General features: G+C 40.6%; 1 long non-coding RNA gene across 1 annotated transcript; it reads right to left on the bottom strand.

Moving 5' to 3' along the window:
- Positions 1-63,899: 63,899 nt before the first annotated feature.
- LOC116913908 lies at positions 63,900-260,843 on the bottom strand. Its single transcript, XR_004389646.1, has 2 exons — positions 260,754-260,843; positions 63,900-64,041 (listed from the first exon to the last, which is right to left on the bottom strand). It is a non-coding gene; the product is annotated as an uncharacterized LOC116913908 (long non-coding RNA).
- Between the last annotated feature and the right edge of the window lie 27,515 nt (positions 260,844-288,358).

Raw genomic sequence — 288,358 nt, 5'->3', positions numbered from 1 at the left:
GGACAGACTGAAGACACTACCCCACCCAGGTAAACCAGTGAGTTGATTAGTGTTATAATAGTGAGTGTGAGAGGCTACTTAGAGGAGTCTGGATGGCTGGAAGGCTGCTGAAGTCACTGAAAACCTAAGCCCAGCATTAATGACAGCTCACTGAAGCTTCTGGAGGGAGGTCCTTGTCCTACCTGCAGGCAGCTCAGCAGTTGGTCTCCTCTCCCTAGCACTCACTACTCTGTATATCACATGGAGATGGAGGACACTGTAAATAAGTTTTGGAGACTGGGGGTGGGGTGCATTATGAATCTTGAAAATTTCAGGAACTTCCTGAGACTTGTGAATTTTTTATTTCCTGAGCCTTTTAACTTCTGTTTTCTTCCTCCATCTTAAAGAGGCTCCCTCAGATTCAAATGTTTTAATCTGTAGAAATTTGCTATCCCAGACCATGGAAGTAGCTTCTGATTCGGTTTTACGTACTTCATGATCATTAATCTCCATAACACTTATGAACAGGTTCTACTAATATGTCAGGTTGTATATTAAGAATTTGAGCCCCAACTATTAGCTCAGGGTTATTAGCTCAGGGTCAACTATTAGATTAGGGTTCATTCTACCCACAAGTATTTGCAAACTGGAATACTTTACCGTGAACCAGTCACAAGTTCACTAGTCAGAAGTTCAAGGCATAAGCTTAGAAAGATTTGAGAAAAAGGCAGCTGAGAGGCCCCTGATAATTTGCAGGCAAGTTCTGCTGAGAAGTCTTAAGCATGCACAGTGCATTTCCTGATGCCCACCTCTTTCTTGGCCACTCATTTCCCTCCTGCTGAGAACAGCCCTCTTTCCGGGTCTTGTTCTTTGTTCCTCCTTCCTCCTTTCTCATACCAGTCTCACTGACACCTCCTACTGCTTAATTATGGTGATATGCATCACCTCTAGAATGCCAATCATTTATACAGTCTCCTCATCCACACCGCTTTTGGGAATAAACCATGCCTCTTTATTTCTTTACAGATGTACCCCATAGTGCTAATTCAGTATGGCACTGGTACCAAGAAGGGAGGTCGACCTGGGATTGACGAATTTCCCTCCTGTGCCTACCCGTAACCTGCTCCTCAGCCTCCTCTCCGTGGACTCCCATCACCCTCAGCTCCATCCATCACAGCTGCAGCTCAGCCCGCTGATGTATTACACTAACATATCATTAGTGCAACGGCAGAGCAAGGAGCTCTGATGATGTATTGGGGCCATACATCATCAGAATGAGTCACTATGATGATGTATAACTCAAAAGATGGTACTATCCAGGGAAATGTGGACATAGCATAAATCAGGGCCAATGTTAAAGAAGAAAACCCAGGACAGCCTTGGGAGGAAAATAAAGGTTCAGGGGGTCTCCTGCAGTAGGGGTTGAGAGACAAAACTAGTAAATTCTTAATGGCTCAGATGGAAGCTTTCTGTTAGCAGAGGGTTTCTTAATGACTAAACCAGACCATCAGCATTCCCGGGTGACACTTGCATTTCCCTCCCATCTGGAGGTCAGCTTGGATTTTGCATTCTTGCAAAGCCCTCTTGTCTTGATGGAGATCCAGTGTCTGTCAGATCAAAAGGGGGATAATGTGGGTCTGTGCTTCATCAGAGTCCTCATGGATCCCTCATCTATAAGGTGCGTTGGAAGGGCTTTCCTAACCACACTAATTCAAGCCGGCTTTCTTTCAGAGGCCCTCGCCTTTATCCACTGATTAATGAAATTCCTTTGACAGGGGAATGAGTGAAGAAGATTTGACAGTCTAGTATAACAAACAAACCAGGATGGCACTGGATCCTAGAAGTTATACATTTTTAGAACACAGCTAAAGAAATTACCTGCAAGTAGATTAGATCTTCATAAAAACAAAAACAAACAAAAAATATCTTTGTGTTTCTTCTCTCTATGGAGCAAAAGAAAGAGGACAAATCAATATAACATTTATCTGAAGCACAGATTAGAGTTTCATGATGTCCACTGTTAGATTGGCAATGATGACACTTGAGTTTGGGACTAAAATCCAACATTTTCCAGCTTTATTCCATCCATAGGGAGGAACACTATAGAAATGCCGTCAGCCTCGCTTCATCCTTGAATTGGAGGAGTTTATGGCCAAGAGCATCAACCTCTTTGTAACCTTAAAAAGTGGTAGATAAAGAAGCCTCACAAGAAGGAGTTGAGAACCATAGGGCAGAGAGGGAGGTAAGACCACACGCAGGCACACTGGGGAAAAATGAACATTTGGGTTTAATGCTTTATTTAATGCCAAGCTGTCAGCTTGAGATCTGAGGCCTATGCGTGCGGATTCTGTCCTTCGACCCATACAAAATAAAATCAAAATCAAAGCCTAGGTGCTTCAGGACTGGAGAACATCAGAGCTCAGCTCTTGGCATCTGGGATCCATTATAGGCAAGAAGTCTTCCTCCGGGGGTTCCTTTCCCTGGTCCCCACCCACACTCCATCAAGGGAGGGGCCAGCCAGCAAAGACTTCTTTTGCCAGCACTGGTGCTGTTGCTGTGACTCATTGCCTTTGTTTATTGCAAGCTCTGCAGTGGACTTTGTCCTTGAGCTGAGCACAATCAGAGGGCCCTCCAGGCAGGGTACAAAAAGGCCTGAGTCCTCCATAAAATACAATGGCGCCCTTTCTCCTCTCTATGGGGAGTGTGGGGTGGGGCGTGGGGGGGCTCACCACCTGAGCAGCAGTTAAGAGAACAGAATGCATTTTTTTATTGTTCACAAATACGCCTTCAAAGGCTTTTAAAAGTTGAAACAAAACAGATCTTGCCTCTGTTCTTTATTTATTTTTTGGTGTGGGGCTAAGCAGGAGAGGAGAATGGGAGGATAAACCCAGCACATTCCTTGGGCATTGTTTATAAATGAACAGGACTTGAGAGTGATCCCATAATGCCTTGGGGTTGTTACCTTCATCTGCCTGTAAGATCTCCTGCCTATGCTGTACAGAACTGTGAGGTCAGGGACATTAGTCATTAGAGACCATGACTGTATAAAAAGTCCAGGGGAGTGGTTACAGACGAGTTTCTACAGGCGAATACAACTCAGTGGTTAACCATAAGTAAAGGACAACTGTGGAGAATGTTCCAGAATTATACCAACTAGCACTGGTCAACTTAGTTGAAAGAAATCTTGGGTCAAGCTGGGTGGTGGTACAACCTTGCAATATCCTACAGATTTGGCCCACTAGGCCTGCCGTTGAGGTCCATGCTCTAGATTTGATTTGTTAGACAGGCCAGGCACTGGGAATGCCAACAAGAGTGGTGGCTGCAGAGTAGGCCACAGGTCCCATGGCCACCCCCATCAGTCATCAGTATTTGGCATATATGATGTCCCATTCATTATTTAGCACACCATAATATTTTTCTGCATCCTGTGTTCAGGTGAAGAAACTAAGGCTGACATCGTTGCTGTGTCTGCTGCAGTCTTAGGACTAGGAAGTAGCAGATTGGATTTTAACTCAGTTTCCTTTGACATCTAAGACCACACTTCAGTGCAACATGCATGGAGGCTTTAGATGTCTTCTCTTCTTTGTTTTCCTAGCATACAAGATGATATTTCATACGTACACATCATCATACTATGCTCATACTTACCACTCCGTCTTCTACACCTCCTTTCACCTCCTCCTTTCAATTTCAGGTCACACACACACACACACACACACACACACACACACACACACACACACACACACACACACATGCTCACACACACCTTCCACATATGAAAAATAAATGGAGTCTTTCTTCACTTGTCCATTTTCAAAATGCTTGTTCTAGAGGAAAAGTCCAAGTTTTCCAAAGCCCACAATTAAAAAAATAGTTCGGAACTGTTGGCCTGCATGCTGGAGGATTTCCACAGAGATCTCTGGTCCCGCCGTGTGGGTTCAGGCAAAGGGGAGAGAACTCTGACTTGGAGTAAGAACTGCTTTCTGCTGCCTCTGCTGCCTCTGCTGCTGGTGCTGCTCAACCTCCCCGATGCTGTGGCTTTGGTTCGAGCAGGTCTGAGCTTTGGTTCCAGCAATTCTGAGCTGGCAGGAGACTGACTAGCCTGCTAGGGGTCCAGGGGAACTTCTGGCGGTGTTTTGGGAGAGCAGATCTCTTCCCCAAGCATTGGTATTACAGTTTTTACAACAGAAACTCTCAGATGATAGAGTAATTCCTGCTCACCTGTAATCCTTCTGAATAGGATTCTTAAATACAGTTTCAGGATGGGTCAAGGTCTTACATCAGGTACTTACTATTGGTTTGGCCTGAGAGCTTGGGAAGACCTCATCTACCCATTTGGGGGCATGGTCCTGCTTCTACAGGACTGATCTGTCTTGAGCCTACGTGACCTGTGGTCATGCCTTCAGTTGTGGAGGAGGGGCTTGGGGCATTGTCCTATGTGACTGATTTGCCTCAAACCTCTTTACAGGAGGATGTGGGGGCTGCAGCTACGTGAGAGGGCCTGACATCCTGGGAGACTTGAATGGGAATGCTCCTGCTGTCCCTTACAGTCCCCAGGGATTCAGCCTATCTTGACCAGGAATCAGGGTACCTTTCACAGCCTGCCGCCCCACTTGAAATAATAATTATTTTCTTTTAATACTGCTTTTAGAGTTTGTCTTCTGTGTCTATGTATTCTATATCTATGGATTTAACGAACCACGGGATGAACATATTTGGAAAAGAAGTTGTGTCTCTACTGTACACTTACTGCCTTTTTTATCTGATTTCATTTTTTTATTGTATTGCTGTGGTTTTTGCCGAGGTTATATGCCAACACTAAGGCAGTCTACATATAAGACTTGAAAACCCGTGGATGTTAATATCCATAGGGAATTCGGAACCAGCTCTCCTTGGATATAAAAAGACAAAGGTCTTTTGTTTAGTTTTGCCTTTTGATAACGTAAACAACAACAACAACAAATAGTGCTGAAGGCCTGAGGCCACTTACCCAAAGGCACCAAGTACGGGCACAAAAAAGCCAGGTTGTTGGGGTTGTTGGGATATCTGTTCCTCATATGGCTCAAGGTTTGGGTTCTACCCAACACTTGAGTTTCCATCATGAGCTCTGGGACAGAGCCTTGGCCCAGCCCTTTAACAACATGTTCACTGTCCCCTGTGCTTACAGAGTATGTTCTGAGCCCAGAAGGCAACAGTGTCACAGAGAAATAAAACAATTTCACTTCTTAAATTATCTGAATCTCTAAAGTAAAGAATAACAGTAACAATAAAAACACCCTTGCCACATTATTTAGTGCCCCACCCTTCAACATAATAACACACGCTTTTACAAGATGGAGGCGCACAGACTAATAAAATATATGGTTTAATTAACTAAACTTATGCTGTAATCCACATTAGAAGGCCATGATTTAGCACATACTCCCTTCCTCAGGACAGAATAATGCAAACAGCATAATTAAAAGTTGATGAGAAGTATATTTATTGGGCACACAGAAAGAAGAGACACCCAGATTTATGGCACACAGAGTAAACCTTTAGTTTACAATATAATTAATATTTTAAAAACCACAGTGTGCATATAATGCAGCTGTAGAGTCCTCCTCTGCGGAAGGATAATTTTGTCTGCGCTGATCTTGGCCCCGTTTAATAGTAAATTATGTTCCTGGGCATATACAAATGTAGCGTGATCTATTATGATCTGGAGATGATGCTCATTGAGATGTCTGCAGCTATGATAGATCACAGTTGCATGTCTCTGAAGACATGGAGGATGGTTGAAGGGCCAATTATTTATCTGTGGCACAAATTCCATGCCTATTAGTCACACGGGCAGTGACACAAAATGAGGGTATGCCACTACATTTTAATCAATCCCTGCTCAAGAAACTGCCTCCTTAGCACAGAGCTGAGCTGTGCAGCAATGTGTAGGGGGCAAGGAGCTAAGTGGAAAAGGAAGTGGTCTGGGTCAGTGGGAGGTTAGCACGGATAGATAGGATCAGAGTCAGCAGGAGTGCCTGACTTTCATTTGGCTCTGAAAACTCACCAGTACATTCCCGAAACAACCCTAGGTGTTTATTTGTACCTATCATGCAGGTTGGAAAGCTGAGGCTGGGAGAGACAACTATGCCAGGAAAAAACAGAATCTGGGTTCTCAGACAGTTCCTGGTACTTACTCTGTTCTACCCAGGAACTTATAGTGGATCTTGGGGAGAATTAAGTCATACTTCTGAACAACCTGGTCCACAGTTCTTGTTAGGATTCCTGAAGCATTGTAGATCCTGTGCACTAAACCCTCAAATCTTGACTCCCAACTACAAGGATATTCCAACTCGTATCATGATAGCTGCCATTGATTAAATGTGTTTTCCTTTGAGGATTATTAAAAAGAGAATTATTCTAATATATTTATGTAAATCACTTACCTTCTCATCTATTTCTTTTTTTCTTTCTCAGGCAAGAATTGAGTCTTGAATGTATATTTTTCTTTTGCTTTAAATGAAACAGCGGTATTCTGTACTTGGGAGATAGTAAGATACCTTTTGTCCAGACTCTTCGTTACCCATCTGTTTTGATACCCAGGCTGAGACTCCACCTCACTCTGTGGGCTTTACTGTATATGGGTGGAATTTTTCAGGATACTCTGTTCCTGTTGTCTGTCTGCTTTTTTTGTCTTGTCATCTACAAGAGCACCTGAAGGGTATTAGGAAGTAATACCTGGTTAAATTTGCTCATTCCATATACATGCACCACTCACCACGGAGCAAGCACAAGCATTTCTTAGAGAAGGGGTAAACAGTGCAGCACATAGCAGAGCTTCTCAAAACCACAGGGGTTTGAAACTCTTGCTTCAGCCACATCCTAATCTGACCACATCACCCAAGCTTCATAGCACAAGACTCGGGGGGTCCAGGTCAATATTACCACACTTCCTATTAACTGTAGCCTCAACTTAAAATAGAAGCTAGCATGGCTTCTTTTGCCCCAGGAAGAGCCTATTTAGTTCAAGGTTTTGAAGGAATCCATTGGATCCTGAGGGACACCAAGTCCCCAAAAGTACATGCCCTATCTTGGCTATAATCTTTGAAACACTGTCACTGCTAGTCTGTAGACTGGATAAGGCTCTATTCAGCTTTCAAATGAAGATGTTGTCAGGTTTCTGTGGCCCTGAGTAAACATTTCTTACTAAAATCCTAACTTGGGAAACATTCTCAGGAAAGAAGAACACAGATGAAACATGAAATAAATTTAAGTACAAAGTAGATAAAGAAAATAATATGAGTGCTTCTCCATTATCTGGTTCATTACACATTTTAGTGCTTATTAAAATGGTTAAATGATTTAATTTTGTTTGGAAAAAAGCAGGATGAAAAGGGGAATGAGAGATTAAAGAGATAAACTGCCGAGGTTTCCATTTTGGAACTGGTTTCAGAATGAGGCTACAATGAGAAAATTAATTTGTGGGTCTCTCTGGAGGTGCGGCCAACACCAGGCATACAACATATTCTATTTGCCTTTTTTTTTTTTTTTTTTTTTTTTTTTTTGCTTAATTGGCATGGCCTTCTCTGGGAGAGCTCAGGCTAAGCCAAATAGGAGGATAAATCACCTTTAGTATAGCCCCTCCTGGGTCGTGGATAATTTTTCTGACAGCCATGTCAGATCAAGATGCTAATGGACCAGTCGACTCTTCAGTATACCAGCATTGAAAGTGTAATTTCCTTCCTATTAGCACACCTATTCTCAGAAACACACTCCTCAGAGTGGATAATAAAGGGCCTTGGAGCAGCTTGTAGAACGAAGCTGTAAGAAGAGGCTGGGCATTCTTGGCCAGGGCAGATGTTAGGCCTTGATTCTAGAACTATGTTGACCTTTTTTTTTTTTTTTTTTTTTTTTGGTCTATCTGGGATGTAGGATCTTCTAGTTGGAAGTGGCAAGCCATACCCCTGCATGATCCAGAAGGTTGTTGGTAATGCTATTGTCTTGAAGATGTACATGTTCATGGCTTTGTGATTTGTATGTGTAATGTGCCACATGTGCCCACGTGTTTGAACACTTGTTCCTATCTCCTGCTGCTGTTTGAAAGGTTGGGGAGCCTTTAAAAGATAAGGTCAAGCTAAAGGGCTTGACCCACTGAGGGCAGCATGATTTGAGGGTTGATAGCCCAGCCCTACTTCCTGCACATTCTCTGCCTCCTGACTGCAGATGAATGTGTACAGTCAACCTCCATCTCCTGCAATCAGGCCTTTCCATCATGATGAAATGTATCCTCTAGACCTGAGAACCCAAATGAGCCCCAGCTCCAGCTCCATTCAATTGGTTCTCATCAGGCCTAGTGTGAAGGTAATAAGAAAAGTAACAGACATTATAATTAATATTTAAATACTTGGTTCTGCCATGTTCCATGGCTTGAATGTCCCTGGCATTTCTCCTTCAAAGTTTTGTGTGTTAGAATCTGGGTACCAGAGTGGCAGTGTGGAAGTGGTAAGAACCATGGTAGAGCAGAACTTAATGAAGATAATGAGATCATGGATGCATGCACCTTGATGCTACTCTTGTGAACTGAATGAGTGTGTGAGAATGGTTGCTACAAAGCAAGTGTGACCTCATTGTGATCTCTCCTCCTGTTTATTTCTCTGCTATACATGTGGAAAGGCAGTCAGAGCAGTGGTTTCCAACCTTCCTTATGCTGTCACCCCTTAATGCAGTTCCTCATATTTTGATTGCTACTTCCCAGCTGTGATTTTGCTACTGTCACGTTTACACTATGATTCATCTGTGTTTTCTGATGCTCCTAGGTGAATCCTGTGCAAGGATCATTTGACCACCAAAGAGGCCATGACCCACCAGTTGAAACAGAGGATCATTGTCAAAATGATGGTACCATTCTGTTTCATCTCTCCAATAACCAGAATTGGAAGCAAAACAACAACAACAACAACAGCAGCAGCAGCAGCAGCAGGAGCAGCAGCAGCAGCAGCAGCAGCAGCAGCAGCAACAAGCCTCTTCATAAGTTACCTGGCCTCAGGTAACTTGTTCCTATGGCATCACAAAATGAACTAATACATCATGTAATATTGAGACTTTAATATACCCCTTTAAGACTAGCTCTATCCCTGGACTTATTAGGATAATGGCAAATGATAGATCTCTCTCTCTCTCTCTCTCTCTCTCTCTCTCCTCTCTCTCTCCTCTGTCCCTCTAGTTTTCTCTTCCTTCAGTTTTGTTAATGTGCCATTCTGGACTAGAATTTAAGCATGCCCTTGATCTACTCCTACCTCCTGACTACTTTTGTCTGATAGTCAGATCAAAGGTTAATAATTCCATGCTCTGAGTGAAGGCCTTTGCTTTTGGAGACAGGAACAATATGCACTTTGCCGTGTGTGTCTGACCATTACACACTCAGCTGAGCACTGCATAATAGTGTATTATAGCTCTCCTCACCAGGGTGTGACAAAGTAGACAAACACCATAGTCTTGTGCATCATGAGATGAATCTTAACAGGTATCACTGGGCCAGGCACATAATAACTCTTTTATAAGAAGTACTGAATGGACTGAGAATCACAAAATTCAATCCTCTCTTGAGGGAAATTAAAAGAAACAGGAGATTATGTACCTGATTCCAAGGTGAGTTAGAAAGGTATGTGCCTTAATTATGGTGACAGCTTAATGAAAGGCAGGGAAAGTGATATATGAGTGTGTATCTCAGCTCAAGACACGTGTGGTTAAGTTGCTCTTGTAGGGCACATGACTCAGAATAATGTTGGTGCAGCTGGTTTGACGCTGCATTAAGGTTCTTAGGGGAAATTCTAGGTACCAAGCAAGCATCCCCTCTTTGAATTGAATAAGTAAATTTTTCACCTATCTTCCCCATCTGACCTCTGCAACAATGTTAGTCTCCCCACAATGGTACTAGCATAGCCCTTTCCATCTCATCCTTTATTTAGTTCCAATGGGAAGACCCTCCATGGGCCTACACATTAGATGGTCCCATTAGACAACGTTTGTGTCTTGGGGTTGACAATAATGGTTCCCATGTGGAGAAAAAGGAACTCTATGTGCCTATGACAATGGAAAGAAACAGACGAAACAGGTCAGTGGCATGGGAAGATCTTGGCAGTCAGTTTTCACTATGATCTCCCAGATGAGTACCTAATAGTTCACAGACCATCCACACTGGATACAGAGGATTGACTAGATAGACGCTGTGCACTACTCCTATCTTCTCTGTTGACAGAAATGTCTACTTTGCTCACCATGAGCATCATCATCTATAGATGAGAAATTGTCAGAGAATGCTGCCTCTGGCCATCCACAGAGGTAGGCGAAGAGCTGTCTGAGGCCACTGAGTGGGGCTGCCTTGAACTGGTGCCAAGGATGAGCCAAGCAAAAATCTTCTCTTTATCTCAGTGCTTTGCCTCCCAGGAGCCTTCAGTTTCTATTCCTAATTCCTCCACAACCTGCAGTGAGGGCCTAAAGCCAGCCTTCGCCTTTCATAATGGATTTGGGCAGAAATGAGGAGTGTTTTTAGGTAACTCAACCTGTCCTACTTTTTCCCAAAGTCAACCAGAGAGCAAATAGAGCAGGGCCAGAGATTTAAAACAGAAAAAATCGCCCATTTCATGATGCACATGCTCACAAATATGCATTCTGTATTTATACAGCATATTAAAACTCCAAAACCCACAGTAATGCAACATTAAAACCAAGGAAGACACCAAGTGAAGGGTTTATGGCACTGTTAGCTTGCCCACACTGATTCTGCATAATGAACCTCACCTTGAAATTCAAGCCGTATACCATGCAGCTGAGTTCACCCCACCAGGCAAACCTTAAACCTTTTGCGTTCTGTGAATTCCATTACTTCAAATTGCAATATTAATAACTGAAATGTGCAGCTGAGAAAATGCTAATTTTCTGCTTTTCCTTTCATTTTCTCCCCTTTCAATCTGTATCTCCTCTTCTAATTAGGGAAGTTGGGAAAAAAAAAGCAATATGGACAAGGGGGAAGCTTACTATGTGAGTGGTTAATACTAGGCTTTATGAGAGGGGAAACTGAGTCATGGGGGTGATCTACTTACTGGGGGGAACCTGAGGCCCAGGGATAAATTACTGATGATCTGAGAGTAAGTTTCCTGATAGAAACTCAATGTTTTTTAGCTGAATTTTCTTGCCCATTCCTTGGTGAAACCCAAAGCCCCATTGGAGAAATGATTCCAATAGTAAAGAATGACAAAAGCCAGAACAACTTAGAATAGTTTGTTGTTGTTTCATTTATTCTAGTCAACTGAATTATTATCAATTAAGATTATTTTTAAAATGTGATCATATGTGTACTTATGTGTGTTATGTGCTATTGTTTGCATGTATGTATGCGCCTTGTGAGTATGCCTGGTAACCATAGGCCAGAAGAGGGCAGTGAATCTCCTGAAACTGGAGTCATAGATAGTCTGAGCCTCCACGTAGGCACTGAGAACCAAAGCCAGGTCCTCTGCAAGATCAGCCAATGCTCTTAATCTCTGGGCCATCTTTCTATCACCCACTTAAAATAATTTTATTCTGAAGGCCAAGTTTAATTACATTCAGAAAAGACCTGTGTTGCAAACTACAAAAGAAAGAATTCTCCTTTTAGTTATGGAATTCAGAGTGCAACTTAATTTCTGAAGTAGACTACATGGCAGTAGGCTTTGGTAGTGGGATAGGGAGTGAGGGTCACACAAATCACATACTAGCATCAACAATATAGATGGCCTAGCAGGAGAGCTATTTCCTCTTCTGGAGAAACCAATACAAGGGCCTAAGGTAGACAGGCCCATAGATAACCTTGGCTTATCACGCCATCTATTGTCAGGTTAGCTTGGAATCTTATGTAAATGTAAAAGTGGTCAGACTCCTTAATGGATTAGGACCAGGACTGTTTTAGCCCTTGGGGTGCTTACAACATTGAAAAAAAAATTCTAGGAATGACTTTTTATTCCAAGACATGTGACGAAAGACTACATATTTCTCAGATTCTTGGCTAGGATCTGTTAGAAGCCATGCTGGTCCAAATGGAAGGAAAAGGAGGGAGGAAAAAATATACACATGTCTTCTCTGTAAGGTGCTCATAGATGCTATTGTCAACTTCCAGAACTTTCTCCACCCACATACACTGAGAGCTTCTCTGACTAAAGGCATATCCATGGGGACCTGAGTATCTCACACACCTTAACATGCTGCTGTCATTTTTGTTTTGTGATAGTGTTTGGAGTCACCATGCTGGGGGGCTGAAGATGCTTCTGCCTGGGTTTGCCTCTGAGGAGGTGATTATGAGTCAAAGAAACAACTTTAGGGTAATGTACCAGCTCCTACCCTTGTCCACTGGCAGCAGTGAGATGCACCAAGGGTTCTGAGTGGGATAAGCTGGGAGAGAGGATTGCACCCCAGGGTGTGTAATGAAAGAGACAAATGATCCAGAACTGCGTGGCAGATAGAGTGGAGAGATTTAATGAGGCAGGGTGTGTGTGTGTGTGTGTGTGTGTGTGTGTGTGTAGAGAGAGAGAGAGAGAGAGAGAGAGAGAGAGAGAGAGAGAGAGAGAGACAAAGTGGATGCCTGTCAAACTTAAGACAGGAGAGAAGGAATTTTCCTCAGTCCATCAATCCTGTTCAGGAGTGGCTTACCATGTCTTGGTCAGTTTATTGAATCCAAAAGGTGCTTACCTCAGCCAAGGCAGGCAGCCCTCCCTTCACCCACCTCTCTTCCCAAGTCCCCACTCTTCTAACAGATGGTAGCACACACACGGGCATTTTTTTCCTTCTGATGCTAAGCATGATTTACAGACTTGAGTTATTATTTATCATTATTCATTTTCTGTCAGCTGTGCATTGAAGGTTAATAGAAATGCCAGCATGCTCACTGATTTACTTAGTAAAATATTTGTTCCAAGGTTTAGGTCATATGATTGGTGTCTGAGAGAGTTTCGGGTTTATGCATTATGAAAAGCAAGATGACTTGACCTTCAGCCACCAACACTAGCACCATATATTACTCCAGTGAGTGACCTTCAGTGCTCTGAGATAGAGTAGATGTATTCAACACATGTTAGCCCCTTCCATATTGCTGGCATTGTATATATAGCAGCTGAGTTTATGTGATGTAAGCTGAGCTCTGGAGCCCATCTAATGAATGGGAGGCAGATGAGATGTAAACTCAGGCTAAAGCAGACCCCTGTCTTAAGATAATAAACTGACCTTGCAGCCCAGCTGCATTGCAGTGTGGGTACGCTGCAATGATAAATTGCATGCATGCTGTGTATTTGCCTCTGTTATGGTTCTATGATGGGATGGTGAGGATCTTGCTGAGAACAACTGAGAAATCTTAGTATTTGAGACAAGACCTGACTTGGGAGTGGGAAGGAAATAATGTTAGTTGGTGGAGAAAAATGGGTCCTGTTGGGTTCCAGGAATATGTCACATTCGGGAGCTAGGAATAAATGGTAGAATGTCTAAGGATCCAACTCAATAAAACTTGTTTTATTTTCCTAAACTGCCTTTCTTCCCTAAAGTTGTGCCTAGAAACCACAAGGTCCTTCCCCACTAGATGCCACTTCCAAGTCCAAAGGCATTCTGTTAGTCCTTTAGAATTAATTGCCTCAACTACAGTTTTAAAACTCTGAAGTCAACTGACATCCTTCAATGGGTCTTCCCTGTTGCTCTATACTTCTTCGCCTTGTTGGTACAGCCCAATACCAACTGTACTTTGCACCATACAGGTCATAGGCCATGTGTAAGTTGATTCATCTCAATTCTGGTAACAAAGTCTCTTTTAATGATTCATGTCAAAGGGAGGAAATGTTTTGATCCTTAAACTGTTGCCTTTGGCATTTGCTTACTTTTAACACCCAAAACTTCAGCCACTTCTAAACCTAGTATGACTGACTCTACCTTTTGGTTGTAGTACTGGAAAAATAGCCTACATTGGGCAAAGAACAAGAAAGGGAACCTAATAGACAAATAATGGAAATCTGCAAATCAGGAATACAAGCCACCTACAAAGAAAGCAAACAATAGAAATGTTTCCAGAGATTTCTTACATACACACAAACACACAACACATACATACATATATTTAATCCTTATATATACTCACACACATATGTATATACAAAACACACACATATGTATATTCTCACTGTACATGCTGAAGTGAACTAGATATCACAGAATTGAAGGCTAGCCACTGGTTGTATATTTATTCTTCAATTCTAGACACTACGGCTGCTATGGGTCTCCTATTTTCAAGACTTCTTGTAGTCTAGTCAACAAACTCTCTAGAGTCAAGGCCAGAATTTGAGATTTTTTAGTACTTGCTATTTATCTGGATTACAACCTTATCACTAGATAAGACTTGAAGGTTCACCAAAGGCAGTCTCTAGACTTGTTGACCTGTGGATGATGGTAGCAGACACTTGCATGGGGCAGAGATGACCTAGCCCCTGGATGTGACCTTTGCTCCTCTCCATTTGCATCTGTTTCAGACCTGGCCTTCACTACCAGCTGTTTACTGGGCTCCAACTGCCCAGACTTGAAGCTCACTCTCAGAGAGCCATCTTTCCTCCGCTTGAACAAGAGTAGACATGCCAGGAAACCCATGGTGTGTCAGAAACATTGATGGTAAAATACCACAATGTAATAATAAAGGCAACCTTCAGAGGGCTAGGAAACAAAGCAATTTAAATCTCATTTAAATAATTTTCCCTTCTGCACTGTCATCCTAGCCTGTTCAGTGAGCCCCATCTGAATTCTGAGGGCATCTTCATTCTTCCACAATGGGGGCCTGGTGCTGGAAATGTCCTTTCATTTAATTTCCACTACTAGCTAAATTATCTATTGCCACAATCTGTGATTGATTTAGTTTTTATTGCTCTTGGCTGTGACAATCTATAAGGACCCAGCTGATTTTCCCTTTTTGGGTTTTAGGCTTTATTGCTGTCATTTTAATGACAGATATTAAACAAGGGGCGTCCTCATCTGTATTTTCTTCAGCAGGCTTAGCTACATGCTGTATTTGAACATGAAATGATTCAGAAACTGGGCCTTTCAAAGTCGCCGTCTCCTTCTTTCTCCAAGCAACTGGGCTAGAAGTCTAGGATTTCTGAGGAAGAGTGTGTTCACTTCAGGCCAATTACATTGTCATACTACCAGGTTGCACAGTAAATAGCAACAACATTCTATTTCCCATTATCATATACTAATTTTACTATAGGAAAGTAGTAGATCTTACTATGAAATGTACATAAATGCATACTAAGTGTAAATATTACACTTTGCAAATTCTTTTGCATGTGTAATTCACAAAATCAATCAATCAATCAATCTTTTTTGATCTCTTTCTCTCTTTCTTACTTACTTACTTTCTTTTTCATTTTTGAATCTCACTATATAGCCCTGGCCTAAACTTCACCATATAGACTAGATTGTCCTTGAAGTCACAGAGCTTCACTTGTGTTTGCCTCCTGAGTGCTAGGATTAAAAATGTTCCACTACCCAGCTTATTCTTTTGTTTGTTTGGGAACACGGTCTTGTTATATAGTCAAAGCTGGCCCTGAATTCGCCATCTTCCTCTACCTCTTGAATGGAGGGACTAAAAACCTGTTCCACTGTTCCAAGACTTTAAGGCTCATTTATTAACCCAGAATGTGCAAGAAAAAAATATTCTAGGTGTAAGTGAAAGGAAAAAGTTTAAAATTGCCCCCCTAGACAAAAGTTGAGACCAAAAGAAAGAAAAATAGTCGGCCCTGGAACTGCCTGCTCCAGGAACTAGCTGATCACAGAAAGAGTAATTGCACCAGCTGGTTCAGCTACTTCATTCCAGGAACTAGCTAACCATAATAGCAGCTGACCATAATAGCAGGAACTGGTTAACCATAAAGTTAGATTAAAATCTTAAAGAATAATCATGGGAAACAGGAGGTTCTTTCTTGTGATTCGGTATGGTTTTTCCTTTAAATACCCCTTCTCCTAACCATTTAAGGTCGAACTCCTCTACCCCTGCGTGGGATATGAGTCTCGATCCCAGTGCACTAGTTTCTGTCGTCCCTAACAATAAACCGCTTGTTGATTACATCAAGATCAGTCTCTCGTGAGTTCTTGGGGGGGTCGTGTCATCCCAAGACTTGAGTGAGAGTCTCCCCACTTCGGGGGTCTTTCATAAGAAAAGTCAAAGAAGCCCACGATCATATTTTCTAAAAACTTGTGATTTATTGAGAAAGCCAAGCATGTAAATTAAAAATACATAGCATGAAATATAAAATAGGTTATAGTAAATAACAAGTAAGCTTGAACATTTCCTATGGATATATGGAAAAGTGAGAAATATTCTTTAGTTTAGGACAAGAGAAGAATACAAAGGAGAAGTTAAATTGACAGAAATCTTTGGATACTGTAGTAAGCTTTTTGTCAGCTGCAGAAGACATAAACCCAACATAGGCCACCTTTTCTGCTCAGTTGACGAGCTCAGACTCTCTAGAAGGATGAAAAGCTGCCAGGACTTCATGGGAGTTGAAAATGTTCTTAGAGAATTGTCACATAGTAATCCATTAGTATATCAAATATTGTGCTTTTATTAAGTCAGTCAAATAAGGAAATTAAAGAAAGAACCTTCTTTCTTCTTGATCCTTATGACAATTATGACATAAATTGATAAATAGGGATAAAGAAGGGGATGCTGCTCTCTAGAAAAAAATTAATCATACTGTAGAGTTAGAGCTTGTCTAGTCAGGAAATACAGTTAAGAATAAGTAGAATTTCATATTTATATTTACTATAAGCATATGCATGAGTATTATGTTTAGATGGCAGCAAAAGATGACTTTTCAAAAATGTTTTCATTGATATTCATTTTCCTGGGTAAAGACAAGGAGTGTGACAATGAAGTATACTGATCAAATTGATGACTACCTAAAGCTTTAATGAAGTAATTAACATTCAGGTATAGTGCAATGCTTTTTCTATGACTCTTCAAAGTTCAGGGTGCATGTGATGGACAGTGGTTTTGGATGAGGTTCAAAACAATGGAAAGGACATTAGTATTTACCCTCTTCTACTACATATTTCTATCCCTAGTAATGAAAGGTGAATTTTAGTTCATTCCAGAAGAAGCCTGAACCTAGAGAAAAGCTAGAAGACAGTGGTGGCATTACTTCTGGCAAAAAAATGGAGTTTAGTGACTTGAAAGAATTAAATGTAATTTTTAAAAGTCAGGAGTTGTTTCATTTTAGGAAACTTGGATTTTTCTTATTCAGAGAAGTGGAAGTAGCTGTTTGAAATTCCAAAGAGCTCAAATTAAGTTAAATTCATTAGTTTACTTAATACTTTTTTGCTGAATAGTCATCTGGTTCCAGCCACTGCCCAAGGGATGGCAAAAGTTTGGCAAAAGCAGTAGAATTCTGAGGCATAAAAGAGATGGAAAGAAGTGGCTCTAAAATGTTTCAAGAGGTGCTTGCTTAGTTATATTCCCCTTAATTTGGAGGCTGGTTGCAGGGATAACAGATCAGGGAGAAGAGAATGAAATGCTGGCTGCACTGATGGTCAGATTTCCTCCAAGAATCTTCAGAATATCACACACACACACACACACACACACACACACACACACACACACACACACACACCGGCTCATATCCTAAATTGAAGAATTCAGTAAATCCACGTATTTCAGTGTCATGCATGGGTATTTCCATCCATCAGTTCATGTCAATATCCTCAAAAAATATCCTTCTTATTCCTCCGACCAGGAGTTAAAATTAGCAATGGTCTTGAGATCATGGTTGCTGCTGGAAGAACTCTGGGAAGAGAAGAGCCTAATAGAGAGCACAAATGCCTCACCTGTATCTACAGGTCAATCAGTGTGGCTACCTCAAGGAATTCCATTAAGGAATCCATCAGCCAGACAATGCAGTGTTATAGCTGCTTTGGGCTTGTACTCAGTATTTCCAACATGAAGGTTAAGGTCAGAAACAGGTTGGAATCCAAGCTGTGATAAATTTTTCTGGTACTTTGGGAAGACTATAAATGTGTTGTCTTCTGCTAATATAATTGTTATGTTACAACCAATGCTTTTACTCTATTATAGCTATCATGAGTACTGCATTGGGGGATGTTATAGTATTCTTCGTAAAACACTATAAAGTAACACTCCTGAACTCATTCCATCAAGACCAAAGAGAAAGCAAAGAAAAAGTCAAAATAAAACCAAAAAAATCTATTAAATCGTTTACCCAAGGCTGTGTGTCTCAAGAGAATATTAATAGCTTTTGAATCAAATATTGTTCAAATCCAAAAGATTTGTGCTTATCCAATAATTCCTATTATCTATGGGGTAAACAAGAATCTAGAGTGTTCAGTGCTTGAGAATTGGGATGAATTTCGAGGACCCTAAATAGGTGGGGGAGTTCTTTCAGCAGAGCCAGAAGGACAAGAGCAGGCATGGCTCTGAATCTCTCAGGTAGAATACATCAAGAACACCCACATTATATATATATATATATATATATATATATATATATATATATATATATATATATATTCATTCCTTCATTCTTTTATTCACTTTACATCCTGATCACAGCCCCCTTCTCCTACCAGTCTCACCCTCACAAATCCTTCCCTCCACTTTCTCCAGAGAAGGGGAAGCCCCTCTTGGGTACCACCCTGCCCTGGGAAACCAAGTCACAGCAGGAGTAAGTGAGGCCTGACCAGGTAGTCCAGCTAGGAGAAAGGGATCTAATGGCAGACAACAAAGTTAGAGACAGCTCTCGCTCCGATTGTTAGGTGACCCACAAGAAGACCAAGCTGCACTTCTGCTACAAATGTGTAGGGAGCCTAGTTCCAGCACCTGTATACTCTTTGGTTGGTTGTTTTAGTCTCTGTGTGACCCCATGGGCCCAGCTTAGTTGACTGTAAGTCTTCTTGGATCACCCACTTCTAAAGACTCCTAGGATGGTGATATACTCATGCTGTGGGCTTAGTTGTTATTCTTGCTGTGATCTCTTTGTGTGAACAGTTTATTGCTCGAACCAGTTAGCCTGTGAAAAATTTCCAAAGTTCATGTGAGGTTGTACACCTCCAGTGTAACTAATGGGTCCAAGTGATTATTATTTAAAATATGGGAACCTACATTTTATTTTCTTATTTTCTTAATTATTAGTCTTAAGTTTTATGTGTGTGGATGTGTTGCCTGTGTGCTTTACTATTACCATATACATGTAGTATCTACAGGAGCCAAAAGAGATCATTGGGTCCATGGAACTAGAATTATACATGGCATGAGTGTTGGAAGTGAAGCTGGGTTGTGTGGAGAGCAGCAGTGCTTATAAATTCTGAACCATCTCTTCAGCCCTCTACTCTTCTTTTTGTCTCTATATTTTCTACTCTTCCAAAATTTTATACATGTAAATGATGAAAATTATATATATATATATATATATATATATATATATATATATACTGCCTCCAGCACATACCTCTGGAACTAACTACCTTCTTGACTGGATTCTATAGGAGGAAATTCATGTCTGGCACAAAAGACCTGGTCATAATTCCAAGGAAGTCACAGGTCCAAGGTTTGATGTTGTTTCACTAGATGGTCATATTGTCAAACTGCCTTCAAATATTCATATTCCCATTCCAAGACCCATGATAACCAATCTTACTCAGAGAAGCTTCTTATTGAAGTGGCTAGTGCCTAATGTGACTCCTAAATGCCTAGAGTCGGCCGCCATAAGTACTTGGCCACGGATGGGGCATCTTTTATAAGCCATGGGGATATTTCAGAAAGATCCGAATTCATATGAGTCTGAAAGATGTCAGGCTGACTCACTGGCCTAGAAATAACTGAGCAGATTTATTGACCTTAGCTTGTGCCTAGAAAATTCCACACTGGAATGGGATTCATCTTCTGTCATGTTGCCAGCACCTCTTGCTGATGTCACAAGAAGAACTTTATGGTTATTAGGTCAAAGAACTCAGAGACAAGCAAAGGCAGGATGGGAATAACCTATAGAGGCTCCCTTGGGCACTGTGAATAATGATGAGGGCTACTTTCTATTTAAACGCAATTTGACATCAGGCCCTTGCAAATTCAAGTAAGGAAGGCCAGTGTCTTACAGATGAGAGGAGGAAACTGAGTGAAGGAAGGACCAGGAACTTGTATCTTGGAGGGAGGTATTTTGTGAGCTGGTTCCTTTATTCCCCTTGAACACTGACTGATGTACATGATGGAGATAGTGCATTTTCCTTTTAAGTGAATTGATTTGCCTGGGATCAGACACTTAATCTACAGATCCACTTCTGCCTTTCTGTCTTAGACCATGAGCTCCACAATTCCATCAACCACCAAGAAGTTACTTCCAAAAATATAGACCCACAGCCCCACCAAAAAAGAAATAAAGATGCGGGCTGAACAGGAAGTCTTCTGTCTTTGGGAGTACTGTGGTTACTCAATAGGGAAGTCACAGGCTCAGAGGTTAGAAATGCATACTGCTCTTACAGCAGAGGACCTGACCTCGCAGATGCCTGTCAGTCCAGCTCCATGGAATCCAATGCCTTCTTTTGGACTTGGAGTATCTCTGTTCACATGGACACAGACAGACAGACAGACATGCTTAAAAATAAAATTTTGAATAGTGAAGGCAGGAGGCTAGGATGTGAACCCAGGTTTTTCTGGGATGCTCTGACCTTTGCATTATCTCCTCTGGGTTCCTTTGCTGCAGTCACAGTCTTTGCATTAGATGTACTGTGCTTTCCTGCTCATAGGACTAGAGTCTTGGGGTTCACAACTCTCCCTCCTGCCGGTGTCCTGCTGAAAAGGCAGTCACTGTACCTGGTACTGTTGTCATGGGAACATCCAACCTAGGAGAAGGTGTTATTCAACCTGGGTCTAGCCCAAAATGAAGGAGAGAGGCACACTCTAGAAGGTGCCATCTGTCAGCATCTGCCTGACAGGCAAAGGCTAAAGAGCTCTGAGAAGTAGAGCTTCACAAAACAGGACCTACAGGATTTCCTGACTGGCCAGCCAAAGCCATGTGCCCCCATCTCCAAACACAGGCACCCAGTCAACCTCCTCAGATGCAAAGGTCCTTTGTTCTCCTGAAAGCTTGCCTTTGTTGGCAAGGTTGCTGTTGCTGTGGTCTTGGGAGGGAGGAAAATGCCGACAACTTGAGTTTTTAATATGGTAAACGTCAGTGTTTATGCCTGTGCTTGCTGGCCTAATTATCCCATGTCCTCTAAAATCTTCTGTTGTAATTACCACTCACTGCAGTGACACCTCCTGCTGAAGGGAGAGCCATCAGGCACAGGAGCACAGAGCCCAAGCTCACTCAGCAAACTGCAGGCAACACCAGCAGCCTGGGCTGGTTTTGAAACCGTGGGAGCTTCATGAACCATTTTCCCTGGTCCCTCCAGAGTAAATGCCACTCTGGCTGAAAAGTTGGAAATGTTTGTCAGGCAGGGAACAAAGCTGTGAATGAACCCTACAGTAATTTGCTTTCCCACAATCTCTACTTTTCTCTAATCCAGCCTATATAGGCAACTGACAGAGGTGGGGGGTTGGAGGGAGACAATTAGCCCCACTGATATCTAGTGTGAGGTACCATTATAGGTATAATAGCCTTTGTGTTATCCACATACTTACCATAGCGCACACAGAACTGGCAGAGGAGTTGAGACAGCTCCAGAGAATGGCTTTTTAAAGGAAACACTATGTTAAAGAGACTAATCCTTCTGAAAAACAAATTGCCCATTAGTATACATGTGTGCTATTGAATTTATATTCACAGTGTAGAGGGTACACTTTGGCCTGGTGTCCATGCTCGGAAGTGTACAAAGCAGGGAAGGGGGGAAGAGAGAGTAGAAATGGGGGGAGGGATCAATATATTCAGTGTAAGTAAAGTCACAGCAACCTTTAAAATAATAAGACAAATCCATTTATTTCGCAAATGTCTTCATTTCCAAATGCCATTGTTTGGGGCATTCCGCTGTCACGGCCATGACATTTTCGAAAACTCGGCTCTTAATCATTTAGGTGTAGCTGGAGTTCTCAGGCAACAGCCAAGTTAAAAGATTATACATTCACCCCGCTGCTCTAGCAGGGAAGATCGACTTTAACAGCCTTGTCCTGTGGGGTGAAGGAAGGAGTCTGGTGGTGGGGGAAGAGGCTCGGAGAAAGACAAGGCTTAAATATGGACAGAAAAGCTTAGTTGTATTGCTATATACAATGAAAAGTAATTACGGAGAAAAATGAAAGCTGTTTCTTGCTGTTAGCAGGAAGAATAAGAGAATTCTGTACCTTTTTAAAGCTCGGAGTCCATTTTGATGTAATTGGTTCTGGAATTATTTATGACATTAATTGCTGCGCTATCGACTGCCTGTCAGTGGCTCTGGCAGTTAGTCCATCTTTCTTAGCAGAGACAGCCTGCTCAGCCCAAACTAGACTGACAAGCTAATTATACCCATCTTCCCCTTCAATGACAAATGCTGTTCATCAGAAACCTTTCTAGAAATAAGCTCTCATTCTTTCCCCTTTTTCCTGAGCCAGACAGAACGGATATCTCAAGGTGCAGATCACAGCTAAAACTCAGCTCACAGGGCTATTAGCTCTGAACATCTCACTTGAGCCAAAAACCCTAAGCATCTTATGTTATCAAACTGTATGTCATTCCCAGATGCTGCTTTTCAGGCACGAGCAGGGGCCCAGCCTGTCAGTCAGAGCAGGGCAGAGCGAGCCCAGCTGACTAAATTAGCCAAGCTCTTCTTTACTGTCTACCCCAGCCGGCTCAGGTGATGATAGGAAATCAGCCTACGACTTCTGATTTCTACAGTGAATGCCTGTGTGTGTGTGTTGTGGGGGGGTAGGTGTGTGGGGGATTTAGGGTGGGTTATTGCATGGACCCATTTTGTGGAAGCAAACTGGGCAGTCCCTCTAATTACCCATTGGCTTTATTAAAAAAGCCTTCATCACTGAATTGCATAATTACTTCTTGGGTTTAAGGTATATGTGTACTGTGCAGTTCTAGTAGAGCCTTTTGGAAATAATAGGTCTACATCAGCAGGCAGCTACATTTGGGCAACTCATGGAGAAGGTACAGAGGAGGTTGTGTGACCTTAGGTGCATGTACGCTAGTTTGGAAGACAAAACATTAGAGGCCGGTGGGGAAAAACGACAGCACTGTGAAAAGAAGCATTCTTTCTTGCAAACTGCAGCTGGCATGGTCCTTTTCATGGATTTGCCTTTTGTTGGTAGTGGTCTATTTTCTTTTGTTCAAAAGGAGTCAGCTGCATTAATTCTCATCTTAAATGCTACAAAGATCTAGGATAAGGAAGATTCACCTGTGCCTTGTTACTCCGACTTGATAGAGAGACTCAAATTCCAGGCTCTTTATTTGGGCCACAATCGTTACAAACTTGAAACCAAACTCGTGGCCTAAGCTCACCACCATCTTACATGCCAGATGTGGTTTCATAGAAATATATTTCCAGAAATTTCTAAGATATTGCTTAAAGAAGAAATCTAAGAGCCAGCGGAGTGTTAATAGATTAAGATGTGAGCTCTGTCGTTAGAACACCCAGTGGATGGAGCTGCTTGGAGAAAATGCGCAGAAGGCCTTTGAGGCTGTGGGATCCCAGCCTAGTGTTAGTGCATCAGGATCCCGCTTAAAAACCTGCTACTCCAATGAATATCCTAGTAAGAGCACCAGTGGAAGGGGAAGCCCTGGGTCCTGCTAAGACTGAACCCCAGTGAACTAGACTGTTGGGGGGAGGGCGGCAATGGGGGAGGTGGGGGAGGGAACACCCATAAGGAAGGGAGGGAGGGGATGTTTGCCCGGAAACCGGGAAAGGAATAACACTTAAATGTATATAAGAAATACTCAAGTTAATAAAAAAAAAAAAAAAAAAAAAAAAAAAACCTGCTACTCGCTTTACTTCTCATTGACTAGGATGCTTACAGAGGCAAGTAGGGAAAGAGTGCGGCAGGTTGAGGTGAACTTGTACTGTGTGGGCTAACTGGAACTACATTTCTGACAAATCCGTTCTTCGGGATACATTTTCTCTGAGAAGTGGAAGGAGAAGGTAGAGGTGTGGCCATGAGCTTCGCTCTTCTGAGGACTTGTCACTGGGCTCCAGTTGCTTGGCTCCACGGTTGCTGCAAACACTTTGGGGGCGTTCCCGTTTCCTCCAGCCTGCCCGATCTCTCTTCCAGCATTTCTAATGTGTGGTCCAGGTGCCAGCAGAACACAGCAGTTCCTCTTCAAACCTGAAGGCCCATAAAAGATAAGAGACTCTTTTGGCTTCCAGAGTACTACACATCCTCCTGACTTATGGTTCAGCTTTATAAGTTCTGGCTCATCCTTGCTCTCCCCACTTTCCTCTTTTTGTTTGCTGGCCCAGGACGAACTCGAACAATAAGCACCATGCATGTGCAGGGATCCACACTAATGGACTTGGTCAACCGAGGATGAAAACTTGTTGTCAGCAGAGTAGATTGTGTATGGGTCTGACATATCTAGATTCTATTTTCCTTATAGACTTCACTAACCGATATGCTACAACAGCTATTTACACAACCATGTGACTGTAGTCGGTATTGGAAGTAATTTAGGGAGGGCTTAAATGATCCAAGAGGGTATGATGTTATATGCAAATGTTGTGGTAATCTATATAAAAAGTAGTGTCTACTTGGATCTGCAGGGTCCAGGAAACTATACCCCATGAACCCTGAAGGCTGACCGTGTTTATATTTATAGAACTCTGGGGCAGGGTCTCTATATTTCTATAATATGCTGGTGATTCTTTCATTAATAAACCATTGGATCGATCAGAAATTATATATATAATTTTGTTTTATAGGAGAGGGTTCAGGCACAGACATTGTGTAACTTTGAGAATCTGATTTTTCATGTTGTTAGGCAACTGAGGAAAGAAAAACTATGTGGAATTTGAGCTCTAGAATCTTAAACACTGCATGTTTCCTTTTAACACCAAACACTTGTGTAGTTAGATACTGAAATTTGTTTTCATAGAGGAGTGCTATAACTATAGGCTACTAATACAAGACAGAGCAGCAACACTTGTCCTACAAAGGAGTATAAATACGCTGGGGTTTCTTTGTGATTCATGAGTTTGAACCATTGCTGCTGACAGAGGCCTGTTCATGCATACTTAGATGGCTGTTTCCCTAAGAGTAAGGTCATTTCTATGCCACAAAAAGATTAGCAAGCCCAACACTTTAATGTGTTTAGCCTCTCTCAGTCTGTTTTATCACCTCCAAAATAATGTTTTTTTTCTCCCTGAAGTTCAATTATTTATCTATGTGTAGGACATTTTTCTTAGTTCTTGACAGAATAGCTATCACTAAACTTAGTTATAATAACATTAGTTATATTATTGTTATAGGAAAGTAATGTGTGAATATAAAATGTAACCCCAAATAAGGCAGATGGGATGGAACATGTGTCTTGGTGCTGGAAACATGGGAGATGGGGATGATGAGCATCCCATGTTCATTTATTCAATGGGAAGTGTTTGAAATCTATTTTGGAGAACATACATACATACACACATGGCATATATACATACATGAGGTACGTTTGCAGGCTGACAACACATTTCAGATTTGGGAGCTCTCTTGGACTAGTGTGTCTAGAGCAAGTTCTTTCTTGTGTTTTGTTCTCTGTGAGATAAAGAGGCTTATCTGAATGGTCCTTGGGGAGAATTATACTCATGTGATTGAATATGTCTAAAAAGGTGAAAACACAAAATCAAAAGCTGGTCACAACCGAATACAGAAGATCCTGCATGAACTGGAAGGCTGGTATGGTTGTCATAGTCACTGCCCATTTATTGAATAAGCCAAGAAATCATGAATATCTGAACAGATGCTACATACCTCTCTGAGAACGTATCTCATACATTCGTTGAACTTTTTAGGAGAAATTTGTGTTTCTTATGTTTAATGAATAATCACAATGATCAAAGAATAGTTTTCCTTTATGAAGCCCCTTCTTCACTAGGATTAAGAAGGAACTGAATAGCAGAACTATGGACATAATCCCCACTCGTATACTCTTTGGAAAAAAAATTTAACATGAAGCTTTAAAAACTGGCTCATTCAAAACACTACTTAAAAATTGCGTGGCATCCAGAATAGCTCTTTTGGACTTTTTTTGTTGTTGTTTGTTTGTTTGTTTGTTTGTTTGTTTTTAAAGTGTGTAGGGACACCAAAGCAGATGAATTAAGAGTACAACATAAGGTATAATGTAGTTCCTACACTTGCTTAGAAGGTAACAATTCTATATTCTCCCAAATTTGCCAGAAATAGAGGACATAGATTTCCCTGACAACTTTTAGGGATCAGATCCCCTGCTATGTTATGGACTTATGGCTCAAATACTGTGGCCCACCATGTGAATTTAATGGTAGCAGTTGAGTGGATGAACCACCTTCCAGCCAAGATCTAGTCTTAGTTATCTGGCTAATTTGAAAATTGATGAAAGAGAAGCAGAGGTGGAGGAATATCCTGAAGTAACCTAAAGGGGTGACCTGAGCCAGGTGACATTGGCCCAACCAATCTATAATGGTACCATGAAGGTAAAGAATTCTAAGGGAACAAATAAAATTAATAAATGAAAGTGCAGTTTAGACTTTCAAATGGCTGCTTTACAGTATGAGGAAGGAACTCTTCGGTTCAGCCATGATGAAGGCAGAAACCATCTTCTGATTGCTATGAAAATATCAATAGTATCTCATAGTTACTAAACACATCATAGACTCCAAAGCCCTTTACATATATTATCTCACTTAAAATGACACAGCTACTACAAGAGCTTCAGCATGGCCAGGGACAGGATATCTTTTTGTCTTAGCACAACTAGTCTCCTCACTCTGATAAATACATGTTGAACAAATCAATGACAGGTAATAGGATGCTAAGGCTTAACAATGCCATTTTCCAAATGTCTAATCATTCATGAATGGCCAAGCAGTTACTTATTGACCTACAGTGTTTCCAGGTCCACTCATAACTCAGCTTTCACTGTGACCACAATGGCAAGTAACTGCCATTAACTTTTTTCATATTGGCAGTGTTGAAGTTGAGGAATTGGTAAAAAAGAAAAACTTTTAGATAAAATGAAACGGAACAAAACAAAACAAAAGAACAACAACAACAACAACAACAACAACAAAAAACCAACCAAAAAACCACTACAGACCCAGCTTTAGGGAAATTAGTTCACAGGCCCCAAAGAAAGCCAGGTGTCCTTCTGACTTTTGTCAATACTATGATTTATGATCCTGTGTAGTTTGGTATTTTGAGGTCAGCTTTTTGTGATGCTTTATTAATATGTTGAAACATTCCTCTTTTCTAAACCATTTTAGATTTTCTATAAAAATATCCTCCTCTTTCATCAGAGTTTAGAACACAAGCAGATGGTTTCTTTAAGAACATTGTTAACCACACCAAGGCCTGGGTATGAGCTTCAGCATCATATAAGCCAGGCTTGCTGGTACATGCCTGCAATCCTGCCATTTAGTAGGGAAGGCAGGAAGATCAGATGTTTAGGATTACCCTTGGCTACAAGACCCATGGCTAGGCCAGCCCAAAGCACATGAAACCATGCCTTAATAAACAGCATTATTGGTTATGTCACATAACAATCATGAAGATTATCTTCTGGAGGCTTCCATATGGCCTCCTGCAGTGAAAATCCCATACCTGATCTTTGGGATGATAGAGAATGTAGAGCTTCCGATGCAGTCAAGAAAGGAAGGCTGCTCCCCTGAACTCTTGAGGTTTTCTCTTCGTATATCCTCAATCTAAATGTGTAGGCGAAAAGAAGAAAGAGATAAAAGCTCATACCCAGTTACTGGGTGTTCACAGGCTTCATCTCTGCTCTGAATAGATGGCAGAAGGGGTCATTTGCCACCTCCTCACCCTGTCCTTTTAAGTTTTCAACATTTCCTAGACACTTGTAGTTATTTTTTTTCCAGGTGAATGCCACAGGAGATCTTATAGAAGATGCATTTGTTTTTGACTTCTAATTAATCAAGATAACATCTCTCTCAACCACTAGACAGTACAATCAATACCTCAGGCAGCCACACCGCCAGTTAGACGGATACACCAATACCTAATATTGGCAAACCAGTGATGTATTTAACCATGTGATACTCTATCATTTTATAATACGAGAGCGGTGTGATTATGTTAAGGCTATGGAAAGGAAGGTTTCTGTCTTTGCAACCAGTGTTAAGATTTCTCTTCCATCCTGAGCCATGGCCTGCTATCTCCCTTACCTAAAACTAGGGCGGTAGTTCTGGTTCATTTTCTGGATTTTCATTGCTGTGAAATCACTCATCATCATAATATGCAGTAGAATTCCAGGACAGAAGAAACTAATAGGATAAACATCTTAAGTAGAAAAAGTGGTTGTGTCTATAAGCTCCTTCTATAAGCTGAAATTCTTGGTGTCATCTATTCTGAGGTCCTGTTCTCCACCTGAGAATTAGAGTGTAGGAAGAAAAGGAAAGGAACTGAGGCAGGAACGTGAAGGATCTCCCCACTAGGAGATGGGAATGTGTTTTGAGAGATTTGCTCTAGGATTTGAATGTAATACTTGACCCAGACATTGTGAACATCCTTTAGAACTATAGTGGTTTGGATGAGTCTGAGTCCACAGGATGTTCAGACTCTTGAACACTTGGTCCCCAGTTGATGGCACTATTTGAGGAGGTCTAGGGTGAAGGCTTACTGGAGAAACTATATACTGAGGTCTATTTTTAAGAGTAAAGGCCATGGGTCATTTCCATCTAGTTCTCTGTCTATCTCTGTCTGTCTCTGCCTGTCTCTATATCTCTGTCCCATCCCCCCACCCCGTGTGTGTGTGTGTGTGTGTGTGTGTGTGTGTGGTATGTGTACACACTTGCAAGTGTGCATGAATGATTCATGTGTGGGGGGTGGGCAGTGGTCAAGATGTGAGCTCTCTGCTTCCTGAGCTTGCTGCCATGCCTCCCTAACAATGGACTCTATCCCTCTGGAACTATAATGCCCAAATAAACCCTTCCTTTAAGTTAATCACCTTGCTCATGGTGTTTTACCACAGCAACAGAAATGGAACTAAGAACAGAAACCATCGAATCGAGGCTCTCTTGTGGAGGGAAGAACTTTGTCCTTGGAAATGGCCTCCTGTATCCTTCTGATCTAGAATCACAGAAACCATATTTTAACAACTGACCAGGTACCAGGCATAGGGAATTGGGCAAATCTATAAGACAGAGAACTCTTCCTGGGGTCTTTACTCAGAGCCCTGGCATGCTGCTCAGGTCACATGGTTGCTTTTTAACAGGGTAAGTTCAGCCTAACCCTCTGAACCTTTCTTTTACCTTTTAAGTGCAGAGCTTATTGCTTGCTTGTTTGCTTGCTTGCTGGCATCCATCTTACCTCATGTAGCCCTAATGAACCCTGCAGCTTTGGATGACCTTGAACTTGTGATCCTCCTGCCTCCAAGTTTCCAATTACTGGGATTAGAGGTGTATACCAGCGCACCCAGTTTTAAGCAGTAGTGGAGATCAAACCCAGCGCCTTGTGTGTGCTAGGCAAGTACTTTACCAATTCAGCTGTATCGTGGCCCAGGAAATATGTTTGAAGTTATGATGAGTGCTGGGTGAAGGGATCTGGAGAAAGGCTTTCTACTAACACAGTGAAAAGACTTAATAGGCTTCATTTCCCTCCTAGTGGCTTGTTTTCAATATTCTGAGCAGTATAGCCTCAGTATAGAAAAAAGCCCACTGTGTCAGCCCCAGCATGGAACCTACATGGAAGGTATGGAAATGAACCAGTGTTTTGATTGGTTATCTGGTGAATTGGTCTCGACATCCCATCTACCTTTAGTGTATCATCATGTGAACATGCCTTAGAGATTACGAAAACACTCAATTATACACATTTGTCAGACATTTAAGTTTTACCACGTTCGCATCATGCAAGAAAGGTGTCCTAGTTTGTGATGCTGTAATAAGAATACACTTATGACACTGAATATATTCCCTTTTTTGTTTTGTTTTGTTTGCGTTTGTTTTTGCTTTGAGACAGGGTCTTTCATACGATTTGGAACTCTCTATTTAGACTAGCGGGACTTTCCAGAGAGCCCCAGGATCTGCCTGTTTATCCCTCCAACCTTCCCTTCCCCAGCACTGAAGTTACCAGCCAATGATCACAGCTCTTGCATTTTATGTGGGTGCTGGGGATCCAAACTCAGATCAACCACTGATCCATCTCCCTAGTTCCTCCTTCCATGTACTGAATTTATTGAATTAAATTTTGAGCATTGTATCAGACTACCAAACTTGATTTCTTTCATAAGCTAAACTTAGTTGTGATAACAGCTTTTGTTTTATGTTTTGAGATAGGGTCTTACTATGTAGTCATGACTGGCCTGGAACTCACTGTATTTACCATGCTGGCCTCAAACTTGGAGATCCACCCACTTCTGTCTTCTTAGTGACATAAATAATAGCTTATTTCCATCATGCCCAGCAGCTAAAATGTTTTTAAGTATTATTGAACTTTTAAATTTTTAATTTCAAAAAAATAAAAAACTTAAAATACTTCAGTTTTAATTTGCTAATAATTTGTCTAGAGTTTGCCTTTAGTGTAGCTTTTTCCATGCTATTTGTCTGTTGGTTATACATAGCATATAAAATGAGGGTCAAGTAATATGCACACTCTTTCATTTCTCCTGAAGAGTTTATATGAGGTTGTAGTTGCTTCTAATTTGCATGTTTGAAAGAAGTCTCTGGGGTCATTACTGAGCCTTGAAGAGTTCATTTTGAGATTTTAGTTAAAAAAAAACAGTTTATCAAATGTCAATTAAATTTTCTGCTTATTTAATAGTTTGATCAGTTTAGAACAAATAATTTAGAAATTCTCAGTGGATTTTATTATGATTTAAATATGAAAGGGAAAGTAAGACTGGAAGTTAAAATCTGGGGATGTATGTGGGATGAAGTGAGTATTTTCATTCATTGAAAAGAACATTCATCAAAAAGTAAAGGTTTAGAAAACAGCATATCAAATTATGTAACTTTTGTTCATGAAAAGATACGGTGAAGAGAATGGGAGAAGATATCTGTACCGTTAAAGCATCAGAGTCCAAAGTAAATAGTAATTAGTAGATACTAAGAATGAGTTAGATCTCTGCTCTTTGGTAAGAAAAGCCAATGAAGCTAAAATGATGAAAGCTGCTAGCGTCAGTGCTTACAGACAGGACCCTAGAGAGATGCTCCATTGCAGGAGCCACCTAATCCCCAAGTACAAAACCAGGAAGTAGATGAAGTTGGGTTTTATCAAAGTGTGTTGCAACAGCAGAGAAGTTGTGATATGACAATAAACTCATTTCAACATTTCACAGTGAACATTGTGACAAAATAGCTCCCTCTGGCCTGCTTCCCACGAATTTCTAGTGGGCTTTGGGTCACTGTGACACCAGAGTTCTCTTCAGCAGTGACTCATAGCATTTTGGGGTTGAGACCAACACCACAGGTGATTTATTACCATGTTCAAATCTGCAGGAATTTTTCCCTGGAAACCAAGCTTGGAGCTTTTATGGGTGCCACTGCTTATTTTATCAATTTTTTGTCAAGTTTATTTATTTTTACTTATTTTTAAATAAATGAATGTACTTATTAAATCCTCATGCTATTTAAAGATGCTTAACTACAAGCTAATATGTTGAGTTAAGAACTATTAAATAAATATATCTTGCTAGGAGGCTGGAAGTCTGGATTAAAGATTATCCACACATCTGCTGCTATTCATCATGGCCCCCAGACCAGCTAACCTCAGTTTGGGGCTAGAGATAATCAGAACAGTCTCTCCCACCAGGTGAACTTGGGTACCACCTGTTACTTTAGTGGAATCTGAAGCCTGCCTGTGGATTTTTTAAGCCAAAAAAATTTTGACTTTGGCAGAACATTAAAAAGAAGTAATATTTCAAAATAATGCAAGAGAGCAATATTTATGAAACTGTTTCGCACACGGTTTCTGAGAAACCGGCACTGCCCTACCTTTATAAATCATACTGTGACTGGGTTAGAGGGGAGAAGGTTTGCCAAACAGTTAGATCCTAGAGGATCTGTAACAGAGACTGCTGTTTTGCAATGATCGAAATGATCAGGATGTGGAGAAGGTTAGCACCCCATTCCCTCCAATTCCTCCCCCACCAAATGTGAAAAAGAGTTTCAAAATGGAAACCTATGAAATAGAGAGTAGAATGACAATGCAGAGAGCACATAAACACAGGGAACCAATGGGACCAGCACAACATCCCCCTCTAAGCAGCCCCAGATGGAGGCTTCCACCACAGCAGTCAGTCCTACATTGTTGTGACTGGGGAGCCTGAGTTGTTTAGCATGCTATTGTGAAGTTCTCTCAACACTTCCCCCTGGCTTTGTCCATTTGTAGACACCATTCTCGAGTGGGGTGTGACAAGAATTAGAATTGACATCCACCAAACTCCGTGTGTCCTGGAGCCAGCCTCTATGGCTCTGCCACTGTCACATCAAGCCCCATCCCTCCTGGCTACTCTGTGTCTGCACTCATGACACCTGTCAGAAACTTTCAAGTGTCTGCTCATTTCTCTATCAATGTGGCCTGCATAGCCAGGCAAAGGAGGAATGACATTTGGGATGAGGGAGGGATGGGTAGTGCCTCCCCCCTACCTCCTCTAACTGTCAGCTTGGGTTTTCTCTCTACATATCAAGATTGATACCTAGTTACCATGTCATTTAGAAATGAGCAGAGTGGTAACCAGCTTTGAAAACAGTGTGGGAGACTGGGAACTTAAGCATTCTCCTTAGAGAATGATGTATCAAGAAGAAATTAACCAAAAGAGGCATGGTGCCGGGCTATCTCTGCCCTTTGGAAATGCGCTGCTTCGGGAGATGTGTGGGTGCACTGGAGCAATCTGAACACATGAGTTATTGTACATTTCCTCTTTCTATAAAAGTACAATAATCAAATGTGTACATTATCCTAAGAGTGATGGTTTTAGATGTCTAAACTATTTCTTCTTTATAATACTGCTTCTATTTAAGTAAGTGGTTAGTTAAATATATATCTTAACTCTGGCCTATACACAGTGTTGTATGTTCTGTTCTGTTTCTTCAATTTTAATCAGAGAAGCTTTAATAGAACGTACCATAGCACCTTTCCCAGCCTTCTGTGGGGACAAAGTGAGTGCCTCATTTTCCTTTCTTTTCATCTGAGACATCTTAAATTTTCTGAAGAGGTTTTGTGGAGTTAAGTGTGGTCCTCAATTGGTTCATTGCCCAATTTCCAGTGGGCTTAAACTCTTGCTCTTGTCACCAAAGTGCTAAGCAAACCTTTAGTGCTATTTATTGTGGTATTTCATATGGATATGCATATGGTGTGTATCCCCACAGTGTGTAGTTCTGTCCATTCACCCGGGGCAGTATTCCTACTCCAATACAGAGAGCACTCAGATGGGTATGGTTCATCTGCCTATATGTGGGTCAAAGTCATGACAGCTGTACCATAGTTCCAGTGGGCATTGAAATACGCTGGGAAAGTGGAGCAGCCAGACTCTGAAGAAAAGCTGACAGCATCATTATATGTGGGTGAGCATACTCTGGGCCTCACCTATCATTTAAATCCATGCATAAATAACTCTCCTTCATTGTCTCTCTCTTTCCCCAGATACAAAATGGAAGGGTATCACCATAAGCAGGCTCATTTATAAGATTGTTTTGAGGCCCAAATGAGATCATTGTTATAGAAATTACTTTGCTAATAATAGTTATCTTACTTGTACAAAAATTGGTGAGGCATTGGATAGTTAGTACATCTGTGCCTTCTATAGTCAGTTGTTTACATACAGTGCATAGGTAGTCATTGCTTTGGCCAACCTTGAATCAAAAATACAACAAAATGTTCTATGCATCTACATGAGTAGACTTTTTCTTGTGTCATTTCCTAAACAATGAATTATACAGCGGTAGCAGTGGCTGTTCTATGAGAAGATATGTATAGCTTTTATATCATCATATCTTCATGTTACATAAGGAACTTGGGCATCATATTTTATTTATTCTGGGGCTCAATGCCAAATTTTCTGTGGACGTCAAGGCATATTTGGACTGTCAACAGGTGGCATAACTCAGACTTTCTTCTTTGACCACACATCAAAAACAAGTGCATGTGGGTGCCATTGTTGTCCATGGTATGACAACTTGTCTAAGGCAAGGAATAAATGGAGACACAAGTCTTACTGGGGGATTTCTTTGGATGTTTGTTATACTGTCATGATTCTAGGTTGGAAGAAGAGATTGAAAAAGCTTCCAAATAACTTGCTTATATTGAGAAAGCTAGGTGCTCCTAGAGAAGGAGAGGTAATAAGATCCTTGTGATAATAATAAAAAAAATAGGCAAGAATCTGCAGGCCCCACATTTTTCTCTCCTTTTCTTTCCTTTCCTTTCCTTTCCTTTTCTTTTCTTTTCTTTCTTTTTTCTCTATCTTTTTTTTTCTTTTTGGTGTTGTTATTTTCATTTTCTTTGGTTGCTGTTTTGGTGCTAAGATCTATGTATATGAGAAAAAACAACGTACCACTAGGCCATATTTCCTGCCTTCAAGTCTCATCTTAAGGGCTAAAAAATAAATGGAAAATGAACCTGGATGTGTATCTCCCAAGGCTCCACAAGCAGTAGGATGAAAGGGCACACCACCAGCAGCATCCCCATGGTCTGGCTGTTTTTCTCCTCTTGATTCACACCCCAGGACAGCACTGGTCCAAGAACATGACTCAATGAGTGGGGGTGGGTGGTTACAAACCCACAGATCAGACACAGCTTTCACATTCTGATGTCTGGCATGGTGAATCTGCTGGTCACCTCAAAATAAGAGATTCCAAAGATAAGGGGAATGGATGATGTATTAAGGAAGGAGGTAGGAAGTTCCTCTCATAAATCTTAAGTCCTCATCCCCTAAGACAAAACTCACTATGTTGTGGAGAATGGGCATCATCAAAGGGCTTTGATTGTTGATGGTCAGGTGGCCTCAATAGAGGTACGCATGCCCATATCAGTCCTCCTCCTCTTTAGACTGACAAAGATATCAGGCTTCTGGATGCAAGGAACAAAGAATGAGGCCTAATTCTCTATCCATTCTGTCTCCTATAAATGGTGACAGGCACTTCATACTGGCTCCTCCACTCATCTGGAGCAAGGCTTAGGCGTGAGATCTGGCTTTAGTATGACCGGTTCTGGCCTTCTTGGACATCTTGAAACTGCACACCTGTCCTCCCTCTGCAGAGAATTCATTCCACAGTGTGTTCTGGTGGTCAGGAGGGAGGCAAGCCAGCAGAGGCAGACTACCTTCACTGTGTCCTAGCCAATAGAATATAGAGTCACAGCCAAGGCTATCCCCTCTATTTAGGTTTAACTTTTATCAACCATAAACTAATTCTTTGCATCTGTGTTTGATTTCTATATTCTTTTAAATTGCTTTTTGACTCCTGGTGGGAAGCATTATTTAAAATCTTAATAGGAGATTCTTGCTGGTAAATCCTTCAGTAGGAGATTGACATCATAAACAGAACCATGGGAAGTGATTAAAAGGGAATCGTGGGTAACTCTAGGAGGTATCACCTAGGGATTGAGCAATGACCCTTTAATCATGGACCCAGGATCCCCATAGGAACTATGCCATGTTGCAAACTAATGCACTATGCTAAGGATAGGAGCTTAGGCACCCCTGAAAAGCAAAATTGAGAATTGGAAAGTTGAGGATTCACTTCTGAAATACTAACTTCCCAGATCCTCAGCAAGTGAGTGGAACTATAAATGAAGCTATGTCACCTGAGAAGAAAATTAGAGTCTGATGTTAATCTCAGATTGTGACTATGAATGCCAATGAGAACTTTAGACATTGGTATTCATGGACAGGGCAATTAGAGTCTCAGCCTATTCCATCCTCGTGGAATCATTCCTGAGTTGAAAGGGGATGCTGAATGTGACACTGTGAATCTGCCTCAGTTATCAATGTTGTATGCAAGTTGACAAAGCTGATGGAAAGTGCTGGAAATACAGCTTGTGAGCCACAGTAGCTCCCAGAGAAAGGAGCACAGGAGGGGAAGCCTATGGAAGACTGTCATAGTTTTGTGATAAAATATTCTGACCAAAAGCAACTTGGTGAAGAAAGGGTTTATTTGACTTACAGGTCACAATACTTTAAGGGAAGTCAAGGTAGAAACTTGTTAGCAGGAACCAAAGCAGACACCATGGAGGGACAGTGCTTACTGGCTTATGTCACCACCTTTCTGATATAGCTCAGACCTACCTGTTCAGGGCTAGTAACTACTGCCCACAGTGGGCTGGGACCTTCTACATCAAATACTAACAGAAATGCCCACACAGATATACAACAGGCAATCCTTCAATTGATTCTTCCCACAGATGTCTAAGTGTGTATGAAATTGGCCCAAACTAGCCAGCATAGTAGGTGTGTTTATATGCCCCAATGGCATCAATACAGAAGAAGATGGGTATTTGTTCAGTGTGGCAAGAAGTGGCTCAAATAGTGAATTGGGGAGGTAAGTTTCATGACAGCTAGATCTAATTGGAATACACTGATTTTATTCTGTGGTGTAGTTTTATTTATTGGGATAGTGTAGCCGTAGAACTCACACAGTAAGGCAAGCACTAAATAGGAGAAAGTATCATTTAAGGATCTAGGTCTGATATTCTGTGTTATCTATCTATCTATATCTATCTATCTATCTATCTATCTATCTATCTATCTATCTATCTATCTATCATCTATCTATCTATCATCTATTATCATATATCTATCTATCTATCCATAGATAGATAGGTACTAGCCACATAATATATACTCCTATGTAAATATTTGTATCTATTTGCATATATTTTATACATGTATATATAAATATTTGTACATATAAATATGTTTATAAGCATATATAAATAAAATATAAATATATATTGGTTGAAACAAATTTAGATATAAAGATTTTAAGATATACATTTTTTGATCACTATTTTTTATTGGATATTTTAATTTACATTTCAAATGTTATTCTCTTTTCCGGTTTCCCATCCATTAGCCCCCTGTCCCATTCCCCTCCCCTTCTTCTATAAGGGTGTTCCCCCTCCACAACCACCACCACCCCTTCCCCACCCATTCACTCCCCTACATTGGGGGGTGCAGCTTTGGCAGTACCAAGGGCTTCTCCTCCCATTGGTCCCAACAAGGCCATCCTCTGCTACATATGCAACTGGAGCCATGGGTCTGTCCCTGTATACTTGTTGGGTAGTGGTTTAGTCCCTAGGAGTTCTCATCAGTTGGTATTGTTCTTATGGGGTTGCAGGTCCCTTCAGCTCCTTCAATCCTTTCTCTAATTCCTCCAATGGGGACACCTTTCTCAGTTCAATGGTTTGCTGTTAGCATTCGCCTCTGTATTGACATGCTCAGCCTGAGCATCCCAGGAGACAGCTATATCAGCTCCTGTCAGCATGCACTTCTTGGCTTCATCAATATTGTCTACTTTGGGTGGCTGTATGTGTATGGGCTGGATCTCGAAGTGGGGCAAGCTGTGAATAGCCATTCCTTCAGTCTCTGCTCCAAATTTTGTCTCCATATCCCCTCCTATGAATATTTTTGTTCACCATTTTAAGAAAGACTGAAACATTCACACTTTGGTCATCCTTCTTGAGATTCTTGTGGTCTGTGGATTATATCTTGGGTAATTTGAGCTTTTGGGCTAGTATCCACTTATCAGTGAGTGTCTACCATGTGTGTTTTTCTGTTGATTGGGTTACCTCACTCAGGATGATATTTTCTAGTTCCATCCATTTACCTATGAATCTCATGAAGTCTTTGTTTTTGATAGCTGAGTACTACACCATTGTGTAGATGTAACACATTTTCTGTATCCATTCCTCTGTTGAAGGGCATCTGGGTTCTTTCCAGTTTCTGGCTATTAAAATAAGGCTGCTACGAGCATAGTGGAGCATGTGTCTTTGTTGTATGTTGGACTATTGTTTGGGTATATACTCAGGAGTGGTAGAACTGGGTCCTCAGGTAGTGCAATGTCCAATTTTCAGAGGAACCTCCAGATTGATTTCTAGAGTGGTTGTACCAGCTTGCAATCCCACCAACAATGGAGGGGTGTTCCTCTTTCTCCACATCCTCGCCAGCATCTGTTTTCACCTGAGTTTTTGATCTTAGCCATTCTCACTGGTGTGAGGTGGAACCTCAGGATTGTTTTGATTTGCATTTCCCCGATGATTAAGGATGTTGAACATTACTTTAGGTACTTCTCAGCCATTCGATATTCCTCAGCTGAGAATTCTTTGTTTAATGGCTCTGTGCCCCATTTTAATAGGGTTATTTGGCACTCTGGAGTCTAATTTCCTGAGTTCTTTGTATATGTTGGATATTAGCCCTCCGTCAGATGTAGGATTGGTAAAGATCTTTTGTCAATCTGTTGGTTGCCATTTTGTCCTAATGACAGTGTCCTTTGCCTTACAGAAGCTTTGCCCTTTTATGAGGTCCCATTTGCTGATTCTTAATCTTAGATCATAAGTCATTGGTGTTTTGTTCAGGAAATTTTCCCCCGTAACCATGTGTTCGAGGCTCTTACTCACTTTTTCTTCTATTAGTTTGAGTGTATCTGGTTTTATGTGGAGGTTCTTGATCCATTTGGTCTTATGCTTTGTACAGGGCAATAAGAAGAGGTCGATTTGCATTCTTTTACATGCAGAGCTCCAGTTGAACCAGCACCATTTGTTGAAAAGGCTATCGTTTTCCCACTGTATGGTTTTAGCTCCTTTGTCAAATATCAAGTGATCATAGGTATGTGGGTTCATTTCTGGGCCTTCAATTCTATTCCACTGATCTACCTGCCTGTCTCTGTACCAATACTGTACAGATTTTTTTAATCACCATTGTTCTGTAATACAGTTTGAGATCAGGGATCCCCTGAAGTTCTTTTATTTTTGAGGATAGTTTTCACTCTCCTGGGTTTTTTGTTATTCTAAATGAATTTTCAAATTGCTCTTTCTAACTCTATGAAGAATTGAGTTGGAATTTTGATGGGGATTGAAATGAATCTGTAGATTGCTTTGGGCAAGTTGTCGATTTTTACTATATTAATTCTGCCAATCCATGAGCATAGGAGATCTTTCCATCTTCTGAGATCTTCACTTTCTTTTTTCAGAGACTTGATGTTCTTGTCATAGAGATCTTTCACTTGTTTGTTTAGAGTCACACCAAGGTATTTTATATTAGTTGTAACTATTGTGAAGGGTGTCATTTCCCTAATTTCTTCCTCAGCATGTTTATTCTTTGAGTAGAGGAAGGTTAGTTATTTTTATACTCAGCCACTCGGCTGAAGTTATTTTTCAAGCTTAGTAATTCTTTGGTAGAACTTTTGGGTTACTTCAGCATACTATCATATCATCTGCAAATAGTAATATTTTGACTTCTTCCTTTCCAATTTGTATCTCTTTGACCTCTTTTTGTTGTCTGATTCCTCTGTCTAGGACTTTGTGTACTGTATTGAATAAGTAGGGAGAGAGCGGGCAGCCTTGTCTAGTCCCTGATTTTAGTGAGATTGTTTCAAGTTTCTTCCCATTTAGTTTGTTGTTGTCTACTGGTTTGCTGTATATTGCTTTTACTATGTTTAGGTATGGACTTTGAATTCCTCATCTTCCCAAGATTTAACATGAAGGTGTTGAATTTTGTCAAATACTTGCTCAGCATCTAATGAGATGTTAGTGTGGTTTTTTTCTTGAGTTTGTTTACATAGTGGACTAGATTGATGTATTTCTGTATATTGAACCATTCCTGCATCCCTGGGATGAAGTCTACTTGATCATGATGGATGATTGTTTTTATGTGTCTTTTGATTCTGTTTGCAAAAAGGTTATTGAGTATTTTTGTGTCCATATTCATACGTGAAATTGGTCTGAAGTTTTCTTTCTTTGTTGGGTTTTTGTGTGGTTTAGGTATAAGCATAATTTTGGCTTCATAGAAGGAATTGGGTAATGCTCTGTCTGTTTCTATTTCATGGAATTGATTGGACAATATTGGTATGAGGTCTTCTATGAAGGTCTAATAAAATTCTGCATTAAACCCATCTGGTCCTGGAGTTTTTTTTGTTGGGAAACTTTTAATATCTGCTTCTATTTCCTTAGGAGTTATGGTACTGTTTAGATGGTTTATCTGATCCTGATTTAACTTTGTTACCTGGTTTCTGCCTACAAAATTGTCCATTTCATCCAGATTTTTCAGTTTTCTTGAATATAGGCTTTTGTATTTAGGATCTGATGATTTTTTGAATTTCCTCAGTTTCTGTTGCTATGTCTCCCTTTTCATTTCTGATTTTGTTAATTTGGATACTCTGTCTGTGCTTTTAGGTGAGCTCTGAAGCTGCTAATGTATGCTCTCTCCAGCTTCTTTTTGGAGACACTCAGAGATCTGAGTTTTCATCTTAGCACTGCTTTCATTGTGTTCCATAAGGCTGGGTATGTTATGTCTTCATTTTCATTAAATTCTAAAAAGTCTTTAATTTCTTTCTTTATTTCTTCCTTTACTAAGTTATCATTGAGTAGAGTGCTGTTCAACTTCCATGTATATGTGGTTTTTCTGTCGTTTTTGTTGTTATTGAAGACTACTTTAGTTTGTGGTTGTCTGATAGGATGCATGGGATTATTTCATTCTTCTTGTATCTCTTGAAGACTGTTTTGTGACCAGTTTCATGGTCAGTTTTGCAGAAGGCACCATGAGGTGCTGAGAAGAAGGTATATTCTTTTTTTTTTTTTTTAAAGAATGAAATGTTAAATATCTGTTAAATCCACTTGGTTTATAACTTCCGTTAGTTTCTCTACGTCTCTGTTTAGTTTCTGTTTCCATTATCTGTCCATTGATAAGAGTGGGGTGCTGAAATCTCCTACTATTAATGTGTGAGGTGCAATGTGTGCTTGGAGCTTTAGTAAGATTTCTTTTATGAATGTAGGTGCCCTTGTGTTTGGAGCACAGATATTCAGGATTGAGAGTTCATCTTGGTGGATTTTTCCTTTGATGAATAGGAAGTCTCCTTCCTTATCTTTTTTGAAAACTTTTGGTTGAAAGTTGATTTTATTTGATATTAACTGGCTACCCCAGCTTATTTCTTGGGACCATTTGCTTGAAAAATTGTTTTCCAGCCTTTTATTCTGAGGTAGTGTCTGTTTTTGTCGCTAAAGTGTGTTTCCTCTATGCAGGAAAATGCTGGATCCTGTTTACCTATCCAGTCTGTTAGTCTATGTCCTTTTATTGGGGAATTGAGTCCATTGATGTCAAGAGATTTGCAGGAACAGCGACTGTTGTTTTCTGTCATTTTTGGTGTCAGAGATGGAATTATGTTTGTGTGTCTCTTTTCATTTTGTTGCAAGGTGATTACTTTCTTCCTTTTTCTAGGGTTTAGTTTCCCTTCTTGGTGTTGGAGTTTTCCATCTATTATCCTTTGTAGGGCTGGATTTGTGGAAAGATATTTTGTAAATTTGGTTTTCTCATGAATATCTTGGTTTCCCCATCTGTGTTAATTGAGAGTTTTGCTGAATATGTTAGCCTGGCCTGGCCTTTGTGTTCTGTCAGGGTTTAATTGACATCTTCCCAGGATCTTCTGGCTCATATTCTCTGGTGATAAGTCTCGTGTAATTCTGATAGGTCTGCCTTTATATGTTACTTGACCTTTTCCCCTTACTGCTTTTAATATTCTTTATTCGTTGTGTGCATTTCATGTTTTTACTATTACATGATGGGAGGAATTTCTTTTCTGGTCCAATCTATTTGGAGTTCTGTAGGCCTCTTGTATATTTATGGGCATATCCTTTTTTAGGTTAGGGAAATTTTCTTCTATAATACTGTTGAAGATATTTACTGTCCCTTTAAATTGGGACTATTTGCTCTCTTCTATACCTATTATCCTTATGTTTAATCTTCTCATTATGTCCTGGATTTCCTAGATGTTTTGGGTTTGGAACTTTATGTGTTTTACATTGTGTTTGATGGTTGTGTCGATGTTTTCTTTGGTATCTTCTGCCCCTGAAATTCTCTCTTTTATCTCTTGTATTTTGTTGGTGATTCTTTTGTCTATGACTCCTGATCTCTTTCCTAGGTTTTCTATCTCCAGGGTTGTCTCCCTTTGTCTTTTCTTTATTGTTTCTATTTTCATTTTTCAATCCTTGATGGTTTTGCTCAATTCCTTCACTTGTTTGGTTATGTTTTCCTGTAATTCTTCAAGGGATTTTTGTGTTTGCTCCTTAAGGGCTTCTACTTGTTTGCTTGAGTTGTCCTGTATTTCTTTAAGGGAGTTATATATGTCCTTCTTAAAGTCCTCTATCATCATCATGAAATGTGATTTCAAATCAAAACTTGCTTTTCTGGTGTGTTTGGACACCCCGTATGTGCTTTGGTGAAAGAACTGGGCTCTGATGATGCCAAGTTTCTGTTGCTTAGGTTCCTGGGCAGGTTGTCTCTGGTGTTATCCTGTCTTGCTGTCTCTGACAGTGGTTTGACCCTCCTGTAAGCCTGTGTGTCAGCACTCCTGTAGACCTGTTTTTCTTTTCTTTCTTTTTTTTTTTTTTTTTTTTTCAGCTGGATCTGGAAACAGAGAGCTGCTCCTGGGTTTGTGTGCCCTGAAGCCTCCAGGCAAGTCGCTTGGAGCAGAAGAGTTGTTACCTCTGCTCTCAGGTGTGTCAGTGTGTCAGTGCTCCAGGTGACCAGCTTTCAGCTCTGGGCTCAGGCAGAAACTGGAAAGGTCCTTCCCCCTCACTGCTCCAAGGTTCCTGTACCCAGAGGGCACTAGGCAGGTTCCTCTTGGGCCAGGAATGTGAACAGAAGTGGTGGTCTCCCCTGAGCTGTCAGGATTGTCCACACTTCTGAAGAGTCCAGCTCTCTCCCCCATGGGATTTGTGTACAGAGAGCTGTGGGAGCAGTTCAGCTCCGGGTGCAGGCAGAAACCGGAAGTGTCCTGTGCCAGACTGCCCCTGTCTTTGCGTATCCTGAGGCCACCAGGTAGGTCACTTGGAGCAACTGGCTTTCAACTCTGGGCTCAGGCAAAAGTGGGAAGGGTCCTGTCACTGACTGCTCTATAGGTTCCTGTGCCCAGAGTGCACAGAGGTTACTAGGTGGGTTCCTCTTGGATCAGGAATGTGGGCAGATGTAGTTGTCTCTTCTGAGCTCTCAGGATTGTCCACAATTCTGCGAGTCCAGCTCTTTCCCGAATGGGATTTAGGTACAGAGAGCTGTGGGACTAGTTCAGTTCTGGGGGCAGGCAGAAACCAGAAAGGAGATATACATTTTTAAAGATTATATTTATCTTTAAATTTTTAACTGATATGGACTGGAGACATGGCTCAGTGGTTAAGAGCACTGACTTTTCTTCCAGAGATCCTGAATTCAATCCCCGCAACCACATAGTGTCTCACAACCATCTGTAATAAGACCTGATGCCCTCTTCTGGTGTGTCTGAAAACAGCTACAGTGTATACAATAAATAAACTTAAAAAAATTTTACTGATACATATAAATGACACAACTTTATAGGGCTGTGTGCTGATTAGTTTTTATTGTCAACATAATACAACCTAAAATCAGCTAGGAAGAAAGAACATCATGTTTCTCCACACATGCCCCATGCCTCTGATAAAGACCTTCTGTGAAGGTAGGAAAGGATGTGGACGTTGCATACTGGTCCAGGCAGTCAGACCCTCCTATACCTCATGTACTCTTGTCTTTATTCCTGCAGTTCTGATGTCAGAAGAGCTGATGATTCTCAGAAGTCTTGGCTCTGCTTTGCCTGGACACTGGGTTGATGGTGATGCTGTGTGAACGTGACCACAAAGCAACTTGTTTTTATAAATATCCATTCCTCCAAGGCTTGTGAAACCGCTCATTTGAAATCTGAATCTGTTTGGCAGGAAGACAGTGGGATTGCAGCTATAGGCTGACACTGTTACTCTAGGCTAGTCCATCACAAGCCTCCCTCACTGAAGAGAGGACTGGAGGCTAGTGTGGCGGTTTAATACCAAGACGGCTGGCAGCTCCCGCCTTGTGACTTGAGATTGCAAGGTGATCTGTGAAAGCAGTGTCCAAAATATTATCAGATGAGCTCTGAGGATATGTTCACTGCTACCCAAAAGTGTAGAAGGAATGTCAGTAGTCACCTTTTTGTTTTAAACCATCCTTTCTTCATTTTCCTTTCTCAAACTATAGCAAAAACAAAATTCCGAACAGACAACAGTAACAACAAGGTCTATCAGTCACTTGTTGAAATTCTTCAATTATTTGATGCACATGAAACCTTGGGATATGACCAACACTAAGGTCTGGGAGAGTAGAAAGGAAACAGATACTGTTTATGTAATTTGTGAGTGATGGTATGTAGAGAAAGATATAAATAGGCCAGCCAGTTAAATAAAGGCTTATTAGTACAACTGAGGTGTTCCAAGCAGATATTTCTGAGTAAGTTTTAACCATCAGAGAGAAGTGCATGAAAGCATCCATGTAACATGATCATTTCCCAGTTTGAGTAAAGTGTCTGCAGGGGACTCATCATACACCAAGCAAATTTGAGAAAAGAGGCTAATATTTAAGTAATCATAAATAAACTATTTTTTTCTTTTGGATGACTATGTCATTGTTTGAGTAAAGTTCCTAATGGAAGTAAATGGTGATTATTTCTAGAATTATTTTCCTTCTGGTGATTCTTAGTATTAAGTGGTTTTTTTTTAGCTATGCTTCTACTTATTGTTATAGAACGAGGTAATTATATTTAAACATGTTTTTGTTTGTTTGTTCATTTTCCTGGGAATTTCTAGTTGTTATTTTACTCATAAAAGTTTGTTGTTTTGTTTTGGTTCTTGGATTTTTGGTTTTCTGTTGTTGTTTTTATTTTATTAACTTCGGGAGTTTTGCATGCCTATCTACCTGATCCTCCCTTGGCTGACTCTCCCTTTGATACTATAGATTATTTATTGTTGAGCTCATGGTCACATACTAAGGCTAGTCCATTCAATTCTGCCTTAATTAACATGTATTTAAGTAGCTTTCATTGTCATTTTTGATTAAGTTCATGTGCACATGAAAATAATCAGAAATAAACACAACAGAATGTTATGTACACAAAGGAATTTGGAAGCTGTCTGTGCAGACATGTTAGGTCAGACTTTTGTTGTCATGGACATGTTTTTCAGACTCATTTCTACTTTACTCTCCCTGGGTGAGAGGACAGTATCATATCTTCATTCCAAGAAATCAGGAGGCCAAATAGGGAGGTAACATCACTGTCTTAGAGAGATATCCTTGGAACCCCAGTTACAGTATATTCATTGCAAATCAATGACCAGAGGCCACTGAAACAGAGCCCAGAAATCTATTTTTAGCCAGCTGGAAAATATCTTAGTAAAATTGTGGGGGTGTGTTGTTTTTTGCTGCTGAACAAGATAAAAGAAATATCATTTTTGGCACACATGGTCCTCTTTCTGACATGAAAATACCTTGATTTTTTTTTTAAATCTCACATTTGTTTTGCATTTTAGCAAAGTATAGAATGTTAAGTTGTAAAGCATTTTCATTGAGATTTTGAAGGTATTGTACTGCCATTATTCAGCATTCAGTCTTGTGGGAATAGATCCGCTTCACTCCACTGTCCTAGTCATATTGTTTACCCTTTAGACTTTGTACTATTTCTTTATGTCAGCGTTGTCAAAACAACCATCTGCTCAGTGCATTTCTGAATTTATACAGATTAAATCTTTCCTTTTCTCTTTTTCTCTCTTTCTCTTCATTTTTTTTCAGAATAGTATTCCTATCATAAGAAATACCATGGTAGGTTTATTTACCTTTGCAAACATTTATTTAAATATGAGAACATTGAAATATGACCATATTGCATAAATCATCCTTCAAAACCGATTGATGGCAGAAAGAAGAGAATTAAAATAAAACATACATAGTGATACCGATTAGAAGAGGGTCCTATTTAAAAATATACAAAATGAATAAAACAGAAAACCCAGAAATAATTTCGCACATGTATACCAACATGACAATGACAGAGCAACGAAGGGTGAGTAGAAAACAGGCGTATATAGTCAAGGATTCCACTGCTCACCTGACACCACATCACCATGCAGTAAATTCTAGATGGGCCAAATGTTTGCATATGCAGGACAAAATTTTACAGAACTCCAAAAAGATAAATAGAATCCCTCAGATTTTAAAGTATTGAAGGTCTTAAGATATATCACTATCCCTGAACCATACTAATCCATATATCATAAAATTTATGAAATTTGGTCATATAAAAATTGTAAATATGCCCCCCAAAAGACAGTAAATAAAGTTAAGAGGCAAACCGGAGGCTCAGAGAAAATGTTTATTCACATATTAAAGCCAAGATTTAGGGTCCAGATAATTCAGGGAGTCCCAAGAGTCTGTGTAATTTTAAGCTTTAATAGTTTCACAAGTTTAAGTGCTACTAATGCACATTAACAATATTTGAAAATTTGAGTGTATTTTAAAATATTAATGTGTTTCTCATTAAAATTCAACATGCACACCATTGACTATACATCACTCAGGTTGATTTTCAAACTTCATGTAAACTACTTCCACTCTTTCAGAGTACTGAGGAAGAGAAATTATAGTCCTGGCCTCCTGGTCCTCTAGAGAATAAGTGTGTGTGTGTGTGTGTGTGTGTGTGTGTACACATAGGCATGTGGATGTCAGACGTTGACACTTAATGTCTTCCACAGCTCCCTGCATCTTATCTTTTTTTTTTTTTTTCTTTTTTTCGGAGCTGGGGACCGAACCCAGGGCCTTGTGGTTGCTAGACAAGCGCTCTACCACTGAGCCAAATCCCCAACCCCTATCTTTTTTTTTTAATTGGATATTTTATGTATTTACACTTCAAATGTTATCCCCTTTCCCGGGCCCCCCTCTGCATCATCCCTCCCTCTGTTTCTATGAGGATGTTCCCCCTCACATCCACCCACTCCCACCTTAACACCTTGATATTCCCCTACCCTGGGGGTAAAGAGCCTTCAGGACAGGACCAAGGTCTTCTCCTCCTATTGAAGCCAGGTAGGGCTATCCTCTGCTACATATGTTCACATGGAGGGACCCATGGCTCCAGGTTTAGTCCCTGGGAACTCTGGGGTGGGGGTGGTCAGGTCTGGTTGGTTAATATTGTTGTTCTTCCTATGGGGTTGCAAACTCTTTCAGCTCTTGTAGTCCTATCTCTAACTCCTCCTTTTGGGTCCCTCTGATCAGTCCAATGGTTAAATGCAAGCATCCTCATATGTATCTGGTAGAGCCTCCCAGGAGATACCCATGTTGGGCTCCTGTCAGCAAGCACTTCTTGTCATCAGCAATAGTGACTGGGTTTGGTGGCTGCAGATGGGATGGATCCCTAGGTAGGGCAGTCTCTGGATGGCCTTTCCTTCAGTCTCAGCTCCACTCATTGTCCCTGTATTTCCTCCCATGAGTATTTTGTTTCCCCTTTTAAGAAGGACTGATGCATCCAGATTTTGGTCTTCCTTCCTCTTGAGCTTCATATCTTTCAAAGGTTCAGCTAATGTGGCTAATGTTCTCCAGGTATGCACTTGTCACTGTCCTGTTCCCTTACCCTACCATGTGCTATGGTATCAGATGCGTATCAGCTTTGGTACAAGTGCTGGGGATCTGAAGTCATGTATCCAGGCTTATACAAAGAGCATGAGTGCTTTCCCAACTGAGCCATCCTCGAGCCCTAGTTTCCATACTTTGAAAAGGATCAAAACAAAAGATAATTGCAGGCTGTGGCAAGCCCCAGCAGATAGGGCATGGGACAAAAGAAAAGTTTTATTACACTTTTTTTTTTGCATTAACTATGAATTTTTAAAAAATGCTATATTGACCTTTTTATTTGTTTGTTTTTACTCTTTGCATCCTTTGTATCCATAGCTGGCCTGGGACTTACTATGCAAAAGAAGCTGGTCTCAAATTCACAGTTGGCCTCTTTCCCTGCATGTCACTAAATATCTCTATCATTAAAAAAAAAAAAAAAAAAAAACAGTACAAGAGTACAAGGTGGGGTCATGTGACTTTGATCCTTGTACTTGGGAAACAGGAGCAGGACGATCTCTGAGTTGCTTTCTACTTATGAATATATAAACTAGAAGCCATAAATGAAAGCATGGAAATTGGGCTTTTCTACATTTTTAACATAACTAAGGATTGCACCTTGACAGAGCAGCAGAGGTCAGGATGTGACATCTAAAGACTATGAGGCATTACTCATCTTAGCAGTGTATTCCAGGGATGGTAAAGGTAATTATGCTTGAAATAGGAAGTAAAGCTGATTGTGCCATTTTCTTCCTCCTTTTCATTTTGACTATCATTTTACCAAAGGTTTGTTAAAGATTTTAAGATGTATAAAAGATGCATCTCTCTCTCTCTGTCTCTCTCTCTCTCTCTGTCTCTCTGTCTCTGTCTCTGTCTCTCTCTCTGTGTGTGTGTGTGTGTGTGTGTGTGTGTGTGTGTGTGTGTGTGTATATGTGTGTGCTTGCATGTGTAGTTTCTATAGGAAGGTGTACAAGCTTGTGTGTGCACATGTGTGGAATCCAGAGGTCAACCTTTGGTGTTTGTTCCTAAGTTCTATGCAATACATTTTTTTGAGAGTGGGTCATTCATTGGAACCAGGAACTCACTAATTAGCCTCAGCTGGCTGGCCTGCCAAAGCCCCACAGGGATCCATTGTTCTCTCCCCAGGAAGCACACATTGTGTGTCCATCGTTTTTTATATGGGGTCTTAGGATTGAACTCAGGTCTTTATACTTTTTAAACAAGCATTTTACTGACTTAGCTAGTTTCCCACCTTCATGAGTATGTTTGTTCTATGTATGTATGTATGTATGTATGTATGTATGTATGTATGTATCTATCTATCTGTCTATCTACCTATCTACCTATCTATGGTCAGAAAAATATGTAGCTTCACAAAGCAGGGGCTGACTTTCACTGAGCTCTTACTGCAGGAAAGAGCTTTCACTCACTTAGACACCCAAGATAATATCCTAAAAGAGTGTATATTATAAATAATACTGCTTTGCTTTTGATTTCTCCTTAAATCTTGCCTTGATCATACATGTCTTGTAATACTTTTGATTCATTATTTAATCGAGTCAAGGACAGAAGCTTACTTCTATTTCAACACACATACAATCTCTCATCTGTTATGTATGCTGTGAGTTGATTCATGAAGACTACTGGCTGTGTGAGAAATAACACAAAGAGGAGATAAACAGCCCTCATGGATCCTCTACTGCACCTTACATCCCTCCAGTGTACCTCGTGTCCACCCAGTGTCAAGTTACATACCATCGATTCCTACTTCTTGCCATTCATGCTCCTGTTCTGCTTCAGCCTCAATCCAGTTTACTATCTCGCACTTCCTCATTGTTCCAAAGGACATGAAGTATGTGTGCTTGATCCAACATTAGGAAAATGCACAGAGGAATCCTAATGAGGATTCCGTTGATTAAAGAGTCTGTGTTAGTTGATGCTTATGAATACAGTCTAGTGAAGTTCTATAGACATGAAGTAGAGTTATCTTCTCAATCACACATATTTCTGGGCTGTAACGTGACACTTCAACACTTGCTTATAGTCACTACAGATATCATGGAAAATAGCATTTCCATCTCCTTATTTTACTATATTGGGCCATTGAGCTCCTCTGCTAGATCTTCATAAAATATTTGTGAAATGTAGTTAGCTGCAATGCTGAGGAACACTAACGGTGGTTACTTCTAACTAGATTGTGATCCCGTTGTCCAATATCCCTTTATTAACTTCTCAGTCTCCATCCCATCCTCTAATAATCACTATATTGTATTTGAATCAACTTTTAGTTTCCACATACAAGAGAGAACATTTATGTGTCTGGCTTGTTTTACTTTATATAATTACTTCCAATTAAGATTTCATTCTTCATCGTGTTGAACATTAATTTATAATTAATAACATACATTATTTTTTACCCACCATCAAGTGTCTAGGTAATTTCATCTCTCAACTATTGTGACTAGTGCTATCCTAATCACAGATATGCAGCTCTGGTTTTAGAAGCTCGTTCTTTTCCTTTCTATGTGTATCCTGAGTGATAGAGGATCATGTAGTGCAGCTTATTCGAAATGTACTTTCTGTTGCTTCTAATAAAACACTGTTACCCAAGCAACTTTGGAGAGGAAAGAATTTATTCAGCTTGCTCTTCTTGGTCACTATTGAGAGAAGTCTGGGCAGGAACTCAAACAGGAACTGAAGCAGAAAGAAGAATACCACCAACTGGCTCCTGCTTAGCTGGCTTTATTATATAGCCTGGGGTCACCTACCTAGTGATGATGCCACAGAAGGGGCTGGATCACCTTATACTTTGGTTAGAAATGAAGAAGTGCCTCACAGACATGACTACAGACATGATCAGGCAGTTCTTCAACTGATATTCCATTTTCCAGATATCCCTAGGTTGGGTCAATTAGGCCAAAAGAACTAATAAGCACAATCTCTTTTCTTGGTTGTACAGAGTTTTTAGTTTGATGCAATTATGTCTATTTTTCCTTGTATTATCTGTGATTTTGGAGTCATTGGCCACAATTTTTTTTTTTGCCTCTCCTAGTCCTGAAGTATTTCCATTCTGTTTTTTTCTCCTACATATCCTATATAATAGTACCTATATCCTATATAGCTATAGGTCTTTCATTTCAGTCTTCATTTGTATTAAATTGGTCTTAGTTGGGGTGAAAGATATGGATCTAGTTTCAATCTCCTGCATATGTGCATCTATTTCCCCAGCACCATTTATTGAAGAGGCTATCTTTCCTCCAGTGTTTTGTTCTGATCCTTTGTGAAGAAGAAGTTGGCTGCAGATGTGTGAATTTCTTTTTGGAGTCCCTAGTATGTCTTATTCTTCTATATGTCTCATTCTTGATTTTGGTCTTGTCTCTTCTCTTCTCTTCTCTTCTCTTCTCTTCTCTTCTCTTCTCTTCTCTTCTCTTCTCTTTCTTCTCTCCGTCTCTCCTCTTCTCTCTCTTCACTTGTCTTCTCTTGTCTTGCCTTCTCTTGTCTCCCCTCTCCCCTCTTCCCTCTTCTGCTTTTCCCTATTCCTTCCTTTTTCCCCTTCTCCTTGTCCTCCTCCTCCTCTTTTTCTTCTTGTTCAATTATAGGTCCATAGCATGTCTAAAAAAATACTCCAGCTTTGTTTTATCTGTTCAAAACTACTTTGGTTATTTGGAGATCATTGTTTTGGTTAAATTTAGGATTATTATTATTATTATTATTATTATTATTATTATTATTATTATTATTATTTTGGTTCTGTGGAGAGTAGTATATATTGAATACATAAACTATTGGGATGGTGGGATGGTATGGGCATTTTAACATAATTCTTTTAATTTAGAGTCATGGGAGGTTGCTTAACATTTCTTTATGTCCCACTCAATTTTTCATGGGTATTTTATTTTTTTCAGCATAGGTATCTTTCATTTCATATTTTACATTCTCAGGATATCTGAGGGAGTAGAATTTCTGAATAGAACTATACTGCTTTTATAGGTTTTTGTCATCATGTTCATTATCAATGTGTAGAGATGCTATTGATTTTTGTAATTGTACTAATTGTGAATCTTGGCGCTTTAATGAACTCGTTGGTTCTTTTTCTGTTTTCTGTCTCTTTCTCGGTGTCTCTGTCTCTGTCTCTCTCTTTGTGTATGTGTGTGTGTGTGTGTGTGTGTGTGTGTGCACATGCATGCACATGTGTGATTTTATGTCAGTTCCAATTATCATTTGATGGAATAGTAGTTAAGAAACTCTTCTATGTTTAGAATAATAATATCTGAAGAAAGGAATCATTTTGCATTTATAATATTTGCATCCTCCCCTTTCCTCTATTTCCTAATTGTTCTGGCTGGTACTTTCATCATCTTGATAAATAGGAGCAGTGAGAGCCAACATCTTTATTTTCACTGTGTCTCCATTTGGTATGATGCCAGAATGTGGTTTGCCACAACAGACTAGCATGTTGATATACATACAGCATATATTGTCTCTATATAACTTAGGGGTTTTTTTTATCATGAGGGAATGCTAACTTTTTTTGGAATGTTTTCTCTGCATCTAGTGAGATGAGCACATGATATTTAGCTTTTACTGTGTTGATGTATTGCTCATGTATGTGAATGTTTATTGACATGATTATATTGCCCTACCTTGCAGTCTCAGAACAAATTTCACTTGATTACCACAATTAATCTCTTTGATGTATTGTCGGTTTGCATTTGTTGGTATTTTGTTGATAATATTTTTGTATCTGTGTTCATTAAGGAAATTAATCTATTATTTTTGTTGGTTCCATGTTCTTTTCTGGTTTTGCTATAAGGGAAATTGAAGAGGAAGCTTAAGGGTTTTTTTAAAAGTCAGTTATGTTGGATGGTATTTTGTTGGAGCAAATGTAAAGGGATATTTTGTTGAAGTAGACACAGGTGAAAAAATGTTCTGTTAAAGCAAGCATGTGAAAGGACAAGTGACAAAGGATTCTTCATTAATGACAGAGATGTATTGGTTTGTCTTACATTGAGTAGCTGAGCTCCATTTGTCAGGATTCCATAGAGAGAGACAAACCAAAAATCTTCTGGTGGTATGCTGTAGTTTCTTGATGATTCTGCAGATTTAGGCCTATTGGCAGAGTGACGTCAGCTGAGACAAATTCATGTGGAGTTTTGCTAAGACTTACATGCTGAGGTAAGACACATGGGGAGGCAAGACTCATATAGAGGATATACATATGTGGAGTATAAATAGGACTGAACAGACAGTGACAGGAACTTGAGCTTGGCTTGCTGGTAGCACTAGGTGTGCAACATTTGTTGGTCTTGTGGGTCTTGGCTGATCTTTGCTTCACTGAGAGAGACACATCTGAAGACTCCTGGTGTTTCCGTTGGCTCTGGTCCCTCCTACTGACTTGTGCCAAGCCTGAGGCAGGACTGTCTCTACTAGGTAGTGCCACTACTGCTGATTCTGTTTGCTATCTTGACTCTACTGAACTGCACTGCTGGTATATTTGTGAAGTGGTTGCATGTTGATCGTGCTGCCGATGCTGACCTGAGAACTTAACCGATTTCCTGACAATGCAGATGGGGTTATTTCAAAGGACCATTTCCAAACAGGTCCACTTCCCCCGTATCCTTTCTTTTCTACTAGCTCTGGTGGGTGGTGGGCTAGAAGGAAGCTCAAAGGACCTTAGAACCATCTTTAAAAGTAGGTTTTTAAAAAAATTAAAGTTACAAGAAATGATTCCATTGAATAAGTTTGAAAGCATTTTTCAATTTTTGGATTAATTTGAGAATTGGGGTTAGTTCTTTCTTAAGAATTTAGTCAAATTTAGCAGTGAACTCATATAATGGAGTGTTTGTCTTTGATTTTAGACTATTCATTACTGATACAGTCTCATTATTAATACATTCACTTTTTTTTTAAATGTTTGCTCAGTCCAGTTGTAGGGTATGATGCATTTCCAAACCCCCACTGGGTTTTTCCAACTTGTTGGTATAGGGTAACTCATATTAATCTCTAATAATACTTTCTTTTTACATGATATGGTATATATCAAATATCACTATAAAGTGGCTCATTTTTTAAGTTCTGATTTTACTTGGGTGTTCTATTTTGTTTTGTTTTGTTTTTGTAGCATTCAGGGATAGATGAAACCCAGGACCCTGTGCATAAGTTGTGAAACAAGTGTCTATATCTCCAGCCTCAAGGGTACTCTGAGGTTCTTCTTTGTTTTGTTGTTTATTAGCCCAGACAAAGTTTTGCCAATTTTGTTTATCTTTTCTATAAAATGATTTTCTTTTTTTATTGGCTCTGTATATATTTTAGTATTCATTTATTTCTGTTCTGATAGTTGTTATTATTTCTTCTGCTAATTTTGGATTTTGCTTTTTACTTCTCTGGCAAATACATTGTTATATTATTTATCTGAAATCTTTCTTTTCTGATGTCTGTGCTTATTATTGCTATAAACTTCTCCCTTAATATTGCTGCTACTGTAGTCTGTAAATTTTGATATGTTGCATTTCCATTTTTCATTTGCTTTGATAAATGTTTAAACTTCCCTCTGATTTCCTCTGTGAACCAGTGTTCATTCAATAGCATGTTTCTATGAAATTGTATAATTTCTAGACATTTATTGGTTGATAATTTCTAGTTTTGTTCCATTGTTATGAGAAAAGATGTATTATGTGGTTTTGGTTTTGTACTTTGTTGAGACTTGTTTTGTGGTTTAATATGTGGTCTGTTCTTGAGACTCATTCCATTTGTTGATGGAGGAGCCTTTAGGTGTTGAGTGCAATGTTCTGTTTGTCTGTTTTGCCCATTTGATCATCAGTACTGTTTCACTCTTAATATTTTCACTTCTTGGATGTTTATCTAAATGATCTATCTAACCATTGATGAATGTAGGACATTGGAGTCCCCATTATCACTGTATGTTGCTTATTTCTACATATAAGCAGAATAATATTTGTTTTACAATACTACTATATATATATATATATATATATATATATATATATATATATATATTTCACTGATTTTCTTATTGACTCGATCCCTGGATCATCCTAAAGTGATCTTCTTTTCATCTTTATACAGTATTTGTTTAGTGTGTATTTATAGTTTCAGTTTATACTGAATATGTTTTCCTATTCTTTCTCTTTAGAATGCCTGATGGGAGTTTCTTGTAGACAGCATATTATTGGGTTACATCTTTTAATCAGTTAATGTAGGATGATGTCATTATGCAGGTGAAGGCAGGTACAGGATAGAAAGAGGCCTGTCATTGGATGAGAAGGAAGAAAGGGAGGGAGAAAAGTTTTAGAGGAGAAAGAGACTAGGGAGAGACGAAGAGAAACAGTCGAGAAAGAACATGGCAGTGGATGTTAAGATTTCTCTCTACACACCTACAGGTTGTTATGTTTATTCTTAAGGGATGGATATGTACAAGGTTTGTATGTCTAGATGAGCAAATTATATTATCGATTGGATCAGAAGTTATTGTGTTGTGTGTTCTTTCATGTGGCGATTTAATTGAGTTGAAGAGAGTGTGGTGGCTGGACGCACTGGGCCGCCACAGAATTGGGATGTATATATCTGGCATGGTGGCAACCTGCCTTAGGAACTAGATGGGTAGAGAGATTGTTGCCAGCCTCAGAGAGTAGCCATCAGCAGTGTGATATGGGTTGGAGCTTAGCAGGTGAGATAGTGTGTTGACTGAGATGGAAATATCTAACAGATGTCATGTGGCACTTTGGTGCTGGATGTAGTGGAGGATTAAAAAAAGAACTTTTTATTTAATTTTACCACAACAAGTTATTGCAGTCTAAATCATTAATTGGGAAATTTAGCCCACTTATAGTCAAGGCTACTCTTGACATTTAAATTTTTATGCCAATAATTGTGTTGTTTTCTTGTTCGTTTTGAATATTCCTTTTCCTTTTCTTTCATGTTCATCTTTGTATTATGAGGGTTTACTGTATTGGTAAGGCATTTTTCTCCATTTATCTCTGGATGTCTTCTTGCAAATTTTCAGGATTATTTTTTGATTCTAGATGTAGAGTTCTCTTAGCATTCTTTTATAAGATGATGTGATGGTGATAAGTTTCTTCAATTTTGCTTGTCTCTCTTTGGATTAAATCAAATCATTTTATTGTGACCTGAAAGTACTTTATGAAGTAATCAATTGTCAGTCTATTGGAGATTACTTTAAATGCGAGTAGGCACATTTTATTAATTTTGTCTTTATACTTTCCTCTTTATCTTGGACTTTAGATATTTTTTTATAATGTGTGCTCAAAAGACCTTTTGTATTTGTGTCTATTCAGTGTTCTATGGAACTTTTCTTTTCTTTCTTTTTTATAGTTTAAGTTTTTTCTTCTTTCTTTTCTTTTATTGAATATCTTCTTTATTTACATTTCAAATGTTATCCCTTTTTCTGGTTTCCCCTCCAGATAACCTCCATCCCATCCCCTCACCCCCTGTCTCCATGACAGTGCTCTTCCACCAACCCACCCACTCCCTCCTACCTCCCTGCTCTAGGATTCCTCTACACTGGGACATCGACCCTTCATGCGACCAAGGACCTCTCCTCCCATTGATGCCTCTGCTACATATGTGGCTGGAGCCAACATTGCTCCATGTATGTTCTTAGGTTGGCAGTTTAGTCCCTGGGAGCTCTGGGGTGTCTGGTTGATTGATATAAATGTGGTACATTTACACAATGGAGTACTACTCAGCTATTAAAAACAATGACTTCATGTACTTCCTAAGTAACAGGATAGAACTAGAAAATATCCTGAGTGAGGTAACCTAATCACAAAAGAACACACACTCACTGATAAGAGGATATTAGCCCAAAAGCTCAGAATACTCAAGATACAATTTACAGGCCACATGAAACTCAAAAAGAAAGACAAATGTGTGGATGCTTCAGTACTTCTTAGAAGGGGGAACAAAACACTCACAGGAAGAAATATGGAGACAAAGTATGGAACAGAGACTGAAGGAAAGGCCATCCAGAGACTGCCACACATGGGGATCTATCCCACATGCAGTCACCAAACTACTGGAAATGCCATGAGGTGCATTCTGACAGGAACCTGATACAGCTGTCTATGAAACTTCTGCACCGAGTCTATTTGTCCTGACTTTTCCCAGGAAGTTTTCAGGTATTATTTCATTGAGTATATGATTTCTGACTTTCCCTTCCCTTTCCACTGAGATGAAATTCATGAAATTTTAGTATTTATTTCTCAATGGTACTTCACACATCCCAGAGGCTGTATTTATTTTTTAATTCTGTTTTTATTTGTTGGGATGTTTCAAATAAATATTTTCTTCTTTATCTAGTCTATGACTGAGGTTTTTGTCTGACTGAGTTCACTTCTAAGGATTGTGTCTGATGTTTTCCACCTTGCTGAATTTCTTATCTATACTCAAGTTGTTTCACTAGTACTATTGCATCATAATTCTTTAATTCTTTTGAATCTTTGTTGGACCTTTTATCAGTAACTTTTTCTTTATACAAACATACATACATACATACATACATACATACATACATACATACATATATACTTACTTACATACATATATACATACACTTCTATGTTCCTGCATTAAGATTTGCAGTCTTTACCACTCTTTTCAGTTTTCGTTTTTAATACCAAATGGATTTTTCCTCAAGAATGTCTTAAAATATCAATTTGGTAGACTGAATTGGCATTGGTTCTAATTGAGTACAACAAATATATAATGTGTTTGAGTGTGATCAATAGCATTAATTCTGCATGTAATGGAATAATCAGAGAGCCCATTTGACTCCAGTAGCCACAGGAGGAAGGGAGGGGTATCCCATGTGGTCTGGGTAGATACAAGTATTGTGGGGAATTACCTGATGAGACTCAGTATCAGTCTTATGACAGCAAGTGTTTTCTCACAGTGAAATACTTATGGAGTGAGTACCTGACTCTATAGCTTTACAAAAATATACCATCACAGTTTGGAAAGATGGTTCAAAGCCAGAAAGGACAATTTGGAAGAAAGAAAAGACAAAGAGTGAGTCAAAAATAAATTCAAGTTCTGGTTTGTAACTGTTCAGAACTACTTTTCCTTCTTGATCTTCTATACAAATGATAGTGATGTATAATATTAAAGGTATTTCCAGTATGTCCTAGAAGCACATATATTGTCTATCAGCATTTTAATAAAGCTTGCAGAAGTGGTGTTTGACTGATGTTGGCAATATAAAATAATCACAGCAAAAACTACCTAGAACGTGTAACTATATATGAATGAACTAGAGGGAAAGGGCCTACGGTAATCCTGTGCACTAAAATCGTTCATACACCAAACTAGGGCAAATGATTTTTTAAATCATTTTAGCATATGATAAGCCAAAACTATGTATCTAAATTATACATTTGAATATTCATAGATATAAATCTATAAGGCCTTTCCCTATGTTGAAATTCTATTTCAGTTAAATATAAAATTTTAAGCCTTGATTAAACCTATTTTATCATATCTCTGGTGACTCTTTCCTGGTGATAATCAACTTCTTTGTTACCATCATCATCTTAGACTTTTGGGTGCTTGCAACATTAAATAGATACTTTTCACTCTGATGTGATCTCTTTGAAAGTAGAACTTTCTGATTGGGTATAACAAACACAATCTTTGAAAAGCAGAAGAAAGATATTTTTTTCCACGTGAAGTGTTTCCTTCATCCATCATGTTTGAATAACTTCAACACATGGTGTGTTACTGCCCTATGGAAAAAGCACTGTCTGAGGAATGACAGCCTTTGGATGTGAACAGGAAAAGAAGGATATTGGGAATAGAGGAGGAAATGTGGATACACTGTAATGTAACATGAGACAGTAAAGCCATCTTGTAGTAAGAACAGAAAAGCTCTCTTGTAGCCCAGCAGTCATTGGATATGTTCAAGTTAGACATAAAAGTCTAAAAGGAAGAAAAAAAGCACATGACACTATGCCACCAGGGTCAGAGCAGCCTGTAAAGTGTAGATCACCAATTCTTAGGAAAGAAAGACTCCTAGGAGAGAAGATCTTGTTGGATAGGAGGTGTATATGCAAAGTGTTAACAAAAGTAAATGCAAGTTTATTTTGGAGTCCACAGAATAGTTAGGAAATAACTTACTCATAAGCATCAATAGTAGGAATCCTGTAAGACCTTCACTCTTCCCTCCTTCTTCCCCTCTACCCTATTTAACTTGTGAGGACTTGAGAACTTCAAGTCTGGCGAGGCAGTAAGCAAACATTTTAGGAGAATCCATAGTTGTCACTGTTTTCCCTTAATTAAATTATAGTACACTTCAGAAAAGCTGTTTGCATTATTGTCATAACCTTAAGAAACAAATCTTCCTGTGTGATGAATGTAAGAGTGCTACCAAGCAAAAGATCCCATTAAGTTAAATAATACCATGAAAACTATACCTGCATGTTAAACTCGTTTTTATCTGGCTTTAAGTTGAACCAAAAGTAAGTAGTATTTTTATTTAAGTTATAATATAGTACATGTAACCCTTGTAAATAAATAATGTATATTCATTCTTCCCTATTTTGATACTCCACACCTGGAGTAATATACAAAGCCACAGTTGAGCTCAGCGGTAGGGTGTGGCTTCTCTCATTACAAGCACCTGAACTGAAAAATTAGTGTCTAAAGAGAATTATCCTCAAAAATATCCAAATATATTCCTCTTTTTAAAATATCTATTTCCCTTTATATATGTGTGTGTATGCCTGTATGAGTTTATGTGTACCACATGCAGGGGCCAGAAAAGGGTACTGGATCCCTTAGCATGGGGTGACCGTGAGCCCCCTAGACTTCAAAAATTACTGGCTACATTGAGTGACTGATGTGACAAGAACTAATTTTTAGGGTGTTCTGCATATTAATTTTGATTACCTAAAAGTTAACTGCAATATTGTCTGTATGGCCCATGATATATGTTTCCTTCCAAGGACAAAGAGGTATTCAAAGCTATTGTTAGCATCTTTGCCTTACATAGATGTCTTCATCTGTTTGCTTAACTCTCTTTATTGTTGTGGTATCTTTGTCCAGGTATTCATCTAGCTCTGAACTTAATGAGTTTGCGAAGACTCACAAGACTGTAAAGCTTTCTCTCTCATCTTCCTGCCCAAACATTGTCTTTTCTTCCACTTTTCTTTCTTTAGTCTAGGGAAATGTATCTTAGGATTTTGTAGGCTGTTAGACACAAGCTAGAACCAGTCAGCAGTGGTACTGCGTGCCATCATACAGAGGAACGTGTGTCCCCATGGCACCTCTAATCTGCTCTACACTGCTTCATTGTCCCAGGTAGAAAAATTTGTTGAGTATATCCTGTGGCATCACCCAATGATATCAAATGTGACTTCATTTTGCAGATAAATAGTCCTCCATCTTTGGATTAGCAGAAAATTGTCTTCTCTCATTCTTTTCAGCATCTATCCCGCTATCCACTAAGATTCCACATCTGCACCATTTCCATGCTCTTCCTTTGGATATTCCTATTTATCGCCAGTCATGTTAACCTTGTTCTACTACATACATGTTCCATAATACATACTCCAGATTAGAAATCAACCCTCTTTCCTAGCTCAGCCTTGGATTTGGTTTATCTCTGAGTCACATCCTACTCTCCTTCAGGAGAGTATTCACACAGTGTGTATGTTAATGTTTACAAAAGACACAATTCATTACTACTCCACCACAGAGTGACCAACTGACATTGATGTTATTACCTAGTGGAGCACCGCCAATACTGGGAAATTTCAGGTAATCCTGTAGGAAGACAATGATTTTAGAGAGCTGGGTTGTTGAGATGGTCTTCAAATATTGAAAGATAGTGCTTTTGGAAAGGTGGCTCAGTGGGAATAGATAGGTGCCTGCCACAAGCATGACAACCTGGGTTCATCTCCAGGACCCATGTGGTGGGAGGAGAGAACTAATTCCAGAAAATTATTCTCTGACTTTCATTCACCAACAGTGGCATGCAGCACATACACACACCAAATAAAAATATAATTAAAAATGTAAAAACTGAACACAGTGGTGGAAGCACCAGAAGTAACATAGGATATCATGTCAAGCTTCACTGACCTGGCTGTCATACAAACAAGTGACTAGCATACTTGTCTTTTTCTGGCATTTTCCCCCTCTCCTACTCAAGGCAGATTACAATACTATACCCACACAAATTGGAGATACCAGAGTCAACAAATGGTAACATCCTTTTTCAGTGGAAGTAGTTTCTTGGAAACAAAACTGGAATAAGCACATAACGAAGGTCACATTGAATGAACTGCACCAGATGGGCAACAAGGAAGAGTCACTGTGAGCCCTATAGCATTTCCCCTGGGCAGCAAGCAGTGACAAGTTGCCCTTGCAAGTAACACATTGTGGGTTGTGTTGAGGTTATGACAGAAAGCACCACATAGAATGTTTTCATTCTACATATTAACTAAGAAGTCTATTTCTTAGAAAGAGCAAGAAAAATGGTTTCCTTTGAAGTAGTGAAGATATAGCTTGTGTGTGAAGAAACACACGCAAACACACTTTCATTTAGTCTGTAGTTTGCTTTCTTTTATTCCTCAATACACTTGAATATGTGAAAACATACAGCATGGAGACGTGCAGCCTGATCTAGTGATAATCTTTTGTAATGTCCTTCTATTTAAAGCAACAAACAGATGGAGGGTTTATGAGCGAGGCTGGTAAAGGTAAGAGCAAGTGATTGCTCTAGCACTTTTAATAGGATTTCCCACAATCTAAAACAGCACTCCCCCAGGAACAAATTGTTCTATAAAATTACATTAGTTAGGAAAAAGATGGTCTCCCTGACTTTGCAGAGGCAACAAGGAGCTCCAGAATTCTATGCATCTCCCAGTTCTTTGGACTCAGACCAGTGTCTTGGGAAGGGGAAATAGGGTTGTCTGGGACTGCTCCCCAAAGAATAAGCCGTGTGCAGCCCAGCAAAAGGAAGACAAACAGGTGCAAAGGGGAGGCTGAGACATGTCTGGGTTTCAGATGAATTTATTACCCTGTAATTTCCTCCTTTGTAAACATGGTTTGGGAAATTCCTACAGATTTTAGATAAACAAGACTCAGGGCTCTCTCCTCTGCCAATTCAGACCAGAGTCCAGGTCTAGAAAGTCAGATCTTGCTCAACAGACAACAGAATTGTACACAACCCAACAATAATTCATTATCATCATCCCTACTTAGGAGAAACCAAACTCACTTTAATTCCACGGCTAAGATGAATATACTGCCAGGATGGCCTTTACGCAAGTTATAATTAAAGCTAATCTTAATTGAAGTTATTACACCATTCTGGAAGAAAACAAACAGCCCAAAGAGGGGGAAGCAGTGTGGTCAATAACTCACTCCAATTTTTTTTTTTTTCGTTTTTGCCTCCAAAGCTCACATTGAGGGAGACATTCCTGCGCGTGATACAAATGGTTCTGACATTAAGAAAAGTAAACAAGTAAGAAAAATAAAGATGGAAAAATTCTGTGGTCAGTTCACAAGTGCTTTTTTATTGTTTGAGGCAGGGTTAAAGCCTTTTATGAAGACAGGGATATATGTGCTGTTAGATTGGCTGTGACATCAGACTAGTTTCACTGCCCTTGCACAGAGCCTTGCTTCTCATAATATGCAATGGACCAAAGGTTCTGATGCCTCTAAACAAAGAGGCAAGGTGGGACCTGATGATGTGAATGTAAACCATTAGCTCTCAGTGCTGTTGTGTAGATCAAACAGAGAAGGTACTCAGCCCTGGTCATAAGTGGGTTGTATAATCTCTAGTTATTAATGGTCTCAGGCTGATGAATGGAGGTTGTGCAATCTCCATGCAGGACTCCTTTCATCCTAGATATGTTATTCCATGGCCCAGTTGACTCAGTACAGCAGAGGCTATGTAAACAGACTAGATCTGAGAAAGACGGCCCTTCTCTAGCTGCTCAGAGTGTCTGAGTACCCAATGACTGCCTCACCATTAACAACTCTCTTGCTGTCTATAACTTGAAGGGATTTTTGGAGGATCTGCTGTCTTAGTTACGTTACCCAGTGAAATGAACACACAGCATACTATGAAAAGAAGGTATGTCAAGGGCAGGAAGACTTTCAGATGCCTTTTAGAGTGGCTTAACTGGGACAATTGTAGACAAAAATGACAGCCCTTTGGCTAGTATGGTTGTGCTTGCTTTCCTGTGATATCAGTGCCAGCAAATGACCACAGATAGAAGTCAGATGGGTCTGACTTCTGAAATATTCTGAGAGAAACAGGAAACCTTAAAGGTGTGTGTTCTATCAAACCTGTTTGATCTGCTGGGTGGTTTCTACAATCTTCCATTTGTTTTCTAATCTCCTGGCCCATCATGCCATCTTTCCTTAGCTCACTACATTTAAATAGCATCCAAAGGGCATGGAAGCCTGTTCTTTTAGGGTTAATATGGCTGACCATAGGCATTGCTGAACATATATGGTAAAAACCAAAAGAGAATCTCTGGTGTTGCCAAACACTTGCCAGGAAAGCTAACCCTGGGACATGTTCAGGACAAGTAGATTTCGAACAACCACAAGAAAAATGCTTTTGTAGTCAGGGATTTTGGGAAACTCAGGAATTGTACTGTGACACCACCCATAAACACATGACTTGCTTGAGAAGTTGTGTCCTTGAAGGGTTATGTATGGAAACTCATTGTCAAAGATAAAAGACAATGTTTATGAACTAGTTAATATAATGCCTACTCTGCCGTCTGAAGGGATAAAGAGGATGTGCCCTTTCTCTGCACCAGTGGCTACTCCACTGAGAATAAGCCCAAGGGCTCAGTGATATCAGAGGACTTGACTCAGAATGCAAGCCCAGGAGAGCTTCTCTCACTATACCACAGCTTGTGAGCAAGCCTGAGGAGGCCCCAGGTGCGACCCCTGCTTGCCTGTGAGCAATGGAGAGACCAGGCAATCTGTCATGGTGTTCCTGCTGTCAGCCCTGGTGCTGCGCCACTACTGTCTGTCACCCTGGTGGATGAGACCTGCTTAAGGGGCAATCATGTCAATCTCTCTGTGACCACTGAGTCTAAGGGAGGTAGATGACTGTGACAGGCCTGGCAAAGTAGGCACAAGGTACTGAAAGGCAGAAGTCACAGCCTTCTTAGAGAGACAGGAGGCAGCCTGTGGTTTTTCTTGCTTTTCTATTTTATTGTCATGAAATCGGCTAACGTGTGCAGAATTTAGCTTCAGAGCTGGTCATCTCGGATGAACCTGTTACCCTCTGAGTTTCTTCCATAGTAAAAATAACGACCTTTCCCCAAGATACCTGTAAACAGAAAGGAAAATCATTACTGGTGGCACAATTCATATAGTTCAGAAATCCAGTTATTATTACAGGCATGCATGATGATTGCTAATTTGATGGGAGGTAGACTAAGATGACAAAGACTATACCTTTTGGTCCATAGAGGTGACCTTGTATTGAAATGTTACTACCAAGTATAGAGTGCTAGAAATAACAGCTTTACGTGTGATTTCTTTGCATAATTAGAAATTTCCTAATTTGACAAATGGCTCCCCAAAATATAGCATGATTCCCACCCCCCTGATTTCCTCAGTTTAGAACTAAGAATAAAAAATTAAGTTTAAATTAGATGAACCTAGCCCAAGCGAAGGCCACAGGATAATCTTTGTAGAATGTGACTATCTTGAAGTCCTTTATTGGAAATCAATATTGTTGACTTCCAGAGAGAATTTTCAAAATCCTGGGGTCTTCAAGTCCATGCTGGGTGATTAAAGAAGAGAGGCCGTGCTGATTGAAGACCGTACAGACAGTAATAAGTGCCATTGACATTAGATGTCCCCACTGCTAGGCACCACATTGAGGTTGAGGCAACTCATCTCTCCTGTTAAAAAGATCTTGATTTTCATCTTCAATTTCAATTTTATATATTCATATATAATTTCTGGCTCTTTATGAAACTTTCCTGTCCTTCATGGTGGTTGTGGGACACTTCATTATGAAGCACAGCATTAGAAGAGGGGCAGATGCACTAATCAACTCATCCTTACATATTACATATAGCCCCAACAAAATGTCCTGTGCCTGGAGGTGCATGCCTGTCACCCTAGTACTTGGGTGGATAGTGAAAGGATGGTGAGTTGGAGTCTAACCTTAGCTTCATAGTGAGACTCTTTAAAAAGAGAAATCAAGAGCCATCAAGAGCCAAGGCAGTAACTTGGAAAAATAGTACTTGCCTAGAATGTGGAAGTGTCTGGTTTTGATGCTCATCACTACAGAATAAATATCCAGAAGGCACCGGCTATAGTTAAAAGTCTATAAGATTATTTTAAAAAGTGTTCTCACAAGAAAATATTTATAACTTCTGTTGGCCAATGTCATCCTTTTTTACCATCCTTTTTTTTTTCTTTCCAACCTTAGAAGAACTACCCTAAAATTCTCTTGCATAGAGTTGTCTGAGGACAAATGAGACTTAAATCTCTGAAGTACACAGGAAACAAAGAAAGAAAATAGTCATAAAAGAACAATGCACAAGCCACACGCCTGCCTATGATAGTCACTCCCTGTGCACATGATTCCTATTTCCTCAGTTTGGCGGTGTGATAGCAGTATTCAGCACTCTTCATTGATCTGAGATCAGCCATGTTCTCCACCTGACATGCTAGTGTTACAAACTTATACACTTTGTGTGTGTGTGTGTGTGTGTGTGTGTGTGTGTGTGTGTGAATTAGTGTGCGTGTATTGTAGTAGGTATGTGGATGTGGGTATGTGTACATGTGTATGGATGTAGGTATATGTATATATGTGTGTAGGGGGATGGGTATAGGTGCATGTGTATTAGGTATGTGTACATGTATATATCTATGGAGGTCACAGGTTGATGTCAGTTAACTGTCTTCCTCTTTTTCCACAAATACCATCTACTGGGTTTTTTGTTTGTTTGTTTGTTTTGTTTTGTTTTGTTTTCTCTTACTGGCCTGGAGTACATGGATTTGGATTTGGCTAGATTGGCTGACCAACAGGCTGCTAGGTTCCTTCTGCCAAGCTCCACCACTTGAGAATACAGATGTACACAGCTGTACACTGCCTTTACTTTATATGGGCACTGGGGAATCAAACTCAGGTTCTCATACTTGCAAAGCAAGTACTTTTTCGATGCACCTCTACATTCCCTAAACTTCGTTCTTAAGTAAGGATTAAAATGTCATGTAGAAACTTTTAAGGGTAGTGTAGATCTGACCTGCATTGGATAATCAGAGGCAAACTTGAAAATTACCCAGGGCCCAGGAGCTCTCGGAGTTGGAGGAGGAACAGGATGACATCATTTGGGACCTGGCTCTTTTCTTGCTGTGTTGCCATAGACGGCTTTATTGTGGGCTTCTCTTCCTGCTTGACTTGGCTTTCCTGTCCCTCCACGTCCCTAGTCCCCAGTTTCTGGTTTTCGGTATTGGTCTAGTGCCTGGAAATACTGAGCTTGTGTGAAACCTCACTCAGATCTTTCTTGTGACCCATTCTTTCAGCTCTTGGCACAGAGCTGCTCCCTTTATTGTATTTTGTACTGCCTAGAGTTGTGCTGACATCATCATTAATGCCAGAACCCTGGTGGTCTAAGGGCTGGGTTGGTCACATTCTACCTCCCTCAGTGGCTTCGATGAGTATGCCTCAGAGGCATGGGAAACCCCACAAAAGACTTAAAAAGGTCTTAAACCTGGCTGATTCAAGCAACCCTCAAAAAATCTGGAGGCCCAGTACAAAGGATGTTAATTTCTTTCTACGGTACCAGGACAGCATGCGTTTTTATAAAAAGATGGGGATAGGGCTGCCAGATATTGTAAGGAACACAGTCCTTCTCATGAGCAAACTGCATGACAGGCAGTCATGTGCACACACACACCGCTGTCTACCATGGCTGCACTCCTTTCCATAAACTTGTCTGCACATTCGGGCAGTCTATATCTTTTCTCTCCATCCCTCTCCATGCTGAATTTCCACTCTAGATGCAAACAGATGGAAAACAGTGTTCCTGGAACATAGGCCTGGGCTGCATTCTGAGCCATGCTCACACATTTATGGTTGGCACTGATAAAAGTCCTTTTTAAGGCCTGCCCTGTTTCTTTGGGCCTGGAAGCAAGACTGTTTATAGACATCCTGGCGAGAGAGGGCTGTTTGATGAATGCAGGAGGCAGCGGCTAGGTGTCAGCACTTGGAAAATGAGGCAAGGCCGTGAGTTATTAATATTGTCAATGATCTCTTGATGGGAAAACAGATACTGCACTCACTGTCAGATTTAAATAGACATTGAGTGCGTTAATGACAAAAGGGCAGACTTCAAACAAAGGGGCTGTGTGCTGGGAAGCCGACTTGGTCTCTGGGCTGGCACTAACCTGATCTGAAAAGACACTGTCAGGACTGGAGACAGGCCCAGGATTGTGCATGGTGACAGAAAACAGAGATGCTGACAGAGATACCAGCGCCATATTATGCCAAGGACATCCGAGCACTGTCTGGGACTCTAACGCAAGCTGACATCACTTCCTAACATGCAATCCTTTTTCCTCTGCTCCTGAAGTACTGGCATATTTCTTCTACACATCATTCCAAAACTAGCCATGCCCATCAAGCTCCTGGCAGCTTTGGTCTGTGGGAGCTATGGGGTCAGGGCCTACAGTAACCTATCTCACCCTGGGCTGTGCAGGGGATAACATTTCCCCATTGATATCTGGGTGGCTTACGGTGACCAGAGGACTGTTGTGTAGTTAAACTCTTGTAGGTGGGGGCTGCTTTGGGAAGGCCCAGGGGTGGCCTGGGCAACCCCAAATAAAACCTAGCTGCTGGTGTTTGCCTAGAGACATACAGATGATTAAATTAAGGGAGGCAACTACTCAAAATATTTGACTTTTGGACCTTAAAAACAAAAAGAAGACATTAAGAAGGGAAAAGGGAGCAGCCTGGTACAAACCCATATGTGGCCAGAGGACTTTTATTTATCAAGGAAGTCATTTATGAAGTCATTTGATCATATGGGTAGCTCCTGTCCTTCTTCCAACCTTCTTCCTCAACTAGAAAAACTGCCCAAGGCTGTGAAAAGCTGCAGAAGGGGCCATTTGTTTGCACTTTGTATTTTCACAGGGAGGTTCTCAGAGGCTGGAATTTGGGATGTGGTTGTGAGTCAGTAGGCCGTAGCCTCTGACACATCTGCAATGGATTCTGTTTATCTCCTCAGACTCCATGATTGCAGAAATGGATGGAGACACCATATTTAGTGGCATGCAGAGTGTTTTTAATTAAAACACAAGGCTTTGGCCATAGTGAGGCAGGCTGGCTATACATCAGGCCAATGTGCAGATGTCGGTACGGGGGTTTCTTTGGGGGGCTCTGAAAAACGGCAGTGCACTGTCCCCTGGGGGATTTTCTCCTGCCAGATGAGACTCCTAATTTTTCTTAAGTAGCCAGTTTTTCCCATCACATAAGCTCTTAAAGCTATAATTATGAAAAAAATGCGTGGGGGAAAATCTGTTTTAAAGAGGTCCTTTATCTTTTCAATGCTCCTATCCTCTGCACTGAGTGTTCTGATTATGCAGGTTTGCACTGCATAGTGAGTGGGAATAGGCCTCTTTTCTTAGATACCCACTGTAGTGACAGGGACCATTCTAGAGACATAGCTGGGGTTGGGGTGGGGATCCTGGCATATCCCTCTACAAGTCCAGTACAGACTCCATCCTGGCTTCTCATCCTACAATCTGTCCCTCATGTCTATTGGCCATGGACATTGGTCCCATATTGTCCCTGTCTTTCCCATTTGTAGATGAAGACAAAGATAACCATGGCAGGTCCTTTTGAATTGTGAAATAGGCAACATGGTACTTTTAAGCATTATTTTTGTGAAGTGGGGGCATTGGTTCCTTATTTCCTATGGAGGAGGTATGATCAATGTGACCAATTATACTGTTAGGTCTTAAAAGACGTGTATTCATATCCCAATAATATAGCACCAATCAGAGTACTGAGTTTGAGTTCAAACTCTTCAGTGGATATGTCAGCAACTCAGAGTTCATATTCCCTGTTGGGAGTGCTGACCACCAACAGCCCTGCATCTCACGAGCTTTGATATAACTCCATGTCTCCAGAGACTACCCCATTAGAGTGTCTGAGTTTACTTTTGATGCAGATCAAACCACTAATTTGTAAAATAGAAAAATGAAGTCTTAGCCTTTTTGATACTTGTGGTAATCACCACTTTAAATGTTCTTGTCTTGGGCATGAGTGTAGTGCCACACTGACAAGGAGACTATACTCTGACTGTGGCCACGTGACACTTACTAGACAGTGGCAAAGATAGCAGAACAGAGATCTCTAATATCTCAAAAGAAAGGAAGGACACAGAGTCATGTGGTCTTGGCAGAAAATGATGGCATGCTCTGAAGAGGGAGAGAAGGCCAGTAGCGGAGAAAGAAAATGTAGCAGTAGAGTCCCTCTGGGCCAATGTGGAAGTTTCTAGAACAAAATAACCATGGGATACTATGTAAATCCATATCCTTCCTCCTCCACTTCCAACACCCAGTCCTAACAACAGAGTATGGTATAGGGGAGGTTAGGCAGTGGCAATCTGCTAAATACATTTAGGAACGTACACATACATATACATACACATGTACATGCACATATCTGCATGTATATCTGCATAAACATTTTAAACGGATCCTATCAAATTTGTAATTTTTAGTCCTGTATACTTTTATCTTAAACCTCTGATATGACCTTTCTACATTTCAAACATTAAAAAAAGTAGGCAGCTTAAATATATGCCTTACTAAAGGAGAGGCAGGGCAGCAGGAAAAGAGGTTCTGTTTTTCAATACTGATGATATTGTCATTTTCAACACCTTTCCCCCTCAAAAAATACAGCAATCCCAGTGTCTGACTGGAAGGAAAAAAGTGAAGTGAATACTATCTGGCTTTCAGAGCTGAAAACATCATGCACCAGAAAGGAATGTCCTGTTCCCCACGTGCTTGGGTTTTTGGTGCATAGGAGTCAAGTTGTACCTAGAAAACCAAGAAGCACAAACGGTTTACACCCTTGAGAAAGTGTTCTCTCAATAACCTAATCTCAGCCATGTGACGTGTTACTAGTTCTCTTGTGGATTTCAGAGGGAGCTAGCAGGGTCACAAGCATACAGGTCCCACACAAGGTTCAGTATAAGTTGCTATAAGCAAAGTGACAGGAAGAAAGATACCATGTAGGGAAGCAGTTTTTCTAGAAGAAGAAAGACCAAGTCCTTCCTCCATGCCTAGACATATTGTCTTCCATTTGCCTCTGAGTCCCATCTGAGAAGTCGAACAAGATTTCTAGTTCAACCGAAAAGGAAAGGGTGACCCTTCCTTCCTTCCCAAACCAATAGGCCAAGACTTGAGTCAGGTGTCTTGGCTTATAGTCATCATCGTCAGTTGAAGATGGCGGGTACCACAGTTACCATGGCACTAACTGGCTCTCCTCCCCATGGCTGAGTGGAGGATGCACTGGACATTGTCCTTGCTTTTGACTGCAGGACCCACCTTCAGGCATGGCCTCCAGTAGTACACAAAGGAGCTCTTGAGAAGCACTAGGGTGTACTTATTCTGGATCCTGCTACTGTGTAGGAGTGGTCACCGAATGCTGCCAGTTTAGCCTCCAGGATATTTTTGCCTTCTGGCTTACATGTACTAACATGTATAAACTTGCCTGATAAATTTTCTTTGAGAAAGCACAAGTTATGCACAGCAAGTTCTATTTTGACAGTTTAACTCCTTACTTGCTTCTTAAATACCAAGTCAAACATTTTGTGTTCTTAATATTTTTCTTCCTCCTTTCAGAGGAGCATGACTTCATTCCCATATAATATTCCTCTACTTTTTTTTTTTTTGCAAACTATGAACATTGCCTAGTGACATCAAGTCTTTTCCGACATCATTTAGTGGCAAGAGAGCCCCTATTTCCTGGAGTAAATTTGTGTGTTGCTGAATTACAACAGGAAAGGTGAGCTGTCTGGGAATGTTTGGTCACATTTTACCACATTTATCTCTGGCTGATTTCGTTTTATTTTTTTCATTATTTCTACCAAGGTTAATCCTACCCTATGAATTTGTGTGTCTTTCAAGATCTTGGGATGTAAATCTTGGGTCAGTGTTTTTATCTATGATAAATCATATTAGATTCAAGGTTCAGTTGCTGTCAGTTTTCCCTCAGGCTGATTATTTCTACTGACAATCCTTATCATAAATTAAAAGACGGTTTTTGTTTCTTAGCACCTGGAGCCTAGTGTGAACATTCTAGATATAAAACAAGATTCAAATTATGGGGCCATGACAAGCTGCTTTCTGTAAACACAGTGAACACAAAGTCAGCTCTCACAATACGGCCATTAATCCAAAGGTTAGGATGCAGACAAAGAGCCTCTCAGATTAAACTTAGAGAAATGTGTGCTTGGCCTCAGTGATCAAACTCTTGGGAGATGGCCTGAGGAATGGCTCATAACTATCCCTTGAGAGTCTAGATTGTGAAGCCTGCTCAGCCAGATGCTGGGCCGTGTCAGGCCTCACCCTGTATCTGAAGGAAACAAAGCACCAGGGGGAAAGGATCTAACTGTAGTGAGGTGACTGTGATGGGCAGGCATCCTTGCCTCCAGACCAGGGAGGCTGGACAGCTCAGGGTGAGAATGAGCAGACAGGTTGACATGTGATAAAGCAGAGTCTGTAGAAAATACGCTCTGGGCTCCCAGGGCAGTGGAAATGAAGCGTGTCATCTCAGGAGGAAAAGGAGTTGGGAAGGGGAGGATAGGAGCACACACACACACACACACACACACACACACACACACACACACACACACACACACCCCTTTTCTGCATAGCAAGACATGTTTTTCCTTTGTGTGTACAAATCTTAGAAATCTCTGTCAATTGAGGGGACCCCCAGTCACCATCCCTGCTGTCTCTCCTTGAGCCCATGGATATCATGACCTGGTGGAAAAGGCTACGGACTTTCTTAGACATCGCTGAACATGTGTCCACCAAGAATCATGGTGAAGAGAGCCCCTGGGCCTTTGCTCACATGTCCTTTCAATTTCGTTTGCAGTAAGAGCAGGCCCACTGTGAAAGAGCCTCAGAGCCAGAGCACTCCCTCTTTCCTGGCATTTAACATCACCAGCCCTTTGTCTCTCGCATCCACACACAAATTTCCATCAAACAGAGACCTAGCAGAAATACGAGACCAAATCCACTTTCCTTGTTTGAACAAGTCCCCTCTCTCTTCAGAAATAAGATTGGAAAGCTTACTGATCCAAGCTTTTGTTGTTTGTTTGTTTACTTATTCGGTTTTGCATTCTCAGGTCTCTTCTGTCCCAAGTAAGAAATAAAAGCAGAAAACACCCTTCTTCCTGATGTCCTAAGGAGCAGTTTACTTAAGCCCAATTGTAAGTGTTACGTTGCCTTTTCCTGAACTCTCTAGTAAGACACAGAATGCTACATTTTCCTTTAAAAGTATTTCCTTTTGAGTGTCAGAGAACTCCCCAGCTGGGACAGGATTTGAGGGCACTCATTTTCAGGGAAGTCCTTCACTTATAGAGCCAGAAAATGGTCTCCCTCTAAGGTGACAATAACCACACATTGGTCTTTTTCAAGCAGGAAAGGAAATTTTGCTTTTATAGCATTATATCATTTTTCGAATGTATGATTTAATTGTTCAATCTTTTTTACAGACACAAGGGTCTCCTGCAAACTTCAAAGATCACCACTAACAGAACCTAGGCTTATCCTTTGCTACTTTTTCATGGAGGGAAACAGGGACTATAGTGTCTGCCAGGAGAGGGGCATCAAGGATCTGAGAAGAGTTAGATTCCAAAGTGCATGCTAAGATGGGATGTAAATCAGGTGCAATTCACGAGATGCCTTTCCAGCAACTCCTGGATGGATCTCACCCTGGCTGTCACTCAAAATGGACAGTGGTCATGTGTGAAGACTTCATGTTTCCGTTTTAAGAGAACTAAGAAATCTTTCAGACAAAAGGAGCCGGGGTGGGGGTAGGGAGAGAGGGAGTGGAAGAGAGGAAGAGGGGGAGAAAGGGAGAGAAAGGGAGAGAGAAGTAGAAGAGGCAAAAGGGAAGTAGGGGGAGGTAGGGAGGGAGACAGAAACAGAGAGACACAGTCGCACCCCTCCACCACTCAAAATATCTTTGTATTTATCTTTTCCTCATCATCTTTTGAAGTCAGAATTGTAGCCACTAGAGGGCAGCATGCAGTTAGGAAACAGCTACAGCTTTCTTTACATAAATAAGGGCAACTATTCAGGGAAGGCCATTAAAGCCACACTGTGCTTGTGGTCACCAATTACACATTCTGTAATGATCAATATGTCATGTTTACCCAATCTGGGCTGAAGGCTATCTGGGACTGAGGCTACCAAAGGCCCCCCTCTCTCTGACACTTTTAGGTTCCTTCTGCCTCAATTTCAGGAACTGATTTTCCTTACCAGCTATGATTAATTTTAGCTCAGGGTTTTGTTTTTTTTGTTGTTAATGTTACCTGAATAGATGTAAAGTAGCATGCAAACTAATAAAGACAGATCCTCTCTTAGAGAAAGAAAACAAAAGTACATGCACCATGGGTCTCCCCAAAGGAAAGTGTCATCCGCTGGCATGGAGTTACCATTATCTGAGAGCATCTTTTAAAAGTTATTTTTATTTTCTGACTAAAGTGTCCATTGGGATGATACACAAAACTTGTGGTTGCTTCTTTTTATAAGGGCAGGTATTTCTTGCTTAAAACCCAACCACTGTCTTTCTTCCTTTCGCAGAATATCTGGTCCAGAGTCATCACTCACACCAAGAACAGAAACTGAGTGACCTCCCATCCCATAAGGCATTGATATTTTCAGCTTCCAAAGATATCAAGCCCAACCTGGTTTTAAAGTCCAGGAAACAGCATTGTGAACTAGAATCATATGGGATGAAAATAAGTACAGGGATTCAACCCATGAAGAAGACAAAATCCAGTTGCTAGGTTCTGCTCCCCCTACCCCAAGCAACAGAATGCAGAGTGCAGCTGCGGCTCCAGCAAGCATTGACAGGGCTCCTGCCCTCCTTCCAGACATTCCCTCAAGGTAACAGTCATGCGACTCACCAGCCACAAAGGAAAGGTTGGGTTTGGTTAATTAATTAGATTATTAACTCATGATTAAGTGGAAACTTTGAGTTTTCTTTCACCCATAAAACAACAACCTCACTAGATATGGCAGAGTGACTGCAGTGTTTCCAGTGAGGATGACACAATCAGGAAGTAAGATGAGAGTGAAGAAATGCATGCCACGCAGGACCACAGCATCCTTCCTCTGCACGGACTCCAGAAAGGTTCAGATAGCAGATTCCCACACACACCACAAAGCCTAAGCTACATTCTCAGGTGCTCAGTGAATAATTTGTACAGGGTGGTGGTGGAAGTCAGAGGCAACCTCACATGTCATTTTTCAATTTATTACATCTTTTAAGACAGGCTTTTGCCGGTGTACAGATTACCCATTAGGCTACACTGGGTTTCCAGGAATCCCTAGGCTGGGGTTATAAGCACATAGCAGCATGCCTGGCTTTATCATGCTGGTCCTAAGAGATGGAACATCGGTCCTGATGCTTGCTTCCCAATGAGATGTCTCCCCATTTCCAAGTTGATATTTGTGGACTGAGTACAATGGTCTAAGAATACTTCGGGGCCAATACATTTGACAAGCTAAAGAGTTGGGTGTTCTGTCCCTAGGACATTGGTTCTCTCTGACTTTCCCTGCATAGGAACTACCCCCAAAACTTCCCATTTAGTGGGTCTGAGTCTGGGTCAAGAAATTTGCTTATTTTGACAAATTCTCTTTTCTTTGATAAAGTAAATGACCTTAGTTTTAGTTGTATTTAAAATCAGAGACACAAAGAATCTGGTTAATTGAAAATCTTGCTGTATTGCATCCTAGTAAATGAAAGTTTTATTTGCTTCCTAAGAACAGCCACAAAGATAAATGGCACCAAAATAGATAAATAATGATTGACCAAAGCTAGGTAGAGCTCTTGTCTAGCACAGTGTCGGGCCTCTAGTTCAAACTTCAGCACTGCAAGGAGAAAAAGCTTTCTCCTTTTTTTTTCCTGTTTTATTTTAGTGGCAGCCTGATTGCATTAACAGGAGAAGAAAGCTATAGAATGGGGTAAGACTGGGGGTGAGCCTGTAAAACATGATTTATGAAGTACAGGGCAGGGGGAATTTGGAAAACAACTTTCCAGATAATCTTTGCTCTTCCTCAAAACTTCCAGGCCCCTCTGTGAGCACACCTGAGCAGTGGGGTTCTTCTGCAGAGAGCATGCAGGGGTGTTGGCTGTGTCCTGGAGAAGATGTCCACATTTGGGTTTTAGATCTGTTCTTATAGAGGGCTAGCATCAAACGGTGGAGGCAGGGCTTTCTCTACTGTTCTGTGTGCTTCCTTGGGCTAAAGTTTATCAAAAGAGCTGTTGAAAATAAACAGGAGTTTCTAGAAAAGAGATGTGTGTGTGTGGGGGGGGAATGGGATGCTCAGACAAAATTAAGCAAATGTCATAACAACTGTGTTTGTTGTAATTCAAGCCCATGAAGAATTAAGTGAAGAGCTTCCTCCTTGAGCTCATTGGCCCAGCCTCCATGTGCCTTCCATTAGGATTCAAGTGAACTGTTTCTACATAGATGGTACCATAATTTTTTGTAATTCCAGGATAGTCAAAATTGCCTCTCTCAAAGAAAAACAAAGACAATCTGTCGATATTTGATCTAATTGGAAGAAGCTTACTTTGCCTCTCCCTTCCTTCTACACACTTCTCTCCCTCCCTCCTTTTCTTTCACTCCTTCATATTCTCATTCTCTCTCTCTCTCTCTCTCTCTCTCTCTCTCTCTCTCTCTCTCTCTCTCTCTCTCTGTATGTGTCCTAAAGTCTATTGTTGCAGAAACACAATATAATATGCTTGTGCACTAACAAACTATATTCCTGAATGTCTTCAGCTACCCATCCCCCACCCCCTTAACATACACTTTTACATATGTGTGTGTAAATCCACGCACACGCGTGTGTACATAAAGAGGAAGAAGCACATAAGAGCACTAGAAACTTTCTGTACCCCATTTCTCGCTCAAGATGAAAGCCTAGTAAATACAAAGCACATTAGAAAGGCCTTCATTAGGGCTAGCCTCATTAAAACTTAATGAAGTCACCAGTCTCCCCAGCAATAGTAAGAAGGGTATATATATATATATATTTTTTTGCCTGTCAATGGAGCAGTCCCAGACAGAGAAACATTAGTGACAGTAGGTGGTGCCAGGTGTTATCTGTCCCTGGAATGTACTACTTTGAAGGCTTAGGACATTACTCCTTGTGTTAGTTTGGCTCTTATTTGTCAGGATTCACCCTGTGGTAAGTTAACATGCCTCCATCCTGGAAAAACAACGTTTGCCCATTGTCCAGTATAGCCTAATAGAATACATCTGGCTCTGACAGTTTGATGCCCAGCTCTGAGCCACATTCAGCAACACAAATTAACAGCATAGACATTGCCCACGCTGAGCAGGAAGCAATAACCAGCTACCTGCTACTTGGCCAAAATCTCATTATAAGCCATTACAGTAATTGAGGGCCAAGACTGTGGATATTACACTCCCTGTGCACCAGTGGTTAGTAGAGGAGAAGAAAGACTTGTAATGGAGGAGGTGGGGCAGACAGGAAAAGCAAGGCTGTCACCGTGATGTTCTGTGGTGCTGAGGTGGGGTAGGGGTGTTCCTGAACCATTTCTCTTCTTGCCTTTGAAGCCCACATGACCCCAGGAAGATGATGTAATTTTTGGTTGGCCTCCAACAATGCTATGCAATTAAAAATTGGTTTAAATGAGTAATAGAGAGAGCCATGGAGGGAAGATAGGGCAAAATAAGACAGAATGTTCCATAAGTGAAAAGCATCTAAAGTGACAGGACTCCAGAGGAAGCTACCCACCTCCTTAGAATGCAGAGATTTTCTAATGCATTAGAGTGTTTGTAAAGTCAATCCTGTCCCCGAAACCTGTATTCCAAGCCTCAAGGCCTTGCTAAACAAACTATAGTGGCTGTATCATTTACCCTAGATCTCAGCAAATGGTTTCTGGGTATAGTGATAGATCAGGAGGGGTGAAGAGAGGAGGAAGACTGGATTTATCAATCAGCCTGTATCTGAGGACAATGAAGATGTTTCTAGACGTGGCGATAATGGTGACACCTGGAAGATTCATTCAGTGTAGGGAGAGAAGTTAATTGCAGGTATATTAGTGACCTCCAGATTCTCACTGCTGCCCATCTTGCTGTGGTTTGGACCACAGATGTCTCTCATGAACCTCTCTGACACAAGAGCCTCAGTCCCAGATGTTGGGACATGATGACCTCTAGTAGAAGGAGGCTAGGTATGATGGTTGACTTTCAACAGATGGGGCTGCGAAGCACATGTGAGGGCTTTCCAGGGAAGATTATAAGGTCAAGATTACTGCCTTGACTAATCTCAATGGCTAGGATCTAGGAAAGGGGGACAAAATCTGGAAGCATGGGCATTTTCTTCCTGGTCTTTCTGCTCACCATGAGGTGGGCCTCTCTGCCACATCTTTCTTACCATGATAAACTGAAACCATGAACCAAATGAAACCTTTTTCTCCATATACTTACTTTGCTCATGTATTCTGTCACCACAGTGAAAAATTGACTAATAAAAGTTATTGTAGGCATGGCCTTGGAGAAGGGGACAAAGGGACTTTTCCCCCTTTTATTTATTTATTTTGTACCCACTCTGTAAGTGGGATACAAGGATTCCTATCCTACAAACTCTAGCATGGTACCACCTCAGGACAAGTTGAAGAGCAACAGGGCCAGCTGATTACAGATAGATTCTCCCAAGCCATCTGTCTTAGTGTCCTTTGTCCCAGGCATCTGGTCGTGGTGACAGAAAGCTAACAGACACAAACACCGACCAGTGACACCACAAGTCACCAAGCATGGGAGTAAGCTTGTAGAAGTTTTAAATAAAAACATTCCTGTCATGTGTCATCCATAGATACCATGGCAAGGTGGAGAATAAGCCTTGCTAAACAAGACCTAATGGCCTTATCCTATACCCTAAGCAAAGGGTTCCTGGGTATAGATGCCCTAACTGAGGGACTAATACTTTCGGAGGTTGGATGATCGTTCCCTAGGGGATAAAAATGCCTGTGAGCATCAAACACCTCCCTCCGCTCACCCTCAGCCGCACCAGCCTCATTTCTTCTCTTCACCTAGAGGGTTAAGCCATCTGGGGCCTAGAAAATGGTTGCAGTTGGTACAAGTGAGGCCTTCCCTATAACTAGATCCTTCAGGAAAAAACAAATTAATCAACAGTGAGCTGAAGTGGGTTTAATGATTGCATTCTGCATACAATCAGCTTTTCCCTTTTCGAGGGCCATCAATATGTCACGGGAAGACATATCTGAAGGATATAGCCCTTAACATCAAGGTTATCTATTCTCCACAAGGCTCCCACTCCTTGCCCGGCTGAGACTCCACGCTGCCTGTGTCTAACATTTTCATCAACTCTGCAATCAATCAAGGTAATAATGTTGTGCAAAAAATCAATTAACAACGCAATTAAACTTTCCTTATTATCTCAAAGGGCTGAAATAATACCTAAAGGGAAGATAGACTCAGTGAACGCAGACATCCATAATCCAATGTGAAAGTGAATTATGAGGTTGGGCAGATGCAGGCATGTGCGGGTGCTGTTATTTTCAAAGGGTTATATCTCATCACGGCAGTGTATCAGTCAGCCCCAATCCCAGACCCTAAAATTCCAAATTACTTTTAAGAAATATATGATGTGCAATATCGAGTTCATATTCTCTTTTAAAGATAACCCCCTCCTCGATTGCCACCCTCCCCCCAAGAAAGAATTGAATGGCGGTATTACTCAAAGACAAAATGATCTTTCAACAAGAACATAAAGTATAAAAGCTATAATAACATTTACATCTGTATAGCATGCATCTCTGTAAATGCAGGTCATCTATTATACATAATCCCAAGCGCCTAAAAGGCCCAGCATGCAACACGACATTTAAAACCTAAATGTGTAAATGTACAAACTTCTCCACGATGGGTGTAGCTTCCCTCTCTGTAGAAGCCTCATCTCTCAGGGTCTTGCTCATTTCTACACACACACACACACGCACGCACGCACGCACGCATGCACGCACGCACGCACGCACACATCAGGAATAATGGAAATATTTCTCATTTAAAACAAGAATGACTATATTGTTTAGGAATTACACTCCACTTGCGCTGAAACACTATCTAGGATTTGCACATCTACAGTGGAGAGAGAAAGGACTATTAACCTTCTGCAGCAGTGAAAGAAAGACCTGAAACTTCATATTGAAATTAGATACAGAAGGGAATTCCTTCTGCATGTCGTAGCACCTACAGAGGAAGGCCCTGAGATAGACGAAATGCAATGAGCAGGAGAGGAAAAGGAAGAAGAGGAAAAGCAGAGAATAGAAAGCTAGTGATCTTAGTGCTAATCTTAAGTGAATGTTTTTGAATGGCCTCCAGCTCCTAGGAACAAACAGTAAATACTGATTTGAAGAACACATAATAAGCAACAAATACTCCCAGGTCGTCTCTCTCAACTCATCCTTTTCCATCAAGGACCACAGCTGATAGAATCTCAGGATCTACTACATTTTGAAATCCAAGAAGATTCCTGGAAACCCACAGATGCCAGAGGAGCTGTTCTAGGACCTTGACAGTGGACTTGCACTGAATGCTACCTGGACCTTCGTAATCCTCAGTAGTGAAATCTATTACTTCTTTACTCTTCTCTCTTCCTTTCCTAAGCTACTCACTTTTAACAGCCTCCATTTTCAGCACAGCATGAAGGCAAGACTGAGCCCCAACTGCTGACTTAATTGAACAGTGATACACAAGACAAATCTACGTGAGCAACCGTTCTGTAGTTCCTTCAAAATCCAGAGGCAGTCCAGAGAGGGACTCTTGGTACAGATTTTTCAATTGAGAAGTTGGACTGGTTTAGTGAACCTTGATATCTATCTCTGAACCTTAAGAAACATAATTAATATGTTTTCATTTTCAATGACTATATTGTGTGTGTATGAACTGGAACTGTTCCTGCTGTGTATTTGATTCCACTGACGATGGGGTGGGTTGGATTTTAAATGATGTGTGAGTACTTCTGTGCTTTCTCTTCTCTGGTTTATGTGTTATTCATGACTTGCGTTACAGACATGGCTGATACACAGATGTAAATGTTATTAAATCTTTTGTATTTTGGAGGCTTTGTGAAAGGTTTCTTTGTTTTCAAATAATTCTCTTAACCACCAAAAATAACCAGTAATACATGACAACGTCTTGGGAATGCTTCCCCTTTTCTTTCTATTGAGTTTTCTGATGAAGAGATTTCCCCTTGTACTGCTGGCTTTTTATCAAAATCAAAGTATAGTGCAAAGTGGTAGATGGAAGAGTTGTATACTTAGAGTAACAACGCAGTACTTCTTGGTTCACTATGTGAGCACATGCACGCATGCACATTGCATGTAACTAAGTTGTCCTGAGCATGTATTCTGTATGTCCTCTTGTAAACTGGTAGGTGTACTGTGGGTGTGAATGTGTTGACCTTATTTTGCTAAATCAGAACCAAAAGTCACCCAGTTTTTGATTACCTGTCATCGTTGCAGCTGCTTTACTGTGTTCAGTATCTGACATAAATTTTAATGTTTTCATTCCATTCCATCTTCTTCAAGTTTCTCGGGATTTCGACGGAAATGTGGCAGAGGATAAAGCTCTTCAACAGACAGCACTTAATCACTCTCTATGCCACTCACTGCTTACTTTTCTTCTTTATTGATTTAAAATTTTAAACTGTGAATTGTCCACCTACGCAATTACAGCTGGCTAGATTGGAGCAGGCCAGAAAGCACCAGGATGCACAGTCTAACAGTGACAGTGGTCCAAATACTGTGAAAGCTGTAGCTCTGCCTACCCTAGACAGGAGTGGCACCTGCTGGATCTTTAAGGCATCCCCTGGGAGCACGAGAGGATCCTGAGGAGGGAGGCTGACCAAAGGACAAAGGTTCAGAAATGAAGATACATTAGATATTTCCACCTCCTAAGGTCTGGGTTTCTCAGGCCAGAGAAACATTCTAGAAGGCTAATCTTTCTGCTGAGTATCAGCCTTGCAGGTATTCTGTGCTGGTTGACTTGGCTTAATTACCCCTTTCTTTCTGTGACCCTCTTTTGTCTTCAATGGTTAATCATGCATTCCTTCTAGACTCTGCAACACCCTTGGTCCTCACATGGCTTCTAGCCTTCCTTGGAGTTTTGACTTCAGAATTGAAATAGCTTTGCTCCTTTTCCCTTCCAGACCTGTCTCAACTTTCCTAAGGAGCAGCTAGTTCCACGGCACATACCAGTATGCTTTCCCTTATTTAAAAAGTAGGTGTTCCTTGCAAACTAGACTGAATGAAGAATTCACCAATGGAATTTTAAGTCAAAAAGGTAAGAGGGCAGGAAAACACCAGGTGATTTGAAAAGGAGGACCTGATTCTAGATTTGAAGCAGTGGGAGGTCAGAAAGGGAGATACTTGTTGAATAGGATCAGCCCAACAAAACAAAACAAAACAAAACAACAACAACAACAAAAAATATCCCCCAAAAGCCCCCAAAATTGTGAAAGTCAAGAAAATATTTGATAATTAGCTCTTTTGAGACCCTCAATGACTACAGGATGTAGTGTGGGCCATGATATATTGTATTGGTGTGTGAGTGTCTGTATAAATATTAGCTTGTTTTTCTCTCTACGTGCCCACACTTCCTAGTAAAAATGCAAGGAGCAAATAAGTATTATTTACTCAGATATTTTGCTGTATGAAGTAAACATAAGATTAAGCACACCACAGTGATCTATATGTTTTACAAAATAAACATTAGAACAAACTGTAGATCCTAAGAGTATGGAATGCATAGATAGAAATAGTATGTGGAGGGGAACCAGGCAGAACCAACATTCTAAAATGTCTCTTTCTGTGTATACATTTTTATATCCTCAAAAGTAAATGCAAGTATTGGGAAAAGCAAACCCTCCATGAACTAAATAAAAATAACCTAACGTACATTAAATTGTTGACATAAATACACAAAGAAGCTAATTTTGGACATGTGTCTTTCAGCTATACCCTAAATGTCAGCATATTCCTAATGTTAAAAGCAAACAAACAAAACTGTAGAGAAATCTAGAACTCTGTAGTGGATTGCTTCTCAGGGTCATGGGCGTGATCATGCTCATTGATATTTCTAGGCATAGTGCAGAGTAAAGGAACTAAGTTTACCGAGGTTCTTAAGAGAGTTTAACATGAGACAAAAGAAATTTAAAAACATGAGGGAATGTGAGAGAGGCAGAGTGATGCCCTCCAAGACTTCTATAGTGTTGTCCCTGAAGCTTGAAAATGTCATCTGACATGGGAAAGGCAGTAGAGGCAGATGTGTGGTACAAGGTTTCAGGTAGATCCAGTATCTTCAACTCTCTGATGAGGCTCCATCTAATTAAATGGGTCCTTAAAGGAGGAATCATTTGAGGTTGTGGCCACAACAAGAGACATGTTTAGAGAGATACAAAGCCCACGGCTTTGAAGTTGGAGAAAAAGGGGCTAAGAGGCACAGAATGTGTGTAGCTTCTAGAGCCTGGGAAAAGCTAGCTTCTAGAAACCGGGAAAGGCAAGAACAGATTTTTCTGCTGGTTCTGCAGAAAAAAAATCACTGCAATTTTAGTGCAGTTGAAACTTGTAGCTGACCTTTGACTGGGACAGTGAGATAATGTATTTGTATGGCTTAAAGTCACTTAGGTCTGAAGCTACCCTAGAAAACTGGAAAGAGTAGAGGAAAGAGGGCATCAATGAGGATCTATAAAAAACTCTGACTGGAAAGAGATGCATGAGCCCAGGACTCCCAGCAGACTATAAGTTCTGGGCCTTCTTAAAGGAACAAGCAACTCGAGAGATGGTACCAGAAACAGGGAAACCTTGTCAGGGCAGAGTTCATGAAAAGGTGAGGTTGCACTCGAGGGCCAAATGTAGCACAAATTCAAATAGTAACAGGAATAATGATTTTTCTTGGATGCATAGAATAAAGCAAGAATCCATTGACCAACACTTCTAAAACATAGAAATAAATGCAAAAGAGGGGGGATAAGGATCTCCAAAAGTAGCCAGAGATACAAAAGAGATGTCACAATCAGGAGGTCTGTATTCTCCAATGCAGGAAGTCATGTGGTTATTGGCAATGGGTGAAACGTCACCAGGAAACAGAATTGTTACACAAGCAGGTTGTCACAAAGGGGGACATATTTTTTGAGAAGGGTCCATATCATGAACATGCTATTAAGCAAGTTTCCATGCTAACAAAAGTACAATTGAGTATCAAGAGTCTGTGGACATGATGCTCTAAAATACACCCAACTTCACATGAACTTAGCAGGCTATTAAGCCTAAGTCAAAGCACAAGGAAACAAACAAACAAAATGTTCAACGTGGTTCATCACGTAACCAAAATCTAGAAAAAGAAAAATCTAAAAATCCAGACCAATAGAATGGCTCAGTCATGTAAGCACTTGCCTTGCAAGCAGGAGGACCTGGGTTTATATGCACAGAACCATGTAAAAAGTCAGGAGTGGTGGCACATGCTTGGATTACAACCATTGTAAGCTCAGAGGCAGAAAGAAGTAGATCCTTCCAAACTCACTATTTAGCCACTCTAACCCATGTGACAAAGTTCTGGGCCTTGTCTCAAAAGATAGTAAGGGAGCCTGGAGGATTCAGTGTTAAAGTGTCTGCCATGCAAACAGAGAACTTGAGTTTAGATCCCCACTATCCACATAAAAACCAGGTTCAATATACAGTTATAATGCCACATATAAGCTCGAAAGACCCAAGATACAATCCACAGACACAGGCAGCTCAAGAAGAAGGAAGACCAAAGCATGGATGCTTCAGTACTTCTTAGAAGGGGGAACAAAATACTCAAGAGAGGAAATACGAAGACAAAGTGTGGAGCAGAGACTGAAGGAAAGGCCATCCAGAGACTGCCATACATGGGGATCAACCCCATATATAGACACTAAACCTAGACATTATTGAGGATGCCAAGAAGTGCATGCTGACAGGGGCCTGATATAGCTGTCTCCTGAGAGGCTCTGCCAGAGCATGAGAGGCAGATGCTCTCAGCCAACCATTGGACTAAGCATGGGGTCCCCAGTGGAGGAGTTAGAGAAAGGACTAAAGGAGCTAAAGGGGTTTGCAACCCATAGGAAGAACGGCACCAACTAACCAGACTCTGCCGAGCTCCCAGGGACTAAACTATCAACTATGCCCATGCCTCCAGCTGCATATGTAGCACAGGTTGGCCTTGTCAGACATCAATGGGAGGAGAGGCCTTTGGTCCTGCGAAGGTTTGATGCCCCATTGTAGGGGAATGTCAGGGCAGGGAGGCAGGGGTGGGGTGGGGTGGGTAGATGGGTGGGGGATCACCCTCACAGAAGCAGGGAGATGGAGAATGGAGTAGGGGTTTCAAGAGGGGAAACCAGGAAAGTGGATAATATTTGAATATTTAATATTTATTGGATATTAAATAAAATATCTTATAAAAAACGAAAAAATAAAAACTAACCTCAGGACTGGAGTTGGAGGTAGACAAAGACAAGTGGCTCTCTGAATTTGCTGGTCTCAAGTAATGAGGAGGACAGAAAGGAAGTAAAACATTCAGCATCAACCTCTGGCCAGTGATATCTTGTTGTCCTCTGACCTGCACATGTCTCTATACCTGTGCACACATGTGTGCCCATATGAATGCACATACAGAAATCCTGAATGTCAGAGTAATTCAGTGGCCTTTGAGTTTCATCAGCAAACCCCACCCTGGGGCATTCAGAGCAGACTGCTGCTTCATGCTTCTGGTCCTGAGTTCTCTCATTAATGGACCTGGAGATAACTCCAGTGTTTTCATCTTTGACAAAGTCTTCTCGTTGTCCTAAAGATAACAGTTCCCAAGGTAGGATGTCGAGAACCGCTGCCCTGGATTTAAGACGACTTGATGTATTATAGCATGTAAACCTTGACTGGCTACAAGGGACACCATGGAGATGTCTGAGAAAGATTGAAGAGTCTGGGCTGTATAATTAGGCAAGATTTGGCATCTGTGTTAATTTTCAGATTTACTAATAGGATTTCACAGAAACATGTTCTTATTCATAGGAGATGCTGACTGAAGTATTTAAGAAAGAAGTGTGGTAGTGTCTGCAGTTTTTTAAGTATCTCATTAAGATGTGTGTATACACATGCAGACTCAAGAGAAACAGTAAATGTACCAAAATACCAAGAGTAGATTTCAGTGAAGAGTATGCGGGTGTTCAAAGAACTGTGCTTTTAAATCTCCTACAGTCAGAATTTCAAACAAGAAGGGGTTGTGATCCTGACACTTGATGTTCATCACTCAAGGACCTCACAAATCCTTTCTAGCTTAGTGTAAAGGGTCCTTGTCATCTCTTTTGATCCCTCTTGGATGGCCCATTTAAGCATCTTACTCTAACAATGGCTGAGATCCTTGCAGGCCAATGTTTTTCTTACACAGCGATTAGTTGTCTAATATCATCGAGATAGAAAACTATCACTCCCTCCTTATACTAACACTGTCTCCTACTGTCCTTATGTTCTCTCCCTCTCTCCTCCCTCCCTCTCCACCTCCCCTTTCTACTTCATTTATTCAGTCCTTCTCCCCATTTCCTCAATGCAAGCCCCTGTTTAATTTAGACGACAAAATGCCTGACTAGAGCAGTCCTTCTGGTTCTTTGGCCATGCCTTCTCACGTCATTCACCATTTACTGAAGCCCCACTCTGCCTTCAAACAGGACAGGGACATTGCCATGGCTAGGTCTCAGCTCCTGGACACAATGACCCAGTATCAGAAGGCAGGCAATGAGCAAGCATTCAATGTTAATGTGGACGAGTATCTGTTATAAATTCAGATGCGAGCAGAATGAAGATGGTAAGACAAGGCAGAATTATGGAACTAGAAAACGGCCTTCCTGCTAGTAGTCACTGCTTTGTAGTCTAGGCTTATGAATTTTGGCAGACCACAGGACCTACATTAAGGTCAGTAGTCATGCCAAAAATGAGGATGAAAGCTCTTCCTGTCAGCCCTCCTGGTAAGTTAGAGGAACCTAGTTGCTGAGTATGTATTATCCTTGCCAAATGATGGCATATCTGGGGGGTATACCCTGAAGGTTTATCATTTTTTTCACCAGCAATTTTGGAGCTGTTCTAGATGAATAACAACAGAACAGACTACAGTAGCAAATTAGCCCTTCCACTTGATGCCTAACATAATAGTTGTCTCCATCTTTCCCAGTCCCGAGACCAGGGCAGGCATCTCCCTGTGTGTGGTTTCTTTGGTTAAGTCATCTATCTACTTAGTTTTCCCGTGTACATCAGGCCATAAAGAGAGAAAGGACATCTAAGACACTTTTCAAAATCTTGGTCAGTGACCTACTCAAAGCCCCTCCACTGACATTACTTAGGCTAAAACATATTCCTGCTGGTATCAGACTATGAAGTCTAAATCAAGACTTCCAAAAAGAGGAAGAAAAATGTGGATTTTAGTGAGCAAAGCATTCTTTGCTTTGATGAATAAAAACTTTTTTCCCCTTCTCATCCTGTTTCAATTTGAAAAATACAAGAACATCAAAGGTCATTTACACAAAATAGTACTCATTAGATATCTGTCATGGTCATCTATGTGCAATAGCAATACTAAATAAAAATTTGACCTGCATAACAAAATCTCACAGAGCCTGGTAGGAAGCCATTACTCTAAATTCACAGGTTGTATTGAGTGAACGAACATCTCCAAAATCCAGGCTTTGATAGGGTGACAGCAAGGATCCTGTCTCGAGCAGACTGTCAAGAACCAATCAGAGTCCTGCACATAGCAAATAATGAATATCTATTGTAAGAAATTGGTATTAAAAATAATGTGTGTGTGTGTGTGTGTGTGTGTGTGTGTGTGTGTGTGTGTGTGTGCCCGCAAAGTACAGGTGTCCTTGAAGGCCAGAGGAAGGTGTTGTGGCCCCTGGAGCTGGAGTTAAGAATCTATTGTAAGCTGTTCAACATAAGTATTAGGAACTGAATTCTGGATCCTTTAGAAGAGTAACAATCTTGACTAAGTTATCTCTCCAGCCCCAGACTGATACTATTAAAATCCCAAATAATACTTCGTTCCTTTTAATTGAGCATATGCATTTAACAAGCATTTTCTTGGAGCTAAAAATTTTGATGACAGTAACTCCAGAGTAATTCTAGGCTTTCTGGCGTTACCTAAACACTCATGAATACTTAAATCACTGATACTGTCACAAGCCTTTTAAGCTTTACCTTTGGATCAGAGTAAGCTAATCAATTAAATGGCATCTATTTTTAAAACAGAAGTCACTAGGTACCTTTAAATGGAAATTGAGGATAGAGGCCTTAACTTCCAAAGCACTTCCATTAATTAATTAAAGCAATGAATCTGCAAGCAGGTAGATGGAAACAGATGTCCTTAGACGCCAGCATGGGTGTGTGAAGTGACAAACCAGCATCCATAGCTTTTGCAGAGCATAGACACACAGCTCCAAGATCGGTTTTTCTCAAGCTTCCTAAAACTGTGACCCTTTAAGAGAGTTCTTCATGGTGGTGGTGACCCCCAAACCATTAAAATTATTTCATTATTACTTCAAAACTGTAATCATACTACTGTTATGAATTGTAATGTAGATACCTAATGCAGGATATCTCATATGCAACCCCCAAAGTGGTCGGTCACAGCCCACAGGTTGAGAGTCACTGCTCTTCATCCATCTTAGGTAAAGTAGTGGGGTTAGGGAACTGATACAGAGACAGTTTCCCATGAGCTAGTAAGAGGCCAGGGAACTCAACAGAATCCGATCAGAGCAGATTAAAGTGGCCTAATATGTAAAACACACTCAAGGTATAATTGACAGTGGTTCCAGTCAGCAAACTTTGGTAAAACCTCTCCTGTGTCCACGCACTGACATCCAGGTGTTCGGATTCCTGTATCGTCTCTTCCCTCTGTTCTCGCTGCCCATCCTCTCCACCAATAAGTGCCTTTTCCTAGCTTAGGGTTGAAATGGAATATTCATGACTATTTCAAGGGCCACCTCTTTTCTGAAGATGCTCATTTCTCATTAACTATGAAAAAAGTTTAAATGAAGAAAAAGTCTAAGAATCAATGAACTATGACAGAGCAATAATCAAGTCTACTCTGCAATAATGCTATACCGGAGGCATCAAGCCCTATTGAGAAACACACAAACAGAAGGACTGTGGGTGGCATCTAAAGCAAAGCAAATGGTTCACTTTCTTCTTTAGGGGGTTGGTCCCTTGATAAAAACAACGCATCCCTGAAGTGAGTATTATCACTGTATCAGAAGCTAAAGGAGCTGGCTCCCTCACATATCCTCTGGTAACTCAGGTTAACTCCCCTATGTCACATGCAATCCTCTTATCTTTGAAGTCCCATTCAAATGCCCCTTCACCTTAAATATGTCCCCAGCGTCCCCTGGGCACTAGTCCTCTCCCTGTGCTTTCTTCCCAGGTTCTGTCTACCACACGTTCTTTCTTCCACATGCCCACTGCAGTCCAACCAAACATTGCATCATTTACATACAATCTCATTAACATGCAGTCTCTGTGCAGCCAATGATGCTTCCCCATTCAGTTTTGAACCCAGAGTCCCCATCACTGTTCCTAGAAGTCAGAATGTGGTTAGAACACCTGGTGTGGTGAATAAAAATGCAATATATGAGCACTTGAAGCTTTCTGTTCATGTAACAGAAGGCCGAAAAGAGGTCAGAAGCATCCGTCATTAAGTTGTAAAAACTCCAATTGTTACCCATTGGCTATGGCGATTAAAAGTAATCTCCAGCGAAGGTGATTTTTTTTTCATTTTAAAATAAAAGCTAACACACACACACACGCACACACACACACACACACACACACACACACACAAATAGATACTCAATATCCATTTAAGAAACTGAAACTCATTATTGGCCCAAGAAGATGCTACTAGACAAAATAGCAAATTTAACTAGAGATGTAACAAAAATAATTTTAAATCTAGAAAAAGTTTTCAAAGGGTTGAAGAAATAGAATCATTCATTCAATTATTTTATGAGATCAGCAATTATACTGACACTAAAAAACCGGCGAAATATAAAATTAAAGATTATGGAATTGCTTACCTCATGAACCTGAGTGCAAACATCTGCAACAAAAGCCTGTAAAGAGGCTATAGTAATATTTTAAAATACAGTAAACAGGACCATATAACGTTTACCTGAGAAATGCAAGGATGATTCTATATTCAAAAGTGAATAGAACCTCACTATACTAACATGGGAAGAAAGTGAAAACAGGACAATTGATGTAGATAAGCTGACATTCAGCATTCATTCATTGAAGACACACTCTCAGTAACAGGAAAAAAACCAACTAGCCTCAGACGATCCAAGTTGAACAAAGTCATCTCCAACACACCCATAGCGGAAGATGGCATGCTTTTTCTCCACCAAGAACTTTATGGGAAGCCCGCTTTTAACACCGGCTGTTTTGTTCACAGATCTGCAGGTTTCTAGCATGAGTTTTCCACCCGTGTCTTAGACAGTGAAAGACATGAAGCCTTACCATGATTCTTAGGCAGGCAATTGCAATTCCTGGGAAGTTTAGCAACTAGGCTGGACTTTCACAGAGGAAGAGCCTTCAACGTATTGCCAAGGCCCTGAAAGCTGGTGACACTCTTAAACAGGACCATGTTGTGGTGATTGATAGGGAGGGCATGTATCTTTCCAATGCTACAGTACATAATGAATCCATAGGCCATCTGAATGGGACCATTAAAAAGGAGGGTGGGGGACTTCTCAATTCTAAGGGTGCTTTTTGGAGACATATCTTCTGCACCAGGCTTGTGCCTGGAGACCAAGGCAGAAGATCTATGAAGACACCCACATACAGCCATGTTGGCTGCTGTACCTCTCCACAGTATCAGTTTTTATTTGATCACTCCATGTACAGGACTCTATAAAACATCATCTTATGGCATCTCTAGTCCTGCTAGGTAGCTTTCGTTATTCCCAGCACTCAGTTAAAAAAAGCAGCCATGCATTCAAGGAGACAAAACATTACAGGGAAAACCTCTTGTTAGTTTTCAGTTACCCTCACTCCTGATTCTGTGTTATTTCACACAGCAAAGTTTAGCATGGTCTTCTCCCTCCACCTCCCGTCATCACGACTCTCTTTATTGAGCTTCCTTTGAGTACACGGTGGTAAGTAGCTAATCTGGTTCATCTTATCACTTGCTCCTTTAAAACATCTTAGGAGGTAGTTTATGTTATTTTGCCTTCTTTCTTTACAGACTGCCCATAAAAATGGAAAGATCTAAACAAAATTCAAATCCATGAAGCCATGGGCATAGTGTTTCCATTCTCCTTGGGGACCACCAAATCAGTTTATGGTGCAGTTTGTAAAAATCCTTGTCTAAAGCTTTTACTCCTTTTTCCTACAGTCTGTGTTGCACAAATCCATCACATATCAGGGTTTGTTCCAATGGTTCCGATTCACTCTGAGAAAGAATAGAATAAAAAGGAGCCAAGTATCCCGTAGAAATGATAGGGGGAAAATGCACCCTTGAAATCTCAACAACATGGTTGCCTGAACAAGCAGGCATGACAACACAGCTGACATGACAATACAGACAGAGCGAATTTATAAACCCCGCCTGTCGATGAAGAGCTACAGGTGGGCAACAGCTGCCAAGAGATTAAGAATCAGTTTTCTCCATAGGTGAGGTTGCTCATAGGTTGTCTAGTCCCAAGTGGTCAGCCCCGGGTATGTGTGCATATGAGTAGCGCTAACTGAACTCGATGGGATTCCCCTCCCCCACAAGTCAATAATAATTAAACAAAATGAATTTGTAAGGGTACACAGAGGAGATGCAGGGCTCATGTATGAAGTTCTCGAAAAATATTTTTTAAAAGCCAAGAACATTTGCAAGCTTCGATTGTTTTGGGAGTCTTCCTGCAAGCAAGGGAAAAGCATTTCCTAGGAGATTTATATGAGACACCTATTCCTTCTGCTTTGGGGAGCCCATCTACAGCCAAAATACAGGCCTTCTCGTGACCTGTCTTCTGCTAGTGGGCTAAGGCATACTCTTCAATTTTATGGAAAGTAACTTCACCTTCCCTTGACAGGTCAGCCCTTGGACTCAGACTTTAAAAACCTTATCTTCAGAAAATAATGAAAATCGAAGTAACAAAGTCAAACCAGTCATTAAATCTCTTCACTCTGGACTACCCATGCTACTGTGAAGAAGTGACCTCAGCAGTGATTGGCCTGTTTCCATTTGAGATGGCAAAGCTTGCCAATAAAGTGGCATGCTATTCAGAGCATTTTTTGCACAGCTCCAGGTGCCCTAATAACCCAAAAAGGGTGGGTAGAAATTAGGAGGCAGAGACATATCATCTCTGGGGAACTGGGGCCCTTTGTCACACCACTGGTAATCAGGGCTCTGGATCTCTCTCTGTGCAGGTAGTCTGAAGATCCCCTGCAGTAGAACCTGATTTCTGACACTGGACAGCTCTATTCTTTTAACATTGTTTTTCATAATTTTTCAGCCACTAAAGTCAGAGATACAAGGTCATAGGCTCGGACGTGAGATACCTTTGGTTCAGATCTCTGTGTCTGAATATGTACACCTTTAAAAGGAGGATAAATGTCCTGCCTAATGCCCATAATTGACAGGATGTTGCATATAAGGGCTTTGGCAGTGACTGGCACGTACTGAGTACTTGAGTCCCTTAGCTCCAATTAGTTTTTCCCCAAACCTTTCATAATCATAAAAATCACATCATCGACTATAATCCTAGAAGTTGGTGAATTTTTATTAAGCTTATCCCAGAAAGAAAGAAAGGGAAGCAGGAAGACAACAGAGGTGTAAGTTGGCAAATGGGACTCAGGGTGAGCACAGTGATGGCGGTAAGGGACATAACACTGGATTAAGAAGGTCCTAGAGGCTTGGTGCAACTGACACAGCAACCTTTGTTATGGTCACCCTGCTACTGAGTGTCAGATTTAGAATTAAAATCTCAATGAGAATCTATGATCTGGTGGTGCCTGTACTGCCTGTCTCAACACAGAGCCCCTGTGGTGCTGAGCACAGTAATGTCACCTTGCCTTCTGCTCCTTCTTCCTACTCAGATTTGGATCCCAGCACTCACATGGTGGCTTACAACTGCCTTTAACTCCATTCTGAGGGAAACTGAGGGAGGCCCTCTTCTGATCTTCACCAGCTCCTGCATGCATGCAGTACACATATGTACAGTCAGGCATTGGACATATACATGCACATAAAATAAATAATACATTTTAAAGAATCTTACTTAAAATATCAAAGAGGCCTAGGCTTTGAATACTATTATAACATCCTCAAACTGTCTATATCTTCAACTCATGTTATATAGAGGGATCTTGCTTATTTGGGACATTTAACTACAGCTATATCCAGTATAGCCATATTGTCACTCTTCTGTAACCATTTAAACGAAGACCATAATGAGGTTTCATGGTTTATTTTTTATCTCATTACATGCATGGGTTAAATTTTAAATGAATCAAATATAAAGAAAATGCAAGATTGCTCAGTAGGTGAATACACTTGCCACCAAGGCCCACTACCTGAATTTGATCCCTGCCACCCACATGGCAGAAGAAAAGAAGCTCTCATGGGATGTCCTCTGAGTAACACATGTTTGTTGTGGTGCATGCATGCATAATTGAACATGAACACAAAGGAACAAACAAACAAATAAACATAAACAAGTAACTATAATGAAATAATAAATAACCATCATGTATAATCCTACCATACTGTCCAGATTTGGCTGAAGGATTTTAGTGTTCTTTAGTCTCTTTAGTCTTTTGTTTTTAATACATGAAACATGTGTAAGTTTTTATAATCTTTTATTGCTTAAATATTTTAAAAATATTTTCAGCATTGTTGAGTGCTCTGTAACATTGTGTTCTGCACATATGCTATAATTTACTTACTGGTTCTACCTAGTTGCATAATGACTGCTATAGTAAACATTTTAGCAAATAAAGACACTGCTTATCTTTTCCCAGTTTTGTTTCCCTTAGAATAGACTCCTAAGGAAGCATTTTTGGCCTCAATCAACTAAATGTTTTCTAGTCTCAATCCATACGAATAAAATAAGTTTTTCAAAAACAATGACTAATTATTAATTTCTGTGATTAAAAAATTAAAACTTTGAAATTGAAAAACAAACATATAGAACATGGCTATGGTCCCAATAGCACCAGGGTTGGGATTGGATCATTAGCTTGTAGTTTAATAGTGTTTTGTGTTTGTGTATTATTTAGGGTAAACCTCATCCCATGATATTCACCCTCTAGTTTCCTCCTGTACATTGTGTATCTATGAACACTCAACAGTCTTGGCCTTGGCTCACAGGATATGCTTCATACATTCTTACCAGTTGGATGTGGATATCCTTAATAGCCTCATACCTCAGCTGGCCCAAGAATGATGGCTCTTCTAACCATTACAGAGTCTTTTGTGTGCTGTGTAGTTGCAGTGTTCGAATGTTGTTGACTCATGAATGATTAAAATCATAGCTAACACTAAGCATTTCTGTGTATCGTGCATGTCAATAAAACAGAATGCATTGTCTGTCAGCCATTGGAACAGCCTGAAATACAAATGAAGCCGGTTCCCATGTGGGGACTCAGAAGTGGAATCTGGGAGCACAGTCACTATTAAAAAGCTCATGAGTGTGGGTCTAGAATAGGATGAGTTTTTACTTGGTGTCTCCAAAATGGAGCAGAACCTTGCTGTGTGTTGCGCAGGAATGCCGAGAGGGAAAATAAGGTGGACCTGACATCTTGAAGTTCTAGCTGTTCATGTGCTCAGGTTGAAACACCACTATTATGGACAGCAGTTGTGACAGTCATTAGCAATGTCAACTGAGGTCCAGACCCTGTACTGAGCACTTAATCTTCTCCACACACATACTCTAGGAACCATTCACCTCATTTAACTAGGAAGTGAGGCACATGGCCTTACTTATGCCTAAGCAAATCAGGACAGGAGGAGCCAACATGAAGTCTGAGCGTTGAGTTGGCAGAACCCACTTTCTAATCACTGCAGAGATTCTGTTACTGTTGACTTCAAAATGATAGACAAAAGTACATTAAACATGTTAAGCCACCAGCTTTGGTTAAAGAGGCAGACTCCATGTGTCCAGTGACTTCAGAGGGCAGCATGTGAAATGGAGTACAAGACTACTGTCCTTCATCATGGGGTCAAAATGGCAGCTAAGGAAACACTTGGGTGGAAATAGCCAAAGATAGTTCAAGTCCTCTCTCCCTTACTCTGTAGTAAGAAGTAGTTAACATTATTCTGTAATAAGGTATCACATACGTCACATGTTGATATGGACAAAGTGTTTCACAAAACATCTTTTGTAAGAACACAAAGATGTGCTTTATCTTATGTTGCAGACATAATGGTTGGGATGTCACATGTCCTAACCTCCTAGTTCGTAAGGGAAGGAAAACAGCAATATTCAATTATTTAGTCTCTCACTGAAACAGTCATGGGTAATGAGTGATAAAGGAACACACATCAGAAGAAGTCGTCTTGCAGTGAAAATATCTTCCTTCTTCATCCTGCCTAGGATGTTGGAATGACATGAGGTACAGGAATAACCACTTTCAGAACATGAAGGTGACTACATGTGGAACATAATGGGCGGGAGGGGTAGGATGCCTGTGGATGCTACTGACATGCTCTTCCAGACCCTCAACTGTTCTGGGTGGCCACCTTCCATCATTTTATAGGAGGAAAATAAAACCTACACAATCTGTCAGAGTTCTTTTGCTTCTTCAGATCATGGGAGATAGACATCTGAGGGCCACACTACCTAGTCTGTGACAATGCTAAGTTTTGAAAGGTGATTACCATTCTCTATAAGAAGTCTCAGGCTATCAGATTTATGTGGAGATTTATGATCTTCCTCTTTCTAGCCTTTAGTTAGTTGTGGAGGTAACTATGGCCTGGAATAGAATATCGTGTCACTTAGTAAAATGTGATCATCAGTGACTAGTGGACTGGCAGAGACAGAGGTGAGTACTATATAGCCAATAATGGAGATTAAAGTGCTAGATTGAAGTACTTGAATCTCTGTGCTGTACCAACGACCATGAATAATGAGTGTATGATTTCTGGCCTTATTTATTGTTTGTTTGTTTTGCCTATGTAACGTAGGGTAGGGACAATAACATTGACCTTCAAGAGCTACAACAAATGTAATAATAAATAAAACAACTATCATGATAGTTAGAAATCAAAATACTTAGCCAAAACATGGCTAGAGTTGAGCGTTTTAAGGGCTATGAGAAACAATGGTCCTTCCCTTGCATAACTGTCCTTTCTAAGAACCTATGGTGTGCCAGGTCTTGGAGATTACCACCAACAACCCAGTTGTTCTCTCACCTCTTAACCATGTGGTGGCTCTTCAGCTTCATGTGGCAGAAACACAAACTGAGCAAGCAGGTCAAGCTTCGAAGACAGTGAGCGGGGCTCCAACAAGCAATCTAGGCAAGTTCAGAACTTAGGCTGGGGTGGGGATCAAGGGCAGGAGTTGGAAATCTCTCTCATTTTGCTTGCGAGAAGATTGAGGGTCAGTAAACCCCACTACCTTGGTTAGCTAGTTTAATGTCACAAAATGCTGACCACCTCTGACTATAAGGTTCATGAAAACATAACCCTTGTTATTTTTTTTTAATCGTGTCTAAAGACACAAGGTCTGTAATTTTAAAGTATTAACCATGCCATGTACTTAAGCCATCTCCATCTTGTGCCCCCATTTCTTCGCTGTGACATCACATTTCAATATCTCCCGAAGAACTGCCCTCTGAAATGTGTCATTGAGTGTTCTGACATGGAATCTGTACCTCAGACAAGTGGTTGCAGAAGAGCCTTCAAAACAAGCTGTCTATTGTCTGACACAGTTCTATTTATTTCTATAAATGTATGCCATTTTTCCAAATCCTCCTTGCTCTACATGGGTGTCATATTTGATCCGTTTTATTTAGGAAGGGGGAAAAAATCAAAAGCTGAATGTATAGTTGTGGGGTTTTTTGTTTTTTGTTTTTTGGGTTTTTTTTTTTTTTTTGGTGGTCAAATGAAGCCATTTCTGGCCTTGTTTATATCTACTGAAAGAGATGGCACTGTGCCTGGCCAAGTCCCCTTTCCCTCAGCCTCCACAGTCCAGCCAGACTCACAGCAGTGCTACAAAATATAGACTTGAAAAGTAATTAAGATATAAGTATTCCAGAAGAGAACACATGGTTATTTAAAGCCATTGGACAGCTTTCAAAAGGAAAGATCTATGAAATCCAAGGGCTGGGAGCCATCATGCTGTTTGCCTCCATTTCTCACATTAAGAATAGAGACTAATTATAAATCTCCAGCAAATATGACCTGGTAAAGAGTTTTCAAACAAAAGCCTGCACCGAACAGGATATCTGGCAGATCTGGTCACTTGTTTTCGCTAATAACCATTAAAGCTGCTCCTAGTAAAGCCTTTTACAGCAGCATTAGAAATATCAGGGTTTACGTTTTCCTTAATGAATTGCTGCACTGTGTTACCGCTGCACCGTGGTCTCCCAATGGCTCCTGATCCTCGCTTTGTCTCTGTGGTGCCTCTTTCCCCCCTGCAACATTTTGTTTCCAGTGACACGTCAGCCGTCTTTCACCAACCTCAAAGGAAAGTTGAATGCAGGGCTCACAAAGTTAAGCTGACATTTGCTCCCTTCCAATAAAAAATATTTAGTCCATTAAACATAAATACCTGTCATTATGATACATGGAGTGGGTGCGAGCCTCCCGGTTCCCTCTGATGTTTATTACATCCAAGCAACTGCAGTGCCTGCATGTTTTCAACTTTAGTGTATTGATTAAACTTTTAAATGGCTGCCATATAACCCAGGGACAGCGGGAAGATTAATTTGCGTCAATGTTCATCTGTAATTCATTAGCCATTTATTCTTTACAACCACATGGGCTATCAAGAAAATGCAGGCCATTTTTCACTCGGCACAGGCTGAGAACAGATTCTGAAATTTGTGCTGCATACAAATAAGTTCCCGGGGTCTGGCCAGTTAAACTGCTTGGCTTTTCAAAAGTTGAGAAGAGGAGGAGTGGGGAAAGGGCATGGAGACTCCTGGGGAGGAGGGAGCCAGCATCATCAGGATGCTCAGGGCTTAACTGTGCTAGTCCTTAGCTTTTCTGTCCATGGATGCTGGTTTCTTCTTTCAGTTGGATGGAAACCTATGTCTGAGCAGAGGCAATAAATAACCCAGTTGCTCTCTTCCCCATCACTTCTCTTCCCACCCCTACCTAATGTCTCCTAAAGTGCTGTTCCTGGCAGAAAACCTCAGCCAGTTGCAGTGAAGTAGAAAAGTGTGTAGCCTAGAGGAATCTGGAGCTGTCAAGTCAGGGACAGTGGCATTTGAACCAGCTCTTCCCCAAACAGTGGAATCTCAACCCTGCCTGGAGCTGGGAAGGTGCCCAGCTAAATAGCGAGTTTCCTGAGGGAAGAGGGAAGCCATCTGGCTTCTCCACGTGCCCTCCTGACCCTCTTGGCAGAAAACAGACTACAAAGTAAAGGCATACACAGAATAAACGCACCCCCGAAAGACCCTTCTGCACACAAGGTGCTATGGGGAGAAAAAGGAAAGAGCTCTGTGTGCTCAGGTCAGGGCTGGAGAGAAGACAGCACAGAAGGGGAATTGTTCTTCATAAGGATGAATAATTAAAGCGGAGAGCTTGCATCCCAGGCCTCTCTGTGGCTCATCACTTTAACAGTGAACGGCGAAGAAATCAATGGTCATGAGGACATGGTGTGTGTGTGTGTGTGTGTGTGTGTGTGTGTGTGTGTGTGTGTGTGTGATGGAGCTGGCTGGCAGTACTGGGAGAAGCCGTGTGCAGATGCTGACGGCAAGAGCTGCCTAGTCTGTGGTGCCCACAAAAAACATCAAAGGTAATATTACATACTGGTAAGCTTTGGTAATAATATCTGAAAAAGAGCCAGAGTAGAGGAAGCCTTGGGGAAGAGGTAGTAAACTGTTCATTTGTACTCTAACTGCTTAGGTTGCTTACAACCAGGACTAAAAAGGAGGCTACCATAAAAGTGCCCATCTGGAGCCATCTTTGCTCTACCTCACACCAGGCTTCACCAAGAGTCAGCCGTGTAGGGCTCCTTTGTGAGCCCCTTGGGGAGATGAGATCAGCTTATTTATCTATCTCGTGAATAAACTAAAAACCGAATAGAATATATGTATGATAGAAAAACTGCACTAGGGAACTTGAAGATCACTATACCTTTTCTGGGCCTTGGCCCTGGTCCTGAGCCTGTGACTCATAGTACATCAATTTCATGTGCTGTTGTCTTTTTTCCCATGGTAAATGGTATACTTGTATTAGAGGATCTCAGTAAATATTTGTAGAGTGAACCAACCCTAAAATCTAAACAGAAAGATTGATTCATTTATTTCACTCTTCAGCAGATACCTATGGACCGTCTACTTGGCAGCACGACTCTAAACCAGGGATCAAGTGTGAGAACGAGGGAAGCTGCAGGCCCTTGTCAATGGGGCATTTGCAGATTGTTTACTTTTATTTATTTCTCATGGAAGTTGGGGGTTTTCTAGACCCCTAAGACCTTTATAAGACCAGGTTCTTTGTCTGGTCTTTCTCTAGGCAAATCCTGAAGGTGACAGTGTTTAAACAGTTTATGCCTTGGGATTTATTTGGATGAGAGCTAGGATGAAGTGAGTCTGAACTTCTCAACAAGGCCCTCACACACATGCCTATGGTACCTTCAGATGACACGGATGTCACGGAAAGAGTTTGTTCTCTGTGGGGGAGGATGGACTCGGTTTGGCTTTGGAGATGGGTGTTCACAAATAATGCGCCCTGCCAAATACATGGCTCATAATTGGCCATGGGTCTGAGAAACACAAAAGCAATCTGTGACTGTTCCAATTATTCCATCAAATACTGAGGACAGCATAGCACGTCCGCCTCAGTCTTGCTGGGAGGGCATATTAAGGGGCAGAGACAGGGAGGGTAAATCATGGACTCTGGCTTCACACAAACTCTTTGTGAAGACAAAAATAAACACACAAGAGGAACACAAGGGGCAGGGAATTAGAGATAATTTGTTCAGTAGGTTTTTCTTCCTCAAACAAAGAAAATTAAGTATATCGAGGGCAGCCTGGAGTGCCAGCATGCTCACACAGGATATGAGAAACTGTCACCAGGACCCAGAGATGCTCGCACATTCTGTATTTACTTCCCACTGTTAAGGTCTACTCTAAGGAAAGGGTTCCTCAATGGGAGGAAAACAATGCAACCCAGATTTGAACTGTGGAGGTTTCTGTTGTTAAAAAGATCACACAGTAAAGCAAAGCTGGGAGAAAGAGCAGTGCGTCGAGTGCCAATTACAGTGATAGCAATGAGCCCAACCAAGAAACCTAGAGAAGCGCAGACTGCTAAGGTAGCATGAGACACTATTACAAGACAAAATATGTAAGTCACAAAGGGGGACTAGAATTATTTGAAATGTGCCTATCCTATTTGTCCTGTGTTCTTTGAGAGTTTAATTTTTTGCTTTTAGAATTGGAAAAGGCCTAAACGGTTTAGACAGTGTGGAACAGATTATAAATGCTGTGAATGTTAAAATAAAAATTTGGACTGAAGGAGTCAGAGTTTGGATTTCAAGAGCTCTTTTAAAAAACAGATTTTAATAAACAGAAAGGAAGAGAAAAAATGTCCCTGGCCAAAAAGAAAAAAAAAAAACTATCCTACCAAAAGCTGAGCTTTTGTACCGTGAATGGCCCGAAGCAGGAATACTGAAGAAGAACATTTGGCAGGAGTGGACGAGGCCCTTGGAAGAAATAATGTCAAATAAATAGTCCCGGATAAAAGCACTTTACACTTGGGTTATGTCAGAGCATAATTATCCTTTCTGCTCTCCTTAAACCCATAGGTGCGTTCCTTGCTTTTGAATCCTCCCTTACCTCTCTCCAAGTATGGGTCAGCTGGAATTAAAAATGATGTGTCATATCATCATATCAAAGAGATTGCTTAAGCGTGTGGTTTTCAACTTTGGGAAGTGATTCCACATGTCATCTTAGTTAATAAATTACAAAACGCAGCTGAGTTCATTTGGACTAAAAAGAGAATTCATCATGTTCAAAATTTTTAAAATGTATCCAATAAAATGGAGGGAAGGAAGACAATGGGAAACCAGCAGGCCACAGGCATTATTCTCCTCCAATACTGGCTCAGGAACAATTATGTGGCTTGTGTACAGTATGGGTTATTAGAATGTCTCACCATAAAACATGGAAAAACTGAAAGGGGTATTAAGGAGACAAAGGCAAAAATAAAAGAAGTAGATTCCATTTTATTTATTTTATTTTTAGGGTATGTGTTTGTGTGTGTGCACTTATGTGTGTGTGCCCATGTATTGAGGTCGCAGTGAGTATGCATGCATTTAAATGCATGCCATGTGTGGAGGTCAGAGAACTACTTGTAAGACAATTTGGTCCTCTCCATCTTCCATGTCCAATCTGAGTGAAGATTTTTAAAACAATAGTTTTAGTCCACAACTCCCAGAAATAATGGAAGAAAGGTCCTAAGGACCAAATGTTAATTAAAAACAAAACAAAACAAAACAAAATAAAAAACACCAGTTAATATAGTGCCTGTACCCACTTGTCTTAGTCAGGGCTTCTATTCCTGCACAAAACGTCATGAACAAGAAGCAAGTTGGGGAGGAAAGTTATTTATTCAGCTTACACTTCCACATTGCTGTTCATCACTAAAGGAAGTCAGGACTGGAACTCAAGCAGGGCAGGAAGCAGAAGCTGATGCAGAGGCCATGGAGGGATGTTACTTACTGGCTTGCTTCCCCTGGCTTACTCATCTTGCTCTCTTATAGAACACAAGAGTATCAGGCCAGGGATGGGACTACCCTCAAGGGGACCTCCCCCACTTGCCTACTTGATAACTAATTGAAAAGATGCCTTAGAGCTGGGTCTCATGAAGGCATTGTCTCCAGGGAGGCTCCTTTGTGATAACTCCAGCTTGTATCAAGTTGACACACTAAACCAGCCAGTACACCACTCATGATGGAGAGATACTCACATGAATCATGGAGTGAATGGAAACTGATTTGGAGCTGATATTTCTATCGTGCTGATTGTTATTTGCTAAAAGGCTGAAACAGTGATGATTTTTAAAATATCTAGAGGGCTGGAAAGCAGTTAAGAGCAATGGATGTTCTTCCAGAGGTCTTGAGTTCAATTCCCCTAACCATATGTAGCTCACAACCATCTGTAATGGGATCTGATGCCCTCTTCTGGTGTGCACTCATAAATAAATAAAGATTTTAAAATAAGTTTTTAAAAAAATCTAAGTTGTTCTGTGGTAGACTGTCTACTTAGTGTGTGAGACACCCTGGGTCAATTTTCAGGGCTTTCAAGCAAACAGAAAACGAACAAATAAAATGAGTAAATAAATAACTCTAAGAACAGTACCCTCACCCCTTTCCTGGACATTGACCTCTGACCATGCCGGTATCAGCCTTAGGTTTGACAAGGGGTGGAGTTTTAAAAGTAATTGACAGCAATTGCTGCAATGTTTGGCAGCCATTCTTTTCATCTGTCCTTATACTGTTATGTGCCTTTTATTTCCAGCATTATTCCTGTTATTTTCTAAGGTATAAGCTTTAAATTGTTACTTAGATGGACCAGCAGTAAATTCTCACCCCATATCCATACTCAGTTATTAAGTTTGTTGTTGTTGTTATTGCATCCTTAAAGGAGAGTTTGACTCTCTGCACGATTCCAGACTTGTCACCTCCCTTGGTGTTCCGATGCTGCCTAAGCATCACAGTACTGCCTCCTCTTTCAGGGTGAGCAACCAGTCTTCTTCTGCCTCGCACTAATGCCCAGGTCTTCTGACAAGAGCCTGTTGGTGGAGTTGGTTTCTCTCCATCTGTTCACAAAATCATCTCTTTGTCTTTGTTGCCCTTCAAGTTGAATGCTTTCCTAAGCTGAATCTTTACGTTTGCTCTGTAGTATAACTATGGATGGTTGGGTGGCTTTGTTTGTTTGTTTGTTTTGTTTTGTTTTTTTCTTTTTCTTTTATTGGATATATTTTTTATTTACACTACAAATGTTATCCCCTTTCTTGGTTTCCCCTCCATAAACCTGATATCCCCTCTTCCTCCCCCTGCTTCTATGAGAGTTGTCCCACACCCACCCATGCACCCCTCCCACCTCCCTCCCTGATATCGAGCCTTGACAGGACCAAGGACCTCTCCTCCCATTGATGATGCTCCAACAAGGCCATCCTCTGCTACATATGTGTCTGAAGCCATAGGTCCATCCCTGTGTACTCTTTGGTTGGTGGTATAGTCCCCGGGAGCTCTGGGGGTGGGGTTGATTGGTTGATATTGTTATTCTTCTAATGGGGTTACAAACCCCTTCAGCTCCTTAACTCATGCATGGTTTTGGTTTTTTACTCAGTTTAAAGATTCTATCTTCTCTCCTAAACTTACTTTCTGAAACCTTGATGTGCTAATTGGAAAATACTCTCACTCCAGCCTGATTTTCATCTACACTTTCTTGCCTTCCACACACTGGTATCTCTGGGTTGCATTCTGTATACTTTCTTTAGATATACTTATAATAATTTACCAGTGTTCTCTCTTTTATAATCAACTCTGGTTTAACAGTGAGTTTTTAAAATGTGTATGATCATTTGGCACTAAAATGTATTTGAATGTTTTTCAGATTGGAAGCCTTTTTCCTTCCAAAGACATCTTTCTGTTCTTTATCATTGCATACAGCTTTTCTTGCCACCTTGGGTCTTCCCAATATCTGACACTATTGAGGGCTTAACTCAATGCTTTCCCTGAATCTCATGTGAGGGTCTTTTGAGTGTATGGTCTTATCTGAATATCTTTTTACCTTTTTAAAATTAGTAAAATCTTTACAGCCTGTCCTAACAAAGCTTTCTTCCAGAAAGAGCCAATGGTACAAACCACGCCACTACACTAAAGAATTTAGACTTACTTAAGGAGCCTTTTGTCATTACTTCATATTCTGCTTATTCTGGTATTCAACTCCATATTCTAATGTCTGGTCTATGGACAGATACCTATTTTCTTTGCTATTTTAACTTATCCTCTCTGATAATATCTATTACTTCTAGTTGACTTAAAAAGATGTTAATAATAATTATTTACCTAGATATTAGATGCATCTAATAAGCTTGAAACTCTAGTATATCTACTATATCTTCTAATATGTGCACGCACACACACATACATACACATATACACATATACACATTTACTTTAAAAATAGTCACATACTTAACCACGTACTTAAATTGGTGTGCAATATGCCACTAAATTCAAGCTTAAATTTGTATCTATTACATTTACTATTACATTTACATTTATTGCTGTTACTTTCCAAAAATATTTTTGGATGTCTATATTTTTAGGGCTTTACATAGATCTTCTCAACTCTGGCTTAAGGAGATATTCAGAGACACTTATACCTCGGTTCAGGTGGATTATAGCATTTCAAGAGAAAGTCCCTCCCTATCTCCTGTATTTTAATATTAGATTTCAGACTTGATGTTTGTATAATTATCCCAGAAGGATATATTGCAACAGTTTATGTGCTAATAGGCATGGTAAGTTTGATGGACATGAACACTCTTGGCTCTTGGTGAAGGGAAGCAGTGATCTGAATCTTGAATTCCATCTCTATTTTCCTGACTTTCTAAAAAGACCATGGATCACAGACTTCCATCCAGATGTGCACACCAGAGAGGTTACTACAGCTTTACTTACAGTGGTAGAAGGTATCCTTCTAGTTTTAATATCTGATCAGTGGTAGCTTTCAGGGACAGTGCCTCCTCTTTTCTCTATGCCCATAACTGGGCAATCTGGTAAAGAAGTCAGTTGCTGTCTCTCTTGGTACTAGAGTAGAAGTTCAAATTATGTAAACATTGATCCACTTTAGCACAAGGCCCTCGTCACAGTTAAAACAAGTCACTATATTTTTAACAGGAAGTTGATTTGTGATAAGGATGGGCAACTATTTCAATGGGAAAAAAGAAGTCACTTGCAGCTCTTTCCTCTGTTTAAGCAGTACGTACCAGATTGGGTACTTGCCTTCCTCTGCCCAGAGTATCTCAGCCCATGATTATTGAACATTATATGTTCTGGGTGTCTGTGTGGCACCACAAGTCATGACAATGTAACCTCTTTAGGGAGAGCAATTGGTTCCTTCCCTCTGCTAAACATGTATGAGACAATTGTCCCTGTGACTAGGGCAATCTTCATGATGGCCACCATCACTTGGGGAACTACTGTTTTGGCTTTGGTCATGTTAATTAGGCTCTGCCTGCTGACAATAAGTAGACTGTTTAGAAACCTATAGCCTTGTGTACAATTTAAAATTCATTTGCAGAGTTTCACTGATGATCCCACACATATTTAACAAACCTGAAATTTATATATTGACAACTAGAAGTAAGATGATGGATTTAGAAGCCATACTTTAATAAATTCAGTTTCTGGGACAGGACACATCCTGAACCTGTGATTACATCTTTTACTTTTAGCACAGAAAGGCAACCCCTATCTGAATCCATCAGTTGCATCTCAAAGAGGCACTGACCCCATCTGATCAGAAGAGCAATACTGCAACCCATGGACCACTGGGCACAGTCCTTTAAAGAGCCATGCCATTTGTGACATTCATATTCCTGGACACATATCATTCTCATTTTCTCTGCCCAAGAACAAACCTGATCCTCAGAATTATAAGAGGGAATACCATGAACTTCACAGCACAAACTTATGAAAAGCACCATTGAACATCATATTCATCCTTCGCTCAAAGGACAAGAAGACAACATTAAAAGTGAGAAAATGAGTAACAAAGACTTAATTTTATGCATATTAAATGGTATGTCTTATCAATGTGTCAAGGGTTCATTACAGCTTAGTGAAACTAGCATCCCCACATACTAGCACAGGATGGTAACTGGGACATCACTGATTTTGATGATCCTGAAGTGGTACTTTCTGGAGAAACACCATATATATCTCCACATAGTTTAGACCATCTCTTAAAAGTATATGGATCACAAACTTAAAAATAAACACATCTAATGAGCTATGGAAAACTGAAACAGAGATTGTGATTTGAGGCATTTAGAAATCTACTTTTTTCTTTGAAAGTTAATGATAGAATAGCAAAGAGGATATCAATTGACTTTTGTACTTTAAAGCATTTTTAAATTTACTCAAACATCCCCTAAAAAAAGAGCAAACCGTTGTGGCATTAAGTGACAGAGCTCAAACCACAGTTATATCTGAATAGCTGAGGTTATCACAAAATTAAGGTACATCCATACTCCCAGGAGAGTCACACTGCTAAAGCTATGTCTCTGTCTAAATCCTTCATGGGCTTAGTGCCCAATGCTTTAACATACCTCACAGGGGAAATGGGCATCTACACAACAAGGAATGCTATGTAACACAATTAAATCCTTGGCATTTGAATTCACTCTGCAACAATGGAGTCCAAAGGGTCAACACTGGGTAACCCCAGCCCCTGGACAACTCATGCAGAAATGAAAACCAACTACACAAATAAGGGATGACTTCCTACTACCCTCCCATTTAATGTGTGTGACCTGTATGTGCCTTTATGTACATGGCTTTGTTTTGGATGTTGCCACTAAACAGCGTTACTGAATCCTAGTCATGGAGACTGATATATCTTTCTTCTCAAAGTTTTATCATTTTAGCTCTTGGCTTAAATTTGACTTATTTTTTACATTTTGTAAGGGAAATGTCAGTTTACTTTATTGTATATCCTTATTTTAACATCGCAATAACACTTGTTGTAAAAACTATTCTTTCTTCCCATTGAAATAGTTGGTCTTCCTTATCACGAATCAACTGACCACTAAAAAATATAGTGATTTTCCATGAAAAAAGAAAGAAAGAAAGAAAAACTGGAGAGATAGCTCAGCAGTTAAGATCACTGACTGCTCTTCCAGAGGTCAATTTCCAGCAACCACATGGTGGCTCACAACCATCTGTAATACATATACATAAATATTGACTTATTTTAAGTGTCGAATTCCATTATGTTGACTATATGATAATCCTTGCATAAGTTTTACAGTTTCTTCATTATTGTAGTACTTTGCAGTAAGTTTGAAAATTTCAAAGCGTAAGTCCTTATTTATTTTATCAAACTATAATGTTGCAATTCCTTGAGCCAACATCTAAGGGCTCCCCAAGCTTTGAATACTCAGCCCTCATTGTTCACATCCACCCACTTCCAAGTGCCCATCCAGGTAAAAGAGTTCTAGACCTAAAGCACTTAGCCCAAACTTCCCCTTTCCAGCCAGCTGCCAGGTGCCAACTGGGAGGGGATCTCAGGCCCTGACCTCACCATAAACACCTTGGTATGTCCAGCTCCAGTTGCCCACAAGCAAGGGGTGCCTTAACATTGCCCTACCCTCTGTTCCATATTTTTCCTGTTGGTCTTTTTTTTACATTGTTCTTTCTTTCAAAAGTCAGATTAGTCTTTAGTTTCTTTTACAGACTTTGTTTTGGGTCTACACCAGTTTTAGAAACACTGCCATTTTAATGCTAGGTCTTATAAACTATGATTGTATCCAGTTAAGTTTCTTTTAATATTTCAATAACATGAATTTTCTAAATAGACACTATACAGTTTTTCTATTGAGTTTACTTCTACATGTTTTATACATTTCTATACCATTATGAACAAAATAATTTGCTTAATATCACTTTTGGATTGTTCATTGGAAATACATAGCAAGGCAGCTATTTTGTGATATCATGATCTGATGTCCTGTAATCTCCCAATTCATTTGTTAGCTCCAATTGGATTATTAGTGGCTCACTGGGATTTTTTTTATTGGATATTTGTTATTTACATTTCAAATGTTATCCCCTTTCCCGGTTTCCCATCCATAAACCCCCTATCCCATCCCTCATTTGGGATTCCTACTCTATAAAAGCATTGAACTTCATGATCTGACTACTGACAATGTACCACTTCCAAGCCCCGCCCCCTTTTGCTTCACCTCTTGCACAATATATTTAAAGCAGGAAAAATTCCAGTCATTACTTCCCTTGGATCTGAAAGGGAAGTTCAAACCATAAAAAACCCAGCCTACACATGTAGATGTTGACCCATTTCTACTCATTTTAAAAGTCAAAGCCACTGTTTCTTTTTCATTCAAACCAAGCATACCAGTTGGGTGCATCCCCTTTTCTCCCCAGAAAGTCTTTGATGAAAGAAATATTTTTTCTCTACTCTCTTTGGTATAAATTATATAATTAGTTTTACCTCTGAAACAATCATGAGAGGAGGCACCCATGCTCTGTGACACAACCACAAAACAAGTTGCAATTACAGTCTGCTGACTAGTATTACGTCAACTTGACACAAGCTACAGTTATTTGGAAAGAACCTCAGTTGAGAAGATGCCTATATCAGATTGCTTATAGGCAAGTCTGTGGAGCCTTTTCTTGAGAGCTTGTTTGGAGGTTCTAGCAGAGGAGTGCAGCTACTCGTATACCCTTGACTGAAGACTAGTCTTCGTTCATTCAGGGAAGGTTGTCCTCTTCAACCAGGAATGCAGCTTCGGGAGAGATGGACATGGAGTAGTGAAGGAGGAAGGGGACACCTGCTTAACCAGCCAGATCCACTTAATCAACCCTGGCAATCAATGGGGTGACAATTGTTGCAACCAAATCACCCTCACATCTGAGCCTTTTCTTAATAAATGATTGGTATGGGAGGGTCAAGCCCAGTGGAAGCCATGTTGACTCTAAACAGGTAAGAGAGCATATTGAACAAGCCATGGAGAACCAAACCAGTAAGCTCTTCATGGCCTACAGTTCCTGCCTTCTGGTTCCTCCTTGAGCTCCTGCCCTGACTCCTTTTTAAGATGCAATTTTGTAGTTAAAACCTTGACCTTCATGTGTCTTAACCTGAAGAAGACTGGAGAGTGGGAAATGGATAAATTATCATAACCAGGTCAGGGGGCCAGAATTTGCTTAATATAAAACTAGTACCTACAGCTTTTATTAATCCTATGGGGAGTTGCTGGCTTGAGGAGGCTTCACCTCAACAATTATCAGAGGTATCCATTTGAATAACAAATACTTAGGAAAGTGTCAGATTTATCTTCCACTCTATGAGCAATGGTTAATATCATCCATTTGACAAGATCTAGAAAAGCAGTTCTCAATCCATTGGTCACAACCCCTTTGAGGGTCACATATCAGATATCCTGCATATCAAATATTTACATTGTGACTCATAGCAGTAGCAAAATCACAATTATGAAGCAGCAATGAAGCAGTTTTATGGTTGGGGTAATCATGACATAAGGAACTGTATTAAATGGTTATAGCATTAGGAAGGCTGAGAACCACTGCTCTAGAATCATCTCGGAGACATATATCCGAGGAATATGCCTAAAAGAGCACTAGATTGGGATGATTGGCATAGGAAGGCCCACCTTTAAGGTTTGTGGCACCATTTCATGGGCTGAAGACCTACACTGAATAAAAAGGGAAAGGCACCACTGCTATGGATTTCCCCCCTGAACTGTAGGCAAAAATAACCAGTTATTCCTTAAGTTGCTTTTGGTTGATAGTTTGTTACCAAACAAGAAAAATAACTGATCCTACTGGCCACAGGGCATTTTCACAGCAGTCCTAAGGCTAGCACTGGACCTTTCCAGACTCCAAGTATGTGGCCTTCCACTATTTTGTTTCAGTCAACAGTTAAGATTAGCCGTCTCTCTGATTCGTTAGCAGCCAAAGGACTCTAGTCAAGATGTCGTTCTGTTAAGTTATTAAAATGAAAGTGTGTGCTCTCCTACTAATTTAAGTCCTTGTTTATAATTCTGTGGTCTCTTGCATTCTGGTTTTAGTTAGTGAGTTGAGGTCTGTTTCAACTGTGAGAAATATATGCCAAGGACATGCACCTAAGTCTTGTAAACATCAAGAGATGTGGACCTTGAACTATTTTTGCAGTCTGTTTGGCACATGCTGAGTCTAAACGGAGCTTAGAGCTGTCCCTTACACTTCTGCTTACTAGTGCAGGCATGAGTTGGGGCTGGGCTTGAGATAATCCAGGATGAGTGACTGCTATTCTAATTCATCTGTACTTTAACTGTGACTCATTGTAGCTTACATGTTGGCTTTGTAGTAGCAGTGGCATTGTACATCTACCACAAGGCTAAATGGGGTCATCCCAGTGATGAAGGCTTGTGAAATCTTGCCTGTATGTAGGCAGTGCCATCTGTTGCCAGTCACACTTCTCCTCCCTCATCTTAACACACAGTGGTCCTACCAAAGTCTCCCAGTGCCTGCCAGGGATGGACACATGCTAGGCGCTTTTCCACTTGCCCATCACAATCCAAGAGAAAACAGATTGATTTTGAGCATAAAGCTAAGGAGACTAGAAGGTTTTGAAGAGATGTTTGTTTCCCAGAGTAGAAATTAAGTTTGTATATACTGGATTAAGATATCAATGGTCCAAAAAAGAAGGCGTCAACATTGTGTGCCGTGAGCCATGAGCCTCTAGAAGCTTCAGTTCTTTATATAAAGAAAAATTGTTTGTTATACCTAACCCACAGAGAGAAAATAAATTGCCATTAATGTTAGGAATAGTGTCCACATTATGGCTTCTATTTTTCTCCAGTAAAATTTATCAAGTTTCTCCGGAGAAATGGCTACCTCCAACCTACAGAAAGAAAAGTATAAGATAAGTCTAGAATAGAAAATAATGAATGGCCCTGTAATACAATAGATGCACGAAATAATATGGCAAGGTAAAGGCAAAGGGAAAGGGTCTCCCAAGGAACAAATAGGTTGATTACTTAAATAAAAGCTGGACGTAATCTCCACTCATCAACTAAAATCAGAGTGTAAGAGACCACAGTATTATAAACAAGGACTTGAATTAATAGGAGAGGACATGAAACTTTTTTGACAGAACATTTTTAACTAAAGGTGGGATGAATGATTGCCATGGAGCAGGCACCATAGGATTCATTACAGTTCATTCTAAAACAGGCAAAGAGAAATGTGGAGAATAAGATATTTCCATAATCTTAAAGTAGCTACTCCCACGTACTCTTTATATCTAAAGCAGAAATAGCAATTTCTCAAAAACCTCCAGGTAACCACCTTAGACGTGTTAGTACCCCCAGTAATTAGATAAATGGAGCCACACACCTCCTGATAGAGTACATCTAGTAAACAACATGCTACCACTGTAATCTTTTAATCTGCTAGTGAAGAAACAACCATGAAATTCAAACTGGGAGATAGCCCGTGAAATAACTGATCACCATTCTTTAAAAATGTCAGTCTTAAAGAAAAAATATGGAACCTTTCTGGATGACAAATATGATAACATAGATGGGGCAGTTCAACTCAACATGTTAGGTTGTACATAGAAACAGAATATTAGTGTGATAAAGGGAGAAATTTCAGGAGCTTAAAAGATATAATATTATTGTCTCAAGTTTGATGTGTGTTTGAACAAGATATTGATATCTAGGGAATCTGGGAGGAGGATATACTAGACTGCCTTGTTCTCATATATCAGCACTTTTAGATTAATTCAAACTGAAGTATCTAAAACAAAAGTAGAGTGTTTGGCACTTAGAAGAAGCATGCAGAAACATAATGTCTCTGTCTACTGATGAATGAATATATAAGAGGTATCATATCCATGCAATGGACTGCTCATCTCTAAGAAGAAATGGGACAATCACTCATACACTGTTACATGGATGGATGTTGAGGATGTCGTGCTGAGTAAAAGATGCCAGTCGTCGGAGACCACACTGGAATGCTGCCATTTATGGGAACCATTCAGAAGACAATGAAGATGTGAGCAGTCGCTACACTGGGGATTGAGGTCCATGTAGAAGCTCATGGAAATAGGTTTTCTTTTGGGTAGTGGTAATAAAAACATTCAAAGCTGAGAAAATTCTGACTGATTTACAGCTCCATTAACATCCTATCTGCTGGGGTTGGGGATTTAGCTCAGTGGTTAGAGCGCTTGCCTAGGAAGTGCAAGGCCTTGGGTTCGGTCCCCAGCTCCAAAAAAAAAAAAAAAAAACCAAAAAAAAAAAAAAACCATCCTATCTGCTACTGAGTTCTTTCATTTTCAATGAGTAGATTTACTTGGACAAAAGTTACTTCGCAACTAACCTGTTTACAAAAAGAAAGGAAAGAGTGACGCATGGCCATTAATGGCGGTTTATGTGGTCCCCAAGAAAGATGGGGACATGATGTTTCATGCAGATACTAATGCTGCTTCTTACTTTTCCCACACGACCTTTCAACAACTATTTCAAAGCCATCTATGGCTGCATATAGGGAACAACTTAGTTATTAGCTCACTATTTTCCTATCCACTGGAGAACCAGTCTTCTTAACCCCTAACTGAGGAAAGATCAAGCGTCAAACGAAGTTGATTTTTTTTTCTACACGTTCTGATAAAGAAAAAAAAAATACAAGGACAGATTGTGACCCAGGAAAGAGATATCCATCTATTTCTCCATTACAACTCTTACAGGATTGTCGTTGTTTAATCCATCTACTTAACAAATTATTGTTATCGTTGTTGTTATTAATTTTACTTTGCAAAGATAACACACTTTGCATTACTAACACAGACCTTTCTTCGGCCCTGAGCATATGAAGAAGTTTCCAGGTGTGGAGGGGTAAATCCCTGACCAGCTGACAAAAGCTGGGCACGATAATAGCAGAGGACAACTGAAAGCAAACTCTAAAAAGCTCCATGTGCCAGGCAAGGGAGTCTTACCACATCCACAGGTGGCACCTGGACCTAGCTTGTGTTCTATCACTTGGCTCTTGAGCTCTACTCTCTGTCAGCATGTTTGCTTTCCAGCTGAACTGAAGGCAGAAACTGAAGAAACCCCACCTTTGCTGAGATCACAATAGAGTCTCAGAGGGCCGTGAGCTGCCACTCATGTAAGGAACCTCTGAACACCATATTTGGTTGAGATTTATGAGCCGCCTTCGACATTTGCTGATGCTGGTCACAACTCCATGGCCTTGATTATTGTGAATGAAGCAAAGCCAAAGAAAACAGTGCTGATGTCTGAGCCCAGACCTAGTTATTCCTGGGGCATCACCACCCAAGTTCACAACAGTGGTTCTGATTTACAAGACCATTAAGTAGATTCTAGGAAATGCCTAAGTGCCCATGCAGGTCCCTTTGAGAGAAAAACTAAGATGTTTTGGGAGAGGAAGGAAATGGGAAAAGGGGGGAGAGTGGCTTTCTGAAGCTGCATTCTTAAATAATTTGTTCTGAATACCCTCCAGTCATACATGTGAGAAATGACATGGGGGTCAAAGGACTACAGTTCAGAGATAAAACAAGTTGAAGGTATTTAGAAGACTTGCCAAGGAAAAGTGCTCATCTGATAAAAATTTAGGCAGGAGGGATGCCAAAAACCAGGAGAGCCATGGCTGAGATGTGATGAGGTGATTGCTGCTCCAGTTGTCAGACTTGTCAATGGTGTCAAGACGCCAGATTTTAACTCAAACACAGTGTCAGCCCAAGAGCTGCCTCTACTTCCCTGCATGGTTTTCATTAAGAAAGCATGAAAATACAAGTCCAAGTATAGACATCCTATGCAGGGCCAGTTCAAGATGAAAATATGTTGGTTTGCTTGTCTCCTCTACAAAACACAGACGAGGTAAAATGACAATAATACAGATTAGCACCTTCCTATTGCCATATCCATGGGGTAAGCGGGGCTTCCCTGGGCTTAGCGCTATGTGTGTATTAGAAAATGTGACACAGGGAGATAGGAATTAAGTTAAGAACAGAAGAATTTTCCACATCAGTTTTGAAGGGGCTCACATGGAAACAATGGCATAAGTTGGAGATCAACTTCCTCTTCTCCATATTTTGCAATATGAAGCCAGGTCTGTATCCAATGTTTCATAGAAGACTGGTCTTCTGGTCCTAAATGGATGGGATTAACTCACACTGTGAGGTATAACTACATCATTCTACGTGCTTAAAAAATTTGAGAAACATATAAGAAGAGTAAGTGATATTCTAAAAGTAAAAACAAACAAACAAACATACAAACAAAACCAAGCAAGAGCCACAAAACAGGCCTTTCCCTATTAGGGGGATGTCAAGGAGGCAGGTGATAGGAAAAGACATTTTAAGGCTAGCAGTATAATTCTCATTAAATGTTTGTTTATTTTCTTTCAAAACAGTAAGTCTCATATTAACTCGGCTATAACAAATCTGTTAGGAAACCAGAAACCCACACAGCACCCCAACACTGGCATCAAATTCTACAGTAGTAAGAGTATCTTTTTCAGGACATTATGAAAAGACACTATTGCAATATCAATGCCTTCTTGCCCTCTATGCCTCCCCATTCAGTATGCTCTCACTTCCAGATGTAGCATATATTTGGGTACTTGAAAAATAGCTTCTTGCACATATGCAGATGCTTTGGGGTCTGACAAATATTTAGATACAATAAGCATCAGGGCCAAGGCTTTTGGAAAAGTTCTGAGTTCCTTGCCATGATGGCTTGTCTTCTATGCCTTCTGCTTACAAATACATCGTAGAGTTTGTGTTTGGAATGGAACAGACAGACAAGGTTCAGAAAGTCACTGGGTCAAAACAGATTTTTATGATATTTTCAGTTCCAATCAGGACAGTGCAGTAGGACTCACATTTTCTCTCATCCCACATGGGATGATTCAAACACTGGACAAAGTACATGAAAAGTTTATAGACACCGGATACAGGGCAGTAGAGGACAGGGTGCCCTAAAAGTGGGGATATGAATGCGGCGACACACAAGCTGAACCTAGTCTACTGCTCAGGAACCCAGAATCTCTTTGAGTTGATGAGTGTCATAGAAAAGACTATGCAAAATAAAAGCTGGGTCAAAATGTTCTAGAAATATATGGAGAGTTCGGCAGAATAATGAGGACATATTTGTGAGGCAAGTCTATGAGTTTTCTGAAAGGAACCTTCAAAACAGCAACAATAGCAACAAACCAAAAACACTGAGACTATAATCCTCCAGGCACCTCACAGAGACAACTACTGTTTCTATTCTCATAGGATACAAAGTCTATTCAATCATGAGACCTTGAGTAGCATACCTTGAAGGCTACTGACCAACAACAGGGCAAAATCAGCTGAAGATTAAAGCAATTTCTGGCCCAACTAATGCATATTCAAAAGCAATATGACAAGGGAGAAAGAAAACAAGAAAAGTGTGATCACCAAAAAAGGAAAAATAGAGAGAAGCTCTAACAGCAAACCACATGGTTTCTCATAGAATGTACAAAATAGCTATGAGGGTGAATGGATAAATGGAGTAACACATGAGATTAACATGTAACGAAACAATTGCATTGTCTACATATCAACAATACATGATCTAAAAATAACATGTTTCCACTTTTATTGCCCAAAAATACCCCAAAAAACTTGCAAATAAAATTATAAAAGTCTATAAGGATTTTGCACAATTAAAGTTAGAAAATGATGTTTTAATTCAGTCAAGGACCAAACAAGACATGCTCACAAGGGAGATGTCTCAAATACTAAAATTGCCAGTTATTCTCAAGCTGATATAAGCCTTAATGGTTACGAAAATCTTAAAAAGCTGGAGGGATAGAGAGGTGGCTCGGTGAGTAAACAGCTTGCTGTGCAAGCATGAGGACTTGAGTTTTGATTCTTGCTGCATGTTAAAAGCCATATGTGGCAGTCCACATCTGTATCCCCAGCATCCAGGATGAGAGAATGGAGATAGGTGTATCCCAGAGTTCCCGCTGGCCCGCTACACTAGCCATGATGATGAGACCCTGACTCATAATATGAGGAAGGTAATTGAGGTCATTTTCTGACCCCTTTACATACCTGCACTGGTGAGCACAACCACACATTCAAATGCACAGACATATCAAAATGCTTATAGACAAAGTGTTTTGTGGATTCATGTGTAAGAAAAATGAAAAATAACTTTCAATCTTAAGGTTTTTAATCAAAATAATTACCAATAGAACAGTAGAGAGCATCCAGGGAAAATCCCACAAATTATGATCAATTAACTATGACAAAGGATTCAGTGGAGGAGGAAGAACTTTGGTGCTGGGGTCAGGAGGACCACCCTACAGTCCAAAGGGGGGGGAAAACAATAAAAGAAAAACAACTGCAACCCCATACTCTATAATTTTTAATATATAAATGGATCATAAACTAAGATATAAAAGAATAAAACTCCAAATGTCCCAGGAAGAAAAATATCCTTATAAACTTGGACTAGAAAGAAAACGTCTTATAATTAATATCAAAAATACAATCCGTAAAATTAAAATTCTATTTCTATCTCATTATGAAAAAGATTACTCTATGAGTGACATCATTAAAAAATATTAAGACAAAACACAGTTTTGGGTTAAAATGAAATTGCACTAGGATTTAAAAACAAAAGAACTCTGAGATTTAAAAATATTTAGAAATGAAATACTAAACATAGACATAGTAAAAAGGCAAATAAATGAATATTTTAAAGTTATTAAAAATAAAACATCTAAATTTTAAAGATGCACTCTACAACATTAGAACAAAATGTATAAAAGTCTATATAGAGAAAAAATATACCAAATCAATTACTTAAGTTTTCATGTTTAAATCTTTAACAAGAAGAGAATATTAAACAAAATAATTATACCACAATGAAACAATAATAAAGAAAAAAGTAGTAAAATTGAGAAGGGAAAAAAATCTCTGAAAGTAAAATCTATTTTAGCCATAAAAAAGAATTCAATGTATATTTCTGTTCAAATTCCTTTAAGAAGAATGATAGAAGAAATACATTTTCAATGTCAGGAAGAAAAGCAGTGGCATAACTACAGCCCTTACAGAAATTTAAAGGATAATAAATGAATGTTATGAAAATTATGTCAGTAACTCTAACAACTAGATGAAATAAAGGAAATAAAGTCTTAAAAATACAAAATATTGAAGTTTGTTCAAGAAAGAATGAATTGCCTGAATAATAATGATTATACAGTTCAGAATATAGATTTTGATTTTAAAACTTGCCCAAGATCAGGTATATAACTCTACTACTGCTAGAAATTCTAGCCATTACAATAAAGCAAAAATGAAATAAAAGATAATCACATTTAAAAGATGACTGTGCTTATTTGCAGATATAAAAACAAAAGCTACTAGAAAAAAGTGAGTTTACTGTTTCAACATAAAAAGACAATATATTAAAAATCCAAAGTATTATATATAAAATCAGAAATTAAAATGAAATAAGAATATATATGAATGAAGTATTAGTCAATAATTTGCTTTTATAATGCAAATATGAGGAAGCACATTATGTGCTGTGTGTGTCTGTATGTTTGCATGTTTTCGTCAATACACATACATGACATTCATTTGGAGGTCAGAGGTCAAGAGCAGGTGTCTTTTTCAATTGTTCTCTGACCTATATATTAGGGTAATAGGGTCTCTCACTTGAAGCCAGAGCATACAGATTTGGCTAATCTAGTTACCCAGTTTGCACTTAGGATCCATTCTTTGCCTCCCACATTCTGGAATTACAGAATAGGCTGTCATACACCACTGCCATTTATGTGGATTTTGGTTATCTGAACTCTGATTCCTACATGTTACGAAATGAGACATCTCCTTGATCTTAGGGGGGAAATATAAACAGAAAACTATTAAATATTGCTGTGAGAAATAAATAGAACATGAATAAATATGTGTTTGTGAGAGATTCAGTAATATTGCTTTTTTCTTGCTACCAAAATTGACTTACTGATAATGCAATGTTATTAAAATAACAATTAAAATGTTATCATAATCTTAAAAGATTGGAAAACTCATTCTTAAGTTTATATATACATATATATATACATATATATATATATGTATATATATATGATCTAAAATCATTTAGAAAAAGACACCTTTGGGGCAGTCAGCATGTAGAAGAATGCAAATTGATCCATTCTTATCTCCTTGTATAAAGCTCAAGTCCAAATGGATCAAAGACCTCCACATAAAACAAGATACACTCAAACTAATAGAAGAGAAAGTGGGGAAAAGCCTCGAACACATGGACACAGGGAAAAATTTCCTGAACAGAACACCAATGGCTTATGCTCTAAGATCAAGAATTGACAAATGGCACCCCATAAATTTGCAAAGCTTCTGTAAGGCAAAGGACACTGTCATTAGGACAAAAGAGCAACCAACAGATTGGGAAAAGATCTTTACCAATCCTAAATCCAATAGAGAGCTAATATCCAATATATACAAAAAACTCAAGAAGTTAGATTCCAGAGAATCAAATAACCCTATTATAAAATAGAGCACAGAGCTAAACAAAGAATTCTCAACTGAGGAATAACAGATGTCTGACAAGCACCTAAAAAATGTTCAACATCCTTAGTCATCAGGGAAATGCAAATCAAAACAACCCTGAGATTCCACCTCACACCAATCAGAATGGCTAAGATAAAAAAACTCAGGTGACAGCAGATGCTGGCTAGGATATGGAGAAAGAGGAACACTCCTCCATTGTCGGTGAGATTGCAGACTGGTACAACCATTCTGGAAATCAGTCTGGAGGTTCCTCAGAAAATTGGACATAGTACTACCTGAGAACCCAGATATACCACTCCTGGGCATAAACCAAAAAGATGCTCCAACATGCTCCACTATGTGCATAGCAGCCTTATTTATAATAGCCAGAAGCTGGAAAGAACCCAGATGTCCTTCAACAGAGGAATGGATACAGAAAATGTGGTACATTTACACAATGGAGTACTACACAGCTATTAAAAACAATGACTTCATGAAATTTATAGGCAAATGGATGCAACTAGAAAATATCATCCTGAGTGAGGTAACCCAGTCACAAAAAAAAAAAAAAAAACCACACACATGGTATGCACTCATTGACAAGTGGATATTAGCCAAAAATGTTGGACTACCCAAAATACAATTCACAGACCACAGGAAGCTCAAGAAGAAGGAAGAAAAAAGCGTGAATATTTCAGTACTTCTTAGAAGGGGGAACAAAAATACAGGAGGAAATATAGTGTCAAAGTGTAGAGCAGAGATTGAAGGAAAGGTCATCCAGAGCCTGCCCCACCTGGGGATCCATCCCATATACAGGCACCAAACCCAGACAATATTGCAGATGCCAAGAAGTGCATGCTGACAGGAGCCTAATGTAACTGTCTCCGGAGAAGCTCTGCCAGAGTCTGACAAATACAGAGGTCCACAGCCAACAATGGAACTGAAAACAGGGTCTGCATTGGAGGAGTTAGAGAAAGGACTAAAGGAGCTGAAGGGGTTTGCAACTCCATAAGAGAAACAATAATAGTAACCAACCATACTGTTTCTTTAAATTAAGAATCATAGTCAAGGGACAGTGAGATAGCTATGTAGGTAAGTGTAGCTGCTGACAAGCCTGACAGAAATCCCTGGAGCCCACATGGTGGAAAGAAAGAATTGACTCCTGCAAGCTGTCTGCTGACCTCCACATACATCTTGACATATATATGCATGTACACACACACATGCACACCCACATGCACACCCATTTACACATGCACCTACCAAAAGAATGCTTATAAAAACCTGAACAACTGCTGTTAAAACTTTTTGAACAGAACATTTAAAGTCCTCCTCATTAAGCAAAAAGTGATAAACCATTTTAAAATTCAGAGCTACTTCTTATTAAAACACAGCCTTAAAGGAATAAAACGCACACAGAAAAGACACATGACAACAGAGGATGTGCAAGCAGCCTGGAAATGCTCACTTTAGTTACCAGAGAAGATACAAAGCAGGGCCCGACTGAGCTACTACAGCCACAGGATGTTGCCTCTTACGCCTAAAATGATCATGTACCACCTGTTGTCAGGGGGAATAACTGAAAATTCTCATGTGCTGCTGATTATGCAAATGGGTACTACCTACTGCTTTCAGGACTGTCTGGTAATATTTACAGATGGAAAACATAAAGAATCTATGAACATGCAAAAAATACTAGCACTTGCCAAACAGGGATGTATAAAAAAGTGCATCCATTGATAAGTAGCTGTGTGAACTTCGATGAGTCTTACCATTGGTAGACATCCATTTCTGTATGATTCAACCAGAAGTCCTTCTGATGTGTTAAATGCTAGGTAAATGGGACTTCTGGTGAGCAGAGATAAAAATGGAGATGGAAAGAGGACTTGAGTGTGCTGATAATTTAGCTTCTAGTTCCAGTTCTGTGCATGCTGAGTATTCACTGAGCTGCACACTTACGAATTATGCACATTTCTAGATGCATGGTTAATAATTTAATTAAAGGAGACCCCCCCAAAGCATACTTAATGATCTATTGCACATAAAATAATAGAAAAGGACTAAGAAGTTACCAAAGGTATCTCACTTCTTGTTTGGAATATAGCAAGAAAAGAATACAAGAAGAGAAAAGTATAAAGACAACAGAGGGAGGCATGGATGCACACAGGAAAACAACTCCCTTTTTAACTGGAGTTTCCTAGAGGATTCAGCTGGAAATACAAATTTTGAAATCAGTAAATATACATATATACCCTTAAGCATTTTTGTGCATAGAAGTATGCAGAGGCAATAGTATGGGGTCCTTACAGACCCAACAATTTTACAAATACGGGTGGTTGAAGTTAGTGTCACCTCCTTAGGAATTATGAGGAAAAATGTTTGTGTCTGAAAAATATCCTATGAACCAATACACAAGGTTTGATGGTCTAACCCATATATACATATACATATATAGTGTGTGTGTTTCACCTTTATTTATATTACACAAAGAAAGTTAGGGATTTAAAAGATTTATTTATTTATTTTGTATATGAGTACACTGTAGCTGTCTTCTGACACACCAGAAGAGGGCATCGGATTCCATTACAGATGGTTGTGAGCCACCATGTGGTTGCTGGGATTTGAACTCAGGACCTCTGAAAGAGCAGTCGGTGCTCTTAACCACTGAGCCATCTCTCCAGCCCAAGTTAGGGATTTAAAATAAACACCTAAACCTCATACCTAAGGCCTTTGATTGGGTAATGAAACTATTCACCATATTTTCTCCCCCCCTCCCCAGTGCCTGTGGACAAGTGATCTTTGTGAGACCCCATGAGACTACAGTTAGGAAAGTTTCCTGGTTGCAAGAACATAAAAGTTTGCCTTATAAACAGTTTGTAACTCCAAAGCAGCAAGAGATTTATGTCTCTCTAAAGAAGGCCTTTTAAAAGCCAGCCTTTATCTCTGTCAAAAATGTGCTGAGTTCATTCGCCACAGAAAGCAAGCCAAGAAAAGGCCACTTGAGACCTTTTGCTGAGGCCTAAGATGGACAGAGTCCCTGAGGTTAAGCAGAAAAGGGTGGAAGTGTATCAACACAGGCCCAAAAGCACATTGTGTTATGTCCAGGTTTGGCTTTTGCTGCTGTTGTTGCTGCCCTTACACTTAGAGCTCAATAAAATGAGTATTTAGAAGCCCAACTTTCTGATATTAGTATCGTTTACTAGAGTTGTAAGAAGATGGAAGAAAGCAAGAGACCATCACAGTCCATGTGAGTTTATAAAATGACCAATCTTGTCTTTAAGAATCCATTCCAACCTGATGAGCATTTAGCTACAAACCAGTATTCTTCCACTTTAATTTGCTCTGGATACAGAAATGAGAGCATCTTTGACTTTTCCATCTATGTCATTCTCATCCCCATATTTGCACCACTGGGTTACTGTTCCATAAATAGAACCTCTTATTCCTCAAAGCATTTGTGTTGGGGAGTTTTACGTACTTGTCACAAGTTAGAGTTATTTGGGAAAAGGGACTCTTACTTGAGAAAACATCTCTCTGAGATTGACCTATAGGAAAGTATCTTAGGGTTTCCGCTGCTGTGAAGAGACAGCATGAACAAATCAATTCCTATAAACAGTAACACTTATTGGGGTGAGCTTACAGTTTCAGAGGTTCAGTCCATTATGATCAAGGCAGGAAGCATGGCAGTGTCCACTCAGATACAAGGTCAGAGAAGGAACTGAGAATTCTACATCTTGATCTGAGGGCAGCCAGAATGGGGCTCTCTTCTGTATGCAACTAGAAGGAGGGTCTTTTCTGCACTCCATGGAGCCTAAGCATAGGATCCTCAAAGACCACCCATGCAATGACCTACTTCCTTCAACAAGGCCATACCTCCTAGTCGTCTCACTCCCTGGACCAAGCATATTTAAATCACCACAGCAAGTCTGTGTACATTTTCTTGAATCTGGGAGGGCCCAGCCCATTGTGGGCAATGCTACCCCTAGCCAGGTAAAAAAGCAGGCTAAGAAAGCCATGAAGAGCAAACCAGTCAGCAGAATTCCTCCATGGCCTCTGTTTTAGTATCTGCTTTCAGGTTTTTACCTTGAGTTTCTACCCTGACTCTTCTCACTGATAGAGAGAAACTGAAAGTTGGAGGCTTAATAAGCCTTTGACTTCCCAAATTGCTTTGGACATGGTGTTTCCTCATGCCTAATTAAGACATGTGACTGTCCAATGAGGGTGACCTTAGCTGAGACTCATAGCACTGGGGATATAGAACCCGAAGAAGCCACTTCCTGTAGCAAGGTAGGATCTCCAGTGGAGGAATAAGGGCACCAAAATACCCTTAAAACTTTTGACCCAAAATTTGTCCTGTCTATAAGAAATGCAGGGACAAAGATGGAGCATAGACTGTGGGAATGGCCAACCAATAACTGCCTCATCTTGAAACCCATCTGGTGGGCAAGCACCAATCCCTGATACTGTTAATGATACTCTGCTATGCCTGCAGAGAGGAGCCTAGTAAAACTGTCCTCTGAGAGGCTCCACCCAGCAGAAACCAACAGCCAAACATTGGATGGAACTCAGGAACTTATATGGAAGAGTAGGGAGAAGAATTGAGGGCTCTGAAGGGAATAGGAACTCCACAGGAAGACCAACAAACTCAACTAACCTCATCACTTGGGGCCCCTCAGAGACAGTCACCAACCAAAGAATATCCATAGGCTGGGCCAAGGCCTCTGGCTTATATGTAGCAGATGTGCAGCTCAGTCTCCTAGCAGATCTCCCAAAAACTGGAGCAGGGGCTGTCCCTAAAACTATTCCCTATCTGTTGCTCTTGTTCCCCAACTGAGCTGCCTTGTCTGGCCTCAGAAGAGGATGAGCCTAACCCTACATGCACCAGGGTGGTGATAACAAGCTCCTACCCTCTCAGTGGAAAAGAGGTGAGGAAAGGGACTTTGTGAGGGGGTACCAGGAAGGAGGGACAGCAATCAAGATTTAAAATGAATAAATAAAATAATGAAAAATAACAAAACAAAAAGACATGACTGACTGTAGATTGATGTCTATATGCAGATGAGGGTTGGCATAAGTTAAGGTGAGGCCTGTAATTGGACAGTGAAAAGTAAGGTGAGGACAAAGTTTTCCTAAGGCAGGAGAGAAGAGGAAGAAAAGAGAACAGAACCAAGGTGGAGGCAGAGAAGGACGACTCAGATCCATGTGACCTTAAATGGCCATAGGTGGTTATGAATATTTCTTAAGGGATGGATTTCTGTAGGCCAATTTATCTTATGTAGGTGGGTGATTTATATCTTTATCAATTGGTTCTAAGTTTATTGTGTGGATGTATTGTGGATTGAGAAGTTAACATATAACGTGATTGCTAAATTACAGTTTATTGAGTCTTGATTTTTAAGGGGTTGCTGGGAGTTTCTACCATAACTATTAGAGGGGAGATGCTGGGAATGTAAACAAAGCAGCTGCAGAGAGTTATGAGAGGGTGGCTGCAGCTGGGACTAGAGTAGGTCACAGAGTCTCGGGGCACCAGCCACTGTTGGGACTTCTAGAGTCTTGATTTTGCCAGGTTGCTGGGACCAGAGAGTTCCTGGCTGCTGGCTGTCAGGAGAGAGCGGCTGGCAATGGGGGCAGAGAGAGACCGAGAATAGAGGATAGGTAAAGGTGGTGTGGTATGGTGACATAAAGCTGCTGATGAGCTAAAAATACCCTACAGATGCCATGTGGCCCTACGGTGCTGGCACTAGCACAGGTAAAAGATTCCATTTTTAAAATAATTACCAAAACTGACTATAATCTGTTACTGTAAATTATTATGATATTATTTTTACCTGGGTTCTACCCATGCAAGCTAAACTGCTCAGTAAAAAAGGACAGTGCTACAGTAAGTTCAAGATGATCCAAAGATCTATAACATATGTACATGTAGGATATCAAGGCTGTCTAAATCCCGTGCAGAGGGTTTCCACTGAAGAAGGAATCTGCCACACCATTGAATTGGTTGTTTTAGATCATCTAGGTGAAAGTGACCAGAAACAAAGTGATTCTTGGGAAGACTAATACATTCACTTTAACCCTTGGATTAATCCAACTTAAGTTCTGCATGACATCACACATAAATGACATCAACACCAGGAAGCTAACGCACCCATGTAAACATTAGGCTGAAGAGGGTGAAGTAGTACTTTCAAATTTTTTCCAGCTCTAACATTCCATGATTTTAGAAATGATTACAGTTTCTATTTCCTTTCAGTATTTTTGTCAGACATAGAATATGAAAAGACAAGGCTAATGCACTATGGTAATAATATCACTTGATGAGCATAAAGGGGCATCGAAAACAGAGAGGCTCTTCACCACTCATCTTCTCACAAGACTTATCTGTGTTTTAACAAAAAATAAAAGTTGAGGAGGGAGAAGCCAAGGAGGAGGCATCACATTATCATATAATTTTTCTCTCTTAAGATCTCTAAGATTATTTCCTCATCTGTAAAGTTGAGATACTTACAATCAACCTAAATGATTGACGGGAACATTAGATTAAACAATGTAGGTACTGAGCTTAGGATTTTACTACTCATCAGACTCTTTGGGAATCGTAATTGTTTTGCCACAGCCCTACTGAGTTGGCAATTTCTTAACGAGTCCCTTAATAACCAGAAGTAAAATAAGTTAAAGCAATAATCACCTAAATTTCAGGAGACCAATTAATGGAAGAGAAGCAGAGGCAAGGCATTTAAGGTTTCCAGGGGGTATATTATTAGTCTAAGGAAACAAAATGGGGGATAAAAATCCTCAATTGCCATAGGTTCTTCATACTCTTCCTTTAAGGTCACAAAATAAAACAAAGCAGCTTTGGCTGAAGAACATGCGCTATTCTGAGTGCTTCAGTTAGGCTGTATTGGGTTAGTAAAGAGTGCAGCTCTTACCCAACTGCTAGGGTTCCTCTGGAACACATGGGAGGAGGCAGACATTCTTTACTCTGCAGGGCTTCCCTGAGCACCTCAGTGCATCAAAGACTCCACAGCTCCCTCCCATTGTCAGTGAGATCAGGAGTGCCTATTGCATTTTACCATGCAGTGCAGATGAGAGACTCAAGATTCCTTAGGAAGAAACTGAAAAGACATCTGGGGTGGCAACAGCAAAGAAATCAATCCCTTCCTGGACCTTCTGAGATGAAGCCCAGGGCCCAGGGAGACTATACAGGTTCCACACCAGCATCCTGGCTCTTGAGGGAAAAATCCCACTGCTACTCCAAACACTGACAGAGTTCCTCTTCTCTAAGACATGTTGCCATGTATCTCCTTTAAGAGCATTCTAGTTCAAGGAAACAGGGCCAGAAGTAAGCAGACTGTTTAAATTCATTGCTGAGAAAAGGCAAAACTCATTTATGCTTTCTTGGTCCACTTCAGTCTTTAGTCCTTAAATAAAAGCCTTACCAAGATACAGTAAAACACAGGAATTTTATTGTGTTAGTGTATTTTGTCTTTATAATTTCCATGGTCTTTTCTACTGGATGTTTCTAGTCTGACGTTTTCAAGGTCCTTGCTCATGGTACCCTATTCCAGTACTTCGCTTTCAGTTCAGACACCCTACTAAATACACATACCACACTTTATTTATCCACCTATCACTAGTTAAGACATTTGAGTTCCTTCTACTCTGGGACTCTTGTGAGCAACGTTGTTAGAACATTCTTGTGGAATGTTTCATTTGTGTGTGGACATGTTTTCTGTCCCACTGGGGATAAACCTAGGTGTGGAATTAGTCATGTGGTAACTTGATGTTTAATGACATGGAGACGGTCGGTGTCTTTTCCAAAATGACATCACCACTTTATAGTTCTAATAACAATGTATAAAGGTTAAGGATAATTCCATAGCCTTCATTGTGTCTGACTCTTTATTATAGCTCCCCTACTGGAGCTGAAGTAGTCATTTCTCTGGATTTGATTTGTATTAACCCGAAAGTTAAAGGTGCTGAGCATTAGTAAAGTTTATTTATGTGTCCTGTATGGGAAAATATCTATCCAAATAGTTAGACCATTTTCATATTACTGGTGGTATTCTTAATATTACTTGATTTTATATAAATATAAATATATATTGATATCCATATGATGACTTTGTCATCAGCTCAAACATAAAGTCCATGGCTCACAAGCTCTCCTCCTAGTAGCCCCTTACAACCTCTATTCTACATTTTAACTCTAAGAATCTTCTTATTCCAAATGCCTCAAATGAATGGAATTGTATAAGTATATTTTATTTATAATAATCGATATAATATATATGTATATGTATATATATATACACATATATAATATTTATTTAGCATTCTGCTTATTCTGACCAAATAAGATACAAAGAAATACATATATATTCTATAAGCTATAAGGGATATATATAGATAGATAGATAGATAGATAGATAGATAGATAGATAGATAAACACAAAGGCAAACACATTTCTATATTATCTATTTCAGCATTTTTATTTCATTTGTCAATTGATGGACAAACACGATGTTTCTGCCTTCTAGCTATTGTTCATAAGGCTGCTATGAGCAGTGGCACAGAAATAAATATTATTTGTATCCTTATTTTAAATTCTTTTTGATCTCTAGACATGGGATTGTTGAACTGTGAAATAATTCTAGTTTGTCTACAATGCCTTTTTAAATGAATAGGAAGAGGTTACGTATGAATTTAAATTCTCTTCTATTGCCATATAATACCCTCAATAGTGCCCTGTGCTTATTCATGTTTTTAACTTATGCCTGGGGTCTTTGGTTTCTGTCTCAAACCATTTCTCTTACTATTTCTTGGAAGGCAAGGCAAGACTCTAAAATTTCTTGTTTCTGTTTACCTAGAATTATCTTAATCTCGCCTGCATATTTTAAGGACAGTTTTGCTGGATATAAAATCAGTGCCAGTAGTTTACTTTCAATGCTTCAAGCATGCCATCCAACTGGCTTCTATCCCCCACTGTTTTTGCCATGAAGTTGTTCTACAGTGAGAGAGGTGATGCAGACTTACCATTTCTAGGATTCCAGAGTTACTTCTTGAGGTAATGGAAGTGTTGAGATAGATCCTAAAGGCAGCTGCATGATATTGTGAGTGTCATTAATGTCACCTAGTTGCTCATAGACTCAGTCTTTTTGAATATTTGAGGTCTGTAATAAACCTAGAAGAGTTCTTTCTTATTAGCTAGCACTTTCTGTAGGTTTTTGCTGGTAAACTAGAATTTGGTTATTTGTTTCTTCACTATTGTTTATTGCCAAAATCTCTAGTCCATAAGAGAGTGTTAGCCTTGAGGGTCCCCATAGTATTCTAAGAAAGTTCATTTGAGGATAATGTAAGAACTTTCTGTTCTTCTGAACTTCTCTACATGCTTTTCCCATAGTAGATCTTCCAGCCAATAATCAGGGACAAAAGTGATGGGGCTCCATTATTCTTAGCATGTTTCATCTGGAGTGATGCTTACACACCAGGAGTAGGAGCTTACTAGAGTAAAGGAGCCCTGACCTCTCGGCTGCTCTTACCAAGAGCTGGTCCAGTTCAATTCAATGGTGGGCACAGAATAAACTGGCAGCCCATCTGCTGAAGGAGATATTGGATCTCTTTATTGGGAGCTGAAGGGAGAGGAATGTACATCTTCTTGGCCATACTTGGCCCAAGAAGAGCATCTACTAGCTAAAGATTGGGTGGGAGGAAGGAGGATGGACCAAGTCCTTGAATTTTATTTCAAAACCTCCACTAGTCACACTTGTTTCACTAAGGTAGTCACAGAGTTATTCACACCATCACGTTGGGAAATGGTCTCTCCACGATACCCCATCACTGTTTTGATATCCTGGTGAGCAGACAGAATGCATTCTGGGTACTCTCATGGTATTGTTAGGATACATTTCAGAATCAAGAAACCCTTCTGTGTTCACTTACATTATGTGAGAAGTTTAATGTTCAAATCCCTATAGTGTTTCCCAAACACGTGCCTTACTTAAGGGATAGCTGTTGTCTGAGGTATATACCTGAAGATGATTAAAAAGTAGTAAAAGCAACTGAACTGCCTAATTAAAAACTCCCTGCTGAATCATCCCTCATGTGAAATAAATGTGGTTTTGGTCTGTGCAAGGTTCACAGCTTTCCTTATGACTATTCAGAAGGGTCTCACTCTGCAATGCTTAAAAGCATACAATAGCTTAAATAAAACAGAAACCTCCTCCAACACTCCCCCTAAAGGGTCAGCAATTATTAATGAAACGCATGCCTCCCAACTTGCCAGCCAGAGATTAAAAGACATTTGCTCCGGAACAATCTCCCTCTCTCAAATAAAAGAGACGGAGAAGGAAATTAAATTCGCGAAGAAATAAATTTTGACTGAAGTGAGAAATCACGCTAAGAAGCTAATTTAAGGCAGATGAAATTAATTTGGGTGACATTTATTCTATTTAGCAAAAAATAGTGACAAAACATATAGTCGCTCTGTGAGCCAGAGATAAGAGGCGAGTAATTTAAGGCTGGGCATAGCTGCCGTCTACAGCGATTTAATCCTTCTGCTACATGTCCCTTGTGACCTATCATTAAAGGTTTAAAGTAAAACTGACAATTATTATTAGCTAGTAATTGGATTTTGGAGATTCAGTATAAAGTTAGGGTAATTTAAATGACTGTTGACATTGGAAAGATTATGTAAACGCTCCGAATCAGCTGAATTTATCAATTTATTTAGTCTTATAAAATGGAGTACACATACCCTGCACAAGAAAGCCAGCACGATAGGTACTGAATTTCTAAGAATCACCCTCAGGAAGCTAGCAGAATCTTGGACTCAGATTTCCTAAAGGAAACAGGCATACAGGCATGCCAAATGTCTGCCAAGGAAGGGGGCTTCCGGTGCCCAACTCAGAACCCTCCACACAGAACCAAGCAAGGCATACCTCAGAAAATCACAGCATTCCAGGAGGGAAATAAAATTGTCACGGGCCACTAATTCACGATGGAGATTTTTAATCACAAAGACTGAGATTCAGAAACTAAGGATGGAATCAAAACACATGACCCTCGTTGCAGATCTCTAGCAGTGTCTTCTAGCTGGAGTAAATCTAATGAGACTTTATTCCGTAAATACTGACACAAACCCAGCCTGCCTCTTTGTCCAACCGTAAGCACCAAGCAAAATTGGATTATTTAGAGGAATGCTTTACAAAATTAGTTCTGCTTAGAAGGCAATTGCATTAAAAGCAGGAGCAACATGGTGTCTTCCCCAGCTGTAGCAGAGCCTGCTGTTAATAGCCCTCACCCTTAAATGCCTTCTTAAAGGTAAAGTTTAGCTTTACTGTGAAATAATTATGTCTCCAGTCTTATGCATTCAGTGGATGTTCCTTCAGAATCCCCCTCCACTCAGTGTTCTAGGCATTATGCTCCAACTATATTGTATTAAGTATGAATTGAAGAAATATAATCCACGATTTCTGTAACTTAAAAAATGCTTTAACCCTTAAAATAGCCATACTTTTAATACTATAATACCACTTCTAGAATCACTCAACAAAGATTAACTAAGGATCTCTGCTTGGATTTAGAGGGTTGTAGGTTTTATTTGTTTGTTTTTGTTTTTCAGGTTTTTTCTTTAAAAGTATGAGCTGGTGCTGATGCTGGGGAGAGGACTCAGAAGATAAAATCTTGCTGTACAAGAGTGAGGCCCCGAGTTCAGACTTTACGTGCCCACGCAAGGCCAGTGGCAGCTGCATACAAATAATCCTGGCATTTCTATACCAAAATGGAAGGCAGATGTAGGAGAATTCTTAGACACTCATAGGCTAGCTAGTCTGGATTGTATAACACCAAACAACAGACTCTGCCTCACACAAAGTAAAAGGCAAACACTGACTCCTGAGCTACACACGCACACACACACACACACGCACACACACACACACACACACACACACACACACACACACACGGGGGCGGGGCAGCGCTGGAGTGATATTTTGGAACATTCTTATGATAGAGTAAATTGTACAGACATTAGATTCCATCTTCCAGAACAGTGAAATCTCTCTCTCTCTCTCTCTCTCTCTCTCTCTCTCTCTCTCTCTCTCTCTCTCTCTCTCTCTCTACCTGTGCATGTGTATATACTTACTATATATAAAAGTTTGATCATATATGTAAATGTCTTTTTATTTCCCTAGATGAAGTGATGAGAGTAGACAAGCTATGTGAATATGCCTTAGACTGAGCCCAGAGCATTTCCTTCTCTGTTCTAACGATTCCTAGGCCTAGGCCTGGAAGCTTCTAGCCTACATATCATCTGATCTTCTAAACTGACTGATTCAACCTGGCTTTTCTTGGCTTCTGACTGGATTGCTCTGCCTGGCTTCATACTAAATTTGGCAATATGTTCTAATCTTCTGGCTTCTTCTCATTCTCTGGTTAGTATCTTCACCTGTGTCTAACTTGTGCTTTCTATAACCTGTCTGTGTAAATGTGTCCTGCTAAAACTATTCTACACCACACCACCCTTTTCTTAAGTAGCTTCTTTTTTGTGCTGTTCTAGTGTGGTTAGACATATCCTATCTCAGACTCATTCTGTCAAATCTTTCTCTGATTCATCCCTTTGTCTGCCTCTGAATTAGATGTCATTTTCAAATATGACTACTTCCTTCTACAAACTAACCTTACCTTTGTTGTTAGCAATGAAAAGTATATACTAAGGGCATGTCTGTATTCCAACCAGATCATTCACACACACACACACACACACACACACACACACACACACACACACACACAACAAAACTAGGTGACATTAGACATTAGCATATATATATATATATATAAAGTATATGTTATATGGAGATGGTGTCTATAAGTCACAAATTAAAATCAAATCAAGTCATTGGCTCAGACTCTAATCTCATTAGTGGTATCCTTACTTTAAAAGGGGGTGGGGAGGACTTGAACACATATTCCCAGAGAGAAGATCATGAGCAGGAGACGATGGCCAGCCCAGTAGAGAGTTTTAAACAGAACTACCTCTCACATCCTCTCAAAAGGAGCTGAACCCCAGAATGCCTTGGAGTCCCAGCCTTCACAACTGTGAGAAACTAAGCCACCTTGTCTGTGGCACTAGCACACCTAAACAATTTCCATATTAAACTATTTTTACCAGGAGAACTTACACGGTAGTGCCCAGATGTGTTCTTTAGAGATATGCTCAAAGATGGGCTTGAGAGTTCTTTTGGATATGCCCTTGATATACCCTTATAATGGTCACTTGCATCATGATCGGTCAGAAAATTGTTGAGGTTGACTATATTTCTTGGAACTACTAGCCTTGTTACTAGCTAGTAATCAAGGCTTCAAGGAGAGTGGGGCAGGAGATAGGGCTCAGGTGCACTTACAGAAAGAAACTCTCTCTCAGGACTTAAGTTTTCAGTTCAAGCCTTTTCTGAATTTAACTCATGGCATTCACATTCACACAACTACAGATGGTTCTGGTAGTCCCAAAGCCTTAGCATCATAGGAGACTACCCAACTGCTTACATATGTGAATCACTGGAGCACAATGAAATCAACATTTTCTATCAATTGCTCCGAGGAAGAGAAGTTATACTGGATCCAAATTACCAACTACACACAAAAATTTAAAGTGTATGGGGAGGGTGGCAGTCAGAAGAAACCATGAAAGACACCCATCTGTAAATGATATTTGAGCTCCGGGGCTCCTAGGTCAAAGTTACCAAGATAGTGCAGGCTTGATTCCTACTCCCATAAAGCTTGCTGAGGAATGTAAATGCTAGGTAAAATATTTCAACTAATTAATGTCATAATGAAAATATCCTAGAACAGGCTGATAGGTCACACCAAGTGTCTTGTCTACAAAACCAGACTGATGCCAATCTTTGCTACTCTCGTCTCTTTGCCTCTGAGAAGCAGTTCTATTTGAGCCTTCTCTGGGCCAATGTCAATGCCTTCCATGTGTTTAATTAAATAAGGAGAAGGGGTGCCCCATGTCTAAGGTCAAAGTGCAAATCATATGCCCCCTTTCTCTGGGGTATGGCTCCCAAGAGATCATAATCTACACAAGTGTTAAGTATGGACACACAAAGAATCATGTTCATTTCCTATGATGACAGTAAAGAGATGAGGACAAGTAGATAAAATAGAAAACTAGGGATTATGCAGTAGGCATATTTGGCCTTGTTCTGTCTCAATAGTGCTTTAGATGGAGCTGCTCATTGGGAAGTTATGCCCAAGGTCCCCAGACCTCTCATCTGAAAAAGTATCTTAACCATGGAGTACCTTTTCTAAGTCTTTTGCTGCAGGTATGTTGGTTGTAAACCAAGCTATGTTGATATCTCAACACTTGCCTACCCAAGCCTCCTATGTGTAGCCCCTACTCTTCCAGTTTATCTGGCCTCTAGCATGGTATTGATCTCTCTCCCTGAAACATTATTACTTGCCATCTTCATCTACAAATAACTCTAATTTTTCCTTCAATACTCAGAACAGACTTAATTTCTCCCAGGAAGCTCTTGCTACCTTTCCTCTCTGCTCCTCATCAACCCAGTATGTATCTCTAACTATGACACATGCATATCTTCATCAGAACCTTCCACACAAATAGAATCACTGATGTGTCACACACCTAAAGAGAGGCTCATGCTTGTCTTACTTCCACTCTCTGCTTGGAAGGATGTAGGTACAATGTGCTTGACAAATAAATGTTCACTAAGGACTATCCATCAAGATGCCTGGAGTGCATTTCTCAATGCACTTCTTCTGAGAGGGAAAAAGTATCAATGCCAATTGTTTAAAGAGATAGAAGAAACTTGTTCTTTTATATGTACCTTTCCCCAGGAAGGGAAACAACTTTCCTACAAAATTCACCAAAACATGACAAAAGAATGGAGTGTCTATACTTCTCAATAGAGTTTTGTTCCTTTGAGCCACCACCCCTCCACACCCGTATCCAGGAATCCTCTTCATTGGGTCTTTGAAGTTTATTCTATCATTTGCTCAGGTACACTAAGGCTCCCACTGAAAAGAGTGTTGTTTTGCCCTGGAAGAAATAAATTACAAAGTGAGCCTGTCATCACACTAAATCTGAGTACCCATCTCCCTGCTGATGGAGGGAAGAATCCTCTGGTCTGCTGGAGCTGCGGCCCCTTAAGATTCTGGTGGTAACTAAAGCATCCCATAAACTTCAGTGTCAGGAAGCGGCCCCTTCAGGTTGATAGCCTTGTCTTTTGATTTATTGTCATCTCTCTTCCCCATGTTTCCAACAAAATTATTGGGCCCTGCTCATAGCTCATCTTACTGTTGTTGGCTATTCTCCCTGGGGAATCACATCTGACTCACAATTGCAGCACTAAAGTTGTGGCCTAAGGTTTGCTGGCTCTTGCAGCTCTAGGGCTCTTCCGGGGCTTCCTCTGGGAAGATACAAGGGCTGATCAGTAAAGGGCAGTTTGAAGGGAGAAGGCTGATGGCCATTCCAACCTGTAGCCAGCTTAACCAAGGGCCTAGTGAGCTAATAACAAATCAATCCTAAGAGATCTTTTCTAGGGTCCTGAACTAATAACTCGCCAGTTTTATGCATTCCCGCGCTGTGTGCTGTCTCAGCTGGGTGGAAGGAATGAGGCACTTGTGAGGTTATTGAGCACAGCATCTGCACAGGCAAACAGTGGGAAGTGATTTAGCAGCCACACAGGTGTTTTCTTTAATTACGCACTATAGGGAGTGCTTGCTGAGCTCCACACCCCCACTGTTCCCGTGTGCTTTCCTGGTCATCCGTGGCAGGATGTACTGAGTAGCTGGAAAGGGTTTTGGGCTGGCTGAAGCACTTCCTAGTAGACAAGAGATTTGAATTCTTTCAACTGGGCCTACTTAAAAGGCAAGTCCAAGCAGAGGAATACCACTATGCTTAGGCAAAGACAGTGCAGCGATGTCAGAACTGTGTGTCTCAAGAAGAATCAATTCTCACCCCTTGGCTTGGACACAGCTAGGGCAGTTAGCTATCTTAGAAAACCCCAAAGCAATTTGAAGTGACATATATGTGAAGATGGTGCTCAAGAGGATCTAGGTGAGGAGGATGAGTGTGGGTCTCCTGGCCAGTAGACCTTTAGGCCTTTTCTACAGGGCCCTGCTCTCTACTGGTACCCATCTATAGAAAGAATAAGGCTTATTCTACATTTTTGGTGTGTATGAAGAGAGAAGTACATTTGGATCTATAATAATAACTCAGGTCATTCATTCCCAAGGCTAGATCCAGGAGACTCTTATATCTTCCTTCTCAAGCACCGTGCTCCTTCCAACAGGTTGCTTTGGAAATCTGGGTACTCACAGCCTGCTACCTATAACCTGTGTGAAAACAGGATCAATCTTTCAAGAGAGTTCATTAGCATTAGGGTCCAATCAGTACTATCTCTATCTGAATGAAGGAGCCTCTAAAGATGTCCCATTGGGTAGGACTTTGAGAGAAAGACTTAAACAAGTCTCCATCATACATTGTGACAATGGTGTGCCATGGATGTATGTTCTTATGGAATTTTATTGTTTCGTACAATCCAAGCATATCCACAGCTCTCTCCATGACGATGGATGTTTGAGAGAATGTGATAGTGAGCGTGTGGTCCTTTGAGTTTTATATTATGTTCTAAATAGTTTTCAATACTAACACTCACCCTCCTGCCATCTGTGAAGAAGATGTTCTTGCCCCTATTTTAGTAATGAAGGCATGGGAACTTAAAGGAATTAAGGAAGGTCTCCAAGATCATAATAATAAAAACACCAGAGCAGGATGGGAACATGGGTTTTATTACTCTAAATATAGGATTCTGGGCAAATTACTTCCTTTCAGAGTAACCATTAAATGTAATTCTTCCTCTATGGATGGGAAGAGGAGGTCACTGTGCAGTGTATTGCAGAGCCAACAAATACAAATGCCTTTCTTTGGGGACTTTAGAGAATGGGAAGACTAAAAGTACTAGGTGATTTCAAACTCTCCCAACACACATTACCCCATGTTTCCTTGGCTAATGCAATTCCTATGATACTGTGCACCTGCCCCTTCACTTGGCCTTCCAATAGATAGTAGGAAAGTTCAATATTGTTCCTAACAGCAAGATTCTTGCTACTCATAAGGGACGAAAAGCAAAGGCACGGGAAATAAGAATAGGGATTCCTGATGGACAAGGGCCTATCTCTATCATGAGTATTAATTAGGCAGGATCTGATAAAACAGTCTGCATAATCATGGTAGAACACCAGAGTAATGAGAAGGATTTACAATAAAGCTGAAATCACTCAGAGATCCTAACATAACTGTCTTGGTCAGTCTTCTATTGCTGTGAAGAGACACCAGGACCACAGGAACTCTTATTAAGAACAGCATTTAATAGAGACTGGCTTACAGTTTAGAGGTTTAGTCCATTGTCATGACAGGAAGCACAGTGGCATGCAAGCAGACATGGTTCTGGAGAGGTAGCTGAGAATTCTACATCTGGATCCCACTGACAGCAGGAAGAGAGAGAGAATCACTGGGCCTGGCTTGAGCATTTCAAACCGTAAAACCCAACATCCAGTGACACACTTCCTCCAACAAAACCACATCTACTACAACAAGGCCACATCTTCTAATCCCTGTCAAATAGTAGCACTCTCTAATGACCAAGTATTCAAACATTTCAGGTGACAGGGGGTCATTCTTACCCAAACTACTACAGTAACTGATGGAATATGGTCCTTTTCCCTGTTGTCCATGATTAGCAATTAACTGGTAGAAATACAGTGTTTTGAATCTTAGACATACTTAATCAGAGACTTTAGATATGGAAACCAGTTTCACCATCTCCAAAGTATAACAGTGATTCTGATATATGCTGAAGTTCTGAAAATATGGACAAAGGGTACAACTTCATCACCAGGGGCTGAATCTGTAGCTTGTTTGGAAGCTCTCTTGTTAACTTGGCTATGCAAAAATGTTTGACAACCACAAATGTAGAAGACAAGGAAGACTAGCCCTTAAGGCAGATGTCACAGACCAATATCTAAATAAGATGTTAGGTGGTGGGAGATTTTAATTTTGGATTAAGATCCTATTCTGTAAGAGTATCCAATGTTGTATGTTTTTCCTGCCCTGCCCCAAATATAAGCTCTTCATCTCCTTTATGAACTCACTGCAAAATCTGAGTTACTTTTTCATTGCTTTGATAAAAACACTTTGTCAAAAGTAACTTAAGGATAAAAGGCTTATGGTTCCAGAAGGAGCATTATAGTGGGGAAGACATAGCAGCAAACAAGATAGAAATGATGGCAGGAGCAGGAGGCTGGCTGGTCACATTTTATCCATGTTCGGGAAGCAAAGAACAATTAATTAGGAAACAAAGCCAGACTATAAAGCCTCAAGGCCTGCCAACAAGGACTCACTTATGCCATGGAGCCTCCACCCCACCCCTCCCAGAAGATCCTTCCTGAACAGTACCACCATCAGGAAATTAAGTGCAAATGCTTAAGCCTATGGAGACAATTCATAACCAAACTACAACACAAAGAGAGCATCCAGTGACCATCTATTACCTATGATTTCTGACTCCTTAGAGGGTAAGCAACTGTCAGTTACATCTATGGAGAACAGGCCTGTGGGACAAAACCCAGGAGAACAATGGAGGAGGAAAAGAGGGAAAGTTGAGTGAAGCAAGAAGCACCTGAGCTACAAGCAAGCATCTCAAATGCTTGCCTAACAGCAAGCCTCTTTTCTCACATCCCAACTCTCCACCACACACACTGCAGTGGCACCAAAGCACGGAAAGCATTTATTAACCAGCATGAAATCCATTTAACGCTTCTCTGGGTGCACTAATTAGCTTTTGTATTTGGGGGCACAGAAAATGCAGAACAGAAAGGCAAAATCCAGGGTTCATTAACATTCTGTGTAATGATTCAGATTTCTCCATGAGGTCCTGAACCCCACCTCCATAGAAAGTCCCAAGTAGTGGAGAAAGTTCCTTTTGAGGGGGGGGAAGGAGGGGGATGGAGAGCTTTCAAACACTGGAGTCAAAAGTAATAAACACTGGTTAACACACTATCTATCTGTGGGACTTTGCCCTCATCTACAAAGTTCCCATTTCCATTAATAAACATCTCCAGGAACATTACAATTCTTTTGGAAAATCAAAAGTGCTTGGCAAGGAGATTTTGATTTCCAGCCAGCCCTTATTTGGTCCTGTGTGTAGAGGATCTGTTAAGCTTCATGCAATTAGCTGGCCAAGACGAACGCTGAGCAGGGGATATTTTTTAGTTCATTGAATCATACCAAATCTCAGTCTATTTACCAAAAGGAATAAGAAATGTGTGTCTGGCTAGGCTCTTAGTAGGGGCCAGAGAGAGCCTTGACATCTCACTGACTCATTGCTATTTCGTCTTGACACTTGGAATTCACCACCAGAAGAGTGGTAGACTGCAACATCTCAGGCTGGGTTTATAGGCTGGGGAAAATGGCTTCATAGGTGTGTCAAGCCAAAGAAGTCACAGAATTAGGCCAGAGCAGCTCTGTGCCTGACCAGGCAGCCATTCCTCGCTGTGATGATCACAGAACATCTGTATCTGGTATAGAGTTGAGGCTATTTCTTAAAAGTATGCACACAGATGATTAAGTCCTGATATATCAGTCATCTAAGAGAATAAGTCAAGCTATCCATACCTGGGTCTGATTATCAATAAATACAAGTGCTATGTTGGTTCTGTGTCTGTTATAGTAACATGGCCAAAACAACTGATTAACAGAATTTGACTAAAGTATCAATACACTTTTTTCCAAATAAGCTATCAACAAGCCATTTTTATTCATCTAAATTCTCACACTAAACTAAAAGAATTAAAAGCATGATCTTCAAAGATTGATTGTTATTAGAAATGAAACAGTATTGCATATCCAATGCAGGCTGCCACTGTAGCTCCATAGATTTATTGCAGTGTCAAGGTAGAATATAAAATCCAACAACCCACCCTTGTCTGGAGGAGAGGGGTGACTCTCCTCCATAGAAGTTCAGAAAGCAAATGTATACACAACAGTGAAGCCAACTTTCTTTCTTTTTTTTTTAAATTAATCAGCCAGCAGTTTGGGAAGCAGTAGGGTTGTGAAAAACAAGCTTTGGTCCAAGTTTAATGGCCTAGGAAATTATGCATTTCTATCAGGCTTGTTAAGGAAGATCCAGGCTGAGAGAGAACCCACTCATTTTCCTCAGATAACATGCCTTCTCCTCAGTAAATAATGCTTCCCAAAGACAGCAGGTCTCTAATATTTATCATCATCATAGCTAATATGAACATTTACTATTGAGTCTTCCTGTGTGTGGTAGTTAATTCTATGGCAAATATTGAGCCATTACTACTAGGGAAATACATGCTTAGGTCCTTGGAATCCTCTGATCACAGTATTTTTTATTAGATGATTAAGATATCAAGGAAAGATGACTCAGTTCAGAAAGAGCTTGCTCCTCAGACATAAAGACCTGAGTTTTAATTCCAAATATGAAAGTCTGATATAGCATCGTGTATTTGAAATATGGGGGAAGGAGGGATCGAGGAGAGACAGGGAGATCCCGAGTTTACTGGATAGCCAGTCTGGCCAAATAGTTGAGCTCCAGGTTCAATGAGAGATCCAGTTTCTAAAACAACATGGAGAGTATTGAAGCATAAACCTGTTGTCAACCTCTGACCTCTACGTGCATAACCACAAGCATGCACATGTGCATACAGCACACTCATGCATGCCCCCTACACACACAAAAGATATAACCTTGATTTTTTTGTGAAACTTACTTTATATACTATCTTGATTTGCTAATCAAACTTACAGTCAGCAGCATAGTCACTCCTATATGATCAATAGTCAATCAAATAGTGTGTTGCTTCACAAGGACACAACTTGCCATCATCAGCTTGGGGTTAGTATGTTGCATATTGATACAGCTGGGCAATATTAAAGGGCAAAATTATCAACCCAAATCATTGTGAAAACCACAGCAGGTATGTATACCAGTGGGAAGGACTCTGGTTGACAGTCTGAGAGCCGAGACAAGGAGCAGATTATTATGTTGTTCAGCCTTGGCTGGGAACAAGTACATTGAACAACTCAAGTGCTTTAAACAAGTCTGTGAATGATGTAAAATGTGTTCCAGGAGCACTGACTATGGGGTAGCAAATGTTAGTGTGAAGGTAGAGTCACAAACCAACATCTAGGAACAATAGGGCTTATCACATGTGAGCTGAACTAAAGCTGACACAGATAAGAGAAAGGAAAGCCATTGAGCTTGGAAATATTTAAAACCCCATACTGTCTCTTCAGATGGGAAATAGGTCCCAGAATCATATTGGTTTGCAATAAAGACAGCATGAAAGGGTGCTCAGGCCAGAGCCTTGATGATTCTTTTTTGTTGTTGTTGTTGATATTTTCTTTATTTAAATTTCAAATATTATTCCATTCCCCTCTAGAAATACCCTATCCTATCCCCCCTTCTCCTGTTTCTATGAGGGTGCTCCCCCATCCACTTGCCACTCCTTCCCACCTTCCCACCCTGGCATTCCCCTACACTGGGGCATCAAGCCTTCACAGGACCAAGGGCCTCTCCTCCCATTGATGCCTGACAAGGCCATCCTCTGCTACATATGGAGTCACAGGTAGCTCCATGTATACTCTTTTGTTGGTGGTTTAGTCCCTGGGAGCTCTTGGGTATCTGGTTGGTTGATATTGTTGTTCTCCCTATAGAATTGCAAAATCCTTCATCTACTCGGTCCTTTCTTTAATTCTTCTATTGGGGAGCCTGTTCTCAGTCCAGTGGTTGGCTGTGAGATTCTTAGTGGCCACAAAATGTCACTCTGACTGTCTCCAGACCAAGGAAGTACAAGAAAATAGTCAAGTCAGAGGTAAGGTGACAGTTCAAACAACAGTGAGAAAGCTATTCAATGGCCATCTCTTCATCTTGGCCATTATCTTCCTCTATAAACTGAAGACACAAATGAAAGCAACAAACATCAGCCAAGTTCTGTTTACAGGCTGAAAATTTCAAGACCATAATAAACAGGAGTGGCAAAAGGAAGTAGAAGGACAAAAATGAATGAATGAATGAATGAATGAATGAATGAATAAACATACAAATAAATAAATAAATAAATAAGAATTTTTTTGAGAACCAGGAAAAATAAAAGATCTCTGGACCACAGGTGGGTGGCCAAAACAAGCTGGACTTTTCTGAACACAGGGTTGGATTCTGATTTGTTGGACCTTAACTCCATATCTCAGCTTCTCCTCAGATCTACCATCCTTTCACTATAAGTGCAACTTTCACAAAAGCCCTCTCCTTGCCTTCTGTGTCCATAGAGGAAACAAACACTTCCTTTAAGTTGCTGCCCAATGTAAAGCAGTACCTCAGCTCAGAGAAAGATGTTCCTCTGAAAGCTCTCAAGATGTGTTGTTTAGCAAGGACCTGTGCAATGCATGTCTCCTGGGCATACTGCCATGCATGGTCCTCTGCTGTTATTTTCTGGTGGCTTGGCAAGCTTCAGTTCAGGAGTTTAACTTCCTAGTATGTTCTGCTTCCTGTGAGAACTTAGTAGATGGTAGATGTTAGCATGTTCTTTGAAATCTATGGTAAAACTTTAGAGTAACACAATGTTCTGGGCAGGCTTCCTTGCTATAACTAATGAATTAAAGGCAAATAGTGGGAAGATGACCTCAACCCATACATCTCAGTGTGGTTGTTGAATCCAGCTACTTCCCCTTACTTTAGGTGGCATCAAGAACAAAGTAGAAGCTAGATGACAGGGGGTGGTCTCCAGCCCTCCAGTCCCTCAACTCAGGTTCCATACACTACCATTCACATAGTTAAATTCAGGGCATAGGTCAGTGGTAGAGCACTGGCACAGTGGTTGTGAGCCTATATGGTTGTTATCCATTATCCAAACCAAACCATCCAACCAACTAACTAAAAACCAAGAACAACAACAACAACCCACAAAAACAAACAAAAACACAGTTTTCACAACTGGACTCCCTGGATCCACATTCAATAAAGTGGCTCCCCATATACCCAAATAACAGAGCACATCTGTTTGGAGCTTTCTTTCCAGTCTGATTCTTCCACATAATAGGTAGGAAGGTCTGAGATACGTACTTGCTCTTCTCTGCGACACACTCAGGCAAGACAGATAGTAGCTCTTATGCTCTCATCTACTGCTACCTGGTGTGTGAAGCTCAGAGGTACAACAAATGTTTATTTTCGGTTTGGAGCATAGATTTGTTTGGAGGGGGAAGGATAGAGTAGATAGGTGAATGGGCCTTCTTAAAGTAGGCTTGCTCTGAGTCAGCAGATTCTATCCTGTTAGCTAAACTATTTAAGGGAAAAGAAGCCATAGGAACCCATCAAGGTTTGTGTTCAGATACATTCCTAAAGTTCCTGAACAGCATTAAAGTTTGGTTCTGCTCTACATTAACCCCTAAGTAGACTCCTCCCTAAAGACTTAGCAGGAAAGGTAACTAGCAAAATGTAGGATTCGTGTAGGAGAACTTGGAGACAAATAGCACTTGTAAACTAGAATTCTGCCTCAATCTATTACCTATAATATACCTTGTTTCCACAATCCCCAAGGAACTTGGGCATTGGGTGAAAAGTTGGAATACTATCCTTCAACACCACCTTTCACTCTATTTTGGCAGTGCTGGAGCAGTGAGGAGGTTCTTTGAAAGGCAGGAAATGATTTTCAATTCTGGGAGACATTTCTTCTATAAACAAAATCTCTCCCCCTCGACTCCAGACTTCATCTCAAACTGACTCCAATGGTAGGCAGGACAACATGAACTTTAATGGCCCTCTCTAATTTGGCATACCAGGGTCGGTGAGGAAATCACACTCTAAATTAACCCTCCCAGACTCTCTGTGGTTACTCTCCCAACATTCGAGGAACAAAAAGACAGGAGACAGGCAACTGGGCTGTCTCCTACCCTGGATTGTCCATCAAGGAGAAACATGGAAACCCCACCCACATTTGTCCTTCTCCCAGTAAACCCAACCTTCTTCCTGTTTCTGTGAAACATCCCAAGTACTTAGTCAGCAAAGCTAGAAGATTACGAATAGTCGCAGCAGTTTCCAGAAAAGTCGACCCTGTCATTGGACATAACAGGGAAACCCACACAGCTGGCTCAGAAAAAGGAAATGGAAACTACAGAGGAAAGAAGGCCAAAGCCAAGGAGAAGGAGCAGCTTGACTCCAGTTGAGTGAATGCAGACCAAAATCACCTACAGTTTTCATTTTCAGTCCTGTGTGTTTAAAGGAAAACTATGCCTTTAAAAAGCAATTGCTCCTTATTTCTGTGTTTTCTGTTTGTTTGTTTTAGGATAGGCAAGTTGTGGCAAAGACTAGTACAGTTGCAATCTTATTGCTGCTTTGATAATAGAGGATGGATGGATGGATAGATGGTTTATCTTAGTTCAATTTTGGCCTTCTACATACCAGTGAAGATAGAGTTCTTTTTAAAAAGTTATTTTTTACTTTTATTTTATGCATGAGAGTATTTGCATGCATGTATACATGTGTACCACGTGTGTGTGTGGTTCCCATGGAAGCCAAAGAGGTCATCAGATCCTCTGGTATTGAAGTTATGGATGATTGTGATGCGGTTATCTTAACTGCTAAGCAATGTCTCCAACTCTAAGATTAGAGTTCTTACTACAATATTTCAAACTTTTTTCAAACTATTTTTGTGTTCCATATCATGGATGATTTACCCTAAAAACCTGTTTAATTTACAACACATTGAAGAATTTAAAATGCTGTGCTTCTAGATGAAGCCTCATGTTAAATCCTAGTGGTAGTCAGGGGTGTGAAGATGTAGCTCTCAGTTGAAAGTGGCTACTATATGTCTACTTAAGAAGTTTCTGTGGTTTTCTGAACTTTCATTATAGTTATTTTGGCAATGAATTCTAAGAATTTAAATTCATTTTTTGAGTTAAGGTGTATATGTATGTCTACTTGTTCTAGTGTGTATATACAGATGTGTGTGTGTGTGTGTGTGTGTGTGTGTGTGTGTGTGTGTGTGTGTGTAACAGAGGTCAATGTCAGCTGTCTTGATCACCTTCCACCTTACTATTCGAAACAGAGTCCCTCACTGAAGCTAGAACTCAACAATTTGGCTAGGCTGGTTAGCCATTGAGCTCTAAGGATCTACCTGTTAACCTCTTCAGTGCTGGGTTACAACCATGCATGTTCATGCTCTGCTACTTATGTACATACTGTGGACCTGAACTCAGGTCTTCAATCTTATATAACAAGTGCTTTAATGACTAACCCAGGTCATCAGCCCCTAAATGTAAATAATATAAAAATAAATAAAAAATAATAAATGTGGTATATATACACACTTACACATAGATCATGCTACCTTCTTTTTATAAAACACTAGGATTTTGTACTTGACTCAAACAACTCTCAAATGAAGAGTTGTGAACACTGGGACCCTCAAACACTCAGTTAGGTTCTGATTTAAGGAAGGAATTTATGGACTCTGTATCCCAAGCTGCTGAGCTACAGTGAAAGTCTGTGCTATCGCCTACTTAAAACATAAATTTTTTAGTGTGTACAGGAAAGAAAAAAATTATAAGTGCTACAACTTATGTTATAAACCCACTATGGAACATACTGTTGTGGTTACTGGTTCATTCAGCCTGCATGATTTATTCATAAACAATGTAAGACTAGATAATCCCTAACGTGCCAAACAAATGTACTCTGATTGTGTTCAGATCATTCCTCCAAACAGATGCTTATCATAGCCACCTCAGAGTAAAACAGATGTTCCACTCTTAGAAATCTTGGATTATACTTTAAGAGAAGTCCATGTACATTGTAGAACACAGAGTAGAGATAGAGGGCTCTGTTTGAATCCACGCACACTTTAGTGACTTGTGAGCAACTCAGTAATTCTTGTCAGCATGGCTAAACTGTCATCTGCATTGTAGAGCACAAGACAGCCTATAGACAATAAGTAGACTCAGCCTAAGTGAAACAAAATTTGCATCTTAGTCATAGTTCTTGAAGAGATTCTAGGTCTTTGACTGGATTGAAATCCTGGTCATAGTTGATAGTGACAAAGTAACAGTTCAGAAATAGTTCGTGATTCCAGAGACCTCTGTGAATGGATGGAGTGTCAGTGATCTTTCATCTACTAAACATATTCGAATTAAAGCCATTCAGAGGTCAGGAACCATATAAGACATAGTAAAGTCAAATATGCAGAAATGTATGGCCAGACATAGCTTACTGCCTAGTAGAGAAGTTTCAAGACATAATGAAAATATGTCACAGAAGAGGACTTGAGACTCCTACGAGAGAACCCTGCTACAGCATCTACAATGTTGGAGTTATTTGGTAAATGTGTGCTTATCTAATTAATAATCAATTAGGTATATGACCTTTCAGTGTCCACAAATCAAAGTATGTAATTTACCTTTTGCAACACTCTTTCCATAAAACTTTCACATAAAATTTGGAAAAATCCAATGTCTATATCCAACTTTAATTGCTTTTCTATCCTGGGCTGACCCTACTTTCTGCTGGCTCATTCTATTTTCTCATAGGCCTGCTGCTGCTATGGCTTCCAGCACCCCTTCCCAGTACCCCTTCCTCTTATACTCTCTCTCTGTTCTGGTTTTTGTCTGATGGGTTATTTTCTTGCTATTCTTTTGTCATACTAACTTTGGCATCACCTTTGGGAAAGTCCCAACTTTTTATTATCGACTGTCAAACATTTGGGGTCAACAAGAGTTGGTAAGTACAGCTCTTCTATTTAAATGAGGGGTTTGGTGTCCACAGAGAGCCTTCCCAGGTGCCCTATGCAGTCAGAGGATCTGGCCTAGAACAGGAGGCTTCAACGCTATGCTCACTTTTATGTACAGACCAAATATAATTAGTAGGCATGTGTCACATTAGCTGATCTGATTGTAAGGCACCACCCACTTCATGGTCACTCTGATGCTAAATGATCATCTATAAGAATTGCAGGGTTAGGATCCCATTATCTACCTCAATCTCCTTAGCTTCCCTTTGTGAAAATAAATTAATCTATATTCTACTGCCTCAATTAAACAATCAAAAACAGAAGAAGGTGTTAGAGACAGGTTATTTCTCTGATGTAAAATTATAAAGGGGTAAAGAAGAGCCCTAGAAAAGCAGCTACTGGAGAAGATGATCCTTATGAACAATGCTCACAAGAAAACCAAAGGTCTCTTGAACTCCTTTCTTGTTCAATATGCCCAAGTGTTAGTAAAAGCATTCTCAAAACTCATTTCCAAAGAATCACAGAGGAATGCTTCACATTAGTGACCCTAATTTGATTCATATCTCTCGAAATTCCAAGACTCTTGCCACTTAAGAGTGGGTCAGAGCAAGCATGTTTACACAGTGCCAGAGTTAGAATTCCTCAAAGACCTGTCTACAGAACCATGGCATCCATGAAAGAAGTTCTTGAGTAAAATACGGACCTGAACACTCAGGTAAGTTAGAAGAAAGTTTCAGAATCAACTTAGTGGTCCTCACAACAAAAGAAAATAGTAACTGCACAACTGGACTGGAATGATGAAGGAGAAGCTGCTCTGAGATGAAGGCAAAGGTGATAAGAGAAGATGCTTATGTTACGGTGGTACTTATAGAAAGAAACCTCATGGGTATGCTGAAAATGAGCACCAAATTATAGAAAATGGAACCAGAAGCAACACTGACACATATACATGCACACACACACAGGCACACATACACATGAGAGATAAGAGATAAGAGATGAGAGAGAGGGAGAGAGAGGAGGAGAGAGAGAGAGAGAGAGAGAGAGAGAGAGAGAGAGAGAGAGAGGAGAGAACACAAATTAAGAGTATTTTTCAATATTTAAGTGAGAAAGAGAAATAAAAATAGACATGAAAGATAATTTAAACTAAATTGGAGAAAAATATTACCATGACAGAAATTGGGACAACATAAAACCTAACATCAGTGATTTAATAAAACAGCAATATCAGTAGAAGGATACAATACCTCTTAAGTCTTATATACTAATTGGGAATAAAGTCAAGGAACTTCAAGAGAAAAAAATAAAATAAAACATTTTTTCTCCTTTCTGTTTCTCTGTCTTTCTCTGTCAGTCTGTCTCTGTCTGTCTCCTCTAGCCCTCTTTTCTTTTCTTTCTCTTTTGAAAGAGGGTCTCTCTCTATTTCTCTGTCCTAAAACTTGCTATACAGATCTAGCTGGGTTTGAACTTAAAAAGATCCATTCACCTGTCTCTGACTACTGAGTGCTGGGATTACAGGTGCGAGCCACCATGCCTGTATAAAATAAAACATTAAATAAAACACCAGTGAAATTTCATTCTGTTTTAAATCTTGATGGTAAACTTAAAACCTTGGAAGAAGCTTCTCAAGTATGTAAAAATATGGCTGTATATGCCTGTTCAGAAGACAGTAACATAATCTGTAAAGACTAGTGATTGGAGACATGAACTCAGGAGATGTATAACCAAGTTATTCATGTAAAAATGTAATTAGGAAGATATTATGCCAGGTTTAAAACCATGAGGGATTAACCATCCTTCTTCCTGTCCTAAAATAGCACAGGAAATAATCAACTGATGGAAAAAAATGAATACAGAAACCCATGTTAAAACAGAAAGAAAATGGATAAGAACTTTGACAACAGTTAACTCTTTAGACTACATGAGTAGATTTTTCAAAATGGTCAGAAAGTGGAATTTAAAGGTTACAAATGTTTAAGAATTTTACCACACAAAGTTGATGGGCGGACAGGAAAGTGGAGCTAACAACCAAAATGTATACAGTTTTGATTAGATGAGAAACAATCTAATGCATAGAATAGGATAATTAACAATGCACTGTATATGTCAAGATTGCTGACTGAACTTTAAATGCTTTCACCACAAACTATGAAAAATAGTCGAGCAGATAGCTTTGTTAGCTAGCTCTATTTCAACATTCTGCATGGTAAATATCATATCAAAGCATCAAATTGTATAGTCCATACAGACAATACTCTTTGCCAATTACAAGTAAAATTTTAAAATATTTAATTTAATACCATAATTCGAGAGAGAAGGAATCAAAAGTAGTAAATACCAAGTAGGAGAACTTAGTGGGAAGCTGACTGAATTTGAATTTCTCATAGTAGAGTTTGATCAAATTTGGATTCTAGTGTGCATTTTTTAAAGACAATGATAATTATTAGTAGAATTAATGACAGACTTTAAATCTTACAAATTCCTACAAAAGATCAAATGGATCAAACCAGGAATATAAGGAAAAGGCAAAGAAGCATCACCCACAGTGGTAACATTACTTCCAAGAATATATTCTAGCACTTGATATAAATGTGTGAATTTTTCTAATAGTTTACGTTACAAAATCTAATGGCTACCCTAAATTACTTTAAAGACATTAAAAAGTAATTTAACAATGGAAATAATAGTACTTAAGAATATATTTTCAAAAGCAACAATGGCAAACAGGGCTGGAAAGACAGTTCAGTGGTTAAAAATATACACTGCTGATGCAGAGGACAAGTTTAGTTCCCAGCAGCCAGGTCAGGCTATTCACATGGTCCTATAACTCCAGTTCTAGGGGATCTAATGCTCTCTTTTCACCTCTGTGGCATGTGTATTCATATGCACATACCTACACCATATATATATATATATATATCACAATAATAACATATATAATGAAAATTAAAAATCCAGAAACTCTAACTAGGGTAGGCATTTAAAAAAAAAATGATCACTGAGACAAACAATTAGGAAACAATAAACTAGGTAAAGATATTTGTGACAGAAAAAAGGAATTCTGTGCATTGAAGAGAGTTCAGGTGCACTAGATATTTTTACATCAACTTGACATAGGAATCTCAATTAAGATTAATTGTAGGGCAATTTCCTAAGTGTTGATTGATGGGGGATGGCCCAGTCCATGGTGGGTAATGACACTGCTGAGTTGGTGGTCCTTGGTCCTATAAGAAAGCAAGCTGAGCAAGCAATGAGGAGCAACCAAGGAAACAGTATCCCTTCATAGGATACTCTATCAGTTCCTGCCTCAAGGTTCCTGCCTTGTTTGAGTTCCTGTCCTGACAACCTTCAATGATGAGCATTGATGTGCAAAGTTTAAGACAAATAAATACTTTCCACTCCAACTTGCTTTTTTTGTCATGGTGTTTCATGACAGCAATAGAAACCCTAAGACACCAGGCAAATAACTTTGATCACATATGATGTAATCCTATATAAAGCAGAAACTACAAGAATGAGTTGAGAAACATCTACTTTCAGCCATTGAAAGAATAAACAAAAATAATGAAACCTTTGAATCTCATGTAAGTGAGTATCCATGGTCTTGCGTCCTGTACGAAGAAAATGTTCAAAGGCATTTAAAGATCTGTTAATTCATTTTGATGCACATTTGAAAAAATATATTTAGAGAAAAAACATAACAGCATTCTCCAAGTCAAAGAATACTAGAAAACAAACATTCAATCAAAAAATTAAAGTAAATCTGTATATTTTCTAAACAATCATTGGATCAAAGAGGACTTGAGAATCAGTGGTAGCTTATGTTGAAAATAAGAGTATTCACATCAAAGCTTATAGATACAAACAGAGCAGAAATAATTACAGAAGCAATAATGGCAGAGCACACAAGACTCTGAACACATGAGAGACAGTTAAAACTGATTAATTAAGCAATCGACCTTAGGAGTCATAAACGCAAAAAAATGCTCAGAAATATAGAAGTAAGATTTATGACAGAGAGAAAATCTGAAATCTGGTTCCTCTGAGAAACTGAGAAATGAAAGAAACCTAGAGTTTTCTTGAGAAAAAAATGTATTTATTAGATATTAAGAATTAACAAGAGCAGTTACAGAAATTTTTCAAAGCACAAATAACATTTCATCCAACGAGTTAGAAAAATAATAGTTCTGGCTGGAGAAGGGTGCTGCCACTAGAACATAAGTTGGAAATTCCATATTTGGATAGTAATATTTAACTAAGTATCAAATGCCTTAAAATATTCATACTCTCTTGCTTCCTAATTATATGTTAATTTATGCTGAGAGATATTTTAAAATTTGGATGATTTATGTTTTTATAGTGCCTCCATATGGTGGGGCATTAAGGAGCTGTTAAAAAAATTGCTTCTGAAGATTATTTAATGGTGTGGTAAATCCACCCTATAATGTCTGGTTTAAAATAGAAGGCTATAAAACTAAATACATAGCATGAACCCTATTCAGTCAATTGTACATTGACAAGATATCAGCACTCTGAGATGTTAGCTGTAATTACTTCTTGTACTTACTTTTCTGTATTAAATACTTTCTGTGTGCTTTTTTAATAGTTTCCAGGTCTATGAAAGTATTCTTTTTATGCATGTATCGGTTGTAGTTTTTTCATTTTTTTAAAAATTAAAATATAATCACAGATTTCCCCTTCTGTGTTCCACCTCCAAACCCTCCAACATACCCCCTTCCTGCTCTCTTTCAAATTCACAGTCCCCCCTTTTTTATTTATTGATGCTACACACACACACACACACACACACACACACACACACACACACACACATCACTAAATATATAAATACAACACCCTCAGACTGTATAGTTTTACTTGAATGTATATATTTTCAGGAATGACTGTTTGGTACTGGAAACTTGGGGAAGACTATTTCCTCTCCCATCCCAGCATTCCTTGGGTGCCTGCAATTCATTGTTTAGGGTTGAGGCCTCCTCAGCTTTTCCTACCCACATTAGCATGTCTATTGTTTTTTTCCAGCCCTTATGTAGGTAGCCATGTTGATGAGGCTTTATGGATGTAGTTTCTGACATTCTACAGCAAACTCCCTGAACCTCTCTGCTCTTTCAGCCCCCTCCTCCACAAAGATCATGGAGCCTCTCCTGTTACAGCTATGTTGTATTTATATCAGTTTCACAACTCTGCATTTTGATTGGTTGTGGTTTTCTGTAATGGCCTCTGTCTGTTGCAAAGTAAAGTTTCATTGATAAGGAGTAAGGGCTACCCTAACTGTGGTTAGAAAGACAAAAGTGTAAAGTGTTTGTGTATCATGGAAGCAGATGCAGTAATGCCTCAAGTACAAGACCAGCCTGTAACACTCTTGAGTAAGGGAAGGTTGTGGAAGGGGGATTGGGGAGAGGAGAGGCAAACAAAACACTCAATAGATTTTCACAGTTAAAGAGAAACTTGGTGAACTAGAAGTTAATAAAAAGGAAGTAATTCTGAGTTTATATAAAAAGAGAATGAGAGAGAGGCAAATTACAGGCACTGGAGGCTCTGCTTGATGTTCAGCAAGATTTCTAGGAATAGGCCAAGCATACCTAGAAGCTATTTAAAGACAAAGCATGGGGTAATCTTTGCAATTACTTGTTTAAACTTGACTGATCAAATCCCCTTTGTGGGAAACACATACAAATGGTTGAAAGGAGGAGGTAAGGTGGGAAGATTCTATAATATATTTAGCAATCTGGACAGAAACATCTGCAGTATTCTTGGTCCACATTAAGAACTTTCTTGTTCAACTGATACTCATTAAGTCTACACTGCTCTAAATTCTGATGTATGATGTTCGATGAGGGCCTCAGAATCAGGACTGAGCAGTCGCTTGGTGTTAGTGTGCTTAGATACCATATCCAAGGCCCTAGGTTCAATTATCAGAGCCACTGAGGAGAAAACAACAGTCAGAGGTTCCATTTTTGCAGTTTCTCTACTAATAAAGATAGAAAGTGTTATAACAGGAATAATGGAATAAGATAAAGGGGAATAATGAAGGAGCAGAAGGTGTTTTGGGAAATATGCAACCAAGAAAGCCATTCTGACCATAGGATTCCTGTCAGAGGGACCTGAATGTAGGGTGGAGTCAGGCCATGCAGATGTCAGGAGATGTACTGGAGAGAGCAAAGGCCCTGAGGCAGCATCATGAGGCTCTAAAATAAGGAAGGAATGAATGTGGTAAGTTAGGCTCAAAAGGCAGCACATTCTGATCTTCATAGAATGTCCTCTTAGTTCCTATTAGGCAGTTGCGTTTTGTTCTCTTAGGAACATTTTCTCTTTCTACTATTGGCATCTGCTTTTATGGCATATGCCTCCGACATCATGCGGTTGGTGTGGACAAACCACAAAAATTATGGAAATAATCTACAAACTTTCTATATATCAACAGGTATAAGATTCAAAAGCATTATTGACCAATTTTATAAAGTTGTCAAAAGACATTGACATGAGTGAGGTACTGTAGGCCATGGAAATTTAACGATGGGAGGGGTAAGAAGTCTCTGTGAGTTTTAAGCAGAGTGACATGATTTTAGTTCTACATTTGAAGGTTCACACTGGTGAGTTAGTAGGTGTCTCCCTTGATGGCAGTGTATCAGAAGCCTCCATCACAGTCAAGCAGTAGCTGTGACATTCACTGTGGAAACGGTTCCATAAGTCAGGTCGATCCAACAGATATACCAACAAATTGAACATCTGTGAAAGAAAAAGGATTTAAAAATGGTTCTAAAATTTGTGTTCTAAGTGGCAGAGAAAATGTTTAATTGCCATTTTATGAGGTGAGAAAAACTGTAAAAGAAGCATATTTCAGAACTGAGAGAAGCCAAGTAACATACATATTTTTCAGTAAAGAACATATGCCGGGCCACATTTTCTATGAGCTAGGGATGGGTGGACCCGCAGAAGTTACTCAAATAATCCACACCAAAGAAACCACATGTGTGGCATATGTAATTAAAATAAATGTCAATCACAGCAAGACAAGAAAGACGTTACTCGGAGACCAACAAAGCAAGAAGCTAATGATTTAAGAATTCGGGAGGATAATTTAATGAAGATTACAAGATCTTTAGATGCTAAAGTTGGAGTAAAAACAAGAATGTTGGGAACACAGGTAAAGCAGCCCATATAGGAAAACATGTAGAAATGAGCAAGTTTCTTTAAAATAAGGAAATAAAATAATTAACAAATAATAATATTTATTTTATTTACATTGATTCTGAGTGAGCTAGCTAATCTACAAATGGGTCAGAGAACTGAGTAAAAACACAGAAAGAATGGAAATAAATACATACAGGATAATTTTTTGGAAAAGTAATGAATTTGTACATTTCTAACATGGTTGGGCAGGTAATCAGGAAAGACAAAGTAGGTAAAAACCATAGTAGCTGAGGCTTTCTGTGTAGGCAAAAGAAAAAGTCAGTGTGCATGCTAAGTGCTGGAAGAGATAGAAAGGAAACAATTTGTAACATCATCTTCTTTGGAAAATGCTGGAGCAACTTTGGAAAACAAGCTGGAAATAAACGACACATCTTAGAGAATATCTTAAAAATCAAAGTAAAAATCTGCGTCAGAGGATGGATGCATGGAGACCTGGAAAGTAGCTGTGTATATAGCAGCATCAGCTGTAATGACCACTTCAGCGTACTAGGATGATGCCAAGCAACTGGAAAAAATGAATAAAATTTCTGGATAATTCTCAAAAGCATTACACTAGCCAAACTGTAAATAGTTGCCAAAAGATACTGACAGCTTAGGGAGGTGACACCGTAGCTTAGGGTTTTCTTGACAGTGCATCCATCCTCACCCCTACAAACCAACACAGAGATGCAAGCAAAGCCAAAGAGTGAAAACTGACATCTTTTAGTTGCCATTAAGTGTAGCACTATTGTTATACTTTTTCGATTTTTATTGTATGTTACTTATCTGTGAAGTATTTATGCCTCAGCAAGCTAAAGAGCATTTATATTGTCCTCTGGAAGCCAGAGGACAATGTGTGTGGACCGGTCCTCTACTCCCATCACATGGGTTACAGAGATTGGATTTAAGTCATCCGACATGGTGGCAAGTGCTTTTATCCACTGAGCCATCTCACCTGCCCCATTAAAATAATTTTTAAAACCATTCCCATACTCTTTAAGCCAGCATGAGCACCAGTTCAGTGAAGGTATAAAATAGATGGGAACCATGCCACATACATGACCAATATTTGCTTTGAAGCAAGGATATTATAAGGTGGGATTACAGAGAGGAATGCTAACAATTTCACTTCTCTCTAAATATTAAAGAAATTATTGATAAAAATTATATGACGTCAATATGGTTAGGTGTGTATTCTCATACTCAGGGTTGGAACATGAGTACCATTTATTAAATCTTTCTTTGTCTTCTTCTTTTTTATGTTCAATGAACAGCAAGTAAACACAGCCTTCTATTGCTTCCACTGTTCTTAGCTGTCACTAGTATGTCCCTGGGAATGAAACGGGTCTTAAATTTGATGCTTGGTAGGAATGGAATAGGATATTATTCATGGAGGGAACAGATCCAAACCTTTTCCTCTGTGTCATTTCGTGGATCTGCCTGTGGAACTTTCCTTCTGAGGAACAAATCCCATTGACATTGTCCAGGCTTCGCCAATGGGCAGCAGGAATGACAGAAGACAGAGTATGCCTACAACTGGCTAAAACAAAGGAAGAATTTACTACTAGGCATGTACCTTGACTTTGGGAAAGAGACAAATAACAACTGGGATGATAGCCATCTACAGGCATGGACAAAGCCCTGAGAAGAGGCTTGAAGAGTGGTCCTGCTTCAGAGTCAGATCCTATTCTTGCAAAGGTCACCAAGCAAAGAGTGTCTGTGCTACTGGGTTTCAGCAGAGCCTTGGTAAACATGGAATTACAGCAAGACAATAATACTGTTACTTTTTAGGGGAGAATCCACAGCCTCTGTTATGATACTAGCCTTCCATTTTATATTGCTTACAAAATTCATTGATACATTTTTCTATATCAACTATCAATTTATGAAGAAGGGAAATCTTTCTGTGAAACTGGCTTTAGGGTCCAACATGCTGGGCTAGCTCCTGGAAAAAGGGCCAAAGACCCATTACAACAAGCATGGCACCATGCTTTGTTTTCTGCAGGCTACAATATATACACAATGGGAAGTATATGTAATATATATTCTTATTGTAGACTACATTTAAATTCTTGTATATATGTAAACATACTCATTTGATACATATGTATACCTCTTCATGCATTGGAAACATTTTTTTCCTGTCCTTCTTGCTGGTCTAAACATTCCATATAGGATGGCCTTTGGTTCATATAATCCATCATCTTGAATCATAATTCATGCGTCTCTGATGGACTCCTGCATTCTTCTTGACATATTTTGGGACAAGTTCTGATTTGAGAACAAAGTTTATATTTGGATAGTTGTGCACTCATACCATGGGAATACAGTAGCTGAAGGAATAAGAGAGATTTCAGATTTAGCTGGGCTGTAAGGCTCCACTCTAATGAAATGAATGAAATCTGAGTCCAGTATCAAAATCTCTTGCCCCTGGAGAATGGTCACTTTTACACTTCCATGCAGACTGGGAGTTGGGTCTAATTTTCACTTCCAACTTGCACTGCTGTGTTTGGACTTCCCATCAAATGTTCTACTTCTTTGAACTTTCTGCTAAGCTACCACTTCACACTCATGTGCTAGGCTGAACCTGTGAGGCATTGAAAGAAAAATAAAAGGGATGGTCCTTGAAAACAGGAGAGGCTAGAAAAAGGTCAGTTCTGCCAGGATAAAGGTTCATGCTCAGCTCCCTCTTGTACAATGCTAAGCAGCAGCAATGGGAAGAGAGGAGGAGGAGGAGGAGGAGGGGAGGAGGGGGAGAGGGGGAGGAGGGAGAGGAGGAGGAGGGGAGGAGGAGGAGGAGGAGGAGGAGGAGGGGAGGGGAGGAGGGGAGGAGGAAGAGGAGAAGGAGGAGGAGGGGCACAAAAGAAAAAGGCACAGAGTTTGCATGGAAAGTACCAAACAAATTTTGGTTGTATGGAATTTAAGCCAGAGTCAAGAGTAGAGAAGAGTTATACACTGCTCAGTCATGCTCAATACCAACATGGGTAGCAGACCTCATCCTCTTAGCTATCCATTAGGACTTTTCTTTCATCAAAGTAGAAAATGTCTTTGTGCCAACATCAATAGGAGCTGCTCATACCCTCTGCCCATTGCAGACAGGGGGTTTTTCCAACTAGCAATTTATTTTCCCATGCTATACAGAGACTTCCTAACACAATTAAAAGATGTGAAATAAAACAAAAGTCAAGTGATAAGGACAATAAAAATCTAAAGGGATTATATTGAATTTGTTTGTCTTAATTTCCAAGTTCTCATGAGAGCAAGCAAACATTTACGAGAGATTTGAACATTATGGAATTCTATGAACGTGACCCTAACATAATAAAGTATCACCCTACAGTCCATAGCAGGTTAAAGTGGAGAGAAAACTGAGAAGACAGTGATGGGTATGTGAAGACTCTGCCTGACATTCCAGAAGAGGTGTTTGAAGCATAAATGTGGATAAAGCACTTTAGACTGTACACTACACTATGCTGACAGCTAGCAAAGTGATATTGAAGATGGTTTCATCGGTTAACTCACCTTAATTTTTCTCAATAAAATGCTAGGTATTACAAATATCATGGTCTTTGTATATTTATCTCTCAAGATCCAGAAAGCAAGCTAGCATCACCTAGTCTCAAAGTAGCTGGCAAAACCCCAGAAAATTCTAAGTCACAGCTAAATGCTCATTCAGGTTACCTCTGAGCATCAATCAAGATGGGATATAGGGATAGGTGTAGGTGATCAACAGGAAGTGAAGGACTATATGTCCAGGTCATTCTGAACATTACTCAGAGATGGGGTGCAGGGATGGGGCACAGTTTTTGACTGGTTAGTAGAAGAACAAGTAGCTTGAAACAAAGCCTTTTTAAAGACAGAATGTGTAAGAGAACACAAAACGCAAGACCCATCGGTCAATGTTTTGTCTTTCAGACTTAATATTTGAAACTGTACCTGCCTGTCTTGGCTGAGCTTGACTTTCACAGTTCTGGGAAGTAGAAGATGGCACAATGCTAAACACTCAACTAAGCATAATAGTCCTTTGTCTTACTCTGCATCTTATAAGTCCTAGGGCATACCTTTCATCTGTTCCTTCATCTGTTAATCAAAATATGAGATTAGTTTGCCATCATGGCTTCTGCATAGTCCAAAATCAGACTATATCAGAGACTTAAGAGGTATAAATCTTTAGGTTTTGCCTATCCAAGCAAAAAAGAAAAAAAAATTAAAGTGGATGGATATTTGTATCTTCTTGAGAGGGGATGATGCTGTTGACTTGGAAAAAAAAGAGTGTCAGAGAATACCAACAACAAAAACAATACCTTGTGTGCACTCGTCACAGAATGCTTGCCTCAGAGGCATAGGAGGAAAGATGGAGAAAACTGTCTAAGACTCTCTAAAAGGAGAGAAGACTGATTGTAAAAACAGAGGATAGATTGTAGTTCAGACTACTATTTTCTTTTAAGGTTAATAACCTAAGCCTCTCAGAAGAGAAACAAGAGCGAGGAGAGATCTATGATGACTGCTATTAAAGCCACACAGCAGGCATTCAGTGGCTGTTAGCCCTAGACCCCAGGATCATGTAAATTCCTTTAGTTATTGCATTTGATTAAGCAACTTTGCTTTGATATAGACAATTTTCTTGCAGAAAGTGTCTTGCAGAAAAGTCAGGGCTAACAAACAATTTTATTCTTCAGGTCAAACTAGAGAGTTCTTCAGGACTATACATCCTTACTCTAATCTCCAGAAATGGCATGAACAGGGAGGGGATCCCCAAATTCAAACCAAATAACTAGCCTAAGCCTATGGTTGTCTAATCAGTGTGTGTTCTGTACAAATGCTGACCGCTGAAATTTGAGACTAACATTCTACAATGTTGCTGGATGCTCCAGTGGAGATAGACTTGGGTTGGTCTATGGGAGCTAGTTACTGTGGTCTTGATGTTACTGCCTTAAACAGCATGGTATTACTAACTCACCACTAGTTTTGCAGCTTGGTGTCTAGGAGAGCTAGCTGTGAAGACCCAATAGTCATGATTAATTGAGCCATAAAATAAAAATCAAAAGCCTAACTCACTCAGGACAAGAAATATACATGGCCTGTAAATAGAGTTTAAGGAATTGCATAAATAAGAAAAGGAGAAGAAAACCAATCAGGGATAGTCCACATCCTTTTGAGGAGGGCCAGGGATCTGCACAATGTTCCCTTCTGATTCTTTTCTGATACAGAATTCTAGGTGGGAAGAAGACTGGCAAATAGTCGCAAAATGAAGAATGATATTCTGGTTTGGGACTAAAGAACTCAGTGCTTTTAGTTTGCATTTTGCTCTTTGTGTTTAGGACTTGGTAAACTGTTCTAACATTTCGCTGAGAGAGATATTATTAATAGTCCCATTTCACAGGTAACACAATTATGATACTAAAATAGCTGATGATTTTCCTGAGGACTCACAGGGAATATAAGCAGAAAATTAACATAAAATGAACAATTCAGCTATTGATCATTTGACATTGTCTCCAGAAGTTGGAAGGAGCTAAGCAGCGTACTCTGTTTGTTCTAGAAACTAGTCCAGTTGACTCTGTTTTGCAAATCCTTAATTGTACAGCAAAATCCTAAGTCATAGAACAAGAGAATGGGGTGTGTGTGTATGTGTGTGTGTGTGTGTGTGTGTGTGTGAGAGAGAGAGAGAGAGAGAGAGAGAGAGAGAGAGAGAGAGAGAGAGAGAGAGAGAGAGAGAGAGAGAGAGAGAGAAAGCAGTTAAAAGAATCATCTTCCAATGTAACTCATGCCCCTGCCCCTCTGGCATGTGTTTTCTTACTCTGTAAATAATGAAGAAGCCCCTGGTGGAAGGAGGGAACACAAGAGGAGAGTTTACCAGTGAGAAGAGCTATGAGAAGAAAAGATTTCCAGGCTGGTTTATTATGAACTCAGCCAATTATAAGCAGCCCATTCTGACACTACTGTAAATAATAGAGTCTGTCAGGAGTCAGCTGATGGAGATTTTCTGTTTAATATATTGTCATAGACATATGATGAAGGAGAGACGTTGGATGGCATATGCGGTACACAGGAATAAATATGTGAATAATCTCACCAGCTTTGAGACTCCCAGATGCTAAGTATGACAGATATGGACTGCAGTGCATTCCTGTTCTAAGACCACAGGACTAATGATGATAGGTCGAACAGTCTGATATCCATCTACCAAGTGTACAGCTGCCTCTGATGGCTATGCTTGAAGGGCCATCATTTGACTTGGTCTCTTTCCAGCAATGGAATAATGAGAAGCATTTAACTGGGTCAGATGGAATGATAGAGCTAAAACAGATCCGAGAGCACCCAGCCTATACTCCCACCGTAGAGAGGGTGATGAGCAGAAGAAGTGCTCCTTAATTGCCTTGTCTAAGAGCATGGTGAAGTCAATGAAAGACAGTTCTGCAGAACTCAGCAAACCCCAAGGAAAGCTAACTATCCCATGTGCAGAAGAGAGGTATCAGGGAATTAGAGCTGATTTTGGAGGGAGAAAGAGTAACCTCAATATTTTAGTCACCTTGGATTACCACTATAGATTCTTTACTCAGCCACTCACAATGAAATGTATTTTCATTTACTCAATTTGTCAACAAATATTAGGATGAATTCCATTTAGGACCTTCAACAGTAGATCTTACACCAATAATTTTGCCTGGTTTCAACTCTTCTAGAAAACCTTCCTGAACTAGGCCACTCCTGTTAGTACGCATGGGCACTGCCTTTCTATCACTGCCTCTGACAACTTCTGAACCACTAGAGTGTTCACGGCTCGTAATGCTGCTATACCCTTACCTTAGCTGACTCATAGTCAGCTATAAAGCTGAGGAATGGAGATCAGGAGAAGGCTCCCTATTGAAGTGAATAAGCTTTATACCTGAGTTAGGAATCAGAAATTCTAGGCTACGGGGATACTGGTTTTGTAAAGGGTTCTTCTGCACTCTATAGTTTGAAAAATCACTGTCCCAAGGAGCCTGCCCTTAAGCCAGGGATCATACAGAAGACATTTTTGGCTGTTTTATTGGGTAGGGTTAGGGGGGTTAGGGCATCCAAAAGAGACTTCACAAGTACAGCTTTACAATAAATGTTATGGGATTGCTACCCTACCCACATCTCTGTTGACATTTCTCAACTGTACCATGATGAGGCTACCACACTTTGAGCTCTATGTTCAGCAGGGAAGGCCAAAGAAATCTGCTGATGCATTGCTGAGGAGGGGTCAGACATTTATTCTACACCCACTGGAATGTGGGTAGGGAGCTCTCAGAACTCCTTCTATGGTTCAGAGAAGTTATCTTTCCTTTTCATTGACTGAAATTACATCCTTCCAACTCAACTCTGTCTCTGCCAAGGACAGAAAAGCAGGCCAGGCATTGAAGAATCAGACTCACACCCAATATACAAACAATGTACTCCAAACCCAACCACAGCCCAGGCAATAAAAACATGTGACTCTGTGTTGTACAAACAATAGTAGGAAAGGAATTAAATGCCATTGATCTTTCCTTGAGCCTGCCTGTCTCCCAAAACTTAATGCAAAGTTAAAAGCTTCCCCTTAAAGCTTACAGTGGTTTCTTTTAGGTCCCAAGATGCACCTGCAGGTTTTTGTATCACAAGCAGTGTGCAAACAGGAGCGAGAGCTCTATGTCTGTCTGTGCCAAATTCAAATTCAATTTGGACCATGCATTAATTGAGTGGATATTCTCCAATGAATCTGACTCATGTTTATATATTCAAAATGAAATACTGAGTTCAATTACTGGACATTCCTTCTGAGCCAACTTAGTTCCCCTGCCTTCATTTTGCTCAGTTTCTCTAGTACTGCCTCCAAAACCACACATGTCTACACTGTCAGCATATGCATCTGTACATTGCTAGAAAATTGACAAACTTTATAAGCTAGTCTCCATGTTTGAATCACTGGCAATCCATCTGAATGTACATTAACATGTACATTTGAATTCAAATTTTGGAGACATTGTGAGGAATGGCTTTCTTAACTCCACAGTAATAAAGAATCAAGAAACAGATATTTCTTCAATTTCTTCCCATTACAGTTTATGTCCACATTTAGATGTATCTGGGAAGATCTCTAAGCTGAGATCACTGTGAGAGACCTCTGGGATTCACAAATACCATTTCCATAACACTCAGAAAAATGGGGGATGGGTCAGGGGGAGAGCAAATGTTGAACGGCAATAAATTGGAGCTAATCTCTTTCTGCCACAACCTGAAATGATACTTGGGTCAGGCTATCTCCCTATCCCCCCTACTGCAATAAGAGCTTGTCTATCTCTCCCAGATGCCATAACCTGAGTACTAGCATCTCTCCAAATGTTTGGACTAGAAATTTCTTAAGAGGATCCCGGGGATTCGAAAGAGAGAGGGAAATGAAAAATAATTCTGTCGTAAGTTTGAAGACAAAGCAGAGCCTGGTATTGAGACCTGCAATAAATAAAACAAATAATGGATTCCTTAGGGTCATAAAGTTCAACTAACCATAAAACATACAAAGAGCCTCCTACAGGCACTTCCAAGGCTTCTAGAGCTTCTATTCAGTGTGATACATCTCTGAAAGCCCATAACATGGTTTTTCCACAATGCATGTCTAAATCAAGGACTTCTTCCATCTACCTGAAGCTCTGAGTGGCTGAATTGATCTTGGGGTGGTCATGCTGTCGTGTTGCTGGATTTTGACAGTAACTTCTGACAAATATGCCCTTGAGAACAGTCCTGAGTTTGCCTTAGTAGAAGATCTCCTCTGACTAGCTGGAGGACTCCAGATAAACCCTTAACTGCAAATGTTCCTCAGTGTCCTCTTCAAAAATGTCACTGTACATCTTACCTTGCTGTCCTGCTGTTACTGTGAAGTCCAAGTCAAATGAATAGGTAAAAGCTCCTGAGTGAAGGACTGGCCCAAAAATGTGAATGACTGTTACCATTCCTCACGTGGGTGGCAGAAGTGTGACTCCATCCAGATGGCTTGCCAGTTAGAGTTTAGTTAGAAGGGACTGTGGTATGCAAGCATGAGGACATGAGTTCAATTCCCAGGACCTACATAGAAATACAGGTGTGGGAACTGCATACTTATAAATCTAGTGCTGGATGAGGAAGAAAGAGTAGGATCCCTGGGGCTCCCTGGCTACCTAGCTTAGCCCGATTGGTAAATCCCTGGTCCCATCAGGAGATTCTGTCTCAAAAATACAAGGAAGGAGCTGAAAAGATGGATTAGAGAGTAAGAATTCCTATTGCTCTTACAGAGGACCAGAGTTTAGGTCCTAACACTCATGATAGGCATCTCACAGTCACCTACAATGTCTATATTTCCAGTTCCAGGGGATCTGATATCATCTTCCTAGTCTCATAGGCATCTGCACTAATATGCACTCACGAAAACACACATATACAACGCACGCAAAGATAAAATAAATCTTTAAAAAATATGAGATATTGTCATTGCCAAAGAGTATGAATGGTTGCTTGAATTAAATCCAGGCCTGTCCTCTGTTCTCCATATACACACACACATGTGCACACTTAAACACACATGAACATGTGAACACACACATACACACGGAAAGTAATTCAATAAGTGAAACATCCAGAAGTAATTAAGAGGCTGGATTAATAACAACCACTCTGTTCTTTCCGGTGCTTATATTGGAAGATTCTCCTGCTCAGTCAGCACCACATTTTCTGTTCCACTGCCTTTCCCTGCGTCCTGTGCCTCTTCAGTGTTGGCTTTCCATCCTGCTTCCCGCATGCTCACTGCTTTCCTCACTAAACACACCTGCGATCCTGGGTCATGACTCAAACCCCTGGCTATAAAGCGCCCTGCCAAAGGAATGTATTTGAAGCATACTAGAACCCTGGTGAGCATTTCTAGGGTGCAGGTAAGAGGGTATCAAAGACCACAAACAGAACTAAAGTGTTGGGAGTGGTTTTCCTCTTATCTTACCTCAGGCAACAACTATCTTTTTAACCTTGGAAAAGTCACTTTACTTCTTTGAACATCAATTTCTTCATCTGTGAAGATAATCTCCAATTTCCTTTGTTGTTCTAAAATTCTATAACTTGAGGAAAACAGCTGCAAAAGGATTCTTCCTTATCTGGCATGCTGAGCTGTCAACGCAGAGGAATGAGTGTAGCTGAGCCTGGATCAGCCCAGCCTCTGAAACTCAGATTCCTTCTGGTTCTTACAGCTACGCTGAATGGGCTGTTTTATTCTTTATGTATGGGTTTAGACTGCAATTTCATGGTGATGAATCCATTGTCATGACCAAAATACCACTGGGTCCATGCCATCCTCATTCTGCTAGATAGGAACCAAAAGTTCCCCTTGCATGGAAGTATTTGGGGGAATGGCAAAGTTCTGGCAGGTGGAGGGAGAGAGGTGGGGGAGACAGAGAGGGAGAATGGAGGGCAGGAGAGGGAAGAGGGGAAGGGAACTGGAAGAGGGAGAGAAAAGAGAGAGAGAGAGAGAGAGAGAGAGAGAGAGAGAGAGAGAGAGAGAGGAGAGAGGGCACAACTTGTATTGGCTGCAGGCTCCCCTAAGAAGCCCCATCTATCTGACAAATTGAAGGCTAGACCAGATTTATGGGTTTTCTAAACTCAATCAGAACAGAGCTTGCTCTGACCTACAGAAGGTCATTCAACCATATTGAATGTTTGTCAGCATCCCGTGGCCAAAGATAAAGTGAATGAGAGTCTAAGAGATCTTTAGAAGTGCTACTACTCATTCAGGAATCCCTGTCTCTCTTGGTACTCAGTGCAGAGCAGGGAATATTTTCTCCCTGAGCACAGATGCTTTCTACACAGGGACCTGAAGTGTTTGTTCAGGTCCAGAGGCCCAAGTCACTGTCACTGGGCTTCTTTTCAAGAGGAATGCAGTGACTTTCTAGCTCAATGCAGGAAACTGCAGTGGGCAAAGCAGAAGCATGGAAAGTAGCCATGCATAGACTGCTCTGCTCTGGCCCTTCCTGTGCTCTATTCCACATGGACTTGACTTCCAAACTTTCAACCCAACAACCACACACCCTACCCTTCCTGCATGAGCTTGTTTCTCATGTAAATGCTCTCTCTCTCTCTCTCTCTCTCTCTCTCTCTCTCTCTCTCTCTCTCTCTCTGTGTGTGTGTGTGTGTGTGTGTGTGTGTGTGTGTGTGTGTGTGATCAGTTCCACCAGACACTAAGGGAAATTAGAAGTAGCCTGAGTTATACCAGAGCCAGCACTGCCTTTTGCCCACTGGCTTCAGTATGCGCCAAACAGGGATCCTGTCTGACAGACATCAGCATGGAGGTGGGCACTCTGCTCATAGAAAGCCTGTGCTGAGTACAGACATAGGGAGTGTATCGCATTCTCTGATTGCTGAGGAGACCCATAGGTTCACAGTGAAAACTGGTCATTTGTATCCCCACTGATGAAGAATTTTGGTCCCCACTGCCTGAGTTTTCTCCACACCAAATACTCCCCTTACAGACTTGTTTTGTATCAACTGTCCCATCTTTACGCTCATGGTAGACATCCAAAACATGGGGACCTATGAGAAAAGCCTCCATTCCTGTATCACTTCTGGATGTGGCTTCTCACAAGCAGAGAAGCACATGACAGTCAGCATGCAATTGGTGACTGACTTGGGAATTAAACTATTTATTGAAGGGGCTGGGGATTTAGCTCAGTGGTAGAGCGCTTACCTAGGAAGCGCAAGGCCGTGGGTTCGGGTTCCCAGCTCCAAAAAAAAAAAGAACCAAAAAAAAAAAAAAAAAAAAACTATTTATTGTTTGTTAATTGTAGCCTAGCCAAACAGCACAAAATTGAAGTGTATATCATATCATTTGATAACATGAACTTCTCTTGAGACAGACCATGGGGGAACCTTTCATCCCTAGACTCTGAAAAGAACTTCATAGTGTCCCCTATGCACTCTGTCCTCCTGTGCTGCCCCAGAGAATTTCATGGTGTTTTCTAGGCCCCATGAGAGACTCAGCATGAGGAAGCCTAGGGTTCCACAGGGAAGAATTTTCTTAGTGTGAGACAGGGCTATGTAATTCTATTGCTGCTTTCCCAGAGGGCCTCAGATGCCATCTCTCAGGAGTCTGCTGTTCTCATTTGCAAAGTGAGAAGCCCACAATCCCTCTATAGGCAAAGGTTTAATGACAGCAGTAAATGAATATGTAATATACATTGTTTTTAAAGATGTTTATTTATTTACTTGTTATCTATCTATATCCATATATTTATAATCTCTATTATCCTCTGTATGTGTGTATGTGTGTATACATGCATGTATGTTTGAGCATATGTATGTTTACAGTATGTACTCAGGTGACTACAGAGGTTTGAATAAAGCACTGGATGCACTGGAATTGGAGTTACAGGCAGTTGTGAACTGCCAGACGTTAGTGCTGGAAACAAAACCCATATCCTTTATAAGAGCAGCAAAAGTGTTCTTAACCACCGAGCCATCTCTCTAGCCCACATAGATGGTTTTTAATTAATCTATAATATTAAACTGATTAGCAGAAATGAGCCCAGTCCATGACATAGAATGAAGAAAGGAGCATAAGTCAGTAAGTATATCTATCATGCCTAATAGCAGGAAAGGTCTGTCTTACCTGTCTCTATAGGTCTAAACCCAGGCACAGTGTCCAACTATTGGCAATAATAGAGATGTGATTAACTCCTAAATGAGTGGAGAGATAGAATTAGATAGGTAAGTAGGTAAGTAGATAGGTAGGTAGACAGACAGAAGACAGACAGATAGATAGATAGGAAGGTAGGTAGGTAGGTAGACAGACAGAGAGACAGACAGGTATGTTCATGCATATATCTATGCCATTATCACATATCACGTATCACCTACTTTTGATTATACCTTTAAAGATACAGATCTCATGTTATTAATCACTGTATCCTGAGCATCTATCAAGACTCAGGCTAATGGTTAGTTGTTGGTGAAAGAAAGATGGATAGATGGATGGATGGATAGACAGATGAATGGATGGATGGACGGATGGATGGATGGAATAAATGTGAATATGTGAAATATAGTTAATTCCCATCATTCTTCAAATGATAAAGAAGCAACCATGAACCTGATTTTTCAAGCTTTGAGAGATACTAAGGAAAAAGTCCAGACAGTGAAGGAGAGAAAAGACTGAGAGGATGAAGAACAAGAAGAAAAACAGAGTAGGAAGGAGAAAGATAGAGGGAGAGGGGAATGGGAGATGGAGAGTGATGTGATTAAAATGGACAAAACTCAAGAAAAGGTGAAGCTTTATCAGCAGGCAGAAGGATGCCTGTAAATCAAAAAAAGCTGATGCTAGAGGAATAAGATATTAAAATTTTAGAAGGTGAAAAAAGGCAAGGAGCTGAGGGGACAACCATCACCAAGAAAGTGAATTGTGCAGCTAAATTAACTATATTTCTATTCTTCTGTTACTAATCCTTTGGGATTTTAATTTTCATGTTTTAAAGAGACTCAAAAACACTCTCAGCAGAGGCGATGTTGCAGGACAATAATTAGCTTAAGCCTTGACTGTGTGCTCAGATGTGTTAGAGGTGAGGGATTGAATTTTTGCCTTGGCATGCAAACATACTCTTATATCCTAAGCTGTATCCAAGTCATTGTAGTTATATCGATATCACAGCCCAGGACATAGAGTTTTAGATGAGCTCATCCAAAGTGAGTGGGACTTTGATTCAATGACAAGTGAGAACAACTCCCCAAAACTGTAGGTTCTGAGCAGGCCAGAGAAGTCAGAAGAGAGCCTCTAAAAGAAGATATGAACCAGGAACATGATCCAAGGATCAGCTAATGCTTAGGAAAGTGTATTTCTGTTTCCCTAGTGCTGTTTCTGAGAGCAGTGTTGATTACCAGATAACTAGAGCCTTTGGTGTTTCACAGAATCAACAGCTTGGCAGCCACAAAGTGGCCAAAGTGGCAGATATCAATACTAATCACACAGGCTTGTCTGTAATTGGACCCAGGACAGGCTGTTCTACACCTGCCTGTCCAGGAACCCTACTCCAGCGTTCCCCCACAAAACCGCTAACCACACTTGTTAGCTGTTTCCTTGCCTGCCAAGTGGCCTATGCCCACTTCTGGTTTGCATTATCCTATTTCTTCCAGCCTGTGTCCTGAAAGCTGATACCTTTGTACTTGGGGGTGCCGTGTTGGCTACCTGACAATGATTTGACATGACAGAGTGACAGAAAAAAGACATAGGGGATGGAATAAAAGAACAAGGGACCACAGCTGCTACACTGGTGGCTCCACACAGAGGTGTCTATCAACTCAGATACCTGTGAACCAGCATTCTGGCCCCTTTGCTACAATGGTCCACCAATTCTTGTCAGTCTCATGAACTGGTGATGAGCACTCTTTTTTGCTGGCCATAGACCTTGACAAAACTTCAGTAGACTCTTTACATGCCCTTCTGAATTTTGGGTGGCTCAACTTCTGGCCCCTCAACTCCCACTGATGTTCTCAGGATTGAGCATTCATGATTTTGTTACTTCCTTCTGGGCCTCTGTGACTGTGCACAGGCTATTCTGGAGGTAGTAGACATGGGTACTACCTCTACGCCCACAGATTAGTGCTCTAATCACTAAGTAGATGATCTCAGACATGGGGAGGGTAAAAGATGTCATCCAGGCAAGGTTCCAACCCTGTGGAAGCTCCTAGCAGTCATGTAATATAGAGTAAAGGTTCCAGAGGACAATTCCAAGCCTATAGTTGGTGTAAAGAGAGGTATTCTTTAGTGATTTCCTTTCACATGAAACATCCCTTGAGGGAAGATGGAGATAAGATGCTAAAAACTTTCAAGATGTAGGAATCTCAGGAAGTTTTAAGACTTATGAGACTCTTCCTTGAGGCTCTACAAGGTGGAAATAGTTGTAAGAGAGACTCTTGAGTGTAGCTGTCTGCCTGTCAGGTAGAGAATGCCAGAGATGTGGCTTTATGAGTCTTCACCAAGGCTTGGGTGGACATTGCCTGTGAGTCACACATGCTCCTGTTAGAACCAGTGATTACAGTGGTTTATCAAGTTAGTCTTGGATACATTTTTTAGGGGGGATGTTTGTGACATCTCTAGGTTTAACAGACTTTTCTTAACATCTAAATGGGAAATGTCACAGAGCAGGATGTGATCAGCCATGCTGAACTGAATCTTGAAAGGAACAAGATAAACCAATTCATTTTCCAAGTTTTTGTTGTTACATTCTCACCTTACAATATGACATAGATATAAATACAAACACAGAAACTTAGGACTGGTTGGTCATGGTAGTTCTACTAAAACCTGTTGGGTCATCTACATGTTCCTTTCACCCCTCCAAAATAGATTTCAGTACAGAGCACGGTATAAGGACATTGTGAGACAAACACAGGCTTTGTCCTGACAGGAGAAACAAGATTATGGGAAAGCACACAGGTAAAGGAGAATCACAGAATTGGGGATCCAGGCCCACACCCACTGAAGTCAAGAAAGAACAGTTTTTAATTCTGTACACCCTGTGTTAGCATTCTGTCTAAGCTCCACCCTACAGTTACCTGGCAACAGCCAGACATACCTGACACTATAAAAGGAGCTGCTTGCTCTCTTTCCCCTTGTCCCTTCTCTTCCCATTCCCTTCCTCCCTTCTTTCCACATGTTCATGGCCAGCCTCTACTCTTGTATTTCTCTTCTCTTCTCTTCTCTCCTCTCCTCTCCTCTCCTCTCCTCTCCTCTCCTCTCCTCTCCTCTCTTCTCCTCTCCTCTCCTCTCCTCTTCTTTCCTCTTCTTTTCTCTTCTCTTCTCTCCTCTCCTCTCCTCTCCCTCTCTCTCTTCTCTTCCCTCTCTCTCTCTCTCTCTCTCTCTCTCTCTCTCTCTCTCTCTCTCTCTCTCTCTCTCTCTTCCCTTTCTGTGCCCTACCACCCTCTTAACTCCATCCCCATGCCCTGAATCAATTCTATTCTACACTGTACCTTCATCGTGTGGTTGGTGCCTCAGGGGGAAGGGATGTCTCAGCATGGACCCAATGAGGCACCTCCTTTCCTTTCCCATACCTCACCACACCTCCATAGAATATAATCCCTCCTCTATCCTTTTATAAACACAACACACTGTATCCAAAATGTAGAAGAAGGGTATTTGGTAATGATCAAGCTAAGCTCAACTATACAAGGCCAAAATAAGGGATATGGTTACTAGTCTAATTTGAGTCATTACTCCCCCATAACATTATTACTGACAGACACCTGAAACAAGGCAGATATTACCAGCCCTCAAATGGGGACGACAACGACGACGACGACGATAAGCGGTAACACTCTTCTATTAATGCATGCCAATCTGAGCATGCTCCATTTACAAGAGCCCTAGAAGATGGTACCATTTTTTGTTAAGTGAGAAAACTGAGCTACATACAAGATATTGAAAACCTTTCTTAAGTCCCAGGGTTGGTAAGTGGGATAGCTCAGATTTGGACCACACAGTCCATGTTTATCGTACCACAGTCATCTTGGAAAGAAGACTGTTATGGGGGCTGAGCTTTGGCGGGCTGTCAGACTGCTTTATAGTAGTATCAGGCTACCATGAGATCAGAGTGTACATATCTAAACTAGTTTGCAACTATGTCCCTTCTGCACCATTTCCTGTCTACTTCCAGTTAGCCCTGCCCATCAACACATTCACTTTCATCTTAAATATTCAGAAAACATTTCACACAAATAAAAGGTAACAGGCTAATCTGCTTCCTTCTTTTGTGGAGTGTTGCATCTGTTAATCAGAAAACAAAGCTTTGAATTAAGGAGGTAACCTTCAGTTTTAGAATTTCAATGTCAGTATGTGAGTACGAATTCTGAACTCTTGAAATCATGTCTTCCTTGTATTTCCCAAATTTAAAACATGGTATATCATTTTTTTAATTCTTCAGACAAATTCTCTTTCAGACTCTATGCAAATGGAGGAACCTTCAGAAAGCATTAGCCTTATACAGGCAGGAAAAGTGAGGTGCTGTGAGACAACTGGGAGGCTAGTATCAATCAGTGACCCTATCTAAGCCCTATCACCACCCTGCACCTCCCTGAGTTCATATTTCTTTTGGACCTCCAACCTCCTTGGAGTTATTTATGTTTGTTTGTATTTCATTTTTTATAGAATAAAGAAGATGGAAGGAAAACAATAATTTCAGCCCCTAAAGGCACTCACCATAGCTGTCTAGGAAGATTGGGAAAACTGGAGTCTGTAGAGACACAGTTCTAAGTTCCACACCTTGCTACCCTGAACAATCATTCAGAGCCCATAATGAGAGGATGCTGTGGCTGATTTTATGCCATGAATCACACAGTGAGTATTATTACTGTGAAGTGATACCATTAACTCCTTTTCCTCCAAGGCAGTTAGATCTTAGTTACTTATGAACCAAGATTTAAAGACTCCAGAAGCCCCCATTGCTGACAAAAGACACTTCTGCTTTGTTGCCCTTCTTTCCCCATGGAATGATTCTCCAGCTCTCTGGAAGGGATTCCAGTGTGTTCTCTGCCTCTGCAGGAGGTGTGTTTGCAGGGAACAGCAATTAACAATGTGAGGCTAATGGAGATCTTGCCTCTGCTATGCCTTCCCAGCACACTGCCAACACTCATTGGGTAGCCTAATGCAAGAAGAGAAAACACACAGCGATTGGGGAGAAACTATACCTTGCTTCCGACATATTTCTCAAGCTGTTTAAATATGAAACAAAATCCTACCAGGCTACAAGCTTCCAGCTGTTATGATTTCATAAGATAAATTTACAACTAGAGAAACAGCATGTTTGCTTTTATAAAGTATGGAAATATAAATGTTCCAAGTGTTAAAACTGTCCAAACAAATTAATTCAAGGAAAAATAGTTGCCTTGGCTTCAGTTCCCTCACACTGCCTTCTTTTAACAGAGCTTACGAGCACATTGCTCCACATACCACGAGTGGAGAGAAAGCCTGCTTCCATCTCAGCAGGCAGGGTCTCCTCTACACATGCTAACCCAAGGAACCTACAGGAGAGGTGGCAGGAAGGTCCCAGTCCATTAGCTCACTGCTGACCCAAGTCATTAAAACCTCAACTTAGCCTCTTTCCTTTCTTTCTTTCATTCTTTGTTTCTTTTTCTTTCTTTTCTTAATTTTGTTTTGTAATGGAACAAAGGCACCATTTGAAAGAACTGAGACTGGAAGTCTTATGATGTGTTCCCATTTCAGATGTGAGCTAAAATGAAAAAAGAGTTTCTTTCCTCAGTGACTTTGAGAAGAAGAGAGTGGAGAGTGGTGATTAACAGCAATATATTTTTTAATGAAACGTAACCCGTCATCCCTGTCATCTTCTGGCCATCCTCGCTTATATGCGCCTCCCTGACAAGAGGAATAATAATGGTCATACATCACTGCTCTCCACGTGCAATCATCTAAATCTTCCCTTGCTGCAGCCTCTGAGACTCAATTACTTTATTGACATGCAATCTTCATAAGGGGAGAAATATTGTGCGTGTAAGGTCACTTGGTTATGAAGACATATTATCATATTATCTGCATGAGGGTTGCAGGGCTAAGACCTGACAGAGCTAATTATAATGGTACATGATAGAAAGCTCAGTACACATTATTCGCTTGGCTGCACTAAAGGTGAGGTAAGTCCATGACATCATGGGTTTTTTGAGAAAATAATGCAACTTTGGCCTGGTAGCCATAACTTTCTTGATTTTTCTTTTAACTCCCTAACATTTTTACTTTGCTGTTTTTATAGATGATAAAAGGACCAGTTAATATGTTTTCTGGTTTCAAAGAAGAGAGATGGCATGCCACAATACGTGTGTGTGTGTGTGTGTGTGTGTGTGTGTGTGTGTGTGTCTGTGTATGTCTGTGTGTGTCTGTGTGTGTGTGTGTGTCTGTGTGTGTGTGTGTGTCTGTGTGTGTGTGTGTGTGTAATCGACCCCAATATAACACCAAGGTTTTAATTCACTTTCCAGCAGCTCAAATGAGGGACTCAAGTAAGAGGTGTAAGGATACAAATGAGTCAATTTGATAAGAGAGTAAAACACCCCATCACCTGCAATCAAACCCTTCTCAGACTTCAGCCTTCTTTCTCTTGGTCTTTCAGGTAGTGCCATCAGCTTTGCTTTCTTTACTCAGATCCATCCAGTTATTTGAGATTCTGCCCCCAGGAGATTGGTGGGTTGCTCAAGCACTTAATGAGTGTCATATTCTCTCTCTCTCTCTCTCTCTCTCTCTCTCTCTCTCTCTCTCTCTCTCTCTCTCTCTCTTTTGTGTGTGTGTGTGTGTGTGTGTGTGTGTGTGTGTGTTTTTTCTGTGTCATCAGCCCATTCACTTTCTCCATTTACTCAGGTGGCTCTCCCCATTGGAGAGGCCAGACGAAGTGTTTTCTGAGAGCCATTTGGCAAGGAAGGAGCATTGAGGCACAGAGTCTGGGCCAGGTTGGATAGAGCTTTGATGAGTCACCAGGAAGTCAAAATTAAGTTCACCTCACAGATGGGCTGCAGCCAGCACCAACACTTAAGCCCTAGACATACTTTAGGGTAGTTATGAGCTCTTGAGCTCTCGGATTTGAGTGAAAGAGCCATTACAAACAGGGAGACAGTCTAGGATAGGCTGGCTCCTAGGTTCTCACCACTACTCCTCATCTCGAGAATTAATTTAATAAAGGAGAGAGCTAAGGCCTTCTGAGCACCAGAAATAGCCTCAGTCCATGCATCAGCAGTGCTTTGGCCCACTTACAAGAGGAACAGAGTAGAACACAATATCAAGGTTGTCTAAATTCCTTCCTTCACATACTCTTAACTCAAACATCTGAATCTCTTAGACTAAAGGTTCATTAATAATAGCAATATGAGTTTTAAAAAGAAAAAGTCTAAGATGAAAGTGGGGACTTTTTTGGTCTGAATTAGATATAATATTGTATGAAATACAGTGCTAACATTAACTAAACCTGATGCTAATGCAGGAGACCTAGTGAGGAGCACACTTCCTTGCACCTCTACCTCCCACATTTCAACTGCCTCTTCAAATGAAGAGGTTAATAGAGTGCCTGTCTCCAAATCTTGAGATGCTGAGATAAACTGACAGTTACTAGAAAGAGAATGAGACTGGTGTTCAATAAATAAAGCACTGACTGCTAACTTGAACACTCATCATGCTCTCTGTACCTCCTTAACTATGACATGAGTCTCTGCGTTGATGTCAGAAAAAATGCTTGGGACAGAGAGTAAGGCATAGTGAAAATATTTTTGCATTGCCTATTAAAAAACCTAGTTTGGTAAGCCAACCACATTGTTAATTTATTTAATCATTTTGAGCAAATTGTGGTCCTCACTTGCCTTTCTGGTTATGAGTAGGCATTGGCTACCTCAAGAGACAAGTAGAACTGGATTATAGAAAAAGAAAGATGTCTTGCTAGGAAGATAGCTCAGTAGATAAAGTGCTTGCTTGCCCAGCACATGTGATGACCAGAGTTTGATGCCAAAACTCATATTAAAAAAATATCAGACCTGTTGATATGCACTTATAATCCTATCTGGGGATATAGAGAAAAATGGTTGAATCCTAGGGCTTAAAAGCCAGCTATCTCCAAAGCCCAGTACGTAAGCCAGACAGAGATCTTGTGCTAAAACAACAACAGTAACAACAAAAGCACAAGATGTGTCTACTCCAGGTAATGAAGACTGTGCATATGTGCACATGTGGGCATGAGCATACATACACACATACAATACACACACACACACACACACACACACACACACACACACACACACGGTGGGGAGGGAGGGAGGGAGGGGGGAGGGAGGGAGAGAGAGAGAGAGAGAGAGAGAGAGAGAGAGAGAGAGAATTGGGGAATGAGAAAGAACATGTTTTACAAAGTGTGAGTGGTGAGGGGCAGTTACTGCCTGTTTAGGACTAATACACAGGTTGATGACATTGGAGAACAAAGAAGGCAAATTCCCACAGTAACATAAGGCATCACTGACAATCTTGTAGGCCATCAGACCAGGCTAAACAAGACAAAGGAGGTTGGTTAGCTATTCAAAACCAAATGTCAGATTTTGTTCTCCACAGGCACTGACACTGACTCAGAAAAACCACAATTAAAACTGTGATCAGATACTTATGTCACAGAGGAGAAAACCACTGGAGTTCAAAAGATAACTACATGAGAAGGTGAGTGGAACCCTGGGTCCCTACCAGTCCCTCTAGCTATGGAGGAATTAAAACACGCTCTGTGACATTCTCCTTCCAACCTAGTAGACACCAAGTTTAGCTATCTTGGATACCTGGTGACTCTGTCACTAGTTTCCTGTAATACTTCCTCAGTTCATGTATAATGTTGAAGAAAACCAGACAAGGAGCAAGGAGAAAGACCTTTCTATATCTCTCGATTGTCTAGACAATCTATAACACCAGACTAACCTGGAGTACAATCTGTTACCAAACAGCTGTAGTTGCTATGTTTCAAAATACCTTCCATTTTAAGAAGAACTTCATTTTCACTGGTCCTTAAGTAATTATTTTATGTTAACCCCCCTGTGAGAGCTCCAACATTTGTTCATTAATCAGCAGTGCTTCACATAAATAACTCAAAAGCCTTAAGAAACGACAATGGCTGTCACACTCCTGTAAACAAGAAGTCATGGGTAAGAGAAATTCATAACTTTCTCAAGCCAAGCAGTTTGTAGGTAGCTTGGCTTTGTTTGTGAAATCCCCCACTTCTTGTAGGGAGGATCAGGACCTGATTAAATTTTTTGATTAATAGTAGAGGTCCAGAAAGGCAAGACTTTTCTCCTATGAGAAGGCAATTCATTATCAATACATTTTATACAGCCAAGCTTCAGAATGGAAGGGGAGCTCTAAAGACAAATGCATTGTAGGATGGGGCAGGGTTGATCCCCCTACTGTATTCCTGAAAGCCAAGTCAGCCTTCTATTCCTGTTCTTCCAAAATAGTGATTACTGTCAAAGACTGTTTGCCTTCAGTATAACTCTATTAATACAATGCATTTATCCCTTAGAGAAGAGCTTCACTTTAAGAATTAATATATTCTTATCAAGATTTCCTTGACAATTACCCTAGAGCAAGACATGAAATAGGGGCCAGGATTGAAAGAGGCTTAGCTTCCCTGTGTCTTATGATAAGATACCCTGAAGAGACACAGGTAGGGATACGGCTGAATTTCTCTTTTTGTCATCTTATTTATTTAGCTGGACCATTTGGACTCAAATTCCAGATCTGCAAAATGTGAGTACAATTATTCCATGTCACTGAGAGCAAAGGAGGCCATCTGCATATGGGCCATGCACTCTCTGAGACAAATTAGGAACTCTCAGCAGAATATACACAGGAACTGTTGTTTGTAGGCTTTAGAGACCTAAGGCAGTGAGGGCAGGGGACATTAAGGTACTAAAGAGAACAGAAGAGCAGAGTTTCGAGCCTATCACCCTGATGCTATTCAGGGAGATTAAGCAACATATGTACACGCTCATATGTGGTTAGCAAGCTGAGGAGCTGAGTCCAACCTCTCATCTTTTTGTAAATCTTGGGGACAAAATGTAATGAAAGGTTTGTCAAGAAAAAAGGGGTGTAAGTAGAGATCCCAGGTTATCACTAGGAAACTCAAAGAATTGTATTAGATGGAGAAGCAACTAGAAATAAGTTGTCCTCACAAAGCTTTGAATCCCATTTGTCAAGGGCTTAATGCTGAAACTGAAATGTGCCTAAGTGACCTCTCCTAACTTACCTATATCTAGAAACAAAATATCTCCTTTCTGGAGGAAAGCAACCATCTTCAGAGCCTCAAATTTTCTCTAGAATTTTTCATCAACATCACTTTTAAGATAGCATGTAGTTAGCAAAAGACAAGACTAAATGCTCCCATCCAATCAATTAAGCAAACAAGCAATCATTCATCCAATTGGCTAAACAAGGAAGAAAACAGCCAATTAGTCAGAGATATAGGACAACAAGGACATCAGATATTACAGCTATTAGCTATGGGCTACAACATGCTAAGCACATATATACCAAAATAAAATAAAATTTACAGCTGAAATATATAATAAACTATAATTCCAAGTGATATATTTAACACAGTATTAGATATAGCTAAAGAGAAGATTAGGAAAAGAGAAGGTAAGTCAGGGGGAAACATACCTTAAATGTTAAATTAAAAATGTATAACACAAAAAATGAACTCTATGGAAATTGCAGGAAAATGTCAATGTAGATTCTTTGATTATACCATTATTAGATGATCATCTTAGATATATCATTATTTTCTGTATCAGAAAGAAGTATATTTGTGGAGGTAAGAGATACATTCCCATGTAGGCACTTCCTCTTTAATTTATATATGAACTAAAAATATCATCATTCCCAAACAAAGTCTATTAAAAGAACCAATTCACTACAATAATAAAGGCAAAAGAGGACGTATTTGTATATATAGATGCACAGATTATTTGCTATAGAAAAGTCCAGCCCCCCTGTAAGTGGAATATTCTCAATATTCTTAAAATATGAACTAAGGTAGATTTTCCTAACAGATCTCCGAAAACATTAGACATTTCAAACCAATTTCCTAACTGATCCATGGAAACATTAGACACTTCACACCAATCATTAAAATTTAATAGCAAGATTAAGCTGAGATTAAAAATGAGGCCAAGACATCTATAAAGATAATTCTCATTTAACATTGTATGGGAAGTCCTAGGCAATGATATAAAGCAAGAAAAGACACAATAAGTGTAAAGATGAGAAAGAAAGAATTATTTATACAAATGGAGACTTTTGTGTATAGAAAATAAAACCTAAGAATGAATAACAAGACATGGCAAAGCTTCTGGTTGCAAGATCAGGGATGGAAACTATTTCTATCTCTGCACATTAACACCAAAATGAGTAAATTAAATGACAGTAGCATCAGTTAGGAATCAACTTAGTAAAATGTGCATAAGACATAATTAATACTTAGAGACAGATAAAATAATGTATAAAACTTTGAAACAAACTGACATGATAAGTTAATAGAATCCCATGATTATAGGCTGCACAGCAACATATTGGAATACGCCAATTATCCGTAAATTGACTTAAATATTCAAAATAATTCCTATCAAAATTTCATCATTTTCATTGTCATTGTGTTATCACAACAGACAGATAAAATAATTCAAAACCCGCAGGGCAATACTAAGAGCCTAGGGTGGTCAAGGTAATCTCAGTGCATGATATAAAGCTGTAGTCATTAAAGATTGGAGCACTGACCCAGATAAGTATAAATTGTACTAGAATAGATTCTAGAGATAACATATACATAGATAGATGACTGACTGATGATGAGTGTAGGAAAAAGTCATTCTTGACCTTTGAATATGTAACATACATGAAACCAAATGCCAGATATATATTACTTACTATGCAAATAGGCCCTTATGATACTTAAGTAAACATGGGTTGCTAAAACAGGACTTCAGGAACCATCAGGAACACATTAGATGTCAACATAAAATGCTGTATCGCGTTGAGCAAGAGCAACAACAAAATAAAGCATCCACATGCTTTCTTTTATCTAAAGTTAAAAAGCGAGCGAAACTTACTCAGAGCATTAAGACTCTAAATGTCAGCTTCCTTTGAGGAAGAAGCTGGAATAGAACCAAGGATGGGACAGGGCAGGATGCGAGAAGAAAATACTAGAAATATTTGATTTTTATATGTTGGTTTCTTATGAAAATTCATGATGAAGTCAGACAAAGCAGTTTGTGTTCTTTTCTGTGTAAGAGTTCCATACTTTACAAAAATTGTTTATTTTAAAAGAAACAGGCAAATGTATCTGAATAAAAATATAAACAAAGTGCTTAGAATGTATCTACGTTCATTGGAAGGAATAGAAGCTCCTGCAAGATCCACCAATAAAATAAATGCAGAAGAGTAACTTCACTACTTTATTCATGCTAGTTAGAAAGAAGGAGCTAGAGGACAGCTCAATAAAAAAATAAAACATACAAACACCACACATGCACACACACACACCCACACACACACACACACCTCAAGCAGGTGTGACTCAGTATGCAATTAAAACAGATGGAGTTATCAAGTTGTAACCAGGGAGATCAAGTTTTTGAGGGATTCTCTAATTTTCCAATTAGCCCATACAAAAGAGTCAAGCGAAGAGAAAACACACAATGGCGTGATCAGCTCACTAGGGAGTGAAACATGACCCACAAGAAGCCCTGGCCTTCCTCCATCACAGATGGATCTTGTGTACTATATTGTTATTGCTAAAAGAAGTACAGGGGTGAATCTCTCTCTCTCTCTCTGTCTCTGCAGCCCCCCTACATGCACACACACACACACACACACATGCACACACACGTACACATAACACACACATAACACACACACATGTACACACATATATACACGTGTGTGTCCATTTCTTTGATCATTCCTTAACTACAAAATCACTATACTCTATGTCTGAGATTAAAATAAAAATTTAGGAGAAATGGACATGCAATCTGCATAACAGATTGCTGCTATTATTTGCTGTGTACCTCAAGGTCTGTTGATGTGCATGGAATTACTAGATTTAGCCCTTGAAACTATGTCAAAATTACTTGTATACATGCAGGGCGTTTGTTTTTGTTTCTTTTGAAAAGGAGGTCTAGCATATTAAACTCATAGTACAAGACTTTCTGTATTCTCCACAGACCATGAACAGTGCTTAATCCTTTACTGCTTACAAAGAATTTTTTACAAATATAATCTTCCTGTCTCATAAATACCCTATGAAAAGGGCAACAGGTTAGGCAGCAGTGTCTTCTAAAGACTAGGACAAAGGTGCTTAAAGAAACTGCATGATATGTTCTACTGGAAGCCATATTTGAAGCAGTAGCGCTATGGTCTGAATCAAGCACATTCCTCTCTTAGAAACCTCTGAGAAATAAATGGTACATATCCTCCTGACCCTACCAGGGCAAAAAAAGTAAAAGGAAGAGGATGAGGAGGGAGGAGGAAGAGGTTTCCATGAGGTATGCCATTTCATTCAGGAGCAAGAAGCATGTGACCAACTTCAGAAAACTATAAACTTTCCTCTTCTGCAGTATGGATCTGATTTCTGCAATCATAGCTCAATGTTAGGTTTTCTGGTCTCCCCATCAAGATGGTTAAAGTTCCCGAAGCTCACCATTTATTTGACATGGTGAGACATGTCAGTGTCACCGTGACTGTATCTGATAGGCAAATATGATCTTAATGACAATGTGATAGAGAAGAGAGGCCTCACAGAACCTGTCTCACCAAGTATTGAGGAGCTGACTAGAAGCTGACTCCTATCTTCTTCTTCAGAGAGCCAGGTTGTAGAGGATTTGCAGCTGGACTGAAGATTCCTCAAGGAGCTGCCACGGGGAACAAGCAACAGAGTCAGCCTTCATGAAGCCTGTGTCAGCGCATCTCCTGCACACTGGGACATGTGGTATGCTGAGCTGTGATGTGCAATAAAGGATAGGCAGGCTAACAAAGTATAGGAACCATATGGCAGGGGTGGGGCACAAAGCTACGTCAGGAATGCACACACATATGGTAAAAATGATGTGTGTGGGATATTACCCTTAATTTTTCTCAGTAAGGTTTATGCGCACATGCTTATCCCAACCAAAGATGAGAGGATGTGTTCATATGGAAATCACCTAGTCAAATGTCCACTCCCATTTTATGGAAGGAATGGGAGCTTGACGTGTATATAGCAAAACATATTCTAGGCATGCAAACACAATGAACTAGAATTCAAGACTTTTTATTTCTAATCTAGAGTTCTTCCGTCCACCCCAAGTTGTATTTTTCAATATGGCAGTATAGCAGTAAATAATTGAGAAGGGTGTACCTGGATTTAATCCTCTTTCTTTAAGTAAATTCAAAGAGTTTTCTAGAGTGGAGACTTTTATGGCAAGCCTTGAACTATAGTAAAAAGGCTTCAGACTCTGGAGTGCTTTCATGTCCATCGTCAGACCTAAGACTCAAATCAAGACTTGGACAATTCTGCAAAGGAGCAGATATCAGCTACCCTTGGAAACCACAAAGATACCTAGACCAAGTTTTTGAAAACATAAGCAATTGATTCCTCCAGCAGAGGCAAGGTTACTACAAAGGCCAAGACACATGGAGACATTTGTACTTTCCCTCTAACAGGCTCCCAGCAGAGAAAGGAATGGATTTGGGCAAAGACAGCAGGTGGATTGCACATGTCTTGAAGGAATCCTCAGACTCCCTGCCAAAGAAATGAGGACTTACAGAGCCTAGAATCCTTACTTCTGAGCCCGCTGCCTGTCTGCGCATTCCTGACTTGGCCTCGTTCTCTGAAAATCTCCCAATATGAGACACTGTTCTTGTCCTCTTCCCACTCTGCTGAGAGTGCTCTTCCCATGCCTCTGACCAAGACATTATTTCTTCATGGCCCTGTCTGGTATTAGAGCAGCTGAACCTAGCATATTCAGCAGCCCAGGAGAGGTTGAGCTGAGCTACAGATTGAGTAGTTTCTCCCTTGGTCTCTTGTCTATATTAGGACCCTTAATTTTTCCATAACATTCATATATATATATATATATATATATATATATATATATATATATATATATATATATATTTCAGGCATCCTTCCTGAAATTCTGAGGTCTTTAGCATACTCCTTGAGGCTCTAGATCAAGTTTCATGTCCTCTATGAAGCCTCTCTAATCCCATTGCCAGAGAGTTCTGAACTTCAGCAGATACTCATCTACTCTCCCATATAACAGACAGGTTTCTTTTCATCTTTCTTCTGACCTATGCTGAGAACTTGGCAGAACTATAGCAACTATTTAATGGTAGGAAGGAGACAAGAATGCGAGCTCCTCAAAGTGGGGCCCCATAACTTCATGTTTTGTGGTTTGCTGTTTTGCATTTTCTATGATTTTGTTTTGCTTTGCTGTTCTGTAATTCCTAACAGACCCTCTAAGTCTTTCTCTGTAGCTCATAAATATTAATGATACCTTAAGTGAAGAGGAACATTGATGATTCCTCTTCCTGTTTGAAAAGTGTGTAGATGCAACACTATGGAGTCAGAGGTAGCTTCTTCCTCATGGATGGAGAAGCTGGAGCTCAGACTTGAAAACCATTTCTAGGTTCACATCCCTGTGAAATGGCAGAGATGAGTCATCGGCACTTAAGTAGAATCAGTGACTATGTGTCTGGACTTGGACCACTCTGCCTAGAGTGGACTTGAGCCTGCTTGTAGCCATGTAGCTAGAGGCTGGGATTTCTCTCTGTCTTTTTTTTTTCTTTTTTTATTCTTTGTTTTCTGTCCTTATTTGTAAAATCCAATTAGTAATGGGCCAATCTTAGGAGGCCTTATGGTTATATAAGGTAATAATTCATAGTGATTATAATCTTTATTTCCAAGGCAACTGCTCAAGGAATTCATTTTTTCCCACATATATTTATGGACTAACGTTCTGTGCCTGGCTTTGGTTTAGGCACTGTGGATAGCTCAGCAACACATAGGCATGGACTCTTGATTTTTGAGAAGCAAGGAAGGGCTCTTGATAAGTAAACAGATCAACTTTATATTTTTTTCCAGCTAGGACAAATGTGCCAAAGCAAAGTCAGAAGCAAGCGACAGCTGCTTGTATTTCCAACATTTCTGAGATCACGGGGGTGGGGGTGTACGCTCAAAGCAAGAATCCTGAAGAAAGGCTACACTTACAGATATGACATTAGGAAAGAAAAACAAGCAGAAGCATCAAGAGAACAAAAAGATGAGGGGACAAAAGTGTTGAGGGCCACATCAAGCTTCATCCACAATGAGTCATGAAGGACACTGATCACCCTGTATAATTGGTGTTGGAGGGGGGACATTTACAAGAGGTGAGGAATGGGGCAGGGAAGGAGGGAATCAACAAGAAAGAGAAGAGACAAGTCAGAAACCTAAATGATTCTTTTATGAGAAAATGAAGAAGAAGGAAAGGAACGACAGAAATGGGGAGAGTGAGAGCATAGACAGAGGGAGGGAAGAGAGTCACAGGGAGACTGAGATTGGGGACAGTTATAGCAGAGGAAAAGCATTCTTGGGCTGAGAAAATTGGAGGCAGCGGAGCGCTGCAGAGTTTTTAGTCACCTGATGAATATTGACACAGGCCACACAGCCATTCCTTATTCAGTCTTTCTCTATCCTAGCTCTCAAATGACTATCTCACTGTTTGAGAGCTGCTGTCAACTGCTGGGACACCTTGTCATCTTTATTTATGGCAGAAGCTATCTCATCATCACTAAGAGCAGAGTCCTTCCAGGAAGAAGCATGGATTCTCCTGATTTTGTATGTCTGCTAGACACCACAAAAATTTGAGCGTAGACACTGTGGTATCATCTAATTGTCTGTATTCTAGAAACACGGAGTATGAAGCTTGACTAGATACCTCTACCAACCATGATACAAAACCACACAAGAGCCTCTGGAGCTTTCTACGTGAATGCTATCAGAGGAGCCCACCATCTTTCTGGAGTATGTCGAGGACAAAGAGTCCTCTTTCCCCAACCTGAAGCAAAAGAAAAGACAAAAATGACAACTAGAAATTAATCTCAGTCCAAACAGAAACAGTTTGTGAAATAAATAAGAACCAAGGTTCTTTGAAAAAGAAATAAATAAAGCAAGAAGATCCTTGCCCTTAAATGTTCTCATGCTGGATTTTTTAATTCCCAAATCCAGTTAGTAAGTCAAACAAAATTTGGAAAATGTTTAAAATTTAAAGTGAATTCAAATGCTAATTTTTGTTTCATCAAAACCAAACATAGCCATTGGCAGACAGAGACCAGGGACTTGTAAACACACCAAGAGGTGTCCCCCTGAGTGGTGGCTCCATCTGCTTTCTGTCACCATTCCTGCTGTGGCCTTTGGGTGGAGCTCTTCTCCTAATACATCTGCTATACCTCCAAAGTGGCCTACCCCCGGGAAGCCTGGGATACTCAGGCAAAGACTTGAGGACTCAGATTGCATTCCAGGGACCATGAACCCTGGCAGGGGCATCTCTAACCCCTGCTTCCAATATCGTTTCATTCTTTTTTTTTTTTTTTTTTACTTCACTTTCTCCTTCTCCTTCTGGAAATTTGGCAACACAATGATGAATGTACTTTGAGAGCCCATGATGAGGTTGCACAATGCTATCAATGGAGCTTTGGCCAGGAGAATGGAAAATGTTATCTTGAAACATCAAAAAAGAAAAACAACAGAGGATTAATCCAAGATCAAACATATAGGGAAATGCTGAGGTTCTCTTGAGGTAAGTACACTCCACTCAAGGACTCGAAGGAACATAGATGGAGTTTATGTGTCATAGTGCTAAATACATTACAGATTTTTATAAACTTCACTTGAACTTGAGCTGGACTGAGTGTGACAGCTGAGCATTCAGCAGACAAAGCAGCTTTGTGTGACATACACAGCTGGGTGAAATCTGGTGTGAGCTGTATGGCCTCTCTGGTGGTGGCTATAGCATACGGGGAAATTCTAAAGTCTCACGGTGGGATCTTTCCTACTTCTCTAGCACACATTGCTGAGATGACATGGCAGCAGAGTGGAGAACATATCCATATTTCAGGAGCCCCTGCATACTATGAAGTTGAAATCTATTAGCATTGTTCTTTCCATCTCTTCCAGTACTCAAATACTATTCAAGACTATTGAGGATATTTATCATCCAAACCACCATAAATGGCTACCATAAACTACACATATGTCTTATCCCCATGCTTCTTTCTCTGACTTGAACATACTTCCTGCCTTTCTTCCTATATATTAACATGATGTTTTCATCATCTCTCAGCTTCCTCCCAGGAACTCTTCCCTGACTCATTCCTAAGACTGGATCCTACATTTCTCCAAAATTCTAAATATGCATGTCCATAACAGAACTCTTACCATACTGAGTTGCATACATAAATCATTGTTTTGGACTCTACCCTATGTGACAGCAAAAACCATAGTCAACTCATAATAAATATTTATGTTCCTGTTACTATGCTATTTTGGGAAACACTAGAGTCAATTATGAAACTGCCTATTAATATTCAAATATACCAGTACATAGTCAATAAAAGTGAAATTCATGGGGATTATATAATATAAAAGTTATATTGTTTACAGAAAAAGGCAAAGTAGTATTATGGATATTTTGGCACAGTCAAACTTGTATTTCAAATGGTTTAGAAATAAATTTAACATGTTAATAATTATTTGGGGACAGAAGTCAGAAGAATAAGTATTTAGTTACATTATGACTGATGTTAAATTTCACAAATAAATATTTCAGAGTAGAAAATAAAGTTTTTAATAAATATAATGTTAAAAGTTCCTAACTATAAAATAATCCACATTCAGAAAATTATAAAGTCACCAATAGCTCAAATGAACATAGTATTATACAATTGTAACTTCTCCATTAATAAAAGTGTGATGATTAAACCAACCTCTCGTCTTACAGAGAACTAATATTCAAAATATATAAAGAACTCAAGAAGTTAAACACAAACAAACCAAACAACCCAAATTAAAAAATGGGGTAAAGGGCTAAACAGAGAATTCTTAACAGAGGAAACTCTTAATGGCTGCCAAGAAGTACTTGAAGAAATGTTTGACATCCTTAGCCATCAGAGAAATGCAAATCAAAATGCTCTCCATCTTAACCTGTCAGAATGGATAAGATCAAAAACGCAAAAGACAGTGCATGCTGTTGAGGATGTGGAACAAGGGAAACACTCCAGCATTGCTGGTGGGAGTGCAGACCAGAACAATCACTTTGGAAATAAATTTGGCAGTTTCTCAGAATAGTTCTACCTCAAGGCCCAGCTATACCACTTCTGGCATATACCTAAAAGTTAATCCACTGTACCACATGAACGTTTGTTCAACTATGTTCATAGCCAGAAACTGGAAACAACCTAGATGCCTCACAACCAAAGAATAAAGAAAATGTGGCACTTTTATATAACTACCAAGCTATTAAAAACAAGGACATCATGAATTTTGCAGGCAAATAGATAGAACTAGAAAATATCATCCCGAGGGAGGTAATCCAGACCCAGAACTACAAATACGGTATGTACTCACTTATAAGTGCACATTGGCCATAAAGTACAGGATAACCATGCTATGCTCCACAAACACAAAGAAACTAACTAATAAGGAGGACTCAGGAAGGAGGCATGAATCCCATTCATAAGGGGAAATAAAGTAGACATCAGAGGTGGATGGAGGGAGGGAACTGGGTGGGAGAGGGAGTGAGGAAGGGAATGTGGATAGGTTGACAAGATTAATGAATAAGTGCACTTGCTGCCCAACCACCTGAGTGCAATAATCAGAACCCACATAAAGGTGAAAGAGAGGAACATATCCCGACACCCTGAGTGAGCACAGGAGGAGGAATTTCATCCTGTCCCCCAAACCATCCTCTAGTCCCATCCATTGAATTTGATCATTGCCGATTCTCTCCTGGGACTATGACATTTACAAATGTTCCAAGTGTTTGTTGAGATTGGACTCGTAAGAGTGGGAAAGCCTGCTTTCCTGCTGTGATTCTGAAATTGTGTTTCCTCTTGTCTGGGATACAGCAGAGGATGATTGACCAATTATATTATATTGAGAATTTTAATCTAATTATATCTGATCCATCTCTGATTATTTAAAATTCTGTGTTGAACATGTTGTCCTTAATAGGAATGCCTTAAAGACAACATTTTTAACTCAAAGCAAATGTTCTAATACAGATCTACCTGCAAAGGTAGTTAGAGATCTCCCTGACCTGGATAAAGCCATGTGTTCAGTTTAGACAGCAAGGATGTAACAACAGGCAAGCCGAGAGCTGTTGACTCTCATGTGATCACCTTCCAACCGTGAGTTCCTGAACATACTCCACTCACTGATCTCACTCTTTCTTATAATTCTTTTTATTTATCTACAAAATTGAGAATGATTTTTAAAATCTATTTTACAATGTTGCTATTGAGTTGAATTAATACTGAGATGGAGGTTAATTGTTTCAATTTACCAAATCTCAATTTAGAAGAGGATGCAGAATTTAATCTTGCAATGGATGAAACTAAATCTAATAGTGTCTACTACAGTCTTTAACTCTTCTTCCACTTTCTCTGCAATCAGAACATGAGTGCTCTGTTCCTCTGGGCACCCTTAAATTCTCACATTTGAATGAATGAGAAAATAAACAGAGGTCTTTAGCCTGTTGTATTTTGTAAAAAAGAATAGAAACAGGGTATCTACGAAGAAATAGTGACAGAGAAGTGACAACTACGTCAGTATTACTCAATGTACAGAGATCTTGACATTTGCATTTCTTTTGTCAAAAATTGATTTTTTTTCTTTCTTAAAATTACAGGCAATCACCAGGAGCTTTTTAGTAGGCTCTGTAAACCCAATAGTAATGGCTTTACTTGGTGCTTTAAAATATGCACCAAGGAGGGTTCCCCTTTCATCATGTGTATCTCCTTTCAGAGGGTCCATAAAAAAAGTATAGGTGGGTGAAAGGCACCTAACACCATTTAGACTCAATTCATTGGCTGTGTATATCCATCCCTCAATTCATTGGGGGTTACCCTTGGCAGGCGTGTACCAAGATGTACCCCCAAGAAATTACATGATGCAAAGATCCGGTGGAAGGAAGGAAGAGAATCCAGTGCATTGGGGGGAAGGGAAAGGGGCCCCGGGGGAGGGATAGAGGCAGACAAGTGAACATGAACACAGGCAGTAAGATAGTGAGCAGAGAGAGCCATGTGAGAGGGAAAATGTAGGCAGGGATGAGGGTTAGGGCTAAAGGAAGAGACATTGAAGAAAGGAAGACAGCATCTGCTGGGGAGATCTTACTAATACGTTCGCTTTAGAGTGCTTTACTCATTGAATATTAAAGAGCATAATTCCATAAATGAATGAACAGACACCATGTGATATTTTTCACTCTTCTCTCTGCCATATTGGGATCCAGTTCTTGCCAGGGATAGTTGTTAACTTCTCACATCAATCCCGAGTTTTGCCAGAGGACGAGGATATCATCTGAGAGATGGTGGTGTCTATACATGACTAGATGCTAAACTCACGTAATATCAACAATATGGCTTCTTCAATAGAATTTACATGATAACCCCTCCCGTTAGACACGCTAATGTGGACAAGAGAACTTTTATAAGGGCCTATCCCTAGATGGAGGGCTATAGGCAATTAATATCTACTAAGAGAGAGAAACAGTTTTCTCCAAGGTGAGAACTCCATAGGCTATGGAATTCCAAGTACTCAGGCCTAAATACACGTACACAAGCAACATTAAATCAACTCAGTTAAACTATAAATTCATAAATTTAAGCGGGGGAGGGAGAGTTGGAGGAAGGAAGAGAAATAGATGGAAATGATCTAAGTACAGAGTACATAAATGAAATTCTCAAAGTAACTTTTAACAAGCCAACCGACCCGAGCTCTGACTTTGGACACTGATTATAAAAAGCCAAACTCATACTTAAACTGCAGGGATAGACCCACGTGGCACAATGTGATCACAGGTCTGGATTATTAAGCAGATGTAGGAGTGGCTTCCTACTGTGCTCATCAAGGCCACTTTAGCTTCTGCTCAATCCCTCCTCTCATCTGAACTCCCAGGAAGCCCACCCAGGTTTCTCCCATTAGCCTCAAGGCACACGGCAAATGTTGTTCCAGTAAGCGCCAAACGCCAACCTTAGTGTATCAAATAGCTGGTCTAACAAAAGGTTCTCTGTGGCCTCGAGAAAGTCAAGCTATCGGCAGGAAGAATCACTTTAATACTTGACATTTCCAGGTATAGACAGGCATCCCACATTGCTCGGCTTATGACTCCTCCGCCTTTAAGCACCTTTGCTCCCATTTTCTTTTCTATTGCGACTGCATCATCCCTTTCTTTGTGACCCTGATACAATCCTTTTCATGAGGATTTCACGGTTATATTGGGTCCACCAAAACTATCCAGGACAACCTTCCAGCCTCGAGATACTTAATCATATCAAAAATATCGCTTTCACAAAAGACGGACCACGTGGTTCACAAAAGACGGACCACGTGGTTCACAAAAGACGGACCACGTGGTTCACAAAAGAGAGGCAATAAGACAAAGCCTTTGGAGAAGGAAGCGCCATTTTGAAGAGGAAGTAGCTACCCCCGGATATCCTAGGATGAACAGTCCAGACAGGAATACAAGGCCTGGGCTCTCAGCAGGCAGCATGCACACTGTGCTTCTGAAGAGCCAGGAAACAGGAAGTACGCAGGAGGAAGGCTGGCATGGATGAGGCCTGAGAGTTCTCAGAACATCTCCAGTACCATTGTAAGAATGTCACTTTTATTCTAAGTAAAAGCCAGCAACCAAATGAGGCTGTTTAGGGTGGGAGATATTCTGAGGTCTTTCTATTTTGATTTTATTTTTTAGCTTGCACACGCACAGACATTTAAAAATGGCTGCTAAATGCCTCTTCTGGGGGAATGTGAACCGCTCATAATAATAATATAAAAAAGTGCCTTGGGCTTTTTTACAACTGGATCCATCAAAGGGTTTTCACTAGCAATTTGGGGAGCTTCCGCCTCTGGGTGCCACTGCTGTGATTTCAAAATAGAATTATCTCGTGCTCTGTGATTTCTTGAATCATTAGTTTTCCATTTTCTCTTTCTCTTTTCTTTCAGCTCCATTTTTTTTCCTTCAGTTCAGCTGTGGTATGTGCAAGAAGTCTCAAAATAATGGTGGCTCGTGGGCAATTGAGTGAGGGACCCAGTGGGCAACAAGGAGAAAGGGTCTTCCCAGGATGCAGATAGGACCTGGATATCATGCATCTGTTTAATCAAAGGAATAGAGTCCTGCCTAAGGTCCAGCTTTAGAAGAACAAAGGGAGTATCTGCCAGGAGACTGGAGGCCCTAGAGAACAGAAGCCACCGTGGTACCACTCAGTCGGGTATAGTACTGGATTCCATCATACTTTGTATTTCACTGTGGGTGCCAAGGGGCCTAGAACAGGGTAGTTTTTATTTTTCTCTTTCTTTCCTTTTCTTTTTTAACCATATGAAAAGTTCTCACCAGAATTACAACCATCACGAACAAAATAGAACCCTGGTACCACCCCTTTAATTACTCAGCTGACAGCAAGCAGAAATTCTTCAAAATTATAATTATCAACATTTTGAACTCATTATGCGCTGAATGGTACTTATCTTTGAAGATTAATAATTTTAGCATTATCAAGGGAAAAAATAACAAAATTACTTAATTTCCTTCTCAGCAAAACCCCCAGATCTTTAAAGGAACTGCTTGTAGGCCCAGAACAAGCCAAGTACCCCTGGTCCAGAGGTCTTTATAAACCAGGATTCATGGGGCTTTATAGAATGGGCACAGCAGATGAGGAGGAAAAATCTGGGCCCCAGGAACTGACATCAAGTCCCTCCTTCCTGACATCAGACTCACAGGATTAGATACTGGACATAAACAATGCACAAGAAACACCCCAAGAATCCCCATTTGTAGTTTATTTTAGCACCAGGGTCCAGTTGTATGCCTGTAGTTCAAAATCTGTACTGTAATTTGGGGTATTATTTTTTGTCTTATTCATTTAATTTGGTTTATTTGGTTGACTTTAGGGCATGGTTTAATTTTGTAGCCCAAGCTGTTTATAGAGTCCAATCTGACTTAGAACTCACAGTTAACCTCCTTCTTCTTCCTCTGTGATTACAAGTGCTAGTCGCTACATCTGGCTGGGATATTATTATTATTATTTATTTTTATTTTTATGGAGAAACACTGAATAAGATAATCATAGGCATGAAGGGAACAGGTACTCACAGGAAACTACAAGAGAGGTGAGGCTGGAGACAGCTTGGGAACTCAGAACCCTGGAGGAGCATCTAATATAGTTAGTAGCAAAGGGAGAGGAAGTCAGATGCTGCTAGGGCCAACATGTACACTATGATATGTCAGCTTGTGACCATGGAGACAAATCCAGAAGTGCTACAGATGTGTGGAAACAGAGATGGTCCACCCTCAAAGCTCATCCTACATACTGCACATTTCTTGGCCTATGTTATGCTGTGTAGAACAACACCCATGTAAGAAAATGTAAAATAGCCAGGCTGGCACAGCTAAAGGAATAAGTTAAAGTAGAAGGCACTCAGCTTACAGCAGTAAAATCTCTCCATCATTTTTAGCATACAAAATAAAAGCCAGGACTCTGATCAGCTCAGAGACAAGCAAGCTCATCACCAACAACAGTTTGACAGTGAAGGGTCTAGGGATCCTCACACTGTAAGATCACCAGTCTCCTTTCCTCCATGGTCACTGTGACCTGTGCTGTTCAAGTCCCAAGCCTGTTCGAGACCCAAAGATTGATTGTAGAACTTTCTGCTGTCTATAAACTGCCCTGCCTTCCTATTTCCTTTCATTGGAGATTTGTTCTAATCTACCTTCTCATACTCAGGCCTTCTAGCTCTTGATCTCACCTTATTCTCTTTATATCATCTTATTTGTTTACTGTTTTGTCATCTCATTCTTCCTGAAATGGTTTACTACTGTACCCTAGTCAGAAACAGAACTTACAATGTTTGGTAAAAAGTAAATAAATAAATAAATAAATATTAAACTAATAATAATAATAATAATAATAATAATAATAATACATGGGGCCTTTATTTAAAAAACAAGGAAGACTTTTTTCCCTGCAGTTCTCTTCTCACAGCATTTATGTGTTATTTAGTGTTGTATGAGAACTATGCAGTGAAGCTATGCAAAGCCTTCACAGGTACCCAGGGGCCCTGCATTATTATTTTGAATATGTAGGGCCTGAGTCTAAGCCTACCACTTTCAATGCCTGTGCCTAAACTTCTCCCTAGGGCCAGAGGCTAAGGAGTACAAGCTAGAAAACATTCTGCGGAAGTGAGGAGTCATGTAAGCATGAGAATGTTCTCCAAGCTCTCATCACATACTTGCCATTCGAGGGGACACAGCACAGATCTAGAGTTACAAATGACTCCCCAGACGTTGGACTACAGAACATTAAACCGCAATGCAAAGTCCCCCTCTGGATACAGTGCCCATGAATTCATTCTTATCTCAGTCCTCAATCCCATGCCTGTGGTATGGAAAACAAGAATGGATGGATAGATGAGTGAATTAGGAAATAAACTAATAATTCCACATACTATTTACATCCTGTGAGCAAACTTCCTTTCTTTTCATTAATGGTGACTTGTGTGAGAGCACATTCCCTCCTAACCCATCTATTAGGATCCATGAGGGATCTGTTCCCTTCATAAAATCTGCAGTCTTGTAACAAAGCTCAAACAATGCCCTCAAACGACTCCCCAGAGAGATGAAAAATGAAAAGTGACCTCAGGTACAACATGACGGCAACTCAGAGATCTAACAAGCCACAGGATCACAAAAGGTTTCTTTAAAGGTTTTGCCCTTTAAGTGGCTCTTTAAAAAACGATATGGGAGCTGGTCATAAAGAGAAGGCAGGAAATGGTAACAATGTCAGTGAGGGCAAAAGGCAAAATGCTGGAATTATAAACAGCTACAGGGTCACGGTGCTCAAGGAAGAAATTGTGAATCAGCATGGCCCAAGTAGCTCAAGACCAAACACAGCATCTTGGGCCTCTGAGTATTTTCAAGGAAAAGACCGGCATTGTCACAAAGCAGTAGGGCTGCCCTAGTGTGTGTGGTTTTGCCCCCCTGAGTTTAGCAGCTCACCTTTGTCATGATATTTTATTTACAGCGAGTCTGGACACTGGCTAATGCTTTGTGGAATCCTCTGCTTCGAGCATTTCACAAGGCCACTGCGAAGGCATACAGTAAGGCTTGAGGATGCACCAGAAGTCCAAGTGAAGAGGTGTTCAAGCCTACACGATGGTTAAGCATTCATGGATATGTGGACTGTTGGATAGAGGGTCACTATTCCTCGTTAGCCAGAGATCACCCTCTATTGCTATTCCTTTTTGCCTCTCCAACTTGTCATCTCATTTCATTAAGCCAACAGGAAGAAAATTGACTAGCAATACAGAAGTCACCAGCAACCTAATCATGGTATTACAATCTCATTACCTCTCTATCCTCCATCAGGGGCAAGCACGGCATAACTCCCCTCACATGCATACAAGGAGAAAAGATTGTACAAGGGTAGGAATGCCAGGAAATATGTTGGTCCTCCTACAAAAGCAGTGCAGTACACATTAGACTGGTTCAGGGAATAAGGAGGAGAATCTACCAAGGAGATTCAAAGAAAGGACACTAGCCAGGAAGAAAACAATGAAACCCAAGAACAATGAAGGAGGTTTAGAAGAATGGGCATTTTCAAATGTGTGCTCAGTGGTAGACTTAATAAGACTTAGAAACTAGTCATCTGTGGGTAGTAGTGTGGAGGCTGCAGTGTCAAAGATTCTAAGGCTTTGAACTTGAACTGCTAGAAGAAGAAAAGTAAGAGGGGGGAGTTGAGGAGAGATCTATTGAGGGTGTTTTGGTAGGAGAAAAGCGCCATGAATTTGAGACCCTAGAATACTGTTCAAGGCGATTGCATACTTGGAAAAGGTGACAGCTGTGGGGTTTGTGACATTCCTTTTTGAGAGGCATCTGCATATACATGATAGCTGGTAATATGTGATGAATAAATAGAACAGAGCTATCCTGAGCTATATGTTAGGGTGGGATGAGGATTCCCTAGTGAGTCTCCTAGTCCTGTGCGGATTCTAGTTTTGACTTCTAAGCTAAAGGGAAATGTCTTCAGTTATAATGCCTGCCAAGAGCCAGCCACTTGAGATACTGGTCTCAAAAGGAATTTGCCAGTGTTAATAAAAGGTTGAAAAGACTATAGGTATATATATGTATGTGTGTGTGTATGTGTGCAAATGTATACATATAATTATATACATTTATTAAAATATTACTGTTTATAAGTTTATATATACATACATTTTTATATATGTATATGTGTGTGTGTGTGTGTGTGTGTGTATGTTTAAATCACCTACATTGCAAATTGAACATTGGGACCATGTACTTTTTCATCTTACGGATAAGAAAACATAGTGTGTTGTTGTATATCATACTGTAACACCTCTAACTAGGACCTCTGCTTCTAAGCCCTGGCCTTGTGCTCACTTCCTTCTAAGATCCAGAATCTCACACAGGGAATGTAAACTGGATTTGCCTAGCTTTTCATGTACAATGTCAAGGAACTGATTTATTTAACAGGAACATAAACAGACACACACACACACACACACACACACACACACACACACACATTCCAAGGCTCTTCAGAGTTAATTAAATTTGGAATACTCACAGGCCCCCAAATTTCCAAGGAAAAGCATGATCACGGGACACTGATTGGCTGGGAATGGAAGCCCTTGGGCTCCCCAGAGAAGCCCTCCTCTGATGGGAAATTCAAACCAAAGGTCATGGAAACATTGCTTGTCCTTCCCCCTAACTTCAGTTATCTAGCACAGAGCAAAATTCCCTGCTAGACAGAAAACCCAAGGCATTCCCCATTGCCAGTCCATATCACAATCAATGTTGATTGAATGTCTGAATGTAATTTGAATGAGAGGCATTTCAAAGCACAAAGGTTCTGTTCCCAATAAGTACAGTCTATATAATCAAATGCATTCTTGCTGGCCCAATCAGCAGAGGCCTGGCAGGAAAATAAAAAAAAAAAAAAAAAAGAAAGAAAAGAAAGAAAGAAGAAAAGAAAAAAACCAAGCTTAAATCTTACAATTGCCCCTTTGAGGGTCGTTGCCTCGGCAAGTTTTACAGTGGGGTCCCCGAAATGAATGCCGCCTCTATGCAAAGCAACAGGGGGTCACGTTATAATTAAAATGCAATCAGTGGGGATTGGTTATGGCTTGGTTTTCTTCCTGAAATGACAATCTATACCACATCTGCTATTACATTAATATTTTCTGCCCTTTGAGAACAAGGGGGAGGGTGGGCAGGGGATGTGGAGGAAGGCATCTCTCCACTAGGCTGCTGATAGAGTTGTCTTAACTAGAAGTCTGCATGAGCTAATCAAGGCCTGAGCAGTTCACCTTTAAAATCCCCAAACCATCTGGCAGGCTGTCCCACGATAAATCTCTATGATAAATGCCTCCGTTTTGATGTTACAAAGGAACCGCAGACCTGCTCAGTTTTGGCACAGCTGAGAACATACTGGCAACAGCAGAATAGAATTCAGATGTCCTCAAATAGAGAAGTAAATCATTTTGACCTGCAGGGCATAATATATTTAGAGAAAACCTGATTGTAATAAAAAAGGTTGGACTTGTCACAGTTTCTGCTGCAGGAATGGCGATTTTTTTGTTGTTGTTTTGTTTTTCTGGTATATACTTTACTTTTCAGTTTAATGAAAACTCCAATGAGTATGTTATAAACACCTTCCATCTCTACCCTGGCTTTTTGTGTGTGAATCTTCAGACATCTCCTTCTGTACCCCTGTGAATTGCTGTGGTGGCCTCTTGCTGGTTCTCAGGCATCCTGCAGGGGAATGGCGGCAGTGGAGCAAGCCTTCAGAATGATTAATCCACTTGCCTTTCATGGATCTGTTTTGCTGGGCTCACAGCCACTGCCAAGAAAGGACACACTGTGACCACCAGCACCAGGAAGAAAAGGCACAGCCTCTCAACTCAAGGTTAACCTGGACCTGGTGCGGGGAAGGACTCATAAAATAAATTATGCTGTGTGGTTTTGGAAGGTAGACTTTTATGTCTAGCCAAGCTTCAGAAACAAATTATAGAATGGTCAGTTGTCCTTATTTATTTCATGTTTTCCCCCCACAACGTTAAGAAACTAATTAAACATGGATGCCAAATGGTAAGCAGTCCCTGTCCCACTTCCTTGCCTGGACACACAGTGCCTCACACCCTTGACTGCGGTGACAAATCTCGGCCAAGCAAGGGTGAGCTAACGACAAGGTTTCAGCCATTCTAGGGCTCCTGGGAATGCCTGGGATCTTGTGACAAGGCTTGGTGTCTTTTCCCACTCTGGCCTAGTTGGTTACAACAGCTTGACCAATTCCCTCCACAGCTGCTGGGGTCACTTTCTGATGACTAATGGGAAAGACAGATTTCCCATCTGTCCCCTGAAAAATGGTTTAATAAAATGAGTCTGCTCACACACCCAAAGGAAGCCAGAAACAGGCATGAGAGGTGACATGTGTCCAATGAGGGGGTTTTCAGTCTCACCCCGTTAGTCTCCAGACAAAGTTGGCAACAAAGAAGAGAAGCTGTTTCCCTGGGTAGAGCAGAGCTGGGAAAGGAGCAGAGGCTGTTTTGAACCTCACAGGAGCCTGCAGCGAAGAGAGTCTGCAATTACTCAGAGTCTCATTGAAAAAAAAATGTACAAATAAATTTGAGGTCACCGTGTTCAATAAAACTTTTAAAAAAATATTTACTGACAGTCCACTTGGAAGGAAAAAGACACAAAAATTTATTGGCTGTTGGCAAGTAAAGTGGAGACATGTTTCCCATACCTTTTCGTCTGCCCTGGGCAAAACAACACTTATCTAGTTACTTGACTGTCTTACAAGGTAGTGCTCATGGTGCAGAGAGGAGACACCCACTGAATCTGTAGCTTCTTCAGTTCTTTAATCATTTCTTTGGCTTTCCCCCAAATCCCTTCCAGGTCCTTGAGATTGTGGCTGTTGATGATCCTTTGAGTTCAGTGGGGACCAAGAGAAATACGCCAGGTAAGAGCTTGCTTGGGCACCCATAGTTACAGTGACTGGAACACCACCACCCACTCACTGTCTCTTCTTCCATGGTTCTTTGTTCTCTCCACTGTTTGACTTGTCACTTCTGAGGCTCACAGACCTGGCCAGGCCACTTTTCAAATCTCTTCCTGCAGTTAACTGTGGCTACCAACAGGCCCCACAGGGAAATAAGAGAGGTTCCCCCTGCTCCCCCCTCCACCATACTCTGCTTGTGGCGTTTGGCTCTACTCATCTGGGACATGCTTCTCTTTTCTCATTTGCTCTTAAAAGCAGGACAACTTAAGCCAAAATGTGCCAGAGAAGTGGGATGACTGAGTATGCAGGACTTACAGGCTGTGTATGTAGCAGCACCGTCATTACATGCTTCCTAGTCATTCTCAATCAGAGGCCATCAGTGAGGAAGAACCCAAGTGAGAGGGTTATGGGAGTAACACCCCTCTCTCTTGAAACATGGCAGCCTCCAGCCAACCTCCCCAGTCACAAATCATTTGGATTTCAAAATCAAAATCACAGCCCATGATCGAATTTTAAAACTCCCAACAGACATGTCAGTTCCACCCCGCTAATTTAATTTCCACCTTCTCTTTTTACAAGGAATTTTAGAATTGGACATGCACCAAAATAAAATTATTTTATGGTATCAGCTCTTAGTTAGATGGCTTATATTATATTGCTACCTCATGTCTAGTCATTATACTCTCACATGATTAGGGCCACTGTTTGTTTTTCGATTTTTAAAGAATTGTTTATTTGTATGTATATAGTTGTTTTACCTGCAGTTATGTATGAGTTCTGTGTGTGCTCAATTACTACAGAGGCCCGAAAGGTGGGCAGGATCCCCAGGAACTAGAGTTACAGATAGTTGTAAGCCACCTAAAGTGGGTGCTAGGAACCAAACCCAGGGCTTCTGCAAGAGCATTCAGCACTCTGAACCATGGAGCCTTTATCTGGTGTTGTAAAATATCCATACAGAAGAGAAATAGTTGACTACTTGGCACCAGGTAGAATTTAGACCTTATAAAAATGCTTCCCAAAGAATCTGATGATCTGGCTAGAATCATCAAATGCCAGTATTAAATTAAGGGAAAATAATGCTGAAATTCAAGCCGAATGCACACAAGAGGATGGGGAGAGCAACACATCTGCTAAAGAACACAAATGGCTCTAATTCATGTGGTATGAAGGCAATGTGCTTTGGGGAATGGATTCCAATGTACTCATCAGTGACTATTGTCAGCATTATGAGGTGACAACATTTGTGACATGTAAGTGAAGCCAGTGCTGCCCTCTGAGAGACAACTTTGTATTCCATTCCTATATAGATCACCCATGTTGTTTGGTTTGAAGGACAAGTACTTCATTTGTCTTTTAAACAAACTACAGAGGGAGTTCCAACTTACACAGTGGGGCTGTGTGTCCGAGGATGCATACTGTATAGCAGTGGGACAATAAGGAGGCAATTATTAGAGGCAGCAAGGGAGGCACTGGGGTGGCACTATTGATCAAGAGTGCTGAAGAGCTTAGAGCTGGTTGTAGGTATGAAAGATTGCTGCGTGCATTCAAGTTGGCCATACCTCATTCCAGAGGTGATATGGTTCACTTTCTCCTCATCTTCTATGGTGCCTTATTTAATTCCAGGCACAAGTATCTATTTGCTGTTTTAAGGTCAGAGGGATACCCTTGCTTTAATGAGGGGTTTAGAATCACTATGTGTGGACCTCAAAAACTTTTCTGCTTTGCTTTTCTCTAGTGTTTCTGGGAAAGAGGCCTGGAAGAAAACACAAAAGAAATAGTAACAATTCCATCTCTTTCATTGCATGATCCGGGTTTGACTTTGTATGTCATATGTAGAAATTCTGGCAGGCTTCAGGACATGAAAATGGGTGGAATCCCTTGAGGGAGAGAAAGTTTTATGTCCTACTAGGCAGAGCATGCTCTCACAGTCAGCTACAAAGAGAGGGCAGAAAATGATGCCACCCTTCCTAAAATAAATCTAACAATATAACAGCAGGATCAGAGGGGCAACACTGGTAGTATGAATTCTCCTTGACAATTTTCGTGACAAGCTACCCTTAGGCTTAACTTCTAAGGTGAGTTCCCATCTCAGAATCATCCTGGCCATCAGGAAGCTGACTCTGACTGGGTATGTTTGGTGTTTCATCACAGTGATAAGAAAGTGACTAAGTGACTAATACACTGTGAATTAACACTGGTCTTTGTGGAACCCTAGAGTTGACAAACCCTGTCCAGATCTTTATTTTTTCCAGGAAGAAACATATATGTCTTACTGTCTTACCATGGTGCCCAGAAGAATCCTCATAAGGCTAATTTTCATCTCTGTGGCACATTATTTTGGTGTGTGTGTGTGTGTGTGTGTGTGTGTGTGTGTGTGTGTGTGTATATATATATATATATATATATATATATATATTCTTGTCAAGAAGAATACCATGCCCCCCAAAAAAGAAAAACAAGGATTTATGTTCCATTTTGTGTGTATGCACATGCTCATACCTGTAGGCTCACACACGTGGAGGTCCAAAGACAACATTTAGGACTCAGTTCCTTCCCCCCACCTTGTTATGGCCGTGTCTCACTTGATGTTTCTGCTCTGATTATGTACTCCAGACTAGCTGCCCGTGAACTCTGGGTCTATTTCCTGGACCTATCTTGCTTCTCATCATGAGAATGCTGGGATTTCAGAAGCAGGACACCATATCCAGCTTTTTATGTGGGTTCTAGGCATCAAAATGCAGCTGTGAAGATTGCTCAGCAAACACATTTATCTGCTGAGTCATGTCCCTGACCACATCAAATATTCATACTGACCTTCCTTTCTTCTGCCTTCTGAACACAAAGATAGCAGGACAGGTTGTTGTTCAATAGTCTACATGGTTGTCTCTTCTATTTTCCATTTCTATCATATAACTATATTGAAACTTAATTATCCAAGACACCTATCTTAACAGAAAGGAAACACTTTCTTGCTGTTATTTTACCACTGGTAACATTCAATGAGCTTTGTCTGAATTAGGCTAGGACTGACAAGTGTGAGGAGGGAGAAGCCTCCATGAGCTTTTGCCCACTAAATCTGAGAATCATCAATAAATATGGATTCAAACAGATGCAGTGGTATATACTCATAATTCTACCAACTTGGGAAGTTGAGGCAACATGAGTTCATAGCCAGTCCTGGCAATATAGCAAAACCCTATCTGTTATACAACCATGAAAAGAGAAAAGAATTTAAAGGTCCAGAAATAAATCCACACATTTGTAATCCATTGACATTTCACCTAATTGCCAAGAACATGATGAAAGAAGGAAAGCATCGCCGATAAATGATATTGGGAAAGTGAATGATCCACATGCAGAGTAATTAAAATAGACTATGAGATCACACATTATTTAAAAATCAAAATCAAGCTGGATTAGAGAACTAAACATAAGACTTGAAATTGTGAAAGTTCTAGAAGAAAGCATGGGGGCTGGTGGAACTCCTTGATTTGGTCAGGATTACATCATCATAAAGCACAGGTGGCAACAGTAAAGGGGGCTCTATCACACCAACACTCAGCACAGCAAAGGAAACAGAGAAAACAATTTACAGAATTGGAGGAAATACTGATCACCCACACGAATAATATAACCTGTAGTGCCTTAGATATAGAAGGACTCAAACCAGTCCTTCCAAACCATCCAATAATAAGAAAACAGCCCAATTAAAAATATCAGGTAGAGTGGGGACATGGCTCAGTTCATAGAAGACCACACATGTGGTAGAGACAGACAGATCCCTGGGACTTGTAGGCTCCCTAGCCTAACCAAATGACAGAGGTCCAGATTCCACAAGAGATTCTGTCTCAAAAAATACTGTGACACATAATTGAGAAAGACACTAACATCCACTGCTGGGCACCACTTACATGTGGGTATACCCTCAGACACACATATCCACATGCATACACACATGAAATGTATACACACAACAAGCACCCATGAAAGTTAAATAGGAACAGACATTTCTAAGAAGACAACACAAGTGTTTTCTTCATGTACAGAAAAAATGTTCAACATTAGTCAATGTCAGGAAAATGTTCAAGAAGATACTATCTTCGACCTTCTGGAATGGCTCTTAGGAAAACAAAAAATGTAGGAATTGGTAAAGATACAAAGAAGATAGGGTTTTATATGCCCTATAGCAGGGGAGGGGTATAAATAGGCTTAGCTGTTAAAAAACATTTCTTCCAAAAAGTATAATTACTACTTTATCCAGTAAATCTACGCGTTTGTTTGATCTCCATTGCTATGATACACAACATGGCCAAGAGCAATTTTGGGAAGAAGAGATTTATTTTATACTGTACTTTCAGGTAATGATTCATCACTGAGAGAAACCAGCACAGGAACTAAAGGTAGGAACCTAGATGCAGGAACTGAAGCAGACGATGGAGGAGTGCTATCTAGTGATTTCTTGCCTTTACTTTCTCAGCTACATGTTTGTACATAGCTCACGTCCACTAGCCTAGGGATGGCACCACTTGTAGTGGACTGGATCCCACAGATGTACCCTAGGGCAATCAGATAAATGTTTCAGTGAGATTTCCCCCTTTCCAGGGATGCCTAAATTACTGTCAAGCTAATAAAAAACAAAACCAAAACAAAAATGTGACAATGAAAACTACTACCATGTATTAGTAAAAATTTTTAAAAAAATATAATATACACATGTATATATGCAAATATATGTATGTATATTTATTTCAGTACTACTACTGTATATTGTGTGTAAATACATGGATAGTGCCATATTTTTCACACAAGCCTACCTATGGGATCAGCCTAAGTGTACATGAGCAGATGGATGGATAATGAGAATATGGCATTGTAAATAAGATGATACTACTACTTAGTCATAATTAAAAAGAGGGTGGAACCTTTTTCATTTGCAATATCATAAGACAAACCTGTAGGGCATTATGATAAGTGAACTCCAGGCACTGAATGACAAGTATCACGTGATCTCACTATGATGTAGCATCTACAAGCTCACTTCCTCATAGTAGTGAGGATACTATTACCAGGCACTAGCATACTTGGCAACAGGAGCAGGGATGAGGATATAGGCCAAAGAAAACTAATTTGAGGTAGACAGGGAGAGGAAGTCAAGACATCTACTGAATAACTTGATTGCTGTAGTTAACGAAGATGTATTAGCTTCTTGGATGATGTATTAACTTCTTGGAAATCATTGAGAATCTTTAAGTATTCTCACACAACCTGCCCCAAGCAGGTGAGATGATGAGGCACATGTAACAAGTCTGAAAGTTTCTGTATAACTCTGTACTCTCATTTATTTAACCTTATTTTAAAATATCCATAATAGATATATAGGAAAAGTTTACTTATCAATGAAAACATTATAAAGTAATACATTTAAGGACCCATCAAGTGGAAAACACCTATCGTCTTAAACTAAGGAGTGTTTCAGATGTAAAATTGAAAAAAAAAAAGGAATCTTTCAACTGAATCATAGAATTTCTGCTCCAAGGGAACTATCAACAGAGTATTGAAAAACAAGCTTTGGGCACTAAAGTCAATATAGACCATCAATGGCAGGACAGTTAAATGTACTAAGCAAGCAATTTTCAGTATTACTAGAATTTGGATTCTCTACCACCACCACCTCAACTACCTTATTGACTATATTAAAACTGTTGCTTAGACTGTCAACTGAGAATATCACCCTGTGTTAAGAATAACTCTCAATAACCTAGGAAATACCAACACTGTGATGGTCTAGTCCATATAGATCCGCAGTCATGAGCGCATACATGCACGCACACACACACACACACACACACACACACACACTCACACATGCATGCATGATTATTTATGTATATATGGTGTATGGGTGTGTGTGTGTGTGTAAAATATATGAATCTCAAGGAAGATTCAAAGCAGTTGTCATTCTTTAAAAGTAATAGCATTTACTTATTGTATATATGGGAGTAGTGCATGTTATGGAACACTTATAGAGATCAGAGGGAATCTTGCAGGAGTAGATTCTTGGATTCTTGCCTCCTATTTTCTTAGATTCTATGGATCCTGGGATTGAACTCAAATCATTAGTCTTAGATAAAAAGCATCTTAAGTTGCTGAGCTATCTTACTGGCTTCAGAACAGTTACCATTTTTTTTAAAAAAAGTATGTTAGGCGGCCTAGGGAGATGGCTTCATCAGTAAAGTGCTTTGCATGCAGGCATGAGGACCCAGATTTTATCCTTGGCACTCATCAAAAACCTTGGGCATGAAGCACATCTGTAAATCTAGCTCTGGAGAGGCAGAGACAGGAGGATCACCAGAGTTCCCTGTCCAGCCAAGACAGTCTACTTGGTAATCACCAATCTAAGTAAGATACCCTGTCCTCCAAAACAAAATGGAGAATGGCTGAGAAAGATATTTGGTATGAATCTCTAGGTTCTATATACATGTCCACATATGTGAATATGTACTTTCTTATGTGAACACATGCACACACACACACATGAACACACCAATCTGTTAACACAAAGGCTTCTTATGATCATAAAAGACATAAACATTGAGACTCAGCAGCTGGGCTGATCTGAAGACATATTATTTTGGTTAAAGAAGAGTAGCTTGCCTGAATAGCTTCCTGGATATTTCCTGTTTCCTGATGAATAAAGTCACCAAGGAAGAATAATTTTCCCTACAAATATTAGCCTAAACCTTAGCTTAATTTGGATGGCTGTCCATGCTAAGTGTGGATTCTGACAAGCACAAACTATATCAGACATAATGAATCTTGGCAGGTTAAAAACAAATGGTAGTTTGGTCTCTATTACATATAGGCCTCCAATGGGAACATGGAAAGAGGACAGCCTTATAGATAAGTAAGATAGCTGTACTTAACATACAGTCACCAGCACTGACATTTGCAAGCACAAACTAAAACTTGGTTAACTTAAAAGCTGTCCACTGTGGAAAAGCCACCAATGATCTTCATAGACCCCGATGTCTCTACCTGTAACCAGCTTCTCTAGAATTAGATAAAAGTGCTCTGGGGAAGGAAAAGTGTGCCTTCCTGTCTACTCCCAACTTCTGGGGATATTAATTAGATTCTGCTAATGTTGTCATAGCATGAATGTATACCTCTCACTTGTTATTGAGAAAAATACTTACCAACGATTGGAGGTACTGAAAGATGGATGCTAATTCCTGTGTTCTGTTATCATTTATTGAATAGTTTTGAGAGGTCATTTGTTTGTTTTGGCACCAAGAACATGAAGTTTCTCTACTTAGTTATAAAACACTGGCTCCAAGGATACTCAGCAATTTCTAGTAAACCCCTTCCATTGCTCCTAAAACAATTCCCATATTGGTCTACGTGTTGGAAAATGGTGCTATCACCCAAGGGTGATTGATATACAAAGAACTTAACATTCAGTGGGAAGGACCTGCCCAGTCAGTCATCAAGGCAACTGGTCACTGATCCGGGCAAGTGTCTGAGAGTCCACCTGCTCCAATGTATTAAGTAGTGATTCTTAGTTTTTGGACTAAGTAATACATTGATAATTTGAGGGTCTTTCAAGAAGAGCAAAGCATGCATGACAGTGGAGGGGATGTTGTGAGGCATGATGGCTATTCTGATGTATACTGAGTGTAAACCAAAGCACTAGCATTCATCTGAGGTGGGAGTGTCTTTGTCATCTTCAGTCCAAACTCCAAGTGAATTTCTGGCCTCTTCCTAGAACCACTTCCGCATGCAGTCATACTTATTGTATACCTGAAGATTCTTCATCCCATGGGTAAACTCCTCCATTAGCTTTCGGTGGCTTTTAAGACCCTCTTCCTATTCTGACTCCTTCTCAGAGGCATCATACCAATGAGTAAACTCACAGACATTATGTTTGTACATGTGTGTGTACATGTGTGTACATACATGTGTGTGTGCATGTGTGTGACTGTATTTTTGTGTACACATGTATGTGTGGGTGAGTATGTACAGGTGTGTATGCATATGTGTGTGCATGCAAGTGTATAACTGTACTTTTGTGTACACATGTATGTGTGTACATGAATCTGTATGGGAGTGTGTGGGAATGTGTATGTGTGTGTATGTGTGTATGTACATGTGTATGTATGGTTAGGACAGAAGGTAACTGGTCATTTGTACTTCAGCTCTCATCTACTTTTAAAAACATGTATTTATAATATTTTTTATTTTTATGAGTGTATTTCTGACAAATGTGCACAGGTACTTGTGAGGAACAAAAGATGCCTGTTGGGTCCAATAGTGCAAGAGGTAGAGGTGGTTGTGCACCATGCAATATTCGTTCTGTAAACTAAATTTGGGTATTCTGTAAGAACAGCAAATGTTCTTAACCACTGAGCCATTTCTCTATCTTCAAAACGTTGTGGTCTATCTGTTTGTTTGAGGTAGGGTCACTCCTTCACCTGGAACTCTGTAAGTGGGATAGCTTGACTGACCAGAAAATCCAAAGGATTTGCCTGATTTGCCTCCCTAGAACTGGAGTTATAAGATTGCTTCAGCATGCCTACCTATATTTCTACAGTTTCTGGATGATGGCACAAAGATCTTCATGTTTTAAGAGAAGCCTTTTAATGACTTAGGAATGACCCCTAACTCACAGATGTGGTTCTTAAAGAAGATATACAACTGGCAATACACGCATGAAACAAAACTGGCTTTCACTGATCAATAAGAAATTGCAAATCAAGATCCACTTATGTGGTTGTTATTTAAAAAGAAACAAGGAAAAAAAGCCTACCCCAAAATATGGATGGATGGGATTGCAGAGAAATCAGAACTCTGTGAATCATTATCAAACAGGGTAGCCACTGTAGAAAGCAGGATAGAAATTGCTTTTTAACATGAAGGATACAACTACCATTTCATAGAATATATATTCAGTATATATACACAAAAGGAAAGGAAGGTCTCAGCTTACCATCTGTTTGGCCATCTCATGGCAGCATTACATATACCAGCAAGTCTGAGAACAATTCAAGTGACATCAGTACTAAGTGGACAAACAGAATGTGGCACAGGCAAGTGATAGAGTATTATGCAGCTTCTAAAAGAAGAGACACTCAGATGCATCACTACATGGATTAAGTCCTGAGAACATTACACAACATAAATTAGCCATTTAAAATGACACTGTATGACTTCACTTATGTGATCTAGCTAGAACTGTCACATTTCTGGAGGGATGTGTAGTTTTCACAGACAGGAGGAAATGAGAAACTGCTGTCTAACGGGCACAGAGTTTCAGTTTTGAAAGATAAAGGGGTTCTGGATATCAATGATGGTGTAGATTACATACAAGGATAGATTATATAGATTTTGTGCCAATGAAAGAGAACAAATTTAAAGTAAATAAACTGGGAGAAAAAATGAAAGACAGGATTCAATCATATCTTCAACATAATAGTTCCTCACCATGGGGATCAACGTCTTCAATATCTCATCAACAGGCATCTGCAGCATTGTCAGCAGAATCATACCAGCTCAAGTCTACCCAACAATGAGGAATGACTTCAGCTGCCTGAGTGTGTTCTGCTCTCCTTCCTGGAAGCCCTGTGCTTCATGGGAGACCTTCCCACTTCAACCATCCACCTCTCCGTGAGGTAATTACATGCTATTAATCTTTCAACTCCCAATCTAGATTCTGTAAATCCTCTATGACACAATTTAAATACCACTTTCCCCAGGAAGTTTAACTTCCTTTTTATTCACAATCTGAGGTCAAAGTTAGGAGGATCTTCTTCATATTTCCATGTGACTTGAGCATTCAAACTTGAAATTCCAACTTTGCTGCTTACCACTCAACCTCTGGAAAACTACTAATATTATCAATTCTAACTTGTTTTTAAGGAGTTGGTGATGATCTTAGCTGGGAAATCATAATGATTAAAAGAATGGATACAAAACACCAGGAACAATATATACATACTACAGCTTCAGTCCTATTCAACCTTCATTAAAATGACCTTGATCTGCCCCCAACCAAGAAATGAGTCAAAGTTGTCTTTCCTTCAGTCTTGGTGAGAACATGACTTCTGAAGCTAAGTCAGAGACATTTCAGATGGAAATTACAACCTGTCGACTAAAACCCTTGAGCTCTACAGAGCTCTTACCTGCGAGAAAGGCACCACTACCATGAGTTTTCCAAACCCTGGAGAAGACACATCAAAGGGCACATACAGGTACTCAGAAACTTTATTAAACATGTTCTCCAAGCCCTGGTGTTCAGATGTTTAATCATGATCCTGAAGACAAATCCAACATCCTCTCAGGCCATCCCCATTTCCAAGTCTTCTCAGGGGATGTTGAAGATACAGGGACATGAAAGGATCACCGTTTTCCCCTCTACATGGCTAGCCTATAGATCCACAGGGACAATATATGGCCACTGTTGTTGAGAATATTTCCATGTGCTCTATGGCACAGCAAGTGGTTCTAGTACCTCACCATCCTTTATTTATATCCTCATTGTTATAGTATCAGAGCACTTACTAAGTTAAAACATATTCTATAAATGTCAATGATATAGCTTTATTCCTCATTTGATTCTGAAATCTGTGACAGGATCTAGTATGGTACTAGATCCATAATAGAGAAGATTTTGGTTCAAACATCAAAGGAACCCCTTAAAATCAATTAGCTCCCCAACACTAAGACAGGTAACTCCTGAGTGGTATAAGTAAGACTACAAGTAGAGAGAGGTCTGACCTAGTCACATACTCAAAGTCTATCTCATCTCAGAACTAACATGGTCACCTCAGCCACTTCTCTCAACTATTATACGTATCCTTTAAGTGGTGATATTCTACACACTTATTTGGACATGGCCCTATTGTAATACCATAACCATAATTGCATGCCATTATTTTCAAAAATAATATTGTAGATTAAAGAATTAATAACCGAATATATCACACTTCTAACCATGTTACCTGTTTTGGGGGTATCTGGGAAGTTTGTAATTTGTCCTCAATATAAACAATGCTATGAGGAATTACTTCTAGCCAGTGGCATATACCTTTGACTGTATCTTTGATTAAGTCCTAAAACTGGAACTGATGATCCAAAGAATAGTTACTATAAATTGCTTCCTAAAAATACTGAAATAAATTACTTCAGGACAGAGAATTTGTGAAAGATAGTACCATCCTACCCAAAAAGTATTAATATTTCTCTTTAGCCCAAAATTTTATAGCTTCTCTACAGTCAGTTTTATTTTCAGTTATTTAATTTCTAATAACTTTGAACTTTCTATGTTCGCCTACAGTTCTGGTTTTGCTTAGTCACATCTTTAATCAATTTTTTTAAAATAGAAGATCATAAAAGTTCTTCCTATTCATAGGAAATAAAACCATCAGTGATACTATAAAATATTATTACTATATTTTCTTAATTTTGCCAAGAATATTACAGATACTATGTACTTAAAATGTGCGTATTCTATGTTACAAAGTCCATCAACAAACTCTATAGAATTTTAATATTATTTTAATATATTCATGTTGCAATAATGAAATTATCCTGTGATCGTACAAGCATGGAAAATATCTTCTCTGCTAAGATACCAGCTACCAAAGAAACCTGAGAACACTCATTTTTGTTCTCAATAGCCATCCTGTAAGCAGTCACTGCAAAGGTAGCCGCATCTTTCATATACTTCTTTTCATCTAAGAAATTCTCAAGCATCAAAAATAGGCCCAGTCATACTATCTGAAAACAGGTGAGCAAGGTTAGCAACTGGGAGGTGGGGGAGAGAGGTGTCCAAATATCTTCTTCAACAGAATACTCTGATTTGACTCTAAGGCAATTCATTCACTTATGAAATGAATAATTACTTATGCAAAGCATACTCCTTTGGAACCCAAATAAAGGTCAAGAACATAAAAGGCATTAGCATTTGGACTCTTTGCTTTAGATATTCTAATTGGGCTTAGGGGAGATTACTGTAAGAGCTAGCACTTCTAATAATAGTTATGCATTCCAAGCACATAAAACCATATAAAATAACTTCACATTATTGATCAACACTGGACTGGAACAAGGTTTAAATTATAGGTGTCTAATCAAGTGCTTGGAGCCCTCCTGGGTTTGATATTCTTTTTTCAATGCTTATTATTTAGACACTTCCTAAAGTGAAACTTATCAAGACACAATGAGGTGTTCCCAGTGAAATCTTCACAAAGCACTCACTGTGGGGACTCTAAAGGTGTTTAAGACTGAGGCAGACTCTCCCTTTAAACCCAGCAATAGGAGACTGTTCTGGGATGAGTTATCATTAAGAAGATGGTGAAAAGGTAAGGAGTGAAATAAAGGAGAACCTTAGAGAGCTTGTGGAGGGAGAACTCAGGTGGGACAGCCATGAAACGTTAGAATGTGAGGGACACAAGACTCTCAAAGTCCTTCCAGAAGTAGAGACTGCTCAGAAAGGATGAGAGAATTTCTTATCTGTATGATCTTCCAATACTCAAGTTCACTTGAATGGTCTGAATTGTTACACAGGAACTCAGAGGCCCTAGATGCTTCCAAAGGCACAGGGGTCAACCCATTAACTTATTTTAGAAACACAACATTGGAATTTTGTTTTGTTTTGTTTTGTCACAGAAAACTGCAAACAAACAAAGAGAAAGTGTAAAGTTGAATATGAAACTTCACCGCATCCATTCTGAATGCCCTTTCTAACTCCTAGGAGAGGTTCATGGAGTTCTATAACCTTGAGGAAAGATGACAGAAAGCTAAATGGAACACTAGTTAGGCTGGTTCAAACCAGAAGCCTAACCACCTCCTGCCTGCCTCTTTCTCCACTGTTAGAATTTTAAAAGCTCCCACAATTGAGTTCAGAGGTTTCAGTGGGGCCATTCACACAACAGTGTCTCTTTCACTTGAAACCCCCTTCGCTCAGAAAGGATCATCTCTGTGGGGCTCCTAGGCCCCAGCCCACGGTAAAACAAGTAGTAAAGTCTACTGTGTGCATGCACAGATAAAGTGGTTGGTACTTATTTTTAGAGCACCCTTCAACTGCTTAAGTAACACCAACTGAAATACAGTACACTCCATCGCTACATAAAAGTAAAAGCAAAATAAAAAGTTGCAGGTAAAACATCCATAAATCTAGGAATTTAAGTTCCTCTCCTCAGGCAACTGCAAGCCAATTCTGCATTTCCTCTTACGTGCTGACAGCCTCTTGGGCATTCCAATAGGAAAGAGTTGAAAAGCAGGATTTCCCGTCCAATCGAACACTGGACAACACTTAATTACTTACGTAGATTAATAATAGCCCTGCTGCTGGGGTTTTTTGCCTTTCGCCACCTTTCCCTGAAGCTTCGCCTGGACTTGATCTGTGGGGAGCTGAATGCCAAGCCGTCTTTGACCAGCCCTGCTCTGCTTCAGCAAACTGTCTGGAACTGACAACCCAATTTCGACACCTATCAATCAGCATAATTTATTGACTGCTTTTACGTGCTCTCATTACCTGTGATACTGAGGATACTGGCAAAGCCCTAAGAGGAATACGCCCTCCTTCTCAGAGAAATCTGAGCTGAGATGTATGTTTTTAGGATGTATGTGCATGGGGGGGATACAGATCAAGTCAGTTACTGTCAGTAGAAAGTACTCAAGACCCAGCACCAAGCTTTTAGCTGCTAGTGGAAAAGCCCTTAGAAGACAGACAGGAGCAGTTTAGTTGTAGAAGCCTTGGTGGGGAGCGAAGTCCTGGGCTGGCCTCAAAGTATACCTAAAATGTAAACAATGAAACAGTAGAGAGATATAGACAGAAAGATAGACAGACAGGCAAATAGAAGGGCAGGCAGTCAGATCAATCTTCAATAAAGCAATGAGGAAATGAACTACCCATATACTTAGAGTTAAGTAATGATGTAAACCAATAAAATGTGTCTCCGTGTGTTAATGAGCCTTACGGAGGGCCTGCAATCAAAATTGAAAAGTCCTTTTGGCTAGAAAACAATTAGACAAATGTTTATTGTAAAGTAGGATTCTTTTCAAGTATATGCTCCTCCATTGAATTATGTAATTTAACTGGCTGAATTTTTTTCTGACATATGTATCCTGCCAACGTATTTTATATAATAAATACTCAAGAAGTAATGACTGGATTAGGAATCTGATTAAGAGATAAATGTGTAAGAATGAGACACACATCAGATTCATGCATCTAAAATGTGTTAACATTAAAATAATACAGCAAATGGCATTCTACCTTCAGCCAAATATTCAAAGAACAAGACAATCACTCATTTGTGAAAAAATATTGAAATACACTGTTGACAGAAAACAACAAATCACAGCAACACAAGATGGATCAGGAGGGGATCTCCTGGAGTTTACAACTTAGTGGAGGTAGAGGTAGGATGACAAAGAGAGGACAGAAGGATAGAGAGAGGGGCAGAAATGAGAGAGAGAGAGAGAGAGAGAGAGAGAGAGAGAGAGAGAGAGAGAGAGAGAGAAGAGAGAAGAGAGGGAGGCACAAAGAGAAGACAGGAAGGGAAGGAGGGAAGTGAAGCATGATGGTTAATCTTTACCAGTGTTTGGATTTCAAATTACCATAGAAATGCACCTCTAGGTATGTCCCTGCAGGAATCTCCAGAAAGATTAACAGAGGAGAAAAGCCCTGTGCTGAATATGATGGCATCATTTCATGGGCTGGGGTTTACCACTGGATAATATAAAAAGAACTTGAGGTGCACATCAGTGTCCATCCCCCTCTGCTTCCTTATTCCAGTTGAGATGTGGCAAGCTGCCTCAAGCTCCCATCAGCAGGATGGTCCCACCATGAAGACCATAATAAGTCAAAGAAAACCTTCCTTCCTTAAATTGCTTTCCCTGGTAATACAATTGTGTCACAGCAATACAAAACACAACTGGTACAGGGAAAGAGGGATGGAAAGGGATATAAGAAACAAAAAAAGAATATGAGAGATCCAAGTGTTACAGACAACATAACAGACTGATAAATCACAGCAAGTGACTGGTGGGTGAATGTGTCTAGTTTCTTAAATAGTCTCAAACTTTATTAACAGAAGAAGCAAAGTTCCCAAAGATTTCTGGGCAGGGTCTCCTAGTCAGGACTCATGGCACCACAAGAATGAGATGAATCTATCAAGAAACTGAGAGACAAGCTCTGTGGGAAGAGTAAGATACAGAACAAGACAGAGAGCACTGAGTACAACAGCCTGCAGAGAGAACAGGACCAAGCCACAAGGGGATCAGGAAGTTTGGAAGAACGTCTTCAGCTAGAGGACAAAGGGAAGTTACAGAAGAGGCAATCTAGCCCAATACTTGAGGGCTAGATCACTACAGGAACACCTATATGCGTCAGACCACACATTTGTAAATTCAGATCAGACCCATGGATTACAGAACTGTCCTCTAATCGATCTTCAGATGGTAGAGGTGCCTAGCTTGAGGAGTCAACTCATTATTCACAATAGTTGATATACTGACTCTTTGCTTAAAAAAAAAAAACACTCTGGAAATGCTGAATGCCATTGTTCTTAGCTCAGAGGTCACTCAGGCAAATATCCCTTTGCTACAGTGCCTATCCCTTCAGTGCCTATAGCCTAGGTAGGTATCAGAGCCAAGAGATGGGCATAGGCAATTCCTCAAGATGTTTGCTTTCCCCAGACTGCTCTAGGTACAGGCAAGGGCAGGGACGGGGCAGCAACTCTCCATCCAGATGTGCATGCAGCAAAGCCACTTCATCCCCAGGGGACAAAACTTGCTTTGAATTTCAAAGGCAGATGCCCCAGGAGGCAACCACCAGACTTGCCCTACAAAAATGTTTGATGAATTACCATGGCAGACATCAACTTCACAGTTTAATGACCAAAAGGAGTTTAGTTATGTCTCAGTGGAAGAGGATAAATTTTCTCTTGGCTTTGAGAATCCGAGGGATTGAGCAAGCCAGCTAACCACAGCTCCTCTCCCTCCACACACAAAGCCTCACCATGGCTCATTTCCTTCCTACATTTTCTTTCAGTGGTGTTTCATAAATTTAAGTAGAGCAGACAGTGCGTCTGTGCTATGCTTCATTTGCAAGACGATGACCACCAAGTGATTAGGAATTGTCACTGGGTTGGTGTACTGGGTGGGAAGAAAAGATCCCTGAGGTTTTTTTCAGGGATTTCATTCTCTACTCATAAATAGATACTTGGTGACTGCTTTGTAACTTTAGGCAGTTTCAAAAGTACTGCACCAAATTTGTAAAGAATGCCCAGGCCAACACCATTTTCTAGGTGTGTGTGTGGGTCTGCATGTGTGTGTATAATACATGTTTGTGTCTTAGAGTTTAATGGCATTACAACCTTCACCAGTGAGTCAGGGTTCGAGGTGATTATTTTTCTACTTTTCCTGTCTAGACAAAAATTTTGTGCCCTATTATCACTGAGAACAATGGTTCTGGGAAAAGATGGAGAAGACCTCTCAGGATCTGCCTACTCCCATTTCATGCATTTTATAGGCCTGCGTTTATATGGACTGATTGATGATCTGTGATCCATTGCTATCACCATAGCCTTTGTTAGAGACAGTTAGCAGAATACAAGGAAAGTCAGAGGCTTGAACTATACTTCATAAGCAAAGCTCAAGGAGAAATCTTGGGGTAAACAGAGATGAGTATTGAGAAAATGTGGGACCAGGAAAGGCACCCTGGTTCCCAGTTGAGGAGGTTTGAAACCCTGGTGACCCTGAAAGGGACGGAAGGTATTTCGCCTGACTCTCAGGAAACCAAGCCTGTCAACTAGCCACAGCCCTCCATAAATTTGTGGACATCACTCATGTAAGGGCAAGGCCCCAAGCCCCTCCACAGATAGAGGATGTGACCTGTAGTCACATAGGCTCAAGACAGATCTCCATTATAATGAGGTACCTAAAGGCCTGAAGGCTTAGCCAATAACCTTTTCTTCCCAGACCTCCTCCCTGACAAATGTATTTAATCTCAGGCCCACTCTGAGAAGTGGGGTACCTCATCCACTTTCCACCATGACAATAAACGCCTTAAAACCATGGACTGTCTCTTTTCATTGGGATCCACAGTGGGGAGTCACAGAGAAGGCCTTCGCCTACAGAGTCGCTGTCTAATCTCTGGAAGAAAGCCTCCCTGTGCTCCCAGCCACCTCCACTACCATAGTCAAGCCAAGGACTACCCCTGCAGGGGAGTACCCCCCTCTTTCCCATCATCCCCAGGCTAGATCCAGCCCCATGGAGCCCCACTCTGTTCTCAGCAATTCCACAGCATCCCAGCAGCTCCTGGACACCCAAGAGCCTGAGAACCAGATGGCCCCAGCCTGATTGCTGACCCAGGGACCCCCCCAACTCCCCAGCCAACTCTGGCTGTGTCCTGCATCTCAGACTGCACTTCCCCACTCCTGGAGCGGTGTCCTGTGGCTTCCCACAGCCCAACACCTGTCAACTTCCCATGTGCCCTGCCTTCCTGAGCGGGAGCTCTGTGGGAGCCCTGCAGGACCCCACTAGCCCTACAGCAGGCACCAGTTATAACCTACAAGAAAACGGTCCAAAGAAGTCTATGTAAATGCACAGACATTTTCCTTGGGGTTTGGAATATTTAGAGACATAAATTGGATTCCCATGTGTGACCACAGGTAGTAGGAATGTTTTGTTACAAGCACAGAGAGGCTTACGGTATGTGAGGGAGGGGATGGGGCATTTGCTTTTTCATGTAAGCAGAAATAGATAGTAAGGAAATGACATGGTATAAGGGCTTAGAAAACCAGAAAACTCGTGGGTTGTGGGAAGGTGGAAGATGGGCAGAATGACCCAAGCAAAAGCTTTGTTAACTACTCAAAACCCATCTTAAAAGGAGTTCTAGTTCCCAGCCAACTTCCAGATCTTACAGACAGGTAACGATCCTTGCTCTGCTGTTATGGACAGATAGTACAACTGTATTTTAGTGCTCCAGAGTATTGAAAGATTGATGCTGTCGTGTCTTTGCAATTAGCACAGTCAATCTGTGAGACAGGTCCTACATGATGGCTCAGTAGATAAAGGCATCTGATGCCAGGCCTGGCACCAAAAATTCAGTCCCCAGGACCCACATATTATAAAGAGAACAGACTCCCACAGGCTGTCCTCTGCCCTCCAGATGCATGCAATGGCACAAGTTTGCCCCTTTCACACTTAAATGGATGCATGTAATTTTCAAAAAGGAGATAATACATTTCAATTATAATGAGTACTGATATAATTCAAGAGGCTTGAAAAGTACTGACTGCAATCTCACCTGTAACTACTAAGGCTGACACAGAGTCTAGGGACCAGTGCAGATTACAAGTACCAGGCAATTAAGTAAAATGTGTTTGCTGACCTGCGTCAAAGTGAGCCATGTTCAAGAAATGCACAGCAGGCTTTGGAGATCTAGCTAGCGGTACAGTTGAAAAACCACACCAAATACACGTAATAAATTTTATAACAAATAAAATATATGCAATATAATTAAAAGATTATTACTTTAACATGAAATATGAAAAACATCTAATAAAGTTATTTTATTCTATTACTTTCAGTTGTTAAAAACAGTAATTAATACTAATTAATATAAGGATTAACTAAATATGTGAAAATATACAACTATTTTCAAATGTTACTGTCCCCTGATCAGCCATTTTAACTCTTTTGACATTGTTGATTTGATGTTTAAATTTTGTAGTTTATATGACTGTGTGAACATTTGTATTACTGCATGTATATGTGCATGTATTTGTACATGTCTTATGTACGTGGATACTTTTTCAAAGTATAAAAATGCAGTAAAAACAGTCATTAATGCAAACATTAAAGTAACAATGAAGTCATTGTACTTACCCAGGACACCCAGGCATAGTTTCATCTCCCCTTTCCACTAACATGTCTCTGAATTGTCACTGTTTTAGGGTTGTCAGTTCTTCAAGGCAATGGGAAAGTTGAATTCTCTGGCCATCAACTTCTGTGGGCCTTTACTCTGTGCTCTTATGAAGCCTGTGCACTAAACCATTATGGTGTTGGTGTCAACACCAACCTGGTGACACCAAACCCAATTCCTGCTCATCTCAGCCTCCCAACATGAAAGACTGAGAATTCTACCTTCTAGCCCCAGGAAGAGTTTCAACTTTTAAGTTTCCATTTCTAGGTCCCCAAGTATATTTCTTCCCTTTTGTATCTCAGCTGCTCTAAGCAGACAAGTGGTATGTCAATCAGGGTGTTCAATCTACAAATAGTAAGTCATGCTTAGCATGACCATCATTTATCAAAACTGTGACACTTTTCCTTCTGGGGGTAATGGTCCTGAAGCAGAGATCATTGAAACTTTTAAATCAAGGGTGGATTCCAAGCAAGTTAGTTATAGTAACAAAACAGAAAAACCTGGGTTTTGTTGGTTTTTTGTTTTGTTTTGTTGCTTTTATTTTTGTTTTTGGTGTCTTGGTGACTTTTTGCCTTCTTTTTTATTCAGCAGTAGCCATATTTCCAAATCGTTATTTTCCCTCACCTACCCCCAAATTGTGAGCCTGTGTCATTATTACTTCTTACACACATCCTAGGACAACTCCTGGGTAAATGGAGAGCCTTTTCTAGATTCCTATGACTACAAAGATGATGGGGATTTGGAAGCTTGTCATATACACCTCTGTTTTACTGTAACAGTCTTCTTCATTCTCCTACTCAAAATACTCTAAACTTAGATAAGGATATTCTCCTGCATCAACACTTTGCCAGGATGATCCAGGCAACATTTTAGCATAGATTCTACATCATATAGATAGCAATTGTTTAGACAAACATAATTTAAACTATCTTGCGTTTCTGTAAAGTCAGAGTTACATTTAAAAGTAACTCAAAGCTTTTGAGGCAAAGCCTTTGTTCACAGAAAAACACATGACATCTCTTTGTAGTGCCCCTGTGGGCAAGAGGCAGACAAGATCTCTTCATTTCCTTTGGTAAGGAATTATCTAGTGACTGGAATTTTCCAAAGTGGATGCTCACACAGTCAGGCACATCATAAAAGCCTCCCTGTGAATTAGGAAGATATTAATAACTTTTTAAGTGTTTAAATCTTCATAAAAACCAGGAAGACCAATGAAGTTCCATTTTTCCAAGGTGAAATAATAAAGGTCTGGGGAAACAATATCTTGATGTTATAATTTGAGAAATCATTTGATATTGCATAGTCGGACAGCCCTGACTCGGTGAACCTCTACTATGTAAGAAGTCAATACATCAGTTACCCTGAGAGTCCCATTTTGTTTGCCTCTAGGGTGTTTTAATTGCAACTGCAAACCAGGGAATAGAAATATAACTTAATCACCTTTAGAGAGTAATCATATACACACACAAGTGATGCTGTTCATTTGTGCTCTAACAAGACAATCCAGCAACTACCACAGTTTCCTGAGCACTGGTGTTTTCTTGGGAGACAAGGATAGGCATGGAAGTAATTGTCTATTTCATGTCAGAACTCTAAAGTCCAGTCTCTATCTTGTGACATCACTTTCTCTGCTGTGCCCAAGTCTACAGTTTTTTTTTTCTTCAGCATCTTATACAATGTGCTCTGCTTTGATTATTCGTCTTCCTAATCAGGCCAGATGAGTCCTTTGAGCCATCGTTAAAATCATGATCACTTTTGTTCGGGGCTGCTGGGTTTCCTATGACAGCCACCCTCATTTTCATTATCTGAACCCTTAGAAAATGTGGTCACGATATTCACAATGTTGAAGAACTAAATGGACACTCTCTTGATACAAAGCGTAAGGTGTAATAGGCAAAATCAGAGAGATGGACTGCGAATGCTCACATGACAGAGTATGTATGTCTACCTTTAATTTTTCCTCAGCTGGAGTAGAACAGCCATGGCTAACCAACTAGTATGAGCTACAAATCTTGTTAACTGATCTAAGAGTGGTAAATAGTGACTATGGGCAGTACATAAACTACACAGTATCTATTTGGCAGTGGAGAAACATAGTTTTTCACACAGGCCTGTGCTGAACTGTGGTGGGAGTTTTCTGCTTCTCACCCCAGCTTCAGCATCTATCAGTACAGCTCAAGACTTTCTGGACCTAGGGCAGAGACTTTTCAGAATGTGGAGCTCAGAGTCCTGAAGCTGGCATAGTCCCAGGAAAATGGAATATGCTTAGCAAGAATCCAGTGCCATCCTGCTAAATATGATTCAAGTTTGAAATGGAAAGTCATGTTCAAAACCGATAATAATTCAAAGACACGGCAACAGAGACAAACTCAACCCCATATCCAGTAGGTTATAATCCACATTCTACAATGCAGAAAAATAATGCCTAAGAACCAGCCAATTGTGTCTACCTAATATTAGAGATATTTAAAATAACTTAAAATCCATGAGGCTTGGAACAGTGACAAAAACAAAAAAACAAACAAATACTCACAAACAAATAACAAAGATGATGTAAAATTTAGTACAGGTGAGAATAATCCATTTTCCACCTGTGGATCTCAGCAAAGTCAAGCTCTCAATGTCTACACAGACTAGGGATCATGTAATTAGTATGCTTACCTTTTACTTTTTACTATTTCTGATATACAGAGCAACACGATTATTTGTGGGGCTTTTTTCTGTAAATACCATGTGGCCAGAACTGACTGGTCACTCTATTAAGAGCTAAGTCATTCTGGGAAAGAGTAACAATTTTTAATTTAGGAAAACTGATGAGTGTGTGAACATACTTAGCTCAGTAGAAATACCAGAGGCTTCCATCTTTGTTCATCCATTCAGAAGGTTCTACTGTGTATCAACAGGAACACTCAACACACACAGAGGCTTACTTAGGGTGTGGATGATATTGGAGTAGCACTTGGTTTAAAAATGTCAAGGAGATTTCCTCATTACATACTCCATGGTGACTGATTTTTTTTTTTCACTTTTTTTTTCGGAGCTGGGGACCGAACCCAGGGCCTTGCGCTTCCTAGGCAAGCGCTCTACCACTGAGCTAAATCCCCAACCGTGACTGATGTTTTTATATCCAATGAAACTAGTAAGAACTTGAAATCTTATCTGTATTTTCTAAATATAAACTATCAGGAATTTTCTGTTTTGAAGGTTCTGGGATACATCTGGGCTATGTTGGGGTTGGGGATTTAGCTCAGCGGTAGCGCTTGCCAAACGAAGGCCCCTGGGTTCGGTCCCCAGTTCAAAAAAAAAAAAAAAAAAAAAAAAGAACATCTGGGCTATGTCTTGGAAACACCAATACAAATAAAATAGCATATTAAATGGGATTCTTTCAAGTGCAGTGAAGTCACAAGCCAATAGGAACTGGTTGGTACCCAGGGTCCTAGATGAGCATCCAAGAAGCAGGAACTATAATGAATTTTCTATAAATTGCATTTACCAACCTGGCAGAGCATATTTCTCCATAGCATCAAAGAGGGATAAGTGAGGATTTCTTTAAGGAGAATGTTTAGCTGTGTATGCAATGTGTCAAAGCATGGAGAAGGGGTAGGAGGATACCATTCATCTCACACAAATGAGAGGAAGCCCAATTCCACTTGATAGCTTAGGGTACTAGTTCACTTTCTCTTACCCTAAAGAGGACTTGAAGCTGAGTAATTTTACAAATAAATGTTGGTTTATAGTTTTGAACATGTAATACCGAGGCGCTACATGACTATGGCTTCCTTACTAGTAGACAGACTCAAAGTAGTCTGGGCTATGCCACAAGATTCACAATATTTATTTGTTTAATGTTGCCCTTTGTGTGAAACCTCCAAGATTCAATCATGAAGCACTGTTCCAATGACTTCATCTAATCCCTTGCTAAAGGGCCTGCCTCTGTGTTCCATACCACAGCTGGACTAAGTTTGTACCCTTTAAATGTATGACGCTTTTATTTCCAATGTCCAAAAGCCTGGGGAGCAGTGCACATAGTATGTGGCACATGCCTTTTCCACCTTAAAAATCAGAGTAAGCAGATGTCTGCCAATTAAATTAAAAAGTGAGATGCTATGGCTGGCTGTTTGTTAGGCAGCTGACTAAAAGCTTGACGGCGGCATCTATAGGGCATTATCGAAAGGCAAAGACATTTTCATGTACTTCTACATGATTTGCAAGCATGATTTCATCTCAGATCCTCTTTAAGGGACCAAAAGGAGTTGGCATGAAGTTCTCTTAAGCCTAGGCCTGCCATGAGCATCTCAAGTGAGCAGCCTCTCGAAGCTCCTTTGCTGTCTTCAAGACAAACTTTAGTATTGAGGAGCAACCCCAACGTTGCCATGCAGAATGTTACAGAGAAGCAAGCTCGCCTCCAACTTTGGACACTGGAAGAACCAACCCAGACCAGAGCAGAGCCAGTCAGGTCCATGTGACTCTGATCCTGCTTTTTGTCCCTTGTCCAAACAGCTCACCTAGTATGAGGCTCAGATAAAAGGAAGAGGAAGAGGAGGGGGGAGGGAGAAGGTATGGAGGAGCAGGAGATTCTAAATTACTAGCTAAGCTCTAGCAAGATCCAGATAGTAGCAAAATATGTATTACTGAAGGGTCAGTTTCAGATTCTGGATTCAACCATAGATGTTTATACAAAGATGAGGTGAGCAGAATGTTCTGACAAAAAGCTAGTATTTCATTCAATGTCAAAGGAAGATCCTGTCCTACAGAACAAATCACAGAAGCAATTATAAGAAAAAAGAAAAGTGCGGGGTTGGGGATTTAGCTCAGTGGTAGAGCGCTTGCCTAGGAAGCACAAGGCCCTGGGTTCGGTCCCCAGCACTGAAAAAAAAGAAAAAGAAAAAAAAAAGAAAAAAGAAAAGCAGGTGTATTATAAAACAAGCAAAACAAAAAGCATAGTATCTGTATTTTATAAAAATTAATGCTGACAAGTGGTGGTACATGCCTTCAATCCCAACAATCTGGAGGACAAGGCAAACAGATCTATGAGTTCAAGCCAGGGTGTTCTTTAGAGCACATTCAATGACAGCGAGGGCTACAGAGAAACCCTGTCTCAAAACGAAATAAAATTAAAGTTTCCTACAAAGTATCTGATGGTAATTAGGACGTCTTGAAGATGAGATTCCCCCACAAAGAGAAGGACTTCAAACATGGCCTTTAGAATCCATGATACTTCTATGACCAGTATCTCAGCTGACTCAACCCTGCAAGGGTAGGTGTTACTATTCCCATTTTATAGAAGATAAACTGAGGATCAAACCTGCCTTGACCTTCTCTGAAAACAGTCACTAGACGACTCGAGATTCAGAAGTCTTCACCGCACAGCATTGTCACTATGTTTCATTTATCATATATGATAAATTTTTATTTATATTTAATATATTATATATGATATTATTCCTTCCCACAAGAGAGGGTGACTCATCACTCTAGTTATCTAACATGAACAGAGATGACTTCTCAGTAAATAAAACTGAAATAATTATATCTGCCAGGCAGGGTTTTTAAGACAGTCACATCAGCTTTGAAATGAAGGCAAGAACATCATAAAACAGCAGGACACCAAGCTTGGCAGAAGAAAGCCTGCTCCAAACCCCTGCCGGCTGCTCTTTATAGCTGGCTGAGTTTTGTTTCCCTCCTTTTAAATAATTTTAGGAGGAGGGGCTCTCTTTGATTACAAAGAAGACAAATACAATCTGTGTACAGGAAATGCTTATGGCAGAGAGCATGAGGCTAGTTACTACTTCCTTTGTTTCACACTTGCACGAAGTATAATATAAGCCTGGAGATATAAGCAGTGAAGGCTTTCCTTACTGCGGTTAGGTTTATGGGGCTTCAGTATTGTTCTTTCCCCTAAATTACCTGTGCATCCTTGACTCTGTTGTTCACTGTGCCATGGATGTAACACACTCCTCTGTATTTTGAAGTAATTCCTAATACTTTACCAATTAAACACTCAAGATTTTACACATGAACACATTGCACAAAGCCTGAATCTCTAGAACCTAGTCATTTCAGTCACTGTGCTGGACCTCAGTCCATTCAGGAAAAGGGTCATATGCATATCACAACCCGGAGGACAAGGTTCCAAGCTGTGAGATTTCACACACTGGGTGATCAGGTCCACAATAGGCTAGCACATTAGTGTTCAGCCTCCAATTGTTCTGTGTTTTATACTGTGTTTTATATCAGGCTGTAACTATAAAATAGACTAGAGTTGGCTAAGGCTTAATGGAATCTTCTCCTCTCTCAATCTTAGCTAACTCACCTCTGCCTTTGTATTGAGGACTGCATGCACAAGAGCTGCACAAAAGCAAGCCAGGCCTCAGCATAGACAGGGGTGGGACCATGGAGTCCCTTCCCAATCTGAGGAACTATTGTCCCTGATAGTTGATGAGGAAGGGGGAATTAGTTTTCTTTGGGAATGCACATCCTGGAAGACTGACTGACCACCTTTCAGGAGATGTTCCTACAACCATGTACATGTAGGTGGCACGAAGTGCATGCAGCTGGTCGTTGTTGTTGTTATTGTTGTTGTTGTTATTATTATTATTTTATTAAGAGCACATGAAATTTGGAGGTGAATTAGAGAAATTATACCTGTAGGTTTTGTGTCTGTCCTATAGGGAAAAAAATCTGGGAAATTTTTTATATAAACAAACATCTGTGGGGTTCAATTTAGAGCTGAAAGATCTCATATTTTATCAAAAGAATACCTTAAAGTAAAACAATCACCCCAGAGGAGTGTGGGTACCCCATAAGAACATGAGAGAGTTGACAGGAAATCAGGACAGGAACCTCTGAGCTACAATGTTGGTGTGTAGACATGGTTCCTTATCTTTAGAAACAGCTTTTGGAGGATGTTCAGTCAGCATTTTGTCTAAGCTCCACCCCACAGTTACCTGGCAACGGCCAGGTGTGCCTGACTCAGTATAAAAGGAGCCGCTTGCTCCCTTCTCCCTCTCTTGCTCCTCTCTTGTTCTTGTTCTTCCCATCCTGCTCTACTCTCTCCCCATTCCTCCCCACCATGTGCTCATAGCCAGCCTCTACACCTCTACATCTCTACACCTCTACATCTCTACACCTCTACACCTCTCCCTCTCCTTCTCCCTTCCCTTCCCCCTTCTCTCTTTCCATCTCCCTCTCCCTCCAGCCCCCTTCTCTCCCCCTTTCTATGCTTCTACTACCCTCTTGACTCCTCTCTCCATGCCTTAAATAAACTCTATTTTATACGTGTGGCTGGTCCCTCAGGGGAAAGGAATGCCTCAGCCTGGGCCCACCGAGACACCTTCACCATACATCCATAAGAACATAGCCCCCCTTTATCTTTTTATAGACATATCATTCACTACAGGCTCAGAATGCAATATCCTTAGGCATTTAGCATTACTAATGCATCAAAAGGGCTTTGTAAAACAAAACAAATTCTATCTTTTTTTTTTTCATAGAAAGGGAGCTGTTTACACCAACACACAGTGGGAAGAAGGGAGTATGAGGGTGTAAATCTACACACGGAAATGTTCTACTGTGAAGGCCTGATCTCAGTTTTAGGTACTACACCTCCATTCACCCACCCTATTTTTATGAAACCAGTCCATTTGCATCAATTTCTGAATAATGAACGTGAAACACTTGTTGTTGTTAATGTTGATTTTACATCAACCCTGTACCTTGACCTTGATGGAGTCACTTCCTTTTGTTAGTAGATTTGGATGTAGCTATGGTTTTTGGACAGATCATTTCACCAGTAAAGAAGAATTGTCACTTTATTTTTTACCATATAGATAGATTATTTTCTCTCTCCCCTCCCGCCCCTTCTCTTCCCTTCCCTTCCTTCCCTTTCTTCACTCCCTCCTCCTCCTCCCCTTCTACTTTCCTCTTCTCCCGCTCTTTCTCTGCCCTTCCTCTTTCCCTCTTCCTCCTCTCTTTCAGCATCCTCCAGTAAATGTTGAGCAGGAGACACACATGGTTCATTTTCTTACTTTTCAGAAGTGGTCCCATATTGCCCTCATTGGTCTTGAATACGTATTCATTTTCTCTCAGCCTCCTGGGGAGCTGAGATTATAGTCATGTGTCATTACACCTGTGACATGGTACCTTTTAAGGTATTTGAACATCTTTTCACTACCCTAAATTTGTTTATTAGGTATGAAACTTATAAACAGTAAGTCTTCACAGTCATAGTGGACTAGTGAACTCTTGCCTTCTCCTGGCTGCACACAGTAGTAGAACTTGTGGCTCTTCTAAAGCTATGGCTCTAAAGCTATGGCTCTTGAGGGTCACAGTAGCAGTCCACTCATCTCCCTGTACTTGAGAACTAGTTTGCTATCGCTTGACTGGGTGCCCAAATTTTTCTGATAGCATTATGATATGGATCAATGAGGATAACCTCAAATAATGTATATATGGAATCCTCACCAACCCAGTAAGAATGTAGTACTGTCAAAGCCAAGCTGAACGTAGTATCTAACTCTCTCCTCAGGACCATGCTAAAGGCTTTAGGTAAACTTGTTAGCACCACCAGCAAGCTCTACAGACTTGCTGTAGTAGCATTCCTTGGAACCGGGCATCTTTGGCCACCATGGTGATGAATATTGTATGTGACATAACCTACTATGTGCTTTATCCAGCTTGGTGGGAGACGGAGACCTATGCCATGCAGAGAGCTGGCGGTACTGGCAGCAATTGGACCCTCAGAAGACAGTACATCGCATCACATGAACCACTTCTTCCTCCATAGCTCCTGGGGATGTTTGTAGCACCCTCCTTGGCTCACGATGACTGACTTGTCCTGATGACTCACTCACTGTGATGGTGATGACACTGATGACTGACACCAGGCAGAAAGGAAGAAGCCTTTTCCACACAACCCTCTTTTCTATTTGTAAATGTATTGCAGACATTTAACAAAGCCCATGAAAGGTAAAAGTGAGACTTAGGCTCCACTCCATTGAGGCTGTGTTCTGCTGAGAGAGACAGGGTATCAGATAAGATACAATAAGGACCAATGTAACACTGTCTAATAAAAACTAGCACCAATGTGATGAGCCCTAATCTTTACTGAAGGATTAATATGGGCAGGACATGATTCAAAGTATACATATTGATTCACTTTATCCTTCAACTTATGCCTGTTTTTTAGGCAAGAAATCAAAGATGAAAGAAAAATATGTAAAGTTGGCCTTCCTTGGCTATGCTCTTAAGTGCTGCCTGGAGTTGTGTCTGACTCTTTAGCAATGCCTATTGAATGTCCACTTGCTGTTAACTACTATGTCACTTTCGGTTAACTTAGGAAATTGTCTACTGATACAACTGTGCCACTGTATACTCACTTGTAATAGAAGGGCATAAAACTAAACGCACATAGTTGTAGGGATTAAAAATCCATTTATAAATAAAGGAATTTATGTTCAACTTATTCAAGTAATCATCCCAAGGTCACCCATTCACTTAGGATTAAAACCAAGGTGAGCTGACACCAAATTTAATACTCTGATTCCGACCTCAGGCTGTCTCCTCAAATAACTAGTAATTAAACAACAAATAAATGGTCATATCTATGGTCTTAATACCACAGATAGAAGTGAGATATTCTTCATAGACAGAAAGCATTTTCAGCATTTGAAAGGAGGAATAATATGAGAGAAAAGCTGGTATCTGAAGTTTCTGGATGTACTGAACTCTGTGGTTTTCCTGGAGTAAGTCTGAAAGCAGAGGTATCAGGAGGCTCTTCAATGTGCTTCTCAGTTCTTGAGCCCCTCCCTTGTAATCCATTTACCAGCCAGAGAATAATCCTGATTTAAATGACATTTCTGGAAGGAATTCCCAGAAGAGGGGAAATAATAAAAGTATTTCTCTGTCGATTCTTCTCCCTGCATTTAACTTTTGGGAATATCTTTGTTAACGGAGAAGAGCACACCAAGGAACCATTACCACTGATATAAGGAGAGAATGGATGGAAGAGTCCCTCAGCCACAGTCCGCCAGTATCAACAGTTTAACTAAACATAATAACTATAACCTCCTCACTGTTCCACTTTCTAGGCTTCTGGCACATACTTCTTCATTTCCTCGTTAGGTTTATGAAGTGCTCCTTGGTATATTGGCTCAATATGGTTTTGCCTTCAACTGGTGGATCTCCAGAATGAACAGGGGCATAGGCCTCTTTTACCAAATCAGTTAGTCAAATAAAAGAATGTGTGAAAGAGACCAGAATCCTAAGCCAGGAACATGGCTGGTAGCATTGTACAGACATGGTGAGTTCCTACCCACTGTGATCCTCTTATTCTTCAAGGGTGATGACAGCCAGCTATGAAACACCAACACTAATTCCTTCATGGTTTCTTCTTGCTCCATACCTGGTGCCTCTGTACTTTATTAGGAATTTCCCTCAGAACCAGAACCCTGAGTTCTCCTTTATTACAGTGCCATTAGTATGGCTGCCCCTAAATAGGTTCCCCAGCCCCAAGTCTATCCTGATCTCTTTCTGTTCCCTCTTAATTTTAACATGTTAAACACTCTGTGTTCCAGGTATCTTACTCAAAAGTAATTATTAGAAAAAGGCCACTCAGACAATTATTGAAGTAATAGCACACTTGACCTTATCTCTCTCCCAGGACTATCTGTACTTCATAAAGTAGTTCTCAGAGTTGGAAATGCTTTAAATTAGAGAACAAGTTCACATGTAGCAATGAGATGGAGGACAGACACTGTGGAAACTCAGGGTGGAGGCATAAAAGCAAGCTCACAACAGAATGGTGGTTAAGCAAGTCAGCTAACTATCGTCATTAACCTTTCTGAAGACTACTAAATACTACATAGAACTCTTTCATGACTTCTATGTTTGCTTTTTTACACAGGTAAACTTACCTGTCTGTATAGGTGATTTTACCTAAACTCCTGAGACCTGAAGAAAACAGAAGAACCAGTGAATCGAAGTCCAGGGGGAACACCCTTTGTGAGTTCTGTCCACAAAAACTCAACACCTATGATTGCATGAAGTAAGAGAAGTTGTCTATAACACTGGTACCCTAGTTTTCTAATTCCTATTCCTTAGGTTGTCAAGTCAATAATGTGACTCAATAAAGTCAGAGGTGCCAAGGGACCAATCCAAGTATTGAAATCTCAGTATTGAAATAGTAGCTGTATCCAATATGGTAATGTATGAGCAGATAAGGCTTAATGGCATTTGTTTGAACTAGAGTTCTATCTTGAGTCTTAGCGAAACTAAGCTATCTCCACAAATGGGGTTTTTCTAACTTTCAGAAGCTTCATTCTTCCAAGCAAGACACTAGGGTATCCAGTTTCATTTCCTTCCATGATGTCTTACTCCCAGAATTCTTAAACCCTGGGAGCTGGCCTTAATTATGACCATGCTCAGCTCTAGACTTTTAGGATTAGCTAAACTATAAGAACTGACATCTGTTCCATTCCTGATCATGGTGATCATGGAGAATATCCAGTATCGGAGTTTATCATTTTATTCTACAGAAGTGAGAACTGAGGCCCAGATGACAGTCATGTGTCTGCTTTGAGACACATCTGAAATTCTCACTCGAATCTACAATTGTCTCTGTCCACTAACCATGCAGCATCCCTTCCCTGAGTGGTATATTCCATCATCACTAACGTAACTGGTAGATATCCTTTCATAAAAAACTACCCTGGTTGGTCACTGCTCTCTGAGTTAATCAAGGGCTCTGATGTCCACTATTTTGATCTCCACTTCACTTTACCCCAGTTCTTCTCTAATTTTTCTTCAAGTTCAAGGCAAAGCTAGGACCAAAAGGCCCCCTCAACACTTTTCCATTGATCAATGAAAGGAATGAATGATTGAATGAATGCATGATTGATTGAATGATCAAACATTTGATACAGACACTGTTTTGGTCTACTGCTTGATATTCCAACATTCTCTGTCTTAGGATACAACCACTGTGATAAGCACGGGGGTGGAGGAGATGGTCCCTGCCTAGTAGAAACACCAAAGGACACTTGCAGTGTGTTTGGGGACCATAATCCATCAGAGCTGGAGTGGATGGATTGAGAAGAGAACATAACATGTGACTAGGAGGAATTCTGCCCCTTTCTAGACATCCCCATAGTGATGTTGTCGATGACAAGGGGCAAAGCATACAGCTTGACTGAATGCCAAACATCTGGGCTCAAAATCAAGCAGAAGAGTAATTCAAATCAAAGAAAAGCTAACAGCAGATAGTTTTCATGCCTACTATGTGCATCCAGACTGCCACGGTGATGCAGACATCATGTGCATCCTCAACCCCAAATCCCCCAGCTCTCTGTGCCAGATGTCTGATGCTATATTAATCCAAGAGTCCTGTTTTGAACTGAGCATCTGTTGGCATATGCTGATGTGCAAAAGAGAAAAAGAAAGAAAGAAAGAAAAACCATACTAAAACTATGAATTATTTCACCAGCTTTTCTGTGGTGCTTTTATTCTGCCGCCCTGACAGAGGCTGTGGAAAGCTTTCTCTTAGCCTCCAGTGGTCTCTAATATTGCCATACCTCCTACATCATGTTGTGTAAGAACATAAGAAACTGGGATGCCCTTTACCCATAATTGCAGAGAGAGGATCAGGTCAACTCCTCACCAGAAGCATCTTTTGTCCTAAGCCATGGATCATAAGTGGGTAACAAGAGGCCATCCCCAAACACAGTAGCTCCCAAGGTGCCAAAATGAAAGGGTAGAATATTTCTTTTGTTTCTGGACAATGGAGTTGAACTGACAACTTGCTGGTAATTATGATTCTGTATCCTTTTGTATAAATAGTCTTATCTCTTAACATGAAGCAGGCAGAAGTACACCAAGTAGCCTCCTGTCTGAGAGGCCCTTTGCTTATCCCAGCACAATCATAACAACCAGAAAACCCAGGGACTTGCTGTTAGCTTGCTTAAGGCTATTCTCTGTTTTCATCATTCCATGAGGAAAGCAACCAGTCAGCTGAAGAGAAGGGACTTTTCCCTAAATGACAGGGTCTCCTATGGTTAGAAGTCCCCTAGCTATTGTTACCAAGGTTCTGTAGGCCCAGCAACAGTTGGAATTCCTCTTGGCTTGCTTGTTTTCACAATGTGGATGTGCCTAGGTTGTCAAGATTAAGAAGGTACCCAAGGGGATTCACCAACCCCCATGATACTCAGGAAATGAAGTGTGTATGCTAATCAGGATGATCTCCCAGATAGGGAAGGGGGAGAGTTCTTAGGCCAAGCTTGCTTGCAGCCTTTCTAAAAGGAGGATGCATAGGAGAAAATCTGGAGAGGTAAGTTTTGAGGTTCTAGGCTTTGTGAATGAAAACCTTTTGGTGTTTTCCCATTTAAGTCTACTGAAGAACTAGAGAGATGACATTAGCAGCTAATGTACTTAGAAGCTACCTACCATGTTTCCTTATTGCCTGAACTTAGCCAGTTAGGGGTCTTTAGCCTAGTAACATTTCTCCCTGCTCCTGATTTCTGATTCTTCTTGACCTAAGTTTTGGCAAACCAAGAATTAAGATTAAAACTCCTATATAGAACGCACCACTGTTCTAGTGAGTAAAGGTATCCTGGTCAGTAAATGTACCCTATGAGGCTTTGCTAGTAGGACCTGGATCTTAATATTATCCTATTGAGTTGTACCCCTGGTTTTCTAGACGCATTGCAATAGTTGGTCACCTCCAAATGAAGGTCATAGTCCTAGCCTGAATGTCCTCTGTCTTCTTTTTGCTCCCCACTTGGAGCCTTCTGGCTCTATGCAACAATAAAGGCTTTAAGACAGCATCATTGAAAACAGTAGTTCCTCCAGGTGTGGTAGCACTGGTGTAGAATATCAGCACTCTGCATGCTGAGTCATGGCTATCTTCAATTTACACCTAGCTATGGATGTATGAGTTCAAGGCTAGGCTGGGGTATATAATAAGAGCCGTATAAAAGCAAAAATAACAAACAGTAATAGCCACAAGGGTGGGGGGACTCAAAAGACTAAGCTGTTGATCTTGCCCTCAACATAGCCATGAGAAAAAATGGGCTGGTAGAGGGCATGGTCATCCAACCTTCTTCATTGTTCTTTGTATTTCTTATTGACGTCTTTCCTCACATTTGCAGCCCTACTGTGCTTTCCTCATTGGACTCTGTACTCTGCCTCCATAGTCACCAATTTTGCCCACCTGCCACAAGATGGAAGCTCAGCGCTTCCAAAACTGATGTCTCTACCCTTCCAGTGCCAATCCTTCCATGGAATTACATGACCCAAAGATCACCCCCAAAGTACACAGTGGAATTTCTCCACCAGAGAAGATCTATTTCTGCAAAAAATTTTCAAGTTGTCATTTCCATTTAAAAAGGGAGATGATAAAAAGCACACACACGAGCCATTATTTGTAAAATGCCTACAGATGATGAAGAGGAATGCATACCAATATCCACACACATAAACACATAGGGGTGAGTGGCCACATGTGGATGTGTCACCCAGGGAGGCCAAGACAAACCTCTCAGATGAAGAGAGTAATTGAATACTAAGGAAAATGTCAGGAATCAAGACTGATTTTAAATTTCTTCTGGATGTTCTTTACATCCATCTCTGCAGATTTATTTTTCAAATGCATTTTTTCAAACTTCCATTTCAAATTTGATTCTTACGTTAGCTTCAAAACACAGTCACAGGGGTAGCAAACATGCAGGGTTTACCAAGCAAGGGGTCTCATTGTGGTATGAAAATGATTGCTTAGCTGGAAAGAGTGATCCCTCCCGCCCCCGGTCTTCTTCTGGTATTGCTTAGCTAAATAAACCCTGACACCTCAGTGTTCAATATCCTTGATTCTTTCCAGAGTTGACTAGTATTCCTTAGCTATATTATTTTAAATGTAGGTGGATATTTGGAATAATAAATACCATGTCCAAGAGGGCCACCACCACCATCATTACTGCCATACTTTTCTTTCCAGAACATTTTGCAATGACTCAGTTATACCTATTCCCATTCCTTTAGACATGAGCAATCTGAGGCTGTTCTAATTCTGTAAGGAGGGCTGTTGAAAGATTCTAAATAATAGTGACAATGAATTTGAGTATCCTCAACTCTAAACTTCACAGGCATAAAGGGGTAGGTCACTTCCTATGAGTTACTCCTAATACAATATAGGCAATTGATACTGCTGTTGGTTGCCCATGAGAAATGGCTGGTCAAAGGTATCATATGTGCTGATAGCAGGACATAGAGAAAGCAAAACTGGAACTTCACTTGACATCTTCTCCCTACTGGCAAATCTTCCTGGGTACTAAGCAGGATACTGGAGAAAACCTGCCATCAACAATAGTCTTACTTAGCTATGGGTTCTGGGTATGGCACTACTTACCCGCCAGGCAAGATGTGCCTACTCTGCCCAATAGTGGCAAGTCTCTTATAAAGATAATCAACTTTCTTCTGATGGGCGTTGGGACCTGGTCCAAAGGAGGAAATCCACATTTGTTACTGTCCACTATAGTCAAAAGTCCATGGCCCGGGTAGTCCTAGGCCCTACTGTAAATACTATCACTCTTGATTTGCTCGGTGGACACAACATGCTCATTACACTGGCTTCTAAATGCTTATGCTTTTATCCACAGAGGTACCTTGCAGAAAAAGTGTGTGTGTGTGTGTGTGTGTGTGTGTGTGTGTGTGTATAGCGTTAGAGATAGATAGATGATAGATAGATAGATAGATAGATAGATAGATAGATAGATAGATAGATAGATAGATTAAGAATCACAAGAATCACCAGAAATGGGAGTGATGTAGAAGTTTGACTTCCAGGCAAGAAGGTGATTTCATGGCTCCTGAACTCACAACAATTGTGATCACATGCACAAAACTGGGCTTATCAACTCTTGTCACAGAGGGAAAGACTAATGAAGCCCCACCTTTTTCTGAAGATTTATGTATGGTTAATGTTCAACAGAGAGACACTTTTTTCAGTGGTGCAGCCATCTGTCAGATACACATGCTTCTGTAAACTGAGCCTCCTCTACAATTCCCATAAGCAACCCAAGTGAAATTCAATGGAACACACACACACACACACACACACACACACACACACACACACACACACACACACATACACCATTAAAGAGACATGGAAATAGAAATGGGGCAACAGGAAAAGAAAGAAAATAGGGAGAGAGACAGTAGGAATGTGAATAATAGAAATACATTTTATGTGTGCAGATGTCATAATGAAAACCATTGTTGAATACAATTAATACATTAAGAAAAACAAAAAAAAACCATTAAAAATAAAAACAAACCAACTTTTCAGGTACCAAAGCCTACTGCAAGACTGTCTCACCTCTGAAGATAAAAGACTCTTAAAAGAATGACTGTTAATGGCAAACTATGAAAATTAATAAAAATTACAGCTTGCCCTCTCTATTTGGCCTTCACAGAAATTGATGTGAGGTTTCATTTTTATGGCCTCGAATTTGGGCCATGCCCCGACTGACTTTCAAATGCTATTCCAAATGCTCTCTAACTCGGTATTGAAGCCAGCACCCTAAGCGAGTTCCATGTCTTTTCTGTACCATGCATTTGCACGTCAGGCTTTACCCTGTAGGTATCTGATAAAGCTTCCATGACCTCCTTCCACCATAACAACCATGAACTCTGAGCGTCAGAGTTCATGAATGTATCTTGGGTAGGAAGATCTCGAGTTCATTAAAAATAAGTGGGAAGGTCTTAGGCTTTGAGATCATGGAAACGAGCAATACCTTTAGGTGTCTGTACAATAGGAGTTAGCCCCAGAAGCACACATGTGCCCTTTGAATGTGCTATTCTTCTGCTGCTTCATTGCACCTAGCTGTTGGTGCCCTAACTTGTATGTGACACGTATCCAAGCAGAATCACCTGACTCTCACACTGTGAGGCGCATATGAACGGATCCAGAATCTCAGTAACAGGACGCAGTGCTCCTTATGGTTTCTTTAAGGGAAGAACCGGGGTTTTCGGATATTGGTGTCTTTGTCCCACCTCATCCATAAACCTTCTATGACAATGCTGGCTTGCTCTGCTCTGGTTTTTCTGCCTCTTTGTCTCCCTTATTCCCAGCTTCCCTCACTTTGGCACATACACAAGACCTTATCTTGTCACATGATATGTGTTTCATAAACACATCATCCTCCCTAAGAGCCACAGGTTCCGCAAGGGCAAAGACCACGTTTGATATTTATTCTTTGTCCCATGGCCCACAGCATAGCATGAAGCCTGGAGCAGGCTCTGGATCGGTACCTGTTGAACTGAGTTGAATTTTAAGGATGGTCTGCTGTTGCCAGTGACAATATGATTTCAGAGAATTATCAAAAGGCAGAGCTGGCTGCTCCCCCCACACCCCCTTCCACAAACACACATCTCAACTAGATGAAGACTACAGGCCTTCACACTTTTAAGTGCTGGTTAGGAATCAGAATCAGAAAGCAGCTGGTGACTTTCAACAAAGAGCAGATTGTATTTCAGCAATGGATTGTGGGAATTGATGGATTAGCCACCAGAGACTCTTGGCCAAACCCTTTGGTGTTATCTGGAATAAAAGGGTAATTCAGAGATATGCCAAGTATCAATTTCCAATTACTCTCTCCTGACACAATTCTGCCTCTTGCAGAAACTCCCAGGGGATCTGCTGTCCCCTATCAGCCCAGATCTGGCTTAGCTTTCAGTCAAACAGGTACCACTAGGCAGCGCCCTGTTTGGCCTCAGTGTGACAATGTACTCCTTTGACACACTGGTTCCCTTTTGAAGTCTTCAGTATTGGCTTTCCCTCTCATGGGAGAGCCAGCTGAAGTGTGAAAGGTCTTTTAATATTATACTGTGAACAATGTGTCAGGACAGGACGGGAATAACTCCAACACCTGCAACAAGCTGCTATCACCAAGGTTTCCCAAACCTTAATTTGCATCTGGATGTTGAATGTGAAAACAAAGACTCCTGCCTGACTTGTACAACTTCAACTGTAACCAGAGGGGAAAGAAATAAGAGTCCCTATGGTTTTGACTTTGATATTCAAACACAGAATAGCATTTCCACCCTCCAGATCACAGACAGCCGACCACAGGCTAATTTCTAAAGTCTTTGGTATTAGGGAAATGTAAAAACTGAGGATCTGCAAAAAGCCAGAAATCACATGTCTCCTTTATTACGAAGTAATGGAACAGAATTTGGAAAAACCAGGAACCATCTCCAGGTTCATAAATCAGCCCCATTGAGGAGCGCACAAATGGCTAGCACCTGGAATGAGTCTTCATCTGCAGCAGGGGCGCAGCCTAAAGAATCGAACTCCGGGCCAAGGCTCCAGACCGTGCTCTGTGATTAATGACTTGAGCGAAAGGTCTCAGTTGAGGCTCAACTATTAGCTTGTTCCCTCCACAGCCCAGAACTCTGCACAGCAGAACTATGTCTTCCCTGATTGTTCAGATTGACCTAAATGCAAGCCAGCCTAAGGAGCCTCGGATGTGTCATCAACAGGCTGTGTCGGTCAGGAGGGGCCTGGCATTCATCAGGATTACTTTAGTCAAATCATCTGCGTCGACTCTGCCTGCATGCCACAACCTTTGTGATCCTTTTCAAGTTCAAGAACCATCTTAAATGAGGCCATGGCATTGGCCTCAATCTGTTGGTTGGGAGGGAGGAGCCCTCATCTCAGAGGATTACAGACAGGCAGCATATGGCCTGGATCGTTTCTGTTCATTAAAAATAAAAATCAAAAACAACCTTCTGAAGGAATGGAAGACCTTTGAGATTAATGGCTTCTCCTACCCAGGCTTTATAACCCACCTCCCAATAGTTTTCTCTGCTCTCTTTCGTGTTTTCCAAAGCATTTTGGTTAAACCAGTCTCTTCCCCTTGAATCTGCAGCTAGACTCTTCAAACTGATTGATTAAGGGGAATAAAACGGGTCTACCAAAAGGAGATAGGGTCCACATTCCAGCAAGACTTGGAGGGGCCTGAGCAGCTGACCACCTTGCAGACCATCTGCTGTACTAACATGCAGCAAGTCCTGCTACCTCCTGGCTCTCAACTTCATGTCCAAGCACTTTCCTGAGGGAAAGTGCCTGCCTTCAGAGGCTGCAAAGCGTGAATAAAACACAAAGTACCTGATAGTAACTATAGATAGAAGTGGCCGCACTCAAGCCTGTGGGCTGCGACTCTCTCAGCACACTTAGGACAACTGCCTCATCTCCATCACTCTTCTAAGGCAGGTGTCATGACAGTCCCCATTCTGAAGACAGCGAGACAGGGAGCAAGTGAATGTCTTGTCTGTCACGAAGGCAATATGTGACAAGGCCAGGGCATGACTCCATAAGACCTTGTTCTTCTGTGCTTGATGCTATGGTTGACAGCTGCCTCTGTCTCTGCCCAGTCCCTGCTGCTGACAAAGTTGGAGAAGAATGAACATGGCATCTGCTGAGGAAGTCAGGCTTGCTCAATCCTGTCTCTGTTGTGCCATTTGAAACCTCAAATGGGCTCCGGTCACTGTCCTCTCTCACGAAGAAGTGGGATCCTGAGATCTACCTCACTGTGTGTGAGGTGTATAAGGCTCAGCATGATGCCTACAAAGGATCAGGGTGGGGTGGGGTGATGGCAGCTCTCATTGGTAATGATAAAATAGGATGTTATTCTCTGAAGGGACACAGTCGGATCGAAGAGGATGAGGCAGAAACAGTTTCAGTTTGAGGGAAGGGAGGTTGATGTAGAAATGCAAGTCTTTGTAGTGACCTGAGGGAAGCAGAAAGTTTAGGAATTTAAAAAGCACGTGTGAGGACTACTTAGCTTCCTGGCCTTCCTCTCTATATATGATTCTTAGTATGTCTAGTTATCTAAGTTAGTTTATCTCTATGAAAGGGATAATTTTGCTATTATTTGCATGCGTGTACATGTATATACAGGTCCATCTGTGCATGTGCCTGTCCTGTCGCCTCTCTCTCTCTCTCTCTCTCTCTCTCTCTCTCTCTCTCTCTCTCTCTCTCTCTCTGTGTGTGTGTGTTTGTGTGTGTGTAGGTCAGGAGTCAATGTCAAGTTTGTTCCTCAGTTTCTCACCACCTTATTGTTTTGAGACAGGGTCTCTCACTGAACCGAGTGCTAGCTTATTCAGCCAGATTGGCTGGTCCACAAATCCCAGGTATCCTCTGTCTCCCCAGCTGTACAGTTATGGGGTAGCACTGTTGGACTTGGGTTTCATGTGGATTCTGGAATGATGGATTCAGATCCACATATTGGTATGATGAGCATTTTACAAACTGAGCCATTTCTCCTGTCTTCCTAATTTTGATTAATATATTTTAAAAACACCGCGCACGCATGTGTGTGTGTGTGTGTGTGTGTGTGTGTGTGTGTGTGTGTGTATACATATATTACATTGAGATACTCAGAAACCCAAAAGAGAAGATGCCCAGACCGCAGGAATTATAACAGTATTCCTCTACTCCTGGTATCAGAACAAGGCAGCCTGTGTCCTTCCTCGACCTGTGTGGTTGCTCTGGGGTGAAGCAGACATCGCATCCTTCGCTCTGCATTCTCCTCGTGCTCTTGGCAACCCCTGACACATCACATTCTCCGCATCAATAAGAACCAGTGCCAGCTCACACTAAATTGCCTTTGACTACATTTAACTGATCTAGTATTTTTTTATGATTCTTTCCTGTTGTACCATTTTTCACTTTTGACTTTATAATTCTCTGCTGACTTTAAATAGCACTTTACCAGACTACCCTGGGTGATTCTTAATAGAGATTTAGGGGTGAGGTTGTGTTGTGGTTAGGATTCAGATTCTCCTTCGGCAACAAGGAAAAATTAACTAGGTGGTTTTGTCCCAAGTGCCCATTTATACAGGGAATGGACCGAGGGTTTATCTTCTTCCGAGCCTTGTAATCATGACACTGCAAGATGATGTTCAAGAAATAAAAAAGTTTGTAGTGATAGCTTCTACACCACAAAACCACCGTACACTGTCCCTGCAGCTTTGCGTGGCTGGGATAATATACTGACAGCAGTGGAATTACTTGCTGAGTGGCAGAGAGAATTTGCCCTAATTCTATCCTATGCCACAGACAGAGCTTAGTCTCTTGAAGAGGGAGAACTCAAATGACCCTATGCCAACCTGACAGTGCTCCTTGTTGTGACTCCATATACATACACTACCTCTGGTCTCTACACTGAGGCCAGATGACCTGCAGCCTCTGGGAGAGGTGCTGTGAGGAAGAAAACGGTTAGTTAGAAAGTCCCTAAAACAAACCTTTTGTGCATGTGCCACAGGAAGTGTGTGAGTGCATGTGTGCATGTGTGTGTGTGTGTGTGTGTGTGTGTGTGTGTGTGCGTGTATGTGGACAGTGTAGTTGGGTAATGCATTTGTTTGCATGTGCATGTGACAATTCTTCTTTAGAAATGAGCCAGCCACTGTTTGTAGGGGTATAAAGTCTCTCAATGACCTAGAGATAGCTTGTTAGGCTAGACTGGACATTGAGCCCCAGGAACCACATGTCCTTGCTTCCCCAGCACTTAGGTTCCAAGGACACTCAACTTTATTTTTCTATGAGTTCTGGGGACTGGGATAGAATGCAGATCATTGGACTTCAATGGCTGAGTAATCTCCCCTGCTTGAGGTTGTTTGTTTGTTTTGTTTTTTGTTTGTTTTTAAATGGGATAGCTGTCCTGAATAATTATATCTTGAAAATACAAAATCACTAATTCAGTAAGGACTTGAAAATGGACAGTAAGGACTATGTCATCGTGAAAAGATCATGTCAATGGAACAACAAAGGCACATGCCCTTCACTGCAAGATTTGTATACAAGCTTTGTATACATCCGCAGCCCTGTCACCAAGCTTGGCGACAGACACACCTTTTGTTTGTCCTCATCCAGTCACATTTCTCTGCCTCCTCCCCCCAGCTGCAGTAAACACTACTTTGAGACCTTAGTTTTGTTTTGCATGGCTCTCTTCATGGATGAAGACCCTGTAAAGGATGCTGGTTTGTTTCCCACTTTTAATGCCATCATATGATGCCACTCAGTAAGTTTCCCTTTCTCTTGATTTTTGCAATTTAATCCATATTAAATATCATTCTCCTTTACTTAATGAATCATTTTGGTTGGTTCCAGATTCGTGGGCTATGTTGTTTTGTTTCACTGCTATAGGTTAAGTGAAAGACGTGGTCCTTGTGGCGCTGGGCATGGTACCTTACTTTTCCTTGGGTAAAGTCCTGTGGTGCTTGAATCTTTGATTTGTTACATATTCAAACTGAATAGAACATGATTTTTTTTCCTAGAAAGATATGCTAGCTCACAGTTCAACTAGAATAATTTTTCAGAGATTCTGTTGCTCTGTGGTTTTCAGTTATTGCTCTTGCTTTAGTTTTAAACTTCTGCTCAGCCAATGGATAAAAGATGTGCGTGTTATGATTTTGGTGTCCATATCTATGCTTGTTTCTTTATAAGCAAAAAAGAGTGTCTTTTCAACAATTCAAAATGAAATTCTCTTTTAAAAGTAGGTATAAGGAATGGAGGAATCTTGCAGAGGACCCTAGTTTGGTTGCCAGAACATTAGTGTCAGTTCCTACCTGTCTGTAACTCTAGTTCCAGGGCATCTAGCACCCTCTTTTAGCTTCCATGCAGACTAGACATGTATGTGCACACCAGAACATTAACATAACAAGATAAAAATAAATACATCTTTTAAAAATCACCATGAAGTGCAATCTTTGCACAGAGTAAATATGAGTCCATGTCTCTATGGATACCATGAAGGTAGATAAATACATGCAAGCCATTGTACCTGTATTTTTCTTACTTCTGCTCTCCATCTTTATAGTTACCATGGCAGTGGTAAGCTAGGTCCTGTGAGCCAAATCCAGCTAACCACCTGTTCTTCTAAATAAATCTTTATTGGAACATAGCCATGCCACTTGCTTACACACCACTTCTGAGCACTCTTAGACTCTATGACGGAAGTTTGGATAGTCAGAAAAGACCGTCTGTCCCGCAGATCCTAAAGTGCTTACCAGGCCTTTATAGTAGAAGGTCACTGACCCATGACTTGGAACATCTCCATTTATAGACATGGATACTCCACACTGCAAATGCCCTCTCAAATCAATTCCTCCTGAATGTGACTCTTTATGAAATGCTTTCACCTTCCATAAGGGCACTCGGGGCCCTCAGACAGACAACCCAGGCATCATCTCATGCTCTCCCCTCTGATTTACTACCAGGCACAGAGACTCCCCAGTTATCCAAACCTTCTATCTGTGCTCTGATAAGTCCCTTTCTCTACACTCACTTCTGCCTCTCTGCTCCAAGCCTTCCACTTGCATAGACAACCCTTTAAACTAACAAGCAAGCCCCTGCCTGTCTCCATTCCCCCATGCAAATAGGATACCAGACCACTTCTGACATTTCAGTTTATAGATTTGAGTTCCAACGGCTATCTCTTCCTAATCTTTAAGATTCCTGAGAGACTTCTGCCATCTCTGCACATGACAGCAAAACCTTTCACAGCAGAAACTTGACCATAGTTTGGACTGACACGGTAGAGCATTTGCCTTACCACTTGCCACTAGAGTCTAGACATAGAGGATACTCACCTACAGCTAGGGTAAAGAGATTCTCATTTATATCATTTAATTCAGTGCTTTTCAAACTTCTATGTGCAGAAGAGTCCCAAGAGCTCACTCAATTCAAACCAGCCATGTCGGGGACCAGCACAACTCCACAGAGTCAGAATCTCCAGGGGAAAAAAAGAGGCTAAAGTGAGCATGTTGCGAACGTGCTTCTTAACAGATTTTACATAAACCAGATAGAGAAGGATTTATTTAATGTCAACATCCTGCAGCAGAGATTATTCTGACTCTACCACATCAGCCATGATGGACCAGTATATCCCAACCCCTTCTGTATGCACCATGTTTATTATGAGCTTGCTGATTTTCCCCCAGAGGCCAAGAAGCCCACTTTGAAGACAAAGCTGATATTGCTTATTCATTCTCTCTCTCTCTCTCTCTCTCTCTCTCTCTCTCTCTCTCTCTCTCTCTCTCTCTCCCCTAAAAGGAGAGGGGACTCCGCCTAACCCCTACCTCCTCCTTCTCTCCCTCCTTTCATGCCTCCTCTGTGTGTGCTGTGTGTGCATGCCTGTAGTATGCACATGTGTGGAAACAGGTATCCATGCAGAGATATAAGGAGAGTCCTTCTCTATCACTTTCCGTGATTATCTTATATTATCCTATTGAACCTGGAGCTAGGCTGGTGGCTATCAGGGCCCAGTGATCCTCCTATCAAATGTTGCTATTATAAACCCAGGCAAGGCCATATCTACCTCTTTACATAGGAGCTGGTATCTAAAACCAGGTCCTCAAGTTTGTTGCAGCAAGCACTCTTACCTACTGAACCATGTTCCCAGCTGCACACTCTCATTCTCCCAGGGCTGCCTTCTGATCCCCAGTCTCTGGTTTCAGTGAACTGAGACTCTCTCTTACCACATGCTAGTACCCCTTTCCTGTATGCAGCACTTACTTGTCTTACAGGAAAGACGCACGAATATTTGTGCAGTGCATATATTATCAGAAAGCTTGTTTTCATTTTTACTGCTCTCTTCCTTTTTGACATATTACAAATCATTTAATATGTAAAAAAAGAAAGAGAGGCAATGAAAGAAAGAGAGAAAGAAAGGAAAAACCACAAATGCTAATGGAAGGATTAGATCAAGGGCAATGCTAATAAGACGCTCTGGTATTTATTAAAGATTTTTCTTATTAGACTTAATTTTTTCCTAAATTGCTTGTGACCCATTATCATTATGTTTGGTGGATAATATAACAAAACAAAATTACCAGTCCATTTGACTCAAGGAGAACATCCAAGGGTCTGTGAGTTTTATAACACAAAGAAAGCACACATTTAAGGATTGTGTGTGTGTGTGTGTGTGTGTGTGTGTGTGTGTGTGTGTGTGTTAGGGGTCTGTTTTCCCCCGGAGGCATATAAGTACTAAAATCGCATTGGAGTGTGTTCTGCTCTCAGCGGGTGAGAAAGTGCAGTCAGTGGGGGTATTCACCATTCTTTATTTCCCTTTCATGCAGTCACACAGAATCATCTCTCAGATGGTTGGCTAGTTCACTAGCCACTCAGGAGCCATCCTGTGCTTTCCTCCAAATGGCACTTAAAATTTCTAACCCAGGACGTCAGTGTTGCTCACCGATAGCCTACTTGTGGTAGTTTAGTTTACGGGCATGAGAACTTTCGTTAGGAGATATTTCAGGTCAGGGAGGGCAACATGCATCTGTATGTATCTGTTTGCTTCTCCCTCCTCACCCCTCCTCCCTGTCACTCCTACCTCTACCTCCTCCTCCTTTGTATGTGAATGAAGTATGTACCTGTTATGTGGGAATGCACATTCCGCAGTCTCTGTGTAGTTGGAGGACAATGTCAGCTGTTTATTTTTCCCTTTATCCCCTACCCCCGCTCTTGCTTGAGACAAGGTCTCTTTGTTGCTCACCTCTTCACATTCCAGACTCGCTAGTCCACAAGCTTCCAGGGGTTCTCCGGTCTCTGCCTCCCTGAACCATACACAAAAAGACAGAGATGTATCCCTGTAGTTCCATTGTTCATGAATCTGCTTGAGTGTGGGTAGAACGGATGCAAGCATGTAGGGTCCAGTATAGGACAGAATGCTTTCCTGAGGGACAGGTCATCCTGAGACCCTGAAGTGAGCAACCTCTTTCTAATCTTTAACGTCTTCATATTTTAAAAATAGTGGATAATATCTGCCTTCTGGAGATGTTTCTAGGATTAATTATATCAACATATGTAAAATACCATCCCATTGCCTGGCTTTAAAGAATCACAAAGTATGCTGTGACCAGTGTTAACGTGAGTACCCTTGCTGCGTACGTACCTTCCTGTGCTCAGTAAATCAATAAGCCGTGCAAATATACACAGACCTGGATTATTTTTCTATGTATCACTTTTTGCCAAAATAACTGATTCATATGAGTCCCCTCAACAGTGACAGAGTGCAGACAGTTCCCTGCAGATCATCAACACGGGGAGATTTAAGTCTGAGGAAGAAAAGGAATGCTTTCACAAAGGAATTTTCTAATCACTTGGCCATGGGGAAACAAACCTGCAAAGTCTCAAAGCTAGTTATAAATCACCCTCTCTGGGTCTTCATGCTGCGAGTATAATAAAAGTGTATGTTCTTAAAATTCAAATACTGAAAGAAGCCAATCTTTCTAGACTCTTCTGCTCTTTTTCCACCCCAATCTAGATCTTCCCCTTGAAGGAACTGTGGTTAGAAATTTTATTACCATCCTTTGGAAACTGTTCAATGTACTTAGAGGCTGCGTGTATGTGTGTGTGTGTGGGGGGGGAGGTTGTCTCTTTGTTGCTCACCTCTATTTACATGTTTGCGATGTAATTTAATCCTGGAAAGTCCTCCTGAAGGTGGATATCATCTTTTCATTTTTAAATGTGAGGAAACTGAAGATTAGAAAGATAGGATGTCATTCACTCAATATCCTAGTGTGAATACACGCAGTTATTCCTTCCTTTTCCCCATGGCTGGAAATCAAATCTAGGGGCATGTGATTATATTGCTCTACGGCTGAACTACACACCAACCTTAGTAGTGCATTTTAAGACCTAATTGTGCTGTGGTGTGTGTGTGTGTGTGTGTGTGTGTGTGTGTGTGTGTGTGTGTGTGTTGAGGTGTGCCTGTAAAAGCCTAAAGAGTTCACCCATCAGATGTCCTGGAGCTGGAGTTATGAAAGGTTTAAGCCTCACAGAACAGTCAGCACCCCTTGCTCCTCTCTCCAGCCCCTAATCTTTCTGTATGTGTTTGCTGGTACTTAATTATCAGTGTCTACATTCTTTCTATAGCAGTCATACACACCACAATTGTCAGTGAATCTGCTTTTAAACAATGTTCAAGTTTACTATTCATCTGCTGGTTCTACCTAGATAACATTTTATTTTGTAATTTTTAAACAGAGGATCATTTGCAATCAGTCATATATGTCAACTTTTCTACTTCTGAAATAGCAACATAGTGCACATATTATTCAACCTTTCATTTATTCCTCTCATACTGTTTACTGCACAGATCTTTCTTCAGATGTGAAAGGTAGACATTTAGGCTCTCTCTTTTTCTTTTTAGTGCTTTCAAGGTTTCTTCTTCATTTTCATTCAAAATTCTAATTCATTTACAGTCTATCTTACTGTGTCAGATATGGATTCAATATTCTCCCCAATAGCTTCCTATTTGACCTAAGAGCATACATTGCTTAGTTCATCCTTTCCTGTTTACTAAGTTCCACATGCAACTTAATCTAGCCCTAGGTCTGCTATTTTATTTCATTCATCTGTCGATTTGTTTGCGAGCACGACTTTCTTTTGAGTATCACAGCCTTATGTTTCAGGATTTGAGGGTATATTTCAGTCCCACACTGCTTGTTGGAACCAAACTCCAGCAACTGAATGTGGTAGCTGTACAACTTTAATCCTGGCACTCTGGAGGAGACAGAGGTTGATCTCTGTGATTTGGAGAACAACCTTCTCTCGGCAGAGGTCCAGGGCATCCAAGACTACCCAGTAAGGCCCTTTCAAAAAGTGACTGGGGTAAGCCCTCAGCTCTGGAAAATACAAACAAGCAAAGAAACAAATCCAACATTGCAAAATAGTAATTATTATTATGATTCCTAACCATAACACTTTGTTATGCAGAAAGGTTCCTTTCCCCCCTTAATTCATTTCAAAGAAAGATATTATGTTTGATTTTCCCATACAAATTTTAGATTTAGTTTCTAATAAAAAAACATTGGTTAATATATAGGTTCATAATAAGTTTATACATTAATAAGAAGCAATTGGCATATTAATGGTCCAATAAAATAACATAGCATTTCTGCCCAAATACACAAGCATTGTAAAGTATATTATTTCCTTTATGAATTCAATATATATATACATATATATGTATATATACTGTATTTATTGGAGTTTCATTATAATATACATGTATGTTGCTTTTGTAAATGTTACATTCAAATACTTTCACGTCTGTTTTTCTCCTTTTAATACAGAAATTTAAGTGCGATTCCTGGACACTCATTTTTTCTCACTTCCTTACCAAATTTTTGTTTTTAGTTTTTAGGTCTTCTAAGTTTCCAAGAATCAAATCAAATAAATAATCTATAAGTGTGACAGTTTTACAATTGCGTATAATTGCTTTTTCCTGTATAATTGCATTGGCTAGTATTTTTAGTAAAACATTAATTAGTATTAATGATAATACATGTCTTGTTTTATTTCAGCTTTCATAAGAATATCTTTGAATTTATTGTTAACTGTTGAATGGAGTCAGATGTATTTTATCACATTAAGAAAATATATATCTATTTTCATGTTTTCATCAAAAATTATTATTAGTATTACTCAACAAAAAGTCCTTAAAGTCCTTATAGTATCTATGAAATTAACATTGTTGATCCTTTAAATAAATAAATCAATAAATAAATGGATCTTCTAATACTAAGATTCTATTGCATACTAGGGATAAATATTACTTGATCATGAGGTTTAATTTTCTGTTTATATTTCCCAACCCTGTTTATGATTGCACTTTTTAGAATTTTCTGCTTCCATTTATAGTGGAGATGAATGTATATCGTTGTCTCAGTATTTGCTTTTAATTCTTCCATAAAGCTCATGTGTATTTACTTAATAAAAATGTCAGGGGATCTTAGCCCGGAAACCAGGAAGGGGAATAACAATTGAAATGTAAATAAGAAATACTCAAGTTAATAAAGATTAAAAAATGTAAAAATATTTCAAATGAAAAAAAAATGTCAGAAATCTATCTTTGGCTGCACTAACAATCTGAATCAAATGGGGATCATCTTTGTGGTGTGTAAAAGTCAGTTTAGAGGACATACAAGAGCCAGTTTATGTGTCCACATCCTTAGGAAGTAATATATCGCTCAGGCACCTTGGAATCAGCCATGATGGGGATATTTATGTGCAGAAACCAGCAAATATTACACACAGCACAAGAGAATCCTCCAAGACCCCAGTTGTTAAACTCCAACATGTTGCTGGTGAGTCCTATTTCTGTAAGGCCACTTGTACTTGGTGCTTTTTCAGAGGGGTGACAGTTTCATAAACTTCAGTGTGTCTGTGGGAATCAATCTTTTAATTTTCTATGTCTTCAGAAGTCAATTTGGGGAAATTATGTTATCCTGTAAAATTTTCAGCTAAAATTTCAGTTTTAGTCAAGAGTAACTCTTGTGATTCATTTACGTTGGTCCTGCTTTGTTTCTCTATGTTGCATATTTGCATTCTCTCTCTTTTTTCACAGTCAGGTGATTTAATTTCATCAAAGATCACTTGTGAATTATTACACTATTTTGCTTTCTCCTTTCTGAATATTATGTTAACTTTAAAAACCATTCCACTTTCCTTTGTTTTTGCTGAGTTTCTTTCAGTCAAAGGCTTAACATAGATGGCATTTCATCATGTACTAAAGTCCCACATGTAATCCAACAGAATGCTGTTTTAATTATTAAATTATTATGTGCTTGATAATTAGAAAATTTTCTTATCATGATTTTTTCTTAATCATATTCCAGTTACTATTTTATTTCCCATGTGAACTTTAATTCTATTTTCTCATTTCAAAATAAATTATATATTTGTTCTTTGGGCTTATATTTCTAATTAGCATGTTTTCTTTCTTTCCCTCTAACAATGGTCTTAGGCCTGTTGGCATACTGAGACTTTATTATCGTGCTTCAGAGCAATCCTACTGCTTGGGTTTTCTGGTTATTTTGACTTGAGATGGAAGGATACTGGAAATTTTCTCATGGCAAATGACTTTTACCATCTGACTTTGTGATTCCTGGTTTTATTACACTGTGACCTGAGAGATTTTATATAACCTCTACTTGTGAAAGTTTGTTGAAATTTTACCCATGACCCAATACATTACTGTGGAAAATTATTTTGTTGAAAATGAGCAGAATGGTATTTCTGATCCCATGGGTTCTCCAGAATCCCTGGATACAATGTCACAGAAGAGGGTCTGATTTTGTCAGTCTTAAACCTGGCCAAGCTTTTTATGACCACACTGAGTAAGGCAAAGAAATGTCACATAACTTCTGAGATGAGGGTTAGAAAAAATATATACATAAAGCATGGCTCTTCTGCTTGGAATCCTGTCCCGGCCATGAGGACATACAAGTGATATACAGAGAAAACCACAGAGAAGCCCAGAGAGCAGCCACCATCATTGAGAGCCTGTGACCATACAAATCTTCAGTTCATTTTAGCTTCCATATTACTAACTTTCTACCTGTGTCCTGAACATCCTCAAGGAGTGATAAGACATTCCTAGCTCCCTCACTTGGAAATCCTGACTCTAAGATCATACGGACATAAGAAACTCTCATCATGTACCACTAACTCTAGGAATCATTATGTGATCATGCTACCTGGAACAAAATGGTGTTTGATATATATAGTATGATAAGTAAAGTATGATGTAGTTTGATATATATATATAGTATATGTGTAATATTTATATGCAGTATTACATTATATATGCTTGTAGATGTGTGTGAATAAGTGTACGCACATTAGCGTGCACAGTTTGATTTGCTAAAGTCAAATCAACTTGAATAATTTTGTATTGAGGTCTTATGTATATTAATATTTTCTCTACTTGATCCACCAGTAAATGAGACAAGTGACATAGAATCTGATGACATGCTCTCACTTTTCCTCTTAGATTCCATGATTTCTCCTTTATGAGTATAAACACCTTTTTGTTTTTACAGGAGTATTTATAGCTTCTATGTCTAATATGGTAACTTTCTAAAGAACTCTTCTTTCCTTTAATGTCTGGCTGCTTGAATTGGATCTTATGACATAGATTCTAGGGCCCTTGTTTTCTTTTTTTTATTTGCATTCAATGTCCTTTCTCGTTGTTTTGTTTTTTGATATAAAATACCCTACATAGCTAAGCTTGGCCACTCAGCATCCTCCTGACTCATCCTTCTCAGTTCTGTGATAGTAGGTAAGTGCTGTCATGACCACCTCATCAGTAGATCCTTTTATCTTAACTTTTTTGGGAAAGTCTGGTTTGGTGTCTTGCATGTAACAACAATAAAAAACAAACAAACAAACAAAAACAAACCAGGGTTTGCCTTAAACGCCAAAAAAATCCTAAATGGAGAATTGGCATGAAGCACACAGAGATCCAGATGAGCTGTAATGTCTCTTCTATTCCTCTTGAATTCATCTGGAATTCATTCTAGACTTGTTGCTCTTTTTAAAAAAGTGTGTGTGTGTGTGTGTGTGTGTGTGTGTGTGTGTGTGTGTGTGTGTATGTGTGTGTGTATGTGTGTGTGTGTGTGTGTGCGTGCGTGCGTGTGTGTGTGTGTGTCTGTATGTGTGTGTGTGTGTGTGTGTGTGTGTGTGTGTGTGGTGTGTGCAGAAGCTATAAGTTGCATTACTATCTTTCTCTACTATTTTCTACCTCGAACTCAACCTGGATCTCAATGGTCAGTGAGGCTGGCTGTCAGAAAGACCCAGAATCCGCTCATTTCCATTCCCACCTATGAGGTTAAAGGCATGTGCCACTGCATGCAGCTTTTGATGTGAGTCCTAGGGACCAAAACTAACAGCACTTTATTTATACTGCAGCTACTGTAATCACTGTGACATCACCCCATAAGTTCTTTGTCCTGCTTCTGAAAATACCTCAGAGGAGGACCTTTCCCTCTATTGGGTTGCCTATCTAGTCTTGATGGGATGATATGATATGTGCCTAGTCTGATTGGAGTTTGTTATCCCTTGCTTGGTTGGTGTCCCTGGGAGGGAAAGCTGAGGGAGAGGAGTGGCGGGGGCTGGGGGAGAGATGAAAGTGCAATCGTGTTTAATATATGAAAGAAGAATAAAAATTAATAGATATAAATAAATAAATAAACAAATAAATAAATGTATATGGAGCTTGAGCCCTGTGAAGCCTACTTATGAAACAGTCTCTGAACAAATGAACTCTTTAATTGTAATGTGCCCAAGTTTAACCAAGAACAGAGGTCCTTGATACTGTTTGGTGAGGCTTAGATCACATGCACATGCTACACTCTCCTCTGCTTCTGTGTCCATCTCCTCAGTGTCTCTATGGCATCGTGTGGGGCCTTGGTGTTTAGCACCATTTCTGATTCTCTGAAGGATGGAGAGTGAGTCCTGGGACAGAATGGTGGATATATTTCCTCACTTACTATAACTATCATGGCAAAACCCTTTTGCAAGGGTGAAGAGCTAAGTGGAACACCAAACACATTTATTTACCCAGACTTTTAATGTAACAAGGCAGCCTTCAAAAGAAAGTGCAAAAAAGCATTCTGTTTCTATGCACATTTCCAATAATAAATGGGCACCTTACAGAAATGTAATGGACCCAGAATCTATAGCCTAGAATACTGAACCAAAGAGAACAAAACCCAGAAAGATTTACTTGCAATTTTTTTTTTAAATCTGCATGTGGCTTTTTTCTTGTACTGTTTTTTTTCCCTCTGTGAGGTGTAGGGGAGGGGTTTCTGAAGTGAGTACCATGTACTATGCCCTGTGTCAATGTCAGTCAAATAATTTCTTTATGTTCTTACTCAGAAGAGTTCGGGAAGGTTAGAGGCTATTTTTAGGCTTGATGACTGACTCAGGGGAAAGGTGGTTTTGGTCAATGAAATGCCTTGGAAAATAGGAATTCTAGTTGCATGGCTAGTCTTGGGAGTGGGAACAATGATATTTGGAGCAATGAGTTTGGGAGGAGGAGGCAGGGCAACAGGAGAAAGAAAGACTCCACTTGTGAGTTACCTAGGGGCTTCCCAGTGATTTGTGGTTCTACGCCCCCATGCTGCATTATGGGCTGCCCTATTTTGGACAGTGCCTTGTACATCCTGAAGGCTCATTGGACACTTCCTAGGCAAATCAATACTGTTCTAGGGGTCTGCAAGAAGAAAGCGGCTATGGAATATGCTTTCTGAGTACTGCTTGGCTTCATATTGGTTGGTCTATGTCAGTCTTCCCTGTCCTGCCTAGCATTCTCTGAGAGACATTGATTATTTGATTTCAGCACTGCAGGAGGCAAAAGTTTCACAGAGATTCTAAAGGAATAGATGAAGGCAGTGAGAAATTATACATAAGAAGTAAAGCTTTCCCTTGAGAAAACAAAATTTGTGGAGAGTATGGTTGTGCGGTTTCCTTAATCAAAACCAAAATGGACTGTGTCTTATCCTCTTGGACTTGCCTTGATTTGGGAGGAACGGATGAGCTACAGAAAGATAAATAAGGAATAAAAAGCTAATCCACCAAGGAGGAGATGTTTTATTGCTCTCCCACAGATGTCCTTCCTAACAAGACAGGATATTTCCCCCCTGTGGGGAAGATGGGACTAGAAGTGGGGGTGCAACAGTTTATATAGGGACCTTGGGGTAGTCTGTATTGGGGAATTAGCATTGCAATATTTTCCTGGCTCCCCACCCCTTTTGTCCTTGAATTGAGAAAGCTTCATCTTGCAACAGCGGAAAGAGTTTGCATCCCATCCCCAGGGACAGAACTCTGACCTACTAGACTAAGGAAGCCACAAGTGGAAAATTCCAAGTTCTTGTACTCTTTTATTCTCATACTAATGCTTCTGCAGAGAGTATTTAGGGAAACAGATGCACAAGAATAATAAATTACTGAGCACCAGGAACTTCTCTGGCAACACTGGGACCTTGTTCCAGGATGGTCTTACATCTCTCTGTGCTTGCAGAAGTCCAGAGGGGTCAAGGGGAAAACCCCTGCTTTCATTTGATGAAAAAGTACAGCTAGCCTCGACATGAGAGAATCCTTGATCAAACCCCGTCAGAATTTGAAAGCTGTGAAAGCTTCATTCTACTTCCTTCAGGCTACCTCAAAGGCAATGAGCACATCCTTCAGGACCAGGCTTCAGGGAATAGTAATTCCCCGGTCTCCATCAGTAGATCCTGTCTAAGTTCAAGAATATCCCTTCTGTCTTGGGGACTAACCTAAAAGAGCTTCCCCTTGCTTTTAGCTTCTGGCCATTTCCTATATATTCTCTTTTTCTTTTTAACAAGAAAGTCTTCTGTGCCGTCCTTAGAATATCCTTACCCTGGTGCACAACCTCGAGTGAGAGAAATATCAAATTGTACTTCGCAAAGTCAAATCACTTGATGTTTGTCTCTTTCCGTGCCAACAAGACTATGTTACTTGATGCTAGACACATTTGAAGAAGAAAAGCTAGGCAGAAAAGTAGAATAATTAACTCCTGCTAGGAAGTGCCCATTTCCTACTTCTGCTTGGGTTGCTATTGGAAATGAGATTAAAAGGGCGTTTCTTTCACAGTCTCAAACCAACCAAAGGTGTTTTCTAGTCAGTCCTCACCTTCATGGAAGACTTCCTCCCAACCCTTCTATCTTAACTATTCTATTAAATAAACACCAGAGAAACCCATTATTTTGCAGTAAGCTCCTGAAGTGGGCTGCCATAGCACAAGCTAAAAATAAAAAATGGAGTCAGCCACACTAAAGATCCAAAGGGAACTATGCTCCAGGAGTTTTCCAGAAATCAGGAAAGATAGAAGGTGCATTATTCATGTTACTGTGGTTTCTCTAACACGGTAGTTATCAATCTTCCTAATGTTCAGACACTTTGGTTCCTTGGGTTTGGAACCTCTCCAATCATCAAATTATTTTGCTGCTACTTCATAACTTTGATTTTTGCTACTGTTATAAATCATAATGTAAATATCTGATAAGCAGGGTATCTGATATGCCAAGTTTGATATCCAGAAGTTGAGAATCACTGCACAAATTAATTCAATTAGTGGGCATGATATACATTTCCTTCCACTGTAATCCTTACCACTACCAAAGGAGTCATGAAGTAACATTTCATGAAGCAGTCAGCTAATTTTCTATTATTCAGTTTCTGAGTCACAAACAAAAAGTCAACTTGAAATAATCAATGACTATTGAGTCCTTATTCCTGCTTTCGTCAGTCCTTCTGTGTCCTTAAAACCAGTTTCTCTAACACAGTCTCTGGGGTACTTGTAACCCAAGTTACAGAATCAAGTCTTGCTCAACATTAGAACTAAGATTTCTACAGAATACTGGTCATAATTTTTCTTTCCATACTTCTTTCCCTCACCCTTCTGTTCAGTGTGGTCTCTTCTTCCTAGGATAGTCTCTATGTCTAATTACATTGTAGGGTTCTTGATGGCAGAGTCCATGGCCCTGCTCCTTCATCTCCAGAGTGTCCCTGGCCAGATTGCTCCTGTGACTACCTCTTGTGAAACCTGTGCACCACACACTGATGGCAGAAGCAGAAACAGACCCCAGCAGTGACCTGAAGCACATGGAACTCAGAGGAAGGGAAATGAAAAGCCACCACCTCCTAATACCACACCCTTTATAAAACACACACGTCCCAACAAATCCAAGGTTATTGGAAAAGTGACAGCCTTCTTCCTTGACCAGCCCCAGACAAAGAGCAGATTTCATTAGAATGAATGGAAAAGCAGAGCAGTAAATATTAATGGCTGAGATGAGGACACTGGAGGACAGCAGGCTGCACAGAACAGGTGTTTGCTTCCTTCAGTTTTGACCCATTCGCAGCCAACGACGTCATCCTTTGGCCTTCTTGGGCTTACCGACAGGCCATTTTTCATGATTTTACCATTTCTGGCCAAATGCAAACTTTTAAAATTAAATGTACTTCGTGATTCCAGATGTTTGTTTATTTGTTCCAAAAAAAGGGCGGGAGGAGCTGTAAAATCACAAGGGGCAGGAAATCCTGCGGTAGTGGGTAAGGTTTCAAGACATGAGGAGACGGAGTTAGAAGGATCTGGAACTGAGAATGTAACTGGCAGGCACAGCTTTCAGCAGAACAATCTAGACCAAAAGCACTGGCATTCCATAACTCCTTTCCACAAGCTCACTACTGAGCAATAAAAGGAACTGGGCATTTATTCCCCTTTAAAAGAATGCAACTCAACTGCAGGCCAAAGAATGGAATAAGAACACAGTCTCGTTGTTGCTTTGCCTGCTTACTATATTTTGTTCCTGTAGCCACAAGATTCAGAACATTAAATTCCCCAGTCTACCATTTAACAAGCCACGTGTGTAGTGCATGCCTGAGTGGCAGGAGAGAATCCTGTGGGGAGGAACAGCGATGGGGAACAGGACCAGACCACAGCTTCTCACACAGCAAGATGCTTCCCTCATGGTCCCCAAACATACTCAGTCTCCTAGCGTCTCGTATTTGCTACAGAATGCATCCCAGGTTCCTTCCTTTAGTCTCTGCCTCTTCTGCCAGTCCCTCTACATCTGGACCACTGAATCCTGGGACACTTCAACTATCCTAACTGAGGACAAAGATGTATGTTTCAGGCTCAAAGGCCAAACTACAAATAGTTTGATAAAGAGAGATAGAAAGGCCGATTTCCTTTCCTGAGCCCTGGTGAGTAAGACCATTGACAACCTCAAACAGGGATTCTATGGCTGCCACTAGAGTCCCTTACATGTCCCACTCCTGCCCCACTGCCAGTCTGTTCTGGATCCAGCTGCCTGCCCTATCTGTTAAGATGTTATCATCTACATTGCCTTTGCTAGAAGTTTTATTTCTAGCACACTGACTCTAGCCTCATATCAAGAAATCAAAAACTTCTAAACTCAGGGCAAACTCCTGTGGCTGTCACCCTCCAGTGGCCGTCTGGACTCCAAATCTTTATGTTTGCAATGTCTTGGCATGCTACATGCCAATTCATAAGCCGACAGCACTCATAGGAGTCTGTGTCTTTTGGGGAGTCATATGGAACCGCATCTCTTACAATCTGAGGTTAAGAATCCAAGGTCTCAGAAGGCTGAGGCAAGAGATGATGAGTTCAAGGTCAGCCTCATATAAACAGTGAGACCCTTTCACAATCATATACACAAAGCAATAAATATAGCCCCTCTGTCTGGTAAAAACCAGGCACAATTTGGAGTCAACATATATAAAGGAATTATGTTGCGGTAAATATTAAAAATTATCCACAATCCCTCACTAGCCTGCATCGTTGAGTATGGCATTAGTGGGGTATATTCATCTCAGCAACAGTCCATTCTAGGGCATCACACCACACTACCCCCAGCTATTCTTTGTCCCCAGCAGTCTCTCTGCCATGATTGCTAGCATATGGCACTGCTATTGCAAACCGCTAATGCCAAATGGCTCAATGATGCCAGCTAGCGAGGGTCTCATCCGTTCAGTCTAGTCTTTTTCTCTGGCTTCTTCACCCATATCTCATCTCTGGAAGGTCCTTCTTTCTACCCCCTGCTTCCCTCTATGCTCCTCAAAGCTCAAGCTCAAAATGCTCTAAATGGCCACGCTTATTCTCTTCCCTGACTCCCTCCTTCTCTAGCAACGCATTGCACATGTACCTTTTACCAAGCACTGTCACATTCAATTATTCAATGTGTAAGACCTTGTTTCCCTGGCATTGTGTCATATACAGTAGTTTCTCATTCAAGTATAAATGCTTCAGAGACAGAGATGACATTCTCTATTTCTGAATTCTCAAATTCTAACAAAGGTACTGAATCCAGTAAATTGGAACAACAGGCATACTGGGAAATCCTTTGCTCGTAGGAATCCTGGTCCTTGGAGTCATATGTGAGCACATCTCAGTTTGCCTTTTATAACAAAGGGGTAAGAATTAGCCCACATGTGGGTCATATCTATAGTGCAGGCACTGGGAGGCTGAGGTAAGAGGATCAAGAGTTCAAGATCAGCCTGATATACATGGTAAGAGCCTGTCACAGACACACTCTCACAAACAAGCAGAAATCCTTGAAGAACCAGCCCACAGTCCTAACATCATTAGAACATCTAGACTCTTTCACACTGTACAGTCTGACTCTCCGTGTTCTTCTTTTGTAAGGAGACATGTTTACTTCCACATCTTATATAGACTAGGGGAAAATTTTAAAAGGGCCACTTTTTCTCACTGAAAAGTTTACAGGGGTAAGGTTGTGGAGGAGAGGAAGTGAATCCATTTTTTCCCCTCTTTGCTTTGTTTAGGGGACGGAAGAATGAGATTGGTAGCCTGCCCGTGTCTGTGAGTGTTCCACAATTCTGCCCAAAGAATAGAAATGAAGTACTCCAAGGGACTGCGAGCAAAAACTCATCCTCGGAGGGAAAGGCTAAGAAATGGACCCTTATGGATTTCATATGCTTGAAGGAGGTTGCTTAAAGTCCCAGGCTAAAGTCCATGCCAGTCTTGGTAATAGTCGAGCCGATTCATCCATCTTCAGATTCCACTCGGCTTGCTCTTCCATCACTGCCGACCTCCCAGACAGCCGACACACATTTGCACATCCATCTATATACACGCGGAAGTTTTAATCTACACAGACCTCCATTCCAATCCACCCAGCCTGGCTTGGTGTGTAGCAAAGCTATTGACCCTGCAAAGTAGCAGAGAGATGAATTTGATGACCCAGACTAGAGTTTTTAAACCATTCCAGCAAGGTCTAGAATCAAAGGAAAAGTACAATTTATTCAGCACTTAGTAAAGTCCTTTTACGTGGGAACAGAGCGCACACAGAAAATAGACTCCCACTGCTGCATAGATGAAATAAACCTGTCAACTACAACTGTCAAATCACGAGTCACCTTGATTAAATAAAGGAGACTTGAGCTTCACCTGGCATCTGAGAATTCCACCAAGAATATGCACAGAACGGCATTATGAACGAAAGAAGTCTAAAGTAATGGGTTCTGTTCAAAATGTCATCAGAGGAAATCATTTTACATAATTAGAAGACGCTAATAATAGTTCCCCACAAGAAACCAACATACGCTCCCCCCTCGCAGTCAGGGCTTAGGCATAGCAAGAGCTTTGAAAGATAAGCCTAGGCCGTGCTGTCATTTAACAAGTCTGCTAAATGTGCCTTAGCAGCAGGCAATATTTTTTTCTCTTCTCTCCCATTGTTTGTTTTCTAGTTTTTAGTAGACTCTGTGGATAGATTTTCATCTAACATGCTTAATAAACTTCCAATAAATGAGTGCCAGTTTATTATTAGTATTGCTGTTTTGCTGTTGTTTGCAGAGTACTGAATCCAAAGGCTCTCCCACTTCAGACAACAATGCAGTTATGGGTGAAGGAAAACCATCCTGTGTGTAGCGGTCTTGAAGATACAGCTGGACGGTACAGTCAATAATAAGCCACTTTAGTCACAGTCTGAGCTGAGGTGGGCTCTACCTAGAACTGCCACCAGGACCTTGGATGGTAGATTTCATTTTTTTTTCATGTGGACAGTAACTAGCAAAAGGCAGAAGGACAAAGGCCTGATGGGGGCTGAGCTACGAAGCTATCTGAGTAAATATATCTCTTTGTAATTGGTCTGTGTTCCTGTTGGTGATAATGTTCATCTCTGTCTGTCTTCCATGTCTCTTGATGGTGGACCTGGAAATATGGTATAAAACAAAACAAAGCTAAAATCAAACAAAAATAAAATAAAAAAAAACAAACTGGTGGTCAAAAGAGAATTTGCTTCCGAATCTTCTGACACCGGCAACCCTGCCAAATTTTAATACGCATCCTACAGCCCAAGCAAGCCCCTCTGAGTGCTGCTTGCCATGGAGTAGGACCCTAAACACCTTTCCACGCAGGCTCTGCCTCTTCACAAATAGCTACTTAATTTTTCTCATATGCATTTCACTTGCTAATTTGATCAGTAGAAGCAAAGGGCTGTATATATGTCATTGCAGAAAATGTATCTTCTCAGATCTCAGGCAGAAAATGGTTTTAATAATACAAACGAAAAACAGTCACTATTTTTCTTTCCTCTTTGGGACGGCACCCTCTGAGCTGCTCCCGTAGATATACAGAAAGATCAACGACTAAGCAGGAAATGCACTCCACATTTAGGAAATGGCGAACAGTGACTAATTATGATATGCTCTGTGTAAATCATGCTGTGATTGTCCTAGCAATTACTTCTAAATATACATAGACAAAACACCCAGTTAAGGAGGAAGATGTGTAGCTAATAACCATGCCAATAAAAGCAGTGCATGTTGCCAGGGACCAGTGAGTTAGGATATTATTGAATCTTCTCCCAAGTTTTCAAACAAATTTCCTCATTCTTCATTTCCTTTTGCATATTAAAAGTCAAATGCTTAATGTGACAAGGAAACTATAGCATATTTTCAAGATGGCTTAAGCATGAAGGAGAAAAGTGACTGTGGCACACTCAGGACTTTTGGTTCATTTGCAAAATGTATATGCAGAAAGGTGGGTGGGAGATCCTTAGTGTCATAGCTGCAGAAGACCCAGATGGCAGTGGATAAGCCTGGTTATTGGTTCTATGAGGAGCATCCTTTTACTAGGGTTTCTTTGCAGTCACTGGAAACTACTCTTCCCAAAATCCTCTGCTGTGGATCATTCTAGGTTAGATGACTTCCACAAAGAGGCACTGATACAGGGTCCGAATATCTCAAAAGGAGGAAGGACAGGGCAATGAACACATTCACAATATATGAAACTGCTTCCAAGTGAGTTGCCAGAGAGTCACTCACCTGCATGAGTACTTTAGACTGAGAACAGCAGCAGAGGATTCTTAGGTGGCTTTGAGGCCCTAAATAACTTTCCTTCAACCCTTTAGGGCCCCCAGCTTCCTTGCTGGTGCCTCGTGGTGGTTTTAGCACACTTAGAATCAGATATTTCCAGGAACTACCCTCCCTGTGTACTTACCTCCATTTTATTTAACACGGTGACACAGATAGCCCTTGCTTTGTGTGCCCAATGAGGAGGATGAAGAACAGGGATAACCTTGGAATTATAGGCACAGTGCTTTGAATAAATAGCCTGTGTGTCTGTGCTGCTGAGTGCCTCTAGTCAACCTCTAGCAGCTCTTGGCATACCCTTCTTTAATGGGGATGGTAATGTCTACTTACTCCCATACTTTATAAGAGCAGATTAAGAATAGCATGATCTTTGATTTAAGTAGAAACAATTTCCCCAAAGACAAAATGGTCTACCCTGTACTCCTTTGAACTTTACTTCTAATAGCTACCACATAGATTGGCAATTACTGTTATGCTGGAGTGTATCCTGTCCACATAATATATTTGAAGAGACTTTTATCTAACACGTGTGTCAACAATCTTTATAATATGGTACTCATAGAAAGCACTACATCCAGATATCCAGCAGAGATTAGAGCTATAGTCCACACCCCCGTACTCCAACAATATGCTGAAGTCTAAGGCAGTGTACTAAGAGAGAAATATGAGGTAGCACATACTACATTCTGTGCATTCCAAAGGCTGAATCTTTCTGAGAATGAAGCTCATGCTTTGAAAGCATCTGTTCTAAGAAAATAATTTTAGTAGTTACCTCATTTCAAACCATTCCCCTCCCGACTACTAAAACATCAATGTCTGGCAAATAGAGTATTTAAATTATCATCTACTTGGAAGTTATGTTTGGTGGCTAAATGGACTCTGGCAATGAATCAGCAGATATGTCTCCCATCCTTGTTCCTTTGAGCTTCTGAAATCAACAGGATTGAGGCCAGCAGTGAACAAGGCTGGCCCTTCCAATGACTGAGCTCACCATTGTCATGCCATAGAGCTATTGAAGACACCAACTCTTCCCCTAGGTTTCCACGACTCAACCTTTAATGATGGGAGTCACCTTTCTAGTACTGTAACAGATGCCTGACATAATTATTTTGGCTAACAGTTTGGGAGACTGTCCATGTTTGGTTGGCCCATTGTTTCTGAGCCTGATACAGTGTAAAAAGCATCACATCATGTTATGGTGGGTATAGATGAAGACGACTCTTAACTAATAGCCAGAAGAGAGAGAGAGAGAGAGAGAGAGAGAGAGAGAGAGAGAGAGAGAGAGAGAACACTGTGGCTTCAATATCTTCCTGTGGATATACACTTCATGATATAACCTCTTCCTTACAGAGCTCAGGCTCTAACAACAACTGACAAATTGGACCTCATGAAACTGAAAAGCTTCTAGAAAGCAAAGGACCCTGTCAATAGGACAAAATGGCAACCTACAGATTGAGAAAGGATCTTCATTAACCCTATATTAGGCAAACATTTAAACCAATAAAAAAAAAAAACGGGATACAGTGCAAAACAGAATTCTCAACAGAAGAATCTTGACTGACTGAGAGGTACTTAACAAAATGTTGAACATCCTCAGTCATCAGGGAAATGCAAATAAAAACTACTCTGAGATTCCACCTCACACCAACCAGAATACTTAAGATCAAAATCTCAATCGACAGGAAATACTGGTGAGGATATGGAGAAAGGGGAACACTCCTCCATTGCTGGTGGGTTTTCCAACTTGTACAACCACTCTGGAAATCAATCTGTCCGTTTCTCAGAAAATTGGAAATAATTCTCCTTGAAGACCCAGCTATAGTATTCCTAGGAAAAAAATGCCCCACCATACAACAAGGACATGCTCCACTATGTTCATAGCTGCTTTATTCATAATAGCCAGAAGCTGGAAACAACCCAGATGCTCCTAAGCTGAGGAGTGGATACAGAAAATGTGGTTCATTTATACAACTTAATACTATTCATCTATTAAAACCAAAGAGAGCAAGAATTTTGCAGGCAATTGGATGGTAACCCAGACCCAAAAGGACATGCATGGTATAAACACCCTGATAAGTGGATATTAGCCATAAAGTACAGAATACCCACGGTACACCCCACAGACTCAAAAAAGTTAAACAAGAGGAGGAAGACACAGTGAAGGATGCTTGAATCACACTTAAAAGGAGAAACAAAATAGTCATGGATAGCAGAAAAAGGGAAGGAACAGGGTGGGAGGTGGAGGGGAATAGGAGGGCAGGATCAGGTGTGGAGAGGGACAGGAGAGAGTCCCAAGAGAATTAATGGAAATCTGCAAGGGAAATGGAAATCATTGAGGAGTATCGTGGGGTTGGGGAAATCTCTAGGAAGTCCTAGAGACCTGGGATGGGGGAAGCTCCCAGGAGTCAATACAGGTGGCCCTAGACAAATGCTTAACATTGGGAACATGGAACCCAAAGAGGCCACTCCTATAGCCAGGTGGGGCATCCAGTAGAGGGATAAGGAAACACACATAAAACTTTTGACCCAATTTTTTTCCTGTCTAAAAGAAATGGAGGGACAAAGATGGAGCAGAGACTGAAGGAATGGCCAACCAGTGATTGGCCCAACTTAAGCCCCACCCCACGGGTAAACACCGTTTTCTGACAGTGTTAATGACACTCTGTAATGCTTGCACACAGGAACCTAGCATAATTGCCTCTGAGAGGCTCTATCTAGCAGCTGACTGTAACAGATGCAGATACCCACAGCCAAACATTGGACAGTGATCAGGAACTGTTATGGAAGAGTTGGGGGTAAGGACTGAAGGCCCTGAAAATGAAAAGAACCCCACAGGAAGACCAACAGAGTCAACAAACCTGGACCCCTGGGGCTCTCAGAGATTGAGCCACCAACCAAAGAACACACAGTAGATGGAACAAGCCCCTACTCCATCCCTGGCACATAAATAGCAGATGTGTAGCTCACTCTCCATGGCTGCCTTGTCTGGCTTCAGTGAGAGAGGATTTACCTATTCTGGCAGAGACTTGATGTGCCAAGGTGGGGAGATACTGAGTGGGGGCCCCCATCCTCTCAGAGGAGAAGGGGAGGAAGGATGGGGGAAAGGACTCTGTGTGGGAAGGTGTGGACAAATAGAGGAGCAGTGTTTGGGATATGAATGAATGAATGAATGAATGAATGAATGAATATTTTTTTAAAAGACCCACTGCTTAAAGACTCCACAACACCTAAAAGGGACATGGATTAGTGATTCAGCTTTGAATACAATATGCTTTGTAGGATACTGACCCAAACCCAGACAAACATATTGAGTATTAAGGCCTCATGCCAGGCTTGGCAGATGTAGGTACAAGAAAGTGAGGGCAGTATTCTCTACTCCCCAAAAGCTGGCATCTAGGGGAAAACTAACCAAACAGGGATGTAGGCAATAGAATTGGTACTTTTCCCTCTAGAGATGTGTTAGGCATTTAACCTGATAACTGAGGAGCTAAAGAGCTGTTGCTAGGAAGTGGGGAAGAGAGCCTTGCCTCTATAAGGCTTGCATCCATGAATCTAAGACATACACACAGGACAGCAGTCACAGCAAGTAGAAGGTGGACAATTACATTAGGAGCTGCAAAGGAATTTGCTGTGTTCTCAAGAGAATGAAAACTTTATACAGCCCAAGATAGGAAGTGTCACGTGGGAAGCAGAAAGCTCTGCACCTGACTATACATATAGTAGATGGCATATATGTAAGCTTCAAACAGAAAAAATAATACAGTCCCCCACTCCTGACCATCAGCCTAGGTTCAGTACTTCTTTATGTTTTACTACTGTTCTTGAGACACAGATCCTGAGTCCATCAAATTCGACATTGGAAGTTACAGAGAAGGACACATGAAAATAGACTGGGCATAGGGAAACAGCAATTTGCACATGAACACAAACTTCTACCCAACACTTTTTGTAGTTGCTGATGTGGAAGGAAAATAGATTGGGAACTGGGTGGATCAACAATTGTTTCCAAATAAAAATTCCATCTCTGGTTTTGTAGCAGAAGCATTGGCAAGGATTCTGGCAGGGTCGGGCAGTCTGCCTCTGTGCCCTGAAAAGTCCCTCAGCATAGGTGCTCACAGACCATTTCCATCAAGGAATTAATTTAAGTGCTTCAATGACTTGTATGATCAGAACTTTAGAATAATAACCTTAATGTAAAAACACAGCATGATATAAGTAGTTTTATTTTGGGTACAAAGACAGCAAAGGGTTTCTTCATCTGGCAGTATAACTAACTTCACCAACGTGAAGGATAGTGCTTGCAAACCACAGCCAGCCTTCAGGAGCCTCTTTGGATCTCTCTGTCTCATTTGTGACCCATGTACCCCGAGAGCACTGTTAGATGATGGACTCTATTTTCAACACTCAACTTATGATTCCAGAAGTTCAGAAAGCCCAGCAATAATTGCATTAAATGTATGAGACTATTTCTCTGTAAAACGGGGGTATCATTTGCTATATCCCTTAAATGGCATTTATACTTTTCCCATTTTTCACACTGTGATTTCATCCTCTGAGTATTGATTTACATTCTACCTTAGTAATTTTTGCACATTACAAATATTACTAAAACCACCCCTAAAACTTGGGCTGAAGAAATGGCTCAAAGATATAATAACTTGCCTGTACATAAGATACCTGTGCTTGGTCCACATTATCATATCATAACACACACACACACACACACACACACACACACACACAGAGAGAGAGAGAGAGAGAGAGAGAGAGAGAGAGAGAGAAGCCACAGCACACACACACACACACACACATGCAAGTTTACAAGCATGTGCACACACACAGATAAAGCATACCTTCCTTTATTCCTCTCAAGGCTTAAATTTTCCTATTAAATAAACATGCTGTCTGACTCATTCCTGTTGAACACCAGTCATCTCATCACATCCTCCCATTGAGAAATCTCAACGTCATTTGCAGATAAAGTCTTTGTAAGTGGACATGTGGACCTTGAAGACTTCAGTCTCCAAAAAAATTACTCAACAGGCTAAAAGAGACAATTATCCTTTCCTTGGTGCCAGAAAACAGTACACGACTGAGAAACATGAAGTGAATTTTAGAGTGTTTGTACTTCTTGCAGTACTATTACTTCTGTGACTTTTTTCCTGGTACTATTTTTCGATAGGCAACCCTACCTGACAGTCCCAAGGGAAGTATTGAAGACCTTCAAGACAGCATCTATGCTAGCATCAGAAGTGAGCTTATGATCCAGTGATGACATCACCCATAGGCAACAGGACCCGTGCATCTGTTGCCATGGTAACCACCATACACTCACCTGCCTGCCCTTACCTGCTCACAGTGCTGTGTGCAGCTATGTCAGGGCACAAATAAAAGGCAGAGTACCCCTGACCTTCTCTCTCTTTTCTTCTTCTTCATCACCCCCTTCATCCTTTTCTCCCAATAAACCTCTCCCATGGAACTGTTTTAGTTTGGTGTGATCTGTCAGAAGAGCCATCATTCTAACACAACAATCTATAGCAGAGATTGTTTCATTCCCCTGGTCCCAGTAGTAGTAGTCGATTCCACCTGACTGAGCTAAATCCATTTGCACAAAGCTGATACTTGATGAAGGAAATTACAATCAACCTATCATTTGGTCAAAATTTATTTTTAAAAGAGCTTTGTTGATGCCCACATGTTGGCCACTCAAGCCAGGTCCAAGTCACAGGTTCCTGAAGGTCTACATGCCTCTCTTTATCACTTCTAGCAGACTATTAATATCCTATTCATACAGTCCATAAGTTTCTGGCACTTTTGAAGCTTCTCCATCGCCTTTTTTTTCCATCCATGCCACAGCACAAAGATGGCCAAGCAAGTTAGTAGTCATTCAGTGACCCCTATGGGACTTCATACTGGAGGAAGCAGTATTTAAAGTACCCAATGTCCCTCTTCCAAGCCTGTCCTTTAACCTTGAAAGACAGATTCAGAGTTAAGAAGCAGAGATCTGGTCTTAAGATCAGGATAGAACCGTAAACAGGTGAGAGCATGTAGCCTCTTTTTGCCCCCAGCAATCCCAACTCAGCCAGTGACATATTCCTTGGCCCCAGAAACTGATTAAGGGACAAGACTTTTGCAAACATTATTCTATGTCAGTATTCCGCTTGTTTTTGAAACATTAAGATGTCAGAGATGGCAACAGGGTTTCAGTACTAAAAGAACTACATAAACCAAATTATGTTTGCAAGACCAGAGAAGTCAGCAGGACTCAAGGCTCTTTCTGAACTTGCCAGGCAAACTGAAGTTCCTTTGGGCTGTAATATAGAGTTCACTCTCCTTGAAATTACACATTTTAACTCTTATATTTTCACACATTGCTATTTAACAAATACTACTGAGTTTCCCAATGTCTCTCCATTACTATTACTGTATTGAACGGTATTCTAAGTAATTGTTAAATACCATAATCTTTCTGTTTAAAAGGGAGATCTCAAAATTATACCATGGTTTTATATGTCTCCCCTGTTCATACAAGTTAAACTCTTTAGGTTTGACAGTATAGATTTCCTACCAAAAGCCTAAAAAGCACTAGGCTCCTTGTCACAGGACAGGTACAGTAAGGACCACAGAGCCTACCAGTTCTGCATAGCCAAGTATCCAGGCTATAATCACTGAGAATAGCAGAAAGCCAAGTTCCTACCTCGGTGACTGGTGAGCTCTCTGGATCCAGAAGGCAAGGGTGTGTACTGGGGGCGGACCTCCTCAGGAGAAGCAGCCTCCTGTTCACTTGAAACCTGTAAGGGAAAAGCAAAATGTCACCGTGGAAAAACACCAAAGACCATGTGCCCTTGTTTACTGAGCACATCCCCTTGGGATCTGAGTTTGGAGAGAATGGGATCTCCTGGACTTTCCTTTACCTGATGAGATAGAATTCTAGTGAGTGTAGTAGGATACATTCTGCGGTGCCTTGGTACATCTGGGATGGCTTTGAGATAAGAAGGTTGTTGTTGTTATTGTTGTTGTTGTTGTTGTTGTTGTTGTTGTTGTTGCTAAGTGGAGCTGAAAGGAGCTGAAGAAAAAGGGGGACTAAAGGCAGGAAGTGCTATAGACTAAATCTGTTATGGGCATGCTCCCAGAAATTTAGGCAAAGTGAATGCTGGCTTTACATAGATTCCTATGGCAATAACTGTGGCTGGGTCAGTAGAGATGGGGGGATATCAGGGACAGCTTATGTGAACCTAATGGCACAGAGGCAGAAGTAAGTGAAATACATCAGACTCTGCATCTTGCCTGTTGGCTAAGTTTAACAACTCTGGAGAAATTCCTCTGGAGTTCTAACTATGAATACAAATTCAATGCTCTGTATTTGAAATGCCATTGATCAGAAATATTTTATAACGCACTTGGAATATTCACAGATACAAAAGGAGGTACATGGAAGTAGAGACCCATATCTGAACATTACATTCATTGGTTTTCATTCATCTTACAAGCAGAGCTTGCAGGCGTGCCATACGATATGTTTTATGCTTCTACATTTTATTCTGTGGGGCCAGAGCAGTGTCTACTTGTGTTATCAGGTTAGTGCACAAAAGGTTTGGGTTTGTAGCATGGTGGATTTTAGATGTTGGATACTCAGTATGTGTGAAGACTAACCATGGGACATCACCAGCTGGAAAGCTAACTGGAAGTGGGACTCCATGATACAGCATTGGTGAGGGCAACCTCCATGATGGATTGAAGCAGGCACTGATGTAGCTGTTTTGATGGGGTTACCCCATCCTCCTCTAAGTATCCCTTCACACGTGCTTTATAGAGCTCAATGTTCTCACTGGTTTTAAAAAAACAGAAACAAAAAACAAAAAATAACCACCACAACCACCACCCACCCCAACACACATACAGACACAAACCCAACCAAACAAAACCTTCGAAGTTTCTAAAAGATATATAGGATGGTAGGGTTTTTTTTAATTGTTTATCAACAGCTCTTTGGTTGAACAATGTGTCTAATCATCCTGTGGGGAACTATGCAAAAGGCAGCTTGTGTATGTGGTGTTAACCCTCTCCTAATCTTTGTGTCTTTGCAGTCTGATGCAGGAGGAAATCAGGACACGCTCACATGGAATAGTACCAATATGTCAAAAGAGCTTGGTTGCTTTGATATGAAGCACCACTGTTATACTTAACTGAGATTTCTAAATATATATATATATATATATATATATATATATATAATCAAAAAAGAACATCTACTAGGAGAGAAAACCTTTCAACCTTTCCAAAAGCTCCAGGAAAAAGTAAATTTCATTAATGCTTCATTTTTCTTTCCAGAAGAAGAAATCCACCCTATGGGGTATGTTTACCTTGCTAGAAGCAAGCCTTCTCTCCAAAGAGATTACTACACTCTGGGAGTCAGAACCAAGTAGAAGATTAGACCTACTTGCCACGGAAATCCTTTAAACTTCATTTCTGACATTTGAGGTGTTTGATTAAGCAGCTTTCAGGGCAGACTTACAGAGAGGTCTGAACAGAGCAAAATTAGAAGCTCTGTCCCTTGGTAGAATCAGATTTGAGGGAGCACTTGTCCACTCCAGCTAAACGGCAAACATAGTGAACATAAAGGATGTTTAAACCTTGGTCCACGCATATTGGAGGCAGCCAGGAAACAATATAGCCACAGAGGAAAGTACTTTTAAAAGGCTTGCTATACCCCACTCCACAGAACATTTTGCATACTGCAGATATGGAGACAGAAACTAAATTAAAATCTAAATTTTACAATTGCTAGTTGTGTTTCTTCAGGGCCTGTGAGGTTTACTGCAACCTACATGATACTCGAAACATGGAAACAGTGTCCTAAACATGGAGGCCATTCTGTGTTTGCTGACCAACAGATGACAGAATGGGGACCTTCTGGCATGCTTCCTCCTGTAACCCAATAAGAGTCTCGGGTCACTGTGCTTGTGCTATGGAATTCCTTCGTCTTTTAAAACTTTGATTTTGGCTATTGGTGAATAGTTTTTCCTAAGAACTACTGGAAGACACACTACCCTTCAGCAAATACCCTCTGACCATGCAAGACATTGCTGCTAAGAGGAAGAGACATTCTTTAGTCTTGTTTCCATTGTATAGAGGACAAAAATGCCATGGTGTTTTGTAGCTATCATTCAATGCTCAGCACTTTTAATTACTTTTCGGCTCATCATCAATTCTATGATATAACTCAATTTGTAGAGAAGAATCCAGGAAAATAACAATGTTGCAAAGTACGCTTTTTGGAGGGATTTATACAGGTCAGTGTTTTAGGACACTCCAGATATTGAGATTCTAACTGCCCATCCTTCAGCTTGGTTTCCATCAAAGTGAAAAGCACTGGGCCTTTTCAGTGAGGTACACACATGCTTCTCCACATCTCATCCTCAGAAACACAATTCATGAAAGGCAGGTTAGCATATGAAAGACACTGACAAGACCATTTCTTCACTTTGCACACTACCTGACAAAGGATAGAGAACTCACCTTGGACTTGAGGCAACACATGCAGAGCAGCTTGAATCAGATAATAGAGGCATGAATAGAAAGCATTTACATAATGTTTTCTTTTGTGTGTGTTAAGAAGAGATGCCTAAGGTAAGAATATGGAAACCTGGGCAAGTCTGACTCTTCTGGACCATAAAGATTCTCGAACCTTTGATTCCTTGCCAGCTTTCCTAAGTGCCGATGGCAGAGATTTGTAGCTTTGAGTTTTGCTTTTATCTCCTGTTAGGAGATATTTTTCTTGTCTCCAATAAAATACCGGTATTCAAGATATATAAAGAATGTCCTCCAGTCAACAAAAATGTAGAATAGAAGACAATGGGCAAAGGAAATGCCAGGGGTTTCAGAGGAGACCTGAATAGTCAATAATCAAGAGAGAATTTGATCAAATTTGCTCAAAGGCCATGAGAGTTAAAACAGGATATGATTCTACCAGCCATTGTATCAGCAGACTTAATTCCTAATATCAAATACTGGAGGACATAAAGGGACACGAAAGGTTGTTCTTTTATCTCTGCCAGAGGCAAATGTTGTTCGTTCAGGTGACTAGGAATGGTGGATGGTGCTCGCCAGGATGACACTCTAGATTACCCTCTTCCCTCCAAATGTGAATGTTTTCCCACCTGCTGAATGCTCGCTCTCTCTCTCTCTCTCTCTCTCTCTCTCTCTCTCTCTCTCTCTCTCTCTCACACACACACACACACAAATGAAAACATAAAATTCATAAGCTAGAGAAAACTTCACATACAAGTCTGCAAGTAGAGACATGAAACTTATTGATGAAGTATTTCTAACAAAAAGAACGTTGCAACATTTAAATAGCAGTCAACAGGGAAAGAGAGTCAATAGTCCATACAATAGTATATATTTATGTGAAAGAGTGATACTTAGTGTTTAAGTGTGATAAACCTGACTTAAATATGGCAGTTTAAATAGACCTAAACATTTCTACAGAGTGAAAATGTGTGTGGCATAGTAGTGTCATGTGGTTCCCCTATGTACATATGTCCCCTTTTGATGTCCTATATGTGCAAAATTTTTTTAAATTCTAAACATTAAAGAAGATATATATGTATGTATATATATATACATATATATATATATATATATATATATATAACTTATTAAAACTCTGCCTCTGCAAAGGGGCACAGTAATTTGACTGGAGCTAATAAAGTAAGTGTGGTAGTTATTCCTATTGATCAAAGAATAGGTTTGACACAGACATAATCAAAATGTTAGAAACAACAAATTGTCAACGGCAGCTATCTGTGTCTTTAATGTTTAAACTTTACCACACTTTTGAATTTTTTTTAAATTAAGCACGAAAGATAACAATACAAAGTTTTGTTTTTTTTTTAATTTTTAGCCTAGGCAATTTTCTATTGATATCAACTCCAAGTAATTTACTATTACTTATATAACGGAGTCTAATGTCATCTCTGGTTGTATTTTTGTGATAAAATATCTCATTTATATTTCTTATAAAGCTATTGAATATGTCCCACAGAATGGATGGAAAAAAATTAAGTGACAGTAAAAATGTATCCTAGACTCCAAGTCTTGAAGTGTTCGATCCAGCCTTGTATGAGACTTGCTGAAGGTCTACGAACGCACAGGGAAGTTCCCTTGATTATTCTCCCATTCGGTATTGGAGAGTTGCTAACAGTCTTTGTATTTATTTATTCATTTATTCCCTTATTTACTGAAACAGGACTCTTTGTGTAATAGTCCTGGCTGCCCTAGAACTTCATTTGTAGACTAGGCTAGCCTTAAACTCATAGAGTTCTGCCTCTTGAGTGCTGGGATTAAAGGCTTGCACTACCACACCAGGTTTGCTAAAACCATATCAGTAGTGGTTATCAGCCACCAACACACTACAGAAGGCAATTTCCATCATGCAGGAGTTGTCAGGTCCAAAGGAAACTTGACCCCCAAATTCTGTCAGTTAAACAAAAGCTGGCCTTCCTCAGGAACAGGTTCCCTTTACTGGCCAAAAGGGACAAATGACTGTGGTATCTCTTAGCATGACAAAGTACATGCTGGCCTCTAGGCTTCCTCCGGTGTCAAGTGCCTGTTACACATTTCAGAATCCATACTAGCATCTCAGCTATTCTCAGCTCCTCCCCTACCTTCAACTTATCCAGCTCATGGGCTTCCCTCCCTGCAACCATTCAATCTCCTTATAACTGCTATTTTGGCTAGGCACTGTCTTAATCAATCTCTCTCCCTCCGTTTCTTCCTCTCTCCCTCTCTCCCCCACTCTCTCTCTCCCTCTTCCCCTCTCCCTCTCCCCTCCTCTCTCTCTTATCTCCTTCACCACTTTCTCCCTTCTTTCTCTGCTCTTTCTTCTAGCCAAGTCAAGTCTAGCCCTTTGGCCATGTTTAGTCAACTCCCTTTCTCTCTGATCTGGACTCTTCCAGTTGCCTCTAGCTGTTCTCTCTCTCTCTCTCTCTCTCTCTCTCTCTCTCTCTCTCTCTCTCTCTCTCATATTTATAATAAAAAAACTCCCCCTTAACCATACATACCACAGAGAAGCCATGCCATAGGTTTATATAGGAAGAAGTCTTGAGCTTTCGGAACCTTGCTGGAAAAGATTCAGTGAAAGTCAAGCATATTCTCAGAAAGACTTACAGAGTGAGAATTTAGTGTGCTTGGGTAAATGTGTGATGTTTGTGGCCCTTCCCAAGTGAGCATGTGCAGAGACAGCTGCAGCTCATGGCGAGCATCAAGGTGCACACAGGGAATGCGATGCAGAACACAGGAGCAGAGCTTTTGCAGGCTTCAGAGCAAGGAGGGGGAAGCTACAAAGTTGTTTAATAGCCATAAATCTCTGACTATTTTTCACAAAATACCATAGAAGACCACAGCTCCACAACTCATCCTCCATCACTCAGCTCAAGTGGACTTCTTTGGCATGCTCACTCACCCCTAAATCATAAGCCACATAAAGTGATCCTGAGGCTGGGGAATTTGTCAGCCTCTTTCAAGTAGAAGTAATCTTTGCTTCTCATCACAATTCATCCCCTGAAACCACGGCAGAAAGCTGACTCCTCTAAAAACATTTAGTTTTCTTCTCAAAAGAAAAGGCTCTGCTTGTTTAGTTATCAAATATTTAGTAATCATCTCCTAGAGACCAGGCCTGCCCTGAGGATATCAAGAAAAATAAAATAAGGAACTCAGTTACATTCCTGGCATAGCAAAAAATTATACTAAGATTAATACTGGTCATGAAGAGTCATTGACTTCTAACAGGACCCTCATAAATACTCAAGCTTGACATCGGCACACAGTAACAGTAATCGTGTCTATGTATGTTTCTAACTCACTCTAAGGGTGAGTCTTCAAAAACAACTATATTAACTTTCTGAAATGAACAATACTCTTAGCCCCAGTACTCAATTTACTCCCAGGAAAACAAGAGAAAACCAAGGTGTGAAGGCTGACTAACTGCGATACTTTAAAGTCAAAGGTAAGACTATCTGTCTTCATCAGCCCACTCAGGTGAGCCAACCTGCTCAGAATGGGAGGATACAGACCAAAGGAATGTGACAGAAGTGAAGAACCATCCTGAAGACTGAGGCTTTCAGCCTTGTTTACCAGTGACACACCTATGCACTCTAGCATGAAGAAAGACGTTCAGTATCAATGATGGAAGGGTGGGATTGGAATCATAGACAGATTTGAGAGCAGGAACATTTGTCTTACCAAAGACAGAGGTCAAGAAAAAGGCAAGAGAGAAAACAATCAAACAGGGGGTGAGATTTAATCCACAACAGAGAGACCAAGATAGAGTTAAGGGTCTGGCAGAAACTGGGCATTTAGCTGAGAGAGAGTGAAGAGAGTGATTCTGGCCAGAAGTGAGCAGAAAGGAGGTAGAAGAGGGATTGTGTCAAAGGCTTCTCTGGGGAAAGAAATCCCTTTGAAGCCAACAGCCTAAAGCATTCCATTTGATCTATGGGGGTGGGGGTGGGGGTAGTCCTGCCAGTAACCCAGAGGGCATCTGGTTGGGAACATCAGTTCACAGATATTTATGGGGAGGGAGGGAGGGAGTGAAGACAAGATCTAGGAAAGAGAGAAATGATGTGGCTCTGGGTTTGAGTGGGCTGCTTCTTAATTAACTCATAGAGTGAGATGTCTAAAGAGCAGTTGCTTCCAAAGCATGTTTAGCAGATGCTTATGCAAAGGAATAAAAAATGGAAAAAATCCAAATATTAGACAACAAAAACCTAACATTTATATGAAGAACCAAAAAAAAGTATGTATAAAGGAGACAAATATATTCTATGTGTAGAAGCCAGAAAGCCAACCCCCCAGGTTCCTTAGATACCATCCAGATGTTTTTTAGGAAAGAGGACTACTGTTCGCTGGCTCAGAATTCACCTTGTAGGTTTGTTTGGCTGGCTTGGACGCCTGATGGATCTGTCTACCTCTCTCCCCAGTGATAGAATTTCAAGTATGTGACAAGTATGAGCTTATTTAAATATGGGTTCTAGGGATCAAACTTACCTCCCCATGCTTGCAGGGCAAACATTTTAACAGAGGAGGAAGGAAGCACATTAGGAATCAAGGAGGAAGTAGAACTCAGGAAAATGAAGGGATAAAGTGTGACATACGAGCTGATATTTCATGAGCCTATACTAAGAGTTTTTTAATCATTTGGCTTTCTGACATGCTGTGCCCTGTTCCTTTGAAAAATTTGAAAACTGAGACAAATAAAATAGAGAAACCATCCAAGGCTATGTGACGTCTATGTAAAACCTTCGGGGGGGGGGGCGGAGAGCAAGTTGGTCTAACCCCAACTAAGCTGCTCCCCAGTACCCACACACTCTCTGCAAAGGAACCCTCAGAGTATATGAACCCCAGCATAGGCTAATATGCCATTCCATTCCTCCATCACTGTTCACTGGTTTGCTACAGTCTCATGTGCAGGACTCTGGAGGCACATCTGTGGAAGCCAGGTCCTAAATTAACAGTGAACGTCTTACAGCACCTAGAAAGGCAACTCCTCAAAGCACTGAGAATAGGTTATCAGTAAGGAGGAATTTATTACTAGAATGAGGAGTTGTGGTAAAAGGAGAACTTCCTATTAAATAATCACAACCTACCCCAAGAAGTATGATGGAGCAGGGGTCAGTACTGCTGCTCTTTAGTTCTTGGTGCAAATCTCATTTGTATAACACACACAAACTAGAACACAATCAGAAGGGAACCACCCTGTGGGGTGTGTATCCTATTTCCTGAGTAGTAGTCACATGCCATTTTATCCTTCCATCTATCTCTGTATTGCCTGGGATGTAGCCATAGGATACACAGCTTTTGTTAGAAATATTTTATAAATAAGACTACTGACACTAAAGAGGGGGCAGTTGATTCATCAAAAAGAGTTGGTGTGTGAAGAACTTGGAAGTTTGAGCAGTGCATTTTGATTTCCAGGGAGGGGTGGTGGCGCTCTACTGTGAATTTGATATTCAAGGGTACCTGTAAAGACGTCAGACCTGGGTTAATTAGTATATGTAAGAAAGCATGTAATATTTTTGTAGTGAAGTTCAATCCATGCTAAGATACAGCAGGTTCTACATAGAGATATATAGATAAAACTGTCACCTTCTCTAGTAAGAAAATGACCAACAGTGCTACAAAGGCACACATGAGTCCCTCAGACCCTTTTTGACTTTGAGGACCATATAAAGTAGTTTGTTGAAATCAGACTTCATCAACTCAGCGAAGCCAATAGCAAGTCTCCACAAATGTTTTGGGGCTTCCTGGGAACCAGATATTAAAACTTAAGTGGTTACCTGCCACTTAATCTAAAAGGAACATGGAAAAAATCCATCGCTTCTTAATTGTCTCACAAAAGTTCACTATTATTTATGTTTTTAAACTCATTTGGGCCTGGTGCAGCTACCAGGTATTCCAACTCTTCCCACTTCCCCAGTGACATCACTTCGGTGTCTCAGTGTGGGTTTTGATGGCAGAATTTCCAAATAGTGCAGATTAGCGTTTGATGAATAGGTCTGCTGTTTTCCTAAATTTAAGAAGGTAATGGGGGAAATATTAATGCTGCAGATTAAACACAATAGGGTTCTGTATCTGTATCCATTAATTATGAAAAATACAAAAATCTGAAGAAATAGCCATCTGATATCCAAAAGCCATTTCCAGCTGGGTAAAGTAGCTGCTGGCATTGATGAATGACTAAAGTTGTGATGTGCTCATTAAGATAAAGGAACAAACAGCAGCCTGCACTCCTGTCAGAGGTACTCTTGTTATCAATTACAACCCCAGATACAGGCAGCAGATACCAGAGTTTGCTCCAAATCATTCTAAGGGTCTGAGAGAATGAAGCAGATATAAAATTTCAGTAGGATATCATACCCTTAACTTCTACTAACTGTGTTCTATAGATCTATAAGGTAAATTAATATATAATAACTTATGTATATGTATGATGTAGTCAAACATTTTATACAGAGGCCCGGTTGCCAAACATCACTTACACACACACACACACACACACACACACACACACACACACACACACACACTCATGACTTATATGACTTAAACAATGTGTGTGTGTGTATACATATACTTAATCAATGTGTGTGTGTGTGTGTATACATATACTTAATCAATGTGTGTGTATGTACGCATATGACTTAACCAGTAACATAGAAAGCATGTTTGAATGTTTGACGTTGTAAAGGAAAGAGTCTATTTTCTGACCCAGGAATAACCACAACAATAACAAGCTAACTAAGCTTCAAGGATTCCACCCTTGGCTGTTCCAAAATTTGTGTACTGTCTTCTCCATACTTCTCTGCTAGTGTTTCCAAGATTTAGAGATAGGATCCATTTGTTATTTTACTTGAACTCTTTATGTCACACTTTTCTTGACTGTAAAATACAATGGTAACAATAGTTATAAGCAAGAGCAAGAGAAAGAGGAGGAGGAAGAGAGGAAGACGCAGTCGACATTTCTGGCTACTTTGTGCCTGTAACTGTGTTTAGCCTTTTCCAAGTATTAACTCACTCAGCCTCCAACAGTACCCTATAGTTACAACTCCCACTTTGGATTTATAGACAAGGAAGCTGAAAACCAACCAAATTAAGAAATTGGACCAAGACCTCATTCAGTTTCTTGAGTTACCATGAATGCTGGAGCTGAGGCAGGAATCTAGGAAGTTCTCCTCCATCCACCCCTGGCAGGACTAGCACAATGAATGCAGACCCTTTTTTCAAGGAAGGTTAGTATCAACGAAGGAGACACTGAACTATACTGCCACTTATGAAATACTATGGTTTCTTTGTGTTCCTCTAACTTCATACCCTTATAACTTGACTCTAAGCTTTCTAAGAGACAAATATGGGCAACTTCTCTCACCCTTCCCAGCAGCCCCCTGCAGCTGGTGTAAATGCCAACTCGATGAATGTACTTTCATGCACCATCCCTATCACTTACAGAACTCCAAGGCCCTAACCCGATAACCAAAATCGGTCTACAGACGCACTGCATAACTGCCAGGGACTGGCTGGCTTCAGCAAATCATCGCCAATGGCATTTCCCATCTGGTTTTGTAGGGCTGTCGTAGAAATAATATTATGTCATGGTAGTCCTACAGGCTTGATTTATTTTGGCTTAGAAGGAGGAACTTGCTTCATGTGTCTTTCTTCCTCTCACGGGGGATTTTACTTTTATTCCCCCCTCCCCCTTCTTCTCAAGGGTTGAGGGTCAAGTTCTGTCCTTGGAACCAAAGTAGTTTTCCAAAATGAGGTGAAGCAGCCCTGTCAAGCTGGGCCAGATATGCTGTCAGAGCCTTTCCCAAATACATCAGACCCTCTGCTTGTAAAAGTAAATTGATACCAATGCACGAAATTTATTAGGAGATGACAGTCTGGTTCATAATGGAAATATGGAGAAAACATCATCCTTCAAAGCTGACAGTTTATCCATCATGCCTCAGATTCCTGAGATAGAAGCAGACGCTGTCACATGCAATCCGCTGAGGACACGTCTTCTTGGGTTTCCTTTTGACAGGAAACTGAAATAATCCAGAAGAAGGGAAGGGCTTGTGCTACCCTTAATGTGCCTGGCCATATATTTTCAGCATCACAGAAGGACCATGTGGCCAAGGCAGTGAATGATGGAGGAAGTCAGGCGGCTGGAACTCTCAAAGGCCTCCTCTTTTCTCCTGGGAGTGATGAAGTGGGGCAGAGGTCACAGGGGGTTACAGACCACTGTGATTGACAGCAGGGCCCTGCTATGCATGAGCAAAACCAACAGGTGGCAGAACAGTCCTGAGTACCGGCCACAGCTGGCTCAGCTTGAAGTTTGAGGGCCAGGTCATCTTGCCCTACATACTCTGTTCAGAGTTTTATTATCTATTGATAAACTTGAGACAATTTAGAAGGGCCATTTTAATGAAGGATCAAAGCAAGAATATTCCTGGTGGTCACAAGGGGCCTGATTCTCTGCAAGCTTAACGAGGCAACCTACCGAACCTTGTGTGGAATAATTGTGTGTTGTATTAAAAGCTCTTCGGCAAAATATGACTGTGGTAATAAATTAGAATGAAAGGAACATGGTATTAGAGGAGAAAAATTATTATCAATTTTGTGAGGTTTAAACATATTTATATTTCAGAACTCATTCTTTGGAAGTTTAATTAAAGTTATTATGGCCAGAAAAATTGGAATGAATTTATTTTCAATACTCACGTTTTTATTTATTTGTATATGTGTGTGAGCCTTTATGAGTTTATGTGCACCGTGTATGGATAAGAGCCTATGGAGTCAAGAAGAAGGCATAGGATCCCATGGAATTGGAGTTACATGTAGTTGTCAGTAGCCAAGTAGGTGCTGGGAACTGAACCCAGATCCTCTGCAGGAGCAATACGTGCTCTTAACCCCTGACCCATCTCTTGAGCCTCTAGGAAGCTTTTTAAATGAGATACATTTAAACCTTTCAAATAATCTAAACAGATAAGGACAATCTTAATGGTCTTTTAGTCTATTTTTTAAAGATTTTTTTTCTGTGTGTATATGTGTGTGTGTGTGTGTGTGTGTGTGTGTGTGTGTGTGTGTGTGTGTGTGTGAGTGTATACCGTGTCTGTGCACATGGATGGAAAAAGGGGGCACGGAACTGCTCAAAGTTCAAATTATGGGTGATTGTAAGCTACCAGACTGAGGTTCTGGAAATAAAGCAGGAGTTTTTTCAAGAGTAGCAAGTGCTCTCCACCACTGAGCTGTCTTGCCAGTCCTACCTAATATTGTTAATCCAATCTTTATATGAGACGGAAAAAGCTTAAAGGTTCTATTTAAATGTAAATTTGGCTGAGTATAGTGGCCATATTCAAACCCATTACAAACCCAACTTTGATAAATTGATGGAAGAGTGTTACTAAAAGTTCAAGGCTAGTCATAGATACAGGGTGAGTTTTTTGTGAAAAACTTATTACCATGGGAGTTGGTGACTCAGCTTAGTGCCAAGCCCCACAAATAGAGTCCAATATCTACAAAGACCCACATGGTGGAAGGAGAAACCTGACAAGTTGTTTTCTGGCCCCTGTGTACACAGCATGGTACATGTTCAGACACATACATGACCATACACATACACACAGCCACATGCATCAATGAACCCAATTTTTAAGAATTGAAAACTTACTATCCAGACACTAACACATTAATGCTTACTAACACATCTATGGCCTTACTTGCAGTGGCTAAGTTATGGGAACAACCTAGCTGTCTAATAACAAAGGAATAGATAAAGAAGCCATGGACTATCTATACAGTGGAACTTCTCAAGCCTTTACAAAAGAATGAAGTTACATCATTAACAGGTAAATGGATGGAACTAAAGTAGTTAAGCGTAGTAAGTCAGCCTCAGAAAGACAAAAACTGTGTGCTTTCCCATCGTGGATCACAGGGTTTATTTAGATACAGACAATCATATATGTGCAGATGCTGTGCAAACACAAGAGAAACTCACTAGTGGAACAAACAGACCAAGAGGAAGGATGATGTAAGAAAGGGAGTAACAAGTTAGCCTGGGGGTGTGCTCAAAGTGCATTATCCACTTCCACAGAAATGGCCTATGTGACTTAGAACTAGGTGCAGTAAAAAAATAACCAGATGGACTTTTTTCAAAAGTGACTAAGGTACAAGGCATCTTTGCTTGATGTCAGTATCCGACTAGTTAAGGATCAGAGACCATTACCACAAACAGGACACTGTAAATAAGTTGTTGTGTTTGCTTTGTTATAGGGCATTGTATAGGATATGTGTATGATACGTGCGTGATGTGTGTACCACTGAGTTAGCTAAATCCTCATCCAAATACTGTGCATTGCTGTCCTCCTTGAAACATAGCCCAAGAACAGCAGGGGATCAGGCTAAGGACTTAACAGTTTAAGTCCTTATTCATAAGTACCAGGGTTGAAAATACATGAGGATCTATAACTCTGAGACCCCAGATTCTTCAAATATCATCTCTCTATAAAGCAAGTAAACTCCAAATTGTTCACTTTTGTTTGAGCCAACCTTCTTGAGCCCGTTTTAAGCAAGGCTTGAAAGTCTGTTGACTTCACATGTCCAAATTAAACAGATCTGCCTTTTCCCTTGGCTTCCTCCATGAGCACACGCCAGCCTGACTACACATTCACCCAGAGTTTATTTCAATGTTAGTGGGAAACAAGCCGTTTTTCAGCTTAATGAATAGCATCAGTGTCTGCCTTTTAACCAAAAATGTGACCTTAAATTTGATGGATCTCACCAGAAGGCACATTTTCAAATTATTTTTCTATTGGAGGTTTATGAATATAGCTCCCCAAATTATTGTGACAGCTGTGGGGTAGTAAGCTATATCTCAGATCCAGTAGCTTGGAAACAGAACTCAGAAGTCACAGAATGGGAGAACCACTTCTAAAAAGCATGGAAAAGAAAAACCCATACCAGACGGAGGACCACAAAAAAGTCAAGCCTTAAGCAACAGGAGACTAGGCCTGTGAGGCAGCTGAAACCTGACTTTTCTGCTACCACCATTTTTGTTTCCTGATCATTCTAAATGGGGGCAGAGAAGGCTGAGCTCTTACAGATTCTCCAAGAAGACATCTGCTAGATCTTCCTTATTAAAGATGACAGAGTATAATTGATGGGCCTGGTGCCTAGCCAATTCCAACTTTTTCTTTCTTTCTTTCTTTTTTAGAGAATGCTGTTTAATGTGCGGACATTATTTTTTGGACTACTGAATGCCAGAAAATAATGAGGTGGCATTCAGCTTTGGTGAATAAGACTCTGAATTTTCATCTAAAAGCAGTTCTGAGTTATGGCTGTAGATAAGGTGTAACTGTGCAAGGGAATTTTATCCATGTTTCTCCCATGAATCATGAATGAGGGAAAAAATTACAGTCTAAATTGCACTTAAAAGGAATAAAGTCTTTTCATGTCATACATGATTTATCAAAATGATCTCATTTTAAGGGGACTGTGGTGTATCTTGATTAATCGCATTAGGACGCGTGATGAATGGCCTCTTTAATGGTAACACAGGATTTATTGGCAGCATCCCGACTGGAACCAGAAGGGTAAGAAGTAAAATATACAATAGATAGCTAATGTAGATAGGGCATCAGTACTGCCCTGACTTGTTTTAACGTTATACCTGGAGCTTCCTTGTCAGGGCATTCTGAAACCTGGCCTAGAAGGGGAAGCACGCCTCACACACAAACTTCAGTTCCAAGGCGAAGCCAGCCTGCCTTCTGAAACATGCTGTATGGCATATACCAATCCCTTTGCCTCTTCATAACCAAGGAGTCTGTGTAAATGGGTTAAACTTCGCACATTCCCAGTAGAGAGTGGGAACACTGCCTTTGGGGAACAGCGCCCCCCCCAAGCTATCTCCCTATTTTAATATCCTCTTCGCATTTCCCGTTAATATCCTAAATGCCTTTAAAAAAAAAAAAAGCTGGCTTCCACTAATTTCCTCCAAGGCCGACAGATCAGAGACTTGCCTCCAAGTGTTCTTTTAGAGCCCTGGAGACCCCCTCATAATCCTGCTGCTTGTCTGCAATTAATCCTCTGAGCTGCGACATTATTACTACCACCACCCACAGACAGAGGAAGCTCCCGACCCACTGGACTCAGGCTCCAGAGGAGGCTTCAAAGGTGCCAATCACACCCGCCTCCCAAAGGTGCCTGCTGTCAGCCCCAGAGGTTCCATCCTCCCCACTGATCAAACATTCTTCCTCAGGAGATGAATTCAGAGTCCCCGCCCACTTCCGCCCATATCCTCTTTCGCTATTGAGTTTACCCAATGATCCATCCTGGCCTCAGAAAGGGAAGCCACAGACAATAGAAGGCCTTTCAAAACAAAAGCTGGGCAGTGGCAAACTTAAATCCCAGCTGTTATCAACTTAAAAAAAAAAAAAAAAAAAAGAAAGAAAGAAAGAAAGGAAAAGAGAGAGAGAGGGAAAAAAAACATTTAAACACCTTAAGGCAGGGAGGATTAGAGTCTGGCCTGAAAGGCCATTCTTTGATCAAAGACCCCAAGACTTTACACAAACATAATCACAAGGCAAGCGAGGGCTCTCTGAAGGCAAAATTGATTTGTTTGATGGCAGGGCTTGGGCCTGGTAGGGAAGCCCCACGCATGCTTGTCCTCTTCAGTCCCCATGGATCTCCAGGCCCAGTGACTTAAAACCTATGTTTTCGTCTCTATGTCTCAATTGGGACAGAAGGAAGCCACCATTGTGCCTGTGTGTACTTTAGTAGCAAATGATTGCCATATATGGAAGAAATCTTGGGAGAACAGCAGCAGAGCCTGCCCTGAGGGCTAGGCATCCCTTTTTGCCTGTCAGGACCAGAGGGCCAGGACTGACTCACAGAACTCATTAACATGAAAGATGAAGGGGTCACTGAAAATCAACATTCATATCCAGGAAGATGTCTTTAAAGAAAGGAGGCGAAGTTCTAGGGCTTTGTTTGAGGCTTTGGGACTTTTGGAGAAAGACTGAGTATAGTTTGTTGTTGTTGTTGTTGTTGTTGTTGTTGTTGTTGTTGTTGTTGTTGTTGAAATCCAATTCAGAGTACACCAAGGAAATAAGTTTCAAGTCAAGTTTGGTAACCCATGGTTTACTTGAGTTACATGCCCATCTCTGAGAGACCACACTGTCAGTCACAGTCACATGCATGCACCTAGCTGAGAGGGTAGTTACTCCCCTGCCCCAGGTTACAACTGATTAAGGAGGGATGAAGCAGTGGTTCCCTAGAGGTGCCTGTAACTATTATGAATCTAGTGTAATACCAAAAAGGCCCGAAGAACAAATTCCCCTTAAATAGCGACAGCTTTTGACATAAGGTTTTATGAGAGCATTCCTGCAGCCCAGACATGGCAAGCACCTTATTGTCATCTTTGGACCATAGGGAACTCAGTTTTTCAATAGGCCAGTCTTCAGCTCTCCATATTCAGAAAAAATGTCCTCAGAAATCTTGCACAACGTTATACTTTCCAGGCTCTCAATCACAATCAGCTTTAGCATACACGTCTTCTTGAATAAACTGGGGGAACTCATACAAGATAAGAAATTGAAATATTCATCTAAAGGAACAGCAATTGGAGGGGTGGTAACTGCTTAGATCATGGCACAACATTGGAAGTAAACAAACAGGCTAGAAATTCAACCTACCCCCCCCACACACACAGACACACACTTGGGGAGTGGGGAGAGATGGGGTAGAGTGAAACTTGGTTCTGTTTATTTTCTATCAGTCAGGAATTGTAAGCAAGGTCTAATTGCCACTAATTGGCAGCATTAAGCAGCTTCCCCATGCATCCCTGGAATGATCTAGCACTGACACTCTGCCCAGACTAGGACTATATAACATAATCGGAGAACGTGTAATAGTGCAAAAGAATAGGGAAGGGAATTCTATTGGGGAAAAAAAATTCTAAAAACCATCCCTTTTTATATGAAAAACTTTGCCTACATAAACTTCAAATGTCTAGGCAAATGGTTTCTAATGGACTAACTCTCAAAGGCATGTCCCTGTCATTCTGTCACCCAGACATTGTTCCTTTCTAACTTCCTTGTCTCTATGGAATAGATTCAGGGATACTTCTCCTGAGTACAGCCAAAAACCGAGGGCCATTGGTGACAATCAGAGCATGAGGACCATAGGACCTGGGGTATCGAGTAGATTCCCTAATGATATTAGCACGTATAAGAGAGGAGTTGAAACTAGAATCCTAGTGAACGCTGACCACTTGTAAAACATGACATGTGTTTTCCACTAAAGACTTAAACAGGTGAGGTTTTCTATTTTGGAACTTAGCAGTATTTACTGTGGCAACCCCGAATGGACCATACGGAAATGTTCCATTAGTCTGCTAAGCCCTCCTAAGCTAGAGCGACCTACGTGGCCTATCTCCACCAGGACAGCTATACTCTAAAGCAGCAGCATGCAGCTTGTATCGTCAGGTCTGGGCCTTTCAAAGGACCATGAAATGCACAAGTTGTTGACTGCAGAGAAGAAGACAGAGGTCCAAGGAGCTAAGTCCAATCAAACATAGTCATTCTTTGAAAGATTAATATTAATCCCTAATTTGTGAACAATTCCAAATAAGGTCTCCACTTTTCTAGATAATAAGGACTGTCTGTCATTAAATAACAATGGCTTTTTATTAAACAATCCTGCTCAGCTTGGAACAGAATCAAGAAAATGGTAGCAAATCATAGAAATCATAGAAGAGTTGTTTGAAAATAGCCTTCAAGACATGTTTATCTTCGCTTTTCAGGGTTTTCCCCGAAATGATGTGATAATCAATCATAAAACTATTCTGCAAAGAGGCTGTCTTGATTCTCTCCATACTATCGATTCTTGTTGACACCAAAAGTTCCACTCATCTAAACATGAATCTGTAAAGCTGTTTCCTTGAGAAAGACCAGACCCAAGCAGCTGAATCCAGCTTGGGAAATGACCAAGTATCAACACGATTAAGTCTGTCATACAGTATTTCTAATTATCCCAGCAACTTCTTCCTGTGGCCAGAGGAAAAAATGTAATGTTTTAAAGTTGCATTTCCTAAAGAAACATCCCCATGCACCTCTCAAGTCTTCAAATACACCCTGCTCTGTCAGGACACAAGAAGGCCTGGAGGCCTTTATGGGAAATCCCACTCTAGGATGTGTGTGGTACTTGGGGAAAACCTGATGCCAAACATTATAAAGGAAAGAAAAGAGAAGGAGGAATTGAGAGGAGATGAAGAGGGGGGAGTTTTGGAAATCATTTTTCCAATCATTTTCCATTCATAAAAAACTATTCTTAAATGATTTTCCTGACTCCATTCTCTGTTCTAGCAGAAGTCCTGACTGTCTGAACTGTATTTTGCCCCAGTTATAAAGAGAAGGCTCCATATGGTCTTTCCCTTTCATTCACATGCAGGATCCCTGGGTTTGGAAAGGTAAACACAGCCACAGAAACCCAAGTCAGCCTTTAGCAAGCTGTTGGGTTTAGCCTGCAAAGTATACATTCTGTTGTCCAGTAAGGCTAATGACATGTTGGCAGGAAACAGAAGGGGGAGGTGCAGCCTATATGACGGCAATGAGCCAAGAGAAAAGGGACACTAAAAAGATTTATTTTGGGACTCTGGGTACTGGCTTTGGTCTGCACAAAAGTAATTCTCCTGGCTTCTCTACTCAGCTCCCTATTCCCCACTTGCCTTCCTTCACCAAAGAATGCCTGGAGCTCAGCTAGTTGGGGTAAATTTGTTCAGAGAGGGCTCAGGTTAGGGGCTAACCCTGAGCTCAGCTGGCAGAGTACTTGGTCTGGTGTGCATGAGTCCTGGAGTCCAATCCTAAGTGCTGTATAAACCTGGCCTGGAGCTTCAGAGCCATAATTCCAGCCCTTGAGAGGTGGTTATAGGGGAATCAGAAGTTCCACACCATCATGGCTGTCTAGTGAGTTTGAGCACTGCCTAAGATATAGCAGATTCTGTTTCCCAAACAAATAAGCAAATAGACAAACACTTTAGAACTGAATTCCTGGCCTACTCCCCTCATGTTCTAGCCGAAGCAACAATCCTTATAATGTTCCTTTTAGAACAGAAATCTGACAAAGTTGCCTTTCTGCTTAAAACAGCATGTAATGTTTGGCCTGAATTTCAAGCTTTGAACAAGGCCAACAAGGCCCCAGGCCACAGCCTTTCCTTCTTCTCAGGCCTGACTCTTGCCTCTCCCCTTACTTGGCGAGCTGGAACCTGTCTGGCAGCCTTCCTGTTCCTTCAGGTGCTCAGTCCTGAGATCAAGAGATCTTCACTGAATAATCTTTCTCCTGATGCTTCTTCTCCAGCACACTCTGCCATAGCAATGGTCCCCTGCTGTACTGCAAACTCTCTGACTTTTTGTCACCACAATCCTGAACAGCTGATTCATAGTCATGTTTCAATAAATCCTTGTCACGTGGTAAAACACATAACTTTAATGCTAAACAAACACCATCATTCTCCACCTGGTTCAAAGTAACAAAGTAAAAAATGAGTTAAAAATAAAATAACAAAACAAAGTAACAAAGTAGCAAAGCATTTGTGTCAGACTTCCCAGTCCCTGCGCACACTGTTTTCTAAAAGAAGTGTCCCCTCTGGACCCCTTGAATCTCACTGAGAGGCACACACTGGGTCCTACACTCCCACTTCCTTATGTGCGGGCTCTTCTCAAGCAGGGCCCTGTTGATTTTTGTTGTATGCAAGGGCTTAAGTTACATTGCACACTTTGCCAAAAAGAGTCATCCAGAGGTTGTTTAGAACAAAAGAAAACCTCCTTCCTGGGGTTCAGTGTGATCCACAAGTGATAGAAACAAAAGCAGAGCCTGTGGCTTCCAAGATGCATTCAGAGTCCTCAGGCTTGGCTGAGGCTCCAACAAGAGGACACTGGGCCCCATGCTAAGTGAGGCAGCATACAGCTCACTTAATTGGGCTTGCCTTTTATTATATTTTTCTCTTGCTCCTGCAATCTGTGATTTTTTTTTTGATGAGTGCATCATAAAAAGTTGAATCCAAAGGGAGACTGAAAGAGTGCAGGGAAGCATCTGTCCCATCCTGCAAAAGACAGGGTCTTGAGGACTGTCATTAGGGACAGCCGCCTGCAATGCAGGCCTCGTGCTGCGCAGCTCAGTCAGCAGAAGGGGGAGCTGTAGTGTAACCTATTTGAGATGTAAATCTAGAGCTGGCAGTGCGGCAGATCTGAGACTGTGGTAGCTGCTGTCCGGCCAGTCTTCGGTAATACTATATATCCTGTTCCTGGTTGGCGAAGGTCATTAACAGGACTCTGAACGGTGTTACTAAATATGAACGTTAAGAACCTCACGTCAGCAAAGGACAGGAAGCATGACAGCCTCACCCCAAGGGGAATCAAGCCCCTGTGAAGGGAAGAAGTATTCATGCAATCACAGGCAAGTGACTGTATTAGCGTTGAGTGACAACAGCCTACAGTAGATGAGCCACCATAAACACGATAGAGTGGTATCTTGACATGAAAGAAACTAGACATGGGAGAGAGAAAATAGGAGAGACAGAGAATGGGGGACAAGAAGGAAAGAGAAAAGAAGAAAGGAGGGGAGAAGGGGAGAGAGGAAAGAGGAAAGGAAGGAGGGAGAGAGGATAGAGGAGGGAACAGACCTTTTGTGCACGCTTGTGTATGGCAGCAAGGAAGGTTTCACAAACATAGTTCCAGGAGTGCTGGAGGGATACCACCCCCTCTTCTGGGTTGACCTTGCCTAGAAATGGACAAAAGACTCAGAACTCGGCCCCTAGCTTCCCTGAACCAAGCCAGCTGGTGCCTGGGCTTTATTTTTTGACCAAGTCAGGTGTCCCTGCCACTAAAGAAGTTTTCCTTTTCTCCTGACTCCAGCCAATTCCTGTTTCCTTCAGCTGGAAGTCTCCAAGACTCATCAAAACCACAATTTAATTACATTTGAGAGAGAGAGAGAATGAGAGAGAGAGAGAGAGAGAGAGAGAGAGAGAGAGAGAGAGAGAGAGAGAGAGAGGAGGAAGAGGAAGAGGAGGAGGAGTGTAAACATGACTCCTTTTTATCTCCCGATACATCTGGACAAGTAGACAATGTGCTAAAACAAAATAAATCTGCCCTGACAGACACATCAAAGGGGCTTGCAGCTACTTACAGCACAGGAATGCAGTTGCTAAGCATCGGCCAAAGACTTATCAGTCCTTGGAAGAAATGCTTTTTTCTCCCTCTGAGGGGGGGCTGTGAGGAAAGCCGGGGAGTGGGAACCAGCCTGCAAAGGGAGACTGGGGGATTTTCGGGGATTTTCAAGCTTAAAATGAATTGTGTGAAGAAAAGGGGTTTTGTTGTGGTTTTCCTTTTGACATACAGCCTATATTTTTATAAGGGTTGCCCATGGAAAAACCTTTCAGAAAGGGCTCTTTAGGACTTTAAGAGAAAGAAGACTGTGGCAAACACACACATATACACACACACACAAACCCCAACACCTATATACAAAGATTCTGTGGATGTCTGCAGGTGACTCAAGCATTAGCTAATAGTACAGGATCTGGGGAAGTATCTCACACTTACCAGAGTCGGGAGGGATAAATCCTTAAGCAGCCATAATGAAAAATAAATCACCCAACATCATAAGCTACACACAATCCTTTTCTAGAAGACAGGAAACAGAGCATCTACTCTTAGAAACACAGTAAAATGTGCAAATGGAACCCCCTGAGTCCCCAAAAGAAAACGAGTGTCGGGTGGGACCAGAGGAATGACTTTGAGGGTTAACTGCTCACTGTGCGAGTGTGACGAGCTGAGTTTGGATCCACAGCACCTAGGGAAAGCAAGCAAAAATCTTGAACTACAGAGCCGGCTTAGAGGTGGAGATGGCCGTCCCTCTAGTTCTCTGCCCAGCTAGTATAGCAGAGTCAGTGAGCTCCAGGGTTAGCGAGAGACCTTGTCTCAAACATAAAAAAGATAGAACGTTAAATGGAGACAGCTAACTCTGACCTGGGTGTGTGTGTGTGTGTGTGTGTGTGTGTGTGTGTGTGTGTGTGTGTGTGTGTGTGTGTGCGCGCGCGCGCGCGCGCATCATGCGCGTGCACATTCACAAGCATACAAGCATATGACATTCACACACACACCCATGCATACACAAAGAAAACCAAGTATTAGCTGCCGTGTGGGGTACATACAATACGTTAAACCTGGCTGCTGACTCCAGTTGCAAACACAGCCTCACAACTACAGCATTCACATTCAGACACCAGATGGAATCCACTCTGAAATCTGATGACACCTTCAGCACCCTGCCCCTACCCACCAGCCCTGTGTGTTTCAGTGCAATCTTCATCCCGTGAAGCAGATTTCTCTCTTCCTACACATCTTGGGGTAGGAGACTTTGTTTTTTTCCCCTCTAGCCTGGCTATGGGATTTGGTTGTGCTGGGAAATCTTAACTGAAGATGAAATGGTCTAGGTGAAAAGGATGTCCCATGAGATCTCGAAGGTGCTCTTAGACAAAACCAGCTGATTCACACCGACCCACCAGCTCTCACTGTACAGCTGACAGTTCCATAGAAACTCCACCCTTACCAGAGAGGGCTTAAAGCTACGCAGACCACAATAAGCTGGATCCAGGGAGACCCTAGTCATTTTTTAAAAAAAAAAAAAAAAAGCATGCTATTTTTTCCCGTGGATCAAAGGAAATGGATTCTGCGTGATATTCATACAGGATAACTCCCAACAACATGAACAATTACCAAGTGTGTGCTATTGCACAAATAAATAATGCGTACCATTATCGCCAGCACAATCCTATTCAGTAAACAGTGACGGAAGGCGGCAGTAACCATTTTTATTGTCCCATATAGCTCCTATTTTCTAATTAAACTAAAGGTTATTTCTACTGTTAACAAAGTCATTTGTCTAAGCGGGGTCTTACCTAATATGTTTTGCCAGGCATGACAGAATATAAGAAATTAGGCCCTGGTGGGGGTGGTTTGGGTTTTTTGCTTTTGGTTTCTTTTTTGTTGTTGTTGTTGTTGTTTGGTTTTCTGTTTTGGTTTTGGTTTTGTTGTTTTCTAACTTTTGCAGGCTGAGTTGTTACTTAGAAAGCTTTGCTGTTTCCTAATCAAAGCGAGGGAACTTTGTGTGGTAAATTCATAAATAAATTTTGGTGATTATTTTTTCCCCTGAAAACATGATGAAGCCAGCCAGCACTTACTCCTGCCCTTTAGCTTACATTCAAGGGCAATGATCTGTATTATTAAACATATAGGTCATGCCAGCTTGTGTTTCTCTATCCTGTGGGATGTTTTAGGAGCTGCTGTCACATTACTGAGATCTGTTCTGTGATGCCTAATTATTCCTAGTGGCAGCTTTGGATTTCAAGCGATTCTTCTCACATGTATGTAAAAATTTATAAGCTGTTTAACAGAATTAGTCCCTGTTGTTTATGAGGGCTAGAGATACTGATTAGAGAAACGAACCCCTTTTCACTGACAAGGATAATGCTGACTTAATGAAATCTGCACTGTGTCTTCTGGAATCTTCTTGAACCCTCCATGTCTATATTTGACATTGTACATTTTAAAATTTTGGTATGACCCTGAAGGCAGGACAGCCTTTTTGCTTTACAGCTCAACCAGAAGATGAGGGATTGAATTTGGTCCTGAAGCATCTTTGAGGTTGCCACTGTGTATAAGAAACCAAAAGGAGGAGAGCCATCTTGTCTAATGCTCTAAACAAGTCAGCTCAGCAGACAGGACATTCCACAGTCATGCCTCCAGGAAACCCCGACCCTGGATTCCAGGACAGAATGTCATTCTATGTTCCTAGATGTTCCTGAACCAAGTGCTGTGCTCTTACAACAGGGAAAGGAGGAAGCCTGTGGCTTATAACACAATGAGGCAACCAACAACTACAGGCTACGGAAGAGCCAAAATCAATGTTCTGAGAAGGTCCAAACCAAGTAAGCCAAATGACTTCCTCTCCGGAAAAAGCACACAAACCTCCTCTTCATATAAGAAGTAAGTTGGAAAGACATCAATGGCCCTATTGTACACACACACACACACACACACACACACACACACACACACACACACATGCACACACATACACACATGTGTATATGTCTCTTCCAAGAATTATTCTTCGCTATAATCAAAAGATAATAATATCCGCATCTGATACAATGCCTTCCCACTGACACAGTCCTTCTCTACTCTTTTGTAATGATGGGCTGGGTTTAAATTTTCTGGTGTTTCAGAATGAGGACAGCAAGGTGCAGGTGAACACAGGAAGGCCTCCAAACCTCTCACACAGCAACCTAAAGCCTTGGCAGGGATGATCCCCACCTTAAGAAGGGGTGGACCCATCAATGACAGTGTAACCGCCATCTACCATTTAAGCAGACCTAGTAAGGAAAACAAAAGGACCACAAACCTCACCTGGGTCCACTTTCCAGTGCTGAGCTGCTGCGTGTGCCTCTGAGCCTGGGTGAAGCCCTTTGAAAAATGAACAGAAGGTATCTAGGGGCTATGATTGCATGGAAAAGTAGCTTGATCAAGTAGAAATCACATTGCCTAGCTTCCAAATGAAGGGGTACATTAATAAGTCTGCTCTCTGGGGGCTTCTTGAAGTACAAGCAGGTTTTGAAGTTTATACTAATTTGAGAAGCCTGAGAGACCACACTATTCCGTAACATATGGACACACACACTATATTTAACACATTGTGCTGACATGAATACAATCCTCTCTCTCTCTCTCTCTCTCTCTCTCTCTCTCTCTCTCTCTCTCTCTCTCACTCACTCATTCAGCTCTTCTCTCTCTTCCATCATCAATATCAAATGTACACAGGAAGGCTGTCTTCGATAAATCCATTTTCAGGAACCTAGCCTGTGGTAATTCAACTGTAGAGTTATTCACTTGCTCCCAAAAACTAATGAATTAATTTTTAAGTTTTTGTATGTGTCTGTATAATTAATGTATTGAGCATATTTTCCCCCGTGCCTCCTCTTTTCCCCTCTCCCTCTCCCTCTCCACTCTGTTCCCCCAGTTCTACATCACATATACACACTTGATTATGCACAAAAAAATATCCTAGTAAACACAATTGTGACCATGCATACTTCAGCTTTTAAACTGATTGATTAGAAAATGAATGAGCAAGGGATGATGAAATGTTTAAGAGTCCTGGCTCTACCTCCAGTTCCAGGGCATCCATTTATGTGGTGCATATCGTCTGGGCATGCAGGCAATATATATATATATATATATATATCTCCTAAGTTTAAAAAAACGAAGACTGCAAAGAAGCAAAGGGAATCTGCCAAACACTCATATGAGCAATGAGGAAAATCAAGAAGACCATAGGGGTCCGTCCCCTTCTTAGAAGGGTTTGTGGTATAGCTGGATATCATGGGGCAGGAATTCTGCAGCAATAATGGACAGAGAAATAAGGAGAGGCCTTATTGAACCTTCCATCACTGAATCACAAGAAAATATTTTAGCTTCTGTAAAAGACTGAGCACATGACTCAGAGAGGAATAAACCATAGAACCCGAGATTATGAGACATAGTTCGAGTTGTTCCCTTGGCTCCGAGTTTCCTGAACAAGATTCATTTGTTCCTTCAAGGTTCAAATGAGGCACCATCTCTTGTGTGAGTACCCTGGGCATCACATGATTGTTAGGCAGTTGTGTCACAGCAAATAGTAGTGAGCTGAGTTCTTAGGAGGCTTGGAGGATCTCTAAGTCAGGAGGTAGTTTTACTCCCATTTTAGTAAGTTAAGCCCCAGGCACATTTAAGGTCCTTAGCCCTGTGCAGTTAATGAGGAAGTAAGGGAGAGGGGTGTTTCAGATGATGTCTCAGATGACATCACTCTTCCTGCCTTCTTCTGTGGTAGAAGTAACTGACCACCTCATCATGTCAGGCTTACAAGAGGAGGATGCCCCCAGAGTGCAGCTGGTACCAGTCTTTTTGCCATGCAACTTACTGGCTGGCTGTGGTGGTGGCGAATGCAGAGAGGGGGAGTGATAGCATGATGTTTTACTCAGGAGGCACAGCACCAAGGCACATTTTTAATGATTTACCAGTTCTACTTGACTGAGCCTGCACCCTGTAAGTAGATCATATGATCAACGATCACAAGTTAAACTGCTTTTGTTGCTCGCAAGGCATGCATGGTAGGCCGTCTGCAAGGCACCAGGCCCTCGCACGCAGCTGTGTGTAAGACAAGGCAAGGTTGCGTACGACAGGCAGTTAATGGCTCATACCAGCAAGCCTTGGACTTCAGCGGGCACATGCAGCTGAATTTTAAGAAGGTAAATGACCTTGCAGCTCTGAGCACTAACTTTGTACTTTTACCTATTTGTACCCGGATAAATAAACATTTGCAGCAAGCCAAAGGGCCCAGAAAGCACTATTGTAGCCATGGGCTAATCCCTTTCTTTCCGGATGAAAGACTTCAAAACAAACAGGCGTAGGTATAGGAGGGAATCATTTTCTGCCTCAAGTAGCACCAAGGTAAAGAGGGGCAAGGGTGATAATAATAATGACTTCCATTTCTTAGAACTTTCGAAAGTTACCTGCTTCAATCCTATGTAGCTGTCCCTTGTAGGGCTCTGCATCCTCAGCAGAGAGAGAATGGTTCCAGGCAGAGCTCAACAGAACTGCCCCAGGGCCAGGAATAAGCACCACAATGTCGCACAAACCTTTAAAAGGGCTGATTCTCCCAATGGCTGTCACTCGAATTAAAATAGAAAAGCAGGCTGATGTTAAATTCTTTCCTGCTTCTCCATCAGTTCTGCTGGTCAAGAGTCAGATCATAGTAGCTAGGCATCTACCACAAATTGCCTGTCCCAGCTTCCTGCTCTGAATAAGCTAACATGTACTGGATTCCCAGTCCAGGGCTTGAGATACCTCCCAGAGAGTTGGGACGGCTGGAGTCATCCCACATCCCCCGAAACTGTTACTGACCACCCAAATGCCTCCCAAGGAGCAGAGTATTTGTGATTTACAATGTGAGGGGGAGCTTGGGTAATGCTGTGATTTTAAGAACTCGTCAATCAGTTGAGATTAAGATAACATTTATTGCGACATAAACTGAGATTGCCGTGAGAGCAGGCAGAAGAGATCTGGGGAACATTTAAGACATTTCACAGGCCATGAATCAACACAGGGCCATTTGGTGGGCTAAGATCTCTGGAGCACAGAGCTTGATGCTCTTACACAGCTTTGACCCCACACATGAGCCATAGTGGTTCTTAGCCCATCACTTTGCCACATGAACCATGAGGTCACAGTACCTCCTTCCATAACCCTACTGAGCTTCTACTGGATGTCAGGAGCCACCTGAGACCTGCAAACAAGCACACTGAGCTAGATGCCCACTAGGCATCATTTATGCATGTCCGATAGAATGAGCCAGTAAATAAGGAAACTTGCACTCTAAAGATAGGTGCCATCTGCCAAGCCCAACCAATCTTTAAATGGCTGCAAATACTTTCCTCCCTGTGATTCAGTTAATATAGGTTGGTCTAATGAGGCTGGTTTATATCTATGAGACAAAACAGCACTCCTTGGTCCAATATACAGTTTTAATAAACTTTATTAAATTTCCATTGATCCATATGCAAAATAATTTGTTTACAATTTGAACTCAGCCTACGAAATGGTGTCTAACTCAATAAAGGAAGGGGCTGAGAGACAACAGTTGTCCACACGGCTATTAACACATTATGCCACG

This window comes from Rattus rattus, chromosome 12, assembly GCF_011064425.1.
Source record: "Rattus rattus isolate New Zealand chromosome 12, Rrattus_CSIRO_v1, whole genome shotgun sequence".
Lineage (NCBI taxonomy): Eukaryota > Metazoa > Chordata > Mammalia > Rodentia > Muridae > Rattus > Rattus rattus.
Note: the sequence above shows the minus strand (reverse complement) of the source record. Positions and strands in the feature narration are given on the sequence as shown.